The sequence below is a fragment of the Sphaeramia orbicularis genome, chromosome 9 (assembly GCF_902148855.1).
Source record: "Sphaeramia orbicularis chromosome 9, fSphaOr1.1, whole genome shotgun sequence".
NCBI classification, from domain to species: Eukaryota; Metazoa; Chordata; class Actinopteri; order Kurtiformes; family Apogonidae; genus Sphaeramia; species Sphaeramia orbicularis.
The window spans coordinates 20,627,110-20,915,467 of record NC_043965.1 but is presented as its reverse complement, the minus strand read 5'-3'; the positions used below and the strand labels follow the sequence as shown (position 1 = coordinate 20,915,467).

Here is a 288,358-nt window from a genome sequence, read left to right as displayed (position 1 = left end):
TGAGCAGGGGAATATTGTGCAATCCAAGGTAAAACTTGTTTGTGCAAAGTAGCGGTGGGATTTAAATCCAATCAAAGGTCATGGGAGGGGACAATGGGCATCCATCTTGTTTTCCACCAAATTGCCAAGTTACAGCATTAACACTTTGGCCACCATGTCAATTTCCTTTCACTGCACCCACCGCTACTTCGTGCAAACCAGTTTTACCTTGGATTGCACAATTTGCCTGGGTCTGTAAATTTGGACAAATATCCACCAATCCTCTACCTGCCAACGTCCATAATAGAAAATTCCAAAAATTATCAAATGCGGAACTGGGGGTAATTTTTCAAAATGTATAGTTTATTTGTTTGTTGTTGTTTTTTTTTGATGCACCCTGTATATTTACAAAACAAGTCCTGGTGAAATAGGGATTCACCATTCATACATTATATAAAACACATAAAAATAAACATTACAGTACACATTGTGTCACCCCAGTCACATTACCACTGACTGTTTAGAACCCTATTATAATGTTTTAATTCTTTGCCATTTTTTAACCATCTTTTAGAAATGCAGCTCATATTTAACCATTTCAAGATTTTTATATTTAGTTATGGACTGAGGATACATTGTTAGGCAGGGTAAAGATACTAGTTAAAATAGAGTCTGCAAAGATGTAATACAGATTACTCATAATATGTTTAGTAATACAACAATCAAACCACAATCTTTTCCCAGACTTTTGCAAAGCACTTTTATCACCTAAACCTACAAGTTTACAGGAACTGGAATAAAAACTCTTTTCCCCGGTACCAAAGTCCTAGATTTTGTAATTCGAACTTTAATCCTAATCACCTCCTGCCCCTTGTTACCTCCGCCAAGGAGGTTATGTTTTTGCCAGGGTTTGTTTGTTTGTCTGTTTGTTTGTTTGTTTGTCTGTCTGTTAGTGTGCAACATAACTCAAAAAGTTATGGACAGATTTGGATGAAATTTTCAGGGTTTGTTGGAAATGGGATAAGGAAGAAATGATTAAATTTTGGTGGTGATCGGGGGTGGGGGGGCCCACGGGGGGGGGCCACTGAGCAGCCTTGGTGGAGGTCTGCGCTCTCCGAGTGCTTCTAGTTTGGCAATATGGTTAAATGTTTCAGAACATATTTACAGGAATGCTCATTAATTTTGTTTTATGTATGGTTTTAGAACTGAGTTTTACTATGTATTTTATGTACATTCTTAGTGTGGATGAATGGATAAAATCTCTATTGTCTGTAACTTCTGCTGTTGCTGTCTTGGCCAGGACACTGTTGCAAAATAGATTTTTAATCTCAATCAAGTTTTTTCCTGGTTAACCCACAAAGTCTCAAACAGCTGCCAGTGTCCAAAATCATTTACTGATGTAAACTGTTTAATACCTGTTAATCCACTTATCCCATCAATCCATTTAAATAATTGATGTAAAATACAGTTTGTCATCTATTCATGGTCATCAGATATAACCCGTTTGGACGTTCAGAGGCTCCGTAGTTACCGTGGAAACACCATCATCTTCCACAGCATTGATTCACCAGTAAAACCCATGGAGTTGGATCAATGATAGTGGATAGAGACACTTGGTTTATGTTGAGTTAATGATAGATTTGTTGAAAAAGTAATAACCCTCAAATTTTATCTGAGCTTTTATGAACATCTACATGACCAATGAATTAAATATAGGAAAATAGCTGATTTTCACTGAAAAAACACAATAAGCAGAGGACAATATTATAATAAATGGTGATAAACCACTTAACTAAAGGTTAAATAGAAAGGAAAATTCATTTAGGAACTGACATGAAAGTAACACTGGGTCTTTATGGGTTAAATAAAATAAAATAGTCACCCACTCCTCTTTGTTGTCCTTCTAATTTTGATCACTTTGCCACTTTCTTTGATAAAGTCTGAAAGTTGTTTCTTGGTGGTTCTCATCATATCTCATTTGTAGTGTTAGTTTTCAACACCATGAGGTAGTGGTCTGTCCATCAAGGTAAACACATTCATTTCATATCTTTACTATCTACGCATATTTGACATAACTTCAGAACTCTTCATTTTTAACACTGTAATAATACTTTTATAATAATAATAATAATATAATATTTGAAAGTACACGTAAAATAATATAAACCTTTTGACCCCTTGTGTATTTTTGATGATTTCTTAATCTTTTTTTTTTGCATGTTTATGGTCTACTATTATTATAGCTGAACAGTTTTTGCACGGCTAAAGTTAACACAATATCATCAACTGCAGTAATGGAGGGTGGAGAGGAAGACTGAGGGTCTGGGTCTGGTCTGAAAAATAAACAGGGCATGTGAAGTAGAGAAAGTGACCTGTATGGGATAGAGGCTTGGGAAATGGAAAAATATTGGTCAAAATGTACAGCAATTATGTATGTGTATATGGTGAGTCGTTGTCTATACATCTGGTATGTGTGTGTATGTGTGCCCTTTGTTGCTTTGTGTGTCACGGAGGCAGAGTGACTAATGAAGATGATTATTTGTAGTTGTCATAGAGGACATCCTGCTTGCTCATGTGGGGTTGCTACTGATGACCTCAACACATGCTGTAATTCTGTAGAACAAATCCTGGCTTCATAAACACTCCACACATACATCAATATTTGACTGTCTGTCACTCTGCAACTGTCCTCATCCTAACAGTTCCTCCATGCATGTCTGATATATGTGTTTCGTTCCATCCGCTGTCAAAAAAGGGTTACATAGCGTACACGAAATGTTGCATGTACCGCAGGTGTATTTATCCTGTTACTATTGTTTCAGAAATCACTTCAAATTACCTGCAGCTTGTAAATATCTTCTACTCACTGGCAACACAAATGAATTTCCTGGAAGACCTTAACCGGATGCCAAGTAAGAAATTACCCAGATCTGACAGTTTCCATCCTGAATTCTATGATCCGTTTTTGGCACATATCTTCTTTAACTATTTTACAGACAGACATCAGAAATATAAAGATTAATCCCAAATCACTTCAACAGGAATGCAGCTGTTTTATCAGTTCTGCTGAAGCCAAATGAAACCCAAAATAAGACTTGACCATGAATCTACCCTCACTAACACTAATGAATGCTGCATCTACTATTATTTTTTATACATCAGTAGAAACAGGTACTAACTTACAGTGAACTAGCTGAGGGTAAATCACTTCTGATAATATAAGCGAGTTAATCATTAAAACAGTCTTAAACCCAAGCAATAATCACATTATTACGTGACACACTTTTTCCTGCTTTGTATGTGTGTGTTTTTGTGTGCGTTTCAGTTGTGTATATGTGCCAACATCTGTTCCCAGCTCAGTCAATGGTGGAAAAACCTCTGGTTCAACCCGAACAGATGACTGATGGAGTCCAATCAAAGGCTTTATTTAAAGAAAGGTATATGGGTGTCTGTTTTTTGGGCACACACCAATGGACTCATGTGTAACCATGTATATTCGGTACCAGACCGCCTTGTTCCACTTTGCAGTCCCCTGCACTGAGGCACAAGGTTCACATAGTGTCTCTGGAAATTGTTTGAGGGCCTCACTGAATGTTGATTTTAATTGAGCATGTGTGTTTGATGTATGTAGATGTGTGTAATCAAGTATGCAAGGCGCATGCAGTCAAGTTCACAGTGCTATGTATGTATGTATGTATATGTGTGTGTGTGTGTGTGTGTATTTTTCTGTCATGAGTTTATGCTGCAACATCTTAATTGGCCAAAAAAAACATCTGCACTGAAATTCTCAGTTTCACATTTTTATCTGAAGTTTCAATTTACTTAAAGATCATGCCAGACAAACTAAAGTACTGATGCACTTGCCATAATTAAAGTAAGTAGAGAGTTTTATAAAGATTTTAAGTTTACCCTTAATAGTTGAAAACAGCAACAAGCGACGTCATGCACTGGATAATTTGATAACTGGACTTTTTAGATTTGTATTTTACTGTATTTTGTTGCCGTGTAGTTATAATCGTTAATCCAAACCTATTTCCGTAATTATGTCATAGAAATTACCTCAAGAAGTCATACATTATGTGCACACATTTGAGTCAAGTAGTTTAGAGCTCATTAAAGTTAGTAGGTATTGTTTTTACCTTTCTCGCAGCGTGTCATGACTTGTGACGATGGCATCCTACAGACGTAGAAAGTCAAACTTCAGTCTGAATTTTTAGGATTTGAGATGAGACTTTACTTTGACTTCATTTTTTCCTGACTCTACTTGACTTTGACTCGCAAGGGTAATTTCTCAAGTTGAGTTATCCCACTCAGAAACATACTGAGAGATCAGTATTTAATCATACCAAAACCGCCGGAGTAGTTGGAATACGTTATCATGGTGTGATGTAATAGTAAAGAGAGCAAGAAGCATCAGCGACATGTCCTCCTCTGTCCTCATGTCCTCCCTCCTCTGGCATCCTATTCGATATTGGTAAAAGCAATATATGCTAGGGCTGAAAGATATATCGTTATTGTATCTATATTGAGATATGAACATTCAAGATATTAATATCGAAAAAGCAATGATATAAACGATATAGATTTCTCCCGTGCTCGCCCAGCATGTACAGCTCTGGAAGTCACAACTAATTTCATTTTGATTTATTTATTCGTACTTTATGATAATGTTGATGACTGGCATTGAGTTCTTATAAATAAAACTCCCCTTTCTACATTCGTTTGTATTATGATGTTTGTATTTTTCTGAAAAATGCTTGGTTTTCACCGAACCCGTAGTCATATCGCATTGTATCGATATCGAGATATCTGGCATGAATGTCGAGATATGAAATTTTGTCCATATCGTTCAGCCCTAATACATGCACATTTTAATGATAGTGGGCTAGTAGAATTTATCTGCACATGAAAATATCTGATTCCTTTAATAAATTCATTACTATCAGGGCTTTAGATTACCTTAATTTGGGCACATCAGATGCTGGAATCGGCGGAGGGGGTGGGTGCGGGATTAGATTTTTCAACAGTAATTCCTGTTTTCTCAGACTATTTCAGATATATTCAAGAGTATGAAGGCATGGATTCCACAAGTCTAATTTCCAGAAGTATTGATCAGCATATGGCCAGCTGATTTTAATTCCAAAATCACAGGACTGCATGCAGGCAGATAATTCATATGTCATATGTTTCACTGCGTTTGTTATGTGAGCGGCCTGAACTTATAGGTCGCCCACGAGGCATGGTTGTTGAGAGAAAACCTTTGGCGTACAACGTACGAGTCAATCTCCAAGCTCTCATCACCTCTCATTGGCCGAAACGGGTGATTTAGACCAATCAAACGGCGCAAATATGTCATACCTGCTGCCAGACAATAGTCTGGTCTTGTCTGTCTTTTATGTTTTGTGTGTCACTTCCTGTTTTATTTTGTTAAGTTTTCCCTCATGTGTCTTGTCTGTCGTCTTTACTTCCTGTTCCCCGCTCATCCTGACCTCTGTCCTGATTACCTGTCTCCGCCCTAATTTGCTCCACCTGTGTCTAGTTGTCTTCCCTCCCTTTTGTGTATTTAAACCCTGTCTTTTCCCCTTGTCAGTTGCCAGTTTGTAACTCCAGTAGTTCAGACCAGCGTACTTGACCTCGTTTGTTCGTTTGCTTGCCTGTTTTTTGACCTGTTTTGGATTCCTCGGTTTCTCGTCTTCTGCCTGATCCCTGTCGGTTTTGTCTGCCTCATCTGATCTGGTTTTGACCTTCTCGCCCTGACTACCGGTACGTGAGTTTGCCTAGTCCTTATGTCCTGTTGCTCGATTGTTAGCCTGCCTGTGTATGACCTGTTTCCGTCCCTGACCTCCCTTTGCTTTTCCCCAGTCGGGGAAAAGACTCCTAACACCGCTCGGGGAGACGGGCTGCTGCCCTCGATCCGGAGGACGAATCTGAGGAGAAAATCCCCAACCATTATCCTCAAGATTCTGTCACTCATTATATTTTTTCACCTGTGTGTGAACAATAAACCTTTTGGAACTAACTTTTGTTGTCGGAGTTCTGCATTTGGATTCTGTGTTTGTGCTAACGTTATCACAAAATATGACTTCTGCGGGAAGCATGAATACTTGTGCTTTCCTGTTCGGTACATATGTGTTGTTGTCAATGTTTTCTCTGTCGTTATGAACAAGCCTTGTATATTATAACCGATGTGTTTTACGGGAGGAAAAAAGCAGGGGCGAGTGAGTCAATACTTTCGTTTACACTCTGCTCTGGCCTTTTTTTATTTTTAATTTGGGGACACTAATTTGGGGACATTTAATTTGGGCACACCGTTAGTCGGCCCAGCCAAGGTGTAATCTAAAGGCCTGACTATTATTATTCATTTTATTTGCCAGTTTAAGGTTTTAAGCAAATTTTATAGTCCCTTCATAGCAATATACAGTGTGAATAGTGAATTTCTCAGGGATCAGTAAAGTTCATCTGTATCTATATGTATCTGTGTCTGTATCTGTTCCTGTACCTCTACCTGTATCTGTACCTCTACCTGTATCTGTTCCTGTATCTGTGCAGATTAACTGGAACATTTGTGCCATCTTTCATACCACCATTTCAGACCAATAAATGGATGATGAGGTTGATTGACACCAGAGAGTTAGAGCTACAATTTTTGTAGCAGGTAAATATATATTACGTGATAATATCTATTGGTTTGCATGGCACTCCTCTTCTATACAGCGTACCAAATATGTATCATAAGTAACTCTGTGATTTTAGTGCAATATATCAGTGCCATTACCAAAATCACATCCTGCAGATGTTGATATGTTTTGAAAACCCCATGACAATGTGAATCAGAAAGAGAGCATTTCATTCTTGGTGTGTGATGGCCCATGTTGAAAAGCACACTATCTGGTAGGTTTGAGCCGATATATTTGCAAATAACACGGTAATCTCCCCACAGCGGGCCAAACATGCCAGTGTTTGCTTGCTTATTCCACATAAAAGAACAGCTCACTCATTCGTTCTCACACACAAGCGAAGGCAAACATTCCCTTTATTGTGCAGACATCTCTTTTTCTTCTTTTATTTTTCCTCCTTCCTCTCTGAGCCCAGGAAGGGCGCACTCATACACTCACCCCGGAACAAGCCCGGAGGTCCTTAGACCACACACAGAGCAGGGCAAGGATCTCTCCCTGACTCACTTTCTTTCTCTGTCCTTTTCTAACTTCCTTACTTATTACGTTTTATTTTATAGTTCGACTCTTTTTGTATTTCAAAACTCATTCTTCAACTTTTCAACTTTTTCATATTTCATCGCCTTCTACGCTGACCTGACTGATGCAAAATAATATTGTGAGTCCACCACTCCATGTTTGTGTCTACGTTCCAGCATTTTCCTCTGTCCCTCTGTTTGTTTGAACGTGCTGATGTTAGCTGTACACAGGACGGTCACTTAGTATGATATTTGTGCCTGTGAGACCACCCAGCCAGTCAGGCCAAGAGATGGGGAGTTTGAGCTTTATTTTCAACGCCTCTGCTGTTCCCAGGGCCTCAGAGCTGAATGAGATTAATCCCCCTCTGTCACCAGTATGTGTGATTATGACACAGCATGGTTAGTCGTCTAATATTCAACTGAAAGACAGAGTGTATTAATGCAGTCTCCTATATTTTTCTTTCTTTGTTAGTCTTTTTACCTTCGCCAAGGAATGGTGGAGGTTATGTTTTCAACGGGGTTTGTTTGTTTGTCTGTTAACTCAAAAACTTATGAACAGATTTTGATTAAATTTTCAAGAAATGTTGATACTGGCACAAGGAACAAATGATTCAATTTTGGTGGTGATCGGGGGGAGGGACTGATCTGCCTTGGCTGAGATCTGCACTCTCCAAGGGCCTTTCTAGTTTATTTATTTGTTTATTTAGCAGGGACAGAACACATTAATAATCATTTCTGTAAATTCGCCAATATTAGCAAAAAAGCTATTTTTCAACTGTTGTCCCTGTGTTTTGTGAAAGGATAGTTTGTAGATGTAAACATTTGCATGTAATTTTACTTATTTACACTAAAACAAAGAAACGTTCGCAGTTGTCATTATTTATAGGCTATCATGATAGTGTTTTATTTGATCAAATTGGTCTGTATGTGGACACCCTTGATTACACCCTGGCTTTGGTGGTAATCGACGGGGGGGTTGATGAAATTTTCAGGAAATGTTGATACTGGCACAAGGAACAAATTATTATATTTTGATGGTGATCGGGGGGGGGGCTGATCTGCCTTGGTGGAGGTCTGGGCTCTCTGAGTGCTTTCTAGTTATTGAGGAATTGATCACAAAAACATCCACGATTACAATTTGTTCCGTTTTGACAATTAAACACAGAGTAAACTAGAAGCACTCGGAGAGTGCAGACCTCCGCCAAGGCTGATCAGTGGCCCCCCCCGTGGGCCCCCCCACCCCTGATCACCACCAAAATTTAATCATTTCTTCCTAATCCCATTTCCAACAAACCCTGAAAATTTCATCCAAATCTGTCCATAACTTTTTGAGTTATGTTGCACACTAACGGACAGACAAACAAACAAACAGACAAACAAACAAACAAACAAACCCTGGCAAAAACATAACCTCCTTGGCGGAGGTAATGAACCAAAAAAGTAAACCAGAAGAAAGCAAACACAATGAACACACATAACAACCCACATCCAAATAAACCTCCCACCCCCCCCACCCCATTCCAGGACTTATGACTTATCACAACAAGAGAGGCCACAAAAATTATAACTATAACTAATTATAACTATATTCAGGTTCAGTATATTGTAGAAGGAGATGCCAAATCTTATTGAACTGGTGTATTTTATTTAACTGGATTCTCTCCAGATGAGAGAATTTAACTATTTCTTGCTGCCGTAATTTAACCAAAGGAACTTCTGCTTTTTTCCCAAAACAACAAAACAAGTCTTTTTGCTATGTTAAGAGCATAAGGTAGCAGTTGACAGTGGTGTTTATTAAGCTGAGAAAAGTATAACCTATATTTTTAAGAACAAAGAAATGCTTGGGCAAAAATGCTTGCTTCTGCCGATAAAGTCACAAAACATCTTACTTGCTTCTGATTTTCACGCTGATCATGCATTTTGTGTCCCTGTTTTTAATGCATATCACTGAGTCTCTATCAAAATAAACACTCATTTCTCAGCTGCAGACTGTGTTGATATTAAACCTATTGCACAATAATATGAATCAGTCCGGTGATTGTTTTTTTTTTATACAAGTCAAAGAGTTCACTAAGCCCTCTCTGACAGCGTATATGGAGGCATAAATGGCCGTGACCTACTTGGTCTGCCATGGTAGCTGATACTGTAGATAAGAAGACCAGAGCATCGTGTTGGGTGGCACCATGTGAGAGCTGGGGATTTACACTGTTTTCAGACCACACACAGTCAGACTGATAGAGAGAGGGAGGGACGGGTGACGACAGGGAGGATATGAAGAAGTAAAAAAAATTAGAAGTGGATGAAGGAGAAAGATAGATTGAGGAAATTATTGCCAATTTCTGACATCATAGTGGACTTTGGGGCATTTTGGCTGTATGTCCATGTCATTACTTTACATTTACACATGATTTTCCACCAGTGATATACAGTAAAAGTGTCAACTTGCACAACTTCTAAGCTTATTTCAACAGGGCTTGTTACTTTTCTCCATTACATCACATATTACCGTAGATGTTTTAAAATCCCCACTAGTCAGAAATAAATCTTTTTTCATTTACCTTCACTATAATCTTTAACTTTTGCATTGAAGAATGATGTCTCATTTTCAGCTCCTGAAGGGAGAATGTTTTCCTATTAGACCTACAAGCAGGATTTGTGACATGACAGATATTTTGGAACCGATTGTGATTCATTGTGCAGGTTTTACCAGAGTATGGTGTAGAAATCTGAAGTCATCACTGCTCTGTCCTTGAAAAATGGCTTTTAGGGAAGCAAGAAACATCTACTATCCAACAGTTGAACATTTGAAATGAACACGTTTTTTTTTTTTTTTTTTTTCAATAAGGGAGGTGGATTAGATTTAAATAAAATATTAGTACAGTTAACTCTCTGTGCAAAAATCACATTATTCTAAACGTATTCAGCATTCTCTGTTTCATTGCATATTTACATGACAAAAGTGAAAGTGTTTTAATTGTTTTTATTAAAGGAGGATGGTGATGTGATGTCTTGTCAATTTATGGCCATGACTTCAGTGACGTAATATAAGACATTATGTAAATGTAGAAGTAAATTGTTAATGGAAGATAAAGAATGTAAGCGTTTAATGTAAGTGTGTGTTATCCACCAAGAATGCTGAATTAAAAGGCTCTGCATCATCTTTTTAGAAGCCATACACAAATTCTCTAAGGAGTATGAACAGTTGTATTTCACAGAACAGTGTACCTTACTTTGACAAACCACACTGCACACCGCTGAAACACTGACAGATTTAAATAAATGATATCCTCTAGTATCAAAGAAATAACATGAAAGAAAATGGAAAAATAGACTAATATGCCAATCAATGCAGATTTGTGTATCCTTCTAGTTAGACCTTCAGGGGCCTTTTTCTGTGATTAACTGTAAAATTTTCCAGGAGTGACTCGAGTATTAGGGGGAGTGCAATGCAGCCATGAAGGAGAAAGAAATGTGTGCTAAATGGTCCATAGGCATGGCTTGGCCTGACCCTGCAAACCCCTCTGGACCCCATATGGTGAATGTGTGTGTGCTACATGCATGGATGCTTGGTCTGGTCCTCAACAGTACTGGTCCCTAATGGATAACATCCAATAAAACACTGACATACAGTGCCTATAAAAAAGTATGCACCTCCTTGGATGTTTCCCCTCTTTATTGCCTTCAAAAATGGTTTCATGGTCGATATAACTTGTTTTTTTTTTAAAAATTTTTTTTAAAATACTCTTCAACGTCAAAGTAAAAACACATTTGTACAAAGTGATATCCATTTATTAAAATATATCATGCAAAACAGTGATTGCATATGTATTCACCCTCTTCAAGTCAGTATTTAGTAGATGCACCTTTGGCTGCAATCACTGCTCTGAGTCTGTGTAGAGAGGTCTCATTTAGGGTTGCACATCTGGACACTGCATTTTACTCCATTCTTCTTTGCAAAAGTGTTCAAGCTTTGTCAGGTCGCATAGGGATCAGGTATAAACAGCCTTTTTCAAGTCCAGCCACAAACCTTTTATTGTATTAAGATCTGGGCTTTGAATCAACCACTTCAGAATATTCACCTTGTTTTTAAACCATTTCTGTGTGGCTTTCACTGTATGCTTCAGGTCGTTTTCTTGTGGATCGTTCTCTTGCAGACTGAATCGGTTCATCCTCCAGGATTTCCCTACATTTTACTGCATTAATTTTACCCTGGTTCTTTACATCCCAACAGCATGATACTGCCAGCACCATGCTTCACAGCGGAGATGTTGTGTTTGTGGTGATCCCTTTTGGTATTGTCTGACCAAGTAATGTTCTACCAGCTGACCTTCAAGTCTCCCACATCCGACTGTTCAAACAGTAGCTTCCTCTTTGCTACTCTCCCATAAAGATTCATCAGGGGAAGAAACCAGGCAACTCTTGTCTGTACAACCTCTCTCATTTCAACCGCTGAAGCTTTTAACTCTTTCAGAGTTGTTATAGGTTTCCTAGTGGCCTCCCTCATTAGTCTCCTCCTTGAACGGATTCTCAGTTTTCGAGGATGGCCTGTTCTAGACAGATTTACACATGCATCATATTCCTTCTATATCTTGATGATGGGTTTAACTAAACTCCAGCAGACGCTCACTGCCTTAGACGTTTTTTTTTTTTTGTATCCTAACCCTGACTTTGGTTAAGAATTGAGTGGTATCAGAAGTGTAAGTGACAAAAATTACTTTGTTGCTATATAGTACATTGTCAGGTCTCTATAATTGAATGTTTAACCCTTTATTGGGCAAGTGACTGTTTTTGATAATTTCTACACACATTACAAAACGGTGTCAGCAACAGTTACAGTAAGGACAGTGGGTCGTCAACAATCTCAGGTCCAGTGTGGTCTACAGGGTCTGTAAGGTCCACCTCTGCATGAACAGGGAGTGTACCTGCTTTGTTAGGTACCATGAAGTAATGGCACTAATGTAAGGAATGATGTTCAAAGGGATAATGTGGATGTTGTCGGGTGTCTGGATCAGCACTTATGTTGTTCTAATGTTCTGAAATTCCTTTCACATTACGTGTTCTCTTCTATTTTTATCTATACTTCTTTTTTTTTGTTTTTTTTTGCCACTTATGGGTAATGAACCAAATATGGTACTATGGTACATTTTCAAAGCACATTCTTTAATTTAGTCTCAATGCATCTGATAGGAATTAACCATTTTTATTTTGCATCACTGTAACTGTGCACACAAAGATGAATTTTAATTTAAATGATCACATATGGAAAACTGAACAAGATTTATGTAAAAGATGCAAGAAGAGAAAAACAGAAAATTAAGGGAGACTGCACTGTGGTGAACATGCATGATAACGTTTTCATCTCTGTTGCCCATTTACACACAATGAAGTTCATTATTTTTAGCATATTTTATTCATTTTATTTAAAGTGGTTACATTTTCTTCACATATATTAATAGTTAAAAAAAAAACTGCCAGTAAAAATGTCCCTATAAAATGGTTACTTTTAAGTTTTATGCTCTTTTTCACTTTTACTTGTGTAAACTTACTTTAATACTTATTACAATTTAATACTTTAAGTCTTTTTTGCACAAGTATCTGCACCTCTGCATGAGTAAAGACTACGTGTACTTTTGCCATTGTTGAAAGGCAGTCAAATACTTTACAGTTTAAAATGGAAAGCTGGAAACAAGTACTGCAAAATCTTCCCAATCTCAATTATAACGTCTCCACATCTCCCCCATAGGAACTGAAGTACTACAGACACCATGTTGTACTCCCTCTATCCTGATTGTGAACTGGGGAGTAGAGGGGAACATAATTGCATGCTTAAACGCCTGAGAAACGGACGTCCAGTTCTGCTGAGTTGGTGCTTTTTGTGTGGCCTCATTGTTGGGACGTGCAGTCATGCAGCTCTTTGAGTCCCTGCCGGTGTTCATGTTGGGTTAGGGGTGGTTTAGAAGAGTGGAAGAGGGGGTATTATTGTCTAGCAGCCAGTTATTTCACTCCAAGACCAAACACTTGGTGCCTATCCACCATGCCAGGCGGTAGGAGGGTGACTGTGACCAGAATGAAGTGAAACAGAGACGGAAATCCCAGGCTCTTTCCTCTTTTTGTTGTATTTCTGTCATGTGGTCCAAGACTTTTGTTGTCAGCCATTAAATCAGCTGTTTTAAAGGGCCTGTGGAGCCTTTGATAGCAGGACACAAACTACACAATCAGAGGAATGCACACATCATATGCGCACACACACACACACACTCACAGACGCCACAGTCAGTTATACTTTCTGGTTGATGTGTTCAGTGTGGCCAAAGCGGACAAACAAAAGGCTCCTCTATGAGATTGCAGTGTAATGAGAGGCAGTTTGATCGTAAATATGTTGCTCTACAGAGTTTTCCATCTCACTGCAAGACAAAAAAGACAAGCCATCAAATTCAGGTCATCAGAGGCATCTACGTTGCAGCTCAGCTCACTGAACAGAATCAGTTGTGTCACCAAGGCCGTCTGTGGCCCCAGCGTGGCAGAGGGATTGCCCGAGCACAGGTCTGAGTTACAGCAGAAATAGTGACAAACATGAGGAATCAAATAAATGTGTGATTTCTTACATGCTGAACACACACTTTATATGGACACCTTTCTAGATCTATGGTCTTTTATAGATGCAAAAAGATGAAATGCCTCCAGTGACACACATGGTGCAGTTGAAAAGTTCATAAATACTCATTAAATCTTTACAAAGTAGGTTATTATGCTCGAACATGTCATCGCTTCCTTTTTAACTTCTAAATCCCATCAAATGAATAGAAAAAAAGAAAAAAATGTCTCAGCTACTGTTGTAAAAGGAGATTAAGAGGAAGAAAAGCACCCAAAATACCATGACCAATACTTCAGCCTTTCAAATTAAAAACCATGTGGAAAATATTAATTTCAAACATTAAAAAACCTGTTTCCTGTCTCCTCAAGTGAAGACACACCTGCATGATGAATGAATTATTAAGAAATGAATGAGGTGGACAGAAAAGCAAGTGAATGGGGAAACAGGAGAATACAAATGAGAAATAAGAAACCATGAATTATCAACCTAATTTTCCATCTCTGCAATCAATGCTTATAAAGCTAAAACTGTCATTTTTGGCATGGTGGTAATTGCTTTTGGCCCGGGGCAGACCCTCATGACTCATGGGAGAGAGGTGGTGGAACACAGATGGAGTGTTTCCTAAGCTCCTGAGAGCAGGACAAGACCTCTATTCAGGTCTTCCTCTCCAACCACTGATTATGACCAACAACAGAAATTCAGCCTCGTCCAACACTATGTTTTATTCAAACTGAACCTCAGTTCAGCCAAATTAATCTGATTGAGATGAAAGCTGTAGCTGCAGGAAACACCTAGTCCAGAACATTTTTTTTTTTTTTTAAACTTTGCTTAAGGCAGTCCAGGTGGGTTTCAGGAAAGCCAAAGGGGAAATTTCATGGTGGATGGAAGAGAATGCACCTTTCCATCCTGATTAGAATAAATTATGGAATTGTGCACATCCAGTCTTAAAAGATTATGTATTAAGCGCCTTCTTTAAACAGGCAGTGTAAGGAACTACTACTCTGATTTACCTGTTTAAGTAAGCATTTTATAACCTATTAAAACTAAGTACTTTTAGGCAAGAATTGTCCTTAGTATTTCCAGGTACTTGTACTTTGCCTTAGAATTTACCATTTATGTTGCTTCCTGCATATTGCAGATGATTATATTGTACTTTTCACACTGAAACATTTATAGAATAGCAAACAACTCAAAATGCAATTTTAAACATTTAACTAAAAGTGTGAAAAAAAATTGCCACACATTGACCAGCTACATTAATCCTCAAAGACCTGAACACCACCCAGCAACCAAAAGCATCTAAAATGTTTAATAAACTTTGAACTACTAAATTGAAATAAGTCAGACAAAAAGGAATTTGTCAGCTTTTCTGCAGCTTTTTTGGACATTCAGAGGTACTGTTGTGAACATGGCAACACTGGCAACATTGTCATTGTTTCACCAGTAAAACCCATGCATTTTGATAAATTACACTGGTTGTAGTCATTTGTTTTTCTCTTCTGTCATTGATATATTTTGCTGGAAAATTATGTTTTTCTTCAGTTTTCCCTGTTTTGATACAAAAACCTTTCTGAATATTTACAATAAGTAAAATAAATACAGGAAAATACTTGGCATTCACTGAGAAGTGCTAAATGTAGGGGATAATGTTATAATGAATGCTAATAAATTAATTCTGAAAGGTTAAATGTAGAGAAATATTCACTTGGTTGTCACCACATAAATAGTTCTAAGACTTTAATTGTCAAAATGGTGCTTACATATATATCATATGACAATAATAATACCCAATAAATATAATATAATTATAATATGACGTAATAATGTTTAAAAAAAAATGATCTGGACTCTTAATACTTCTGTAAGTTATTAGGATGATTCATCCTGTGTGGATGAGTTTTTTTTTTTTGTTTGTTTTTTTTTATAATATAATCTTTAGTTTTGGGTGAAACCCTTTTGACTTGTATTTCACTAACATGACAGAGAAAATAGCTGCTTTTGTGGTTAAATTCTTGTCAGTTGCAGCAGTTTTTTAAAAAATTATCATGGAACAAAGTTAATTTACAGTTTGAAATCAAATACTTAAAGTGAAAGGAAAAAGAAAAAAGGGGGAAAACAGACTCTAACATGGCCCACTTGACACAGTCACTCAAGAAAATAATCATCTGTGAAAATGATGGATGATGACTTCTTATCTCTGCCAGTGATCTATTTATCCCAACTCTATCTGCTTGAACAGTAATGTGTTATTGTATATGGGGCCAGAGAAGGCCATTGTGGTTCAGCAAGAGAACAAGTGTGTGTGAGATCTACTGCAGTATGTAAACCTGACATCAGTGTTTGGGCTTTCTTTATGAGAACATCTGCAGCAGCTGCCCTATAAATTCCCAGTGTTGAGAAAACAGGAACAAAAAGTTCCATTTTTGTATGGCAGTGTACCATGGCAAGAAACGGACCTAGTCGTGCCTCATCTGGAGCGCCACAGCCAACGTTTAGGGAAAGTCAAATCGGGGATGGAGAACGGAGACAGTGTTGTCCTCTGTTTACAAATCTGTTCTACATAGCAACAGACAAGCTAAGAGTGAGCTTATTGATGGCCACCATATCAACCCAAGGCAAGATCCAAACATAGACAGCAGTTACTGCATGTTCAGACCACCAAAGTCTCAGGTCTTCCATGTGTGTATCTTAAATTTCTTTACAGTGCACTACTAATGCAACTGTGTTAGTGGTTGAAATAATGGCACATCTGCATAGTTTCCCCCCCTCTTTATATTTCATTTTTTCACTAATTGGTTTTTCTACCTGTCTTTTCTCTGCACTTGCTGATTGTATGTTGCTGCTGTTAACTGAAATTTCCCCACGATGGGATAAATGAAGTCACATCTTATCTTATCTTATCTTATCTTATCTTATCTTATCTTATCTTATCTTATCTTATCTTATCTTATCTTATCTGAATATAAAAACATGGTGTTGTCTTATGTAAACTAAAAAAGATATGATTAATGATTAAAGAAAAACAATTCAAAAATTCTGGTCAACTGTGTGTAGAACATACATAATTTATGTAAACAAACCAAACAAATAAAAAATAAATAAATAACAAAAGGCAATGTTACATTCTTTAAAAGACATTACAGAATTTGAATGTAGCCTGGAGTAATTCTAAAATGAAGCATATGCCTGCACTTAAAGATGAATAAATAAATAAATTTTTATTATTATTTCACATTTTACTGTAATAAATTACAAATTTCTTTATTTGTAAGGGTCGTTGAAATTGAAAACAGCACTTTCTACATTATTCATAATATTCATTTTGTTAACAATAACGATAAAGAAACAATGTAAATTACAAAATAAGTACTTATAAGTATTTTTCACATTATTCATTCGTTTTATGAGTCAGTATTTTCAATAACTTGAAAAACTTCCATCTGTCGAAAGTGCGGCACTCAAAGCGAAAATGCATAAACATTCAGCGAGGTGCAGTGGAGCTGCTGCTGGTTTTACTGCTCTGTGCTTAACTGGGACTTTATATAGAAAAGGAAATCATATGTACAGCGGAAAAAGTATGAAGAGATTATTTAAACGCCAGCTTTTGTTCTGCTTTAAGCGCAAAGCTTTCGTTTGGTGTAACGTTCACACTTAATGGTAGCAGTTCAAGCTAGCTTACAAGTCCCACAGACCTTTTCTCCACAACAAGAGGAGAGAGGCTGCTGATCTTATATTGGGTTTGGATGGCTTCAACTTGTGCTGGAAAAGGTTTGAAAGGCTTTTTTGTCGGTTTGAAAATACTATAAACGTATTCAAGGTCGTGCCGACAATTAGCTAATCGCTGTTGGTCCTTAACATGATGTTTAACGTTACCTTTCGCTGATGTATACGGAGTAGTCATATGGTTTATAGTTTAACTGTTTATAGTTTATATGTATTATCAGACCTCTGTTCACCAATTGTAACACCATTTCACAGTGAAATGGAGTGAAGGCGACACTTGTCTGGCTCCTGGCCCAAAAGATGGCATCCTGCGAGAAGCTACCATTCAGAGGCTTTCCTCCACCACTGCTGATGCTGATCCTACAGCATATGTGGTATTCACTGACTGCAATAAACCTGCAGGAGAGGAAGCTGTGTCTGTCTCAAAACTAATGAGACCAGGCATAAATCACTTTATCCAAGAGAAACCAGTTTTTCCCAGCAGTGCCACAGACGCCAGGAAATGTGTGCCCTTAGAATTGAATGGTGTTGGTGGAGACAAAGTGCCTTACACTATCAACAGGTATCTGAGAGATTACCAGAGAGAGGGCATCAAGTTTATTTACAACAATTACATCCATTCCAGGGGATGTATCCTGGGGGACGATATGGGATTAGGAAAAACTGTACAGGTGAAAGCAAAAAATGTATTTGATGTAAAACTATTTAAGAAATATTGATTAGAAAAAAATCTTTAAATGTTTTAAATTCCCCTCTCATTTTTCTTTCTCTCTACTTGTGTAATTGTATTTTAGGTCATTGGCTTCCTTGCTGCTGTGTTGCACAAAACGGGCACATGGGAGGACATTGAAAACAACCGGCCTGACTTTCTGCAGAGTCAGGTCCCTTCCAATCAGAATAAACCAAACAAAGTTAGTATTTAAATGCAGAGAATTTAAATTAAGTGTAAATTTTCTTTGTTATAAAGTTTCATTAGTCAGATTAAGAAGTCCAACAATATTATATGGCTACAATGTTCATGTTTATGTGATCGGCATCATTGCGTGCTTTCTCTGATCCATTCTAGGTATTTCTGATTGTGGCTCCATTGTCAGTGCTTTATAACTGGAAGGATGAACTGGAGACATGGGGTCACTTCCAATGTGTGGTGGTCCATGGGCTGAGGAAAGAGGAGGAGCTGTCTCGCATTAAGAAGGGCCGAACTGAGATTGCTTTGACCACCTATGAAACTCTTCGCCTCTGTCTTGATCAGTTTAACAGGTAAGCACACCTGAAGTGATACATTTGTTATAAGATAAACTGTTTAATGTAGCTACATGATGTTTCTAAAAGTTATCCTCTGCCCTCCATGTAGCATAGACTGGTCGGCTGTGGTTGTGGATGAGGCCCATAAGATAAAGAATCCAAACTCACAGATCACTCAGGCCATGAAGGAGCTGAGATGTCAGGTTAGTCCTTGTGACTTTGAGCATATTAAAAGCAGAGTGTCAAGTGAAATATTACAAACATGTAACTAAGTATTTTCAGTTAATTATGATAATGAAAAGTCGTACTGCACTGAGATTCCCCTTTTTGTTCTTGGACATGTATTGTAGCCCACCTGTACTTCTGACTTGACTGTGTGGAGAAGCTGCTTTCAGTGACACCTTCGTGTTTATATTTCTCTTAGGTTAGAATTGGCCTTACCGGTACCATTTTACAGAACAACCTTGAGGAGCTGTGGTGTGTCATGGATTGGTATGCTTATTCAATTTTGCCCAAAAAGCACATTGTACATGTCATGTTTATGTCATGTGTATTAGCTCATTTCAAACATGTCTCCCAGACCTTGAGGTAATATGATTATGGTTTGTATTTTGCAACATTTTGTATTTTTTCTAATCCTGTCTAGGGCCCAGTCTGGGTGTCTTGGCAGCTTAGGACATTTCAAAAACAAGTTTTCAGATCCAATTGAGCAAGGACAGAGGCACAGTGCAACCAAACGCGCTGTAGCAACAGGCAGGAAGACTGTCAGAGCCCTTGTGAGGAAGATTTCTCACTCATTCCTCAGGAGGACTAAAGCTCTCATCAAAGAGCAGCTGCCTAAGAAGGATGACAGGGTAGGGTGTTAAAATGGACACAGACAATGAGTGTCTTTCAGTTTCCTGAATATTTGGCATATGCAGACAACGACACTGGTAATATTAAACTATATTTAAGTGAATGTCAAAGAAACTTGTTGTGCTTTCTCTTAGGTGGTGTATTGCTCTCTGACAGACTTTCAGCAGACATTATATCAGACAGTTCTGGACACTGAAGATGTGACATTACTGCTGACAGCTTCAGAGAAATGTGACTGTCAGAGTGGGCGTACCAGAAGGCGCTGTTGCTATGAGGTCTAGTCACCTTCAGTAACCACTATCTTATATTATTTACTGTGTATTGACTAAAACCTGACTTTAAGCGTTGGTCCTTTTGCTACAAATTTCTTTTTAAGTGGACAGTTGTCAAATTTCATGTTTTTATATAAAATACACCCTAACCCATACAATGTTGTATGGGTGGACCAGTATGGTGTTTTTTGTTTCAGAGCCAGTGCCAGTTATGATCATATACATTAGATTTTAGTGTAACACTAATACAAAAGTTTGTTTAAATGCCTTTTAGCTGATTGTAAAACCAAACATACATATATCAGTAATAATTTTACAATATTTATTGTCAGTGTTCGTGTTGAGCTGGAAGGTACAGTACAGTAAGTTAGTAAGTAAATAATGTTGTTTCCTCATTTCAGTGTTGACATGTTGGTACTTGTGATGTGTAACCAGTAGTTGGATACTGCTCAGATAAAAGAGTGGTGTCTACTGACTGAAAGAGGGATCGCAAGCAAACTAGAACACATTGAAATTAATTTATTTCATTAGAAATCAGATTTAAAACTTGATAGCACCATTAATCATAAAACATGCTAAATATATGATCTAATAGTTGATCAGTTGATAAAATTCTGATTCCTGTCATATAATCCTATGAGTGAGCATTGAAATAATATCTGTTTCCTCTATTGCAGACAAACTCAGAAGGTGTGGAATTGAAAAAGCTGTATTTCACTTATTTGACCATATTGAGGAAGGTTGCCAACCATGTAGCCTTGCTTCAGTCAAGCTCAGGCACCAGCAAGAATCAGGTAGAAACATATTGTCAGCCTTGATGTACTTGTTATCCAGTGGTTGTATCTCATAAAAATGTTTTACAGAGACCATGTAGGATCATATCTTATTCTAATAATTACACACTCAGCTAGTAATTTACTCATTTGCTTGTTGTATTGATTACTGCAGGAAAAGTACGTGAGTGGCATTTGTAAGAAGGTCTTCCAAAAGTTTCCAGACTTTGTGCAGAGGTGCAAGGATGAAGCATTTGAGGCCTTGTCAGACCCGATGTACAGCGGGAAAATGAAGGTACAGCACTGGAACTAAAGCTCAGTTAGTTAGAGGCTGTATAAGCTGTATGACTTTATCTCTTTCTTTTTTGTCAGGTTTTGCAAAAGCTGCTCAAATATTATCTTCAGAAGAAAGACAAAGTGCTTCTTTTTTCCCTCTCAACTAAGGTAACCACTGTGTTTGGGTGTTTTGTGTGTGTTAAGATTTAGATTTCAGATGTTGAGATTTTTTTTTGTTTGTACGTATGATTGCAGAGATGCGTATGGTGTGAGTGCGATGAAGTGCACTGTAAGACTTTTTCATAGGAAAATGATTTTATGCTCATGGTGATGTAATCTTGAAGGATTTAAGATGGTGCTAGATTTGGAGTATCTTCTAAAACGCTAGTTTTTAGAGCTTTACATCCCGTTACGTCAGTTCATCCCACAACACAGTAACAGGTTTAAGCACACACACTCTTAAGTGTTACTGCTTTTGGAGCCAATGGAGCCAACTTGTTTGTATAAACAATAGTAGTGGGAGACATGGTTGACTCATGACACAGATTAATAAGTAAGCGCTTAGGTTTTACAAGGGAAAGCCATTAGAGTGCTGAGTCTAATGGTTCCTGTCACCTGAGACAGTATGATAACATTTCTGGCTTCTGGCTGCTATGAGGTCATATTTGCAGACCTGGTGTAGGCTTTTTTTTATTTAGTAATCATGGAGTCAGTGCAGTTTTTGCTGTAGAATGCTCAGGTTAATTTACTGAATAGCTTATTTACCTGTAGAAAAACAAGGGTATGTTAGATATTTATTTAATATTTTGAATTGTTTATGTTGTAATGGATTGGTTCTTATATCCTCGTCATTCATTTACTGTCAGCCTTGATACGTATTTATTTATTTATTAGACTTAGAGCCAGTTGATATGGTGTGTTTTGGACACCTATCAATTCTTTCTTGTGTGTTGAACCTTTTAGCTCTTAGATGTTCTGGAGAGTTACTGCATGGCTGAGGGGTTGGACTACAGCAGGTTGGACGGAAACACCAAATCCAAAGAGAGAGTCCAGATCGTCAAAGACTTCAATAGCTCCTTTCACATCAACCTCTGCCTGGTTTCCACCATGTCAGTCTATATACAGAAGTGGTTATACTTCTTTACACTTAATATTTGTTGCTTTAATCCTAAATTAACACCATATTAAGTCCTGTGTCTGTGTTCTTATGCCAGATATTTACAGTTTTAAATCTTGTTTTATCAGGGCAGGGGGTCTTGGTTTAAACTTTGTTGGGGCCAATGTGGTGGTGTTATTTGACCCCACATGGAACCCAGCCAATGATCTCCAGGCTATTGACAGGTAAGTTACTGCCCATATCTTACATTATAGAAACATCCATTGAATATTACCACATCAGTCCAATTTAGAAATGTTCCATGTTATTGATGTGTGTGATATCTGTGTGCGTGGACATTGTATTTGTCTCTCTTCAGGGCGTATCGGATTGGCCAGTGTAGGGATGTGACTGTTCTCAGGCTCATCTCACTGGGGACTGTTGAGGAGGTTATTTACCTGAGACAAGTTTACAAACAGGTACCAAATGATCATCAAAAGTTTTAATGCACAAATAATGTATAGTGATATATAGTGTAATAACAAGCTACTCTTCCTGCTTGAATCGTTGGGCGAAAATGGTTGTAATGAATGGAGTTATTTACCTCTAGAAAGAAATATTAAATATCAAGTAGTGTGTAAAAATGGAAAAGTGTTTCTATGCTGCATATACACATTCGTTGACTCCTTTTGTAATTAATTCAGTTGAGCCCATGACATTGATTTCATATCTGCATTTTTACTTTTTTTTTTTTTTTTCCAGCAACTACATTCATCAGTTGTGGGTAAGGAGAGTGCCCGACGCTACTTTGAGGCCGTGCAGGGTCATGATGTCCATAAAGGGGAGTTATTTGGGATCAGAAACCTCTTCAGGCTGCAGACCCAAGGGACATGCCTGACACGACAGATTCTAGAGGTCAGATAGATGCATCTGTGATGAGTGTGGTATATTTTTTTTCCACACATTTTTCCTTAAGAGTCAAAACACACTATTTGAAATCTCTCTGACTAGACATTTTAGAGACAATTTGACAGGTTAGTGTTGCTAAATGACCCACATTTTTACTTTTAAATAGATTTTTGCTTTAGTTGGACCATGAGGAATTATCCAAAACAAGGAGCTACTTTATATTGAAATAAATGTTGGAACAGCAATCAATTAAAGTTCATTCTCAGGTGGGACATTACTGTGTTTTGACCCTTAACTGAATTGCTCTTCCTTGCTCCTCATCCTTTTTGGAATTTTATATCATTTCCTATCTACAGTCTAAATCTCCATCTCAGCTCTCACTGTTACAAAATATTCTCTATCTCTATTGGTTGTATAACATCACTTCGATAAAACTTAAAATTCAGTGTAACATGAACATTAGAACTTGATGTCTGTAAATGATTAAGATGTCATTGATGTGACAAGATAATGATTCTTATTTTAGCGAGAAGGACATGTGGAGGTTGGTGTAATGACCACCAGAACACACACAGGCGAAGAGAAGGAGGAGGAAGAGACGACAAAGGGGCTTAGTGTGAGTATCTCTGCTGTTCTCAGACCCAGAACACGAGACAGAACACGACATCTTTCCCATCCTTCATCCCATCTTCTTTCCCAGGCAGCCCACACATCCTCTCATTCCCACGTCAGTGAAGGGCATACCTTAAAGGGAGGCCAACTTGTCTGTCAGTCAACTAACACACACATTCTTATGTAACTTGTAATTTCTGAATATTCGGTTATTTCCTTCCCCAGTTATTTATAATCTAATAACCTAACTTTCCTAAAATACACTGCAAAAATGCAAACCTTTAAAGTAATTTTTCCTTTAAAAAATTAATTAAAAATTGCAATCTAACTTTTCAGTGTCAGTTCTTACCCAACTCAGAACTTAGAAATATGCTATATTTAGTAGATGTGGTTAAATAGAGGTTCATTCAGTGAGAAAACAAATATATAATGAAAAACAAGACACTCCTGCTCCCTTGCAGTATGAATAGAATAGAAGATTGTCTTGAGGAGACTACTTGAACTATGTAGATTTTGGCCATCGTGTTTATTTTCCAACAATAAAACTTATTTTCGTATGGGACTTACTCTGCAATGGAATACATTATTTGGTTAGACTATTTCAAAAAATTATTCACAAAACATGTTTTACACTAAGTTGTGATTTTAGTGATGGTGAATTCTGAGGCTGTCTTTGTCTGCCCATCTCTTTTTTCCAACTTTGGGAAACAGCTGGATATAATTACTCAGTGTCATAATGGAAGGAGCAGACCACACTGAAGCCTATCTTCAGCTCCTCAGCTATTTATTTACACAGTGATACCCCCTTATCATCCTATTCCCAGCCAGACCAGTGGTGCGCTGTACACTGTCCTTTTTTACAGAGCTGTAGCTCTACTGAGGCCATTCAGATTCCTGGAAAAAATAGAGAATACACTAGGGTGCCTTAACACGCAAAGAAAGAAGCTTGAGGCGTTTCAAACACCACACGCACACAAGCACTGCAACATTATGGAAGAGTCATCTAGTTGGCAAAAGTCATGAAATTAGGATCACCGTTGGTGGTCACTCCCATAAAGGCCCATTCATACAACTCCAGGGAGTGTTCTGGCCTCATTGTCTTTTTCATGTAACATCATGATGGAGGGCATGTGTCACGTTGATATTTATTATGATTTATTACAAACATCTTTTTTCAACTGCACAATAAATTCTAACATGGGCTGGTCAACTGGAAGATGGCAAGAAGGAAGGCGCTGTACGGTTTGTTGATTTCAGTTGCAGTTCCTCAGTGAAATGCTCTTTCAAATATTGATGGAACAATATGTGAATATTTTATATTTTACATTTTTACTACACGTCTGTATCTTTTGTGTTGTTACTTAGATGTAAGTGCACTGTTGCTGCCAGAGAGTCTATTCTATTCTAACATCTACATTTTAATGTTTGAGTAAATCCCTTGGTGCTCTGCCCAATTTGTACCCATTTCTGTCTGTCTTTTTCTACTTTCGTCAGCTGTTTGTCTCTTCTTTCTTATCAAAGGAACCTGGAAATGGGCCTTCCTCTAACGTACCTTCACTGAATAATGACACAACCAAGGACAAAAGAAGTGCATCTGAGATTCCCAGAAGGGTGCTGGATTTCAGCAGTGGGAGCGAAGAAGGTGAGAGGGAGCACTGGGTGAAGAAGAAAGTCTCAGATTCCAGTGCACTGGATGGCACAGCAGGTGGAAAAGTTGCTACTGGTTCTGGCAGAATGAGTCTACTCCAGCATGGATTCTCCAAACTTCTCCAAAGGGTAAAAGTAAAACCAAGAACAGGGGAAGGGGACAGTAGTTCAGATATTGAGGAAAGCACCTCTGATGAAGATGATAAAGATGAAGAAAATCCAAGAAAGAAGACAGAAAGCTCCAGTACAACAAAAAAAGCAGCATCTTTCTTTAAAGTAGAAAGAAAGAAATGGGAAATCACCAGTGACTCCGCCCAGGATGAGAGAAATGTTAAGATGGTTTCTCTGTTGAAGGGCAGCAATGATGATGCAATAAAGAATCATGACCTTAAAGGCTGGACAACTAAGAAAATGATTGTGGATGTGGATTCCTCACCAGACAGAAAGAAACCTAACAATCTCAAAACGTTTGTCCCAAAAATTCAAGTTTACTCAGATGAATCAGAGGATTTGGACATGAATGTAATGACATCACATGATAAAAGAGGAGAAAAACTGTCCTGTAACAGAAAGAGACTGAGTTCCAGTGTTAGAAACAAGTCCGGATCCAAATACACAGAAAATATAGAAACATTCACATCATCAGAAGATGAACACCCAAGTGTAAAAAAATCAAGACGTGGAGGACCAAAAACAGACACATCCAAAGGGGATTTTCCAACAGAGAGGGAACGAGCCGCAGCAACCACAGGACAACAGACAGGAAAACCTAAAACTGTTTCATTCACAGGTTTAAAGAATCAAACATCCCCAACGTCTAAAGGAAAGACTGGAAGTATTGACTCCGTGCTAGGTCAGATACATAGTTTTCACCTACAGAAATGGTTGAATTGCGAATAAACTTCATGCCAATATTAATGTGTTTGTGTTTAAAGGGGGCGTACAGGAGGTGGTGTATACCCACTCTAACCAGAAGGTGGTGGGTGGGAGCAAAGCGGAGGAGCTGATCAGTCGAGCTGCCATGAGAGATGTTTTTGAGCGCAAGATGTTCTCTCAGCTTCCAGCCAATCACCTTCTAGGCACCCAGGAGGTACTGTCTTTTTGGTACACGGCTACTTCAAACATACAGCAGCTATGTTAGATGTCACCTGAAGTAGTACTGGGCGAATTGGTTTACCGCTTTAAATTTCCTGTATGAATTTTTTATATACCACCATGCTGTAGTATAATTAAAGCAACATCTGTAATGCTTCAATAGGCAGCTAATCATTTTTAATATTGGCTGCTGTTAGAAGAGTTGCAGGGCGCTGTGCAGAACGTTTTGAGAGAGGAACCCTCGTAGTAGTGTGACACTCTTTAATGGTGATTATAATGTTTTAACAGAATGATTCATTACGTACACATTACAAACACAGTAAGAATCCACTGTTTCAAAAGCGTGGTTCCATTACAAAGTTCTGAAAAGCACACACATTTTAGTTTTGTTTTTTTTTTTGTACTTTGGAGTTTGCAAAAATAAGTTTTAAACATACTGATTAGTTCATGCACAGAACCATTTGTGCGTTTAAGCAAACTATATTAAATTCCTCATTACACACATGATAAAATTAAGCTGTCAGTCTACTCTGAGAGGAGAAAAAGTCAGAAACCTCCACATAATATACACGGAGACTGCGCAAATACTGAAAAAATATCATGGCACAAATAAAAGTATATTTAAAAATAACATAAAAATAGTCCCCAGTGGGTCTATGAGCTAAAAAGCTAAGAAAAACAAGCTAAGGCAAACAAGAGAAACTCAACTCATTGCTGTTATGTAAGTTGATGCTTTTTTGGTTTTTGCCAGAGTCTGTCAGAGAGCCCACCAGACAGTCAGCCTTTGTCTGTCGCTGTCGGCCTGGAGAAGCCTAGAGCAGAACATCCTGTCACCTTCAGCAGCAGGAGTGTACATCACACCAGACACACCACCTTCATGATTGGAGAAACTCCTCAGGCTATATGCAGGTACTGATGGGTGGTTAAGAAGGAGTTAGAGTTAAAAATAATAAAAGAAAAATGGAAGATGTCTGTAAAAATATCTATCATAAAATATACCATAGGTGGTGAGTTGCAGAGTGAATAAAAGTTAGCCTTATTGTGCAACGATAGAGGAAAAAAGAAAAGGTCTGATAAGATTAAAGCTGGCAAATGGATGAAAGAAGGAAACAGGGTGTGAAGAGTGGAGTCGCAGGGAGAAAATAAAAGTGGAGATAAATTCCTGGCAGTTAAGGGAAAAAGGCCAAACTTACCACAGAAATGGTGTTAGCGCCCCCACCCGGGACTGAGGAATTGTGTGTGTGTCTGTCTGTCTGTCTGTGTGTGTGTGCGTGTTGTGAGTTTAGAGAGAGACCACCTCTGAGCTCTCCCTTCCACCTATTTCCCAGCATCAAGCCAAAGATTACCCAGTTGTGTTCAGGCCCAACAGTGCAGGAGTTTTCCCCTCTACAACCACAGCCCTCCTGAGACTAACCAAAAATGATCGCCTGAGGCCTTCCAAACCCACACTGATACATGCACACGTCAGCAAGCATTTACACACACATGCAGACACAGAGTTCTCAAATACACACCTCTGTCCTACAGTACCGCATCACCTCCACCCCTACCTTCACAAACATACACATCCCAGACATACAGACACCTTTGTGGCTCCAGTCTCACTCCTCAAGGAGAAGACTCTGTCTCTGCCCAGAGGCTCGCCAGTGAGTAAAAATACACACTACTTATATTGATACTCCCTTAATTAACCGTGGAGTTTAATGATTTAATTCTGTATGCATGCATGTTGGGTTTTACTGCTGTTACCTTTATTTATTGTTTTTTCCAGTGAAAACCACAAATGGTAATGACACCAACAACGATATTGTTGCTGTAAAACCAATGACTGAAGTATTTTTGTCCCTGTGTCTGCATAGACCTCAGTTTTAATGACTACTTAGGAGCTCAGGAAAACACCTCATATGGAATAGCTGTCTGGAATATGCAGGGAACTATTCATCTTACACTACCCCTGCAGGATATGAATAAATGTATGGGCATTGTGTTTTTTTTTGAAAATGGTGTTTTATGTGTGATTTAAAGTTCACATGTGCCAAATTCAGGCCTCATATTAACTGTATGTGCTCAGTATTGTTAAGGCTGCCCCCGACTAAAGATTTTCCCAGTCATCACCAATTACTGGCCATTACTTTTAGCAATTAGTTGGAAAGTCATTGTATGTTTAACATGTAATTTTCATTTGGGGGAGTTGGAAAATGGTTTGAATTTCAGGGCTGTGAAAGTGTGTTACAAGTATCATTGTTAACATTGCAGAGAAATACAAAACTTTAATAATAAACCTTTAAAAGTATAGACATTTGACATGTACATGAACAAAGGGAGCTTATTAGCAACACTGCCTAAAGCAGCAAGGATATGTGGTGCAGCAAGCAGTCTGTACACATTGCTAATTTGTTTCAGCACATTATAACATCTGCAGTATAATGGATCCGTCTGTAGCTAGAAATGCTCATTATGTTTAACATGAAGCAACTGAGATTTAACTTTGCCAGTCTGGGGAAACCTAATAATTCATTGTTCGTTGTTCATCTGGGTGTGAACAGCTATGTTAAATGGCATATGTTAGGCCATTTACATCCCTCAGATGATAAGACATCGATTATGCAAATCATCAAATATATGATCAAACTTGTTCATGTTAAATTTGTCATTTAATCAAAATGGATTTATGTAAAATGTTCAATGCTACATTGCCTATTTGACATAAGAAAGTTAAATATAAGCCAAGCACTGTTATCCTCATCTGGCAGAGATTATAACAGCTTTACACGAAATAATGGGATGATGGAGCTCTTTTATACCTCATATTTAACCTGCATTTAATTAAAACGACGTTGAGGTGAAAATGTCCTTTCTCCTCAGCTCTGCTTGCATATTTGGTGGGAGAGAATAAGGCGAGGAGACGAGTCAAAAATGTACAAAATTGGAATTAAGAAGTGAGGTTTGAGTGTGGCCACTGACTGCAGAGACTTGTCATCGACTAACTTTTGGTCAGCTATTAGGGAACTCTTAAATATTATGGATTCTAGAAGCTGTAAGTAAAAAAAAAAACAATTATATTACTTGTTCTTTGTGTCTTTGCTCTGTTTATGTGTAGGCAACAATTGGAGGAAATGGCAGAAAAGTTCAGATTCCCCTCAGCTGACCAATTTGCTGTGGAAATTCTCCGAAGCAACTCAACCCAGCGACTGACCTGGTTACGGGAGTATTACACCTCACTGAACAACCCCGAATTGGCCAAGACAGTCACAAACAAGTTCCCACAACCTGATTCAGCACAGACCGCCTCCACTTCAAGTGCCAAACGCTCACCTTCCACCCCAGTGCCTCGTACAACTGCTACAAAATCTCTCACAGAAAGCAAGGGTATGCAAAAGAGAAAGAAAAAGCCAAAACATCCAGAAGAAAAGTCTGAAAGTCCCAAAAACAATGTGTCTGTGATCCATAACGAGCCAAGAAAGCCCCAGGACAATTCCACAGAACCTCAGAAAAAGCAGAAGATCCCACAAATGAATGCTGTAGAACCTGTGAAAAATGTTTCAAGGCCTGAGTTAGAGGGTCAGGAGGAGACCGTCGACAGTGCCAGTGGACACAAAAGGACTAAAAGAGGTAGTGTTTCTAGTTCTGGAGGCTTTAGAGCCAGTGGTGGTCTTGGCTTTGATCAGACTGGCAGCAGTGGTCGGGGGCCTGAGGAGGCTGCTGCTTCCTTGAACCGCAGAGACAGAAATGCCCCTTCTTCTCCAGACCTCAGCCACGGTCGGTCCAGCACTTTATCCAAACCCACAGCACAGGGAACAGAGGGAGAACAGAACTCTTCCCAAATCACAGAGACTTTTCAAGGCCAGAAACAAAATGCTCAAACCCCATGTACCTCCGCTCATCATTCCTTGCTTACTGACTTGATTGGAGACACCTCGATCCTCGATGATTTATTTAAACCTAAGACTAAAGGTGCACAACAGAGGGGCTCGCCAAAAACACCCAATACATCCTCACTCTCAATAAGTAACAGTCTTAGCAAACCTTCTACGTCCAGAATGACTGAGTGCCTGGATGCTGGCTCAAAAGACCTCTTAGATCCGATTTCCTGTCCGAGTTCTCATACAAAACCTGTGCATCAAATCAATACGCCGGTGCAGGCATCAAAGGGCAACAGAAAGGACTTTTGGGATATTCTGCATGAGGGCAATGAAGAGAGTATCAACCGCTTGACAGACCCAGCAGAAGTTCAGAGAGTTTGCATTAAGACTAACATTGCAGCTAGAACTCGCTCTGGAGAAGAGGGAAGCAAGAATCTGTGGAAAACCAATGAGAAATTCCTGTGGAAGAAATAACACGGTTAAGTGTTGTTTTTTTTTATTGTTCGCTATTCTACAGAAATAATGTGTTTCCTCTGCTTCATCTTCTCTTTTATTTTGTGTTTTAGTTGAAAATGTGTAAGTCAATGGGTTTTTTTGTTTAGAAAAAATTAAAACAAAGCCTTTCAGTTTACTATACTCTGAGACTAATGTTCGCTCGGGCATATGTACCAAAGGATCAGTGTCGTTCTAACAGTTGTAGAACACTGATATGATAATAAGTGAAAGGAAACCCAACCTGCTGTAGCAGATAGCCACAACTGTTATAGAATACCTCGACCATTACTGCGTGACTGTTGGTGGCCCTGCCGAGGATTCGCTTAAAACCCCTTAATGGCTGTTACATCTCTGTCACTCTGAACCTCACTTGCTGTGTGAACGCGTATCATGTAGACGGTGTGGTTTCCCTTCACAGTAATCTGATATTCACATTTCAGAGTAGAAGCTCCTGTGCCATTAGTGAAATAACAACAAGCAAGTTGAAGAATTAGTGGCGAAAGGACAGCACCGCTGGGATCCATCCTCCCCAGTGTCAAATTTTATTATAGTGACAAAAAATATTTCCACCATCCCAAACATTCCGAAAGGTTACCGACTAGTGGGAAAACAAAGCTCGGTCTGATGATGTGATTCTCAGGGAGTGCACATGTGAGTGCCGAACCTTGCAGCTGTGTTTGAACTCTTTCAGCTGTTTCACTGAAGTAAGCAAAGCCCCGAAGAGAGCTGCTCTGTGTAAGTGTTGTTTTGTTTAGCAGAAATGAGAAAGTGCTGATAGGTATCAATAAACAGGAGAAAGGAATACGTGCCTCGACAGGACACGTGGTGTGGGCTTGTGCATGCAGTCCTTCTGGGTGGTAGATCAGGACTATCTTCTCACACATACATTAAGGCCACACATCTGTCACACCTGTTCAAATCCGAGATGGAGGAGAATAAAAAACCTTTTCTCTATTCCCAAGCCCTTCCCTGTCTGCCTTTTTCTATCTGGAACCCCCCCCATTCCCTACTCACACACAACTGAGATTTGTAGATCCCTATCTGTTTTCTCTGTAGTCATAGTCTGGTTCAACTGAGATAGCAGAGAGGCTTAGCATTTTACCAACAATAGAAAGGCTCACCAATTGACTGACAGTGGTCTAAGGCTAATGGAAGCCAGCAAACATGGCTCAGTGGCAAACAATGCTCTCTTATCCTGAGGCCTATCTGCATAATTCAACTCAACTGAGACTCACCATCACGATGAATGATCTGTGACAAATGTCTCAATTCAACCAGAGCATGGTTTTATTTTTTCTTATTTTATTTTATCGCTGACCATGTTGTGCAATTTCCCCCACTTAAGCAGGGATCAGCATACAAGAGTGTTTTTCCAGTTCTCCCATTAGCGTGCCGTCTCAATATGTCAAGGCCGGGGTATGAAGTCTGTTTACGTTGCCTTCCACGATAACGGTGGTGTCTGTGAGTCTGTTGTAAACCGGACAGTGAGCAGAGCGACAGAGGAACAGTCCTGGCCCTGTGGGTTTATTTGCAAAAGTCAAACTCTGACACCTGGTTTGATTTGATTAGTAAAAAGCTGTGAATGAGTGCTGACCCATGCTGACCCGGGCCTCTAGTCGTATTTGGCTCAGGTTTCTATACCTTCAATCTGCTGTGGGTTGGGAGAGTCTGCAAAATGTCGCTAATTAGCAACTAGTTCTTCCAGAGATACCAAAAAACATAAAGGCTTAAGAAACATGTTGCAGTCATCGAGGTAATAGTTACAGGGTGGGGAAGCAAAATTTACAATATTTTGAGGCAGGGATTGAAAGACAGTGTATGACCAATTAGTTTATTGAAAGTCATGAGAATTTATTTGCCACAAGAAAATTGACATAATAGAAAATGTTTTTATTCTATGTGTCCTCCTTCTTTCTCAATAACTGCCTTCACACGCTTTCTGAAACTTGCGCAAGTGTTCCTCAGATATTCAGCTGACAACTTCTCCCATTCTTCTTTAATAGTATCTTCCAGACTTTCTTGTAATAGTTTTGCTCATAGTCATTCTCTTCTTTACATTATAAACAGTCTTTATGGACACTCCAACTATTTTTGAAATCTCCTTTGGTGTGACGAGTGCATTCGGCAAATCGCACACTTTTTGATGTTTGCTTTCCTGATTACTCATATGGGCAAAAGTTTCTGAAAAGATATGGATAATAGTGTTAGGTATGATTATGACATCAATATATGTTTGGTTTCAAAACAATTGACGTAGTGCCTGCTGAGAAAAAACAACTAAATGTTCATTGTAAATTTTGCTTCCCCACCCTGTATGGTAATTAAACACAAGAATGGTACACAGTTTGCATCTAAAAAAAAACTTGAAGGTGACTCAGCAAGCAAACTGCAATATTAAGGGGGTTTGGAGTCTTCCTGTTGTTACGGTAACAGACTGAGGAGGTCTCTAAATGCAAAGAAGAAGAACACCTCCCCTTCATTAGGAAATTACACACCATTTGCCCCTCATTCCTATCCAGTTACCGAGGCAACTGTTAGCTGTAATTTGGGTTAATTCACTGGCTCCTGGGCCCTTCCGTTCCCCATTGTGCCCCATAATAAAAGAGATATAACACAGATGCACACACACACACACAGGCTAACTTTATAATGCACAAACACACACAATAAGAAAGACTAATCCTCACTTTGTTTCCCTCTCCTCACCACCGGACTGTGTGAATATCAATGAATTGATGCAAAGGAGAGGCTGTACAAAATGAAACCTGTATCAGTTCATTCCCAACACATGTGAAGAGCTTAAAGAGCTTAGAGACGAGAGGCAGAGTTCCACCACTGCTCAAAATAGTGTCTTATTTCCAATTTTTGCACCAAGAGGCACTTGTCCTTCCTGACCTTGTCCTGTCCCGAAGGTGGGAGAGACACAAAAGGAGGGAGGTCTGCTCTTTTGCTCCTTGCAGAACAAAAGGAATGGAAAATGTGTGTTTTCCTGTGGGGTAAATATTGAGAGAGGAGAGATATAAACGTGCGGAAGACAGGCTTTTCTGAGCCGCCTGGGTCTCTGTTGCACTGCCAAAGACCCGTGCGTCACTTGATCCATTGTTTAGTGTAGAGAGGTCTCGGTAAGCAAGCGGCTGCCTCCCTGCTCCAGCTGCAGCCTCTCCACTGTTTATGTTTGCAGGGCCCTTTGCCTTGAAGTGAAGCTATACAAGCAAAGCCTGGCCATATGTGAGCACTGGGTCATCAGTGAAGGCAGTGGCCTTTTCATTTTGCCTTTTCGATCCATTTCCCACAGCAACTCTTCTTCTTAGATTTCCCTTCCCTCCATTCCTTTCTCCTTTTACCCTTTTCCTTGCCTATTCCGTCCCTCTTCTCAGGTCGTGTTTGCTTTCCATCGCTGCCCGTACAGCCTTAACCTGACAGCCTGCTCATTTGGAGAAGATGAAGGGTTGGAATTATCTTCTTGAGTTTCAAAGACCTTTTTTCTGGATAGGAGAGAAATGGTAGGTATTATTACTCCTGTGAAAAATAATTACCCCTAAAACTCCACAGCAAGAATAAATCTCCATGTGCAGAATGAATGTTTGAGAGACAAGGTGGTAATTATGTCACTGAAATATGTTAGCTAGTATAAATATAAAAATATTTTTACTGGTGTGTCATAGTGAGCATAGAGATGGAAAGTGTTCAGAGAGCCAGTGAAAGATGTACTGATTGAAACAATTATTTTATTTGGCTTTATTTATGGTTTATGTACAGATAGATGCTGACAAGATGAGATTTTATAGATCCCACCATGAGGAAATTGCAGTGTGTACAGCAACAAAATACAAAAACAAAGTCCCGAAAGAGTTAAACAGGAAATATAAAAGAAAATCTGGTATTTTTTTTACTTGTTCTGCACATACATATTATTTACACATTATATTTGAAACGCCCATCCCTAGACTAAAATGTTAATATCAACTCTTTAAAAATGCATAGTTTAATAATTCAGTTTTTGCAATGGCCATGAATGAACCTCAGTCTTCATTTCCAGCTCCAGGGTCAACATAAAACACTGGAGGTGGGTTTAGTATACGAGTGTGTCTGAAGGTTAGTGGTCCTGACCTTGGCTCCTGGGTGGGCTGCAGTGGCTGGGTGCTTGTCTTGGACCATCTCTGTACCCTTCTGTTGACTGAAACAACAAGCAAGTAGTGTCCAGGGAGGAGAGGAGTCGCACAGGGAGCATCCTCAAAGGCAACACCTCTCGCCTTCACTTTCCCCCCGCTCGAACACACGCAATCTGCATGTCGACAGTGTCCTCAGAGCCCTGACCACCCACATAAACCGTGGTCATCCAATGAAATGAAAACAATGACTTTCCACTGACCCTTTTCTTAATGAATCTCTCATCTGCTAGAGGCGTTAGACTCACCGAAGCCACGTTCACTTCATATTTGGGCTAAAATTTGATCCCATTGATGGTAAAACCATTATTTTGCAGGAGAGAAGCTCTCCCACATTGATACTCTGTAAAGGGGGGAGAGCTGTCTTGGCCACATAACCTGCTATTATGAAAGCAGTAATATTGACTTATCAACTTGCAAAACCTCATTTAATCTTACGGGGGCTTTGAAAATACTAAATTAAAAGGAGTCATAATGGGATTGCACCACCAAATTGCAGATCTCCTCAGGTGAGGAAAGTCCCAGGTCTTGTGAAACTGAAAAACTTTTGATTTCACCTGCAGATGACACGCTCACCCAATGAAGGAGATGAAATATAAGAATAAGACATCTGTGGAAATTCCCAGTGATAGAGAGTACATGAAATATAAGTTGTTTATTAATGATATACATCAACAATTAATTAAGCTATGCATTTTCTCTCTTTTTCTCTTTATTTTACTTTAGTTACCTGTGTTACTCTATGTCCTGTTTAAATTGAGAAGCATCGCTGAGAATGTTCACTTTCTACACCTATGAGATGTTAGATCTCTGTTTATAGGATACATACATACTTAAGATCGATCATCAGAACAATAATATAATATGAGTTCAAATACTAAGAACTTTTTGTCTGCTGTAGATCTGACAAAAACCTAAACCCCTAAACCTTAACATTTTCTGCCCTCTAGTGGTCACATTGTTTTGTTTGACAAAGTAAAACATTTCACCATGCCAGTGTGGGGAAAGGTGCAGATGACTCAGAGATGATCTCAAATAAATAAGGACAAACACACTAAGAGGCTATTAACAGAGAGGTTTGTATGACAACTAAATACCATGACTTAAACTGAGTTATAGTTTTGTGCTGACTTCCATATGATTTTTTTTTTTTTTTTTTTTTACTTTTAACCTTTCTCATGTGATTCATCACAATTTATTTGAATATTTTCCCCCATGTTTTGCATTTTTTCAGTGAAAAGCTGGTATTTCCCATTTTTACCCATTCCAGTCCTAGCACTATTTTTGTGGATGTCCTAATCAATTTTTCTCTACAGTTAACATTTGTGATGTATTTTATCACCATTAATGATATTATTTTCAGTGAAAATCAGGTATTTTCCTGTATTTAATTTACTGATCATATAAATGTTCATAAGAGCTTGGGTAAAATTCAAAGGTTATTACACCAAAACAAAGAAAACTGAAGAAAAACTGACTTTTTTTTTTTTTTTAAGCAAAATATATTAATAAACATAAAAACAAGAGTCTACAATTACTTCCATTTAGGTTGTATTGGAGAATCAGTGTTGCAGAAGATAATGGCATTTCCACATTCACTACAGAGCCTCTGAATGGCTGAGAAACTGCATTTTACTTGAATTATTACATATATTGATGATAGAATTGGTTCAGTAGATACTTTTGTTCACCAATGGCTGATTAGATCTTTGAGGGTTCATTTACTGATTATGTAGATGTTCACAAAAATGTGAAGGTTACTATTATCAAAACTGAGAAAACTGAACTAAAAGTGACACTCATCAAAATATATCAGTAACTGAACATAAAAACTAGTAGCTACAATCGCTTTTACTCGTCAAACTCCATGGGTTTTATTGGTGAATCAGTGTTGCAGAAGACGATTATGTGTCCATGCTCATTATGGAGCCTCTAAACGTCTAAATATCATAAATGATTACGATGAAAAGCTGACAAACTGCATTTTACCTGAATTGTTTAGATGTAATGATAGGACTAGTGGTTGAAAAACCCATTTTAGATCAATAGATGCTTTTGGTCACTGGTGCCTGTTTGGGTTTTTGAGGGTTAAGCCTTAAGCAGAATTAAAATGTCAAAAGTTTACATCCAAGCCACTTGTAAAACAACTTCAGTCAGAAGCAGTGATTGATTTTGTTTTGTTTTGTTTTTCCTTACAAACTTAGTAATCCATTAAGACCCAGTGCTATTTATGTGGCAGTTCCCAAATGAAATTTTCTCTCTATTTAACCTTTCTTAATTCATTTATCATAAAATTTTGCATTATTTCAGTGTAAATCCTATATTTTCCTATATTCAATTCACATGTCCAATAGATGTTCAAAAGCTCGGATTAAAGTTCATTCATTATCTGAACCGGCTTTATCCTCTCCAGGGTCACGGGGGTCGCTTGGACCCTATCCCAGCTACATAGGGGCAAAGGCGGGGTACACCCTGGACATTTCGCCAGTTCGTCACAGGGCTGACATATAGAGACAAATAATCACTCTCACATTCACACCTATGGACAGTTTTTTTTAGATTAACCAATTAACCTATTAGTGCATGTCTTTGGATGATGGGAGGAAGCCGGAGTACCCGGAGAGAACCCACGCAGACACGGGGAGAACATGCAAACTCCACACAGAAATGTCCCACCCCCCGTCGACTGGTGTTGGAATCAAACCCAGGACCTTCTTGCTGTGAGACACAGGTGCTAACCACTTCACCACCGTGTTGCCAGATTAAAGTTGAGTGTTTTTATATCAAAAACAGACAAAACTGAAGAAAAAGTGACTTTTTCAGCAAAGATATCAATAAGTGAACCCAGTGTCTCCGTCCACTTTCATTCTTTAAATTCCATTTTACTGGTGAATCAATGTTGTAGAAGATGATGGTGTTTCCACGTTCACTACGGAGCCTCTGAACGTCCAAATGGGTTATATCTGATGACCATGAAAAGAGGAAAAACTGCATTTTACACTAATTATTTACACGTTTTAATAGGATTTGTGCTTCAAAAGATATTAAACATTATAGATAAGATACTTTTGGTCACCAGTGGCTGTTTGGGACTTTATGGGTTAAGAAAATTTCACATCTTCAGTGATAAATTAAAATCTTATTGTTGCTGATCATAGAGTCAGTCCGGTCTTGGATTATCTAATCTCAGGATCACCCTGACAGCCTCTTCCTCTATCTCTTTTTCTTCCTGAAGTCACTTTTCCCATTCCCTGCGATATCTCCCATGGGAAAGATCATTCATCAGGGCTGACTGAACTGCCCAGTCACCCTGTGATTAGTGACTCCTTCAGGTCAGACGTCTTGGTAGCACATACTAATTCAATAGGAAGTATATGTCTGAGGGAATGTTTGTGCGTGCTTTAAACACTGTACATCATCCTGTAAGCAGATTACCAAACCTGAGTCTCTTGTGGTTTCTCCTTTCTCAGGAACCAGCTAGAACCTCATCAATTCTCTTCCACCCCCAACTGGTTTTGTAGATATTAGAACTGTGACTGACACCGTGGCTAGGGCGTCTGGTGGTGTACTCATCTGATCGAATGTTTCCTCGATTTCGGGGTGGAAAGGAAGATACTAATGATAGTTGCAGGTGTGTTTGTGTGTGAAGTGTCTGCGTCTTACAGCATGGCGCATGTGAAGGTGAAAAACAGAGATCCTTGAGCAGATAAGACACCAGATTCATCTTCACTTATATTCCTCTGCAAGATTCATTAGTATGAAAACACATATGCACTATGCACTGACCTGCCAATGATATTATATCATAAGAAAGTCAGGTGGAATAAATAAATGGTAATGCCTTAAATATATATGATGTGATAATGTTAATGCATTGACGTGTATATATAGTGCTGTCAAGCAATCATAATTTTTAACCAGATAAATCACAGGGTTGCTGTGGATTAATTTCAATTAATCACAATTAAATATCATTCATTTTTAATCTATATTAATGGCGTTTCATTTTGCATGAGCAAACAGACTCAAGAAAGAAGGGATGTACAGTTACGGAAAAAATTATTAGACCACCCTTTGTTTTCTTCAATTTCTTGTTCATTTTAATGCCTGGTACAACTAAAGGTACATTTGTTGGGGACAAATATAATGATAACAACAACATTAGCTCACAAGAGTTTAATTTCAGAGCTGATATCTAACCATTTTCCATGTTTTCTTGATAATAACCAAAATCACTTCAGTTCTTACATCAATATCTATGGTATTGCACTGACAAAAACAGTGCTTTTAGACATTCCATGTTTTCTTTTCTGTCTGTTTTAGTCACATGATACACATAGGAGTTAGGACTGGATTGCATAACCATTGTTTTTGATGTCTTTGGTGGTCTAATACTTTTTTCTGTGACTGTATATGCACTTAACGTGTTTGTTAACTTGAAACAAAACAACTTGAAACAACTGTTCCCTCTTGGGTTTTTTTGTCCTCATATTTCCATCCAGAGGGTGAACGTGCTGTTTAGCATCTTCCATCTTTATAGGTTGGTTCTGCTGCTTGTCACTACCAGATCAACTGCCCATTTCTGCATTTGCAGCATTAACTCTACTTAGACAAACTGCCCCGAATGCACTGGCAGAGACGTTCAGAGTAACAAGTTAATTTTGACAGCCCTAGTATATATTTTTAATGAAAGCAATAATAATACATATTAGCTAAATATCTACAATTAACATGTGATTTAATGGAAAAGTACATCTTTACCTATCTATATTACAATAAAAAAATCAGCCATAAAAAATAAAGTTGACCAGCAGGTAAAGTAAATGAAATCAAATAGGATTTGAAGCATAATTGCTTATCAATGCAATGTTTCTTAAACACAACAGAACTCTCAGTAGCCCTATATAAGTGATGAGGTGAACATTTAGAAAGAGATGCACACAGTCAGAAAATACAGTTTAACCCTGACATTGTATGGTCCACTTCACTTGTCTCTCTGTTAGATTCTATTCAAAACAGGTAAAATTTCCACATTTTGACCACTAGATCTATTTTTTATGTATAAACAGACTATCTGATGTTAATGAATTGGTGGTTAATCCTGAATTCATGTGAGAAAGGTGAGTGTGTTTTGTCAGTTTTACATAACTTGTTGAAAGAAAAAAGCATCATACATCATACATTACCGTATCCTACCTTCAGACATCAAAATATCAGAGGCATTATGATTTTAAAATATTTTATTGAAATTGAAAGCTTAAGTCCATTTCAGATTCAGGCAAATTTAATCTGGAAAATCTTCAATGTGTAAACACATATAAAATACAGAAGAGTAGACATTTTTGTGTGCACCCTTTAGGTCATGTCATTAAAAGCCAATTAATTTCAGGCAACAACAAAAAAAAAGCAAATTCATGTTTTTTGGTTTTGTTTTTTTTTTTCGATGCTAAAATGGGCACAAGTGTTGATAACAAATTAAAATATGTGTAGGAATGTCTGAATACATTGAAGAAACAAAATGTATCAATAAAAGAGGTGGTGGTTTATACAGTGCTACTGTGTCATAAAGCAGTTTATAATACTGTCAAACTATACTTTCATCCAATATTGAACAACTTTCATTATTGTTTTTTTTTTAAAATCAGGACATATAGTGTCAAAATAAAAATGTATTCACAGTAAGATATGTTTTACTCGCGCTTACGGCTGCTATTTTCAAAGACTGTGCTTGATGTGACTGTGGAACTCATCTGCGGGACTTTGCTCTTGACGTAGCTTTTCAGACTCTTTTGCACAGACTCTGCATAGAGGAGCGTGAGAGGAATAGTCTGTAGTAACCAGCCCTATGTACACAAACACACACACACACACACACACAAAATCAGACAGATCGGTCTTTTGCACAGTCAGCTGTTATTGTCAAAGGAAATTGTTGGTGTATTTTACCAGAAGGATGTGACAGACGCTACCATATGTTTTTTCTCCAGCTTTAAGATACTGCAGGGAGCTTTTTACAAAGTCTTCTGGTGACAGAGTCATCATGTTGGTTTTTTGATAACCTGCCATTCGGGTGGAGACCCCAATGGAGCCACTGCCTGTAAGAAAGAAAATAAGAATATGAAACAGGATAAAAAATTTTAAAAAAGAAGTGGAGAAACAGTTGCAATCCAGTTACCTGTATAATAATTCCTTTATCTTTGTATTCAGCTTGAAGACCTTGAGAAAATCTTTCCACAAACACCTACAGAAGAACAAAGATGATGCACAAATTACAAAACTGGAGCATCACTGATCATACAAAGAGAGAAACAAGAGCTTAGTGCTGTTGTTTTGATGCAGTATTTACCTTTGTTGCAGCGTACAGAGTATACAAGGGGAAAGGGACAGAGGCAATTCCAGATGAAATATTCACAATAACCCCTTTGCCCCTGTTAAGGCAGAATGTACCAATGTAAAAACAAGAAGCAAAAACAATTTTGATCATAGCATTAATATTAATAATAACCAAGATTTAATGATTTCATGATGTTAAATATTACATCTAATGAGAAGAATTTGTAGAATACCTGTCCTCCATTCCCGGAAGGACAATTTTACACATCTGCAAAATAACAAATAAATGAAACCTCAGATTTAAGACGAACATAAGAACGGACAAAGATGGTCTGTGTGTGTTTAACCCTTTCATGCATAGTGGTCACTCCAGTGGACAGTTATTCTACAGCTGCTCTCTTGTATATTCATGGATTTTTATTGTTTTAGTTCCATATCAGCCAACACAGTGGACGCCTATGCATCATCCCATACATTGCAATTCATACCATTACTGTAACTTTGCTGTTCTTGTTAAATCTGTTCTACAGTTACATGTTTGAGTGTAAATCAATTGCTTGTTATTGTTCATAGACTGTAATTAACCATTTTTCTTAAACAAAAAGTTTTTTTTTTGCATATTATCTCCATAAAGTGAATAATAACTAATATTACAGTATGTTATAATGTGACGAAACACCAGACTAGCAGCATTAAAAAAAATTATTTCATAGTTTTCACACAGTATATCAGTAAATACATGTTTCTCTGTTTCAAAAATTAAATGCATGATGTCCAGCTGAGTGGATATTTTTGCAACTCCATGAAAAATAGCTTCATAAAAAAAAAATCTTCAATTGTTTTTTTCAGGCCTAAAGAGGAATAAAAACACTCAGGAAAAATATCTTGATTAGGGTCAAAAAATGGTATTCAATATCTCTCTGACGGGACATTTTAGAGACAATTTGACCCACATTTTTACTTTTAAATTCATTTTTGCTTTAGTTAGACCACAAGGGATTATCCAAAACAAGGAGCTACTTTATACTGAAATAAATGTTGGAATGGCAATCAATTAAAATTCGCTCTCTGACTGGGTACTACTGTGTTTTGACCCATTAAGGTTCTCATAAGTTTATGAGGACCATAGTCAAGAATTTTTCTTCTTTAGGCATGAAAAAAACAATGCGATAGATTTAAAAAAAAATAAACCTATTTTTCATGGAGTTACAAAAATGTCCACTCAGCTGGACACCATGTGTTTAATTTTTGAAGCAAAGAAACATGTATTTAAAATGCAATATCAGAAAGTGATATACTGTGTGAAAACTATGAAATAATATTTTTAATGCAGCAGATATGATGTTTTCTCACATTTCATCATACTCTAATACTAGTTATTACTCACTTCATGGAGATACTATATAAAAAATAACCTTTTTGTTTAAGTAACCTGTTAATTACAGTCCAGTAACTGAAAACTGACTTACACTCAAACATGTTAGTGCAGATCAGCTTTATCAAGAACAGCAAAGTTACAGTAATGGCATGAATGTCAGTCTATGGGATGGTGCATAAGCGTCCACTGTGTTGGCTGATATGGAACTAAAACAAAATCCATGCAGTGTGATATCATGACTTTGCATCTATATGTATGCCACTTTTGATGGTAAATTGGTGTGTTATTTGTATGACATTATAAGCTTTTCACATGTATATTGACCCATGAATATACAAGAGAACAGCTGTAGAATAGCTGTCCACTGTAGTGACCACTATGCATGAAAGGGTTAATGTACAGCAGAAACGCACTCTCACCTTGACCATAGTCTTCACATTGCAATTTATCACCTTTAATATTGTCTGAAAAAAGGACAAAAAAAGTGGAAAAAGTGTCCTTGTAAAATATAATCGGAAAAGAGATTACAATAAAGGAAATGATGAGCTGAATATCTGCACGGCCTTGAAGATCAATTCAGTATCAAATACTAAAGGAGACTGAGGCATTTACAACCATGTAAGTATTGGTGTGGTCTGTAAGTATCTACCCAGGCAACACTGGCCTACCTGGTCGAGCTCTGCAGCTTCAAGGAATTCCCTGGGAATGAAGCTGGGCAGCATGCCCACGTTATTAACTGGAGTAAAAGACAAGGAGATCCAGTTTCACAGGGGGCATACCATAGCAGTAAAGCAGCACAAGTCACCATTCTAAATACTTTTTTCCTGAAGTTTGATAGCAGATAATTATCCATTATACAGCAGAATGGAATTATGTCCAACCTAAAACCCCAATGTTCATGTCCTTGAGCTGCTCCTCGATTTCACTGAAGACACTTTCTTTTATGAAGTCAGCTACTATCACTTTAACTTTCTTCCCTGTGGCATCGGCTATAAAGAAGGACAAAAGGTGCTCAGTCAGTTAACACGCTTAAATTAACAACTCTGACACATAATTATCAGCATGAAAGCGTCCACAACAATCATTGATGATTTACCTATGTCCTTGGCAACCTGGTCCAATGTCAGTTTGGTCCTACTAATGATAACCACATTCATCCCTTGCTCAGCCAACTGTGGGAAGCAGTGGTGGAGAGAAAAGAAATTGATAATGGAGTCAACAATATGTAATCAAATACTCTACCTAATTATTTAATTAACTTATACTAATCTAGTATTTCTACATTCAAATATTAAAAAGAGTTTTAACTTAAGGGAATAAAGAATATGCATGATTTATATGAAGGTTCTAACTTGCTATCCTTTGAACAAATACAAAAGAAATACAATCTTCCTAAACATCACTTTTTCAGATATCTTCAGATTCGTGACTTCATAACTAAAAAAACTACTTTCAATACTAATAGCACAATATCATCAGTGGAGCAGGAGCAGTTACTTCTCCAGGGTCCAGTCAAGAAAACCATACCCCTTTTTCTATAATGTGTTGAATCAGACTAATGGGTTGAACATAACAAACACTCATAGTGTAGCACAGGTGTGGCAAAATGAACTCGGTGTAGACATCAGTAAAGAGGAATGGGACACAATCTGGAACCATACAAAAAAAATCTCGGTATGTAACCGTGCAAGGCTGTTGCAATTCAAAATTCTGCACCGTGTGCAAATTTCTCCTAATAAAAGACACCAGATGAATAACCAACTTTCACCTCTGTGTTTGAAGTGCAGGTCTACTGTAGGAACCTATATACACTGTGTCTGGTCATGTCTAAAAATTCAATCCTACTAGGTAGATATTCTACAAGATATGGAAAAGATTCTTGGAGTGTCTTTGAAACTGGACCCTTTATCTCTACTCTTGGGACATCCAAGTGGGGACATTATCTACACCAACTTGAAAAGACTGTATGATATCCTCGCATATGCTGCAAGGAAGAATATCTTCATGTCTTGGATAAATGACAAGCCTTCCACTAAAACGACTTGGCATAAAATCCTTATGGAATGCATTCCTATGGACTATTTGACCTGTTTACTTCATTCTTCAAAGGGACAGTTTATGAAAATTTGGACTCCATACCTCCGTTTCACAAACTTATCAGTCACTTCTGTGCTTTCAGATCTCATCAATGACTGAAAATCTTTGGTGCCTTTTTACAATTAGATCACTACTGATCTCACCTGTCACTGCTTGATTGTCTGATCTTTGTTTTATCTTCACTGTAACTCCAGACTGTGGACTAATTGCTTTATCTTGGATTAGTATACCTTTTTTTTCCAGCAGTTTCATATTTTTTTCTATTTTTTATTTTTTTTTTAATTTTCTTATAGACCGGGTGTTGTACTGAGCCATTTGTTGTGAAAAAAAAAAAAAAAAAAAAAAAAAGTGATAAAATCTAATAAAGATAACTGAAAAAAAAAAAAAAAAGAGTTTTAACAATAAAGAGCAATGAAGTTATTCCATAAGACACCAATGGATATGAACAGTCTATTCACACATACAGTCTGGGGATTTATGTGACCACTAGAGGGAGTAGTGAGTCATTCTGCTGGTGAGGAAAACTAACATCATGATGCCTTGGACCAAAATGTCAGAATGTGACAAGATGAGATGAGAACTGTTAGAGCCAAAAGTGACAAAATGATGAAAGCCAGAAGCACCGGACACAGTTCTAAATGAAAAGAATGGAGTTTGATGTTGAAATCACAGTGTTTGATTTTGAGACATAGTATGAAGTTGCTATGTGATGTTATTATCATTATCACCAATTATTGATCCATGTTTCAGAATAAACTGACAGTTCTGACCCTGTTTAGATGATTCCAAACGGATCTTCGGTGCATCTATTGAAAACACAAGCTGTACAGAAAACCGAGATGATTTGTTGTTTTTAACCCTTTCATGCCACCCTTTCATGGTCACTCCAGTGGACAGTTATTCTACAGCTGTTCTCTTGTATAGTCATGGGTTTTGTTGTTTTCGTCCCATATCAGCTAACACAGTAAACGCTCATGCATCATTCCATACACTGAAATTCATACCATGCTTGAGTGTAAATCAGTTGCTTGTTACTGTTATTAAACTGTAACTAATAGGTTGGGTTTTTTTTTTTTTTTTTTTTTTTTAAGTTGTGTTTTTTTTGCATATTATCTCCATGAAGTGAGTAATGACTAGTATTAGAGTATGTTAAAATGTGAGAAAACATGAGATTAGCTGCATTTTTATTTCATCGTTTTCACACAGTATATCAGTAAATACGTTTCTTTGCTTCTAAAATTAAACTCATGGTGTCCAGGTGAGTGAACATTTTTGCAACTCTATAAAAAAATAGGTTCAGAAAATTTTTTCCAATTGCATTGTTTTTTTTAATGCCTAGAGGAATAAAAACACTCAGGAAAAAAAAATCTTGGTTAAGGCTCTCATAATTCATGCATGAAAGGGTTAATTATAGCTGTATTTGTGTAAGAAAAGCTAAGCTAACAGCTATAATGGGAACTATCAGCTGAATCTGCAGAACCAACATGTGTTGAATGAAACCTGGTGTAAAACACTAGAAGATTAATGCAGTAAATCTAATATAGTATGTACAAAAGGAATGAGTTAAGTGCAAGAAGAGGTCACGTAAAATATTTACCAAACTGGTTTGTAGAAGATGTTTTTTTTTTTTTTTTTTTTTTTTTCTTTTCCCAATACATATACGTACATAGCTATATCCCTGCATATCCTGGTTGAATCTTGATTTGCATTTGTGAGCTCATTCTAACTCTGCTATCTTTGCTAAGACATTTATGCAGTATTTTATGCAGTTTTATATTCCTGCTCCACAACATTTGAGAAGCATAAGTTGGATTTTTACTCGGTCACAATTATCAAACAAGCTTTAGCTACTTTTCAGATCACAAATTTTCATTCCCTGTCTGTCCATCTCCAAATAAATTGATTTTTAACCCATAAAGACCCAGTACTACTTTTGTGGCAGTTCCCAAATGATTTTTTTTCTCCATTTCTAACTTTTCTTAAGTGATTTATCTCCATTTATTCAAATAATATGGTCAATGTTTTACATTCTTAAGTGAAAATCAGTTATTTTTCTATATTTATTTCACTGATCATGATTGATGTCCATAAAAGCTCAAAATTAAATTGAGGGATATATCAAAAACAGAGAAAATGGGGGGAAAAGTGACTTTTTCAGTAAAATATATCATTAATTGAACATAAAAACAAGTGTGCCCATTTACTGTTATTGATTCAACTCCATAGGTTTTACTGGTGAATCAATGTTGTAGAAGATGACTGTGTTTCCATGGTAACTATGGAGCCTCTGAACGTCCAAATGGGTCATATTTGATGACCATGAAGAAATTACAAACTGTATTTTACACCAATTATTTAAATGTATTGATAAAATTAGTGAATCAACTGTTAATTAACTTTTTATATCAGTAAATTATTTTGGTTGCCAGTGGGGGTTGTTTGGGTCTTTATGGGTTAAAGTTTGTGGTAAAGTGAAGGTTTAAATGTTTCTTTATGGTATGAAATATTCTCCTATTCTAAAATAAACTCTATAAAATCCCTAAACGAATAGTTCAAAAAGCATTGTCACAAAGCTGAAAACATCGTGTTTGAGCTCATGTTGACTTTTTTCTCCACAGAAGAGCTGTAACACTATGATTTTGGAGAATATAGATAGATAGAATATAGAACAGAATATAAAGTAGTGCACATACAATACTATGCAAAAGTCTTAGGCCACATTTACCTTTAGAGTTATTGCAGGGTTGAAAAGAGCATTGGTAATTATGTCTAATTCTCTTTTATTCATATACAAGAAAATACAGGAAATATGTGCACAGCCTTACAAGACACACAAAAACCAGAGCTAAATGGGTTTCAAAGGTTGAAATGACTATTTAGTGAGACCCCCGTACCCATGACAAGACAGAAACTTCTGACGTGTTGAATTAAACCTGGTACAAAACACCAGAAAATTAATGCAATAAATCTCATATTGTCTCATAAACCTGTACTGTGTGAGAGTGTGGGTGCTTGAAAAGGGTGGGTATTTTGGGGTTTGTCTTCCTGTAAAATGTGTTGCATTATTGTTATGTGTTATTTATTCTTTGTGCCTGGGCCCCTCTCAAAAAGCTCTTCAGCTTCCCAGGGTGTCCCATTTCACATAATGTACAGTGAATGCAAAATGTAATGTTTTTACACTTGGATCTTTTAATATATATGTGAATAAAATAAATGAAATGAAATTGTCTGAAAAAAAAGAGTTAAAGACATGTGAAGTGCGAAGGGAAGTCACACTAAATACTACCTCTTAAGTTGAAGAAGCAGCTTTTTCTTTTTATATCTGAAACTGTGGTTTTTACTGTTGTACATACTTCCTATATATCCAGATTGTATTTTAATACAGAGACTGATAAATGCATGTGTGGTCATTATAATTTTACCAAACCAACAAACCTAATGTTAGGCAAGAACTTTTGTACTGTACTGTAAGTTCAGCCTTAATCATCTGCAACAGTAAAAGTCACTATAAATCCAAAAACATCACATAATTGCACATAAAAGAAATGAAGAGTAGTTTTTATTTTCCATCCATCCATCCATTCTCTTCCGCTTATCCGGGGCCGGGTCGCGGGGGTAACAGTCTAAGCAGGGATGCCCAGACTTCCCTCTCCCCAGACACCTCCTCCAGCTCTTCCGGGGGGATCCCGAGGCGTTCCCAGGCCAGCCGAGAGACATAGTCTCTCCAACGTGTCCTGGGTCTTCCCCGAGGTCTCCCCCCGGTGGGACATGCCCGGAACACCTCCCCAGGGAGGCGTCCAGGAGGCATCCGAAACAGATGTTTTTATTTTCCATATATTAAATATACTACATTTTGTTGACAATGCTTGATTTTATTTAGACATGTTTTGAGTGCAGAGCTTTTGCTTGTAGTGGACATTTTCACCTCCACCAGGAGGTATTGGGATCACTTTGCTTTGTGTGTGTGTTTGTTTGTTTGTTAGCAGCTTTACATGAAAACTATTACAATCATCTTTACCAAATTTTATCCACAGATAGGCCTAGGCCCTGGGACAAACCCATTAAATTTTGGGCCAAGTTGGCCAAAGTTCAAGGTCACAGCAAGGTCACAAAATCTCAAATGTTCCTATTTCTCATCACTGAGCAATTTTTGAAAATTCATAAAAATTTCAAAACTACTCTGATTAGCCTCCAATTTGATACACCCATAGCTTATAACAATATCTTGTATCTGGCACAAAATTGTCCACATCCACTGTGGAATGTGGACTCTGTGGACATTTCAATTTATTTAACATTTTTCATAATAACTCAACAAATACGGATTGGAATTTAATATAATTTGACATACACATGACTGGTACCAAGCTTCAACTTTTTCTGTGGTATGGAACAACCTTAAAACTGTTTAATTTAAAAAGAAATAGTCGAGCCACACATGCACACCATTCAGGGTGCTTGGCGGAGGTTTGCATTCTCTGAACACTTGTTTATAGTGCAATAGTAAGTTGCTTAAGATATATTAGCACAAAGATACACCTGTATGGTGGAAATAGGCGGAAATAACTCATACTGTCATTGCTGCCCAGGTCTCAAAAGTTGCACCATAGTAAAGAGGAGCTAATCTGTTATTTTTGTCAGTTTAACATCCTACTTTAATTTCATGCACATTCATTACACATACCAAAACAAAGACACTTACCGCAAATGCATACGCTCTTCCTATGCCCTCTGATGCACCAGTAACCACTGAAACAAGAAGGACGAATATTATTTTTTAAAAATAAGTTAATTAAAGGGAAAAAATAAAAACAATTTAAAAAGAAAAAAAGATAGATAAACTCTAATCAGCACTTACAGATATGCAGTACTCATTCTAAACACTAGGGGCGCTGTACATCAGAGGTTCACTGTTATCAGTTCTTCTTAGTCTGCTGTCAGACAACTTCCAGGATTGTATGGATTTGTTTACAGTATCGACCTACCCATCTTGTTCTGTTCAGTTTGTTCTAACACAGCATGTCCCCGAATTCTGATAAAGGTTTTAAAGAGACCAGACAAGAACTGACTGTTTGCCTGTGCTCATGACTCAACCCATCTCCCCATGACTCAGATTACACAAGCATTTTTCTTCACTCTCCACAAATAAAAAGATGGGCTTTTATATTGAAATTTGTCTCCCGTGAATGTCATTTAGGGTCTCATGAAGCCATTTTTAAAAATTGCTGTCAGCGTGGGAGTAGGCTGGAGCCAAATGGGTGATTGCTGAAATGTAAGCAGCAATTTGGCTTCTCTTCACATGTTCAGTTGAATAATCACATTGCTCCTTTACAGAACAGGCACACTCCTTTGTTTCTGAAAAAAAGAGATCAGTGTAAGATGAGAAAGCTCTTAACTGTTTAAAGGACTGACTTAATGTGGATTGCTTTCACAATACATTAAGTTTGCATTCACATGAAGATGCACTGAAGGTTCCTTCAATGACTCTTTTCCTTAAGAAAGAAGATATGGTTTTCAGAAGACCTACAGCTCTTATTTCCCCACAATGCACCTCACAGAGAAATAAGCTACATCGGGCTTTTCCTGCACAGTCATTACATGTTTTTTTTTCCAATTAGGATAGCTCTTTTGGGATTTATTGGCAATAAGGAAAAAAATCTTTAAACAGGGATGCAGATTTGGAATGGAAATGTCACTGTAAATTTTATTGTTCCACAGCACACACAAAAATGGAATTCACTTTCTTTCTATTTGTCGTTGAACACATGTGTTCTCTGCTTGCCTCCAAGACAGTTACCTAATAATACAACACATCCCCTGAGAGTTTCAAAGACAAAAGTAAAAGCTAAAATTTAAAGACTCCTCTTTTATTGTGAAAATGTACATCAATAAAAGAAAGCAGTTAGGTTTTACTGAACAAATAGAGGGAAGAGATGCAGAAATGGACTGTGCAGAAGTAGGAAAGAATTGTGTTTTGAGTTTTGATGCATTTCTAACCTGAGGTATAGGTAGTTTGTCAAAGACTGTTATTACAGTTGTTCATATATGATACAGTGCAAAAGTCTTGGGCCAACATTAGGTTTGTTAGTTTAGTAAAGTTCCAATGACCACACATATGCATTTCTCAGTCTCTGTATTAAGACACAAACTGGACATACAGCAGTAAAAACAAAAGTTTCAGGGAAAACAGCTTCCATAAACCAAAGTGGTAATATTTACCAGGCTTCATTCAACACGTCCGATGTTTGTGCTGCTTATTGTCATGGGGTCAGAGGTCACACTAAGTACTGACTTTAACCTTTAGAACCCATTTAGTTCAGTTTTTGTGTGTCTTTTAAGGCTGTGCACATATGTCCTGTATTTTCTTGTTGTACCATACCATACCAACTTTATTTATAAAGTACTTTAAGAACTTTACAGCTAGCCAAAGTGCCGTACATCAAACATAAAACAAGGGATTAAATAAGTAAATAAAACTAGTGATAACACAGGGTGTTAAGCGGGCTAAGAACAACAGAATACAACCATCATAAAAACAAATACAAATTAAAATCTGTTAAAAACAGAAAAAAAACAAAAAACAAACAGACATGTCACTCACTGATTAAAAGCTAATGAGAAAAAGTGTGTTTTTAGATGTGATTTAAAAACAGGTAGGGAATGAGCCTGTCTAACAACTAAGGGCAACTGGTTCCACAACTTTGGGGCGACAACAGAAAAGGCACGGTCCCCACGAAGCTTCTTTTTAGTTTTTGGAACCATAAGCTGCAGCTGATCTGCTGACCTGAGAGCACGAGGGGGGGGCGTAGGGGTGGATCAGGTCAGACAGGTAGGAGGGGGCAAGGCCATTCAAACATTTAAAAACAAATAGAAGAATTTTAAAATCAACTCTAAAACGCACTGGTAACCAGTGGAGTGAAGCTAAAACCGGTGAAATATGTCGATGTTTCTGTGTCCCTGTTAAAAGCCGAGCTGCAGCATTTTGGACAAGCTGCAGTCGGGAAAGTGCATTTTCACTCAGCCCGGCATGAAGTGCATTACAATAGTCAAGTCTAGTTGTTGTATCTGAAGAAAAGAGAATGACAAATAAATATATCTGCTCATTTCTATCTTGTAAAAACAACAAACATCAAGGTGGTCTAAGACTTTTGCACAAGACTATATAGTATCCAGTACGTACAACTGGTTAAAAAAAAAACAAACAAAAAAAAACAAACTTGTGGTTTGATGTTTTGTAGAGGAACAATACATTCTCAAAGCAATAATAGTTATGTAATACAGTTCTGTGTGAAACTAGGTCAATTAAATTAACAAGGGAACATTAAAAAGTGTCTGATGATTGGAATTTTTTCCAAATGAGTTAACTGAACAGTGCCAGTGTTGCATGTGCCTCTGTTAAAAAAGAAACTGAAAGACAATTTTTGTGTATTTGACAATAATAGTGTCCAAAAGCTTACTATTAAATGTAAGGCTTGTCTTTGTCGCAGGTCACCGTGTTATGATGTAAAATGATGAGATGAGCTGTTCAACTTACTTCATCTGCCTATGAACGGACATTTAACTGCAAGGGCAACAACTATGTTTATTGCAATGACAACCCCAAAAAGTCCTTATTGTTAACATTGTTTCTTAATGTCCTTTTGTCCTCAGATTCTATTCAATGATAAAAAAAAAAAACACACAAAAAAAAAAAACAGCTGCATGCATGCTGCAAAGAGCCAACTGACACTTTCCATACTTTGCCTCCAGCTTACCCTTGCGCCGTGCACCTGAAACTGAAAAGACTCAACTTTGAAGGAGACACAAGCTTATGCAAATGGGGTTTCAGATTGTCCAAAGAGAAAAGAATTCACAGGGACAGGGACAGGATTTATGCAGCCCAGAACATGTTGTTCTGATGGCTGTTTTCCTCTGTGCTGGAATGGAATGAAAGTGGACAACGGAAAGAAAGGAACGATCAGCCCAGTATTCCGTGTTTTTATGAGGCTTCTTTTAGGACTGTGGGAGACTGAACAGCCTCTTCAGAAGATGCCAAAAGAGATCTTGTAAGTCAGTCAAAATGGCTCTGGAACCTGCAGTGTAATTACTGGAAGAGTGTCAGAGGGGTGAGCCAGTGCTGACTCTACAACCTGAGTTTTCTTAATGTTACAACAAACTGACATTGTGAGTCCGTTAAGAATGTTTTCATAACCGGTCATGTGGATGTGAAGAATTAGTAACAGTTTATGATTGCTATGATATAATTAGAGTAGCTGCTCTTGTTGCCACCTGATGAAAAATGTTTTTTTTAGCAGCTCTATAGTTTACATTTAACATTAAATAAGCATAATTTTCTTTTTGTTTCATCAGCTACCATGCATGTGTGAATAGCTGTCTTTCAAAGCAGATACGGATCATGCTGTTTTAAGATTGTGCAAGTGTAATCTTGTCCTACACAGAAAAGTTGGAACAAGTCAAGACGTGGAAAAACTGCTTTTTCATTTATGCTTAAATGTACTTTAAGACAAATATAAATTTTATTTTAAGTTAGTCAAACAAGGTATCTCTTGCACACAGGAATATACTGACATATCTACATTCATGCCATTTAATCTCTTATTACACCTACAATAAGTACAAATTATAACCCAACAGATAATAAGACACACTTTAGGTTTGACAGACGCATACACACACACACACACACACACACACACACACACATGCACACACACACACACACACACACACACACACACACACACACACACACACACACACACACACACACTGATGAACACAGTGCTCACCTGCCCACTCTCCCATGGATGTGAAAAATGATTTTGGTAGTGGAAACCATATTTTTGGATAAAGTATCCTGATAAAAAGCAGTAGTTTTACAACATAATGCACAACAACTGCAGCACCAAGAGAAACAAAAAACAGCTCCAATAAATCCATATTGCTCAACCAAAACTTTGAGCCCGTTTAGTTCAGTGTTTGATTAAAAGGCAAAGAATGACAGAAAGAGGGAATGTGTGAGAGGACACTCCCATTTCAAGAACACACATGCACACACATGCACACACACACACACACACACACACGCACACACACACACACACACACACACACACACACACACACACACACACACACACACACACACACACACACACACACACACACACACACACAACCACTTCTATTCCAACTACAACACACACAAGAAGCACACTGCTGTGTGCAGATACAGTATTTTTAAGCTGTTAATATGCCAAGTCAAGAGTGAGAGATTTACAGCTGTTTTGAATTTGGACTCCCTTATGATATGACTAACAGCAACTGGATCACAGGAAGAAACTTTTTTCTTTTAATTCAGATCTAATGAAACGTTATATGTAGATCCTTGATGTTCTAGTCTGGGCAGGGTTGACATGCATAAGATGATAGCTGAATTAACATGATAAGTTACAGGCAACTGGTGAAACTGATATTTATAAAAAGATAATGTTCCTTGGATATTTTTTTTATCTTTTTTATTGCTGTCACAAAAAGGTTCTGCTTCACCAGCAACACTATTGTATATGAACGAAGACTCTCTCTCAAGATAACTTTATTCTAAGTATCACCTTAATGAAACTGCAGCAGCCCTCTTTTGTGCACATTCCTCTTCATGACATATCAGACGTATTACTCCTGTTATGCAATATCCAGTAATATAGAACGTGTAGATTTCACTTTCTGGCCAAATGCCAATGGGATCCAGAGGAAAGAAGATTAGTATCAGTCGGGGAAAAATGTTGTTTCGCCACTTTTTTTTAATATTTGTGGCTATATTATGCATTTATTATGTGTCTATACATGTTGCTGATGTAGTTGATATATTTTCTCTTATTTTCTTATCTGTTCTCATATCTTTTACCTGCCTGCCTGCCCTCTGGGCCAACTGTCTGTTGATCATTTAAAGCTGTACATACACAAATAGCACATACAGTATGTTATGCAGTAAGTGTCCAAAATAGACTGTAGTTCTTATGATTAAACCGTTAACACTTCAGAATATACAAGTAACTTTAATTTGTGACTTGTGTTCAGTTCAGTGCTTCCTTAATAAGCAAAAAAAGACAAAAGGAAAACATATTCCATCAACAACACACACACACACACGCACGCACGCACACACACACACACACACACACACAAACACACACACCACCTTTCTCCTAAATGCAACACACACACAAGAAGCACATTACTTGATATTACACCTTTAAGCTATCAAGATGGATGGATGGATGGATGGATGGATGGAAGCTATCCAGATGCAGAGTGAAACATATCAAGATCAGAGGTGGAGTCAGATGTAGACATTTGGGCCATTAGCCCCCCCCCCCCGACACACATACACACACACACACACACATACAACTACAGACAGAATTAGATTTAAAATTTGGGAAGAAATATCTTTGCTCGTTAAAAAAAAAAAAAAATAATAATAATAATAATAATAAAGTTTCTTTCTATAACACTTTTTGCAGAAAGATTTCACAAAGTGCTTTACAATAAAATTATCAGTACAGTACATAGGCAAAAACAAAACAAAAACCCACACAGCTACATACACAGGCATAAAAATATAAGAGCAAATGGTCATAAAACCCACCCCTAACTAAAACTCTGTCTAAATAAGAGTCTTCATTTGATTTTTAAAAGACGCAATCGAGTTTAAAGTGCGAAGAGCCGGTGGCAATGCACTCATGACAGCAAAAGCAGGTAATGTATTGTCATATATGAAGTTCATCACATTTGTCTGCCAGTATATGGTAATTACAGAATCACTGCAGGATTTGGCCATACATTCTGGGAAGAAAAGATCACACCCACATTTAATCAGACATACATGTGAAAATGCAAACAGAGGAGGAACCATGTCTAACCTTAAACATTCACAAGTGTTAATGAGTGTAATTGCACACAGGAACTTACTCCCTTTCTCAGTCTGCAGCCCTCTGTATCTTAATAAATCAATCAATAAATTGATGAAATGTACAGTATGTTCCTAGTAAGAACAAAATAAACAAAGGTGAGGGACTTGAGATAACTATTTGGGAGTGAGTGAGAGAGAAATATCATCTACATGACAGGTTCTAGTAAATATTTACTAAAATCTGGCTTGAAAGAAATTGCACAGACTCTGTAATGCCAATTATTTCAAGACACAAGCAAACAAAGAAATTCTATGTTCCACTACTTGACCTGCGGGTTCATGTGGAATCTTGGCTGTATAGCAGCTACAGTACATGTCATAAGGTAACTTTTCTGTTAAATAATTACGTTTACAGTTATGACTTTGTAACAGCAAGTTCACTTTTCACGGCATATATGTAAGTTCAAATAAAGCACCAATAGTAGGCAATGATGTGAAACATATTCACAATAAATAAATTACACCATACAATTTGCAATATAATTTCTTCAGGGCAGGAAATCAAGATAAATCTAGCAATTCACTGATTCAAGATTAATTTTGTCCCAGTGTAGGAATTTTTGACTTAGATTTCCACCATTAGAAGGCATTCAACATGGGCTACATAAATTATTTAAAAAGAAAACAACAGAGAACTGGGGGAAAGATACTTATAATTGCATAGTATAGCAATTAAAGGAAACCTGTTATATGGAAAGTGCATAGAATTGCAACAATGGGAAAATAAACTCATCAATAAGTTAAATATCTAAATGCATCTATACATACCCATAGAATTAAAGGGTCTGCAATCTATGCATAATTCATCTGCACTGTTTAAAGTTTTATCGAAATGAAGACAATATGTTTTTAATCCTTTAAATGTATTCATATGAGTAGATTCAGATGTATCAGTCATTATCTTATTTGCTTGCCTTAGAAAAAATGTTAATAAACTACAGATTGCGTGAACAGACTGAGATAAGAACTCAAAAACACATTTTCAGCTGTCAGAAGGAAGTGAGGCTCCATTATAAATATATGTATAAAGGCATACAGCCGCAGCCTGCACTCATGCTTTGCTTACACAATCAGTGCACAATTCATTCATGACGAAGAAATCCTGATGACGCCATCATCATGCGCCGGCTGTGTTGCTCGCGCCATTCCTACAAGCGTGTGTTTCCATCTCCCATTACATTACCATTGGCTGAGCTTTATAGCCACTGTTACAAACATTGATTCAGTTTTTCTTCCTTCGTTCTTTTAGGTGAGTTCGGTTTCATATTTTTCACACGCAGAGTTTGTTTAATTATCCGCCGCAAAACGTTATTCATCACCACCGACATTGTCGGCCCTTCCTTTCGTGTGAAATAAGTTTAGCTTTGCTAGCTAGCCCAAAGTTAGCTTAGTTAGAGTATGCACGATGTGGAACTCCGATTCGCCCATTTCATTTTTGGGTAGGCGGTTGTTATTGTCAAAGACATGACACAGTTACTACATGTAAAGCGAAAAGAAAGCGTTACATGGCAGACGTGTAAGAGCGAATGAAACTGAAGTGTGAAGTTAAATGTTGTGATGATATTGCTGTTCTTTGGCCCCATGTAGTTGTGCTGTTTTATTGATTCTTTCTGTGCGTCATATACAAATAACTCGTCAAACAAATGTTTCCTAGTAGGTTGGATTGTGTCATGTTGTCCACCTCTTTACAATATCAATTTTCAATGCTGTGATAAAAACCGTTCACGTATAATGGTGCTTAGTTCAGACAGCTCTGGTAGCGAATGACCCAACTTTGGTCAAATCGACCTCCTTCTTGGATAATGGTACTGATTGCACAACTAGGCTGACGTTATCTGCATTTGGTTCATATTGGATGAAAAGTTATGCCACTGCTCGCTGAGTTGTCCACCCAGGCTGCCTCTGACATTTAGCTAGCGTTACACAGCTAGCTAAATGTCTAGCATGTTTTGCATGGCCTCTACTGAAGTGGTCTGAATTATATTAGCACGGGTGTACCCATGATCCTACAAAAATACAAAACCGCAATCCTTCATGTTAGCAAGCTACCTGTTACACTGTCTACATACCTGGTTTGCAAATGGTTCGATACGAGTTAAAGGGAAGCAGTCAGCAAGGATTTATAGAGAGAATGTTTAGCATGTATGTCTTTCACTTTGTAGTTGACAGGCTTATAGGTATTACACTCATGCTTTAGCTAATAGTTCAGTACAGTGCAACACAAAACAGTCTGAATGTGAAGCAGTGTAAATGTTGTTGTGTCTGCTGGAGAAGATGACACAATAACATTTAGACAATGACTGCCTGAGTCTGCATCACACATGTAAATATGGGTGTGTCAGTGAAGTTGATATTCAGCTAACACTTTACTGTTACTGCTGTTTGAGGTGATTTGAAGCTCTTTTGTCATTGAGTTACATAGCTAAATAACTGTAGATTACCCTTATTTCCCATATATTATTGTGGACAGATATGTAAAAACATGACCTGATGGCAAGATGCCATGCAGAGGCTTTGTGGCAGTAGAGAAAGACTACTGGCAGCTCTCTAACACAACTTACACTCTCTGTCTTCAGTCATATCACACACCAATAAATGCTTATCATTAAAATAATCATCTATTGTGTCTCAGCACAAGTCTTGACAGATAGTTCAGCATGGACACACATTCGAACTTTTGTCTTGCACCAGGCTGCATTAATATACTGTGCAGCTTTGGTAGAAAAAAAAAAAAAAACAACTGAAGAGGCTTCTCCAAATCTTCATACCGAAACCCCTTTGAAAACTTTTGGAATGTGATCAAACAGATAATAAATGGTCATAAGTTATCAAACAAAGCTGAGCTGCTTGGATTATTGCAAAAAGAGTTTCATAGAGCGCTCAACCACTTTCCAAAAGCCTGATGCAGAGAATACCACATTGTATTGTTTAATTAGCGTTATGTGGGGTTCAAAAATTATAATGAACTTGTCATCTGAAAAATATGCAATTTTTTGAACATTTGGCCTTCTCTGCACACAAAAATTTTAATTTGGAACTTGAGAGATATATTTTCTGTTGTTTCTAGAGTAACTCACCAAATACTTGTAAGAAGTAAAACCAGTGGCATCTTAATTAGCCTATATCCAAAAATACAGGTGGTTGTGTGTGATATATGTATTGTGTGATCATAGAAAATGACTATCATTTGTTTCATGTTATGCTCTCTCATTTATAGTGTGGTGTTGTAAATGAAACATGGCAGTATGTTTTGTAATTTGTGTGCTCTGCTACCACATTGCATCAGCTCAGGTAGAAAATTTACATGTGAGAAATTGAATGAGGCAGAGAACAAAGTGGTTCTGAAAATAAATCATTAGTAAGTTTCAGGTAAAAGAAGAAAGTAATCAAATGTGGAGAGGCAGAGTATTGTTATATCATACAATTTCTTATCACTTGCAAACAATTGCTGTATTGTGGTGTGTACAGTCTCCATGATATAAAATGACGTATAGCCTACACAGTCAGTGACGTATATTTGGTAACTATTCGTCTGTACACTACCACAGTGGACTTGAGATGGAAAGAAATCAAGATGTGGGCTTTGAGCTTTAATTCAAGGCGTTGAACAAAAATATTGCATGAACCACTGAGAATTACAACCTTTTTAAACATAGTCCATCCATTTTTAGAGGCTAAAAAGTAATTGCACATTTGACTGTCAAGCAGCTTCATGTCCAGATGTGTCCTGTTCCCTGGTTAATCTTCACCAGGTGAAGGAGATAAAAGATCTGGTGTTAATTCCAAATATTGAATTTGGAAACCGTTCACTGTAATTCTCAATATGAGGTCCAAGGCAAGATATGGAGGCCCTGATTCAGCTGAAAAACTGATCACAGAATTCTTTTGACAGCGAAGGAAAAAAACCCTTTTATAGCATCCAGCCAAGTCAAGAACATGCTTGATAATGTAGGCGTATCACTCTCACAGTGTAAAATCAAGAGGCACTTTCATGGATGTGAATAAAGAGGGTTAACAACAAGGTACAAACCACTGCTAACACTCAAAAACAGGAAGGGCAGATTAAAATTTGCCAGAAAACATCTGAATAATCCAGCCCTGTTGTGGAATAGGATCCGCTGGACAGATGAATCAAAGATTAATTTATACCAAATTGATGGAAAGAGAAAAGTCTGGTGAAGGAAAGGAACAGCTTGAGATCCAAAACAGGCCATGTCATGTGCCCAACCCAGTAGAGGCAGTTTTAAAGCATGGGCATATATGGGTGCCAGTGGAAGTGGGTCACTGGTGTTTATGGATGATATGACTGTTGATAGAAGGAACAGAATGAATTCTGAAGTATACAGGGCTGTCCTCTCTGCTTAGATTCAGACAAATGCCATAAAACTGGTAGGGCGGTGCTTCACATTGCAAATGGATAATGACATAAAACATGCTGCAAAAGCAACCCAAGAGCTTTTGAAGGTCAAGAAATAGAATGTCAGTGACTAAGTCAATCACCTGATCTTAACCCAATAGAGCAGCTTTTCAGTTACTGAAACTAAAGTGAAGGCAGAAAGACCCACAAGTAAGCAGTGGCTGAAGGAGGATTTAGTGAAGGACTGGAAGAGCATCCCAAGAGAGGAAACTCAGTGTTTGGTGATGTCCATGGGGTCCAGACTTCAGACATGCATTGACTGCAGAGGATTCTCTTCCAAGTATTAAAAAACATTTTTAACGGTCTTATATGTCCAATCAAAATGTACTGACATTGTATAAAGGCTGTACGTCCACTCTTCAGTCAGTGGTAGTGTACAGAGGCATTGTCCAAATACTTGTGGGACTGACTATAATATATAGATATTGATACCTGATATTTGGCAGGTATATTGTGCCATCAAAAGGGATCTGCATCATTTTTATGGTGCAGATGAAACAATGCCATCTAATTTCCATGACAACAAAATTGGACCGAGGAAAAAGAGTATTAAGTTGAATTAAGTTTAACAATACTGGAAAAAATAATCCTGTTATATTGCAGATTACCAGTAATTCCTATATAAGACATGGTCAATCCACTAGTGAATTGTTTACATTTTGAACAGATTTATGTTTAGCCACAGTAGTAAATTAGCCATTACATGTACTCCAGAGTAGATTTTATAAATGTTTTTGGAGAACAGTGTAATTGCATAATTAAACCCAAGGCATTCTTTAATGTTTAAACTGAGGATATATCCTGGTAGGAGTGCTTTTCGGATTTCCGTATTTTATTGTATGACAGTTACCAGGAGCAAGCATAGAGAGTATTTGATTCTCATGAGATCAACATTCAGATTTTCTGCAGTCTTGCAGATTTTTGATTTAACATGGTTGGTTTTTGGTTGAGTTATCATCAGCATTTGGGGATAAGCCCAACATTTTTGCTAAACCCAACACTTCATTGTAACTTCTGGTCAACACTTATTGAAGATATGGTAAACAACATCATAAATTTTGACCACCTTTTTTCATTTACTGATGAGTAGCTTATGTGTGCCTTGAATACACTTTAACACATGGCAGAGATGTAGCACAAGTATTTTATACAGTAAAACAACTATTTTCAGCTGCCAGCATGCTTGAGTTTCTCAAAATAAGAAGGGGTTACCTATGTGTTAAAACACAGTTTACACATTCAGAATCAGAATTACTCCAGAAACGTAGTTCCTCACTGTAGTGTTAGTTTTTACTGTAGATTCTCTGTGGTGTTTTTTTGGAAACAATCCCTACAGAGCGGCTCCCTTACAGCAAGTGTTGTATAATGACCAGCATTGATATAACAAATACTATCCATTAATCTCATTAATAATAGACTGGTATTACTCTTTCTACACTCACACTTAATAACAGGAAAATATCATCCTAATAGATTTGTTGTTGTATTAATAATTTATAGGTTGTTTATTAAAAGAATTCATCTCAGTTATGTGACAGCAGCAAGGTCTATGCTCCTGGATGCCTTTGGGGGCACAGAGCCACTGCAGATCAAATGCAAATCCACTTCCAAGCACCACAGCACAAGTATTTAGTTCTGGGCTGTAGATGGCAGCGTTACTCAATCTATCACCTGCATACCTATGTAAACTAATGAAAATTCAGTTCCACTACACTGCATTCAGACTATCATTGTTGTGGAACATAATTGCTTGCTAATCAGTACTAAGTTTTTATCTAGTAAATACTTTGCATCTGGAATGAAGGACTTTTAAAAGCTCTTGAGTGCTATCTCTTAGCTTATTTGGATGTAGCTTTGCAAGCTTTTCTTTTCATTTTGTAGAATTATAAAGTACAGTACTATGCAAAAGTCTTAGGATGGCTTTAGTTTTGTTGTTTTTGCAGGGTTGTAATGTAATGTCTTTATTTCTAACAAGAAATATGCAGGAAACATGGGCACTGTATTGAAACACAAACAAAAACAGAAATAAATGGCTTCTACAGGTAAAGTAAGTATTTAGTGTAATCTCCATTTGGATTTAGTAAATCTTCAACTCTCTTGGATCAACTCTCTCGATGCTTTCTTAAATCTTTTGTTATATTACACAGTTTCAGTCCCATAAAAGACCATGATTCATATTTTTCCTGAAATGCATGACCATACACATGCATTTTTCAGTCTTTATAGTAATATATGTGCACACTCTATTAAAAACAACAATGCAATTCAGAAGAAATAACATTGCAGAAGCTATGTTAGATCATCTGGCCAGAGAAAAGTATAAAAGACCATGAAAGACTCTGAAAATCTGAAGGTGTGTAATACAACACAAAATGATGGAAGAAAACATCCAGATGGTTGAGCCAAGAGAGTTGAAGACACAGTACTGTATGTTGCCTGTTTCTTTTGTGAGGAAAAATAAACATCAGCAGTCAGTATTTTCATTATTTATCTAGTTACTGGGGAAATCCTCAGGAAATGTTGATAGGATTTGTGATCCCAACGTCGCTGTGGTCAGACAGAATGCATTATTCCCTGTGAAAATCCCTTTTTTGAGGTCCTACATCCTATGTCCCATGAGGGTGAAAATCGCCTTTTGGACCTGTGAAGCTAAGGTGCTTGAATACGATGTCGGATGTAGAGCAGCTCTCTGAGTGGCAGATATGACTGCCGGTATTTCTATCAGGTGTGCTTTTTCTTTATTTAGAGGGATTTGTTTCTTTCTCACCATGGTTGACAGTGATTCTGGCGCTGCTCGATCTATAGTAAAAAATGGGGCTAAAAGTGATAAACCTAGACAAAGCAAAAAAGAAGATTCTCTGTTGTGACACTTTGGTTGATGTAATTTGATTGTCTCATCCTGTTGATGTTTTATTACACTGTTTTTGCTATGGAGAAAGTATTTTAAAAGGATTTTAACTCAACCAGAACTTTTCACAACGGCAGCCTTGCAACTCATCTCTTCCTTGTGTCTTCTTCCTTCTCCCTCCTCCTATCTTGTGTTTCCCTCCAGATATATCCAGCTATGGATATGGACAGTGCCAGCTCAGTGGTGCTGCAGGCCTTAACCCAAGCAACCAGTCAGGACACAGCTGTGCTGAAGCCTGCGGAGGAGCAGCTTCGACAGTGGGAGACGCAGCCAGGCTTTTACTCTGTCCTTCTGGTGAGCGATGATATCAAATAATGAGAACAAATGCACTGGAACTGAAACTATTAAAAGTTAAATTAATTTAAATCTTTACAAACATGGTGTGTCTTACAGAGAATAGGGAATCATTTGCTTTGTGCACAATTCTACTGCATGTCAGGTTTAATAGAGTTTTGACTTTTTATAATGGTAAGAGAGGAAAGTGATAGGGGGATGGAATGTCTTATAAGGTAGCAGGTTTTGTGGATATAATATATTTTGTTCATGTATAACAATGCATCCTGACATTATCGCAGCAGCAAAGCACTGTACTGTGAGAGCTGGGGAAAGGCAAATGAAGAGAAAAGGGCAGTTTAGGATACGTGTGTCTGTTGAATAATTTTGTTCAATACTTTTGACATTTCAAACACACTTTTTCTTTGTCCAAGACCAAGTGGGGTTGAAATGTTACTGTACTATAAATGAACTCATAGCTCATGACGTGCACAGTCATCCTCTGTGCTTCCCAGCAGATTGTTACCATCCAGCAACTAAATTCTGGTATAGCTGCACTGTTATCTTATGTTGATCCTTAAAGCACAGTCAGGCATTTTATGAAGGGCTTTTTTACCGTCTCATCCAAACTTAAATGAAATGATGGCTTTCTGTTTCATCTCTGTGCAGTCACATGGGAAATTATTCAGCCTAGCTTAACACAAATACATTTTCCATTTACTATAAAATCAGCTATTTTTTCCTGTAGTTTATGTTTAATAAAACCACATCCTGCGCCTGTGACAGAGTAGGCTCTAAAAGGCTTCTGAAGGCGTCTGGACTGGATTCATAGAATATGTCCACAGTTAATTAGAGCGGCCCTTTTTTATACATTCACATTTGCTATTTTGTCACACAGCATGAAAACAACAAAGAAAGGGAATAATAAAAGCAGGTTGCCTTAAATAAAAGAATTGAAACAATTCTCAGCTATATAGAGAACAGGTCTCAAGTTGATGCTGTTGGACTGATTGCTCAATCACAGATCAGCATGGGTCCTCTTAGTTCAGTTTCATACCTGGTGCTTTAACACCTGGTATGGTCTAAGGATGGATCAAAATGATGAAATAAATGATCGGTTTGTTAATGTGACTATAGCAGCACTTGATAGCAGAGGCTATCAGGTGCTATCATTGGGACAAATCGTGGTCGGCCAAAACCACGTTAGTAATGCTCATTAACTTTGTCGATTAATACAGAACAAGCACAAGCAGGTTTTGCTTTCTTAATAATCAGTAGACCTTTTCCGGAACGCTGCAGACAGTCCGTCACTGTCAGCTGTGACACCGTGTTTAGATGATTCCTACTCTACATGCTCACATCCACTGTCTTTGAATCCATCTGAATTCATTAAAGCAAGCAAGCAAGCAGAACTTTATTTATATAGCACATTTCATTCCAGATGGAAGAACAATGTGGTGCGCAACGTGTGAAATACGAATATCAGCATCTAGGAGTAAAACTGCAGACAGCAACCAACTGAATACAATGATGATTCTCCAAAAGACAAAGCCACCAACAGACCATTAGAGTGAATCAAGAATAAAACAACATTCAGCGTGTAATAAAGAATGACAGAAAGAAGAAACAACACACACACACGTATCTATCTATCTATCTATCTATCTATCTATCTATCTATGTAAAACAAGCTGAGACCAGTGTATGTCATGAATAATTTCATAAAACAAAAAGGAAATGTAGCAAACTTTGCAACGCTATGCTAACACTAAGCAGATCCAACAGTACAAGTATTAATTCTCTACCACTTACAAAGTGATTATTATAATTTTTGTCTCACTTTTGCTGTTTTCTGATCATAAGTTGGTTTTATATGAATGAAGCTGCTGGTATCTGCTAATCCATTGTTTTGTGTTAAAGTAAAATGATTCTGATTGGAAACAAATGGTCTAAAGTTTTACAGGTGAAATAGTTTACTCGTAGTGCAATGACTGAATGTTACCCAGCAGCCACTTCTGTATCATAATAAAATTCTTTATATTCAAACTGCATCATATGGCAAAATAGTGGATGGTAATGAATTGTACCCCAATGCTGGAGTAATTGTCACCTACTTCCTAGTGATTAACAGGCTTTTTTTTTTACCTTCCCAATCCGAGTACAGCCTATTCTAAAGTGATGGCATCATTAAATCGAATGCTCATCCCAGATAAACACCAGTTGTACTCATTCTGTCAATAAGAATGTTATGTGTTTGTGTGAATTTTGTACTTTTATATTCAAGTTAATTTCTCCTAATGGTCGTTTATCTCCTTGGTATGACAGAGGGATATTTTATATCCGTAAAAAAGAAAAAATAAACCTAAACCTTCCTTCAGTTCTCTCTCAGCCATTCTGGTCCTGGAAATATGAGAGATTCCAATCTGTGTTATTACTGTGCTGCTGTGTTTGAAGCCCCTGCCTTGGCAATGAATAGGCCAATGACTTTGAGAACACTGTGAAAGCACGCAGCCAGAATTTCTAAGGTTATGGCTACATTTTACAGCTGAGAAATCTCAGCACTGATAAGGGATAAAAGTACATTAGCGCAAACCACTTTTGGGATGACAAAGTCAACGTGCCCTGTATTGTAACAGGACCGCCCTCATAGGTCAGAGTCCATTTTCTCAGACTTTTTCCTCTGGTTTGACTTGAGCTGCCACCCGTCATAAAACTTAGCCTGTTCTTAAATTGTCTGAGCTGTTGGAGTTAGCAGCGGCCGCATCGGTTAAGTTTGTACATTTTCTCTTTCTCACAGAATATCTTCAATAACCACATGCTGGATGTGAACGTCAGGTGGCTGGCTGTGTTATACTTCAAAAATGGCATTGACAGATACTGGAGGAGAGTAGCACCTCAGTAAGTACCTGATTCTCTCTCTCACAGCCTTTAATGTTTTTTTTTTTTATTTTTTTTATTTTTTATTATTATTCCAGTTGTACGTTCTCACATTACCATTTCAGGATTCCTATGCTTTTCTTCTTCTTTCTTCATCTTGTTTTTATCATCCTTGTGGTGTTTCTTTCACTCTTTGTCTCTATTCATCAGTCTTAATCTGTTTGCCGCTCCTTGGGGCATTATCATACTCAGATTTTTATTTCTCTTCACAGATTTGTATTTTCCTGTGACTGTATTCCTCATAGGCTTCATTTTTTACCAGTTTTACCATAGCTTACCTTTGCAGCTGTCTCCACCACTTTTCAAGGCTTTCTTCTTTCTATTTTTTTTTACCTACCACCTTGATTATTCATATCATTGTGCTCCGATTTTATACCCAGTTTAATCTTTTTTGTCTCCTTTGTCTGTTGTTATATCGGCTTTGAAAAAGCCTCCAGTCTGTCTTTCAGTGCCCAGTTGGCTGGCTTTTGTTGGGTTTGAATTGAACAGTTCTCTTAAATGCACAGGACAGAGGCTAGCTGCAGGTAATCAGTTCTGCCTCAGTACTCCGTGGACACTCTTTGACCACTTCAAAGTTGCTCTTCTTTTTTTCCTTGTTAAAGTTTTTTTCTCCCATCAGCCTTGTTTTGCTCTTGTCAGTAGTTCATTGGCCACAGTGCTGCACAAGGGGTTTTGGTTCCTGAGCTATTTATGTGATTACCTTTGGCCCTTTGTCATCAATCCAGGCGTCAGTTACTGTGTGGAATGGCCAAATGCATGTACAGGTACAATACATGCTGTAACAGAGGCCATATTAAAGTGGTTTAATCCTCTAGTTGTGTGAAATCACAAGTGAATGTACAAATATTGGGTTCACCATTGAGAGCTTTGTCGAGTACAACTGAAAAATAGGTTTTCCTGCTGAGTAAAGATAAACAGCAAAGCCCCTTATTTTGTCTGATGGCATAGAGACCAGGTACTAATTGAATAGGCCTCTTTCATGAGGAAAAATAAAACGGCAGTTGCATAATGAATTTGCACATCCTTGGTATTATGCGCTCTGGCTTACTGGCATGACTTGCTGGTTGTAATGGAGTCATAATTAATGTTATTAGTTCTACCGGTCCCTTTCTCAGTTTGACAAGTGATGATGTGCACTGTGAAAAAGACCATTTGCTCTTTCATGTCAAAAAAATGCACCCCAATTAAGTTTTTATAATTGCCATCCAAATTTTTACCATAAAACTTTTAATTTTCCTTTACTAATAAGAAGTATTTGGAGCATTTTATGTTTTAGTGTTTTGCAAAATTTTACTCTATCAGAGTTTATTTTATGTGTTTTTTTTTTTTTTTACATCAATTAGCAGAAAACAATCCAGTGGTTCAAGTTCAAGTGAACCCACATCTCAAGAATTTCTGAAGAATCCCTCTGGTATGAAACGTATTTATTTGCATGTTTTTCAACTCTTCAAAAAAATCTGTCACTCGTATCCGGTGCAGCCATTTTTTCAAGACAAATTATAAAATCTGAACACGCCTTCCTCCCGGACATTTCTGACTTGGGTGATTTGATTTCCAGCGAGACACTTACCTCAAATATAAAGCCAAGAATTGCTTAAAAACAACATTGCGAATGTAATTGGGTGGCCGAGTCAGATTCCAGTTCTCAGTCTAACTGAGAATTTGTGGCTGTCCTTGAACAGGCTGTCCACTTGCAACCTCACAAAGCCTGAGCAGATCATCTTGAAGCAAAGATAAATGGGGGGAAATGCAGCGTCCAGATGCCCAGAGCTGATAGTTTGCAATTGCTGCCAAACTTGCTTCCAATAACTGACTAGAGACTTGGAGGGGGTAAATTCTTATGAGATCTAATGAATTAAAACCACCATCTAAATATTCTCTCCCTGAAAACTTTTGTAAAATACTTAACATTGCAGTCACTGAAGTATTGCTAAAATGTAAGCGCTGTCTGTGACTGTTCAGATTTTAGTACCAGCACATTATTCAGCTGCATTTTTTTGTCTGTCAGTCATAGAGTGTTGTATTGTTGTGGCTTTGTGTCTTTGGAAAATGATATTTTCTGCTCTTTTCAGCTCAGACAGGTACGTAGCTTGGGGAGGTTAGAAATACAATTATTGAACCAGACATCTTTGAAAATTACAGGTCAAATAAAGATATTGAATATGAATAGTGGATGAGTAATGGCTTGAAGCATTTTCTGTCTGCCACCATACAAAGGCACTCAAAGGGTTGGTAATGTGACTGAATTTATTTTAAGTACAGCTTGTGCGGTTTATCCTTTTTTCCCTCCATCATACTGTTTTGTGTATATATACATTTATATGGGGTGTACTGCTTGACTTCTGATTGGTATGAGACATCTGTTAGATAGCAGGCTCTTTTGCAAATGTAGTGTCACAGCTTGATGTTTAAATGTTTTGTTACTGTGTCATACATACAAATATGCCCATCCTTCATAGGCTTACAGGACACCACAAGATCCTGTGAGCTCGATCCAGAATGCATGCATGCATACATTTGCATAATTTTGACAAAATGCTGACAAGCACGCGCAGTCCTGTCTGCCTGTTTTAAAATACTTGTCATTGAATTGCAGAAGAACTCACGAAAGAAGTAAACTTATCTAAGGAGGTACAATCAAATAGCGTAGCTAGACTTACAAAGTAAAGAGGAGCTATCTGAACTGAAGAATGTATTTCTATGGAAATTATACAGTGTTAGAAGCACTTGTACTTATTGAAGGGATTTTTTTTTTTATATCTTTTTGTCAAAAGATGGTACATGAGAAAAAAAAGAGGGGGCAAATTGAAGGCAGGTATTTTTTCTATGGTTGTCTTCAGTTTTGTTTTTACACCTTAAGTTGAATGTATACCTTGTAGTCACCTAAATATGGTGTTACACTGTTTCTTTTGGTGTCAGACTCAGGAAAATGCCACCTCTTTCATTGTGTTTGTGCTTATCTTGATTTTTATTATTTTTCTTGGACTTATCAAATTCTCTTTGTTTTGGCTCACAGACATTAAATAAGGCTCAGGCACAGTTTGAATATGTCTTCTAACTTCTCATCCCACATTTCTTTAAAGCTTGTCTCTCCCGCCAGATACTCAAAATATGTGTGCATAGTAAATCTTGTTTCACTTATTCACACTGTCCCCGTAGTCTTCCACCCATATCTTCCCCATCCTCTTCTCTGCCCAAGGTTACAATATGATTCAGTCCTCGGTCTTTCTCTCATCAAACACCCACCCACTCTGTGGCGCTTCAGCAGAAGTTGAAGTAGACAGTACAGAACCTAAATTATATTAAATCATGTTTTTTTTGCTTTGTTTTTTTTTTCTGTTTCATGTCTCTGTTGCACTTGTAATTTGTTTGCAAAAATTGTATGCTCGTGTTGCAGAATGCAGGATCTGAGTTGGTGGAGGGCAGGGGGGGTTTATCCAAAGCTTACTGATTTAATCAGGCAGCTGGCAGGTCCTGTACTATAGAGTGTTACACAGGGATTTAATTGATCCCATAACAACCTGGCAGATTCATGCCATATTCATATCTTCACCATATTAAAATTTGTGGTTTGTCTGTCTAGAATCTGAAATGAAATTATAAGGAGTCTCTGAGGATATGAGCGGCATTCAACAATGCCAAGACAGCTGGCATATGGCGACTCAATATGAGATCATTTGTCTCAGTCATTAGCACTGTATGCATAAAGGGTTGGAGTTAGCAACTTATTTCAGTAAAAATGTGGCCATTCCTTCCAGTCTCCTTTCTATATCATCTCGGCTCTTCCTTTCAGCATTTCTTTCTTTGTCCATAAAACACTTGTTTTGGTTATTCTTTGCTGTCAGTTGACTTCTACATTATTTTTTACTTTACTTTTATCATCAAATCCTTCTTAAATCACCAAAAAATATGATTTATATTTTTAGTTATTACAAAGATGCCAGAAGTTTTCATTAGTGAAACTTGGAATACCAGGGTTTTGGTGGATCCTTAAAAAGTTTTAAATTTGATTCTCCTAAAAAGGCTCAACAACCCAAAAATGTATAATTAATCCTTAAATCTGGCACTGAAAGGTCATACAAATTCCTGACACAATAAATGATTTTGCTGTATTTGCTCTGGAAATCTTTGCAAAGAATATGTCTTTTGTCAAGCATTTTAGCATAACAGGGAATAAGCGGAGCTACCAACAATCATTCATGGTAGAAGGGTTCAGGTATGAGCTTCAACAACTTGAACATCAGTAGTAGAAATATTAATCCTGGAGAAATGGAAATGTATCATTAGGTGGAGTACAGCATGGTCAAGACTAGTTTGAGGAAATAACTGAATGCCATGAATGCAAGGGCTTAAATTTGTTCAAAGATTCATTGGAAAATGTCTTAAAAAGTCAGAAATTTGGCTTCCTCAAACCTACAGATACTCTGAATATTAACATGAGCCTATATTGACATGTTCTTTGTGAATGACAGATGTAGCCCTGTTTATTTAAACACAGGGAAAAATTATAAGGTGGACACGAATGCATCATGAAGTCTTTGTTGGCAGCTATGCTTTGACACAAACTCCAACATAAGCTGCAGGATGGAAGCCATGGCCCCATACAAGTCACCAAAATATGTTTTTATTATATGAGATATATGGTATGTTTCCAGGAATTCAGTCCAACCAAGTTATTCACCCATTTCTTTACAAATTTGACAAACATTTTCTTTACTACTAGGAGAGCTGCAGTGCCCAAAGTTAATGGCTACTTTTACTTTTTCACTGCTTTTATGACTATTTCATCACTAACATTTACCCTCCAGTTTGGTGAATAACCTTGACATTTACCTGTTGGATGAAAAATTTACCTGCATTTGTCGTTTGCTGGCACAAACTGTGCAATAACTGCAGACTGACTGACAAGATCTCGTATTTATTTCTGGTATGCGATAATCTCATCTCTGCATATGGAGTAAAAATTTTCTTAAATTGTTGTCATCTGCATAAATTTTGTCCCAATCCTGTTTTGAGATGGTTTTTATCACCAAGCCCTTCCGTTTTGCCTGTTTACTTAACTCTGTCTTGACCTTCTCACTAATTGAATGTCATTGTGATTGGTTTGTTTACAGTGCTTTGTCAGAAGAAGAGAAGACGTCATTGCGTGCTGGTCTAATCACAAACTTCAATGAGCCTGTTAATCAGGTTAGTGGCTGTGAATCAAATGCACCAGCAATGAGTAAACCTCAAAGTTTTCTGTAGTGTCGTAGCGAGTGTTGTAAGCTGGCAAAAATCAAAGCTCAGTGATTCTTAGTTTACACTTGAACTACAGAAACATTTGTTTTTGCATGTAAAAGCTCTTAATTATGATTTTCTCTGAAGTACTTATTTCACCATTACATGAATCTTTGTATTATGATTAAAATGTCTTCGAAGTGGGTTATTCATCAGTATTAAACTGTCTGAAGGCACCACCGTCAAAGTTTCATCAGTGTTGTTTGACACCGTAGTTGTATGTTTAAACTGATCAAAATGTGTGCACAAAATAATCAGACTTTGGTCACCTTTCATATGCCTTTTTTAATGTCCAGCTAAGTTGGAAAAACTCACAAGCTGAAAGACCTTTTCTTCTGGATATTTTGGTTCACAGATGGATTTTAGCGAATTTACTCCTTGTGTTTTGAGGGCATGTTGTTGCAGGGGGAGATGCGGTGCTCAACTAAATGATCCCGTCTGTGTTGATTTAGATCAGAGCATCTGCTCTGTCCAAACAGTCACAGACCAAAGAGGTTTAGCATAAGATAAATACTGCCATGTCCATAGAAAAAACATAGTGATGGTAACAAAGGTATTAAAGGCTACCAAATACACCTGTTGGATAAATGATTTTTGTGGTGCCCAACAGTGGCTGATGCAGCTGTAGATGAACTGAGGCATAAAATTATGTGCATCACAGTGATCTTTTTGTAATGATGTGAAGTTTCAGATGCCATCCAGTTCTACCACTCACATTGCCAAGGGCTGATTTAAATTGAAAAGAATGATAGAACTGGACAGATTCACCCTCTACAAAAGACCACATTTTATATTTGTGGTCGGTGAAGGTTTTTACAGGAAAATTTGACATGTGCAATATCCCAACTTACTCAGTCCAAGTTGGGGATGTTCTTCACAGTGAAGAGATTCATATCTGACTGAAAAAACATACTTTAGTAGCGTGGATGATTTTGCTTTAAGTTTAATATTTACTTATTTTAATTGGACATTAATAAAAGTAATTTGATGCCTTGTTTTGTGAGCAGTGCTGCCCTGAAGTTTCATTTCTTCCTAGAATTCAATAAAGAAAACATTAGGACCATACAATTTCAAACCATATTACAGGCTTTAATTGTGCACCTGGTCCCTTTAGTCATGAAGTTTTGTTTGTTTTCCACATTTTCTGTTTCTCCCCTAGGAATCTGTCAATGAGCAAATAATTCAGGAATCAAGTGGTGTGTAATGCATTTTGTCTGGAGGGACATGGAAGGTAGCCCTGAGAGGTGGCAGTCTATCTAGATTTCTACAGCTTGTATTTCCCTGAGGGATGTCCATCTAACACCAGGACTGATAGGGTCCATATGGCAAGGCATGAATGCCATTTAAATACCATGTGTTGTTAGTCACAGCCCTGTGGAATCATAGCTCCAGAGGGAGTTGGTGTGGGCCTACCCACTGTTGTTGTGGGCAGTTTACATTCAGAAGTACCACATTAAACAGCTTTTGTTACATCGCCAGCCTCTCTCAGAAAATGTAATGGCTTATTGATGCTTTAAAATTAAATATGTTTCAACACTAATTTGTTTATTACTCACTTAATGAGATTGCTAAAGGTGTAAAGCAGGTGTATTGATGCGTTTATCACAGCATTCATTTTATAGGCATAACAATAAATTCTCATTTTATTGCTTTACATTTGCTTATTGTGCTAAACAGTAATGCAGTCAAAGGTGCTGCAGTCACTATTGCTCTGATCCTATTTGGAATATAAATGAAAAAATGAAGTAACATTAATGAAGTAATGCATTTTGGAAATGAACCTGAAACGTCTGTGATTTATTGTAAGTACACTGTATAAGATTATATGCATTGCATTTTTTTCAGCTATTTTCCAGTGTAGCCTATATTATTATGGCTAAATACCTTGTGTTCAGTACATGGATGAAAATGAACCAAATCAAATATAAAGACTTTGTCCAGGGAGAATCACTGCTGTAAAACCGAATTCGGTGTTTGTGCTAAATCAAGAATTTAGGACGTAAAGGTGGTAAATGTTCTATTCAAACAATAACAGAGGACCGTCATTCATCATAAAATACCCCTGACAGCTGAGATGTAATGTGTCTTTTTCAGTTTGGATATTTACATTTGTCTTAAATGATTTGCTGTCTCTTCCTGTGAAGTGGACAAATATGCAGACATAAATGATAATCACTGAGCTTATACACATTGCATTGCATAAAAGGGGTCATATTTTGCTAAACCCACTTTTATTAGTCTTTGGTACATTTATTTGTGTATTTGGGGACCCTAATAGTTCAAAAACTTTGAATTTGAACCCTCCAGGTGCTGCAAAGCTATCTTTATATTTATTTTGGCAAAAATCGAGTGGATTTCTACAACCTGTTTTAATATTTGATTAATTTATTCCGTTTTGTAACTTGTTACATCACGACATTTGCACGTATAAGGTCAAGACTTCTGAGTACGCTGTAATTGTTTGTCAGCAGCAGTGGTTGTAGTCCATACTGAAAATATGTCCAAACTTTGAGCCGATTACCTAAAATGTTCAGTAGTTGGTTGTATTAACGAACACAAGTGGTTGAATGGGACGGAGCGCATAGTCAACAACCTGGAGGGGAGGGGCGTGAAGTGGCTCCTTTTCATTTAAAGAGCCAGTGCTTAAAATGACCTTTCTCCTGTCATTACTCAGAAATAGGGTTGAAGATGGACCTGTGGAGTTGAACTAATGACGAATTCAGACCCAAGCATAGCATTTACAGTTCATGTAGACCACAGGGAAATGTTTAAAAATGCATGATTCCATTTAAAAAAGCAAAATATCACTCCTTTAACACTTTCAGTGCCATGGGCCGATTAAATCGGCTTTACGAAAACCTGTAAAGTGCCACGGGCTGATCAGATCGGCTTTGGAGAACACGCCACATTTGTGTACAAACAAACCATCCACCCCCATTTCTTTCTCACATTTCGATGACGTTCTTTCTGTGTCCCCCTTTTGAGACCAAGCAGACGGAAATTTGAGGTCACGCGACCGAATAATATTTTTATATCTTTTTAATGTTTCTTATTCTCTGGTGTTTCATCAGAGGGAGCCCTCCATGCTGGGGGGCGGCTGTGGACTCCGGGGGCTGTGGCGGCGCCTTCTCTCACTGGGGTCCGCTCCTTTCTGGTGGGTGGGGGTCCCAGTTGGCCCTCTCCCACTAGTTGGGATGTGGGGCTGTGTTGCTGGTGCCTGGTCGCCGGGGTCGGCGGCTGCCTCCTGGTGCGGATGGCTCCCTGAGACAGCGCCTCCTAAATTGATGTTTTACTTTTACTTGTACATTTTTGTTCTGGTCTACCCGTGCTCAGTCAGTCCTCTTAAGTATGTGTGAGCTTGTGGGTTTGCATGTATATGTGGGTTTGCATGTATATGTGTGTGTGTGCGGGTGAGTGGGTGGGTGTGGGTGGGGGGCGGTACTGATTTTTAAACTGATATGTAAAGCACTTTGTGCTACAGTTTTTAATGTATGAAAAGTGCTATATAAATAAAGATTATTATTATTATTATTATTATGAATTATGCAAATTACGATCAATAATGAATCGGCTGCGTCCGGTGCGTTTTGGATCTAATCAGCAATCGGTCGGATGTTACCGAGCGGTTTCCTGCAGGATTGTTCAAATATTATGAAAACGACGCGAAATACTGAAAAACAGCCAAATGCTGTGGCACTTTTATGGCTTATTATCCCCTTAACTGTCTGGCACTTAAAGAGTTAAGAAATGTTATGGCAATTTGGATTCTTGCAGTTCTGTAAAAATAAATTGGGATCAAGGTAATGTTGCACCTTTTACATAGTTTACAATGTAACCCACCTGTCCAACCTGCTAGCTTTGAGGGGCTGCTAATCTGTTTAATTTTTCCGAAAATGTAATTCACTGTGAACTGATTAACAAAGTTCTAGACATAATAGATTTACTATCAAGTTTTATCTGGCACAGCTGCCTTGTGCTGAGCCTCTGGTCAAGTTTTTTTCTCTCTGTTTTTCCAACAGATAGCGACCCAGATCGCAGTACTGATAGCCAAGGTAGCCCGTCTGGACTGCCCCAGGCAATGGCCCGAGCTCATCCCCATTCTGCTGGAGTCTGTGAAGGGTCAAGATGGCCTGCAGCAGCACAGAGCCCTGCTAACCTTCTATCACGTCACCAAAACTCTAGCGTCCAAGCGTCTGGCGCAGGACAGACGGCTTTTCCAGGATGTAAGTCCATACTTTGACCAGTTTTTCATTAGTCTCTACTAAACATGTAAAGCCTCATTGATCTTTTTTTCTGCTCTTTATTTGAAACCCATGTCCTATCTTTTCTGTTTTTGTTTTGTTTTCACATCTTGAATGTACTGAAATACAAGGTGACTTCAGGTCACCGGGGCAAACAAAAATATAAGGCTTGGACTCTGTTTAACTTTGTTGGGTTTTTTTAAATATAGTTTTTATGTGTATTTTTTTCATGTGATTTTGTGATTCTGCATGTTTGAATTTTGCATTGTTTTTCTGCTGAGCTTTTCAGATGAACAATAGAAATATTATCTTAAGAGTTTGAGCTTTCAGTCCCATATTTTGCCTGTAGGAGATGCTGTTTAGCCACTGTATGAGACATGTCAAATGTGAGATTTATGCCAAATGCTCAGCGCATGTGTTCATGCATGTCTGTTTTCATGTATAACTCCACCGTGATTGACATGTTTGGGAATAGATTTGTCTGGATGCTGGTTGTTTGTGTTCAGAGAGATTCGGTTGAGAGGGAATGTTGTTCGTGAGAATTTTATGTTTCTTTCAAACCAACAGCGTATCAGGCGAAAAAAAAAACAAAAACTGCTGTCCTCATGGTTTAAACCACACAAGACTTCATCAGAAAGGCAGTTGTTAAGGGAAGGGATGATCAAACAGAGCAGCAGTGTAAAGACAGAATACAACGGAGGAAAAAAGGGGCCAACACAGACAGACCAATGGACATCAGAGACACTGACTGAGACCAAATAGCTGGATGTCGTGCAGAGGTTTCCTCTATGCCAAAATACGTGCCCTTAGGCAATACGAGGAACAAAGACAGTCCAAGCCCCATTAAACAATGCAGTTTTTAAAATATGCACTGATGACTTTGACACTTAATGGACCATGCAGTGCTCTTTCTCCTCTCACATTGTAGTTGGTTTGGTGGCCGATGTGTGTGTCACAACCAGTGCACAATAGGAAGACGTGACAAGACAAGGGCACTGCAGCACACAGCATTTTTTTAATGTGAAGTGTAGCTGTAAGGTTGATCTTTGAAACCTAAATATCTTCCATGTCTTTGTCATTGTTTTTCTTCTGTACACATATAGTTACAGGGTGGGGAAGCAAAATTTACAATATTTTGAGACAGGGATTGAAAGACAGTGTATGACCAATTAGTTTATTGAAAGTCATGAGAATTTATTTGCCACAAGAAAACTGACATAATAGAAAATGTTTTTATTCTATGTGTCCTCCTTCTTTCTCAATAACTGCCTTCACACGCTTCCTGAAACTTGCGCAAGTGTTCCTCAAATATTCGGGTGACAACTTCTCCCATTCTTCTTTAATAGTATCTTCCAGACTTTCTCGTAATAGTTTTGCTCATAGTCATTCTCTTCTTTCCATTATAAACAGTCTTTATGGACACTCCAACTATTTTTGAAATCTCCTTTGGTGTGACGAGTGCATTCAGCAAATCACACACTCTTTGACGTTTGCTTTCCTGATTACTCATATGGGCAAAAGTTTCTGAAAAGGTATGGATAATAGTGTTAGGTATGATTATGACATCAATATATGTTTGGTTTCAAAACAATTGACGTAGTGCCTGCTGAGAAGAAACAACTAAATGTTCATTGTAAATTTTGCTTCCCCACCCTGTATACTTATTCCTACTGCCTCTGTCTTTAGGGGGGAATGGTCTGACCACTACCCCACATCCCACCCCTCACTGTTCAACAGTAGTGAGAAATATTGCAGCTCTTTATGGCCCAAGGACCCCCACTTGTGTTCATGACTAACACTGGACAACTGAATATCTCTTAATTTTTCAGCATAGTCTTTTACCTGTGTGTTTACGTACATAATGTGTACATAAGTACTGTTATATCTGCGTGGGGTTTGAAGCTCTTCTTCTCACTCAGGTTGAATGTGTGCACTTCTCTCCTGTCCAAACTGAAATAGGTTTGTAGAGCATTTGTGACTACATCGCAGGAAATTATGTACCGACTGTAGTGCCTTCACTTTCTGTTATTTTTACTCTTCACTTGTTGAGGATAGGGCTGTGAGCGTTCTCCTTCAGCAAGCACAAAGCTGAATCGATCATGAGTGGAGGGTGAAGAGGCAGGATGGTGGGTTTTGTGGCAGGACGAAGAATAACAGATCAGGTGTGGAAAAATTTAGGAGCATCTAAATGCAGAAATTAAATGTAATTTTTGACGATTAGGTTGTCATTACTGTGTAATCATGCTGAATAAGAATCATATTTTAGTTTCTTTGGAATGAGTCGTTTATGTCTAGAGTCCTCCATGTTGTGCAGTAACATATCATCACCTTAAAATTACTGTGTTCCCAAAATAATTTGACAAAAATGATTTTTTTGTTCACTAAATCATCAAACACTCATTTTTTTTTTCCAAGTTTTTGGGTTTTCTGTAAAAAGGAAGGTGATGATTTAGTGGTTCTGCAGTCCCTTAAGATGGACTTTTATTTTGTTTTATCTTTTCATTTTATAGAAGGTAAAGTAGGTTTGAAACTGCACACCACCCTTCTGCAGCATTTAATTCACTTTTCAAATCAAAAGACTAAACGTGAAGCCAAAATATGACGGTTAAGGACACTGCTATGTTGCCTTTGTTATGAATGCAGCAGAGTTGGGTCTAATTTAAGACATCAGTAACACACACACACACGCGCACACACACACACACGCGCACACACACACACACACGCGCACACCCACCCACCCACACACACACACACACACACACACACACACACACACACACCTTTTTCACATATGATGCTTGTCAATTTTAAAGATAATTTTGTGAGCCAATAAAGTTGCAATTTGTAGAAAACAGAGTCAAGAAACATCTAGATTTGTGTTAATCAGCTAAATGGACTGAATCTCTCATAGCACATGACACATGTCACTGACACCAAAACAGCTGTTACCTTGGCATGTCTCACCACAATCTTTGAGGGCAAGGTGACAAAGTATTGAACGAGGTGCAATTTACTTTATTGTGGTCACATTTAAGCCGCAGAGACATCTTCAACTCTGAACAGATCAGGGAGAGTGACAGTTATAATAACATCTCCTCAGCTGTGTTGCTTTTCTATTTACATATTTTCACAGTCTGATACTTCCAACAGTTTTACAAAAACTGCAGCTTTTTTGACTTGTAAAATTATCTTTCAAATTGGCAAGCATATGTGTAAATGATGCATAATTCAATAGAAGTAAAAAAAATATCTAAGATTTTTACTCACCATTGACTACAATGCAGTTTTTTTCAGAAGTTTGGTTTCATGGGTCATAGCTGGAAGGGGCGAGGTTTGGCTCTTGATTCACCTATGAATGGCCAAAATCTTGCATCAGGGGGTAGAATTTCTGTTAATACAGTCAAGGGAAGGTGTGAAAGTCTGGTTGCCTGGCAGGACACTTAAAAGACAGTGCTGTGGCGTAGCGCTACATGACTCAGGTGGACTTCATGTGTCGAACTTGCATGTTCTTGCTGCGATGTATGGGTTTTCTGCCGGTCCTCTGGTTTCCCCCGCCATTAAAAAAAACTCATATGTACAGGTTAATTCTCCTGTTAGTGCACCTGACCACAGTACTGATGAAGATCTGGAGTTAGTCCCTGAGTGCCTTTTAATAGCAGCCCATTGCCTTTACTGTGCTCTGATTGGTTAGCTTTATTTATTTATTTGGATTAGGGATGTAAACAATTAAATCCCGCTCCATCGTGTCAGGTAGTGATGCAAAGTCAGAAATGCCCATTTCTTCTAGATCCATTTATTTCATTGAATTTCTCTGCAGAATTAATTTTGTGATACAACATAAATGTCATTGCCTGTATTGTAGCCATTGGTACAATTAATTAATCATTAAGGAATATGACATGCTTTTTTCATGAAGTATATAAACAATATTTAGCTTTTATTCTTATAGACCCTATCAAAAGAGAAATTGAGGTTCTCAGTAAAATCGCTGCTTATCAGTTGAAATCGTTAATTGATCGATAAGGTCAACCAACTAATTATTAATGGATTAATTGATAATTTTCTTCCCTAATTTGGATCTCCATTAGCTTTGGCATAGGGCATCGCTATTCTTCCTGGAGTCCACACCCAACACAATTGTCTTAACACTGTAGTACACAAATGACCAAAAACACACACAAAACAAAACAACATAAACAACTAAAAACCATTCATCACAATTATAAAACAAAAACAACATGCATATCCATCAATATCAGACAAACTCATGGTAGATTTTCAATTGGAAAAGTCGGGGGGCAAATGCAAATTTCCAATGGGTAAGTTTTGGTTGTTTTTTTTTTCAGTAAACCAGCACCAAAAATAGATATGACTTGAGAACATCTTCGTATTGTTAAATAGGTCATGCCTCGATGGTAGTGTTTCATACTGCAATTGTGCAAATGAAAATGATTTTATTTTATAAAAGACTCAGTCTCATGGTGCAGCTGTGAATGAAATTGCTCGTAGCAGTAGCATGAAAGATGAGATGGCATGTGAAAACGGATAACACTCAAAGTTATGCATATCGATTAGATCAAATGCTGCCAGTGTCAAGACGGATCCCAGCAGGCTTTTGAATGTTTAAGTCAGCTACTATCATTGATCTAGTAAACAACAGCACACATTCAATCTTTCACATAATGTAGGTAGGTCATATTTAATTTCCATTGTATACACACACTGTAAAGTACAAACACCTACATTTTTAGCACTAATGCATAACTTTAAAACCACACTGAGTGAGCAAGAAGATATATTTCTGCTCTAACCAGAATAACATAGAAAAATATACAGAACAACACAAACACACTGTCAGAAAGAGACGTTTTCCATTTGTTAGGTTATATTTTTATATTTTTGTAGGTGTATAGTGTATGGCTTATTTGACTTACAGTTATGGAAAAAAGAAGTGGGATATTGCAAATGTGTTTGCAATAATGCTGCTGAATAAGTGGCATTAGATGTGACTGCTGACCACAACGGTGACTCATGTAGTGTTTGTTTTTTTGTGACTCCCAAGTTTGCTATAAGTTGAGAGAGGAATGGGCGCGATGATTAACAGCATCTGGCTTTGTGTCGTTGAATAGTAATAAGGGGAAATATCTCACAGGATGGTCTTTCATAAACAAATTGTAAAACAAAATGAACTCTGTTTTCCTTGGATGGCTTTGAGTTCTCCCTACTGGAATTGAGAATCAGCTCACAGACGGAGGAAATTATTTAGTCTTACTGAAATTTGCTTTGCTCTTGTCTCTGTCTGCATTTGTGAAAAGGAGCAGACGTGAATACACACGGATATGCGCTGTTGAGCTTTTCAGGACAGATATATACAAGTGCGCCAAATGCCTGGGAAAAATAATTGATTTTTAGAGGCATCAGAGTTCCGTTTCGAATTATTCGGCAACAATCCACAAAACTCTTTAATTGAATTCAGATGGTTCCCCGATCACTGGCGGGTGGCTAAAGACCCAACTGCTCATCTCTGAGCTGTGGTGCAAGTTATTATGGAGCACTAATTGGCATTGTATTGGTCATCCTGATGCCGTTGTGTGATGCAGTGATGTAATTCTCTTCAAGGGGACTCCGGCGCTTTGTACTGATCACTAGCTTTCAGGTGTGGCAAACTATGCTTTTAGTTTTTCTCACACATTATTCATGATTTCCACCTGGGGTCACAATGTTGAACACTTTATTTCAAACTGAGCTCACCAGGTCTAATTTGCTTATGTGAAAAGCATCAGTTGATAACCAAAAGTCACCTTGTGGAATGCATTTCCTTCAATTTTGCGTGAAACATTTACAAAACAGATTTCCTTGTTAAAATTTTAAATTTGCTAGTGTTTACATCCATATTTTTGCTTGTAGTCGTTTTTCCTCCCCTTTCTACTTTGCATGCTACTGTCATTTACTGCAGATAACGTGAAAAGGCCTTCAAATACCTCCTGCTGTTCCATTTACTCTTGCACATGTGGGTCTTTCACAACAGGGACGCTTGGGTTTCAACATTACTGCTGCTTTAGGAACTCCAGGGGCCTGGCCTTTAATTTTTTTGCAGCGTGTGTGTTTTTTTTCTTTAATGCAATAAATATGTCTTGTGTAATTTTACTTCTGTAGTGCATGGGCTCTTTGTTGTATGGCTCTCATGTTCGGAGAACTTCTAAATGTGTTTGTGGTACTACTGTTTTCTCATTATCTTCACTCACTACCCTTTTGATCTTGCATCTTGTACAAGGTTTTCTGATTGTAATAGTATTCAAATTAATACTGCGCAGATTATTTGATTTATTTGCTCCAGGGAAAGGATTGTTAAAATTTAAATGAGATGCATTAGGGAGGCGCTGCTAAATCGGAAATTAAACTTTAATTAAATCACATGATTATCCAGATTTAGGCTTAAGTCTGTGTAAACTCATGCATTTTATTATTAAGTGTTTAATGTGAAAAGATGTGCATTCAATATATAACTTTGAAAGTTTCTAATCAGACATAATCAACATTTTTTCCATTTGTGGAGTTAATTAATGTATGCAAATGACGCAAAGGTCCAACACAGTGCAGACAGTAGACAGATTATATCACTTTAAACACCAAAATAAGTCTAAATGTTTGCAGAATGCTTTATACTGACCACCAGGCTAGGCTGGTGTTTATAAGCATTTATAGAACCCACTGCTGAATCTGTAAAGCACACACATGATGACACATCACTAGATTACCTGGGAACAGAGCAACATAAGTGAGGATTCAGATAAAGGAAGACTCTGAGATTTTCCAAAATTTGATTTATCACTTCTAGGGTCTGTGCTTTGGATTAGTCTGGGATCTGAGGAATGGGAAGTGGCAGGCTCTAGAGAAATCTCTCCAAAGAAGAAACTTGCCAGACTTGCAGTTTTGTATAAAGGATCTATCAAAGCCTACGCTGCGCTGTGCTCAAAAGAAGGGCTTTCTCTTTCAGCATGCATACATCACCCTCCCAACCTCTGTTGTTCACATTTCCTGCCACACAGAAGCAACAAGGCACAGTCCTCCTGTGACTGAGTTGTTCATTTCCTTTATTTGAGTTGTGTATTCATTGAAACTGCACAGACAAATGCCCATTTGCATGTTTACCTAATAAGAGAAGATGATGCCATTTGTTTGTTTCCCCCCCTTGTTTTTATGAAAACACCAAGCGAAAATGATGCAAAGCTTATTCCTGTACCATGGCAGATTTATTATATTTTCGGAGCTACCGGGCCAGACTCTACACTATGCAGCTGATGGGACCCAAAGTACTTTTGTTTACCATTGATGATCGTATTTTGCCACTACAGGAGAATACTTTCATGGAAAAATGTAATTGGTTTGGGTCCAAATAATGTTATGGCAGGGAATGTAATAGGAAGCTCATTTAGAGCTAAATTAGACCTGTGACTCAGAGGACCCTCTTTGCTCCCCGTGTGTTTGTCGTGCAATCTGTGCAAGTGTATTTGTGTTTGCAGAGGCATTGGTATTACACAATTTGACTCTCAGATGTCATACTCTCAGATTCGTTTCATGCCTTCACCAGAACGCCTTGTTGAAGATGCTCACCGTTGCAGAATAATCTTTGTGTGTTACTGACTGTGTTTTTTGTGTGTGTTTTGGCAGCTGGCATCAGGCATTTACAGCTTTGCATGCTCCCTTTGGAGCCACCACACTGACTGCTTCCTCCAGCAGATCTATGCCAGAGATGAAGCAGCAGCACTCAGCTCACTGGAGAGGACACTGCTCTCCCTTAAAGGTAGTAAAACATGTACACAAACATATACAGGCACTGTGATCAGTTACTATGAAATAAATTGAAACAGATCTGACGCTGGAATGTGATTCAACTTCCTGTGGTGAAGTTCGCTTTATAAGTTAACCTCAGTTAACCCTTCTAAGACTACCATTATAATGATTCGCCTAGGTGTCTTCATGTTTTCTTTACAATAAAAGTGTCAGAAAATGTGTTTTTTGCCATTTCTTTTGTACCTTTGTTTTCAGGAAGAACTCATCTTTCAATATCTGGCCATTAATCGTCATTATTATAAATAATAAATACTTAAAACAATGTGTTATAGTTAAAAAGAAAAAACAGACTTGAAGTTTTTAGCATATTTATCAGAAACAACTGTAAATGCCGATAACGAAACTTTTTGAGATTGCAGAAATAAACTTTCTACTATTTTACATCTGCTCAAACATGCTTTTTGGTCTTGAACATTCAGTATCCATAGTATGGCTTCATATTTTTTGTTTTTTCCATACTTATTTTAGCCTGTGTGGAAGTCTCAGAAACAGTTCCTTTCAACTTATAATAGTTTCCCACATTGCTGCCGTAAAGTGTTATATATTGTCGAAAAGCTGAGGATCTTAGCTTTCCGATGGCATTTGAATTTTGTGGATATGCTGTGAAGTGCTAAATGCAGCGCCGGAGACATTGCCGTTGTTAAAGGGTTAACTTCTTTTGGGTTTTCCTTTTTTTTTTTTTTTTTAGTGCTTCGCAAGTTGACAGTCCACGGATTTCAGGAACCACAACAGAATATGGAAGTAATGGTGAGTCTATCCAAAATCACAACTCATGAGTAAAAAGTGATGTTAATTGTAGCTCCTGTACACCCTCTCATATATTTTGGAAAAGCTGATATTTTGCTGTTGGTGTTTTGAGTTGAAAATGACTCCAGTCATAGTGTGCAAAATATGGATGGCCGTGATGATTGAAAGTGCCTTAAGCCTTGTCTCGGTTCAAAGAGTCAAGAGTTTTGTGTGAGCTCTTCTTCCACTCCCAAGGGGGAAAAAGTCCAAATCCATGAAACTGTTTATTCAGTTAGTCCAAATCTCCCCAGTTAAAAGAAAAAAAAATCTTAAATGTGGGTCTCTGGGTTGGGTTTTATTTCATCATTGGCTCAGAGTTAATGGAATCATTTGCACAAAATGTCACAGTTGCTTCATTTCAACTATTTTCTATATTGCCAATCAGTATTTAGTAAAAGAAATGGAGCAACTGTCTATTGTGTATATGTTTTATACGTATAGCTTTTGAAAATGTGAAATGTGAAGCATTATTTTATGAATTTTTTTTTTTACTAGATTCGCCTACGTTTCATGATTTTTCTTTGATTTTACGATTCTGAAATTGATTTCTTTATTCCAATATTGATATCATCCCATTTCAGTTACTACATTAGAGCTCTTACTTAGAGGCAGCATGAATAAGCAGTACCGTGTTGGTCCAGCAGAGGGCTCTTTTTTTGTACACCTTAATCATTAAATCTAGAGTTATTTCACTGACGGTTCACTATGCTGAAATACAGGCAATAACAGACATAACATGATGAAGCACTGCAGATAACAGCTTACAGAAATCTAGTAATCTGTGTGTGTCTATGTCCATGATTTGCTGCTACTGAAACAGGGCCTTCAAGGACACACCGCCTCGAGATGCTGCAGGTCAGGTTTACTAGACGACTAATCTATGAGCTCCATGCACAAACTGGGCGACTATTGGTTTTATTTACGGCGATGAAAATGAATTAGATTTACATCATCTAAGGGAGGTGGGACAGAACATTTGCCAATAAACAATCAGCGACATCTTGGAAATTCTCGGCAACACTTATTTGAACCTCATGTTAAGTGTGTGAAAATGGCTGTGCTGCTGTAATTTTGAGGCTTCAAGACACATTGTACAACAGTTTTACATGGCGATCTGTTTATTTATTACACATTTTAGCCCAATTTGACAATTTTCTTTTGTCAGTTGATAGATGAATAAGATAACTAAATGTTGAACCTAGTACTAGACTATATATGTACTATAGTGAGATGTATGAGGAAAAACAACCAGAACATCGCAATAAATTGTATCGAATCAGAATCAGGAGACAAGTGTTCTGACCCAGCCTTAATATATTATCTATTATCAGAACTACTGGACCTATTAAATGTGTGAATTTATTCCATAAACTGTGCAAAGGAAAGGAGATTCATAAATTTACTAATATTATAATTTAAATTGCAATGATAATGATTGTATTAATTTTTTTTTGCTTTTCAAAGTTCTAAAAAAACACTCTGCACAGGCTAAAACAAATACCAAACCAAATAAAAATCACTACTAACAAAAATGTAATAGTAATATGTTTTAATATTTATAATTGAACAAAATCCACAACTGCTAGAAGTTGCATCATTACTTGGTATTTCCCGTTATCAGTTTGCTCTGAGATTTACAGACTAAATATATTACTCATTGTTATGGAAAAAAAACAAAATGTTAGCTGCGTAAAGGCATTTAGTTGTTTTTTTAGCTTCATGTTGCCTCAGGCTGCGATGTATACAGTCACTGAAGGTCAACATGTCATTAATATTACAGGCTGACTCAGTCTGTGACTATGGCTTTTACTCTCTGTATCTTCCACAATTGGTTTATTTGATTTTTCTCTGTCCCTCTCCATCTTTCTGTTTTTACAGAGACGTCGAAAGCATTTTATGACAAACAAAATTCTTTTCACCGTGCCCTACCATTTCACTAATGACAAACCTTTAAGCTCTCGGGGCTGAAGGTTTTATAATGGTCGGAATGCTCACATTAAAATGCCATTTGCTTTGAGCTGTAGTCGGTTATTTCAGCCCAGTGAGCAGACATAATGGTTTATATTTAAGTAAATATTTTATGTTTAGATTTATATGTTGTTATTATCAGTCTGTTTTCTACATTGGCATGGCAGCTCATTTTATGATTCATCTGTCATGTGAATATAAAAATATGTATGTAGTAAACTCAGGTCTTTTTCCAACATCAGGAAGTTTAAGATCAAATTTTGTTTGTTTGTTTGTTTGTTTGTTTCTTCCTTTCTTTCTTTCTTTCTACATTCACTGTGTACTAGAAAAATCATGAACAAGACAATCACCATTATGTCGAAGCTAACATGTCTAGTCTCTGCTCTCAGATGTCATAGCTTACCAGAAACTTCAGTCGTTTAATATTCACTCCATCGGTTTTGTTTATCCTCCAGTCCCAGTACACACGCACACACAAACACACACACACACACACGGTAGTTTTCTACAGCCTCAAGATAAACTCTTGAAACATTTCCGCCTGTTTATCTCTTCTGGCACTACTTTGAGTGAACACTGCATTTTGGCTTACACCTTTTTAGCTAGAAATCAATAGCGGTGCTGGCCAGATTCATCTGGATATGAAATTTCCTGATATGTAATAAATTAAACTAAAAGGATGTTAATTGTTTCTAATAGGCACAGGTGTAGGTGAGTCCAATAGGGGAAAATAAAATGAAATACAATCATTGATCTAACTCGGTGACATGTGTTCCTGAATAGAACGTCTCTGATTACTCATTGATGAATCCAGTTTCTCACTTCAGTGGCGCAGATTAAGCCTTGAAATCTAATACCGGGAATCCTCAGTCAGACCATTGTGTCCATTATTAACTATTTCCTGAGGTTTCCTTTCAGTTTACAAATGTCATGCTCTTTTTATTTTTCTTATAATGCCATCAAGATGTTAATGAGTGTTCCTCTTCCATTTTGCTTTCCTTGTGGTGATTGGTGTGACTTTACTTTCATAGTTAAATTTCTGAAAGAGACTGGAATAAACAAGGGTGTTCTCATCAAAGATGTAATGAAGCACCCCGCAGAGAACCGAGGAAGCCTGTCTGAAAGCGTTTTTTTGTCCTATTTTTTGTAACGAAATCTTCAACTCAGCAGACCTAAAGTGGTGTGTATCTTATATATAAACCTTTCCAACCATGTCCCTGTAGTCACTAAATGTGGAGATTTATTTTGGCTGTTTCTGGCATTTCCAAGTGGCTACATTTGCATATAAACGTATTGGTCTTGGCTATAAATCCTATTTTGCTAAAACAGAAATTATGGTGATTAGTAACTGAAACCCTTTTCACACATGGAGCCAGCACCAGTACCGTCTCCAGATATGTGTGTAAATGGCCCGACACAGCCAACTTTGCGTTGCCGCCGGGCCTGGAATGGTTCATTGGTACACAGGGATGCACTGGTTGTGAAATTCTGATGCTTCATTCTTCATTATAAAACAATAACTCAACCCTTTCAGTCTTTCATCTCTTTATCACGCCATCTCAGAATGAGCAGAAGTTCAGTGATGCAATGACACAAGCTTTTGTGTGATATAACAGATGATGGCAGACGCTGATGTTCAGCCGAAATGTCAGCACATGCTTACTGGTGTACTTTGTGTGGTGTGTGTAGTCCAGATGGCCGTACTTTGCACTTGTCAGTTTTTTATTTCAAAGTTAGTCGTGTTAGTTCCAAGAATACTGTGTCGAGACTCGTCATCTGAGTAAAAATGGTTGGCTCGTTTGTTTTGTTTGTGTTTCTGTTTCTTGGAATACGCATACAGACTATGTACAGTTCATTTGCTGTCACATCCACACAGTGTACATTGGCAGTCAAATAGGCGTTGGATGAGTGGAGCTTTTTTTTTTTACTTAAGTTGTGAGGCAACACAGCTGCGCGCCGCGATTCTTTTCTCTACTTGTTTTGTCACACTCCCAAAAGCAGAGGTTCATGGTATTTTCCACTTCTGGTCCAGTGTCTTCACGCATGGCATACGTTTATTGTTGTAATCATCTCAGTACTGCCAGAAAACAGTTTGGCTCAAAAGAAATGAACTGGCACAAAGAATGAAGAGACTTGTCAGTTTGTGCAGAAGCTGTTTTGTTGGTGAACTTTAAAACTTGTTCCGCATAAATATTTGACCATGCACACCCAGACATTCTCCACATTTTTGTCCTGTTTTGCCCCCTCACAGCTTTTCCCTGAATCCCCTACTTAGATTGAACTTTCTTGCTCCGTTGACACGCTCATCTCCCTTCACAGACCTCTTTTTATGCTACTGCCAATGTGCCCCTTTGATGCCCACTGCTCTGTCTCTGTTTTTTCCATATTTTTCTAACCATTCCAATCCTTTTTATTCACAATCATTTACTTTTTTATTTTATGCCCATGTTCTTTTTTTTTTTCCCTGGCAGCACTTGACTGACTGTCTCTTGCTCTCCAGTTGTCAAGCTCCATCATAATGACTGATTCGGTTGAAAACCTCTGTTTTTTTTTTGTTTTTTTTTTTACTCCACGCTCCAGTTTGCATTCTAATTTCTTCTAATTTTCTTTATGATTTATTCAGATATTGTTGCTCCTTCTTTATTCATTGACATTGCCTCCCCTACTTTATCTGAAACCCAACATTAGGTTAACAAATGTCTGTCGTGAACTTTGCGCTCCGTCTCCACCCATCCTCTTTTCTGTGCTCATCTTTTGACCCCCCTCTATCCTCATCTTCTCTGTTAGGAGCTGTACTAGCTGTGTTGACTGGATGTGTGATTAATGACACTGCTGTTGACCTCATGGCTGAACACTAATGCAAAACTAAACAGATTGCATCTCCATCTATCATCTAATTTCCCATGCTAAACTGTGGCAACACCAGGGTACAGAAAATTGATTCTCTTTCATACTGTGTAGCTGGCACTTTCATTTATACTCCTGAGTACAGAGGCGAGTGTGCCCACACACACACACACACACACACACACACACACACACACACACACACACACTAACATATACACATATATATACATGCACAACACACAAAACTATAGCTATTCTCTTGTTAATGTATTTGCTCCCAGGCTATACTGATGCTGAAGCAATCATTAGTGATTCATCTGCAGAAATGTCATAGAGATTAAACTTTATCTCACCCTCTTTTCATATCCTCCTTTTCAGGGTTTCCTGAATGCAGTGTTTGAAAGGCTAAAACAGTTCTTGGAATGCTGTGAGTACTTGTCTCTTTCTACGCCCTCAATCTCTGATCCCCTCCAGTAAACAAACTCCGAGAGCAGTGGTCTTATGCATGCAGAAGGCAGCTGCTTTGAATTCTCAGATACTTTACGATACTCAAATGTAAATGAAAAGTTCACACATAATAGGGAGCTTAGTTTCTAATTAAGGGTTTCCTCTCAAAACCAGTAGGAAAAAAAAATTCAAAGACCAGCATATTTTCACAGTATCCTTAATTTGAAGTAGCACACTGATATGTGATACATGAATCCTTGTACTTGGATTTGAGACGGTAATTTAAAGACATTAGCACTTAACCTGCTGCAATAACTGGTTCTTTGACAATAGAATCCTCCTGTAGAAGGATCCGTTAATCACACAAAGAGTAAAGTAATTATTATGTAAACCCTTCCTTACTTCAGATCAGCAGTTAGTATCAGCTTCTGTTAGATAATAATACCAAACATGTTTTAAATGTCTGCAGTGAATACTAACATATTCCCCCAAAGAGATTTAATTAAAAAAAAAAAAAGAAAAACTTTGAAGTTGCATTTTGCCAGATCTGCAGCAGTCATTGACAGAACTTTATCAAAACACACAAAGAAAAAAACAGCAGATATATACATTTTTGATAAGGAAAGATTTTTTGTTCAGATTCCCAATTATGTATGTTTACTAATTGGATTTGAGCTTAAGGGGTTCTGTACAAAAATGTCAACCCGATCCACTGAAAATAAGCATTATGTGAGGCTTAGAATACATATATGGATGAAATTTAACTCCAAATTGTAAGCTGCATAAATTGTAGTAGGAGTGTTATTGAATCGAAAAAGAGCTTTAGGGTTTTTTAAGATGCCGTGAAGTTAATGGAGGTGTTTGCATCCCTTCTTTCTTTTTCAAGAAGATTCATGACACGACATTCGAGACAAACTGTGCAAAGGTTTTCTTGAAGGAGAACGGGGATCAAATCCTATCTTCTACCCTTTGAGAGACACCCCTTGTGTGGTGACTGTCCCTGTCAGTGCAACTGTGTTAGTCCCCTTTGACTGTGCGAGCTCAGCATCAATGGGCCTGTCTTCCTTTCCACTGAAGTTCGTCTCAGCTGCACCCCAGTGTGTGATAGACTAATCTCAGACGAAGCACCAAGAGCAGCAGAAATATCATTTGAGAAATCAGCCACAACTGTAACTTCCAATATTTGCTGTGCTGATGGCAACTGAGACAGGTTCAGGGCGGTGTTGGTATTTTGGGCTGGCAGATAGGAATGCACAGAGGCCACTCAAAGCCAAGCTACAGAGAAGTATCAGCTCTGCACAGCCTGATAAGGTCAGCTATATAAACTGGTGTTTTTGGAATAGCCTTTGTGGTCTATTCAGATGTCTGGGTTTTCCTTTTAGGTGTTTGTCCTCTCACTAAGGTCAGCCGTCAGTCTGTCTGTCACTTCATTGTTGAAAAGTTTTACCTGAGCTGCATATCTGTCCAAACCTCTTGTTTAGCTCCTGTGTTAAGTCTTCATCAGGGGTTATTACAGGTAATGAAAACTTTGAGTGAAAGTAAAAGTAGCTGTGAAAAATGACTTCATCACTGACACTTCAAAATCAGAAGCACTCCTATAAACAAATAAACAGCATGAAAAATGAAATGGAGTAGCAGGTGAAATCAGCTTTCTTCATTCCCCCCAAACTTAATGGTTTATGGTTTACAAGAATAAAATGGCTCTGTACATTGTGGATCCTTCTAATAAAGAACAGTTTTGTAAATCATATTTTATTTCACATTCTTTTGTGGTTTATATTTTTCAGCTTCTATAAATCTTGGCTTTGGTTCATGATGTACAAGAGTAAAAATGGTTTTGCACAAAATGCTTTTGTAAATCATACTTGTCGTCATGCATTCTTTCATCATACTTGTTCCACCTCCTATAAAGAAAGGCTTTGGTCTTTATGCCTGGAATAACTAAAATAAAAAAACAATGTAAATGAATGCAGATTTAAAACTTAATTAAAGAAAACTGAAATTGTAAAAACAACAGTGCTTAATATTACAACTCGATGAAAACATGTCAATACTGGAGTTGTAGTTTCTTAATATATAAACAGACAGGTTGTTTTACATGATGCATTTCAAAATTTCTACTGTATTACCTTCATACAAACATGACTAACAAGATGCATTACAGCTTTAAAATATGATATTTTTTTTTTTTATGTAATTACATGTTTGTTACTTTGGTAATTACATGGTACTTCTGCATTATTACAGTGTTTCCCAGAGGGGAGGCAAGGGGTATTGTTTTTGGTTCAGTTTGTTTTGTTTGTTAACACTCTAGCAGCAAAATTATTGGTTGAATTCATACTAAATTGGATTTCTAGATTACCAGAGACCCAGAATAGATCTCAGTACATTTTGGGGAAAAATAGGTCAAAGTTCCAATTTTTTTAAATGAATTTTTAAAATCTTTTTTTTGTCTTCCATTTTCTTATAATGGGTGAAATTTTAAATGTCTGTAGCAGCAAAACTATTGGTTAAATTCATACCAAATTGAGTTTATAGATTGCCAGTGGCCCAGAATAGATGTGTTTACATTTTGGGAAAAGTGGGTCAAAGTTCAAATTTTTATGAATTTTTAAAATGTTTTTTACCCCCATTTGCTTATTTAGGGGCAAAATTTCAAATGTATATAAAAACATCAATTTTGTTTCAGTTTACTTAAAACTTGGCACATACAGGTTGGGGAAGCACAATTTACAATATTTTGAGGCAGCGATTGAAAGACAGTGTATGACCAATTAGTTTATTAAAAGTCATGAGAATTTATTTGCCACAAGAAAATTTACATAATAGAAAATGTTTTTATTCTATGTGTCCTCCTTTCTCACTAACTGCTTTCACACGCTTCCAGAAACTTGCGCAAGTGTTCCTCAAATATTCGGGTGACAACTTCTCCCATTCTTCTTTAATAGTATCTTCCAGACTTTCTCATTATAGTTTTGCTCATAGTCATTCTCTTCTTTCCATTATAAACAGTCTTTATGGACACTCCAACTATTTTTGAAATCTCCTTTGGTGTGACGAGTGCATTCAGCAAATCACACACTCTTTGACGTTTGCTTTCCTGATTACTCATATGGGCAAAAGTTTCTGAAAAGGTATGGATAATAGTGTCAGGTATGATTATGACATCAATATATGTTTGGTTTCAAAACAATTGATGTAGTGCCTGCTGAGAAAAAAACAACTAAATGTTCAATGTAAATTTTGCTTCCCCACCCTGTATATAGTGGTAAGTGATATGCTGACATCAGCGCATGCATAGACATGATGACGTCAGCTGGATCGATGTCAAAATAAGTTACAATATGTGCGAGGGGTGGGGTTTTGTTGTGCCTGGCACCACTTGTTACCTCTGTTTTGCCAGACTATTAACTCACTATTCCCAATGTTACTGCTAAGCTATAATGTAAAGTGTTACCCACAAACCAACCAATTAAAAAAATACAATGTATGATTTTTTTTTTAACGGTATAAGCTATCTTGATTTGTTTTGAGATTTCTTCATCAGTCTGTTTTCTGTCATCTGTGTTTATTGATAAATGGAGGGGATGTTGGTTGGTTTAACTCAGTGACCTCAGTGATTTTAATGCCGTCACACATCACTTACCATAACCAGCTATTGTTCATCTGTAAATGGTGAAGAGCTGGCATAGACACAAAGTCGATAGAACGAATTGTGTCGTGATCTGCATAATCCCTAATCAGTAGAAAAGCTGTTACAGAGGGCCAACTGATCTTTGACCTTTTTAATCAGTCTAGTGTCACTTCATATCACCGGCGTCTAAAACGGAGGAAGTGACGACTGTGGTTGTTCGTGATTGGTGGGAGGACTGGCGGAGGAACGTTATTGTCTTGTCAATTTCATCAATGGGGCTGACGGGGAAGTAAACTACATTGGACATCTTTATTGGCCCTAGCATCATGAGTGGTTTTATGGAGCCAAAATTTACATCGGGGGAGTGAGTCATTCATGGCCACTGAAATCTCTTTTATTACTAGACTTTATTATATGCATGGACGCTTGTAATGGGCCCAGGGGACTCTCACAAGGCAGCAGGATGGAGTAGGCATTTGACCTTAAAAGTAAAGTGAAGAAGTAGTTTGTATTAAATCAGACTATTGTGAGCCAATCTTGTTGTTTTTGAGTGGTTTTCTGCCTACTGTTATTGCCCCGACTGCTGTCTTTCTCCTACTCATTTCTACTTTATAAGCATTTCACGTAGTGTCTGTCATGACTGTATTAAACAGACAACATCAGACACCTGTTAACAATTTGTCATCCACTAATCTCTGTCACGCTTAAAAGGTTTTCTCTGAACTTGTGACTCACTTGAGATCTGGCTATTAACAATTGATGCTGTCATTTTACACGTGGGTATCAAAGTATTGTGCTTCTATAAAGGTTATAGTCTAAATACTTCAAGAGAAGAAAGTTTAGAAACCCCTAATATTGTGCTGCATTTCTAAAAATGTAAATTATTGCTAAAGCAGTTATGAGATTTGACAGATTACTCCTTATATTTCAAGTATATTTTTAAAATTGCAAATAGTCGTCAAGGTGAAAACCTGTGGTCATTCCAGTATTTTTTTTGTCATGATTCTAAAAAATGGAAAATGTTCAGTCAACTCTTAAAATATTTAGTAATTTTGTCATCTGTAGTTGGATCCAAAATAATTTAAACGGGTTACATGTAGGATTTATATTACAAAGTTGCTTACTGAATAACGTATTAAGATCATGGTTTACACACATCTGTCTAATGGTAACATCAAGTATTCTTCAAATAAAAACTCATAGCTGGTTATTTTACAGACGGTTAAAATAACACTCTCATTCTCTTTACACATCAGCTGATAGTTTACATTACAATGGTGTTAGCTTAGTTCTGTTTATTGACTGTAAACCACTAACCATCTCCATTTTCTGTACAGTTTGTGTTGTCCATAACTGCGCTAAAGATCTTTTTGGAATTGACCAAACAAGGTCAGAACTGTCACAGTTTAGTTTGAACCATGGATCAGCTAACAGTGAACTTAGCAAAGATAATAACATCACATGATAACTTAGGACCTTCTTCAGCCTCAGAATCAAACTCACCGTGTAGAAGAAATGCTGCATTAAATTCCATTCATTTAGAGCTGTGTCCAGTGGTGAAAACAATAACAATACTTCTAGCTTTTATCACTTTCTTTGACTCTAAAAGTTGTTTCTTGGCAGTTCTCATCCCATCTCATCAATTTCGGGTGTTTTGCTCAAAGGCCCCGTGTACATATCTCTACAATCCAATACATACGCATCTTTGGCAAAAGTTTATAACTCTTTATTTTTAACACCCCAATGATAACTTCATGGTAATTCCTTAATAATTAAAGTAGAAATACTACATATAGCCTCTTTAAACCTGTGGGAGACAAAATCCCTCTTCTTTGGATCAAAAGACTAAATGTAAATACAGAGAATATGATACTGTTTCATGCTGTTATGGAAAAGACAGCACACTTTTCAATACTTCAAGACACAGAACTGAGTGACAGAGCCATGTCCAGGTTGCAGAAGCTGATCAATGATTAGTAATTACAGCTGTCAGACATATATTTAACTATTCTAACTGTCTGAAACAAACTGTGATTTACCAAAATCTGCATCATGGGGTAGATTTTCTACAGCCAAGTTAAACTAATAAGCACAGCATGTTTATTAGTTTTTTTGAGGTTTAATCACACTTGGAATTTAATTTCAGTTCTTGTTTTATGGTGCAGTAACATTTATGGATGCGGTAACAAAAATCATAGCATATAACTGTACACAGTAAAACTGTCTTGTGTATTTTAGTAACCCTCCTAAACAATGCTTTGTGGTTGTTCTGTGTTGCAGGTCGGCAAGTTGGTCCAGAGAGCACTTGCAGAGAAAAGCTGGAGAAGACTATCATACTATACACTAAAGTTGTAAGTGGACTTGATGTCATTATAAATGCATGCCCATTAGGGATGGGAAAATTGTCCGATATGTACCGACACGCACGTGCACCATCCGAATGCACCGGTAGAGAAGCTGTGAGTGAATGAAAATTTTTGAATTTTATCGAGATGCATCGGTTATTGAATGTTTGTATCGATTCAATTTGAGCCATTCAATAGAATATATTTTTATTTGCATTTAGAAGTGATACTATTTATTTGGGTAAAGTTTTTATTTTCTGAAGATCCACGTTAATGTGCGCCGCGGGTTTGCGGATGTGTACACTGCACACTACAATATGCACTGTAGCACATGCACCGTGGATGAATGCTATATTGACTATATTGGCGAGGGAGCAAGAAGTTGAGCGCGAGAAACATGCAGAGAAACGACTTTGGAAAAATGTCAGAAGAACAAATTTGTGTTTGTGTGTATTTATGCAAGTGTATGTGCAGATCTGACTAAGTGTGTTTGAGTGTGTGGATATGTAGTCATGGAAAAAGTTAGGATGCCCCCCTTTCACATCTTAGTTTTCTACACCATATATAAATATCTGGGATTCTTATCTTTATTTTAACTGTACTGAAAAGTGGAGAAAATATACCTTAAAAGATGAAACTAAAGAAATGCTTTTTAAAATGTGTTGGTAATACGCAGCTTTAATATATCGGATCAAAGATGCTGTGTCGACGTGCGTATCATATTGACCTTACAACAAAGATTCCCAATCCTAATGCCTATTATATTTTCAGTATTTTGTCGTGGAAATTTCACATTAAATAATGATTGTCCTTTGTTTTTCTCCCTTTCTCTGTGTAGTTATTAGATTTTCTGGAATACCATCCATGTGCATTTATTCCTCTTATCCAGCGTTCCCTGGAATTTGCTGTGAGCTACGTCTTTACACCCTCTGGGGAAGGAGTAACCTTTGAACGCTTCATTGTCCAGTGCATGAACCTCATTAAAATGATCGTAAAAAACGATGCCTACAAGCCCGCCAAGAACATCGATGGTAAGATGTGAGGGGATTGCAAAAAAAATTACAAAAAAAAAAAAAGAAGAGGGAATGAATTTGGAAAGAGTTGTCATGTAGGAGTAAAAGGATATGGCAGACAAGTGAGGGAAATTTCAGACATGGAGGGGAGAGAGATTGAATTGAAAGACAATCAAATCAAATTTTTAGGTCTGTGATTGAAAGACCAACACAAATCTGCTAACTCTTCAAAGTAGATCACTGACACGATATTGCAATAGCATCAGCATCACTACCTCACTGTCGTTCATGTTTATTTCAAGCATACAAAGGCCTCTGGTGCTTCATTAGCTGTGGAGCACAGCACTCTGACTTTGTTCTGCCAGATGGTAGGATCTTTGGTGTGCCTTATTGAAGATCCTTCTCCTAAGCAATCATTAGTTGACAGAGGGGACCCATGCTTCTTTTGTGCTTGTGTTAGTGCTTTGGTATCCTTCTAGTTCCTTTGAGCGTGCTCTGATGTCAGAGGTAGGCCTGACTTCATCTCAAAATATGAAAATAAAGGATTTGGAGAGCCAAGGTTACATAGCTGTAGGAAAAGTTGAGCCTTGACTGACAAGGTTGAGCTCCTAGCGGTCATATGACTTATTTATGATGGCGGTTCTGTCAGTCAGATAGACAGACAGGAGGACCAATATGTGGCTTGGTGTTCCTACAGGGCCACATTGTACTGTACCTGTCATGGTCCACAAGTAAAGGTTATAAAAATGGAAATAAGAAGTAATCTGTTTCATTGTGAAATGGTTTAAGATTAAAATGTGTGAAGGTATTTAGTGGTCTTTGTTATGTACTATACATATTTTTTAGAGTATATATTTTATCTATGACTCAGGTTAGTACAGTATGATAAATTTAAAGACGATAACTCCTCACTCTATTTAGCCTATTCTATAATTAAGCCACTGCAAATATTATGCTACATACTGAATTATGTACTTTGTCATTCTCATATTTCTGGAAACCTCAGTATAAAATAGAAGTAAAAGTTAGAAAAATGTAGAAAAGCTGCCATTAAGAGAAATGGTGCTATTACGGCTGTACTTTACTGTATGCATTGTCTCTTATGGGTACATTTATATGGCTTTTTTGGTCAATAAGAAGCTGAAATGTAATATTACTTTGCTCATTTGTGTGTATGTGTTTATTTGTTTTTCAATTCACTCTCCTTCTCTTTTGCCTCCCCTAGATAGTAAACCAGAGAGTCTTGAGGCTCACAAAATCAAGACTGCATTCTTCACACACCCCACACTCACAGAGATTGGGCGCCGACTCGTCTCACACTACTTCCTTCTCACAGAGGAGGAGCTGGCAATGTGGGAAGAGGACCCTGAGAGCTTTGGTAACAGCACATCCCCAGATACACAGGCTGAATCCAAATGTCTGGACTTATCTGGACTTGCAGACTGACAGACTTAGCAGGCGTGTTTTTGTGAAGTCCAGAGCAGGGAGGGTTACCCATTTCTGCAATTCATGAAGTCAGCGATGTGGCTTCAGGTGCAGATTTGATCAATTCTTTTTTCAGCAGAAGTATGTAAAACATTAAATGATGTGTCTATTTCTTATTTATATGTAGTAAGCTGCAAAGTTGGACAAATCTGTGTTATCCCAGTTTTAGCCAACATGTAACATTAACTGCGTAAATCCTTTGCAGTATACTTTTTTCTTCAATGTCATGGACAATTTCCAATTGATTCATTGATTGATTTTAATAGATTATTTATGAATATTAATCCAAGATGAACCGAAAACAAAGCATGATTGAAAAATACTGTTTCTGTACTAAAACTACATGGCATTTATGACTGGAGTAATACATTCACAATTGATAATTTACAAGAATCAATTGAGTTGCATCAGAACTTTTGTTTGAAAGAAAATTTGAGGAATTTTTCAGGTATTTTTCATGATTTTTAGGCGACAAAACCTTGATTAATCAATTTAATTTGAAATATCACCCAGCCTTTCTATATAGTAGTCATTCATTTCATTAGAAAAAACAAAACAAAATTGTCTGTGTGTCATAAATAGCTAAAGTATCTTTTCGGCAATGAAAAACCATGATTAAAGATTACAAATATGGGTTTCAGAAGGGCAGATAGAGCAAATTCCATGTTCATAAATAGGATAAAGTGTTCAGTTTTTGTGCTGCACAGCCTTAGCCATAATCAGACATGATGCGTCGAGCATCATTCACTAACTTATAGTGTTCTTTTGTATTTGTAGCTGTAGAAGAAACTGGTGGTGACTCTTGGAAATACAGTCTACGGGTAAGTTAAAAACACTACTGTACACACACGCACATCTCAAGAGAACTCCTGTTAGGATTATTCTGTTTAAATAGTTATATACAAAGTTATTGTTGGCTCCTACATGTTGAATGTTTAGTCTGAATTTTAGGCCTTAAAATATTTTAAATATACTTTTGGCAGGCCATAAAGATGGATTGTGATGTTAATGTTGCTTTTATAAAGTTGGTCTAGCTACGATCTCTTTCAAATATGTTTTAGGCAAGAAAATGTGTTAATCGGACTTTAACTAAACAACAAAATAAAACCACCATGCAAGCAAGAATCACTGTTCAAAATGATGCAGTCATGGATCAAACACAGTGTATGCTTTTTTAAATTAAGCTTGTTTCTGTTATTGTTGCATCTATCTAATATGTAATATAAGTGCCACCCACAGTGCATCATGTGCAAGAAAACCCTCAGTTAGGACCTGCGATTATAAAGACATTAGAGCCACTAGTGAGGTCAGAAAAACAAACGTTTCCATGTATAATAATAGTCTTCGGCGTTCACAAGTCCATCTCCAGTGCAATCTTTCTTGTATTAACTCCATTAACCCATGAAGACCCAGTACTATTTTTGTGGTAATTCCCAAATGATTTTTCTCTATATATTTAACATTTCTTAAGTTATTTGTCACCATTTATTATAAAATAATCCTCTGTATTTGGCATTTTCTTGCAAAAATCAGGTATTTTCCTACGTTTAGTTCACTAATCATGTAGATGTTAAGAAAGATCAGATTAAATTTGAGGATTATTGTATCAGAAACAGAGAAAACTGAAGAAAAAGTGACTATCCAGTAAAATATGTCAATGACTGAACACAAACCAAGTGTCTCCATCCACTGTCATTGATCCAACTCCATGGGTTTTATTGGTGAATCAATGTTGTAGAAGATGACAGTGTTTCCACGGTAACCACAAAGCCTCTGAACATCCAAACGGGTCATATGTGATGACCATGAAAAGAGGAAAAACTGCATTTTACACCAATTATTTACATGTATTGATAGGATTACTGATCAATAGGTATTAAACATTTTAGATCAGTGCATGATTTTGGTCGCCAGTGGATGTTTGGGTCTTTATGGGTTAATGTCTTTATTTATAGAAAGCTATAACTGGACTGTGTTTATACTCTTTTTTTTTTTTTTTTCCATCCAGTATGGACTTGAGATTGGTCATGTATTACTCTTTTAAATATGGTAAAATTATCTTACAAAGTCTCAAATTTAGCTGGTTTAAAGCCTGTATCATTTTAACCTAGTGTTCAGGAATTACTTTTTTCTGAAAATGTAGTGTATTGTCATTTATTTTTTAGTGTTTGCCATATTTTTTTATTTTCATGCATGTTTTTGTGTGACTGCACTGAACAGATTGTATACATCACCAGCATTGTGAAACAGTTGGTGGTCCCCCGGGGGTTTAGAGCCTGTCTCTGTCTGTGTCGAGCTACGTGGCACTGGCTTATCTTCAGCTGTTTTTCCCAGTCATGACATAATCTCCTTTTCAGCGTTTTATTTTTTTTTTATTTCCGATCTGCCCTTCATTTCCTTTCCCTTCCCACTAAAATTATCTCTCTGTCTTGAGCCCATTCTCCTTAGTTTCATCATTTGACACCGGATGACAAACTTCATTAAAATCTTCATTTATTAGACGTTAAGGTCGCACAGCTCTCATATTATACACTAAAGCACATTATAAAATATAAAAAGGTGATGTGATAGTTGATACAATGAGTTGATTAAATGTTTGTCTGGTTGTAAATCTAAGTTGTCAATTTATTTTATTTATCCTGTCAAGGTTGCATCACTGATTCATGAAAATACATGCACAAGGACACATTTCAGAGTACTAATAAATATATAAAACCACTTAGGAGTCTTACACAGTATGCCAGTATGTTTACACTTTCTCTTGTGCAGTTTTTATTGCAGCAGCATTACTGTAGTGTAAAAATAAGCATAGCTGTTCCTGGGTCTGTAGATCATATGAGCCCCAATTTGGCATTCATATCCACATTACGGTGCAAGGCAACCCTGAAAATGTGCCATACACTAAATGTTACTGTCCATCTATTTCTTCCACGGCCACCAGTTGAAAGGTCTGATTAGAAATGACCTTGGCCTGTCAATATTACCTATTTGTTTCCTTAACAAACAGAGCTTTTGTGTTATTTCAAATTTTCATAAAGGTGGACCGGTTTGTAAGAGGTGTCATTTACACTCTGATCTTTTTGTCCCCAGCGTAGAAGGATTTTATAAATATAACACAGGATGTCACGGCTCACAGGATATACTCTTAAATTAGTTCAGTCAATGCTTTAATATAGATTTTTTTTTTTTTGCTACCACAAGAAAAACAATAAACTACCAGAGGTCAGTGGGCGTATATTTTTCTATGTGGACAAATACAGAAATACAGAAACACAGAAATCCCCTGACAAAGGTACATCGACTATTTATTGAACCGAGAGCTCAGGGCTTTGTTTGTCAGTGTGTGTTCATGTGCAAGTGCTGATTGTGTACATTTTCTTTGTGTTTATAGAGACTTCGCATTGGCATTATTTGTTTTTCTTGTGAAATAAACCCCCATCATCTCCACCACCACTTACCGCCGCCTGGAATGGACCAACAAGTGGATGTGTATTGTGTGTACTGTGAAGTGACATTCTGCTTTTTCTCTCTCTCTCTCTCTCTTTTCTTTTTTTTTTTTTTCATCTTTAGCCTTGTACAGAAGTTTTGTTCCTCGACATCTTCCACAACTACAGTCAGACGCTGACGCCGGTGCTACTGGATATGGTTCAGAATCTCCAGGGTCAGTTAACGTTGATCCTCCTAAATATTAATCTGTGTGGTTTGTGTGGTGTAGTATGAATTCCCTGGGTGATTACAGCTCAGCCACATGTCTAACTGCAGCTGTTCTCCATTCAGGTCTGTTCCAGCCTAGTCAAGTCCAATATTTCTAAGTACTAGTTTAAGTGTCCTCTCTGTATCTCCAGTGGTCCGTGTCGTGTGTTTCTCTGGTGATATTTATTTGCGAACATTAAATGAAAGCAGGAGTTAGAAATCCATGGGGAAAAGCCAGAATTATAAAGATAAATGACCCAACGCTGTTTCACTGTGAAGCCAGAATACCACAGATATGAGATCTGTCTTGTTGCCCTTATGATGAGCAGTAGAGTCATGTCTGACAGAAACTTTAACAGGGTAGTGAATTAAATATGCCACTAGCATGTTTACCTTGCATCATCACCCCTCCCAAAGCATTGGTATATTAGCTACATTTTTGCACACAAGTTTGAGAAGACTCATTATGTGATTTGGACTTTATTATAAACATTGCGCTATTGCCCTATCTCCTGCTTTGACAAATCTGTTGCTGTTTGGTTCCACTATGGACCTCCTCACCTCATAAACTGTCACTGTATTACACTACTGCTTTTAATTTTAATAGACTGAAAATGAACACTTTATTTATTCCTATTATTCTATTTTACTGCTTTTTAAAAAAAAAAAAAATGCATTCAATTCAGTTTTATTTGTAGAGCCCTATATCATAACAAGGTTGCCTCACAGGGCTTTACAGTATTAGTAGGATATGAAAACAAACAACAGTCAAATAAGCAGTAGATGAAGGAAATGGATTAATGTCCCGGGTATCCCCCGTCCTTAGACCCTCCTTCTCGGCAAGGAAAAAAGTGGGAAAAGAGAAACCTCGGGGAGAACCACAGTGAAGGAGAGATCAACTCCCATGAACGGACAGGCTATAGACGCACCAGGACTGATAAACATCCATTTACGGATGTTTTTCCAGTCTGTAATGATGCAGTAGGGTGGGGGCATGCCATTTAAAGAGGTCATATTTTGCTAAACCCACTTTTATTAGTCTTTGGTACATTTATTTGTGTATTTGGACCCTAATAGTTCAAAAAGTTTGAATTTGAACCCTCCAGGTGCTGCAAAGCTATCTTTATATTCATTTTGGCAAAAATCCTGTGGGTTTCTACAACCCGTTTTAATTTCTTCTTAATTTGTTGCATCTGTAACTAGTTACGTCACAGCATCTGCACAGATAAGGTCAAGACTTCCGACGAACATTTCTCTGTGTACGCCGTAATTGTTTGTCAGCAGCAGCGGTTGTAGTAAAAACTGAAAATATGTCCAAACTTGGAGCCGATTATTTAAAATGTTCAGTTGTTGGTTGTATTAACGAACACAAATGGCTGAACGGGACAGCAGCACAGCACAACCTGGAGGGGATGGAGTGTTCAAAATGGCTTTTCTGGTGTCATTACTCTGAAATAGGGTTGAAGATGGACCTGTGGAGTTTTATTAATGAAAAATTCAGACCCAAGCATAGCATTTACAGTTTGTAGACCACAGGCAGGTTTTTAAAATGCATAATTCCATTTTAAAAAAAGCAAAATATCACTCCTTTAACAAGGTGAGAGAGAAACAGTATCTCAGTTCTCTGGATGTCCTGTGCATTTAGTGAACTGACAGTAAAAAATGTTTGAATCTTTAACTCTTTAAGTGCCAGACAGTTAAGGGGCTAATAAGCCTTGAAAGTGCCACAGAATTTGGACGTTTTTCAGTATTTCGCGTCGTTTTTATAATATTTGAAGAATCCTGCAGGAAACCGCTCGGTAACATCCGACCGATTGCTGATTAGATCCAAAACGCACCGGACGCAGCCGATTCATTATTGATCGTAATTTGCATAATTTATAATAATAATAATAATAATAATAATAATAATAATCTTTATTTATATAGCACTTTTCATACATTAAAAACTGTAGCACAAAGTGCTTTACATATCAGTTTAAAAATCAGTACCGCCCCCCACCCACCCACTCACCCGCACACACACACACACACACACACACACACACACACACACACACACACACACACACACACACACGCAAACCCACAAGCTCACACATACTTAAGAAGACTGACTGAGCACGGGTAGACCAGAACAAAAATGTACAAGTAAAAGTAAAACATCAATTTAGGAGGCGCTGTCTCAGGGAGCCATCCGCACCAGGAGGCAGCCGCCGACCAGGCACCAGCAACACAGCCCCGCATCCCAACTAGTGGGAGAGGGCCAACTGGGACCCCCACCCACCAGAAAGGAGTGGACCCCAGTGAGAGAAGGCGCCACAGCCCCCGGAGTCCACAGCCGCCCCCCGGCATGGAGGGCTCCCTCTGATGAAACACCGGAGAATAAGAAACATTAAAAAGAAATAACAATATTATTCGGTCGTGTGACCTCAAATTCCCGTCTGCTTGGTCTCAAAAGGGGGACACAGAAAGAACGTCATCGAAATGTGAGAAAGAAATGGGGGTGGATGGTTTGTTTGTACACAAATATGGCGTGTTCTCCAAAGCCGATCTGATCGGCCCGTGGCACTTTACAGGTTGTTTTCGTAAAGCCGATTTAATCGGCCCATGGCACTGAAAGTGTTAAAGTCTGCATCATGGGGTACATGACAACATTCTAGAGAAGCAGAACTATTGTTTTCTATCTGCTGCTTGAATATCAATATGCTGAAAGGTAATGGGGAGTTTTTGGCCAGAGTCATCAATAAACTGTGTCAGTGAATCTTTAAGTCAAAGACGAAACAACATGAAAACAAGATATAAAAAATAATTAAATAAATCAGCATCTATCAAGTTCTCTTTTTTTCTTTCATATATACACTGTGCCTACTGTAAAGCATTTGAAATGATCCTTCAGTTCATAAAATTATGATGACACATTGGTATCAAATCAGCAGAGGAAAAAAACAATTTAGGATTTCACATTTGGATTTTTACTTGGCTGAAAGTGACCAAGCATAGGAGGCCAAGTGCTTCTCTTGGGTACCCCTGACAGCTGTTAAAAGTCAGGTTCACATTAGGAGAATTCAGCTTTAAGTGCACAGTAAATCCGTGACAGTATACATGTCCTGTAGAGATTCATTTGTTTACAACGTTAGGTTTTTGTGTATGGAGCCCATTTCTACACACTCGGGTGTCATTTTTTGCCTCTCTCCATGTTCTGTTTCTCATTTGTGGTGCACAATCTAATTTGTACATAGGGAGTTATATTGTGAGTTGCAGCTAATATCTGTACATGTGAAATAATATGATGTTGAGAGCTTGATATATGACATAAATCCAGTGCCATAAAAGATGTTTAACTGATTCTGTTTCCCAGTAACGCATAATAGACCTCAAATCCCACACCATATTTTGCGCTATAAAACACAGCCTTGTTGTGTGAGCTACCCATATATCATTAAATAGTGTAGCATGTATATTTGCTACTGTTGCCTCAAGCTAATGCAGTAGTATGTATGATATCTCTCTAGTCTCCCAGTTAGCTCGGATGTACACACGCCACAGTGCTGCTGGTTTTTTTTGGTTGCATTGTGTTGTGCCTTTGTGCTGCTGCTAAATTAGCTGTGCCATTCTTTACATGTTTGGATTACAGGGTTCACTTCCTGCCTGTCTCCAAGCTACTTTGAGTTTGGTGTGACAGAGGGGAACTTGTGTCAGAACAAGAAAGATGCTACAATGGGTAATTCTACAGTTGAAGGGAGGCAGCTATTGATTTTTGAGAACAAGACTAATACAGAGGAAGAAAAGTAAAGCAACCAAGACTGATATCAAAGAGTATTGGCCTCTAAATAAATGGTGTAATTATGTCGTAAATGCGTGTCTTTTTAATCACAGTATATTTGTCTGATTAACATTTCTGCAATATTTATCTTAATTTGTATTTATCCAGGCCCGACTAATGTGGAAGACCCTGTTCAGCTGTTAATGAAGGATGCAGGTGAGTTACAGGATCCACCTTTTATTTCTACTTCCATGCCTGAGGTCTCTTTTCCTGTAGGTGTTTTAAATATCAGGTCTGGCTGTGGAATTTTACAATCACTGCGGCCTTTAAATAAAAATGTGAATATTGTGGATTTGCTTTATGATTAGAGCTGTTCAGCCTCATCTCAAAACAAAAATAATTAATAGATCACAGTGTTCTGCTATGCACTTTTGACATGAAAACGGTTCATTCTTAACAATAGCTTTTGTTCTTTGGTTGCTTTTATATGCCTATGATCCATTTTTCCTTGTTTTATTTACTCTCATGTGTCTCTTGACATCCTGTTTCCCTCCCTTTTTCTTGTCTGACACCTTTTTTTTTTTTTTTTACCTGTGATTCTCCAATTTCCTTCAGTATTTATAACTATGTGTCAGGTCAGGGTTGCCTTTCAGGTGCAGTTTTATGGCATATGCAGCTAAATCACACACAGAAGGGATTGCCTGTTAAGAGGGACTTTGTTAAAGCTGGATTCCCGTAGAGATCTCAGCAGTCTGTTGACAGTGTTGATAAAATGGTAGGCACTTAGGATGATGAAGTTGTACTGGGGCAGCAGGCAGTGGCAGATAATTGTGGCTGTGGGAGCTAAAGCTGGCTGAAGTGCTAAAGGGGTGATTAATAACAGCAGGATGCTAAGGTTTTCCTAATAGAATAAATAAGTCTTTAATTATAATAAGTTGTAGGAGTCATTTGAATCATACCACCATCAAAAAGATGTCCGTAGTCTGATGAGCATAAATTGGTTTTTATAAGCTGATGATTGGAAGAGACACAATAGTTCATTTTTTTCTATCAGCCAGTTTGACATAATAACCACAGCCACCTGCTTAGACCCTTTGTTTATCTGAAAAATGTTACGGATTGACCTTCAACCAAGTGTAAACCAGCCCTTTAGCAGTGTTTGACTTTTTCTCTCTTTAACATCAGACATCCACATGTTCACGTTTTTTTTTTTTCCTCTTGTACATATCCACATTTGTCATTTTAATGCAGCACTTGCAGGGATATTAACTTTGTAGCTCTGAAATATTTTATGTCAGAACTGGGAAAAAAAATACTCAGGTACAGTGATGCTTTACGGACCACTAAATCAAATTGTAAACTTTTAAGCATCTCATTTTAGCAAAGAAAAATAATGTAGCAGTATTATAGACCAAGAAATTCACATACCATATCCCAAAGGGGTAGTTAATCTGTCATGAACAGCAAACATAAAACCCCAAAAGCTCAAAATGTGATAATCATCTATAGAGCTGATCCACATACCCATAAAAATTACATGGTATTGTTGCAGTTTTTTTTTGTTATTTATGTGTTGTTTCAATAATTTGCCCAACATGTTGTCACTATTTCATCATTTCTTTCCTTTTAGGGTTGTTTCTGTTATACAATACAGCTTCATCTATTGTGAAATATGCAGTATATTTCTTTTCACATGAGCCAAAATTACTATTTTCAGAACTAAAAGGCAGTTTAATGAAACTCTTATGTTCTTTTGATCACTGTGAATTATGGTTTGTTTGCAGTGTACAATGCAGTGGGACTGGCAGCCTATGAGCTTTTTGACAACGTGGACTTCGACCAGTGGTTCAAGAATCAACTGCTTGGGGAGTTGCAAGTTAGTCACCACAGGTATTATGATTCATTCCCTTTCCAAGATTCTCACATGTCTTGTTCACATCCACGTTGAAAATTCCTTTCAGCATGGTGTTAAATGTCTTGCAGTGTCATAGATATACAAAGTAAGGAATTATACGTTTTTTTTTTAATGGTAACAGAACTATCTGGTGGAAAAAATGTTATCACCTGTCAACAACATAACAAAATAACAAGACAGCTGAAGTAATATCCAGTCGAAAGCGGTGCTGTCAGCTGCAACCCATCACAGAATTGAATCATTTCCTATCTGCACATTGTCAACAAAGTAAGCATATTGTTCCCCCAAAAGTTTTTTTTTTTTTTTTTTCCCCCAGAGCTGTTGTAGAGATGTTAACTTAATGTCTCTGGCTTCTGTCTGCAGAATTACACTATGATGAATATGAGAACTCTTTTCTTTTTAAATAGCACACATTAGTGGTGCCTGATACATGGTGTAGTTAACATTTCTTTCTGCAACCCACGCTAATTGACCATTAACCTCTGTCCAGCTATTAATTATTGTCAGCAGCACAGTCACAGTCTCACAAAGAGCAAAGTGATGCTTTAATCCCATGACTGGGGCACATATTAACAATTGCTAGTTACATCCACACCGTCTTTCAACAAGCTGCGGCCAAACCTGTCATGTCGTCAACACTTGAACGTTTCAGTAAATCGGAGAAAAAGTGAAAAAGAGAGAGTGCCCAGAGGCGTAGTGAGTGATACGAAGAACAAAACCTCAAGTCATCTAAAGAAAGAGCCTGCAGCGCTCAAAAAGGTCAGCCAATGGGGTCGGCGTTGACGTAAGAGGACAGTGCTGCTGATGTCACTGTAACTGTTCTCCCATGTGATGCAGGTGCGAATAACCCCTTTACCTCATGCCAGGGTCCCCTCAGTTCACCTCCACACTATGCGACTCGATTTTTTTTCTTTGTGAAAGTTGTGGTTCTTGATTTTTCCATGTCAGACCCAGGACATTGAGACCCAGTGTGAAATGGAGATGTCAATGCATCCCCTTTTCTTCAAATGGGGGTGATTCATGTCTACAGAAAAGAACAAAACAAATAAACACTGCAGATAGTTCACAGAATATGACCTTTTGCAGCAGGCTGGTTCTTTAATGTGTTTTCAAAGGGGCAATGTAAAAAAAAAAAAGACAACCTGTACCATCTGATATACTGCAATTCCACTGTTGTAAATATGTATATAGTTGTTAGAATTTTATTACCTTTTACTATTATTATTATTTTTGTTTTTATATTGTTTTGTCTTCATGCATGCACATTTTTTTCTTGCACTTTATTCTCTTTCTGCCTTGACTATTGAATTTCTCCATTGTGGGATCAATAAAGTGTAATCTAATCTAATCATCTAATCTAATGCATAACTAATAGGTAATAGGTTAAAGGCTGTTACCACGAACGGAGATAACACTGTTTGTTGTGTGAGGTGCTCAGTTTGAATGCAGGATTACACTGCACTGTATACATGAACAAGAATATGTGTAGCCTTGTTCACATGTGCTGCATGTTGCCCCTGTAACAGTATTTCATGTAAACAGGATCATGCGGTGCAGGTGTGCAGGCTGCATAGTTAGTGGCAGTTTGCTGAGGAAATTCATTGTTAGTTTTATCCTCTCCGGTGGTGCAGCGATCGAAAGATAACATGTGCCTTATCTCTTAACATTCTAATCATATCTCGAAAACAACGTAGAGGTCTTTAGTTGATAACCCTCTGTTTTTGCCCAGGAGGATTTTTATATAGTTTTAGTGACAGCAAGGTTAGTTATATAAAGGTTTCAACTTCCACTGACTATTATATATATATAATTTTTTTTTTTTTCAGCCAGATGCCAAATCAAGCTATGTCTCTGTCAGATTTTATACATCGCCACAATCGTTTGAAGAGGCTTGTGCAATGAGAATATAGATTTAGTGCAGATCTTAAAGAACAAATGTGCTGATCCTATTCACTGCCTCTTAGTGGGTTACATTAAGTTGCCTTCTTCTGCAGCAATCAGAGGCATACTGTGTCTGCATATGCATGATGGCTGTCCAAGTGCACTTTTCCTTTGTGTCATCATCAGCTTGTCACTTATGCAGTATGTTATTTTAACTCCCACTGGAATGCATTAGTCACAGGAATATACTTTCTCAGACAAAACGGGAACAAAAGCCATGAAATATTAAGTCTTTACATGCTCAGTCAATACTGTCATAAACAATGAAGTCACACAAACTAAACTTTTTTTCTCAACTTAGTGAGTGTTTGAGTGTCAAAGCTGACGCATGTGCATTGAGAGTTAAGTTAAAGCCATGAATTTTTTATCCATAGGGGTCCATTTTCCTAGAGCTATTATACAGCTTTACTTATGTTTACTTATATTTAACACAGACTGTATGTTTGAGACGACACATACACACCCCACCCTTTCATGATATAACAAAGAGATACAGGAAGAAAAACACGCCTAATGAAATTCTTATTTCTGTGTAAGTGGTACTTCAGTTTAAGAAGTGAATTGGTTGAAATATTTCACCAACTTGGCGCAGTATCTTGAGAAGCAGATGCACAGTTTCTATTATTGGCATTTGGCAGGGGCTTTGTTCAGGTTTTCTGGCCGACACACTTGCTTATTGCACATTTGTCGCTGTTACCGGAGCCTCTCCAGATCATGGTGCTCTGCCTGGCTTCCTCAGCCTTCTCTGCACTGTCTGTTGGAGCATTTAATACATAGAGCAGTGCTTTTTCTGGGACCTTGATCAACATCAGAGTATCAATATGCTAAATCTGTGCAAAGTGGAGTTAAAAGAGCATAACAGTACAGCCTGTTGGGAAGTGTTACCTTTATAGCAGCTAAATTGAAGGTGTCCTGGACAGATTCTGAAGTCAAATTCAGAAGTCTGCTCCCACCTGCTGTCACACCTGCAGGGTTTTCTTCTGCCTGCTTGCCTCTAAGCTCACATTTATCTGTGCCAGTTACTTGTTTCCCAAGGGCTGGCTGTCATTTAAATTTTATTGATTCTGTTTTTGCCCATCAATTCTAGTTTTGAGCAAAGTCCTGGGAATTTCTGTTTTGAAAGCCCTCACTTATCTCCATTACAGGCAACAAACAAGCAGCGCTACTGTGATTAGGGTGCTCACTGTTTCAGCAAGTGCATATGGAACAGTTTAAATTTTCATTCAGCGCAATAACCATATTTATTGAAAATTTAAGTAAAACACTATATGCAAAGTGACGAGGATCACTTTTGATTTAGAACGCATCATCAGTTCCCTTTTGATGTATGTGTGGCATGTTGAAGCATGCAAGACAACATCCCAGCATGATTGCTCATGCCTGACAGGAACACTAAGGGGAGAAAAAAAAAACACCATCTGCTCTGAGTCTGGTGGGATATGTGGTCTGCTCTGCCCCACATAGGCCACTTTTTCTACAAACACACAGAGACAATATGATGGACAAATGTACTTCCAGATGGAGAGCCAGATGAACTGCATGGCATCGACTGTGTGGATGAGCACTGTCCAAATATCGCTTTAAAACTTTATTGTCACTGTTCCCAAAATACTTACCTGAGCAGCTGACTGAGATAGCTGAAGTAGTGTAGTAGTGACTTAGGAGTCCTCTGGCACCAGCACTAAAGTTCTTTTTTGTATTTTAGTCTTACTCTAAAAGTTTAACGACTTATGAGGGAAGACTGGCTTTACTTTTAAAGTTTCTACAAACTCAGACAATTTGTTGCCACTTTCGTCACAATGGCCCCAGATGTATTTAATGCTGTCCTCAGGGCAAGAGACTGCCCATTAAACCAAGTCAATTACTTTCTGATCAGTATTATAGAGAATAGATCTTGCAATAATACATGAGTCAAGCAAATTATCTAATTGTTTCAAAAAAGATGTCAGTGTACAACAGAAGACTGTGTTTATAGTATTACAGTGCATCGTTGAATCTCTGGTACTGTATGCTTAACTGTAAATCCTGCCAAAGTCTAGCTGCATACATATTTAAAGTCTTATCCATATCTGTCAGCAGAAGTATTGCGATTGACTTATACCTGTGGCTGAGCCACGGGCTGCCACTAAGCCAGCTTGTTGGAGGTTGGCATAATGACTACATAAACACAAATGCAGTCTTATCTGCACACTCATCCACCCACACACACTTGATTTCAGTGACTTGCTGTCAGTCTCTTCATACTCCTACCTCAACCAAGCGCTTGTCATCTTTGTGATGGGTTATCATGGCTTATAAGCGCAAATGATCTTGGGCACATACTGTATACATACATAAATATGCACACAGGAAATCATAATATGACTCCTAATTGAACACTGCTCACACACACATACCCTTAATATCACTCATACTGACATAGAGTTGCCGGAAGGGGTTTCTGTGTCACTGAGACAGACAGTGAGATAGAGATACTGTGTGAGTCTTCATCTATATTATTAGACTGCGAAATACACTGATCTTGTGATATTGCCTGTTGTAGCCTGACCTCCCACGTGGAGTTTAGTAAGACAAAGGCACACACACTGCTAATGTGATGACTGATTTTGATCATTTTGTTTTGATCTTTTTCAACATCTTTTTTTCCCCTTTTGCTCATATTTGCCTTTGTTAATGAATTCTTGCTGGCTTTACTCTCCTGATAAATCAGTTCGTCTGTGTTAATTTTTGACTAGTTTCAATGTTGCTATTCTTACTGTTGTTGCTCTTGAATCTGCTCCCCATGTGGCTTGCAAGATGTTTCACCTAATGTGGCTCCATTAAACAAACACTTGTAATCCTTGTGAGTGTACTGACATTTGCTTACAGTGCCGTAGCTAAACGACTACAGAAACATGTAATAGAAACAGCTGGAATTTCTATCTGTTCATCAAAATAATATAATAATCTGAGCCATGCTTTGACCCGTTACAATAATCCTACTGTGAACAAACATTTTTGATGTGATGCACGCATCTGGTAGCATAAATGTCACAGTAAATGTTAACGGGATCGTATAGATGCATTGATAATAACTCACCTGCGGGAGATGTAAATACACTGAATATGAAAATTACTGAATATGAGGCCGAGATCATGGGAAGTAAAGTTCTTTTTTAAAAGTGGTGTAATGAGTTCAGGATTGCCTGTACAGCATGGTGTGAAGTTTTGTAGGAAGAAGCAGGTTTTGTGTGCATGAATCATGCTTGACCTTTTGACTGGTGGACAAATACCCACATCAGCCTGCCTACCCATCTGTCTTTCCATCTCTTTCTTCCAGTTTGCCAGAACACTTTCAAATATAAGCAGCTGTAGTCTCTCCAGACGAAGCACATATTCTGTATTTATCTCTCACAAGCACATGCACAAAATCTTGAACCTTATGGAGAGGGTGGAACAAAAACCACTTGATCACTTCAACAGGTCCCATAAAGGAATTGTAGTCAGCATGTGTATTGTTATGGTGTGATCAGAAATGTTGTTGGTAATTGCCAGGATTTATCATTATCGTTCATTTTTTTATACTTATGTGACCTTGCTTTATATGTAAAAACTGAGGTTGAAAATAACGAAAAAGCAGTGTTAATTTGACAACATGTAGTCATCAGTTATTTGATAATTTGTTTGTTATATCCCCGATTCTATCTGAGTATTAAGTATACTGATGCCAAACTGCTGTTTGGAAGCCAATGACAGAGCAGCCCTGGGAATCTGCCCAATACGATCATCCACTGGCACCTCAGTACCTGCTCTGTCACGCTGGCATCTAATTAATTACCGCTGCCATAAGAGATTGTAGATAGGTCTGGTTCTTGTTTGTCTTTGTAAGAAATTGGATGCTAGTTTGTTCCCTTAGCAGCCTGCACCGTTTGAGAACAGGCTATTATGGGAGCACATCAGTACGATCTTCATCAGTAAGACGATGAGAACTCAAATCCAAAAGCCATTTAGTTTGATACTGTTGAGATAATCAGCACAATAGTCACAACCCCTGCACCTTGTTTTTTTTGTTTGTGTTTTTTTTTAATCTTACCTTGTATATATCCTATACATATCCTTATTGATTGTTTATATTTCTCATCTGTACTATAGCCTTAGCATTTTGTATATTCCAGTATTTTTTTGTAGTACTTTAGTAGTATATGCATATTTAATATTTTATCTTGTAGCTTTTATAAATTGCTTACTTTTTTCAGTATTCGGTGTGATATTTTTGTACAGTCTTTTTTTGTACTAAGTGTTTTGCTGCTAAACAGGACAGAGTAGCTAAATGGATTTTCGTTGTTTCTGTGACATTGACAATAAAGTTCTATTCTATTCTAATTTCAGATTTGGATTTCAGAATTGCTTTTTGCTGCATTTAAAAAAAAAAAAAAAAAGATATATATTTGGGCATAAAATAACTTAATTTTCATGTTTCCTTTTTTGTGCACTCTTGAACATATGCACTCTTTGTTTATGTGCCATCTCCAAGTCCTGACTCATGCTGTTATTTAGTATCCTCTGGCTATTGGCCCAGACTGGTTTCTGGTTCCCTGTGGTTTTTTTGACAAGGAGCCAACACGTTTGTCACCCCCTCCTTCCATCCTTTATCCTCTCATCTCTCGTTTCCTCTATCCTTTCATCCGCCTATTTCTGACAAGTTGGGTCTTGTGCATACTTTTTCTGTTGGATACAAACAAGGGCAGATGCCAGGGGACGCTTGTCGGCCCAGTACAACTGCTGAAAAACCCTCAGCTACTGACATGCTGGGCCCGTCTTTAGGACATGCGACAATGAGCATTTTAATTCATGTCACACACTTCTCAGTCCTGCTAATGTATTTTGATCGTTCACCAGGCTAATTCACTGGTATACTTTTTTTCCTGTGTTGCATGTTCAATCATGCATAAACACACATTAATACCCGTGTACCTTTTCCCATACCAAGCACTTTTTCCCTCGTCTTCTTCTTTTTCCATCTTTCATTGTGTTTTTAGTTACTTTATTGTATAAACCGCCTTTCTGTTCTGGCCTCCAATATTCTCTGTAATATTGCAGTATCTCTGCCTCTCTGGGAGCCCTAATCTGTTTGAATAGATGAACATGCGCAAAAATGTTCAGAATCTGAGAGTGGGTTGAATTAGATATAGTCATGGAGTTGGAAATGTGTGTGCAGAGGGACAGTGATACAGCTCTTTTCCCTCAAAGCACAGAATTAACTGCAGTCTTCACCATACGTAAAACACTGATAAAAGAAATTTCATAAGCAGTCTCAAGCACCATTAGAATAAGCAGCCCGGTTGTTTTTAATGGGTCCATGAGCAATATTTCTACATTGGGAAAATAAGATTGCAGCCAGTCGGTTCTTTTTTTTTTTTTTTTTTTTTTTTTTTTTTTAAGTTATGATATGGATGGAGAGTATTGAGGGAAACTGGTAACAGTATTAATGATAAATTGTCTCTTTCTCTCTCTCAGGTACAAGCTGATTCGCCGACGTGTGATCTGGCTAATAGGACAATGGATCTCTGTCAAGTTCAAATCCGACCTTCGGCCTTTACTCTACGAGGTCATCCTCAGTCTCATGCAGGACCCAGACCTGGTGGTAAGACAGCTACAGGCATCAAGTCAATGTTTTCTTTTTCGTTTAACTGCTTATTATGATTGTGGAGTACCAACTTCCTAAGAAAACACTGGAGTCGTGATGTCTGAAATGGACCATAAATGTGCACAGTCAGCTCCATAAACACAATTCTCTGCCTAACAGCATGGAACCGCAGCTATTATGCTGCCAGTTTTATACAAACAGAGCCAAACGTAGAGACTGCTAAGAGGTTTTGTTTTCTGATTACTCAACATGCTATTTAAAATCTTTAATAATTTTTACAAAGCTGGTTTATCCATATAGCTTTGATTGAAAAGCAAAACCTTTTATTTACCTATTAACATTTTTTTCTGCCTTTTTTGATCCAATTTTGTGACATTTATCACAGTAAATTTAAATTACATTTCTGTGTTGCTGGATTTCTTGCCTCATGAGCTGTAAACTTAATTGATGTTTTCTTTCATGCAAGCTTCAATACAGGAATGAGAAAAACACTTTTTATTATTTACAACGTACCTTAAGATCATCTCACTATAACAATGAATAACTTAGTTAATTCTTTGTGCATCTAATAGCATCTCTCTCTGTAATTTATGTCTTTGTGTTGTGGAACTTTTAGCTGTGTATTCATCTGTTTTCTCTGTAGCAATGTTTCAATACATATCTAATGCGATTATAGTGCAATTAAGACTGTGATATAATTAAGATAATAATGTGCATAAGGCAGATCCCACACAAACACCATTCACTGATAGTATCAGTGTGTTGGAGGGAAGCATAATTACCTTAACATAAGTTCAGCAGACCAATATTAATTGCATGTCCCTTTTAATGTCGTTTATTATGCATCATTCATTTTGGATATTTTAATTAAATTTAGAGATATATGCCCAAAGTTTCTCAGGTTTGGTCAACGTAATAAAACTCAAATCCACCCCCCTGTGCATGATCAGGAATGACTGTTTACAGATGGATCAGTTGTCAGTGTTGTGTTCTATCTCTGTCACACGGGATATAACACCAACTAACACCTGGCATTTATTGTCAACATCAAAGTGTGGAATTGACATCAATCATCATTCATTCATTCCCAGGTTAAATGACTCTAGTGGTCATGAGTAGTTGTCCAGCTTCAATTGGCAGTGATAGAAATGTGACAGCTGGGTGTGGCTGCTGTTTTCTGGTTTGATCATAATGTTTCAGGCAGGAACATTACTTGTTTTTAACAAATGAGGTATTGATCTTTTGTCTGTACATTAACAGTGTTTAAAAACTGGATATACATGATAGTTATTGTTGTAAAAACTGCCAGAAAAGAGAGTGGAACCAGGAGGGGATGAGCAAATCAAAGCGATGTATGCAGTTTTCTATTGAAAGTTATATTTACTCAATGTAATCCAATTTTTAGGTGTTTTAGAAAAAAAGATACTGTGGCCATCTGTGTTGGTGCAGTCATAAAGAGATTGATGTAAAATTTAAAAAGTTGGATTGGGTCGTAAAATATATTAGACATAGGGTTGCACAACATATTGAATTTATTTGATTTATCAAGTTCTGCTTTCTGAAAATTGCAAAATTGAGATATGACTTATAGTGTTTTTGTTTTTTAATAATCATGTTTTGTCCTGTCCTTGGGTAAATGAAAAAAAAAAAAATAATACCATGAATCATTGTTAATAGAAGAAAACGTTAAAATGGAATTTTTGGGCTGTATTCCCCTGCCCTGTTTAGGCTTATGTACATATATCTGGTCACCTAGTGTTGGGAACACTGTGGTGTGCTGCACATTACTTCTGCATTCATAGCTGTGTACGTTGCCATAGGCTCCAAATGCTATGGATACCAATTTACTGACTCACATCAGATTGCTGTGCATTTCATTATGGTGGCTTTTCCATCTGGCCTCTCATCTCCATATATATGTATATTATATACTGATGTGCTCATCATGAAGTCACACAGTATCCTTCTGCTAAAAGCAAACATGTCATAAAGGTTCAGTCAACATGATTTTAATGTATAATTATTGGGCACATGTTAATATAGCCAGTGATGATCATTATTACAGTATTGTTACCATCATTCTCTAAATAGAGCCTAAAGAGGGGAATGCAATTTTTATTCCCCTTATACACCCACATCTGCTAGTAGCCAATTTAAGGACTGATCGAAAATTACATTTGGGACTCATTTATTTTTTGTCATACATTCACAATCTAGATGTATAATTTAGAATATAGTTTTATACTCCATTCCCGTAACTTGTAATTTGCTGTAAGGTTTATGAAGGAAACCACTGCAGTGAGATGGAGGGGTTTTTCCTCACACTATTTTACTCTGACATCACTGACCACATTACAAATCATATTGTGGTTCCTGATCGATATGGTCTTGGCCAATTAGAGCCTTTTGGACAGAATAAATTATTGCTCATAAACTTTTAATATCCTAATGGAGAAAAACTACTTTCTGTCAATCAGTTGAATTGGTTATCAATATTTTTATTGCTATTCTGTGGTACTTGTTAAGTCCAAAGTGAATCATTCAAGATAACAGTTGTATTTATCTCTGATATTCACTTCAGTGAACTAGAGTGATCAGCACAAGAGGCTTATGGATTTTTGTCCTATGAGCGTGCTTCATTTCAGCCACTTAGACTCGTAACTGCCTTGCTTTATTGTCTTAGAAGTTGTATTTTTAAACAGGAGGAGGGGAGTTAGATTAAGTCACGGCAATATCTTTGTCACAAATTTAAAGTTTCTTACTGGAGATACTCAGTATTCTCTGGGGAGATGACTTCAGAGCTCAACACCCTTCCAGTTTTAGGACCATCATAAATGTGAGCAGTAAAAGAGTAATGTTTGAAATGTGTTTGATATCTTTTAGCTTTGTACTACAGAGACTACAAACACTAATGTTAAAAGTCATGGGTGAATTTGTCTGGCATTGCTGCACAGTGTGATGCAGTGTGTGGAGGACCAACATCTGTGTACACATCCTATTTGCATCTATCATTGCCATTCATGAACTGAGTCACAGATCACAGATGTTTGTAGTTTTCCATTTCTATTTCCTGCAATATATTCCCCCCCTTTTTTCCCCACTAACTGCTGCCTTCGTCTCTGACATTTACTCACAGTTTCTGAGTAAAGACTAAAAATAACCCTCAAGGCAAATTTAACTCCTTCAGTTTTCAGGCCATTTGCATTCTCAGTGGGAGGTGTTAAAAGTTTTCTAGAATTTGCACCTAAATCAGATTTAATGACATCATGCTCAAGTCACATTTCTGCTCAGTTTTACTTGACTGTGGGAAGGCTTTAATGAACTCTAAAAATGGGGGGATTAGTGCTTCATGATGAAATCCCACTCAGTCTTGTCATGATTATAGTATGAGCACTGTATGACATTAGTTTCATACTCATAAATTAATACCAGTTGGTAATTTTTTTATGTAAAATATAAATATTTCTCATAAGCATTTACAGTCCTTTCGTTATTCATTTTGTCATAGTAAAATATAAAACACTACCTTAAGTCTTTCCTCGTACCTTTTTAATCTTACCTTGCAGTAATTTCAATGATAAGCGAGTTTTAACTACAGATAATACAAATTAATGTTAATTATCTGCCTTAATTGTAATTTATAGAGCCTTCGTTGATTTCTTTCACTTTTGCCACAATTTAACTGTGATCCCAAAATATTTTTACTTGGCTCAATTTATTTAAAACTGCAGTGCTTTTTTTTTAGCATCATGGGCAAACATTCAATAGTTATCTTTCAATATACTGTAATTCAAGTGGTCTGAGCGGACATGGGACTTCTGCAGTTATTCTTGCTTGTGCTTTTTCAAGGAGCAGAAAATCTACCCCGTGACACAGATTTTGGCTAATTATAGGCACTTTCAGACAAACGGGCTAAATACGCTATGTGATTGACATCTGTAATTACTAATAGCTTAGTAGACTCTGTCAGATGCAACTTGGACGTGACTTTACTGCTCTACTCTGTCTTCATACAAATGCTTGGAAAAGTGGCTTCACTTTTCCATAACAGCACAAAACAACCGCAGGTCAGCTGGATTTATATTTAGTTTTTAGATTTGGATTGAAAGAAGAGAACTGCAGAAGGAAGATGTGTATTTTCAAATCCTGCTGTTTTTTTTCTCTCCTGATTTTTTCTCCTGCAACATTAAAGAGGTAATATGTAGTATTGATATTCCAAAGTCTCAACAGTAGGGTGAAGTTGCATGTCAGAACACCCTTACGACTACCAAAACCACCAACAACAACCAACACTATGTATCCTATGTTTCTTCTTCATACTAAAAGTCATAGCTGGATAATTTGACAGTTGGTAAAAATAACAGTGTTTTAGAATCTTCCAATCATCATCTGATAGTTAACATTGTAGCTTTGTTAGCTTAGCTCTGTTTTTAGACTGAAAATAGCCACAGTAAAACCACAAATCAGCTCTGTTTTCTGTTCAGTTTGTGTTACCAATGACTGCAGTAAAGATCTATTTGAAATTATCCAAGCAAGGTCAGAACTGTCACAGTTTAGTCTGAACCACAGACCAACAAATGGCAATTTAGAGAAGATAATAACATTACATAATTACTGTATACCTTCATGAACCTCATAATCAAACTCTGTTATGTAGAAGAAATGCTGTGATTTCAGCATCAAATGACTCATTTTTATTTAGAGCTGTGTCCTGTCGTGATGTGCAGATCAGGGGCGGGTTGGGGTGGGTAAAAAAATGTCCCTTTATTTGCGGGGCTGTGGGGGCAGGTCATTAATTGAGCAGAGACACAAAAATATGTACAATATAATGTAGAAATTCTCTATAGCAGGTTAAAATATTTAGCGATATATAGCCTATTATATTTAATATTATTTGATGGTTGGGACTAGTGAGGTGTGGATCAGCGGGTTACCCATGGGACCCACAGGTCGGGTCAAAAAAAATGTCACTTTATTTACGGGGCAGGTTGGGGCGGGTCATTGATTGAGCAGAGACACAAAAATATGTTCAGTATCATGTATAAATTCCCTATCGCAGGTTAAAATATTTAATGATGTATAGCCTGTTGTATTGAATATTGTTTGATAGTTAGTACTAGTGATGCGTGGATCAGTGGGTTGGGGTGGGTCCAAAAAAAGTCACTTTATTTGCAGGATGGGCTGAGGCGGGTAAAATAATTCCACAAAAGCAGAACCTGCAGGTTGAAAAAAAAAAAACCCAACCCGTGCATCACTAGTATCCAGTGGTGAAAACAACACTGATTCTTGCTTTTATCACTTTTTTCATTTTCTTTAACTCTCAAAGTTGTTTCTCAGCGGTTCTCATCCCATCTCATCATTTTCTGGCGCTTTGGTCAAAGGCCTGTTAGCTTTAGTTTTTCCCACCATTGGAGACCACCAGAGTGACTCAGTACTCCCTCTAGTGGCCGCATAAATCTCAATCTGACTGGATTCAGTTCATACCTTTGCAGTCCGATACATTGGCAACTTTGGAATAAATTCATAGCTCTTTATTGTTAATACTGTAATTATAATTTTACGTCATTTTTAATGTTTGAAAATAGAAATACTGCATATAGCTCCTTTAAGGTGTGGTTTCTAAATGTAGAACTTCATATCACTGGAGTAATATTCAGTTAATACGTCGCCATCAAGGTCATTTAACCTTTTGAAAATTTTTATTATGGGATTTGTTGATTCTAACCAAGTGCTTGACATGTTAAGAATATGCATTGACTTGTCTAGATTCAGTGCTCAGTTAACTTTCACTTCTAAATTTACAATGACTTTTAAATTTGAGCCCATTTTAGATTTTAGAATTCTAAATGCGACCTTCCTGAAAGAGGCTGAATAATGATGTCAAGCAACTATTTTGACTGAATCATTGTTAGACATGAGTGTGTGTCTTTATGCAACCCCTCTGAGTACTTCATCAAGCAATCTATTATCTTGAATGCTTTGCAGTGGAATTGAAATGCAGTTTCTCTCATTAGTGCTTGAATTGCCAACAAGGCCAGTGCTGATGGCAGCTGATGGCTACATTCATCAACATAATCCTTTTGTTGCATGTTAATATATGCAACATTACCAAACCATTAGTCTGTATTTTATGATCGTGCAGACACAGGAGAGGAAATTTGTGCATCTCTATATTTAACCGTCCCTACAGTTCGACATTGAGTTACTTCATACATTCAGTGTATTTCACAACATTATTGCTTATCTGTATGATTTCAGAACGGGTTACAAATATGTGAGAAGTACACACATTTTATAGTGATTATGCAAATTATGTAATCCTTTTAAATACGTCAAGTGTTTTCTAATGGTTCAATTTCATACCAAGTTATGTAAAGAAAATAGCTGTATACCTTCATGAAGGGTCTCCAGCTTTGATAATTGAGTCACCACAGGGGACATCCTGTTGATAGTGGTAAATACTGTACATTCCTTTCACAAAACTATGGTATGTTTGTGCGCATTGCAGCATCGTCGCCTCCTTTAGATACACTCATAACTCAGCCTTAGAATCTCTTTGGTTTTCAGTGCTCCTTAAGCACAGACTTTTCACAGTTATTAAATTTCTAAACGTCTTTTAAGTTTGCTTATCGTCCTCGGCAGAGACAGGTAAACCTCTGGTGGGAAAGTTGTTGCGAATTCTTTTATGCAAGGTTGCTACTTATTTAAACAGGTCAGTCAATTCAGACTTCTGAAAGACGCCAGTTAGTGAAGTGTGATACTGCAGGGCTTGTGCTTTGGTTCGAGGTCCAGAAATATAAGCACGGTGCAAAATAAATAACTTCCAAAAAGGCATCGTACTTTTAAAATGGCTTGATTGGCATTGGAAATATAAATAAGATGAAAAGATAACTTCAGTGATAACTGATCAAATGTTTTAAGAGAGTCCATCACAAATATGTATTAGTATTAATAATTAATAAAAGAATGCATGATTTATGAACTGACAAATGAAATATTTAACAAGACAACTGCAAATATATGCAGTCATTCAAAACAACATAATAACCCAGAATTCACCAAACATAATTCATTTGAAAGGATGAAGGAATGACGTGATGAGTTGGTCCAGAAGGTTTTAAAGTAGTAGAGTTATGCCAAATGAGTAAATATTGGAGAAAAATATGAACTTTTTTTTTATTATTATTTTTAAAATGTCAGGTCCTCTAAGTAGCACAGAGAGGGAGGTAAATATGATGAGTGAAATGAGGACATTGATCTAAAACAAAGTAGAAGTTCCGAAGTTTTTTCTTCAGAGTTAATGTCAAACTTGGTGCATAGATTAACTATTAAAATCAACCCATTATTTGGATTGTATGGTAAAATCAAAGGAGTAATACAGCCCCCCCCCCCCCCCCCCCAACAACAACATAACCAGTACATAGTACATGCACAGTAAAATAAGTTATTTTTTCATCTCATCATATGAGGATATATATTACCTTAAATCATTTCAGTTTATCAAGTCAAACAACTTAAACATCAAAAAAGCTCTTGAATTGAAAACAAGAAACACCTATGACATATTTATCAGTAATGTAAGGTACAGAGAATTGCATTACAGGTCATCAGCTTTACTGTTGGAATGAAGTCATTGGACTCTGTCAGCACTAGAAGTGTTCAGTTAACTTTGTGTGTTTGTGCACTGCACTTCACTTGTTCCATTGGCAGATTTTTTTTTTTTTTTTTTTTTACTTAATTCAAGATTTTTTGTTTAATTCAAGCCAAAAATTCTGCCAATGGAACAAGGGAAAATTATCTTGGTAAGATTTCTTGAAATAAGATTTTCAAGATCTATTGTCTAAAAATAAGTTCTTATATCTCACTGAAAAGTTACCCTTTCGGTGATTATGTTTTATTTTAAGTGTGATGAGATATTTTGACTAGAAATAAGAAAAATACACTGGGCAAGATTTTGATTTTTACTAGTGTGTAATGTCATGTTGTCAAATGTAAAATGAATTCAGATTGCAGTTGCAGATGTCTGACCATGTGGTGGGTTCGGGTCCTGAGTGGGTGTGGCAGAGAAGCAAAGCCCTGACACTGTGAGTGACAGGCCCTGTGTCAGGAGAGATAGTGTGGGAACAGGGTGGTGGAGTTTCTGCTCACAGATTGAAAGCCATAAGTCATACCTTTTTCTAATGCTCAGTGTTCAACAATATCATGTTACAGCAAGAAGTTGAAACTCCGGTGCACAAAAAGATGTGCTGTTCAGTTTTCTAGTGTATTATGTAGACTGGCTTACAGGATCTTGTAGGAAGGGTGACTACTTCATTTCGTTCTGCTCCTTTCTGCTGTGCTTTCTTTTGTAAGGGTTTAGTCATTTTAATAGTATGATACATTTCTTCATTCGTTCCCATTTTTGAATGACTGTTGCTGCATCATGTTCTCGGCAATGACAAGCACGATTTCTTTAAAGAACAATAGAGAACTCCAGAACTATAGCAGAAGGTGCCAGATCTACTGCGTATCCAATGTTGACCCAGCAGTAACAGAGTGTGAGATGAGTCTGTTTATGCAAGACTGCATTCCATGTTTTAGAACGTTCATAATGTTTGTATTTAATCTCACCTATGGAAGCTGATGCCTGTTCTTTTCTAAATCTGGTTATCGCAGTTTTGAAGGGCCCTCTTTCCTTTTTATTAGGAACTCTTCTTTATGTACTATGCATTTATCTTTGCATTACCAGTGTTCCCTGTTAATATTTAATCATTCTTTCCATAGGTGCGGATTGAGACGGCTACGACTCTGAAGCTCAATATCCTTTAAATACTTTGTCATAAATCCGCATCATTACTTTTGAGATGCCAAGAATGTTACCGATGTCTTTGATGCTGTATGCAGGGTGCTATTTGTCAAAAAGACAGAGGATGGAGGTTATTATTTTTTTCGTCAGAGTGACAGTTATATATGTGGGGTTGTGGTCCATAACTAACGTAACTAACGCTAACGAAGGTGAAACTTTACATACTTTCAACGTCCAACACCCAGGTTCTATTCCTCTATTATACAAACGGATCTTGCATGAAATTTTCACAACTTCTTACCTCTATCCACTGGACACACAAATGCTGGACCTCATGAATTTGTCACGTTAGACCCCCCCCCCCCCCCCCCCCCCCCATGGTGCCCCAGTGCATGGGTACGTTTGCAAATTTGAGACTGCCGACAGTTCGGTTCAGGTGAACGTTAGTGCCAGTAGTGTAGAATATAGGTGGAAGGAAACTGTCACAACCTGCCTGATATTTCAATGGGTTTCTTGTCCCCCCCGAGGATGAAATTCATTGAGCAGAAGTAGGGATGTAAAAACCATGATCCCTCCCATCCCCCCCAACAAATCGCACTCTGGCTGTATGAAAGCTTTACTCATACATTCACATATTGCACCTTAGTCACTTTCACACCTGTATGTAAAAAGTGTACATTTATATTTACTTCCATTTCCTATAGATTTGTACAAATGAAAATCTTGTTTTTTTTCAGCTTTGTTGCTTTTATCTCTTCACACCTACTTTTTTTTTTTTGTTTTTTTGTGTTTTGCTACTGTTTTTTTCAAGAGTGTTTTGTATGCAGCTCAGCTATTGTGACCAAGTAATTTCCCTTGTGGATCAATAAAGTTGGTCTAAGTCTAAAACTCATAGCTATGCTAAATAGAATGTGGTTGAGATGAATTTAATCCTTAACTCATCACCACCTGTTGATGACTTTGAGTTCCGGACAGAACAGTTCCTTCCAGTAAGTACATATATCACTAGTGAAAAGTTCAATTGATCATTCACAATAATAACTCACATTGTCGGTTTCTTTTTAATGTTACTTTGAACCTTTGTTTTCTTCCAATGCAGTACCTCGAGTCGATCTTTGGGCTGCTTTTCCAGCTGTTGCAGCAGGTGACGGAGTGTGACACAAAAATGCAAGTCCTCCATGTCATCTCTTGTGTCATCGAGAGGGTAAACATACAGGTAATAACTTCAGACGTGCACCCCAGTATCTGAATCAAATAGCATACTTTTTTTTTCTTTATTAGTCATAGTTAACAAGACATTGTAGACAGAAAAACAACACATTAACAAATAGACCAATCAATAAGTGTACTTGAAATCTCATCATCGTGCTCAGTTATTTGACGCCAATTTGAGCAGATTTGTCCTTTTTGTTTTGGGAAGAGTTTAATGCCACAGAAGGGAAGTCCATGACTCTGACTCTGCCAGAGCCATACGCAGCTGTTAAAAAACATAATAAAGATATAAAAGATCATCTGTTCTATAAAGACAGCCACATTTTTGATTTGTCATTTTTTGAGAAAGTGGCACCGTTGACGCATCTGAGTCCAAATCTGGTCTGTCTTTAAATCTCAAGGCCTCGTGTTGCCTCTGCTCTAATATCTGCCTCTTTTGCCTTATGGTACCTTTTTTCTGCTGTCTGCAATGTTGTTATGGATTTTTATTTTTTTTTTATTTTTCCAAGCATCCAATAAGTCGTTCTAATCCACTTAACTGCCAACACTTAAAAAAAATGACCCTCCCTTTGACCCCCTGAGGCTCTTTTCAGATCCATTTTAAGCACCTTCTCTTAAACGATCCGTTGACTTAAATCTGTCACAGAAATGGCTTTCATCCTTGTGAACTGTCACTCTTTTTAAGTCTTCCCTTGTCACTGGCCCTGGCTAAACTTCCAGAGTCAGTAGAAGTCCCATTAATATTCTTACCCTGCTCACAAGGGATTTTGAACCCACAAGGAGTGGCAGCAGCTGAGAAAACTAGACAACGAAAAGCATGACTGCAGCTCGAGTTGAACTGAACATGATGACAGATATGATGAGTTTTTGCTCTTTTTTTCCTGCTGTCACTCTTACAAATGTCATCCCAGGCTGGTTTGTGGGGCTGTTTTTCTCACATTTATCTTCGTCCTCAAGGCTTTATGTCGTTTTCTTTCTTTTTTTCCCTGTAGTGTTCCATCTGCTCCTTGCCGACTCCTCATAAAGGTGTAATCGAGCAAAAAATCACAGTGTGGGGAGTGCAGCCCAGTCACACAGTCCCTACAGGGCAATGTGACGGACTAGCACAAATCAGCACAGGAAAATGACAGGAAACTTCTTCAAGATCATAATTCAGTGTCGTACCAGAATGTCAGGAGAGTCTTAGAGTTAGCAGCTATACTGAAATTACAGTGTGCCATCATTTTTTTTTTTCCTACTTTACAGTGGACAAAGAGTGATGGCATCAATTTTCAAGTATTGAAAACACTATAACTTGATTTAAAAGAAAGAAGTAGTACATAACTCAAGAAAAAAAGTCCAATAAATCCTTCTTTGAGGTGTAATAAAAGAAATACGTAGATGGTTCTGCAATCTCAGGGATCAGAAAAAGTAGGTGTGAATATGATGGACTGCATGTATTTATGCTATGCATGAATTAATACTTAATGATGAAGTCTAAATAATCATAGAAAACCAAGAAAAAGTTGGCAGTCGGCATTATATAGTCATCATTAATATACATGTATACAAGTATAAAGATACTTTTTAGCTAATCACTGTTAATGTATTTGCCCATCACACTGATCTACAATTATGTGGACAATTTGTGGACATAAAATGTGCTAAATTAACATATTTTGATTAGATGAACTCTGAAAACAAGTGACTAAAATGCAGATTGGCCAATGTTTTCAAGACGGAGTGGATGTTAAAGTGTTATTACCTGTACACACTTGTTTATGTACTTTTATGTTATAGATTTACAAATCTTACAATAGAAGGAATGTGAAAATTGAATGTATTCTAATGTGCAGGCGGTGTTTTGATGTGGAACTCGTTGCTCGGAAACAGTCATTTTGAGTTAAACCTGTTCTCTGATTAATTCATAGAAGTTGAAATTTTTACCCAATATGGTATCTGAAACTAAAGCCAAACAGCACTTTTAACTTAATTTTTCTTCATCACTGACACCAGTTTGTTTTGTTCTGGAAGCATTTCACTTGTATGCCAGTGTCAAACATGGCAGTTAGTTTAAGATGCATGCTGTATATCACTGAATTCAATCCTAATTCTCTCCCTCTTCTCTGTCAGATCCGGCCATATGTAGGCTGTCTTGTTCAATACCTGCCTCTACTTTGGAAACAATCTGAAGAACACAACATGCTTCGATGTGCCATACTCACTACACTCATCCATTTGGTACAGGTATGTCACATGTCAAGTTTGATATACATGACATGAAGTGGCACTTGTAGGAAAAGACAGATTTTCTCTTTTCAGATATGTCACATCATTTCAGATCAGTGTGTCACATCAAAAAACCACCTTGCTTCTTGTGCATGTCGGTTTTAAAATGATTTATAAATATTTAATACTTTTTTTCCTTAGATTTTTGTGTCATTTTGAGATTTTAGAAAATGATGTTGGAGGGAGGAAAATGATCTATATCAGAGAGCTATTATTTTGATTTTCCCCATAACAGAGTGAATGTCCGGGCCAACTTGCTTCATATTATTTGCTTGATCATTTCCATTCCTTTCAACCAGTTTTATCAGAAATAAAGAAAAATCGTCTGCGCTGAATGCAGATAAAAAGAAGTTTTTTGAGCCCCTGTGTGGCAGCTGTTGCATTACTTCACTGTAGGGGACAAAACTTGTTGACAGAATAACATCATTATACATATAGCAAAATGCTGGAGGCAATGATGTCTACAGTCCTGCAGTCCTTTATTTCTTTATTTCTATGATAAAACTGGTTGAGAGGGATGGAAATGATCAAGCAAATAATATGAAGCAAGTTGGCCCAGACATTCACACTTTTTTTGTTTTTTGCCACTTTGTCCTAGACAAGTATGACATACAGTTGATACATATATTGAATTTGTGCATTAAACATACATACAAACTACATGTAAAACATATTTTAAGCTGAAATAATTTAATGTCCAAAGTAGATTTTTAGACAACTTTTTCTGTGGTTATTTCATAAATATTATAAACTTATATCAACACATTTAATCACATAGAAGTTATACAATGAATATGAATTTACAAATCTGAAAGGAAATAAAGAAAAGTAGTCTGAGCTGAATGCAGATAACTGAAGTTTTTTGAGCCCCTACATGGCTGCTGTTGCATTACTTCACTGTAGGAGACAAAACTTGTTGACAGAATAACATCATTACACATATGGCAAAGTGCTGAAGGCAATGATGTCTACAGCTTAATGATGGTTAGATTAGCAAATTATTATAATACATTCACATTTGTGTTTAGATAGGAAATAATATGATGATATTTTGTGGATTCTTTTTAGATTGAAATGTATGGTTGCTTTTCTTGAGTTGCCAGAAAAGTTGAGTTCTTATTCACTATTGTCCTGATGAATCCGTCCTACGTCACACATGTACTGTGCGGTAACACCGTGTCTTAAGGTGTGATTTTATAGAAGCATGAATATTCTTGTTAAAAAGTAAGAGGAGAGAGCATACACTGTGCCAGAAAGAGAAAAGTTTTATAGGCCTTACCAAAGTCCTACACAATTTTTATGTATTGCTAAAGGATAAAAAGTCATTGTCCATGATAGTAAATTTTTTTATAGCAGAGAGGACAGGAGATGTTGCCAAATGTGTATTCCGGCTATTTAACTTCGGTTTGTCTAAACTGGCATAAACCAGTCATGCCTGTAAATAAGGACATACCATTAAGTTAAATCTTTAACAGCGGACATATAATCTTGCTTGTTTTCAGCTTGTCTGGAAGTGTCTAGTTACTTGTTGCTTGCTATGAGCAGACAGGGTCATGCCAAGTGGGGACTGTGCTTGGCTCTGTCTTTTTTTTACTCTTGTGTAGAGGGAGCATATTTAGTCCAAATTAATGTCATGCCATCAGTGAAACAATGTTGGCAATTGTGAAATGCTGCTTTGCATCCTCTGTGCCTTCAGACACAGTCATGCCCCCACATAGTCGTCCTGTCCCCACTCCCACTCCCACATAAACACATACCACCAGCACTTTCTCCTCATTACCCTCTCCCACATTCTGTTGTCAGTGTCTTCTCTGACTGTGTGACTGGCTGAGTAAAACTCAAAGTGATTGGATGCTTTGAAAGGGCATAGTGTCCGACGGTGGTTAACTTTTCATTGACAGAACAGAGTTTGCGGGAATATGTGAAGAAGATGGAAGTGAAGTTTCAAGGGGAAAGAGTGTTCCAGAGGGCATAATTCATAAGCCAGGCTAAACACAGTTGTCAAAGCCAGTGACCTTATACTGCTTATTTTCATGAATGTGTATATAAAATTGTGTTGTTGTTGTTGTTTGTTTTTACTTTTTACTTTTTTATGTGTGTACTTGAGTGCCTGAGAATTGTCCTGACAGTTGTGCTCAAGGGTAGGTTATTCTTTCCTTTCATAAATTATGCTCTGTAAACCTTTTGCTTTTTTCAGTGAGAGCACAGGTCATTTAAACAAAACCCTGCACAGATCAAAAGTTTAAAACTTTATTGTTAAACTGCAAAACAAGAAAACGACAAGGAAATACGCAGGTAAATAATGGTAGAAATATATAGCCTGGCCAAAAAAAGTCCCACGCTCCATATTTTATTCCTTTAGCTTTGATTATATGACACATTCACCGTGGCATAAATGATGCCAAGCAATGCTTATGCAATGTCAGAATAAATGTTACAGTATTTATTTCAGTCAATTCTTATGTTGATGATGGAAGAATCAGACCATTATGTAAAGTCTTCTCCATCACATCCCAGTGGTTCACAATGGGGTTCAGGTCTGGACTCTGTGACCAATCCATGTGTGAAAGTTATGTCTCATGATCCTTTGAACCATTCTTTCACAAACCTGATGAGCCCAGTGAATATTTTTGTTGTCTAATTTTTGGTTGTTTAATAAATGAGAAGCTACTTACTGTGTGAGTGAAATAACTTGTTGCAGATGAAACATATCAATCACTACAGTAATTATTTAATGTTACACTCATATCTATTGGCTGTGTTAATTCCAGGCTGTGTATTTCACACTGTAAAAAGTAGTATTTAATTTACTGATGGCTTTTGCATAGAACTGTTTAGAACATTGCACAGATGCATAGTCTTTAACTGAGGTGGATAAGTACACAGTATAATAGATAAAGTACCTCTCAAACAGAATATGCCATTTAATCTCCATTTGTCACAGATTAAAGTATATATTCTTTGCAGTATTTTCCTTTTCTTGGAGGTCAAGATGACACACTGTTCAGCAGCACCTTCCCTGCATCTCATCATACAAGGACAGTCAAAGAAAACACATTACCCTAATTTTCTCTCTAAATTGACATGCCTGGGTATTTGGTGATGCAAATCGCATTCAGTTATATTCATTAAGTCTAGACACAATAGTCTGAGTACTGGAACCAGTGGATTTCACACTTCAGTGATTTTTTTGTTTATCAAAAGTCTAAAGGATGCCACTGTTTGGACATTTTATTGGGTTAGAGATTAAAGATTGGTTTCTTTCTTCTTCTCCTTTTTTTCTTTTTAAACAAATGATGTCTATATAAAGCCAAAACCCAGATACAGTGTGAATATGCAGTACTCTGTGACTAGGACAATCAGCATGCACTTGGTGTTTGATTGAGGGTGCTGTATCCCAGAGACGTGTAGTGCATCAGTTTAGTTGTAATCATGTATCGTGCTGCTGCTAGATGCACCCAGTACTGAGATCTGGCTTATGCATAAGAACCGCTAAGAACACTGATCCACTGCTTTTAAACCGTTTTTTTTTTGTGTGTATTTGTTCTACACATTAAAATGTGAGAAGTGCAGTTGTCTCTGTAATAGGGCTGCAGGATTTTAGCCAAAAATGAAATCCCATTTTTTTTCTCTAAAAACTCGATTTTCGATTTCGATGCTCGTGCAATGATGTTTGAGGTGCTGAAATAAGTTGGTTGTGCTGCTGTTTTTGACAGATACCGCCTTCAGGCAGCATTTTTGAGGAATAGTTTGGTCTTCATCTGAAACTTCGAAGTCGTACCAATTCCACACAACCGATTTGCTCTTGCTATTTTTAGCCACAAACTTCTCACTCCCTTCAGCAAACGTCATTTGTGTACTGGTGTGTGGAGACCAAAGACTGTGGAGATCGCTCTCACAGTTAGAAGGAGGAGCCTACGATAACCCAGAGGCGTGGCCTGGAGACACGAGAGAGATGAAATTCGATTTGACGATAACCCTTTTTTAAACATCGTCCTGATTAAATAATCCAATTTCGGTTTAAAATTGACTAATCATGCAGCCCTACTTTGTTATAGTCAGTTTTCAAAGCAAGAAATAGTCAGGGTGATCATTTTCCTTGACTGTCCGTTTATAACATGGTCATATACAGCACAGAATATACACTGCATGTTTGCACTGTGATTATGTGACAGACTTGAGAAGCAGCATTTTCCCAGTGGAATATTCAAACATTTTCTACATATCTAATGACCCCTAACCACTAAATGGACAAAAAGTTAGTTCATGCTGTTCTCTCTATGTTTTTTTTCTCTACCAATTGAAGTAAATAGGCCCACTGTGTTTTAAAAGGACCGTAAAATGGCCATAAATGTTCCCTAAGCAACTCTTGCACTTTAAAGCAAGCAGTCGTTTGAGTGCAAAAATCCACTATTTATGACACCTCCTTGTTATTGAAAGTGGGAGCAGTTCAGACACCCTGCAGAACACCGGCTCTCCTTCATGCATCACAACTATTATGAGAGCAAAGTATTCTCGTGTACCAGCAGTGAAGCTTACGGACAGTATGATCTGGTTTATGAGCAGTAGAGTGCTCTGGCAAAGTGTGCAGAGCTGTGTCTCGGAGCGGAGGTTTGTTGAACATTTTTATACATCCATCCTGCTTTATTCTGCCCCGATGGTCTGAAAGGAACACCTACTAAAAACAGTAGCTGCAGACATAAGGTTAAGTTTTTATGCCTGCATAAGAATGTGTTTTATGAGTTTTCCTATATTTGACCAGGACTCCTCTGTATGTGTGTATTTTCACAGGGCCTGGGGGCAGAAAGTAAGAACCTGTACCCTTTCCTTCTTCCTGTCATCCAGCTGAGCACCGACGTCTCCCAGCCACCACATGTGTATTTGCTAGAGGATGGACTAGAGCTTTGGTATGGATACACACACACTCCACATGCTCATACACTAATACACTATATTGACAGAAGTATTGGGACACGTTGAATTCAGGTGTTTCTTTTCTAACAGGGGTCTGGGCTACAAAACAATAATGATAAATGTCATAATATAAATATCATCATATAAATATCATTGCATTGGTTAATTTTCTTTCAATTGTTATCTTTGCTTCCAAAATGCCTCAGAAATGGGTTTTACTTATGTTTATGTTTATGCATTTGGCAGACGCTTTTTTCCAATGCGACTTACAGAGGAAAACCAATTAAATCACTCAATCAATCAAATTTTATTTATTTAGCGCCAGATTGCAACAAAAAAGTTATCTCATGACACTTTATATATAGAGTTGGTCAAAACCAGACTCTAAGCCAATTTACAGAAACCCAACAGAATCCTCCTGGAGCAAACACTTGTGACTGGTGACACTGGCGAGGAAAAACTTCCCTTTAACAGCAGAAACCTCGAGCAGACCCAGACTCCTGGAGGATGGCCGTCTGCCTTGACCAGTTGGGGTTAAAGAGAGAGGGTAAAGAAAGAGAAAAAAGAGAGAGCGATAGAGATAGAGACTGGGGGAGAGGGGGAGAAGGGGGGAGTAGGGGGAGACACATGGAGGCAGCTGAGGATAGGTGAGGGATGATGATGAAGGCAGGAGAGAGGCAGGACCACCGCAGCAGGTCCGGAGATAATCCTGGGAAAATCTGTGATAAGCCTGGGAAGAACTTTATTAAAATATTTAAAATGGAATGTCTTACAGTGCTAGGACAGGAGGTGCTCTCGGAAGAGCTGGGTCTTCAGGAGCTTCTTGAAGACCCAGACCCCTTCTTGAAGACCCCTTCTTCTTGTTTTACTTGATTTCTCTCCACATTGTTTTTTTTTAAATCTGTGATAATAATTTTAAATGTTTTACCTTTAAATTTCTAAAATATTTTTCCTCCTCTGACTGTAAATGAGAATTTACTACCACAACTAACCATCTACTTTCTTCACATCTCACTTAAGGCCCTATCACACCTTATCGATTTAGCCAGCGTATGCAACGTGTGACAAATTTGGCAAATATGCTGGCATACATCTAATTTATGGGTACATTTTGTATAAGTTCAGAGCATGCTGGTGTAGGTTGTAGTATGGCGAGGTTGTCAAGAATTTCTGTGCATGCACAAAATTTTTCACTGCATGTCTCATACGTGGGCCATAAGTTGTAGGTAAGTTATGCAATCATGAAATGTTCACACATGTTACTTGTAAGTTACTCATAAGTCAAAATACGTCGAGATAAGGCCTAGCGTATCCAAAACCTATTTAGTGGCTTTTCCATTAGACATATGCACAAAGCTTTACCGATATTTACTAAATGTTGGAAAAACATAAGTGCATATTGTTGGTTTTTCCATTAAATCACAAATGTGATGATTTGTTCATTTATTATCGCGAGATGACACAAGAAGTCATTTCATAAACATGGTGACGAACATAAATATCACATTGATTTACAGATATAGTCATTATTATTATATATTACCCCTCTATCCCGTACTAAATTCAAAGACGATTCATTTAACACATTCTGGGCCATGTTTCTCTTAAAACTCTTCTTCTTTGCTTGTTCTGACATCCGTTTTTATATTCATGTAACTCTAGTTGCAGAAAAACATGTTTCGGTGGTCCCACTGGGGATTGAAAACTGGAGATCCATGAGGGGATCCAGAGAGTTTGGGTTTTGCAGGTATTGTTGGGTACTTGAAGACGGTGGCGTGCTATACCAGTCTTGCTATGCTTGAAAAACTACCTCTTGCCAGCGCAAAAGCTTTTCAATGAAAAACAAGAGTTTTGGTGAAATTGTCGTTTTCCCATTAGGTAAATTTTTATGCACAAGTTATATTCGCGCAGTTTGAGGGTTAATGGAAAAGCAACTTGTGTAACTTACATTGAACTTATCTCCAAGGCAGATTGACACATGTAGATGTATTTGATGTGTTCTGGAAGACCTCTTTTTACCTCTTCCAGACACAAGGCAAAGCATTTCAGCACCCCTCCTCTAGACAGTCACCGGACTTTGTTGTGCAGCAGGAGATAATAAATGTAGTACCTAATATCACCATAATCTTCAAATTTAGAATACAATTTTAACACTTTCAGTGCCATGGGCCGATTAAATCGGCTTTACGAAAACAACCTGTAAAGTGCCACGGGCCGATCAGATCGGCTTTGGAGAACACGCCACATTTGTGTACAAACAAACCATCCACCCCCATTTCTTTCTCACATTTCGATGACGTTCTTTCTGTGTCCCCCTTTTGAGACCAAGCAGACGGGAATTTGAGGTCACGCGACCAAATAATATTTTTATATCTTTTTAATGTTTCTTATTCTCCGGTGTTTCATCAGAGGGAGCCCTCCATGCCGGGGGGCGGCTGTGGACTCCGGGGTCTGTGGCGCCTTCTCTCACTGGGGTCCGCTCCTTTCTGCTGGGTGGGGGTCCCAGTTGGCCCTCTCCCACTAGTTGGGATGCGGGGCTGTATTGCTGGTGCCTGGTCGTCGGGGTCGGCGGCTGCATCCTGGTGCGGATGGCTCCCTGAGACAGCGCCTCCTAAATTGATGTTTTACTTTTACTTGTACATTTTTGTTCTGGTCTACCCGTGCTCAGTCAGTCTTCTTAAGTATGTGTGAGCTTGTGGGTTTGCATGTATATATGTGTGTGTGTGTGTGTGTGTGTGTGCGGGTGAGTGGGTGGGTGTGGGTGGGGGGCGGTACTAATTTTTAAACTGATATGTAAAGCACTTTGTGCTACAGTTTTTAATGTATGAAAAGTGCTATATAAATAAAGATTATTATTATTATTATTATTATTATTATTATTATTATTATTATTATAAATTATGCAAATTACGATCAATAATGAATCGGCTGTGTCCGGTGCGTTTTGAATCTAATCAGCAATCGGTGGGATGTTACCGAGCGGTTTCCTGCAGGATTGTTCAAATATTATAAAAACGACGCGAAATACTGAAAAACGGCCAAATTCTGTGGCACTTTTAAGGCTTATTAGCCCCTTAACTGTCTGGCACTTAAAGAGTTAAAGAAAACTAAGGAACTAAAATGAAATACATTTAAATTAAATACTCATTATTCATTATCCAAAGCCACAGGGAGCTGCAGCAGAGGGATGGAAGAGCCACATGCTTGCCCGGTAGTCTATATAAAAATGGGGTTGATGGGAGGAACCCGTCAGTAACTCCTCAAGACGCTGTGGTGAACAGAGAGATGGAGGATCCAGCACGAGAATACCTACTAACTGTCCTCCAACATCAGTTACTGAAACATTCTATGTAAGCTATGTATACGCTCAAAAGAAAAAAAAAACATGGATAGTACATCTTATACCAACATTTCAGAGAAATTTTGATACGTTGGCATACGCTGCCTAAATCATCAAGGTGTGACAGGGTCCTTAGGAAGACAAATCTCCTATTAAACTTTAGGAAATATTGATTATATTTATACGTCACAGAAGAATGTCCTCAAACCATCCTCCCCCAGCACACTCCTATGCACACCCACTCATGAACACTCTAACTGTAGCCTTTATTTTTTAGTTCCTCTTCTCCATTTTCCTCTGCCTTTTGTCTTTGTGTTTACTCATGAATCCATTTGTGTCATATTACTTATCTGTGTCACTCACTGACTCATGTCGGATACATACTCTGGAGCCAATTTCAAACACTTTGAAGATAAGTAGTGCTAAACGGGCTGGCCGTGACGATGTTGTTTGACTTTTTCTTAGGAAATTGTGTTAGGTGGGTGATGAAACTGTTGATAATTTATGCCGCTCACAGTCTTGCCTCCATGGTGTTGTATTGGAACATATGATTTTATGCCATGTGAGAAATCGGCTGCAAACCGGCACACTCATTTTTGCATATACACGCCCCGCACAGCAGCTTTGCTTCAGTCGAAGAGAATCACCTTTTGTCCTCTCCTGTCATTTTAACTCCCCCTTTAATCTCTCTTTTCTGTCCGTCTCTGTGGAAAGTTATGTTCAGCTGCTGTGTGTACTCATCGGACAAAGACAGTCTTATGTCTCTGTCCCGTCTTTTATCCTTTTTAGATAAACAATTGTCCTAAATATTTGTTTTCTTTGCTTACAAAGTCAATGTCATTTTCTCCTTCTTCTTATCTCTTATCAGCTGGGTTTCCCTTCTCCTTGTTCCTCACTCTATCTGTTTAGCTTGTGTTACGTTATTACTTTGAGCATCAAACAACACAGGAGTCATTAATGTCTCACCTCTTTATAAAGCTGGAGGAGAAAAGCCAACTTTCATTTGGGCCTGCAGTTTTTAATTTAAACATGCATACCAAAAGTTTTCTTCCACTTTACCAACATACACTTAAAGTTAGTGCATTTTAATAAGTTTCTGAGAGTAATTTATTTGACAGATCTCTTAGATATGCTGAAAATGGAGTGTAGAAAAGGTTCCGTGAATTCATTTCAAACGTATAATTAGATGTTTTCATAAGGCAATCATTGGTTGGTTGGACAGACTTCAAGCTGCATTTATCTGTATTTTCTTGTATTAACACTGTCTTTTTCAATTATATGTTTAATTGTTAATATGTACAGAGTAAAAATAATGACAGAAGCCTATGATAAGGTGTGAGAGCATCTGAGGTGGCTTACACAGTCAAGCCTGCAGCCACAAATCCCCTCAATGCAATTTACTTTTCTTCTTTTTTTTTCCTCCTTTGTTTTTAATATAAGTTGATAAATTCGTCCGCCTGTTGTCATTAAATCCATTCACAAATAAAGTCCTAAGGCTTATTTTGCATGATTCCTTTTAAGAAATGTCTTGTGAAACTCAACCAAAGCGAACATTGAACACTGGGATGGTTACTTATGAAAAGGAATTGGTTACAGATCATTAATTAGTCTTTTAAAATTTAACAAGTAATGTAACTTTTGGTTTATCTCTTTAAACCATATTGTAAAATAATTTAACCAATTTTTGATCACCTATGATTATTTTAAACTAGGCTCTGAAATGGAGAAGTCGTAAAACATGCTTTCTAACCAGGCACTTATTAAAAAAAACCTTTTCTGACAGAAAATAGTTAAATTTCCAGCACTGAATGGCATTATAGTCCAGTGGTATGGCTGTTACATTCTACATCTAAGCTTTTTACCTCAGGGAATTAGGGATGCAACGGTACTCGGGAAAACAGTGTACCGTTCGGTACGCCCTGCACAGGACAATCCGCCCTTATGGACTGCAGTTTTTCGGTTTAGATTTTTTGTTGGCGCTTTATTTACAGCTTTTACGTGCCACTGAGTGTGTGTGCTTGTTCAGGCAGGCGAAAGCCCGCCCCCACAAGTTAATGTCCAATCACTGTTGTGGAGGCACAACAGTGGGGGTTTGGCTTTATAACTCACGAAGGTTTAAGTCACTCCACTGTCACGTCTCATCTGTGCAGTAACTACACACGCAATATACAGCCGTGGCTTGTAGCCCTCTCTCTCTCTCCCTCTCTCTGGACATGCATGTGAGCGTGCAGTGCAAGGAAGCCCCGCCCCTAAGTGACAGACAGTGGACAGAGAAGCAGCTTTAGACTCAACACACATCCGAGTCCTTCACAGGTCCACGTTTCCAAATCCGCACCCGCCCATACCCGCAAAGCTGACTACCACAACCCGACCTGCTACCCACATTTTTTTTATGTCCAATCCACACACATACATTAGACCTGCAATCCAACCTAACCCATAATTAAACACATTGTCTACACAGTAACTCACTTTTAAGTACCTGCGGGTACCCGACTCGGTGCAGGACTCCCAATTTGTGACACAATTTGTTCCTACTGTGAAATTCAGTTTTTGCTGACAAGCAAAATAAAAATATAATTTCGGGGGGAAAAAATGTTCTCTTTATGCACAAAACACAAACTGATTTGAAACCGTGGCCCAAAAACCACAGTATGGACCGTACTGTGGGCTACCTGTACCGTTGCACCCCTAAAGGGAATACATTCAAATGCTATAATTGTAGTTTAATTGATTTTTTTCCTTAGTGTTCGTAAAAGATCATAGTTGCCTTTGCTTAAATTATGTAACACTATTGCACATGACCATTTAATCCCCAACACTGCTAGCTGCTAACATTTCTTTCTCTTACCTTCTTTCTGTTTCTTTTACTCCCACTTCAACACTGTGTTTCTTGTCTTGTCATCTCCTGTCTGTTTTTGTAATTTGTCCCACTGTACGTCTCCTCCCATTTTCTTTGCCACCTCTCATCTTTGTCTTTTCCACTCCTTTCTCACAAACCGTCCCTGTATTTCCTCGTATTATGTTTTTTGCTCTGTCCTTATCTTTCTCCTCTTCCCTCTGTTGTCTCTCCTTCTCTCTCCCTCATCATGCAGGTTGGTGACTTTGGAGAACAGCCCAGCCATCACCCCCGAGCTGCTCAGAATTTTCCAGAACATGTCAGCTCTGCTGGGTGAGCTCACATGAGACTTGTGTGTTTGCAGGTGTATCTGTTGGTGTGTGTTTGTCCTTGTGAGTGCGTGAGGTGTGTACAAATATATTACTGTTTTGACAATGGATCCACAGCACATGTCTGTAAATCGATGAATCTGTCCGCTGGTCAGTGTGTCATATCTCAACAATGGTCTGACAGAATATTGTAAAATTTGACACATACATTCACAAGACAGCTAGAATGAACTGAAACTATTTTGCAAGCCAGAAGTCAAGATCCAGTGTTTGTACAGATGCTTGAAATCCTTGAAAATGCTTGAATTTCATTGTTGTGGTTTCAAGGTCTGGTAAGTGCTTGAATTTTAGTTGAAGTGCTTGAAAGTGCTTGCAATTATAACTGTGATGTGATTTATCTATTTATTTTTAATATTAACTCTGCCAGGTTAGATGGTAAGCCAAAGCTACTTACAGAGAGGTGATACATTTGGTAAAATAAAACTTTATGTCAAAAAAGAAAATTACCAGGTGCTCTCAGGTTGACTCCAGGTATATTTTTATCTTAATCTTTGGCTCAGTGCGAGTGTGCTTGAAGAACACCAAGTGGCTTCCCTTTTTATGCAGAAAGCTTTGTGTTTTTTAATTTCAAAAGTTTTTGCTTTTATGAAACATAATTTTAGATGTTACTAGCATAATACAATGTACATCATTGTGATAACAAAAAAAAAAAATCATGAGTATATTTATTCCTGTAGATATGTGTTTTACTTCAGTGATAAGGTGCTGTGCTGGGAAAATTGGAAAACGACCTTAATAGTGCTTGAATTTGACCTTGAAAAATGTGTAAGAACCCTGACGATCAGATTTGTAAGAATGTAGACCTCATGACTACACATTCTGAGAAGCATGATGTCTTAGGAATTCACTGAGTTTGTTTCCTCAAATCTGGAACAAATAATTACTTCGACACAAGACTTGAGAAGATTTTGGTGATCAAAGGTTATGATCTCTGGGATCTCATGTCTATTTATTGTTATGAGCACAATATTAGTTTCTGAACTGCTGTTTTAAGGCCAGTACTTTGCAATTTGTTGAATGGAGCAAGAAGTGAACATATATAGATAAAAGGAGCAGAGATGGGAGCCTGATGGGTCAGAGGCAAGCTAATATAAGCACTTAATGACTGTGTAAAGCAATAAACTTTATCAAGCATCACATAACAAAGTCATTTTACAGTCTTGTTAGAAGAACCGATTAACTGCAACTATTGCTGAGTTGACTTTCAGGGAAAAAAAAATGTTTTATTAAATTAATTGAAACTCTAACAGTCTGACTCAGCAGGTGAGCAATCTGTCATACTCGCCTGTGAGTCCAAGCCTGAAACGGCAGACATCAAAAACCTTATATTGGACCTGAGATCTGATTAATGGAGGGAAAATCTAAAGATAGACCACCAGAACACTTATTAGAGGGTGTAATCTGGGCAGACGAAACCAGAATTAATTAATTTTTAGATAGAAATTCAATGTGAATCTATGGGGGATGGGGCTTTTTGGAGCCATTCCTAGTGGCCACCAGTGGTATTACAACTTTAAGATTTTGCCTTGTAAGACAAGGTTAGTTGTTGGCCGTAACAGAAAGCAAATGAAGCAGTTGCATGGATAGTTGATACATGAGATTGAACTTATGCATCTCCTTAATATATTGATTTGATTGATTTGAATTCTATAAAAGCAGATTGTGAGTTGATGGAACTCTGATCATTCTTCACCACCTTTCTCAGAAGTGCTCTATAACAACTCTGATGGTTCTATATATAGCACCATTTGACAAAGATGCACAAAGCACCTCTAGGACGTATCACATTATCAAGAATGATGCTGTTATTATGCATTTTGATACTTGGATTTGCATTTCATTCATTTATGATGTGCTGTGTAATTTGACTATTTTCAGATAGCAAATATGGTTTATTTGAGAGATAGGAAAAGACACAGTTCGCGAGATAATAAAAAGCTGCTGACGCGGAAGGATAAACCTTATGCTACAACTGCATTATGTGATCAAATAACATTTCAATTTTAAAGTCTCATAAGAAAAAAAAAAAAAAACACGAATGAAGAGGGAGGAAAGTTGAAGCAATCCACAGACAAGTTGCAAAACTTGCAACATATCATATTATCATAGCCTTTAAAGATTACAGTTTTGTCTTCGCTATTGCCTGAAGGCATCAGAGCTACAACTGTGGGTTTGTAGGCAGCTGTGACTGGTGGCAGATTGAATGGAACTGGTTGGGTGATTTATCACAGGCTTGGAGGGACTGCTGTGGTGTCTAGAGGTAGGTGTGCGAGTGTGTGGAGCCTTTAGTGTGTGGAGCCTTAAAGTGTGATGAGAGCCAGTATTGATTGGGTGCTTCTGCACACAACAAGGCAGTCAGACTAATATGAACATGAGTGGAGCCTGATTGGCTTACTGGACCTTTTGATCACTCACACAGTGGAGGGAGAATCCATGAGACACAGGAGCTGAAAGGACAGCCACAGATCTGTGTAAGGTGAAGATCAAGAAAAGGGAGGAGATGTTGGTGAGGCGTAACTACAAAATAATGGTGGAAAAGGATGAATTTTACTATTGTTTGCCGAAAAATTAACGAAGGGGAAGATAAAATGAACCGAACCATCCCTGGCTCCTTGGGAAGAGAGAAGAGGCCTGTTTTAGTCTTATATAGTGCTGAACATAAAAGGTAAACAAAGTCAATGGACCTTAAAATGAAAGAAAAAGGTTTTTTGCATAGCAGCACGAACAGTTGATTCTGAGACCAAAACAAAAGTAACTGCGGCACCCAGCAACCCTTTGCAAGCAAAACACACAGAAGTCATACATTGGCAATCTGTAAAGGTCCAGTGTGTGGGATTTATCTGGACCTAATTGCAGAAATGGAATATAATAGTCTTAATCATACTTTTATTTGTGTTCCTATTAGTTATTTTTATCACAGGAGGAGTGGGTTTCCTCCACTGAGAGACCACCATGCTGTGCTGTGGTGTTTCTGTAGTAGTTCCCCACAGACTTCGTTTTCTTCTGATTTTTTTTCCATTTTCACAACAAGAGCAGGTACCATCATGCTGGATCATTTAGGTGAATTTCCATCACCTTGTGGGGATCAAACTTAATATTCGTTTAAGTGAAAAGCCTAGACTAAAAATGAATGAATGAATGTTTTTATTTTGGCTAATTACAAAATGCATACATATAGAGAACATACAGTTTACACAATTAGTAACCGGAAAAGGAAGAACCTGAAGTCAGAGGCGTATGTCTGCTTCTCCCATCTCCCATCCTTTGAATTACCTGAAACTGCAGCAAAAAAATAAATAAATTAATTAAATAAACACTCTAACAAGAGGTTCTCCGTGTTCTGCATGAAAATGGCATTTTAAGTTGGTCACAATCTGAACATTTAATGTAAAAATGTGAAATGTGCTTATATTCATTTTATTACTGTATTTATTTGCTGTATTTTCATACTTCATCCACACTACATCCATTTGTCTCGCAGCAAGATGATTCTTTTAGTCACAGTGGCATTGACAACTTTCGATGACAATTATGACCTACTGATTAGCTGCAGAGTCTCCTATTAATTATGTAGACAGTGGTAGCCTGCCATGGTCTATTTTCTCGTGCTATAGTGTCACTCAACTATATGACAATGTAAATTAATTTTGAGCTGACTTTAAGATGTGCTACTGACATTGCAATGAAAATGAAACGTACCACACATCTCGTGGTGCAAACAAACAACATTTGACAACAGGCGCATGCAGGCACAAGGGTCTCTGCTGGTGTGAAACACACACTTATCTGTCAGTGTGATTCACAACAAAACACAAAGCTTAGCCAGACTCTGAACCACCAGCCTCTGAAACGAGCTACAGCTGCAATAGAGAAATGAAGCCAACTCTATGAGATGAGCGCAGTATTAATTTTAAATTAGAATGTTTAATATAATGGTCGTATTGCTGCCATTTGTCAATAGATTAGACTAGCTTTACTGTGGTCCTGCATAGTTCGGTGAAAACATCATGTGTGGTGGTGTGTTTACCTTTAGTGACCCTGTCCTTCCCCTGGATTTTATATTTTGCTGTTTTTTGAATATTTCAGAATATTAGCAGTGAGTTTGTATCTCTATCCAAAAACGGCACCACAAAGAAATTACTCCAATTACACATCTTCATGTTCTTTCTACAGTACTTCCAGAACTGAAAAGTCTAAGAGACCAAACTCTGGGCAAAGCACACACATTCAGTCTTTTCATCCTATTGTCTCTAACAGACCTGTCAACTGAAATGATGAGGTTTGTGATTTGACTGCATTTTTCCTGTAATATTGTTTTTTTGAAGCTGTGGGTGTTTTTGTGTTTTTAGAAGGTAACCACCGTGACAGAATCAGGAAATTGCTATGCTCGCTCTCCCTATTTTATTGTGCACTTGACAAGCAACACAACTGAGAAATGCATACTGTATTTTGACTTAAACAGAAAAAAAAGGTAGCAAATTTAATTTAACATTTTCTCTCTGCTCAGTGTTACTATATTACCATCAGCAGGCACACAACACATCTTTAAACTGTAGCCGTTTGCAGTCTTATAATTGCACAGGCTGATTTCTAAATGTTATTACTACTTTTGTCTTAAAGCACTTCTGTTGTTTTTAAAATGTGCTATATAAATAAACTGACTTGACCTGACAGGCTGAAATTGTAATTACAATTTAATTGTGCGGTGCCTAAGTCATTTTGACCAACTAGCTAATTTGTCACATTTCGTAATGCTCATCTTGCAGAACATTTATGTCATTTTGCCTAGACAAATTTACCATCAGACAATCAGCAAGTAAGTTAAGCAAGTAGATGCTATGTGCAAGTCTGTGACAGTAACACAAACTGCTTCATTTTCGCGTTCATTCTGCTCAGTTTCTCACTGTAGCAAAGTAAATTCAAGCTGCCAACTTTCAACCCCATGTGCTTTTTCTCAAGCAATAAAAAATAACTTAATTACTGATAACTTCATAGAGCAAAGAGAGGACATTGTATAATACAGCCATGAATCCAAGAGACAAGCAGAGGTGAAAGTTAATTACCTTGTCAACTGTGTTGCTGCTGTGTGTTTGTCCATTACTCTGGACAAACATAATATGACTACCTCTAATTTTAATGTGGTGATATGGCAAAATGTACTTTTTTTTTTTTTTGAATACAGAGTTGTAGACAGTCTCTGTATCCTCTAATCCTATATTTTCAGTTTCATGTGTGCCATAGATACAACACAACTGTCTGGTGTTATGCACAGAGACTCCATATTACTCCTCAGATGCAAGATGGATGATTGGATGAAGTGGAAAAAAACTGGCAAGAAGATGTAAGAACAAAACCTAAAAGGTCACATGGATTAAAATGAGAAATGGACTGCAATATTATCTTTGATTGATTAAGCAGAAAACTATAGATGACATGGCTATGGATTGACAGATGAGGGTATTACCACAGAATCCAGCTCTTTTTTTTTTTTTTTTTTAACGTGACCTGACGGAGTTACAGCCAGAGGATATACAGTACCATTGCGCTCACATCCGTTTTATTTTATGACCCGATTATGCTTCCTTTTATGATAATTTTCTTGTTGACTACAGAATTGTTTTTCCTTTTTCAGTGTTTAGTGGAGAGTGCTGATTTTTCTGCAGATGACAGACACATTAAGGCATAGGGGAAGAAACTGCTTTTACTTTCTCCTACTACTAGAAAACACAAACAAGCAAATGCATGTGGAGGAATTTTATTCAGCTTTAAAGTTATATTTGTGCATTGATGAGGGGGAAAAAATGTGAGGTTAAAAATAAAATGGGTTTGCACATCAGCATCCTCCAGTGCCTGAACATATGTTATACACACTTTCATGCTGCACTCACATTGTGCTGACCTGTATATTATTATTGTTTACAATTGTTATATGAAAGTCATATTTTTGTCATCTTGTTTTAACCATTGTTTTAGATGGAAGCAATCTATTATTTACTACATGTTTTAAGCCATGTTTGTTGGTCATGTACTGTTCACAACTTGAACGACACAAGAGGCACTAACACTTTTTAGGTCATTTAACAACATGACCATGAAAATCTCAGTGCAATGTTTTGAATTTAACACCTAAGAACATATTAATTTGAAGCTGAAAAGTTTCATAGTGGAATCAAACTTGACTGTTTTTTTGTTGTTTTTTTTAAATTCAGATTTTTTTTTTTTCCCCCTGTCAAACTTGGGCCAGCCATCATCTTTGGCTGGTTTTCATCAGAACATCCGGTGGTTCATTTATTTAGTCCATGGAGAGCAGTGGAGGGATGTGGGCCATTGAGAGAGTCTGGCTCAGTATGGTGTCACAGCTTGCCAGGTATGTGGCCTGGCCTGCCTGATAAAGAACCCTGCTCCATCACTGCTAAACTGGAGCAGCAAATTCTCTAATTAGAATGTCAAGAGCCCTGCCTTGGCTAAATTGTTAGACTAGCACTATGCTCTGTATCACTGCTACCACACTCTGAACTAGGACACATTTCAGTTATGTGTGTTGCTTTGACTAGTGGTGATGGAGTGTGTGCCTTTTTGTATTTTCTTTTGACATTACACTGATTAATGTTAGGAAGTAATAACCTTAAGTGTCCATTCTTTTTCCCTCCATATTACTTTCCAACTGGTACTAAAACTCACTGGTTCACAGTAAAAAGCATTCCAGGGAAAGGAAGGTTTTATATGCACTGACCACTGGATGGCTTTGATCAGAAACAGATAGAGGAAATGTTAATTTGGAATTAAAACTAAATAGCACAATAATGGGAGAACTGAACAATAAACAAACAATGGCACAAACCCATAAAGTCCTTGTTATTGGTGCAATAATCTAGATTCACAAGTAAATAAAGGATAATTATCTGTCTCTATTATTTGCTTGTTAGTCTGTAGGTAATTATCGCTGTTATCTTTAACATTCTGATATTTTTAGTTAATAGAATAATTATAGGTATTAACTGTACACTATTCCAATATTACCCTCTGTCCTGCAACTTCGAGAAAGCAATATTCTGAATTTATACATTAAATCAGCCAGTCTTGGTTCATTGCATTCAGCATCCCTCACCATCAGAGGATCCAACCGTTTATATATATAGTTAGGATTTTTCAAATCCTACCATTAAGGTAATGAGAGAACAAATTGGCCACCACGAAATATGTCTTAATGAACACCCCATCAGTTAGCAATTACTGGCGCTGCCACAGACATGACACACCATCCTTTCAGATAACAGTGGAGCTTTCATCCTCGTCTTTTGCCTGAAAAAGCTCTGCAGAGGAATTTCTCAAATTTCCTAGAATGTAACCTCAGAGCTAACGGCTTAACTAATTTTCTACATAGATTAATGAGAACATCTCTAGCAGAGGACAACTTTCTTGTTAGAACTTTTTCAACCTTAAATGAGGACTTTCATTACAGCTTTCATAGATGGATGCAGAAAGACTCAGAATTAATTTAATCTTTTATCACTGATTCATTTTTTTTTTTTTTTTTTAACTTGTGTGGCAGTCAGTTGAATTCTATTACATGCATTAATCTATAGTGTTTAACACAATTGGATAATCCATAATTGACTTTTTTTTTTTGTTGTGGACCTCTAAAACCCTGATCTACAAAAGCATTAACTAAATATGTTTAATGTGAGATTTTTACTGGACTGTGTGCACTCCCATCACTGCTGTCATCTCAGACATGAGATCTCCTTGTAAAAGTTGATTTCTGCCACTTCACTGAATCCCTTGCTGTGCTTTTCAAGCTTGCTGCTTCTTTCAAGCATGATTACTCACCCATGGCTTCTCAAAGACTTACTCAGTCTAGCACCAAAGGGAGTTAGCCTCTCATCTTGTAGCTGAGACTTCTGATGGCTATGCTGCTTTTTGTTTCTTTCCAGTTAATTTTTTGTGTACAGTAAACGTAAATGAAGTATGTAGTCTCTGTAGAGCTACAGGAGTGAGCTGCAAGCAACCAGAGAGCTTACAATAAAACATGCTTGGAGTTCTCTTCAGATCCTGTAATGGACTTTTTATTTATTTATTTATTTATTTTTGTCAGTTTAAGTACATTGACTTTAATGTATTATATTTTCTGGTTCTGTTTATAGCTCCAACCTGCAATAGCTGGCTGTCTTTACTTATGCATACAATAATGGTCTGTCTTTCCAGGACATTGAAATGGATATTTTTTACTTATTAACTTATTAACTTTTCATTGTTAGGAATCATTTTTAATCCTGTAACATATGGTAAAAGTAAAAACGCGGTTGGGAGATGACCAAAAATTTTTAACAGTGTCCCCAAAAACCATTAGAGGCACTTCAGAGGCCGTTATCGCAGTCAGACGTGTGGCTCATTTTCCTGTTAATGTTGTTAACCGAGGCGGATTGTGCAGCATATGCCCAGGGCTATGAAGGATGTACTGACTAAAGCATAATCAGTGCTTTAGCAGCTGTTTTTGTGACTATTTGATTATAGCAAATGATGGTTTGTGTATGTGCACGGAGTGGTAATCATGTCTTTACTTGCCATATCTTTGTGGAAGTTTAACAGCATTCATATTAGCGATTTGGCAAAGCAAAGTGTTGTTTTAGACTCAGTATACCTAAGGGTTTCTCATAATTTGGCCAGTCATATGTATAGGAGAAGTAAAAGTGGAAATTAAAATAATTAAAATCAACCTCATTGAAATCCAACCACAGCAGAGCAGACTTCATACAACTGGTCTCAACAGAAGGCTGTATAGTTGTTCATTGCATTGCACAGTGTTAAGAGTCTTTTTCTTTATGAAACTCATTCAGTTAAAAAAAACACACTGAATTTGATCGACGTAAAACATGAGTAAGGACTTGTACCAACTCTCAAATCACAGTGTTTGATTCCATTATTACCGTTCATTTACTACATTTTAAGTGGCCATTCAGAGTAGAGATCCGTGACAACAATAGTATGAATGACATTTTGGGCTGTTACAGTGCTCCAGAGGAAAATAGAGATGCAGAACTTGAGCTGCACTGAATCCACCCTCCCATTGTCCTGTCATATTAGTGCCACATAGAAAAAGTGTAGGGATGTGGCATGGAAGTGGAACAGAAATTGTTTCCAATAACCACATGCGGTGTTATTTTGTCAGGCTGTTTGTATTCATACACGGACACTTAGGATGTCCGGGGTTCATTTGCAATAGTGAGGAGGGGAGATGATGAAAGTCTTATCAAGTCCAGGCCACAGTGTTTTGAGCTGTCTGACCTACCACATGCACAGAATGAGAATTCAATTCATTTTTTCATGAATACTTGTTTCCTCTGCTTCCTCTTGTATTGATATTCAGACAAAACTCCCCTTCAGAGGATATTGCTACAGTATGTGCACAGCTTATCAGCCAGCCAAGCAATGACGATGGATACGACGGCAGAATTATGGAAGGGCATTGGAAACCTGTTCAATAGCATATGCACGTTTACGCGCAGATTCAAGATTAAGCATTTCTGACTGTAATCATACAGTCCTGCTCTGCGCTGATGTGATAAAACAGGCGGTGGTACAAAGCTGAGAATGTTGCACTGTCAGAAATATTGGAAAATAGTCACACTCTGTATAGACTACAATAACAAAATTAGAGTTGAATAGTTTGCTTCTTGCGTGAATACCTGTCTTTCCAAATATCTGTCTAAAGGGTGAACTGTAAAGTCTTGTTTGCGTGTTACTTAGCAGATAGATGAGTAGTGATGTACAGCTGCTCTTACAAGCAGTAACCCCTTCTGTTGTTGATATATTTCCATGTACTTTGATGTAAGTTTTTATACCACATCCATTCATTCCACTGAAATTACCCTGTAAAGTCATTTTGTGCTCGTCTTTGTTCATGCGTGCAAAGTGGTCTCTTTGTGTGTCCTGCTTTCTTTGTGGTTTCCATTATGGATGGTGATATCTTTGATCTCTGCAAAAAAAGATTCAATTTGTACATGGAGTGTAACACTGAGGAGTGTCATATATGTTGAAATGATGGCCATCCTTTTACATACGGTTGCAGAAAAAATTAGACCACCCTTGATTTCTTCAATTTCTTGTTCATTTTGATGCCTGGTACAACTAAAGGTATTTTTGTTTGGACAAATATAATGATAAGAATAAAAATAGCTCATAAGAGTTTAATTTCAGAGCTGATATCAACCCATTTTCCCTGGTTTTCTTGATAATAACCACAGTCACTTAAATTCTCAAATTAATATCTTTGGCATTGTACTGCCAAAACAATGCTTTTAGGCATTCCATGTTTTCTTTTCTATTTTAGTCACATGATACACACAGGGGTTAGTACTTGATTGCATAACCATTGTTTTTGATGATTTGATGGTCTAATAATTTTTTCCGTGACTGTATGTATTGAATTCACTTAATAAATAAGCGGAACAGGAAAACCCGTAGGCATCCATATTTCAGTTTCTCATAAAAGTAACATCCCATAAAAATATCCCATAAATGACATCGGTTAAATGCTGATAATCTTCATAACATTGTTGTCCATCACCTCGATGTGAAAGGAAGCTACTTTTACCCGCAAATCTATTTTTTTGGTTTAGTTTGTGTTGCATGATTCATTTAAATTTTAGTTTTTGTCTTTTACAAAAAAATTACTTTTTATTGGATTTAAAATTCCATTTATTTTTTTCACTGCTGATTTTAGTTGTTAACTGAAGTAATCCCATTTAACTGTGTTACAGCATCCCTGACACTCCTGATTAGGCCTGTTATAGTCTCCATATTGGAATTGTTTCATTATTTTACATAATTGTGATGATCATCTCCATTCATCTGTATAAAAGCAGTTAAGTGACACTAATAAATATTAGTTTAGTATGATTTGACTAGCGTATATTAATGACATCATCTAGTTGCAGTTGCCCACTCTTTTTCCACTATGAGTTCAATTGCTAATAAATGTTGTTGCCCAGTTTTTTTTAAAAGTATGACCTTATATGGTAATTTTATCTCAGTGATTTTGTACCTTAATTGAATATCAAAGTAATGGGCTTGGTATATTTAAGGGATGCTATGCCTGCCATGCTCAGTTATTGTTACAAATACAACTAGCGAAAAGAAATATATTTCATTTTATATGTTCCAAAATCTTATGCCAGCTAGACTGTGCTCAGAAGTGCTGACCCTCGCCTGGTACCTGCTGGGAAAATCTAACTCTGTTTCCCCCAATATCTAAAATAGGACCCACGCTATATAGTTTTATCCATATAACCATAAAGGCACAATAACATTTAAATGAATCACTGCTATACCTGCATAGTAAGCAAACACAAACAGACCGTACTGGCCACTCCTGTCAAAGCCCAACTCTGTGGGTGATGATACCTTGATGTTCTTCATAAAGAGAATGAGCATTATTACTTTTATTACACTGATATCACAGGGGTGGCATGAAGTTAGCACAACAGTATTATTAATCAAAATTATTTCTATGGCATTTAATCAACTCAACTTTCAATCTCATGACATCCCTACCTGTTGTATTAGCTGTGTAGTCAGTGAATAGATGGTTAAAAGCTGAAAAATACAGCAATTTTAATAATATGTAAAACACTCCATAATATAGGGCATCTTTATCCTACAGCAAATGTGTCAGTAGTCCTCATACCAGTTAACCGCAAATCTCTTTTTAATCCTCATAGGAAAGCACATGGTTGTAGAGCCTGCTGGCGGTGGGAAAAACGTAACAACAAAATGTTTAGTCTTAATGGAATAGCACATTTACAACTAGTCTCTCTCAGGTTTTTCTCAGGGCTCTTAATCCCAAGGTCACCATTCATTCCATGTTTACCCCATTCGTCACATTCCTCAGTGGATCCCACTAGTTTTTTCTGTCATCTGAAATGGAGTGATGTGCCACCGTTGCCTGCGGCTCCTTCCTCACTCATAAATGCGCCTTCATGTTTGTGTCATTCGGAGGTTGTCAAGGCCTCCCGGTAACATCTCAGCTAAAAGCAATAATATATGATGCTGATCAGCTGTCACTTGAGGGTTGCTTTGAGAGGAAGGAGCCATTAGCTGGAGGCCAATACAAGTGTGAGTCTCAAGGTTTTTGTATTGTATCTGAAGACCGCCTTGGCACCGTACTGTGTAACATCAACAACATACTCACGAGCACATTATTTGAAAGATGGTATATGTGGTATTTTAAAATGACCGAAAATGATCATTGGAGTGCTTAGAATAAATAGCTCTGAAGTTGTGCCAAAGGTGCCAGTATATTGGATTGTAGAGATATGAAGGGGGGGTGACTATCACCACATGGCCTTTGACCAAAGCATCAGAAGGTAACAAGATGGGAAGAAACAAGTGTTAGTCAAAGAAAGAGACAACATGATCCAAGGTAGAAGCACTGTTGTTGTTTTCACCACTGGATACAGCTCTAAATGAAAAGAATGGAGTTTGTTGATGAAATTGCGGTGTTTCTTCTGTGTAGGCAGGACTGAGGCTTAAGAAGGTTATTATATAATGTTATTATCTTTGCTAAGTTGGCTGTTTTTTGATCCATGGTTCAGATTAAACCAGTGATTTTCAACGCTGGGGTCAGGACCCTACATGGGGTTGCCTGGAATTCAAATGGGTCATCTGAAATTGCTAGTAATTGATTAAAAAAAAAAAAAAAGTACTAATGAAAAATGTGTGTGTAGTTGAGAGAGACAATCACAATACATAAAAGATATAGACAACCTCTTAAGCTGAAATTGAAGCACTGTGGTACTGTTTATCTTTCAAATGTTCATTGTGGCAGTTGAAGATGCTGCAGCTCTTTCATAATTCATAGTTTGAGTTATTGTTTGTTCAGTATTAATTTGCAGCTTTGTAAATCTAAGCTGGACTGACTGTACATATCCTGACCAAGGAAAATAAAATTCTCACTTTGTGCCGTAATCTACACCTGGCTTTTCTGCCTCCATCCATAATAATATACATTATATAGACTAAATGTCATCTAAAATTAACATTTATTTGCAACATAATATAGCAAACTATTACATGATCAAAAACAAATTAATTTGAGCAAAAACGTGTCTCCATTTTGAATGTCTGAGGTCACCAGAAATCTGTGATGTTATATGGGGTCACAAGCTAAAAAAGGTTGGGAACCACTGGATTAAACTGTGACAGTTCTGACCTTGTATGTACGATTCCAAACAAATCTTTACTGTAGACTGTACAGAAAATGGAGGTGATTTGTGGTTTTACTGTCGGTATATATGTCTAAAAACAGAGCTATAATGTAAACTATCAGCTGAAGCTGCACATGAATAATATATGAAAAGTGTTATTTAGACTGACTGTCAAACTAATGAGCTATGATTTTTAGTTTGAAGAAAACTTGATGATACCATAATGGACATGTGTAACAATGAGCTTCATCCTTTATTCTGTGAGTGAAACACGTCTGTGGATTCCCTGTTTTTTGCAGTTGCTACCACGGAGTGTGTTCTATGTGTTCTAGTATGTGACTTCCTGCTGCTGTTGAGAGTTGGAGCATCAATACTACATAGAACCCCTTTATGTCAAAGCTACACATCTGGTTTGGAATAGTCACTATACTGTGGTATACAATTTTTCTGTTGATGTTCTTCCAATGTTCAGGTATAGGTGTGTTTTATCATCATGTTGTATTTGCAGTTTCATGTAGTTCAGACAACACTCGTGCATATTGCTTTATGAATTATTCATGCTGTTTCTGTGCATGGATTTAGAGAAAATTCACTCACAGGACCAAAATAGATCTTACAAAACTTTCATTATCAATACAGATGGATAGAGCCCAACATAATAAAAGCATAGTCTGCAATACAGTATTCAGGTAGTATCCTTCAGCAAGATGAAATAGGTACTAGTTGAAATCCAATAATAAAATCAAAGACTTGAAAATTAATGGCATGTGTTTTTCTTCACAACTCAAAATTAAGAATTGTCAAAATAAAACTCAAAGAAAACTCATAGAACAAAGAAGTCTTTGTAAAATGCCCGTTTCACTTGTGTCCAAATGAACGAATTCTGTTTCAATTTCTCTGCCTTGTTTATACAGCAGGGTAAGCAATCTCCATTTTGCGATGCTTGAAGTAAATTAATTAAAAGAAATTATAACTCAGAAATGATAACGGATATATTTTTCCTTTATAGATGGTATTTGTTTATTCATTAGCTATTTTACCTGCCATTAAGTATGCTTACTTTTCTTTTTCACTTACAAAAATGAATATATTCTCTTACTGCTGTGAAAAGTGGCTTATGCATGTGTATTAACAGATTCCCGAGTTAATTTGATAGTCGACCAGAAAGTAATGAAAAATTTTTTATTTTAGATGTGAAAAATATACTTGTCTCTACATTATCTGCTGTAATGTATTTGAGAATGCCTCTGCCTTATATATGGTCATTTTTTACACTCAGAGTTATTAACTCTGTTGCTCTCCACAGTTCAGTATCTACCACTTAGTGGCCATTAAGAGCCACTGCATCATTTACAGGCACAATAAACTGTGGTCATTCCCCTTCTCTGAGGTACTGTGGTGCTTCTCTTGTCAGATTATAGAGTGTGTCCTTGTTCACCTGCTGCTAAGCAATCTGTTGCCTTTGCTTTCTTCTTTAGAAAAATGAACGGCCTGGCTTAGCCACAAGGAAGCATTTGTTGTTGTTAGGTTATCATCTATTCCCTGTCATGATACTCCAGCTTTCCAGCACCCTTGATGCAACATGAAAACACATTTGTAACAGATGACTAATTGCTTCACTACATGCTAATTTTTTCCCTTGTTTCTGTCTGTGTACATCTTTGTAGTTGACTTAGATTTGAAGGCAATTGTTTTCCTTTTAACCAGTACCATGTAAACTCTGAATATGGTAGCTTAAAGCAGCGTATGACTTTCATCACAAATTGTTCCTCAAATTTGTAAAACCTGAGTGATAGCCTAATTATCACTAATCCATTAGTCTTTCCGTGCTTACTTTTTATACACACCTCGCAACCATACAGGGTATGGCTTCACCGCTCACTCGCTCCTTACAGTACATGTATGATAAACCTACACAATGACATATTCTGAAAATGCCATGAAACTGATGTCTAAGTATTGTTTTTCATGATCACACACCCCGTATTATAAGATGACAACTGACTTGCAGTGATTCCTTCCATTTCTTCTGACCCGGTAGTGGACACGGGTTCATTGCTTGTTGTCCCCATGTTTGTTGCTACTGCGGCTGCGTGGAATTCCCATTCCCACCATGCACTTCACCTCAAAATTTCCCAAAAGGCTTGAGTGACGTATCAGTTTGGTGTGTAAACAAATAGACTGCTTGTCTGTTTGTCTAATGGATTAGTGATAACTAGACTATAACTCGGGTTTTGCAAATTTGAAGAAAAATTTGTGATGAAAGTCTTGCGCTGCTTTAAGCTGTTTTCCCATACTCCCTCTGAAATGGTGAACATTTATGTGGGTTGATGTGCTGACCAAATAGACCACTGAAGTGCCTTATGCGTCTGCACACACAGCACATGGGGATCTATATTATCTCCATTACATTAATACAGCCAGCAGATGGCTAGAGAAAACAACCTGCACATTTCAACCTTAATATCACCTGGTCTTACCATAGTCCCTCTCTTCCAGCTCAGTGTGCCTCCCAGGCTTTTGCTTTTGTAGTGATAAAATGTATGTTCTTAATGGAAATCAGACAATTTGTCCAATGGTCCAGTATATCCATGATTTAAGGGGTTTTGGGAGGATCTAATGCACAGGTGTCAAACATGCAGCCCGTGGGCCAAAACTGGCCCTCCAAAGGTTCCAATCTGGCCCGCGGCATGATTTTATAGAATGCAAAAATTACACTGAAGATATTAACAGTCAAAGATGTTGAACCCAGTGTGATCTAAAGTAAAATAATAGTCTATTAACCCTTACAATAAAATGTGAACAACCTGAAAATTAAGTACAATTTTAACAATATTCTGTCTGTTACTAAATGTTTTGTGGATTTGTAGATCCGATTTGTAAGTTGTGTTAATAAGTTGACACATAATATTGTAGACATTCATATTTTAGTTACACATTCCAAACTTCAAAATTTCAACAATATTATGTTTGTGTAACATTGTGTGTAATGCACATGTACAAGTGATAAGTTGAGGCATAATACTGTAAAATTTAGCTTATTTTTCTAAAGAAATTACATTTTTTTCTGGTTATTCACATCTTTTTGGTGAAAAGATAGTTTGTAATTGTAAATATTTTCATAATTTAATGTTTTTATTGCACTAAAATGAAGAGAAAAACTTGGAGTTGTCATTATTTATAGGTTTTTATGATATTATTTTAATGGTTTGGCCCGCTTGAGATTGAATTAGGCTGATTGTGGCCCCTGAACTAAAATGAGTTTGACACCCCTGATCTACTGTAATAGGTCAATTATGTTTTCATTAGTGAATAATGACACAAAAATAAGAAGGGTGTTTTTATTATCTTAGAATGACCATTTATATCTACAGTGGCAGTGGGTTGCCTCCACATAGTCCTCCAAGTTGCTCTAAACAGCCCTTTTCTTTCCCTTTTTTCCATTTAACTTTGGCTGGCAGTCAGTGTTAAAATAAACTTTTAAAAAGTTGAGGCCCACTTTTTGCTACACAAATATATTCGTGATATAGATGAATATTGTTTTATATTGTGTCCTGACACCTTTCAGATGCTGTCTCCTAACCAACTAATTGCTTCCAACATTAAAGCTTTTCCTTCCCAATTTTGATAACTTTCCTGGGCATCTATAAGACATCAATTGACTGGTTATGACTATAAATTGCTGTGGCTCAACATTTTTTGCTTTTCTTTCTTAATGAGGAAAAGGGAACTGAAACCTGAGGTGAACACAGCTGCAGGTTTTGTGTCAAAACAAATATTGCGGCTCAAAATAAAGACTTCCATACTGTAGTGAGCATTGAGGATCATTAACATCCAATCAGCCAGTGGTGTAATAAAAAGGGATTAAGTTATTGTGCAACTTCAGAAATTACCAACACCAAATGACTGTGAGCCTTGACCCTTTCGTAGAGTTTACATTATAATTGCCTTCCATCTTTGTGCATGGACCACATATCCCATTAAATAAAGTGCACATAATGGAGGAGTTCCTCTAATAAGGGTCCTCTGTCATTTCGTGGCCACTGTGGGTGAGGATGAAATGGACGGGATGCAATCTGCAGATTAACCACTAGATGGTACTAAATATCACACACTGAATCTGAACTATGACAGCACGGAAACATTAATAATGTGTCTGAAATAACATGCCACTGCACAGAGAACATTTCTGGGTATCAGATTCGTTTTTTTTTTTTAATCATCCTTTTTGCTTTTAATGCTGGGGGAATGTAGCGATCAATGTCCATGTCTCTCCATCAGTCAGTGTGCATGTCTGTGTGTCATTTTTTTCTGGTGTTTTTACCAAATTTGCTAGTTTATCATTATGTGTTGGGGTAGTTCTTCAAGGAGGCACTATAATAAGTGCAAATATTTTTGGAGGTTTCAGAGCACAACAGGAAAACCATTTAATTTTTTGTTTGTTTTTTTTTCTCTTCTCTCATTTTTACTGTTAAAGTTTGATATATACCTGACTTTCAACTCAGCTTTGAGCCTATTCAGGTTGCACTGTGCACCGTAGCTTTCTGTCATACTCTGGAGGTCTGCTTTGAGAGGGATATACAGGTACAGAGGATACAGCCAAGAAGGTGTTTCAAGATGTCCCTGTTCCTGCAAATCCAAATGTGAGACTAACATTATGTGCCCAGAGCCTTGGTGTTGAAGAGCTGCCTTGGTGAAGCTGTTCAGACAGCAAAAGCCAGAATCATGCCATGTCCCATTTCTTAAAAACTGAACACAGCTAACAAAATGGCTTGTTGTGCTTTTTTTGCTAGATTTTGATGAAATCTAGCAATGATTTTGATTTTAAATTTGATGAAATGTTCTGGTCTGCGCCCCCCCCACCCCCGATCACCACCAAAATTTAATCATTTCTTCCTTATCCCATTTCCAACAAACCCTGAAAATTTCATCAAAATCTGTCCATAACTTTTTGAGTTATGTTGCACACTAACGGACAGACAAACAGACAAACAGACAAACCCTGGCAAAAACATAACCTCCTTGGCAGAGGTAATTAAATTCACGTTTATACACAGGAATTTCATGACAAAAGTTGGGGGTTACACAGGGCACGTTGCTGGGCCCAGAGGACGTCCTCTTATTTAACGTCAAAATTTGATGGGCTAATGATTCTGTCACTAATACTTAATATAAACTAGAAGCACTCGGAGAGCGCAGACCTCCGCCAAGGCTGATCAGTGGCCCCCCCCCCCGTGGGCCCCCCCACCCCCGATCACCACCAAAATTTAATCATTTCTTTCTTATCCCATTTCCAACAAACCCTGAAAATTTCATCCAAATCTGTCCATAACTTTTTGAGTTATGTTGCACACTAACGGACAGACAAACGTGGCCCCCCCCGTGGGCCCCCCCCCCACCCCCGATCACCACCAAAATTTAATCATTTCTTCCTTATCCCATTTCCAACAAACCCTGAAAATTTCATCCAAATCTGTCCATAACTTTTTGAGTTATGTTGCACACTAAAGGACAGACAGACAGACAGACAGACAGACAGACCCTGGCAAAAACATAACCTCCTTGGCGGAGGTAATCAGATGTGGGGTCTTTCAATAAAAAGCTAGCTGCATCTGTAGTGCTGGCCCCCAGCAAGATGATATGCCCGTAGGTGACTTTTTTTGATGTTGGGTATTTCAGGTCAACCTCAGCAAAATAAACCATAAGCAGTTTTGTGGACATTACACCAGTGTTTTTCAACGTTTGGGTCGGGACCCCACATGAGGTCGCCTGGAATTCAAATGGGGTTGCCTGAAATTTCTAGTAATTGATAAAAAAAAAAAAAAAAAAAAAAACTTACTAATAAAAAATATATGGTGAGTTGAGCGAGACAGTCACAATACATAAAAGACATGACAAACTGTGAAGCTGAAACTGAAGCACTGTGGTACTGTTTATCTTTCAAATGTTCATTGTGGTCAGTTTCAGATGCTGCAGCTCTTTCATAATTCATAGTTTGAGTTCTTGTTTGTTCAGTATTAATTGTCAGCCTTGTAAATCCAAGCTGGACTGACTGCACATATCCTGACCAAGGAAAATAAAATTCTCACTTTGTGCAGTAATCTACACCTGGCTTTTCTGCCTCCGTCCATAATAATATACATCATATCGTCTAAATGTTGTCTAAAATTAATGTTTATTTGCAACATAGTATAGCAAACTATTACATGATCAAAAATAAATTAATTTAGCAAAAAAAAAAAGTCTCCGTTTTGAATGTCTGAGGTCGCCAGAAATTTGTGATGTTATAATGGGGTCACGAGTCAAAAAAAGTTGGGAACCACTGGATTACACTAATACAAGTGACTAAATACTCAAGAAAGACACTTTACACACGCTTCATTTAATTTTTTATAGGGCCAGCAAAGAAGGCTCCACCACTGTGTGTTTCCTGCTCTAACCTGTCATTATTATATGAACCTTAAAAGAACCACTATCAGTCACCCTCTAAATGTTAGATGTGGCCTTTAGGTTAATGCAGGGAAGTAACGGTTTTTCTTCCGGCATTAGCATTAGATACACTGTCAACTTGTATGAGGTAAGTAACCATCCAAGGTGTTATGAGTGAGCTTCCTGTCAACTTGTATTAGTTTCAAATTATTCATGCAGATGCTAATCTTGTGTATGTATAGATGGTCTTTTTTTTATCTCGACTTTGTTGTCTCTCATCTGTTTGTGTCTCTAACATTTAAGTGTGTGTCTGGACGTATGTTACTTAGTGTCACATAGAGGCTATTCTTGGCGTTAAGGTCTGTTAGCCCTGCCAGTTGTTATTACAGCAAAACTTGTATCTCTCTGTGTATATGTTGCTTATGGACTATGCTCGGGTATTATCTACGCAGAAGTGTGTGTTGCTGTTGTCTATACTTGAAGAATGGAGTGTATACCGCTATGCAAATCCAAGCTGATTTTCCATGTCTCTTTTAAACCCATCCCTACTCTTCGCCTTACCCTTTTTCCCCTGTCCTCTCTCATCAGACTCACAGTCTGATTTCTCCTGAGGCTTTGTCTGTAAATTCTTTTTGATCCACTATCGCCTTTGGGTTATCTATCCGCTCGTACTGAAAATCTTTCCTTCATATTTTTCCTTCATCCACTTCCTCCTCTAATATTTTTAACACTCAATCAACATGGCAAAAAATTGCAAAAACAGCCAGTTCAGCTCCATGTTTGCAGCGTGCACCACAATGGAATGAACATATTACACAATAAAATGTCTTTTGTGTGTGTGTGTGTGAAATTGCCCAAGAAGTCATTAGCGGTTAAAGCAGTGTGTCATCTTTGAATGTCACTGCGTGGACACACTTACAGACCAACCATCAATTCTCTCCACAACAGCTTCCAGTGAGTGAATGGTCCTTGTGATGCTGTTACTGTGTGGGCATTTATCCTTCATGATGCGTTACCATCTATAACAAGCTCAACAGTTTTGCAGTTATTTCTGCTAAGCTCGACCAAGCGCGGCTGTTCTTTTGGGATCAAAGTGTTCACACATCTTTTTGCAGCAAATTGCGGTTGTTTTTTTTTCTACTGTTTCATCTCTCAGTTATCATTTCTTTTTGATCCCGTTCTAAAGGGCACAATAAGTTATAACCCTTCTACCACCGATGTATAAAGTATGAAAAACAACTTCACTGAGAGGTTTCGCTTTATCTACTCTTATGAACTTCAACATTATATGCCAGGCAAATATTATAGACAAAGCAGAACACATTTAAAGCTCAGATAATAATCTTGCAGAGGAAGCAGTATGCTAAATAATTTAGATGTAACCCTTGTTAACCAACCCTCACAATCTGTCTCATTAATGCTGGAAAAGAGAGACAGCCACTTGAACTTTCCTCGGGGCACATAAATGTTCATTTGTTGCATCATACTTGAATCAGTTGTTAAAAAGCTCAGACAAGCAGATTTTTTTTTTTCCGATAATGATGACGTATCAGTTTCCTTTTAAGGGGTAATTTGGAGGTTTTGCATTGATCAGGGTGTCTGCAGATCCTTAGAAAGTTTTTAAAAAAAAAATTACATTTGATTATCCTAAATTAAGGCCTTAATTGTCTTTAAAATTGCTAATTAATCCTTGTCGTAAAAACTGAATGGTCAGAATAGTTGATATAGCTGTATTTGCTTTGGAAATCTTTTTAAGGAATTTATCAAATTTATGATCAGTGTTTATCATTTAACCCATAAAGACCCAAACATCCACCGTCAACCAAAAGCATCTACTGATATAAACTGTTGGTCCACTAATCCTATCACTACATGTAAGTAATTGGTGTAAAAGTTAGTTTGTCATCTTTCATCAGATATGATCCATTTGGACATTCAGAGGCTCTGTAGTGAACGTGGCAACACCGTCATCTTCTACAATACTGATTCACCAGTAAAACCCATGGAGTTTGATCAATAACAGTGGAAAAAAAATACTTGGTTTACATTCTGTTAATGATATATTTCACTGAAAAAGTAAATTTTTCTTCATTTTTTTCTGTTTCGATACAATAATCTTTGACTTTGCTCTGGGGTTTTATCAGCATCTACATAATCAGTCAATTAAACATAGGAAAACAGATGATTTTCACCGGACAAAATGCAAAATTCAGAGGATAATATCATAATAAATTGTGATAAATCACTTAGGAAAGGTTAAAAAGAGAAAAATTAGTTTAGGGACTGCCACAGAAGTCACACTGGGTCCTTATGGGTTAAGCAGAGATGGGAAGAGTGGAGCCACCAACAATCATTAATGGGTGGAGGGTACAGGTATGAGCTTTAGCAGCTTAAACATAAGTAACTGAAATATCAGTCATGGACAAATGTAAATGTAACATTAGCTGAATTGAACATGGTTAAGAGTGGTTCAAGATAGTAACTATGAGCTGTGAATAACTACTGTTATTTTTGTGGATGTAAGGTCTTAAAATATGTCTTAAAAAGTAATATATATAGCTTCCACAAACCTACAATACACCTGTTTCAGACTAAAAACAACTTGAGACAAATAGTAGTAAGTAGGATGTATATTTTTTTGAACATTTTTGATGATATTTTGATGCATACTTAGCCCAGAGTCTATCCTATGTGGGAAATGGATTAAGACCAGTAAGTCCATCCATCCAGTGTATGTTGCAGTCCTTATTTGTCACACCTAAACAGGCCTGTCCAGCTGGACCGGTTAATAACAAAATGCCCTTGTCCTTTCTGCATCACTGCTTACATCCATCAATTACTTCCATGTTCAATTTTGTGAAGTGTAAAATTGAATGTTCTGTTTCAGAGTTGAGCTCAGAGAACCTGCGCACCTGTTTCCAGATAGTCAACGCCTACATATACCTGTCTGCCACCGAGTTCCTTCAGGTAAGACACTCGAACATGCTTTACATATGCATGAGGTGTGATGAACCTGAACATCACATTACAAAGTCAGAGCACGCACATTATATATAATCTATGCATGTATGCATTTGTGTATTCACAGAACTATGCAGAGTCATTGTGTCGCTCCTTCTGTGATTTGCTGAAAGACATCACGAATGAGGGACAAGTCCAAGTGCTTAAGGTACTGTCATTCCGTCTTTCACTCTTAAGCCTTAATATTTTTCTCGTAAAATACTTCAAGGTCATCTGTATTTGATCTTATGCAATACAACGTACACAAACATGGCTACAGTATATACACACGGACAAGGCTGTGAACTGACACCAGATTAGAATGCAAGAGGATCCTCCGTATTCTCACAACTAATAAATCATTTTGAATGAGTGACTGGTGGATCTTCACATAGTCGACTACACATCACTGTCTGCCAGGGCACCTTTCTATTGGTGCATCAAAATAATGGGTTTGGAAAGTAAGGACGCTGACTAATCAGTATATTAGAACATCGTTGATAATGAGTCCGTAAATCAGCCAAGAGAGTTTTAGATGTCTGCTCTCACACCAATATCTCGCCATATATAATAAAGTGGTGACTACTGAACAAATTTTGCTTTTATACTAAGATAAGTGCTGATCTTGCAGTTTTTGTTACCTTGGGCAAAAATATAGCAGTAGGCTTGAAAAGTATGATAGTACACCTTGTGCATCAGTTATTTCAAGGTTTGTATTGAGAAAGCAGGCCCAATGTTGATACCAATATTATTGAATTTTTTTTTTTACTTTCTTTAAGGAAAACATTAAGTGAATTTTGCCCACGGTTTTTTCTGTCTGCTCCCCTGCTTTTTTTTTTTTTTTTAATCCAGTCTCTCTTTTACCCTACACTAACAGAGATTTAATGTTATGAATCTAGTTATAGACTCAGAAACATTATCTATTGTGCAGTGACAGTAAATGCAATGATAAGAAAATAATGTGTAAAACAATAAAAACACAGAATCATGTTTTTCCAAGTGACTGTCTAAGGTGGGTTTATATCAGGTCTCGTGTCACATTTAGTTCTGCATAACAAAATCTAGGTCCTGCCGAGGAGCCTGTTTTTGTTTTTTATTTTTTTTCTGAAAGTTAATTCACTTTGATTATGATTGTTTCATCACTGGCAGTTATTTATTTATTTGTTTGTCTTTCTAACCATGTGAAATCTGAAGCTAACGTGCTGTGGGCATCCTTTGTGTTTGTGTTTGATCTCAGTGGGTATGAATACGCTTAACAGAACTGTTCTTTCTCATTTTTTTCCCCTCACATCACTGTTTGACATGTTGGTATGCATTCCTGGAGTTTAGAATAGTCACCAGAGCTTTAGATTAGTAATTCTCAGTGGCATTACCTGACATCTGGCTCCTTCTAATCCTTTATTATGAGGGAAGGAGAGCCAGTAGACAATAAGACTACCAGCCGGCACAAACTCTGCTGCTTGGCACATGTTGCAACTCCGAGGACAGAATAGTCCAAGTAATCAGAATGTATTACTTTGATACTGGAATGGATACAAATGATCCTCTATGTGCTTAATACAGTAAATCTACCCGCCTTATGTCAATGGATGGTTTTTGATGACTTGTGCATACTACTTTCTTGTCATGAACTCTTTGTTTTTCATTTCGTACTTCAGAGTTTTCTGCACATTAATTCTTTTTACTCCAGCTTCTAGTCCTGACAGGATTCACTGAAATTTCTCACTAACCTTTCTTGCCAGCTACTGTAGGTCAGACCCTCAATTAGACGCTGGATGTCTTACTATCTCCCAAAAGCAGCTCTTTTTGTTGCAGCTTTTGTCCTCTCTCACTCTGCTGCTCTGTGTGACTTTATATCACCCTGCATCTAACCCTCAAGCCTCTTCTGGAACGCTGCGTTTCTTGTTCTTTTTCTGGCTACCTCTCAACATTTTTTCCCCCCATCTGTTCTTCTGTTGCTTCATGCTACTGTTTCCTATTCCTGTCTTCTGATCCTTGTTCGTTTTTCGCTCCCTGTCTCACTGCAGGTGGTGGAGATCGCTTTAAAGGTTAGCCCCATATTGGGAGCCCACATGTTCCAACCCCTGCTGCCAGCTGTCTTCAGAGGTATTGTGGACGGCGAGGTGAGAGTTATCTTACATCCGAAGATCTGGACTGGGAATGTGTGGAAGGACAAACCTGTAGAGAGCTTATATATGTTACCTATGAGGCTCATTTTCTGTCTTTTTTTAGTGTTTAACCTATATCATTAAACGCTTGCATGGATATCCCTGCTCTTGTCAGTTCTTCCTGTGTGTCCTCTTCTGTCACATATAATTAATTCTGATTCACTATATAGTGGCATGTATTGATCCATCGTTCAGCGTAGTTAAAGGTCACAGGCTCCCTCTCTGAGATTCTGTTTTGTCAGTGATTCAACCCTCTTTCCTGTTACCCTGCTTAATGAACTGCGTAAAAGCGTTTGTGGATGAGTATATCTCTATCCTAAGTTTTTGTATCCATATGTGTGTGTTACACAGAGATATCCCGTGGTGATGTCCACCTACCTAGGCATTATGGGCCGCGTCCTGCTCCAGAACTCCAGCTTCTTCTCTTCTTTGCTCACTCAGATGGCCTCCGAGTGCAGCCAGGAGGTGAGGCCTGGCGTCTGCCCTTCATTTCTGTCTCCTCAGCATCGTCTTTTCAGATGTCTGTGAAAGCCATAACTGCAAAGTGCCTGTTAAAAGGGAATTACACTGAACAAGGCTGAAAGTAATGAGCCAAAGAATTGCAAATGGTAACATTTTCAAGCCCTGAAGTTTCGAATGGCCTCCGTCACAGTAACGCTCTAAAATAGTTGTTTTTGACTGACTACGAGCCAAATCAATTTAGCCTTGTTTTGGCATTGCTGCTTCAATCTCAATAAGTGTGACCAACCACAGGAACAATAAAAAAAAAAAAAGGTGAATCAATAAGCCAGTTTTCCATCATGCCAAACTCCTCATTGCTGAGGCAGAGCAGCGAAGGTCAGTTTTGGTATTAAATTTTTAAAGCTCTCATTTATTATGTTTTACAAGCGTCAAACATTATTAATCTCAGTCTTTCTCCCTACTACTATTCCTTTGTTTTTTTTTCTCTTTCACGTTCTTTAGCATCTCTCTTCCTCCTCTCTCCCCATCAGATGGACCAGTTGCTGGGCAGTGTTATAGAGATGTGGGTAGATCGCATGGACAACATCACTCAGCCTGAGAGGAGGAAACTGTCGTCGCTGGCTCTGCTCTCTCTTCTACCATCTGACAACAGGTGAGAGTCTCCTATCATTCATTTATGTGCAGATGTGATTCATTGCTGGTGAAAAGTGGATAGCTTCCACCTGTCAGCTCGGCTGAAATAGGGGCACATGAAAGGGGAAATGAGGAGACAAACCTGACAAATAATTCATTCAGATTCTGGTGATCTTAGCAGGTTATAGCCAGTGCAGTTCTGTCTCTGAAAAGGTTATGTGACCAACAATAGAGGTTTGTCAGTTGTTGAGCAGTTTACATAACTGATTGTTATTTCACTGTGCTATTATGTAGTACAAAGCAGTTTTATGCAAATGTTCAATGACAGGAAGCTATATCAATGTTTTCATGTCTCTTAACTTTGACTCTGACAAAGTTTTGTGATAAGATCCTTGTCATACCATTAAGAGTCTGGAAACACTGAGCTTAAATGCACAACAGAACTAGGTTTAGTGTTAAAAAACAGTGTTCCTCCATTGCGTCAGTCATTACATATGGACTTTTATCCACATCTAAGCGTGACAGGTGCACAGAAGACTGAGATTCAAACGTTTAAAAAGAAGATGTTCCTTTTCTTGACTTGTCATTTACACTCAATTTTTTTAGTGAGTTTTACATTTCATTTTTTTGTGAAACTTCTTTTGAAGTAGTTCAAAGGAGTTTCACTAGAATTAAATGAGAATTTTTCTTGTGATGTTCCTTCTGACCGTATGGTGATGCTTGGTTTTATCAAGATGTTTTGCAGCTCTGATTTTTTGAGTCCTGATATAATAATTGCAGATGTAGACAGGCATGAAATCCTTTGTTACGCCCCCATCTTTGTTCAACAACAATGATTGAATATGACAGCCTTGGCTGGTTAAGTGCTGCATGACAAATCAACTTTATTACTTGCAATCGCAATAGGATAAGGTCCATATCGTGTCTACAGCTGCCCCTGATATTATTATCAAATGTTCTTTACCTGCTTTAAGAGTCATGTTGGAAGTTGGGGAAGTGGACACCACTAAAACTTGGTTAGTGAACCAATGTTAGTGATTAAAATGTCCCCCTTAATATAAATGACTCATCAAGCAATCAACCTATAAATGTAGAAAATTAAACTTTAGCTTTTATCTTTGTGGAAAAGCAGTTATTTACTACTCATCAATGATGATATTACGAATTGCAGTCAAATGCTATTACATCTATTGGACACAAGAATGTGCAGAAGGGGTAGTTTTAAGAGCAGCTTAAATGTTATTTCTTTTCGAAAGTCTGGTCTTAATTACTTATAACTTAAAATGTCATAATTTGGCACTATATGAATGAAATTAGATGTGATAAATTTGATATGATTTGATTTCTAACCAATAATCAACTTATATGGAATTTTTCCGCTGCAAAACCAGATCTTTAAATGCTTTACACTTGAAATAATTTTAATCCATTGTGAAAAGTCTCAAAGGAAGACCTGATGATAACAGTGTGGTTTTAGACCTGATTTAAAAACCTTAATGGAAGGGGGTGGCTTTGAGAAGAGTCCCACTAGCATGGAGAAAAGGAGTAATTGGCTGTTAATGAGTGTGTGTCAAAAAGATAACTTATATCTCAATCCTGTAGTGGACTTGGAGCCGGTGAGGCTGGGCCAGTATGGGTCTTATCCAGGCAACGTTTTAATTTAACATAAGCTTCTTTCAAAGGTTAGCTGTTTGCAGATTTATTTCTGTCAGAACTATGTACATTGTTATCATCTCAGTACCTTTTGTGAACAGCACCAGATGTATTGAATATTGATATAAGGTGATAGTGTTACATAAATTAATTTCTCAGTAGTAATTATTGATACTATATTAAGTATGTATACATATGTTTAGCCCTCTGAGGTGATTAACTGAAAACAGTGCTCTGTTTAGTGGTTGTTTCTCTATTTCCTCTGACTAACCACTTAATGCATTTTATGTCGAAACATTTATCATGTCAGTACCATGTAGGAGCATTGTTGCTGAAAATTATATCACTTTCACCTTTAAGAATGATCCATCATTGTTAAGAAAATTCTGAATAATATTTCAAAGGATCTTACAGTGATGACTTTTCCCATATTTTCACTGCTGACCATTATTTTGTAATTGGTGTCATCGTTAAATCTGTAGAAAAGTCCTGTTTGTCCTTTCCTGTACTTCGGAAAGACTGATGATCCAAGGAGACTAACTTTTGTGCAGCCTAAGGGAATGAACATTTCATTTTGTGTTTAACATGCAGAGCCATGGGGTCATTTTCATCGAAGACTGCCTAAGTCATCATAATGTCTCATTCAGCCTATTTTGCTAAGTTCATCACTGACACCTTAGTTTTTGTTGGCAAATGTTCTGTAAAGCAATGTCAATACTAACTAAGACCAAGGACCTTGTCAAATCAATATCGCCTTGATCTGCTGTGCTCACATTTTATTTAATCATGATTGTTAGTGTATACCTGAAGTTAGTACATTGTGTTCACATAGTTTTAGGTGGGGAATGGCACCGCTCACATGTTATGCCAACACGCTGTAAGTGACAAGTGGTATTGAACAGGCAACCTTTTAATTTAACATGAACTAAACTTTGGGTTAATTCTGCTATGGGGCGGTAATTCACAAAGAAAATGCAATCTTGTTCATTCTGAGCCTCTTTCAAAGGTTACCTTCCCCTGACTCCCTGCAGCACCAGCTCCTTGTTTATGGAGTAAGGGCGTCACAGAGAAGGTTCATTTTGTTCAACTGCACCTTTGTTCCTGCAGCCATTTTTTTGTCTTTGCATGCAGCTTCACAAATCAGCTTTTCACTTAAAGGACTTTCAATGGCAGGCACGAACCGGCAGCACTAGTCAGCCAATAAAAAAATAATCACCGGAGAGGTGTTGGGTTGCAAAGAATTAAAATTGACAGACATGTTTAAATATGTGATAAGGGATCTCTAATACGAGGCTTGCATCCAGTTGTTGCTATGGCTGCCAGTTTGAGACTATTATGTGGAAATTGGGGGCAGAGGTGTTCACTGATGTATTTCACACTCCAAGAGTATTATGAGTGAAATGTAGAGGGAAAAAGAACAATTACTTTATGTTCTCCAGGACCTGTTTTTCCATTCTCTCCCATGCCCATCAAAGTTGTCAGTATATTGTCTTAAATTTTCAAGTTTCCGATACACTTTTGTTTATAGATGTCTATAGAACTTAGTTGAAAGTAGAAAAGCACTCGTAGAGCGCCAAGGCAGATCACCCCCCCCCCCCCCATTTGTTCCTTGTGAAAGTATCAATAATTCTTGAAAATTTCAGCAAAACCCTTCCATAACTTTTTGAGTTATCTTGCTAACAGACAAACAAACAAAAAATCTGCCTCCCCCCTCCGATCACCACCAAAATTTAATCATTTGTTCCTTGTGCCAGTATCAACATTTCCTGAAAATGTCATCAAAATCCATCCATAACTTTTTGAGTTATCTTGCTAACAGACAGACACACAGAGAAACCCCGATGAAAACATAACGTCCGCCGTTACACTTGGCGAAGGTAGTAACACAGTTTATTATACGTTACTGTGGTACAAAAATCGTACTGCGCACACAGTTCTTAAGTCTTGATGGCTTTATTTAGAAATTCACCTTGTAGAAGACACAGTGAACGTTGGCCTTCATAAGAAATGGTGAGTCCTAAGTTCAGTGGGTATGTATGTGTCTGTCTGTCATGCGGTGATTTCCATTTTTTTCCCAGACTTCATGCTCAGTGAACTTTATGTAGTGTTGCCTGGGGTTGACCTAGCCAAGGACAGACACAACTTTGATGCATCAGTGCTCATACTTATATACACACCCATATGCACATACACACATTTCGTGTTCTTTTGCCTCCCTGTTTTTTTTTGTTTTTTTTTCATTCCTATAGACAGGGGAAAACCTACTTCTTTTCCTGTATTTTCAAAGACTGACTCAAATAATTCATCAATGACAGCTGCTTGTCTCCTGGTCTTGGTGGGTGATGTGAGCCAGCATATTTTAAAGATTTCAGGTGTCGCAAGGTAAGGCTCTGTTGAATCACCAGCCTGTCAGGGAAAAACATGTTTCATTCCAAATAACAGATGTTCCAAAATTTTAAATCGACAGATGAGCGAACTGTCAAACCCACCTGTCAATCAAACCCCATCACGACAGACACCCAAGACTTCTGTTTGACCTAAAATCATATCAAAAGGGGAATAATTTAAAGATGGACCACGAGTACACAAGTTGGAAAGTGTGAGTAAAGAGGGTCATCCTGTATGAAATATTCAAGAAGAGAAGTTCTATGAAAGTCTTTGAGACAGTCTCTAGTGGCCGTGTGCGGTATTACACTTTAACATACTTACAACATACTTTTTTTTTTTTTATTATACACTTTAAACATTGGCTTCACGTTCGAGCTGCATTGCTATAAAACTACCAATAACGACACTTTATAGAAGAAAATGTGATTTCCGTGCTCCTTTGTTTCCCACACGATGCACTTGGATTTTTTTTTTCTTTTAATATCCTCTTTTTCTGCTCTTCCATCCTTGTTGTTGGAGTAAAAATTTCCTCTGGAGAGCACAGAAGCAGAAATACCCAAGGCCAAAGGTGGATTGGTCTGGGTGAAAAAGAAAAACAGCACATTCTGGACATGTGTGTTCTAATATAAGTTGATAAATGGTACTGATACCCTTTGCTCTGGATGGCCATATGTTTTTTCTGACAGCCACTTCATCACTCTCAGTGTCGCCAGGATTTAACATAGGATGCAGCATTCTATTTAGATGTTACTCTGATCACCATTTGCTTCCACGGCCAAGTAGGCACACACACACACACACACACACACACACACACACACACACACACATAAAACACGCAAACAAAACAGCTGCTGATTTAATGCTTTTGTGAATAATGAGTCTGTGCTCTCTTTTTATTTTCAGTGTCATCCAGGACAAGTTTTGCGGAATCATCAACATCTGTGTGGAGGCGCTGCATGATGTAATGACTGAAGATCCAGAAACAGGCACCTTCAAAGAGTAATGTTCATGCTATATAAAGAGAGAGTGCAAAGAAAACTAGTTGAATGGATGCTACTGCATTGCAGTTTAAATCATATAGTGAATCGTAAATGTCATTTCTAATTATGACAAAGCTGTTAGATGATGGATGATGACTTTGGAATAGTTTTGTAGATTTTAAAAGTAGTGTAACCATGAGGCCAACCCCTTTAGGACTGACGGCCTGACCTGCTCTAGCTCCAGCCAGACTGACATAAATAGCCGCCTGTGAAAGGAACAGGGAAACACTTGAACGTTTTGGGAAGAGACCCCAACCACAGCCCCATCTTTAAAAATCTGAACCAGCTCTTCTCCACCACTCACCCCTCTGGCACCGTATCTCAGGAGTGTGGTGTTCATTTCTGAGGCGATGTTAACCTACTTGCACACACCCCTTACCCCTTCTTTAAAATGCTCAGCACGACCACAGTGTGTCATGGTAAAATGAGCTGAAAAGCTGGGTGGAAAGGTTATTGTAATTTTTTTTTTCTATTTGCCAGTGATGTGTTGAATTGTTAGGGTTCCCTGATGTGCTTCACAGCCTACTTAAATATTTATAGATTATGTTTCCTCTCAGATTTATAAATGCAATCAAATGAGACATACAGCAGGGGTTATTACAATCAACCTGTCTGCATTTAGGAAATAAAAAATGCTTCAAATAAACAGGCTTTTCTTTTACCCCTGATTTGACACGGGTGTTTCAGAATTGTTGTGTGTCGAATAAGAATGAAAGTTCTTGCTTCAATGGGTAAATTTAAAGAAATAACATCCCAGTGCACAAGCCAATTCAGCATGTTACTTCACTGACATTATTTTTACCACACCACTAAAACACAATGAAATTTGAGATTCTATTTTTTATAGGACTGTACACTTTATTGAAAAGCTGTTTTGAAAAAAAAAAAACATAGTAGGGTGCATTGCACATAAATTGAAGCAAAACAAAAGTTTTAAAAATAGGAATATAAAAGTGGCTGAAATTTTGATCTATTGCATGATGTGACATTACCTCTAACTTATCTCCACCCACAGTAAGGATTAAGTAACAAGGACAAAAGAAATAAAAGACTCTACACAGGCTTTGGACTGAGCAAAAGGTTTTGGCTATGATTCTCTTCGCATGCAGATGAACTAATATGAATACCCAGCAGAGCAGTGTTCGAAGTACCAAAGGGTTCAGACTTTTCGTGTGTGTGTGCGCGCGCACACCCGCGCTGCATATTCAGAAATAATTTCCTACTGTGCAGGTTTATGCGTGGTTAATATTGAGTTGAATATTACTGTGTTTGCAGCTGCATGCTGATGAGCCATTTTGAGGAACCCAAGCTGAGTGATGATGAAGAGCCACCAACTGAGCAGGACAAGAGGAAGAAACTGGTCAGTTTAACACAGCGCAGACACAAAGTTACAGTCGTACACATACTGAACAGAGCTGCGATTGCCATCACGAAACCATTTTTGCATAAATTCAGTGACGTAAGAAACTCATTCATTTTTACTGAAGTACTTATATCTGCCGTCTGTTATGGTGCATGGTATAGTGGCAACACAATTTAGACACTCAGCAGAAATGAAACTCATTATTTAAAACCCAAAGGAATGTAGCTGTTTTTTTATTTGTCACGTCACATTTAACTACTTGGATAGCTTCTATGTTTTTTCATGCAGTGCATATGTACAGCCTTGAAATGTACATGACTAATTTGCAGTATTCTGTAGGTATAGTAGGGACAGGCTAGGTGATGCATACATATATGTATGAGCACACTGTATTCGGACTCATTTCTCTGCTCCTCAGCTGAAGCTTAGAAATTGCAACATGCTTTACATTGTAAATATGTTGTTTAATTATATCCTTGTCTCTGTATGGCCTCTTTCCAAATGAGTGCTCAAGCAAAAGAGAATATCATATGTATTTTCATCAGTGTTTGACTCAAGAGGAATGTATTTATAGTGACTTCATCTGAGTCGTGTATGTGAGTGCACGCGCATTTGTGTTCGTGTCCATGGTGTGTTTGCAGGGTGGTATCCCAGTGCACTTATCACCTCAGTCCAGACCCTGACTTTTTGCTCCAGGGAATAAAGAAGAGGAGACTTAAAGTTGCACCTCTCTCTTCTTCTTAATGCGTGTGGGTGTGTGCGCTCAAGGACGTGCATGAACGCATGTGTGCAACTGACGGGTGTGCCCACACGAGACACTTCTCAGTCTGAAGAGAAAGTTAATAAGAGACCCGTGACCTTCACAAATATTCCAGTTTGTCTCTTTTGGCTTGTATTGGCAGGTGTGCACATATTTGTGGAGCTTTCGTGTGCATAAAAATTTATGTTTGTGCCATTCTGACTGAGCTTGGGAGAAACAGAGGGTATCTTTTGTTCTGTCTCATGATGAATGTGAACCTCCGACTGGGCATTGGTTCCTCACTTTTGGAGAATACAAAAAAAAAAACAAAGGGCGGGCAATAGCAGTGTCTGCAATAAATCAAGCAATACAGTGTGCACCTTTGTGCTCAGTTAAAGCAGTCTCATGCAAATTGTGTCATTGTGTTTCAGCTATTTTTGCATTCAGTTAAATGCAGCTTTACTTTGTACTAGTGCTGTTTTTGTTTTGTATGACAGTAGAAAAATGTGTATCATTTTTACTTTACTGATAATATAGTTCAAAATGTAATGAGAAATAGGCCCTTACATGTGCTCATTGTATATAAAGTGTTTCTGAGCTATACTGTGATAACGTTGACTGGATATGACAAGTCATATATCAGGATATGAGATTTTTTGGCTGTATTACACAGCAGTAGTTGATACCTGTTGTCTTAAACTGCTGTTTTAGTCACAGTCTGCTGGAATAGGTGCAGGGGTTTGGTGCATTGCCAGTCATGCAGCCGGCAAAGGCAGAAGTCCTGGCTTAGAAACTTGCTCTTGGGACAAAGAGTGCCATTTTTCTAGAGGATGAAGAGACTGCAGGTAGTGAGGGACTTGGAGCAATACCAAGTAAATATAGCTTGACTTACCTCTAAACAAAGCAGAGGTTTTTTTTTAATGCCAGACACATGAAAAGGGGCTGACTTCTCTCCTCCTCCTGCCTCTTCAGATGAGTTTGAGTTCCCCCTCTACATGCAATGCATATTAATACTGAATAAAGGATTCTGCTGGGTGTTTTGTTGGGTATAATTCGACAGGAGAACAATTATTTTACTTCAGCTGTGTTATTTCTCCTGGGCTCTGTATATGAAAATGCAGAATGTATTCAAGCTAGGGTTTTTCAGTCTGACCCAAATTTAGACAAACTCTTTTCTACAGTTCTGTTTGAAACTACCCTTGCTACCTCTCAGTTGTTGCTTTTTTTTTCTCTCTTTCTGTCTTTCCTTTCATCTGTCCTCATCTTACAGCTTCTGCCGCCTTTTCTCATCAAATAGTCACATCACTGTCACTCTGCCTGCAGGTGATATTTGTATGATTGTATTGTTTTGTCTTGTTGTATTAGATTTGATGCTTCTGTGTAGGCACCTGCAATCCTGCAGAAAGGAAGAACAACAGGGGGAAGCATAAAATGTCCAGATTGCTTGTCCTCACTTCACCACCATCACCGCTTCACACTTCCTGCAGTAGCCTTCTTATAATGGCACTAGCGCGTGCATTGGTGTTGTTTTTCTTCTTAGGTTTGTAATGGAACCTGTGGGACCTTTTCATCTCGGTAGTTGTTACTGTTCAGGCTTCAAGTGATCAGGATGCTGCCATCCATGACACTGCAGTGGAAACAAAAATAAGAAGCAATAAAAAAAAAATAGTAATAATAACCACGACATGGGTGTTTCTAGGCAAAGGTCCTGAAAAGCTGTGACTTGTAGCTTAAAATTGCAAATACACCATGTTGCATATTCATGTACTTTGTACTTAGAAATTACCAAATGAAGGCAGAAAATAAAAGGCTCTTTGGCTGAGTCTTTTACATGTGAAGTAGTTTGGAGTGTTTTTTTCCTTCTGGGAAGACAGGAAAAGGAAAGCCGGTATTTTCAATTGACAATTTGAATTCATTTTAGCGTCTAGAAGGTTTTGTATATGAATAAAAGGAAGTAAAGGAATAAAAGCAGTAAAAATGTTACTTTGGAATTACAAATGGTTAGTGAAACACTTGATACATCCATGTGTTAACTTAAACAATAAGAATTTCCTTTTGGATAATTATGCTAAGACATGTATGTGTGCATTTTTATTACTAGTATTTACCTATTATAACTACCAGAGCCAAGGTCCCATCCCAAGGTGCCTCATGCAACCTTATTTCATTCAATGGTGAAAGACATTATTTGATCCAATTTGAATAATGCGTCATTTACATATGTGGTGGTAGTGAAAATATATAATTGTACAGACTATACAGTCCTGAAAGTCGCAGAGGTGGCATCATCATCTCTCTCCACGATCTATTCAGAGGTGCTGAACGTGCCTCTGCAGTATCAACGTGACCAGACTTGTAGTGGTTTCCACCTCACTCTTGAGGATTAAGGTAAAATGCACCAAGGCAGGGGCCATGTTGGTGTTGATGGTATGTATCACGTGCAATGAGAAATGCAGTCAACTGAACTGCTTAACACAAAACTAGACACTGCCATGCCACGAACCACAGTTTTCTTGGTATAAACTTTTCATAAAGTTAACCTTCAGATTGGCAAACATGATGGCATAATTCAGACAGGATCAATTTTTTCCCCCCTCTTCTTATTGACAACTGTTCATATTTTTTTCTCGAGATTATGTCTCACGGGGCACAGCAGAGGGGTTTGGACTTCAAGTATGACTATGTAAGATCTATGATTATTATATTACTGCTGCATCTACACCTGTGTCACCCTTAAAGCGGTATGAAATTTCCTAGAATTGAAATCCTAGAGAAATGTTTCAGTCAAATAGAAGATATAATGTCTCGTTCAATTATCATGAGGTATTATACAAAGAGGGCAAAAAAAGCCTTTTGATGACATTACCACACTTTAATCACAAGGTATTTTAACTTGCTGATCCAGAGAATCTAAAAAAAAATAATAATAAAAGCTGATTGATTTGCATTACTTTACCTTAACTGCAGGAGGTAACAGGCCTTTATTTGAGTTCTATTAGAGGCAGGTTTATATTTTTCTGTCTGCTTGACAAGTAGAGTTTGTCATATTTTAGAATGAGGCCTCTGTTTGTGCAGTTAAAATGACTGCATTATGCTATTAATACAAACTCAACACACATTTCATACAACAGAAATTCTATATTTCTTAATAAGGCTTGTATCGGGAAATGTTTGCAGGGACATGTGAAAACTCTGACTTGAAACGTTCATGTACAGCAGTAGAAATTGTGAATCTCGTGGCATGGTGTATGTTGCTACAAATTAGCGGGTGGATTTGATGTGAACACAGTGATGGAAATCAGATAATAATACTTTAGATGAGTAATCCTGGACAACAAAGAAGCTGAAAGTTGCACATTTATTCTGTTAAACAGTCAGAAATGTACAATTTACGTAATTGACGTGCACAGCTATTCAGACATTTATCCATTTTTTTCTTTATTCCCCAGCGTTTATTTGTGCTAACCACACCCGAGGCTATTCTCAGAAACTCAGCATTTAATTGAGGTCGTATTTGAGGACATACGGTAGTTTGTTTAATTTCTTTGGCTTTTGGTGCATTGATTTGCCATTGCTCTACCCTCATTTCCTTGTCTCCTCTTTCAACTTGGAATGGGAGTCAAACCAGTAAGTTTGCGGTTGATGGTTGTCCCTCTCAACCACTGCAGTGCTGAGCCATCTGAGCTGAAATAACTTTTAAAAACCTGTCAGCGTTGTTCTCAGTGTTGTCGGAGATTTGTGAGCCTCCCTCCCTTTGATCTCAGTATTGCAGGCGACTAGACTAGACTAACTGACGCTGTGTTCAGGCCTCTGTTCATAATATATCATTTGATTCTTATTCTTCATCTACAAGGCCAGCACCATCAAACAAGAAGGATAGGCCACATCAAAGACTTTGTCCACTGGGTAGTAATGACATGGGATCTGTTTGTTGTGCTGTCCGTGTCCACTTGAACCTACTTTTTTTCTCTCTGTTTTTGTCTACACACAGTGACACATGCACAGCAGCACACATACATACAGATGCAGATGCAGTATTGGAGCCGGTGATTTATGAAGTCACTTTAACACAGAAGACAGAGGATATATTTAGCCTGTGCATTTTCTTAACAAGAATAATGTTTAAACCGTATATGGTATTCTGTGTCTGAGTCGTGACCAAATATGGACCACAATGCCAGTGTGGGTCCTGTATCAAGCTGTTTCATACTTTCAATAGAGGTAAACAGCAGGTTTTTTGTTTGCTTGATTTAAAAGTGATGTTATTGTCATTTTAACCCCACTTAAGACACTAAAACCAAGCAAGACAAGTGTATTTGTTGTGAAAGGCTTCCGTGTTGGCACAGTGGTTTTTAAGTAACTCAAAAGATAAGATACTTTATTGTCATTATACAAAATGTACAATGAAATGTAGGTGCATTGTCAGGATGCAGACTCATAAATAGTAATAGTAATAAATAGTAATAATAACCATACAAATATGTAATTAAAACATAGATATATGTGCATCACTCACACGTCAACATTCATTCATTTATCACACAGCAATACACATCAGCAGTGTGTAAATGGAAGAAAAATGTTTCATTCATGTGGATTCATTCACAGACTTTACTGTTTTCATTGGGACTTTTTTGTGTTACATTAACCCTTTCATGCACAGTGGTCACTCCAGTGGACAGTTCTTCTCCAGCTGTTCTCTTGTATATTCATGGGTTTTGTTGTTTTAGTTCCATATCAGCCAACACAGTGGACACTTATGCACCATCTCATAAACTGCAATTCATACCATTATTGTAACTTTGCTGCTCTTGATTGGTTCTCGAGTGGAAATCAATTGTTAATATTTATTTTTTTGCATATTATCTCCATGAAGTGAGTAATAAGTAGCATTAGAATATGTTCAAATGTGAGAAAACATCAGATTAGCTGCATTAAACATGGTTTCATTTCACTGTTTTCATATCACTTTATGATATTGGGTTTTAAATACATGTTTCTTTGCTTCAAGAATAAAATTCATGGTGTAGCTGAGTGGAAATTTTTGTAACTCCATGAAAAACAGGTTGATTTAAAAAAAAAAAAAAAAAAAATCAATCATTGTTTTTTTTTTTCATGCCTAAAGAGGAATAAAAACACTCAGGAAAAAAAAAATCTTGATTAAGGTTCTCATAATTCATGCATGAAAGGGTTAAAAATGTGGTGGAAATTCTCCGCAAAGTCTTTTTCCCACCACATCAATTTATCACTTTGATATATTTTTGGACATTTTAAGTCCTGCACTGTACAGGAGTGGCTTTGTGACTCCTGTACAGTGCAAGTAACTCGCATCCTTATAAAAAAAAAAAAAAATCTAGAAATTGATATGCATCCATCAGCATCACTTTGACAACTCTTATTTGGGGCTTTTCCATTAGCACCTACTTGACTCTACTCAACTCTACTTAGTTTTTAGAGTTTTCCGTTAGTCTATAGTACCTGTAGTATTTTTTAGGACCTGCTCAGCTGGGGCTTGTGTCTCATACAAATGGCATCACAGGAACTTCTTCTCACTTTACCATAACAATGCCACCCATGTCGAGATAGTACGCAATAGAATGTGGCCAAAAACAAATAGTCGAGTGGAGTAGTGTCAAATAGTTCAGAGGGTTGCTGGGAGGTGGGGGTTTGGGCATGAGATCGCTTCTGGCTGCTTTTTTTTTTTTTTCATCTTGTTTTTTCCAGTTTAGGACATGGCAACAAGAATTGATGTTTTTGATGTTAGAGCACCTCAAACTCATTTTTAGATCATACCTTAAACAAATCCACTGCTGGGGCCGATCAAGCGAAAGTGAACATCACCATGAAAAAGTAAATTTGCCATGGTGATTTCTCGTATGACTAGACAAAGATTCTAGTCATATTTGGAGAGTGGACAAGTATCTTTCTGGGCCAAAAAGAAAATCATGCAACGTTTCCATTTTTGTACTTTGAACAGTTTACATTTTTTCATTGTGAGATCATATACAATATAAAACAGGGTAATTCCAGCCAGTTGCCTGCCCTAAAAAAATAATTTAATTGTTATAACAAGATAATTGCACATTCCATATTTTTATTTGGAAAGGTATTGTCTTGGGGAGCTGTCTGGTTGAGTTCATTTGTATTGTTAAAAAAAAAAAGAAGCAAAAATTCAAGTTGTTTTTAATATCCACAACAAATTATTCAAAGGAAACCAAGAAGAATGCATATAAAACTGATGTTTCTTTCATTAAAAATTTTGTTGGAGTTGCAGGAGACTCGACCCAAGAGAAAACATTTGAAAACCACTGGGTTAAGGTATGATAAGCAACAAAGATCCCCTTCTCTACTGTACCTGGGAGTCTGCAACAGATAAGTAGGTTAGTACGTTGGGTACATCTTCCTTCCTCTAGTCTAGTAATTTCAAATGGATCTCTGTTGAGTCTTCACTTTTCTTACATGAGAAGCACCAAAATACTTTCCTCTGCAGACTCTACAGGGTGCCAAATTCCTGCAAAAACTATATATCGCAGCTTTTTTTTTTTTTTTTTTTTTAAATTAATTCACCCACTTAACTTAGATAAGACACGCACATATGATACACTATTATATCAACAACCTACACATGCACTGACATTTGAACAAGCTGCATTATTTTTTTGTCACACTCTTACTGGCTTAACTGAAGAATGGGTGTGCTGAATCTCATCTTTAATTTTCGTATCGTTTGAGGAGGCTTTAAGGTTTCTTGTTAGTTTCTGTTTTAAAAAGTATCTGAAAAACTGAGGGAGTTGCAAGATCTGTGAGTTTTTACTCTGATCTTAAAACAAATTGACTAGATGCAGAGTTGTTTAATAAAGAAGTGGTGCGTTCTCTGTCGTGCCACATTTGGTATGAACACAGCATAGGACAAGTGCAGTTCTGTCTGTGTTGCCATGGTAACGCTAAGCAACAGTTATGGTAATATACTCATGCTATACATCTACATAACCAGAAGAACATCAGCTAAAAGCTCAACAAAACCAATTTTCAGAAATACAGAATACAACTCAAAGAAAATGCACCTAAATGGACAAATATCTAAAACAAGCTACTGACATGACAAACTTTGCACCGCTAGCCCTAACACTAAGCAGATCCAACTGTATTATATCTCTACTGCTAAAACTCACTGAACAAGCTGAAGAAGTGCAAAAATAAAGGTCACATTATGAAGCAATGATTATAAATCTAGTCTTACCTTGGCTGTTTTCTGACCATAACTTGTTTTTTTTATGAATGAAACCCCTGCCATCAGCGACTCCATTGTTTTGTGTTACAATGAAATGATTTCCACCGGTCAGAAATGACCCAGGGTTTAACTGTGTAAACTTGTCTGTGATCAGAAACTGTTTAAGTCATTGTTTACTGTGTAACGTCACTGCTGTATGTAGCAGACTAGATCTGTATAATTTGGTGAAAATACCACATTGTGATTATTGTGGGCCATATTTCTACTTGCAGCAGTGAACAGGAAATACAAATAATGCTGATAATTTTTTAATGTGTGTTTTTTTCAACTAAAGCCTTTTAAATTACAGCCTTTTCTGATTCATAAAATTGCACAGGCTGACATTGTGATTGTGATTTGATTGATTGTGCAGCGCCGTTGCAGAACAACCAATCTGACCTCTTCACTCCTCATCACCTCTTTCTTTTGCTCTTTCCTTTTATTTTTTTTTCTTAAATTATTAAACATGGTTTCAGTTCATTTGAGTAGAATGCTTGGTTTACCGATTTATAGCATTTCCCTAAAATGAGTAACTGATGAGCTTTTTGTTCCAGGTGATTAAGCTTAAGGGTTGGATTTCATAAGACTGTCGTTCTATGATTGGTATTTTTAATGGTGGGTATATATCAATGTAACAAACATTACGCTCCCAGTTTGATTTCAGATGTATAGGTAATTATCTAAATTATGCATTTATCTATAAAAAAAAAATCCTTACACTATTGTACTGATTTTTATAGTGTTACATATAGGCATCAGCCCCTACACACAGAGTTCTGGGAATTGGTTTTGCAGAGAGATGTGTTAGAATCAGTCGAATAATGTGTCAAATCTGTATGTGTTGAAATCGCAACTGGAGTGGATTCCTGTCTGTTCACATACACGTGTGAAGAGTAGCGGGTGTTTCCAGTACAGCTCATTACACCGCTATAAACAAGCAAGAGAAAGCGAGTACAGGGGGGTTTTACCGGAGAGACCCTTCGGAATAACTTATCTCAGACCTTATGATGGATATATACAGGCGTACATGTTAGGAAAGGAAAGCAACGAACTAAATTTGCTTAACTTGACAAGTTTGCCATCTCATTACCATATTCTTTTCAGCCGTGAATCCTCTCACTATCGGATCAGAGCAGTGTTTCTGGTTTCAGAGAGCTGTAGCAGATATTGTGTTGCGTACGCTACCTCCTGTAATCTGAGTGTGGCTTGAGTAAAAATTCCAATTAAAGGATCTCCTCCAGTAAAACTTGCTGATGGAATAGGGTTTTAAAAGGGCATCCCATTAAATGAACATGCTTTGAAATTTGTAAAAGAAAGATTAAAAAACTGTACCTATTACATTCACCCGTTGGCTGTAATTGCTTAGAAGGAATCAGAACTATTTTCTCGCACTTATGAATTAGGAATTAGTTGTGAAATTGTCTTGTTATATTCATTATTTTTGTATGAATTGGCAATAGGCCTGATTTAGTTGATTTAAATGGCAATCCAATTGTATGCACAACTTTGTTGTTCAAGAAAGGTAATGACAGAAAATGTCACCTATTACTTTATTACCCAGTGGTTGCTATTGTACAGGCATGAATAGATGTTTCCAAAGCTTTGATGAATTAACAATTAATCATGAAATTGTCATTCAAAAGTTTTTCATTATTTAATTTGAATGAACAATCATATTGACCCCAGAGGTCCTCTAGAGGTATAAATTTATAGGAAATGAGTTTCACTGTTATCGACTCACTGTGGGGCACACAAAGCATTAGTAATGAAGACTTGCCATTCTTTCTTTATTATTGCTCCCAGTCTCAAGCAGACCATCAGTGTCAGCATAATTTGGTTTTGTTGAATAACAGACCTCGCTGACAGTGTTCTTTTGCAGCTCCAGATATAAAGATTCTCCTTTGTGCTGCCTAAGGCATACCCAGCCATCAAAATTTGTTTCCTTCTCTGTCATTTCTTGTCTTTACAGTCATCTATCCACAAGAATAATGGGTGGTATGCATTCTTAGTGAGACAGGATTAAAAATGTTTTGTAATTTTACTACTTTACAAATTAACCCAGCGGAGAGAGAAAAGCAGTGTTTTTTTGTACTGAGATATCATTTATATTTCAGGGATCGGCTACTTTGTCCTGTTGTAAATATTTGCAGCATTTCAGCGTTTACCTTTTTGTTCATCTTAGAAAAGTGCGATCAACACATTAACTTCACCCATGTTCAGTGTGAGATCAGTCAGAAACACTCTAAGGCCAAGGGCAATTTAACACCCAACAGATTTTGTGCAGCCTTTTGGACTTTTCCAGTGATGCAAACTAAAATTACAGGCGTGAAACCGCCCCTGGACCAGAAACTGGCTCAAACAGCCAAACCTTGGTCTGACAAAAGAGGTGGACTCAAGCCAGACCAAACTGAATCATGGTTTGGTTTGCAAAAATATACTTCAGGTGGTTATGACTTCTGGACCAGTTACAGGATGCTACAATGGGACATCCTCTGCCATTAAACAAAAGAAGGAAAACAAAAACCAAATGAAGAAAAAATTAGCCAAGGGCGAGCACATGAGGAGATGAAAGAAACATGATCAAACAAAGAAATAAAAATACTTGACCCTTTCCATTTGGAAACAGGTCAGGTTTGGAGTACTGCAGTTGAAGATGGTAGTGCTGGTAGTAATGCCATAACAATATCAATAATTATAATAATGTTATGAGAATGAAACCATAATCTGTTCTTCTATTTTCCTCCGTTCCAACTAAAAAGGCTTCACACCAAAGTAACAACATGCAGATGTGAGATGGTTTTCAACCAATGTCAAGGATATGGATGGATGGATGGATGGATAGATGGATAGATAGGTAGGTAGATAGATAGATAGATAGATAGATAGATAGATAGATAGATAGATAGATAGAGTACTGTATGTATGATATAGTACTGTATGTATTCTAACCCATAGATGTAAGTGCACCCTGCATTTTGAAAATTATTTCACTACATTTTTTTCCAAGCAGCTGCATTAAAGGCACTGTTTCATTACAGATTTTGTGAGTTAATTGTACAAACAAAACTGCTATTCCACAAAACAAAGACACGACACCACAGTCACTTCTAATCTACACTAGACTTAGTCTTTTCAGGGATGTCCTTCCACTTTTATACGACAACATTTCTGAGCGGCCTGATGTTGGACACCCGCCGTCCCTCCACCTTGTGTTGCACGGGTGCTGGATTGGGTTCAGACGACGTGCTAGGCCACTTTTTCAGAAAGGCAGTGGTCTGTTTGGAGCGATGCTGTGGGTCAGTGTCGTGCTGAAATACAGCTCCTCACACAAAATACTGCCACTGGTGCAGATTTGAAATGTCTTCTAGGCAAGGCAAGGCAGATTTGTTTATATATATATATATATATATATATATATATATATATTTCATGTACAAGACAATTCAAAGTGCTTTACATAAAACATTAAAAGCATTACAGCAGGGAAGCAATGAAAAGTATAGGCATGAGACCAAAAAAAACCCCCAGATAACTAGATAAAACAGATTAAAACTTTAAGCTTAAAAGAAACAGTGCAGATCTGAACTTCTGAATAAAAACTCTATTCATATAAATTCATAATATAAATTCATTATATATTTATAAATTTCATATATATTCATTCTATAAAGGTGTATTCTCTTTTTTTGCCTCTGTTCTCAGAAATTCCAATTGTCTGCATTGTGTTTTGCAGAATAGCAGTTAAAGTTTACTACCACATGAAAAGGCCATAACATTTCTCATTAGAGTTGCTTTACAGTGCTTAGATGCACCTTAATGGTCTCCAACATGCTGCCAACATGAGAAGTCAGGGATTGTGAAGATTTGACATGTGAAGCTTGCACCACAACAATGCTGCAATAATTTTGCCTTCCTGCATTTGTACAAATGCGTGCCTTGTGTTCTCCTTCTGTAAATGCCACAGCTGTGCAGATCACAGATGACACACACAGACAGGCATTTAGGATTTTCACCTGTCAACTGAATTTATTGGGAGTTAATTAGTCTGATTCAAATGACAGTAATTGATCATTGGCTTGATAATTAACTGTTGTAAACTGATGATAACGCGTCATAATTAGCTGATTCATTTTGCATGTGGCCCATTAGACTGGAAACCAATCTCAGTGATTTTGATTGTTGGAAAAAGTGAAAGCCTGCTCACCCTCCGTGCTCTTTTTGGGGTTTTTTTCTCTTTCACCCTTAGAATGTTTCAGTCGATTTGAAGGCTTGCCAGATAGTCACAAAATGATTTACTGATTGGTTTTTGGCACAGGACAGGTGGAGTAATTAATTGAGGAAAGTGTTAACCTTGATTGTCAAAGCAAACCTCCACTGAGGAAATGTTAATTTACAGTGCAGGAGGCGTGTGTGTGGCAGCTAAACGAGACGCTGTCATAAAGCTTTTCAGAAATGCCACATTATTGTTCAGGCTTGGATTAGTGCCTTAACTGGCCCATTAACTCCTTAACTCTTTATCAGGCAAGTGACTAGTTTTGGTATTTTCAGCGTACATTACAAGACATTATAACAGCAACAATTACAGTGAGGACAGTGAGGCAATAATCTGTGTTTAAATGTGGTCTACAGGGTCTGTAAGGTCCACCTCTGCATCAACAGTGAGTGTACCTGCTTTGTTAGGTACCATGAAGTCATGGTCCTAATGTAAGGAATGATGTTCAAAGGGATGATGTGGATGTTGACAGGTGTCTGGATCAGCACTTATGTTGTAATGTTCTAAGGTGACCGAAGGGTAGCCAGTTCAATTCCACGGACTGGCAGAAAAAGTTGTTGGCTGATGTGCCCTTGAGCAAGGCACTTAACCCCCCATTTGCTCCCTGGGCGCCTGCTATGGCAAGCCCACTGCTCCTTTTTTGCAGTGTGTGGTGTGTTCCTGCATGTTCTAGAGATGGGTTAAAAGCAGAGGTTGAATTTCAGTGTGTGGTAAAAAAAAAAAAAAAAAAAAGTACTATATACAGACAATAAAAGATTTTGATTAAAAAAAAAAAAAAAAAAAAAAAAAAAAATATATATATATATATATATATATATATATATTTATTTATTTATATGTCACGAAATAATAAACAAATAAGAAAGCTTTGTTTGTTTTGTCCTCCAATAACACAGTAAGTTTGACATTTTGAATTTCAGAGTATTTCTATGAGTGCCCTATAAAGGGTTAAATATTAGGTACCAAGTAAAAACCAATACATCACAGAATTCTAAAGGAGTTTATATGCAGCTCAACTTTTGACCATTACTTGCTATATATTTTTTTCAGGTTGCCGTTTGTCCAAAACAGCAGAAAGATGTAATTTGTCAGTGTAGAAAATCACGGGTTATTTTTAGTCAGTCACTGTATTATTCTGAAGTTTGTACAACAATACAGACTTGTCACTTCATAAAGCTGCCACAATAAAGCTGTTGCAGGTTTCTGTCTAATGTGTGACAGTACAGAGTGTAAATGGTGCAGCTGTTAGACGTGTACATACCCCACAGGCTACAGCGGAACTGAACAAATGGGTTTGATGCAGTTTGTGACAGAAAGCCAAATCAGCACGATTCAGTGCTGTTGACATTATTCCTTCTTTGGATTCTTGTGCCTAAAAGCTACTTTTCATTAAGTTTTTCATTTTGGAAACAGAACCGGTAATGGAGCGAGTTTCTGTTTCCATTTTCAAATAAAGTTTTACTAAGCTATCGGTTTTACACATCACTGATAAGTACAATGAGATTCCCTGTGGGAAATGAGCCGGCACACCAAAGAATATATCTCATTGATATTGTCAAGGGCAGCAAATGGGTCTGTCAGGACTAATTCAATTTTTCTCTGCAATAATCAGTCAAACAAATTTATCGAAACACCTTCTTGGAAATCAGCTTTAATAATTTGGCTTTCAGTTTGCATATGAATGTTAATCTTTGCAGGAATAAGTAAGGTATAAAGTTGTTCTGAAAGTTTCTGCGTGAGAAATTTTAATGAGCAAATACTTACCGTACATGCAGAAAATTACAATGCACCCAATTAGTCCAAAAACCAACCTTTCACGCTGAGTTGAACCTGTGAAAAAGTTAGAAAACAGAGTTAATTTATCCTACACCAAATTAGTTAGAACAATAGGCTGTCTTTACTTTGATTTTCACATCAGCCATAATTTATCTTCGTCCTCGAACGTGACACTGATGACAAGACTTGATGAAACCCAAGAGGATTATCACTGAATACAACAAAGTTCCAAACTTCCAGGCTTCCTTACTGCACTAGTTTCAGCTTAAATTGCAGAAACTGATCTTTTCAAACCTGCCAGATGGCTCAGCAGATTTCAGATAGGATGTCACATATCACCGTTTGACCCAGCTTGTTGCTCAAAGCCCCAGCTGCATGCATGCTCCAACTCCCTGCAGATGACTCAGCCAAATTTATAAGAGCATAAAGTTTCTAAAAGGAAAATGTATTGATTTACTTTACCATCTTGACAATGTTATCAATCCTGTTTCCTGTTAATACACTTATCCTTAATGTTCATGGCTCTAAAGGTAAACACGCAAAACATTTTTCTTGTACAATTTGTTGAATGCCGTAGAGTGGATTAAAATGTTACTTAGAGCTGGCAAATGCAAATAAGAGAATAACAGATGCAAAGTTACTCTAAATGCAACCCACTCAACTTGTTTGTTTTTATTCGTTATTAGTGGCTTCCGTCATACCTCTCTTTTCAACACCAACATATATGAGGACAGTAGAAAAGAAAAAATATAACTGCATTTTTGTGTTTGTTTTTTTTTTTCTTCTTTTCCATGGAGTTGGTTCATCTTTGTGTGTATGTCTGAACATCCATACAGGACATAACACAGGAAGACTTAAAGGTATGCGTTATACACACCTTTATGACTGGCTGCTGAAGGGTTCTTAGACTCATGCCCTCTAGTACAATACTAATTAGTGCATTACAATTTGTGCCGCCTCATTTGGTGAGGAAATTACTGCAATCAAGTCCTAATCCTCCCTCTAAGTCAAGAGACTGAGCTGACGTAACCTCTGAAAGGAGACAGAGGTGTGTGTGTGTGTGTGCGTGCGGGGGGGTCAGGTTATACAATCCCATCTTTGTTCTTGCCATTATTTCTCTGCTGTTCTGACGTTTCCTACATTGTCCTCTAATGCAGCTTGTCTGTGTATTAAATGGAGCCGTCTCTTTTTTTCTGCGATTGATATAACTTTGTTCCTGAGTATATCTTATCTCTTTGGGCTTTGTTTGACGTTTTTTTTTTTTTTTTTTTTTTTTTTTTTAACCCAGTAAGTGCAGCTCAATACTGATACATACCATATGGTAAAATCAAAGGCTTGGCTGATTTTCCTGCTTTGTCTTATGGGGGTGCTGAGATTTGCTTTTTCTGAAAACACTGATGACAGTCCCTACAATCTGCTTTTTTTCTGACTGAATAGCTGAAGGGTAATCATATTATGATAATAATATGAGTATCGAATTTAGTGGCATGCTAATTTTTGCAGTTCATTATCACAGGGAAAATATAAAGCCATCATTTTTGCTTGAGTCTGTGCCAAGCAAGCATGTCTCCATATGATTTACAAGCCTGTTTTTTATTTAGAAATGGACACATTTTACCTATATCACAAAATTGCAGCCACTGTAATTTAGACATCGCACTTGTTCTTACTGCAGTTTTGATAACATTGCAATTAATTATTCAGCGCCAGGGGCAATGTGGATGTGATACCAATTTTATCTGCAAGTAATTTGTTGTCTCTGTCATTAGTCAAGTTTTTTTCTTAATGTAGATTTAATTGTAAATGAATTTCCAGAAAGTGGACAAAATATGCGGTTCAATTTGTTTATGATAATAAAATGTTTCGGGCCTGTCAAGATCTGGTCCTAATTATCTAGTCAAAACCATTGCAGAAAAAAAAGACAACAGGAGCTCCACTCAAACAAAAAAAAAAAAATCAAACAGGTGTTGTATTTATGTGCTGTTTCACATACAGTGTCACTTCAAGTAGGGCTGGGCGATGAAGCGATAATGATATATATCGCGAAATAACTTGTCCTCGATGGAAATATGAGATATTATACAATTTTGATAGGATTCATGTGTCCATGTTTTGACAGACGTAAGAACAGCCAGTCATAATTAAGTAGCACTGCACCGAACCAATCACACTAGAGCCATGTCAAGTAAGAGCAGCCGCAGCACACACACTAATGTTTGGGCTGCAGCAGGAGGTAATGAGTGTTCCCTCAGGAGAAAATGGGACCGAGAACTCGGGCGACTGGGTTACTGAAAAGTAGGGTACGAACTGTTTCAGTACGGGGCCTTCAATACAATACAGGGGTGCACCGAATGAATACATGTAGCCTGTGTGAAGAACGCAAACATTCACCTTTCCTTACGTTTCACTTTTGGTGTACGGCAGTTAAGGAACACACCCCCGTGTATATATCCCTGGCATTGTTTCGTGAAGATGGTCTGTTTTGTTTGTGTTCTCTTTTTAAACTTGAAAGCTTTTGCCTGCTGGTCAGACCTTTAGTTTTAAATATATGTACCTGTTTTATTTATCTGAAGCAGTTGTATAATGTTCAGCGCATCTGTCATGTTCAACCTCTGACAGAAAATAAATCATAATTAAATCAAAAATAACCTTCTGGTGTCTTCACAACTAACTTATGAATAACAGAAAACTTCAGCTTGACAAAAATAGTGATTTGATTTATATTGTGATACATATCGATATCGTCGGATATAAAAAATATTGTGATCATTGATTTTTTTTCCCAGCCCTAACTTCTCTTCTCTTTAGGAATGTCATGTGTCTACACTGAAGTTGTATTTTTAGACACACAAATGCTCTTTGTTTTGCTACTACTGCTAACTGTATTAAACTTGCCGTGCTCTTGTTGCGTGACTAGTTAAATTTATGCAGGATCACAACTTGTCGCTTGTTGCGCTGAAAGAGCCCTTGATGTTTTTTCAAGTGCCCCCACCACCACCACCACAGAAACACTCGGCCACCGACATCTGGTGGCCGACTCTCTTGAAACGCTTCTTCATTTGCAGATGAGCTTAGCCATTGATTAAGTCTAGACACGGTCATCACAGGTTTGGACTGTATTGATCAGAAAGGGCGTTCAGATCAGCATGGCTTTGTACAGTTTAAAGCCCACACATTTCCTAAATACACAGTCCTCTGAGAATTACCCAGTTATTCACTATTCACATTCACAGAAACCCAAAGTTTAATTGGACCAAAATTAGTCTGAGCAGCTAAATGATTTGAAGCCATAATTTAAACAGTCATTGAATTAAATCTAAAATGTTAATTTACATTATAATTGGAACAATTTAGTAGCCTAGAAATGCAGTCTCGGGGTCTGTGGTGTAATTTAAACTGATTAAAAAGAAACTGTTCACACGCAATTTCACAAATTTAGATCACTTTTCCAGCTCTTTTACGAGGAGTTCCAGTATTTTCGGGGCTCACCCCATTACTTGTGAAGTTATGAGATGAGAGTACGAGTTTGTATGAAGTTTAAAACGTGACTATGGAAATACTCTTTTAGGACACAGCACCTGTAAACATAAAGTTTTCCGTTCTTTCAAAATGTTGACTTGTACAACGACGTAGGTGTCCTTCAAGCAGGGCAGTGTGTGTGGGAACAACAGGAGATAGCTGATATCTGCTGGAGTAGGAGAAGCCTGAGGTAATAGGATTAGTGTCAAACTCAGATATTCTGCGGGCCCATTCCCACCAGGCCATCGCAGCTGTGCCAGATACACGCATATACACACACTGGGAGACACTTTCACTCTCTTGCATAATATCCATTAGCCACACACTCACATATGCTTCTGTAAATACTGGCATACGTTCACATAAAAACATTCCATTACGTCTCTTGTTCTTATGATTGTGACATTTACCACGGTCTTGGTTCTTATGTTGTTCTCACACACACCCACAGATGTTTACCATAAAGATGCATATTATATATGTTAGGTATCATAAACACCCACCTGTCACTTAAGTATTCTCTTGAGTTATCCTTCCATTTAGTACGGACTACTTTAATCTGGTGATGATCCGAGACACCACCAGTACATATGTCACTTTTCCATCTGCTGACATTGCCTGTAGTTGGCTTAGTTTGGCCTGACTTCCAACACGTTGCATTTCTACTGCAGGATAGTACAGCTGGTCGTCATAGCAACACAGTGTAAACTACTGTGATACCTTCGACACGACTGCAAATAAAATGCTATACAAACTTTTTTTTTTTTTTTGTCTTTTTCCAAAGTTCAGTTAGATTTTCTTTGACAAGTAAGTTGAGAAACAGCTTGCGACAGAAGAGTCAAACTGGCAGATTATTGTTGGCAGATGTGCCCTTGAGCAAGGCACTTAACTTCCCATTTGCTCTTTAGGCACCTGACATGGTAGTCCACTGCTCCTAGTCTGCAGTGTGTGGTGTGTTCCTGCATGTTCAGCTAGTGATGGGTTCAAAGCAGCGAGTCAATTTCAGTGTGTGTTGCATTTCCACATGTGAAATATAAACTGATAAATAATAAACACTCTTCAGTCAGTTCATCAGCCTAGTAACAGATTTTTTTCTATTTTTTATTTTATTACCTCTGCCAAGGAATAGTGGAGGTTATGTTTTCATCGGGGTTTGTCTGTTTGTTTGTTAGCTCAAAATATTATGGACGGATTTGGGTGAAATTTTCAGGAAATGGTAATACTGGCACAAGTAACAAATGATTACATTTTGGTAGAGATTGAGGAGGGGTGTTGTTTTTTTGTCTGTCTGTTAGAAAGATAAGTCAAAAAGTTATGGAAGGATTTTGATGAAGATACTGGCATAATGAAGAAATTAAGAATTTTTGGTGTTGATCGGGGGGGGGGGGGGGGGGGGGGCTGATCTGCCTTGGTGGAGATCTACGCTCTTTGAGTGCTTTGTTAGTTTTTAATTTAGATTTATCTATTTACAAATAGTCCAGCATTTTTTGTGATTTCCTGCTTGCTTGACTTAATGTCCAGTGTTGCAACATGACAACCATGTTGATGCAGCAACTATTCTATGATATACATGATTTTTTTTTGGTCATGTTTATAATGCTTTGGCCCACATTGAACATCAGTAACAGTGATACCAGAAACGGCATTTGATAGTACTTGGGGGTCCTTGGTGTTTTGCAGTGAAAATGTCAAAGAAGCTGTGCCAAGTTGAGGTGAATGGAGCTGATACTATCAGTGGGAAGAGCAGCATTAGAGTACTGTGTATGTGTGTGTTTGTGGTAAGGTAAGAATCTAGTTTTTGAAGGACAGTAGAAATTTTATGTCCAGGTGAGCAACAGGTGAATCATAACCTGTAAGATTCCTTTCACGCTGCTTTACATGTTTTGTTAACTCTAAGAAGCATCCAGAATATTATTAGATTTCGCCTTCACTCCACAGTCCAAACCATTTTAGATAATTATATTGTTTTGATAACAATTCCTGAACTGGAAACACATTGCTTGTGATTTTAGCCTGTGTTCATTTTAATAGGCATGTTAGATGAGCTGAGAGAAGCTGACTTTTCACTGCTGTGGGTGCATAGCATCATCATTATCATCATTGTCATAATTAGGTCCCACACTTTTTTCTTTTTTTTTTTTTTTTTTTTTGCTTCTCAACATATCTCATCTACTTCTCTATTCTGTTTTCTCTTTTTGCACTCTTCATCTGCTCACTAGGCAACTACCAACCCATATCCACTTGTTTCACATCAGTTATATCTCTTCTTTTCATCCTGCTTCCCATTTATCTTGTACTCACTCCGAGGCATGAAAACCATCGCTTCTTTATCAGTGAGCCACAGCAGGGGGCATGTCATTCTTTCTCTCCACTTTCCTCTCATCATCAGTCTTTTCCTCTCATCACCCATTTCTTTTATTCTCAAACCTGGGTTTCGTTCCCCCCTGCGTTTTTGCCTTGACAGGTATGTTTGTTTTGTGCTTCAACGAGTTGGTTTACTCCTTATCTTCATTCAAATTGCTTTTTTTTTTGCTCTCAGTTCAGATCACTCCACTCACAACGTTGTTTATGCTAGACCTCTCTGCAGGACAAAGCGCTTCTCTGTGCTCATCACATCTCTGCTCCTCCCTCTATCTTTTTGTTGCCTTTATCGTATCCTCACATGCCCCGTTTACTCTCCTTTTTCGTCTCCCTGGCAGCTCAAACTGCAAAATGTTAGTCAAGGTTCCTTCTGTATAGTGGGAAAGTTGCCTTAAATGACCTGATCTGAACTTGCTTCACGCACAATTATGTACCATAAACTTGAAGAGCAGATCTAAGTTTTCATTGTATAAAACCACCTTAAGTAATCTTCTCTTGCTCAATCTCCTCCTGGGTAATTTTAAAAGCAGCAGACTGTTTGGAATAGCCATTCTTAGGTGGGTGTGCCAGGAAGCACCCCTTCCAAGGGAAATTACTGAGGAAACGTATAGCTACTCTTGAAGGAGACATTCAGTAATGTCTTGGGGGAAAAAAATGACACAGAAAACAGGAGGGTGTGAGCCTGTTATAGCAGACCTTGTACATAACAAATTTTTGTATCAACAAATTTAGATCTCGTCAACATATTCAAAAAATTTAATGTTTTTATCACGATGGACATTTTGTGATTTTAGTCAACTTCTTTCAGTCTTCATGAGCTCACGACAACATATGATTAAAATATTATTATATTACCCTTATTATTTATTATCTATATCATAATACTGGAAGGTCTCAAAGCGTCTGTGTGTGTGTGTGTGTGTGTGTGTGTGTGTGTGTGTCTGCACAGTTCTGAGAAACTGAGTAATTTTTAACTGGCCAGTTTGGTACCTACAGTTGAGGAATAGTCCCATCTCTACAATGAATATCTCGCCAAGTTGATAGGACCAGTATTTTGGAAGATATTAGTCATTTTGGAATACAATAGCCTTACAGTCACGTTGCTTGGTTGACCGGAAGCACAGTACCACGCTGCATGACAGGAAATTAAGTCAAAAACAGGAATGACGCATTTACTAATTTCAGACCCTAGATATCAGTATTAATATGACCCATGGGGAACCATGGGTCAACGCACTAGTTAATATATATTTTTATATTATTGGCTTTGCTAAAATTACTCATCGCGTATATGTAATATTTACAATACAACAATTTTTTAAAAAAATGCAGCACTCTATAGTATAAGTGAAATAAAGTACAACCAACTTATTAATGGTTGAGGTGGTTGTGCTGTCTTTTCTGAATGGCCCCTGGATGTGTCCTTGGGGGGGCGTTGGCCATGCCCAACTGGCAGGAGACCCTGGGGCGAACCCAAGACGCATTGGAGGAATTGTATCTCTCAGCTGATCTGAAGACGCCTCAGTGTCCCCCCTGGAGGAGCTGGAGGAGGTCTGGGCATTCCCACTTAGGCTGCTGCCTTCAGACCCAGATAAGCATTGGATAATGAATGAAAGCAGAGGTGAATATTACAGCAAAGAGTACCAAAGACCTTCAGAGGAAGCGCCAATCTTCATTTTATAATTTAGGCATTTTTCCCAATTTTCTGATGGCAGAAACTCCATTGATTGAAACTACAGGTCAAGCTGGCCACTGTTTTTCTAGTAACTCCGCAACTGTTTAAATGAACTTTTGCCTTAAGATGTAATATTTTGAGCCGATGCCTTTGTGTTATTAATCATTCAATCATATATTTATTCTCATTCCAAGTGATATGAAATCTAGTAAACCCATGAGGTTGAGGAAATGTTTAAGTATATAGTTCTACTATATATTCTGTTCTATGTTGTATAATACTTCTGCTGCTGCTGCTGTCATGGCCAGGACACTCTTGAAAAAGAGATTTTTAATCTCAATGAGCTTTTTTTCCTGGTTAAATAAAGGTTATAAATTAAAATGTAATTTCTTAACAGCAATGGAGCTCTTTTGCCATAGATTTTTTTATTTTACTCAGGATTTGTGTCCACATTATCAAATATTAATTTTTAAACGGGCTCAGTACAATTGTAAATACAGTATTTTAGACTGACTGACCTGAATGATTTTTTTTTTTTTTACAGTAATATAAAGTCACTGTGGTTACCATTAGATTTATAATAGGAATAAAGCAGAGCCAATTACTTTTAAAGGTGAACACCATGATAAGCATCACATTAGCCTTACATTACCTGTCAGACAGGCAGTTGATAAGGTCCACCTCCTTGCCTAGAGTGAATAAGACCTGATCCAGTATTTGTTCTGTGAGCTAACAGGGCTGTGCAGACACTACAGTAACAATGACATCCATCTTTATCAGCAACAAGTTTAATAGGGTGCCATGTCATTGTTTAAGTCTATTGATTATGATATTAGTGGAGAGTGTTCACTTAGTACAAGACAAAAAGAAATCCAAAGCAGCATCTTCCGTCTATGTTATGAGTGTTAACATCCTCTGTAAAGAAAATTATGTTTAAAGTAGTGGTTAAGTGGTGGAGCTTAAAATATGTTGAAACTAACTTCTCTTCAAAAATCCCTTTTCCTCTGAAATGAGCTTTTACAGCCTATTCACAATCCACACTTGGATTTTCAGCGCCTTTTATTAGCACACTGGTGTTAAAGCATGTGTTAAGAATCACTTGTCTTGCACATTACAATGCCGATTTGACCACTTGAGAGTGGCCTGCCAGTCTGGAGTCGTCAGCGTTGCCAAGGGCGACTAGATGGCGGGGTCTGTAGATGATGACTCACAAATTAGCTGATGAAATTAACATCTGCCTGAAGCATAGTCTGCAGAGCCTCTCACTTTCAGCATCCCCTTCCAACCACAGCCCTTATTTTACACTTAAATGCATCATGCTCCCCCTCAGCTCGTTACATCACACCAAAGTAAGTGTTAGCGCTGACACACCATCACACACTCATGCACAGCATTTGAGTGTTTACTTACGAGTATGTGTACACTTAGACATGGTTCACCACGGGATATGAGATAAATGCTGGAAAAGTACAAGTTGTTGCATCATTAACTCCTGTTAGCATTTGCCTGGCTGAGTTAGTTTCTTTAAACGTCCCATGCTACGAACATACTTTTCCGCTGAACTGAGCATCGTATTGTGGGGGAGGGAAAAAATGTCAGTGACGAGAGAAGAACAGAGGTTAAAGGACAGGTTTTAAAGGTCGGAACAAAATAAAGATGTATAATAGGCCGACTGGTGGTAATTAGCTAAGTTTATAGTCAGTTTAATTGTGGGTTCATCTTACCAGGGTTACTGGATATGTGTGTTCACAATATTTGTAGTTTAGATGGAGATGTTTTGAATCCCTGGTGCAGGACAATTTCAAACAACAGGGTTTTAGAATAATGACATGGTTCTCTTCACTTGTTCGCTTCTTCGTGCCTCTTTTGTTCTCTATCCTCTTCCTTTATCTTCTCGTGTTTCTTTCTGTCCCAAGGGTTGACAGTAGATAATGCTTATTGTTCTTATTGCTAGCATTCACTCTTCAGATATGTTTATACAGCGGCAGTCTCTGCACAGTATGTGTCCTCAGCATATCGGTCTTTTTTACTACTACTCTAATCCATTCTTTTTTTTCAAACTTTTTTTATTTGGTTTTGCAGGTGTATACAAATGTCTCAGAAAAATTACAGAGATAATTATACATTTTACATTTTCCTTAAGAAAAACAAAAGACCAAGATAGTGATTACTGAAATATTAATGTATACCCAAACAGCTCTTATAATACTAGAACCACAATAAAATAAATAAATAAATAAAATAAATAGTATAAATGATTAAGTAAACAAACAAAGGAAGGACTAGGACAGAATCAGCAACAAAAAACAAACAAAAAAGAAACACCATCACATCAGTCAGGTATTAATAGACTACAATCAGCACATCGCAGGTCTGAGCAGTGACACATAATTCTCCTAACACCAGCAGTAGCATAAACAAAGACAATCTTTGTGTCAATCAGGGGTGAGTGAAAGATCTGTCTTCTTGACCAATCGAAGAAATGGGTCCCATAGTTTTCCAAATTTACTGGAGCAGCCAATTAAAGAGAGTCTGATTTTTTCCAGTTTAAGAAAATAAGGAGTATCTCTAATCCAATGGGTATGATGGGGAGGTGTTGTTGATTTCCAATTAATTACAATTAATCTTCTAGCTAACAGAGTAGCAAAAGCAAGTATATCCCCTTTGAACTTAGAGAGGTAAGGGGGAGAAACTCCAAATAATGCGCACAGGGCATTTGGCTTTATTTTCTCCCCAACTACTACTCTAATCCATTCTGTCTTTACACTGAAGTCTATGCCAAACTTGCATTCCACTGTTTCTCTAAATTTAATTCAATTGATCTTATCTCGTATTTTAATTTATCTCTGCAAACTAGGAGTGTGAATCTTCACTGACCTTACAATTCAGATCGATTCCAATCACCTGTCAATTCTCAATGCATCTTGTAACATACATAGCAGCTCTAAGACAGGCCACATCATTTCCTAAAATAAACACTGCAATCTACATTCTGTTCCCCAATGTTTCCCATAATGATACAGATTTTGCTTTGCCATGGTCTTACAATGAACCAAAAACACTGTGGTGAAGAGTAGAGCCCGACCGATATGGGATTTTTGGGGCTGATACTGATATTGGGGGCTAAAAAAAGCCGATAACCGATATATTGGCTGATAAAGTGATATATCGGCCAACATATATGAAATAAGAAAATTGATATACACAGGATATAATAGTCTTATATTAGATAATGGTGGACGTGTGTATTAACAGTTGCATCTTTGTTTCTCTCACAAAGATAATTTTCACAACTTTAAAACACTGTATAATAGTCTTATATTAGATAATGGTGGACTTGGGTAGCAGTCCGTAATTGTCAGAGCTGGGGGGATAGCAGTCCGTGATTGTGAAAGTGAAACTGAACATGCTCTACTATTCCTCTAATTTTCCAGGCAGCACAGACACACAAGAGCAGAGTGACAGAATCTCTGCGCAGCAAAAAGTTAATACATCAGTTACATATTGTCTAATGTTGATTAATCAGTGATACGCTCTAATCAGCCCGATTAATCGGTTGGGCTCTAGAAGAGAGTTTCACTTAACCATGCTGGCAATGATGTAAATACATTTTGGATGAAGTTTTAAAGTGCCCTGTTGTTATTACAATGCACAGTGATAAAAAAAAAAATTAAACCACACAAATTTTATTTTACAGTACACCTGAGTGCACACTTGCCTGTGCACAAAATGCACAACCAAACCGATCTCAGGACCAGCAGCCTCTTTAAACCAGGGACTGGCACTCCCTGCACCAGCGTCAATAAAAGGTCACCCCAAAAGTCACAATGACACAGTCATGAACACCTTTGGGATGCTCTGGATCAGCAGGTCAGATGATATGTGCCAGTTCCAAGTTGCGCTGCAGGGGGGAATGGGACAACGTTCCACAGGCCACTATTGACAATCTAATGAACTCTCTACACTTTATGAGATGGACTTACCCTTACACTTGGATTTCCATCTGCTGTAGTTTCTCACTCAGGCTGTCCCGGAGCTGTGTGGCTCTTATTTCAGACGCTTCATCCCCTGTAGTGTTTACCCAAGAGTCTAGGAACAAATAAGATTTAATCCAATTCAGCACAGAAGCATTGTGGTGCTACAGAGATGTCCTGGCCTGCAAATCTTGTTCTCCAGACATGATTTGCAGATGTAAAGAAGAAGTTTTGGTACAGAACCCAGCAAAAATCACATTATCGGTTTAGTTTTGTTTGGTACTGTTTAATTTCCTCAAATTGTGGTTCATCGTGATCGCAGCATCAGTTCACGTATTCTTACATCAAGTGCATGTCCCATAAAGTAACACACCTGAACACTGTATACACATTGAGGTTCTATGTGCCCTCTATTCATATCTATTCTAGCAGGTCCTTGAGCTGAGGGTAATTATGCAGGTTAGATGGCAGCTTTTCCATTAAGCCACTCTACAACAGCCACTCTTTGCTGGTTTGATTGCATTGTAATGACAAAGAACTAATTAGCATTACAAGTATTCCTTCTGGTGATTGGTTTGAGACCCAGAGTTGTCATTGCAATATCCATATTCTCCAAGGACTCTGAGTTTTTCCTTTATTCTCCCTGTGGCGTTTGACTCTTTTGACAGTGCGTGAGTTTACTCAAATGTCAAACCTGTGCATGTCAGGTGATAAAGGACATTCCCATGGCTGAGTTACTGTTCGATGTCAGTGTTGTCGAGTTCACTGACCTGTTTTTAAAAGGTTGGAGGAGGAGGGCAAGCAGTATCAGGTAATAACAGTAATTAATCTACAGGGAAGTCGAAGCAAACTCAGAGGTGGAAACAGGAAGACCAGAGTCAAACCACAGGCAAACATTGAAATACACCCACAAATATAAAAGCCACTTTGTGTGCAACGGTTAATGTTAGGTTTCATGACGGAATGTAAAGATAAAGATTTCGCATTGTAGCAGATTAATTGGAAACAAGTTTTCCTTATCTTACAGCAAATATACAAGATGTCACACCTCGCTGAGTACCATTTGCAGCACTCATCTGATCCCATTTGCAGCAAAATGTAGACTTCTCAAAGTTTTCCTTGCTCCTGTTAGTTTTTCTCACCTAGCTTCATGTCACTGAGAATAAATGACGGTGTACTTTCTCACAGAAATGTCTGCTCTAGTCAGCCTTTCAACATTTTCTTGATTTTTTTTTACTCTTTTGTCAAGGATTGTTTTTCTAGTCCTGCCGCCAGCATAAGATGAATGACAGTGGCTGCACATACTGATTCATTTTCTCAAGCCTAAGTTGGATGTGTGTGTTAAAGTTGGAAATGGTAACATGTCCAAGTTGGTTTTTCTATACTTATTGACAGAAATGATTCTGACAAAGTAACAGGATGAGAGTAGTGAATTTCTTCACTACTTCTGAGTGTCCATAGTGTTTCCCTGTTAGGCAGATACTGATGTTTTGCAGTTTTATCAAAGTTATTATAAGCTCAGTAGTGGTAATAAATAGGGATGGGAATTGGTAAGAATTTAATGATTCAGATTCCATTATTGATTTTGGTTATCGATCTGATTCCTTATCGATTCTCTTATAGATTCTCATTGGGTGAGGGAATAAAAGAGTACAAACGGGTTTGTTTGCAGTAGGGATGCACCAATACCTCTTCTTTCTAGACAGAGTACAAGTACTTACATTTGATAACTTGTCGATACCAAGTACCAATATGAGTACTTAATATCTTTACAGTTCTTCATTACTTTTGAAAATGTGCTTTATTGTCATTGTCATTGGTCTGACTGTAACAAAGTGCTGATGCTGACATTTAATGCGTTGGAATGAGTGTTTCTCATCACACCATACGACCGTACAAGGTGAAAGTGAAACTTAATACACTTTACTAATTCCTCTATGTCTCTCGCTGTTGTGCACCTCATTTTCCTTTTCCCTATCTTCGGAAACTTTTATTTGAGGGGGCAGGACATTTGTTGCCCCTCCTAGAACCAGGCCTGGATGACGCCCTGGTGTTTGCTCTGCTGCTAGATCCACAAGCGTTGCTAAGTAGCGTATGAAACATGTGATATTCCTGCAAATGAAATGCATGCTGTGTGGACAAATGTTTGAGTATATTGGAGGGATTTCCCCCCCTTAGAAGAAATGGAAGCTTTGCCAGTGTTACAAGTGGCCCTGGTGTCATCTTTTCGTGTGAAATATGCCATACTTTGGAGCGTTTCTGCCTCAACGTCATGTTGGCTACATTCTAAACCAAAACAATGCAGCATACATGTGACATCATCACGCATGCGCAACAAAGGCGGAATCGATAAGCAGAATCATTAAGCAGGCAGGCAAACGATTCCAAGGAATTGAGCTACTGGGAACCGGTTCTCAAAAAGAACCAGTTCTCGATTCCCATCCCCAGTAAGAAAGTACATTTATTTTTACTTAAGTAGAGGATCTGTGTATGGACTATGTGTGTTTGCACCTGTTGAATGCACTAATACTCATTGTTGCCTGTTACTCAGACCGCAACAGCTGAAAGTGTTCGATCAATTGTCCATCTAGATTGTGAAGCATGGCAGAGAAAGATGGTGCAAGATGACACATCTAAGATCTCATCACCTGTGGAATCAGACCTGGAATGTCTTCAGAAAAAGGCTTTGAAACACCCAGGGCGTCGATACCAAACCCAGGCTTTAGTCCCATCATGAAGTATAATAAAAAATGAAGTCTACAATTGCTGATTTGTTAAAATATTACAGATCAGACCTGCCAACAAATATATTCGTCTTTCTTTACGCAGGAGAGGAAGAGATTGTTTGGTCTTCATTTGAAATTTAGCTCATAGCACCATCAATGATAGGATATTAATGCGGTTTAATACTTAATGAAGGCAGAGAGCTGTGTGTAAAACCGAATAAGCAAGAATGTTGTGTTAGCGGCTTCTGTCAGTGTATGTAATATCTTAAAATACAAGCTCTCCCAGAAATCTAACCTAAATCTAATCTATCTTTATAGTTTCATTAGTTTTTATTTTTATTAAGGGTTTCACTTTTTGACATTTATTTTGAAGAATTTACTAGTTGTCTTTCAGTCTTTGTTCAGTTTTAGTGTTTATTGGAGCTGACAAAGTTAGGATGGATAAATGTTTTATGCAAAATGGCCTCTTTATGCTTGCAAACAAAAAAACAAAGAAAATGAAATAGTTATTACAGTATTAATCAAGGAGGTAAATTGAAAATATTTTGACCTTACATGCAGATCTCTTTGTTTTATTATTTGCTGCATTGACATAAGCTCTATGTGTTTGGAACATGCTTATTTTGCTGTTTATCATGTAATTGTCACTGCTATTTCTATTTTTAATCCTAGTTTTTAACTATAGCTATTTTGATAAGTAGCTCTAACTAGTGAAATTATAGAACGCATGCATTAAATGTGATTCACAAACCAATTTATGCTTAAACCAGTGGTTCCCAACCTTTTTTGACTTGTGACCCCAGTGTAACATCACAAATTTCTGCTGACCTCAGACATTCAAAACGGATACTTTTTTTTGTGTGGCTAAAATTAATTTGTTTTTGATCATGTAATAGTTTGCTATACTATATTGCAAATAAACGTTAATTTTAGACAACATTTAGTCTATATAATGTATATTATTATGGACGGAGGCAGTAAATCCAGGTGTAGATTACTGCACAAAGGGAGAATTTTATTTTCCTTGGTCAGGATATGTACAGTCAGTCCAGCTTGGATTTACAAGGCTGACAATTAATACTGAACAAACAATAACTCAAACTATGAATTATGAAAGAGCTGCAGCATCTGAAACTGACCACAATGAATATTTGAAAGATAAACAGTACCACAGTGCTTCAGTTTCAGCTTCACAGTTTGTCTTTTATATGTTGTGATTGTCTCTCTCAAGTCACCATATATTTTTTAATAGTAAGTTGTTTTTTTTATTTTTATCAACTACTAGAAATTTCAGGCGACACCCCCCCCACCCCCCCAGGGTTGAAAACACTGGCTTAAGCTTTTCTTTTTCTTTTTTTTTCTTTTTTTTTTCTTTCTTTTTCACATGTTCATGAATATAAAATACGACAAACAGTACAGCAAGGTCAGTTGAGGGTTACAATATTCGACAAAAGATATCCATAAATAATACAATAAAAGGAAAATAAGGGTATCACATTACCATTTCAGCGCTGATGTCCTTTTTTTACCTCCGCCAAGGAGGTTGTGTTTTTGCCAGGGTTTGTTTGTCTGTCTGTCTGTTTGTCTGTCCGTTAGTGTGCAACATAACTCAAAAAGTTATGGACAGATTTTGATGAAATTTTCAGGGTTTTTTGGAAATGGGATAAGGAAGAAATGATTAAATTTTGGTGGTGATTGGGGGGGGGGGGGGGGGGGGGGGCACAGACCAGAAAATTTCATCAACAGACAGACAGACAAACAAACCCTGGTAAAAACATAACCTCCTTGGCGGGGGGGGGGGGGGGGGGGGGGGGGGGCACTGATCAGCCTTGGCGGAGGTCTGCGCTCTCCGAGTGCTTCTAGTTTTTTTTTCTTTTTACTTACAGGGTGGGGAAGCAAAATTTACAATATTTTGAGGCAGGGATTGAAAGATAATGTATGACCAATTGGTTTATTGAAAGTCATGAGAATGTATTTGCCACAAGAAAACTGACATAATAGAAAATGTTTTTATCCTATGTGTCCTTCTTCTTTCTCAATAACTGCCTTCACACACTTCCTGAAACTTGCGCAAGTGTTCCTCAAATATTCGGGTGACAACTTCTCCCATTCTTCTTTAATAGTATCTTCCAGACTTTCTCGTAACAGTTTTGCTCATAGTCATTCTCTTCTTTCCATTATAAACAGTCTTTATGGACACTCCAACTATTTTTGAAATCTCCTTTGGTGTGACGAGTGCATTCAGCAAATCACACACTCTTTGACGTTTGCTTTCCTGATTACTCATATGGGCAAAAGTTTCTGAAAAGGTATGGATAATAGTGTTAGGTATGATTATGACATCAATATATGTTTGGTTTCAAAACAACTGACGTAGTGCCTGCTGAGAAAAAACAACTAAATGTTCATTGTACATTTTGCTTCCCCACCCTGTAAATGTTTTTGGCTTCCAACTGTAGTTTTCATCTCAGTGTTTTTCAACAATTGACACCCTGATACCAGTCCAGCTCTTCAAGTGACACTAACCGTCTCTCTTTTACCTCTGTCTTACCACAGTTGGCCCTGGAGGACCCGGTGCACAGCGTTTCTCTGCAGCAGTTTGTGTATGAGAAGCTGAAGGCGCAGCAGGCCCTGATGGGAGACCAGGGCTTCGGGGTCCTGATGGAGACCGTAGACACGGAGCTCGTGAGGCAGCTCCAGGAGTTCCTCCAAGGCCTCTGAATCACACCTCCCATCCCCTCTCTTCCTCACACACACATCTTTGCCCAATGCTACCCTCTACCCCCGTTGCTGAAAATGTACCGGGAAGGCTAACAATCTACCCAACATGTGGACTCCCCCTAGACCTTCCTAACCTCTACCCATGCTAATGCCTTATCTACTGTATATTCAGACCTAGCCTTGTCCACTGTCCTCAGCTAACACCTGTTATCCCCTCCCCACACCCCCGTTTCTATATTATCTTGTCTTTTTCTGTTTTGTTTTTTACCAAGATGAGGTCTATGGTGGTGCGTAAAAATGTAAAGGTGATCTTTGCATTTTTAACACACACACACATAGAAACTTCACAACACTAGAGCTTCCACTCAGTTCTTCTAGTTTCTTCTCTTTCTGTGGTTTTAACGTGAAATGGGTAGAACATTAGAGGGATGGCAGTTAAGTCGATCGGGGGGGTTGAGGTGTATATCGCAGAAATTTTCTGCAGGTGCCAGAGCAGGAGGCTGGGACTTTTTTTCTATGGAAAAACTTACAGAGAGTGTAGCAGAAACATGGAAAGACCGAACCTGAAGGACCTAAAGCAGTGTTTACAAAATCTATTCTTAAAAGAGAAAAAAAAGAAATGTAATTTTGTATGTATATAGTATGGATGATATTCTGCATGATGTTTCTTTTTAGTTTGTTTTTACTTTGTGTTTCTCTTCCATTTTTGAAAAAAAAAAAAAAAAGAATAATTTTGTCATAACCACAGGTCAAATTGAAGTAACTACTGAGAGGACTCGAACAGGCTTTTCTTTCTTTTTGAGTTGGGTTTGAGGGAATTGTCTGGACTGTAAAATAGGTGATTTTTAATGGTCGATTTGTAAGAGTGCTGAACCACATTTCTATGTATATACATACTGCTGCTAATTATTGGTGTGTCAGAGCACTTTAATAACCAAAAACTGTTTCACATTTTCAACTTTTTTGTTGTCATGGTACACCTCTTCACATGAGTGTACCTTTAACACAGTGGAAGAAGGCCTTGGAGCAGCGCAGCAGGGTTGTGCACATTTGGCTGAGGTTGCATTAAGATCTCCACCTTAGATTGTTGCCATTTCTCAGTTTCTCAGTGCTAACTTGTACAACATATAAACTGACTGCAAATGTAGTACGCCATCAGATTGTACAAATGTCTGTTTCATTTAAAAGAAGTCTGACTCACGTGGCTTTTTTAAGAAATATGTCACTGTGAGTCAAACTACATCATTTTTAAGGAATGTTATATAAATGTCCTGCTGCTCTGCCATTTTTTTCTGAATTGACCAATCATTGCCGGGTGTTTAGTGATATAGAAGAAGCTTTGAGGTGTTTGATTTGACAAAGAGCCAGTTTTTTTTTTTTTTTTTTTTCACACATAGGTTTTCTTAACTGTATTTGGGAGTTTGGCAAACCAAGATAATACGGAAAAATGATGAACGCCTACATTTTGTCATTAAGTTTCTTGAAATGATTAAGATAAGTGGCATGAGGACATATGTCATATAGACATGAAATGATTATTGGAAAAATATTGTTGTAGCCGCAGCTCATTTTTTAAAAAAAAATCTCTTCTACTGGCATTTAAGGATTAATGTTTTTTTTTTTTTTTCTGACATTAATTTGTTCAACCTCCCTGGGAAAGAGATAATCCTGACATTAGCTCCTTTGACACTGTGATAGAGTTGAGTAGCAGTCTGAATTACAGCCTTATGCTTTCAGCCTTACCTATCCGTGAAACACAAATGATCTTTCTTACTTTTTTTGTTCATTTCTAGTAGTTTAACAGTAGACAAGTTAATAACAGCAAGTATCAAGTCGAAATCGCACGCAGTAGAGAGATGTTTTTTTTTTTGTTTTTTTTTTGTTAAACCAGTTGGTTATATTTTGATGAAAAATAATCCTTGTTGCTTTTTCCAAAGCCTTCAATAAAATGCAGTAATCAGCCAACATATTTAAGTGTGCCTCTGTCATTGATCTCATGTCGGAAACTGAAAAAGTAAGCACTGAGGTGTTTTTTTTTTTTACAGAATATATTATTTAAACATTTTTAGCTTTTGGTTTCTTTTTTCAAACGGGATAAATCTTTAATTACTAATGTCAAAGGAAGTATTTGCTACATTATTCAGCACAAGTCACTGCACAAAGCGCAACTATTTGGTCTTTGACAGATGGAACAAAAGCAAGTGTCAACTCAGCAGGTTGCGGTAATGATTAGAGTCACTTCAGCGCTAGTATCGAAGCTGTGAGGCATATAAATCTACTGCACAGTTTTTCACACTGACATCTTCCAGTGTAACTTCTACTACATGCTGTTTTTTCTTGCCAAAGGACAAAGAAACAAATGTAACTTTGGTGAGCTTCGACCCATTTGTCTTAAGTGCTCAGAATGAATGCACTTCTGGAAACTGGTCACTTGAGTGGCTTATGGAGTGGAAAGAGATGATTAAGGATTCTGCAACCATCCTCACTTCCCAACACGATTTTTCTTCCTCGCCAGGACTATTAATCCAAAGGACCCGGTCGTTCATCTTTTTTTTTTTTTTTTTTTTTTTCACCCACTCTTTCATCCTCACTCTTTTTATTGCCTTACAACCCAGCGTAGTCCTTTAGACTAAGATAAGGCGCACAGGTAGGCTATCAGCGAGGCTTTGTGTTAATTATCCAAACGAACGCATGGCAGAGGAGAGCTGTAGGATTAGTGCTAATCTGCAACTTGCATTCTTTATTAAACCCACTTCCAAGATAATCATTGCAAATCATGTTCTGATCTAAAATTGTGGATCATGTTCTCACTTATCCACATTTTTACTTTTATCCATTCTATTACAAAAAGTATTTTTTTTTTCTTTTTTTTTGCATGTGAAAGGTGAATTTTATACTTTATACACATGTTAACCATCATTAGTAGCATATTGTCACTTGGTTTGTAACAAAAAAAAACATTCATTATCCAATCCAGCACAAATTCACTCAAATTTAAATCAACAAAAAGGTTTCCAAAGTGCTGTACAATAAAATAAACAATAAAAACATAAAATACTGAGATAAAAACATAATAACTAGACTTTCCACCCCAGATAAAATATCCATGCACCAAAAATCAACAACCTACACAGTGTGAAAAGCCGAAGAAAAGAGGTAGGTTTTAAAATTAGACAATGAAGAGGCCTGTCTAATGTGCAGCCGTACCTTATTCTGCAAAACACTACCACTAATTCCTGTTTATTGATAAAGAAGTGGATGATTTGTGATTTTGATGTACTTTCCTCAGTGCCTTATATGGTGTTGGTACCATACAAATACTCCATCTCCATTAATAGTACTTAAAAACTATATTACCATGTAACAATCCCATAACCACCAGTAATAATGGTGTCCACTTGGCTCTAAATTATGTTTTTTACTCTTCCTAAATTTTCTTTATTTATTGTCAAGACCTCACTTTAGAAAGAAGATATATTTTAAAGCTGACTTTCCCAAATTTTGAGTTCAAAGCTATAGTTACTGGGACACCAGCTATAGAGTAAAATAAATAAGAATAATATGGAACGTGAATGAATTTTCCTAGAAGAGGATGAAGACGTGAAATGTACAGGAGAGGCCTCAGACATAGATACAACTACATCTAAAATACAAGGATCACATAAAAGATGATAGATGACAACAAAAACATTAAGAATTTTGTACAGTGCAAAAAAGGGGTGTCTAAAAACAAGATAAAAACACTAAATCTGAGGAAAAGGGTACTCAAAACAAGTGAAATATCTGTCCTTGCAGTAAGTTAATTTCACTTGACAAGATTTGTTGAATTAAGATTGTTAAATTGATAATAAGTTCTTTGAAATTAATAAAAAAGAGCTGAGACGCTACTAATATGCATGGTAATAAGCAACTACTTAATGCTTATGCTACTGTATTCACGTTGATATAAAGTTTTGCCTTGAATTTATATATTTATTTTGTACAAAATAATGATGATGATATTATAGGAAAAGTGTTGGTGGAAGTTGTGGGAAAAAAAGGACAGCAACTAACTGAAACAATAGAGTAAACAGTAACACAGGTGTAAATTTAAAAGTGATACAGTTCAGTCTTAAATCCAATGAAAATGCCACCAGTAATGAATTCTATAATTTGCAGGAAGCAAAAGCAGGTAAGTGGAAACAGGTGCATTTGAGGGTTTCAGATGAGACACGATCATTCTTAGAATTAATGTTATGTCATCGTTTAAGGTAGTTTTTAGATGTGCAGTTAATATATGCAGAGAGTTAAAAGGTCTGGTCTTACATACTTAGATACAATTAATATTTAAAATGCCATGGTAACCAATTAACCATCTTATTCAACAATTTACACTTTATCACAGGTTGTAGGAGAGGCCACTGGATCCTCAGGGTTCAGTGTGGTAGGCTGATGTGTCCAGAGACAAGATGACAGAATAGTCTGTCTGTCTGTCTGTCTGTCTGTCTGTCTGTCTGTCTGTCTGTCTGTCTGTCTGTCTGTCTGTATGTCTGTATGTATGTATGTATGTATGTATGTATTTATTTATTACCAGTGATGAGACCACATCATGCATATTGGTCTAGTATGTGTAGAGATGATTGGAACAGTTTGTTGCCACTTCATGCTGAAATAAAAGGAGAAATTTCTGCAAAAGACTACAAAAATTATAAAGTTACTAGTATATTTTTCATTGAATTAACCCTCAAAGATCTAACCAGCAACCAGTGACTAAAAGTATCTACTAATCTACAATGTTTAATAACTCTTGAGCCACTAATCCTATTAATACTTTGAAGTAATTTAAGTACAATGCAGGTAATCAGCTTTTCATGGTCATCAGATATGACCCATTTAGACGTTCAGAGGCTCCATAGTGAACATGGAAACACCATCATCTTCCCCAATATTGATTCTCCAATAAAACCCATGGAGTTTGACAAATGACAGTGATTTTAGACTCTTGTTTTTATGTTCCATTAGTGATATATTTAGTTTTCTCTGTTTTGATATAATAACCTTTGAATTTACTCTGAGGTTTTATGAATATCCATCCATCCATCCATCCATCCATCCATCCATCCATCCATTTTCTTCCACTTATCCGGGACTGGGTCATGGAGGTAACACTCTAAACGGGGATGCCCAGACTTCCCTCTCCCCAGACACCTCCTCTAGCTCCTCCAGGGGGATCCCGAGGCGTTCCCATCCCAGCCTAGAGACATAGTCTCTCCAGCATGTCCTAGATCTTCCCCGGGGCCTCCCCCTGGTGGGACATGCCCACAACACCTCCCCAGGGAAGTGTCCAGGAGGCATCCGAAACAGAGGCCTGAGCCACCTCAGCTGGCCCCTCTCTGGTTCTACTCTGAGCTCCTCCTTGGTGACTGAGCTCCTCACCCTATCTCTAAGGGTGCACCCAGCCGCCCTGCGGAGGAAACACATTTCGACCGCTTGGATCCAGGATCTTGTCCTTTTGATCATGACCCAAAACTCATGACCATAGGCTTTCAGAACATCTACATCAGAGGTGTCAAACATGTGGCCTGGGGGCCAAATCCGGCCCGCCAAAGGGTCCAGTGTGGCCCGTGGGATGAATTTGTGAAATGCAAAAATTACACTGAAGATATTAATCATTTTAGTTCAGGTTCCACATACACACCAATTTAATCTCAAGTGGGTCGGATCAGTAAAATACTATCATAATAACCTATAAATACTCACAACTCCAAATTTTTGTCTTTGTAAATGTAAACATTTTCATGTCATTTTACTGTATTTACACCACAACAAACTATCATTTCACAAAAAACTCAAAAAACCTGAACAAATATGAACATTTTGAAATGTCTAAACTGCAAGTTTACCAATATTCTGCCGGTTTTTAAATGTTTTGTGCATTCATAGATCCACTGTGATCCGTAAGTTGTAATTTACATGTGTAAATGATAAACTCAGACATAATATTTTTAAAATCGCACTTATTTTTCTTAAGAAATTTCAGTTTGTTCATGTTATTCACATTGTTTTAAAGGATAGTTGGTAGATGTAAACATTTTCATCGCATAATTTTACTTTTTTCACTCTAAAACATAGATGAAAGTTTGGAGTTGATATTATTTATACATTATTATGTTATTATTTGACTGGTCCAGCCCACTTAAGATCAAGTTTGGCTTAATGTGGCCCCTGAACTAAAATGAGTTTGACACCCCTGATCTACATGAATAGTAAACTAAATATAGGAAAATACTCAACGATAATAAATCACATGGAAAATGTTAGGAATGTAGAGGAAAATTGATCTGGGTTTGTGATTTTAGCAAAAACAATTGTGATTTCAATAGTTTTCTGTGGTATAGATAATACGTGTGAATAAGTGCTTGCTGTGAATCGGTCCCTTCCTTCCTGTGTGTAGACGGTTGCTGACCTGTCAGTCTGATTATGTGTGTGCTTCTGTTGCTGTAAAGTATCAGTGACAGTGTGTGGGCGTGTGCCGGTTTGTCTCCGTATTGATTGTGATTAGAAATGGCGGCTCCCTTCTACCCCTGGAAGTCTGTAATTAAAACCCAAAGGTCCGTGCATGTTTCAAGTAGGTGTAGAGAATCGGTACCACTTGTATGCAAGATTCAACGCCCCCGTGTGAACTTGTGTTTGTGTTTATGTGCATGTGCGTGCGAACAGTCCACTCATTAAAGTATCACCCTGTACGGCGCTGATTAATGACTTTAATATGGCAACTGAGACACTAACAATGGATTTTAAACTCCTTACGCTACCTTAGTCATTTATCAAAATCGGTCATAGTGCTCTGGGAGAAAGTTAACCGACTGCACTGCATGTGTGCGTGTATATTTGGACAAAGTCAGGTACTTTTATGTGTACAGTGGTTCTCTCTAAAGTTGTTCATCAGAATTTCTCATAACTATGCAGAAAAAAACATCCATGCAGACTTACATTGAGGTTAATGATAAGATTTTAAAGAACTGGATTTGTTAGTGCTTTGTAAAGGTTATATTTTGGAGTGCATGTCAAACAAAAGAAGCAGATTTCTAACATCACACTGAATTTGAGAAAATTGCGGTTGATCTTTTCGACTTTTAATGATTGATCATGGAAAATGATTGGCGTATCCAGTGGTGCGGAAAATATGGCAGATGCATCTCGCTTTCATGCTCTTAAAATTCTGACCAGCGAGTATCTGATTCAGAGTTTTAAAAAATAATGACTAAATCCTCTTTTATCACCATAATTGCATGAGAAAACATTGTGCAACTTTCTCTTTATACTATTCATCAGCAGTGTGTGGGCATAACCAAGCGCATATAAATATTTGATGAGAAGTACAACTACTGGGTAATGAACAAATAATATGAAATAAAATATTCTGAGGAAGAACAGAGACAGAGACACGGAAAACCGAAGAGTATCTGAACCTCATCTGAATGTATTACAGTATTTATCATCCTGCAGGCTGTGGAGAGTAAACCCAATATAATTCAGAACACCAGCATTTGGTGTAGTTTATTTGTCTCTGTCTATATCCTTTTTCTTTTTTGCTGTATTTTGTTCAAGTAATTGAAAACTGTCCCGACCCTAAATACTGTTTGTCTATCAGAATCAGAATCAGCTTTACTGGCCAAGTACGTAAACACATACAAGGAATTTGGCTTCGGTTTTTACATTGCTCACGACTTACAGTTCCGACGTGAACCCAGACAACATGTGGACCTAGACATATTATAGACAAACAATCCACTGGGTGAGATTTACAGTGGATTTACAATGTAATATGTACAGAGTGCAAATTGGAGTTTTTATACAGTGAGTGGATGTATGGATCCGGTTTATTAAAAATATATGTTTATTTATATATTATTTACAGTGGGTTTTACATTGTAATATGTACAGAAAGTGCAAATTGAAGTATTTATACAGTGAGTGGATCAAAAGATAAACTAAAATACTGAGCAGCATCGAGGTACCAAGTGGTTGGACTCTTGTCTTCAAACATTTTCTGTACATCAGACATTTCTGGATTCACAGCTGTTACAATATATTAAAGAAAATCTGTAAAAAATATTTCCTTTGGGTGCTTTTACGAAAACATTCTCTTTCTTCTCTTATGGTAAAGACATGTGAATTTATACAGTTAACTCTAATTACTTTCTAATGATTTTTTTCACATGTGGACAGGTGTGAAGATTTCCCAAGCTTCAGATCAGACCAGTTTGTGATGTCCTGAATTTACCACCGTATTGATCATGTGTAAGACCAGGGGGCCTGATGCATTATGGGATTGTGCTTTTCCATGTGATTGCTGATGCCTTTAACTTGTTCATATGCTTTTGATCAGCCACCAGTCATCTATCTTTTTCTCCTGCTAGATTGTATGCTGGATCTTTTTTTTTTTTTTTTTTTTTTTTTTTTTTTTTTTTTTACTTTCACAATGCATTGTTTTTTCAGCCCCAGAGGAAATCTGCTTTGAACACAATGATCCCCTCCTTTGGTTCTAGATCTGAGATGAACTGTAATAGGTTTTGTTAGACAGCTTTCACTAGTGTGAGTTGGAAATCGGACACGACCAGTCGTCATTCACCAATAAATAATAAAGTCAGACAGGTAATCACACGGTATTGTATAATCATGACGAAAACAACTGACAAGACAAAAAAGATGACGTTATCATGGAGTACATTAAATGCACCGTGTGTCGAATAAAGACAAAGGAAGCAGCGATATAGTAATCTGTTCAAGTAAAACTATTTGACAGGTAATACAGTGCAGTAATCCTCAGTTTATAACATTGATTAAAATGCCAGATTTAATGAAAATGTCAGTACTATGTGGAAATATTATCTACTTAATCCTTGGGCCACAGATAATATTCAGGTCATGTGTACCCTCAAGTCATCTCTACCAACCTGCACGCTGTAAGGGAAGAAAAATGATGATGATCCCTAGGGCCCATGACTGACAGGGGCCCTGGAAAATAGTAGAACATTTTGTCTGTTTTTTTTTTTTTCTTACTAAAATTATTAATCTTCACCTGGGGCTGGGCAATAAAATAATGATATATATAGCGAAATAACTTTTCCTCAATGGAAATATGAAACATGCTCTATACAATTTTGATAGAATTCATTCGTCCATGTTTTGACAGACGTCAGAACTGCCAATCATAATTAAGTAGCACCGCACCGAACCAATGACGCTAGAGCCGCATCAAGTTAAGTTGACGCACACAGCACAGGCAGCTGGAGTACACACGCTAATGTTTGGGCTGGAGCGGGAGGTAATGAGTGTTACCTCAGGAAAAAATTTTACCAAGAACTCGGGCGACCAGGTTACTGAGAAGTAAGGTGCAAACCGTTTCGGTGTTGTGCCAAAGTACGTATCCCCACTGAGAACTGTTTCCCCTGGCTGTGGGAGCATGATTTCGACTTTTTATGTCGTAAGTATGACTTTTTTATCTCATAATTATGACTTTTTTAAAAAATCTCATAGTCATGACTTTCTATGTCCTAATTATGACTTACCATGGGGATTTTTTTTTTTTTCAGTGTTGGAAACGGGCTTCCATAGATAGGAAGCCCATTTCCATGGTAAGTCATAATTATGACCTAAAAAGTCATGATTATGAGATACAAAAGAAAGTCATAATTGTGAGAAAAAAAAACATAATTGTGAGATTAAAAAATCTAAATTATGAGATTAAGAAATTGAAATTATGAGATAAAAATTCATATTTATGAGATAGAAAGTTATAATTATGAGATAAAAAGTCAAAATTATGAGTTAAAAAGACAAAATTATGCCCCGTGGTCAGGGGAACAATTTTGAGCAGGGATACGTACCTCGGCAAAACACCAGCATACAACAGAGGCATAGAAGCCAGGAGTCAGACGTTCAAAGCATGTTAACTTTTATGACAGTTATGGTAGTTATGGGAGTTATGGAATGCACCCCCATGTATCTGGCACTGTTTGGTGAAGATGGTCTGTTTTGTTTGTGTTCTCTTAAAACTTGAAAGAGTTTTAATTTAGTTTTAAATATACTGTATGTACCTGTTTTATCTGAAACAGTTAATAATGTTCTTCAGCACATCTGTCATGTTCAACTTCTGACAGAAAATAAATCATATTTAAATCAAAAACAACCTTCTGATGTCTTCACAACTAACTTACAGTCACGGAAAAAAATTATTAGACCATCAAAAACAATGGTTATGCAATCAAGTACTAACTCCTGTGTGTATCATGTGACTAAAACAGACAGAAAAGAAAACATGGGATGCCTAAAAGCACTGTTTTTGTCAGTACAATGCCATAGCTATTGATGTAAGAACTGAGGTGATTTTGGTTATGTTATGGAAATGTTCAACTGATAACCCACACACAAAGAGGAGGAGAGAAAGTTAGAGTTAAAACAAATAAATGCATTTATTGAGAAGTCAATCACAGAGAAACTCTGTAAGTGAAGTCTGATTAAACAAGAGAAAACTAAAGATTATATAGAACCAAATCCAACCCCCTCAAACTATGATGTCATTCCTTACGTACATCGTACCACCCCATACTACTCCTTCTCTGCTCCGTGAAGAGGTCATGATGACCTCTTCACTCTAACCTTGCTTGGATCCAATCTGGAGTGCAGGCGCCATCCTCTATCTACACATTCAGACATTTAGGTGTTTGGGTTTTAACTCAAGGCAAGAACTCCGTTCCTGGGTTGGGGGTGTTACAGAGTGGTAAACATCACACATAATGAATAATGACTCAGCATTAAAAGAAGATGTACTAACAGTATAAAATATAAAGAGTATAAAACATAAAAAGTAAATTTTTCCACCACATTTCCTCCCTTTTGATTATTCAACCGAATCAATCATGCAAAAACATAAAATTTACATACAAGTATCAGTAAATGATTATAAATGATTATCAACCCATAGACAACCTAATTAAGCCATATTTCTCCAGATATAAATTATATGTAGCCAAATTTCCAGACTTTGTTCCTTTTTTCTTTTTAGATCAGGTTTGACATTGGAGGACAAATAGCAAAATACTATGAAAAAAAATACTATAAACATCCACCCATGATCTATCTGCTTTTGGACATCAGTCAGAACAGTAATTTCCAGCTTCACAATTTTTGTTCATTTGACAGGATTACACGTTGCTTTCTTCATACACCATCAAATCATCATCAAGATCATCTAAGTCATCAAAATCATAATTATCATCATCATCATCAATCACTTCATGCTATACCATACTAAAAGTACCAATCACACTGCTAATCATTGAACGTATTATTGGATCATCACACATAATGAATAATGACTCAGCATTAAAAGAAGATGTACTAACAGTATAAAATATAAAGAGTATAAAACATAAAAAGTAAATTTTTCCACCACAGTTATTATCAAGAAAACATGGAAAATGGCTAGATATCAGCTCTGAAATTAAACTATTATGAGCTATTTTTGTTGTTATCATTATATTTATCCAAACAAATGTATCTTTAATGGTACCAGGTATTAAAATGATCCAGGTCTTCAGAGAGCACCTCCTGTCCTAGTACTTTCAAACATTCCAATTTAAATGTATTATTATGGTTATTCTGTTGTTTTACTTGGTATTTTTATTTCACTGTTTTAAATTGTACAGCTGTTTTCATGTCTTCTTTATCTGTTGTTGTATTTTTACTCTATAATTTTGCTTTTTAATCTTCTGTACGACACTGTTCTTAATTGTACAGTTGCTTTATGTCTTTAATCTATTATTTTATTTTATTTTATTTTATTTTATTTTATTTATTTATTTTTTCATTTTTGGTTTTCCCCTGTAAGTCGCTTTGAAAAAAAGCATCTGCCAAATGCATAAATGTAAAATGAACAAGAAATTGAAGAAAACAAGGGCTAATCATTTTTTCCATGACTGTCTGAGTAACGGAAAATTTAAACTTGACAAAAATAGTGATTTGATTTATATCCTGATACATATCGATATCGTCTGATATGAAAAAACGTATCATGATATGTTTTTTTTCCATATCGCCCAGCCCTACCTTCACCATAAAATAATCTTTGCTTCATAAGGTACTATTATAAACATTTGTTTCTTTGCATTTGTTTTGTTTTTGGCAAAAAAATAATAAAATACATATGAGATAACATATGAGAAAAGAGAAAAAAGCATCCAAAAAGTAAAACTACATTTTATTTGTGTTTGTATATCAGTGTAAAACAATTCTAATAGTGTTATCATTAAAACAATTTAAATGTAAAAGACACCCCGCAGAATGGTCACGTGAATGCTTGCACATAAAAGAGAGCATTCACTTCATTCACTTGAATTTTTTACATGGCTGAGTCTTGACACCATTGTGGGATCAAATATTTCCAGGATAACATTTGTTGTCTCTGTTGTCATGGAGTTTATTCACCGAAACTGACTGTTATATTTACGATAAGAGGATACGACAGTTTTACAGTACCTAAAAAAAAAACAAAACATAAAAACATGAGTTGGATTTCAAGTTTGTTTCCCCACAAATACATGTTTCAGCTTGTCAGTGTTATCATATTGTCCCTGACATGATAGTGTAAACGGATGGAATTCCAGAAGAGAAATAATCTGGAAGTAAATCTGGCCTAATCCCCTGAAATGTCTGGAAAGGAATCGTTGATAAGCAGTAGCCATAAAGGCAAGCAGATAAGGCATGTATCTAAAAAGACTGCAACAGCCTCCTATCAGCGGTATTATAAAACTAAAATGTCTTCTTATCGGTTATTCAGTGTTTAATGGCACTCAGTGCAAGGTGAATAGGAAAAAAAAGGAAGAGCAGTCCTTCTCTGTGGGAACAATAAATATAAAGGACACAGTAGCAACAGGATGTCTGTGAATATGTGTGTGTGTGTTGAGTGCACTCAGCCTATCCACTGTGTTTGCAGTACTGTGTGTGAATGCGGTGCTAAGTAGCTGGAAATACAGAGATGAATTAGAAGAAAAGATAGTTTGCATTACGTGAGCATATTCATAGAAAATTATTGCTCTCCAGGTGAATGGGAGGAACTTGTTGCCATAGGAATAATGACCAAACATACTATATGTTTGTGTTTGGATACAGATATCAACAGGGGAAAAGTCATATTGAGATGTCATCAAAAATAAAATCTGAGGAATATTGCCTGCGAGTGTTTACACCAACAGACTAATTCCCCCAGAGAATTTAGTTCTCTACAGCTCTTGGAAACAAAAACAATAACAGGAGCATCTTGCAAAACATGATAAAATCCAATCCTTGCAGTCCAAAAATAATCACAAAGTGGAGTCTATACATATTTTACAGACTCAACCAAAGTTGGAAATAACAGAATCTGCAAAAGTTTATTAGTATTAACTGTGTTTATGCTGGATTGTAAGGTGTTCCTGCTAATGTGTTCAGTCCCTGTACTGTACACTGTAAGCCCGGACTTTGTATTTGCTAAAATGCTTTAATTACCATGTACTTAAATGATTTAAGTTTTATTACATTACTACAAATTGTAAGTATATTTTACTAATTTGTAGACATAGTCGAAAGTACGAAAAAGTTTAAGTTGAATGGATTTAAATCACTAAGTTTTAGTCATGACCACACCTTTTTATTTACACATTGCATTGTGGGTATTGGGCATGTTGTTGAAAATGTGTTATTTTTATGTGCAGGGGTTCAGCAGGGTTGTGTTGTTAGTGTTAATTTTGACTTAATGTGTGTATGGCAATGTTTATTGGCCTTTCTGTGTTTATATTTGGATTTTTGTGGAGCTGCACCATGAGTTAGAGCCATAGGCCGAACAATTGCTTTCCTGTTCATCTGTTAATATTCTAATTTTGTGAAAAACTTTGTACTTTGCCTAATAAAAAGTACTTCTTGTACTGGCAAATTACATTGAGTTAATTTTCTATTTAACTTCAATCTGCACTGCACTATATTAATTTGAAAGATTCCATAATGTAATTTATATTGCAAAAGATTTTAGTTTAAATCAACATGGAAATAAGTACAATGAAATGATGAATTAAGTCTAATGATTATACATAGTGATTTACATTGCAACACATTTTAAGTTAAGTGAACTTGGCATTTAGTGTGTTGTACTTAAAATAGCAATTCCTTTCAAATCAAGCATTTAACTTTAACCCTCCAGTATCTGGGTGTGCTTTTTAGGCACACTTTGCACTTCATGTTAAAAAACTTCATATTATTTTTCACAATTTAAATAAGGTTAGAATTCAAAAGTTGTTCATTTGTACATGATCTTTAAAATTCTGGCCACCAACTAAAATTTGCACATTGTAAACAAAAGAAAATTACAAGACTAGCATCTGTCTCTCAAGTGTGCCTAAAACGCACTATTTCTTCCATTATAACCACTGTTTTTGATCCATAAGCCATTAAGGCATAAATCCTGCTTTTACTGATATCTGAGCTTCATTTGAGAGGTGAGGGTCTAAATTAATTTATTAGCGTTGTTAATGTTGCTGTTAATCATCGACATATGCCAGGCTGCAAAAATCAAATAATATGTCATCCAATTTTTATGTAGTATTTTGAAAATCAAACAAACAAACAAACATTTTGTGTTTTTTGCATCAAAAAATGTAGTGACATCATGATGAAAAGAGATCGTTTAAAGGATTAAAAAAATCTAAAATGAATGATTATTTGATATGTATGATGATTAGGACTGACCTTGATTTACAAAAATAAAATCAAATTAGAGCAGAAAAATAAATCAATATATAATATTTAATAGTTTGATTTATAGGTGTGCATTTTTGGCACATTTGGTGACAGATGCTAGTATTTTTGAACATTTGACCTAGCGCCAAAAATAATCATGCAAATTAACCAGTGCTGGAGTTAATCATTGACATATGCCAGGCTGCAAAAATCAAATAATATTTGATCCACTTTTTATGTAGTGTATTAAAAAATAATAATTTTTTGTGGTTTTTTGCATCCAAAAAAAATGGTTGGTTTACATTACAAACATGGAATTTAAAGGGTTAAAAAATGTGACAATTATTGAGTATTTGGTATTTTTACTTACAGCTCAAGTTGATGAAATAGAAAAAAGTGTAAAAGAATTCAAAACAAACTATATGAAAATTTTTTTGGCATTATTCCACAAGTGTGCAAAAAAGGCACACTTGGTGCTTAGTAAGGGCCTTGCTGGATGGGATACCGGAGGGTTACTACGCTCAAGTTTTCATTACTCATTACTTAAATTTTTTGCAAACTTAACCAGTCTTACAGTGTAGAAAACAGCAGGTCAGATGGGTGATAATCTGCTTTCTAGAGACGTTTAACTGTTACAGCTGTGACTGAAAGACTTTGCTTTCAGCGTTTCTAATCATAGCTGAAAGAGTGCTCGGAGTCAAACATGTCCACCGTCTGTACTTCATTAACCATGTAGAGCATGTTGATGCTAATTCGCTCACTGACATCGACCGAAGCCGGAGATGAAATGACTATTGGTTTATTTCTCGTTCTGTAATGGGGTTGGAGTATAACTACGGCGATGCTTTAATGAGGAGTGTGAGCTCTTGTTTGATAAGGCTTGTAGTGATCACACTGTCAGTCCCTTGATAGATGTTTGACTGTGGTTACAGGTTCACTGAAGTACCTGTAACAGGAGTGCGTGATCAGAGAGCAGAGTAAGTAGAGTGTAAAATTACCATCACCATCACCCACACAAACAATCCTAGAGTTCTCTCTTTTCCGATGCTCCCTTCGACCCTTCTATCACGCTCAATCTCTGTCTCTCTCTGCTGGTGGCTGATTAATATTGGATAGTAACACTGCCAGCATTTTTTTTTTTCTAACAAAAAGAGATTATAATGTTGTAAAATAGACATATTATGCATGCTTTTCTCACGCATGTGTAGAAAGGCACAGTCTCAATTCAGGTCTCCAGTGACGCTAATAATAATAATAATAATAAGGTGGGACTCATGCATTTTAATTCCTGTAATCACTGTAGCTGAAAAAGAGCAACGTGTTCACAGTGGTGAATCGGCTCACATTGTTACCCCTTTTCTAATATCAAAAGCAGCATGGTAACAGTCCAATTTTCTCCGTTGTAAAGTGAACAGCACTCCAAAAACTGCTGGCTGCCTCTGGCTCCTACATGTCAGTTGTCAGACTCTGATATGGGGGAGAAATCTTCAACAAAAGATTTATAGGTGCCCTGGAGGTTCAGACACCTTTCTGGATTACCTGATGGCCCATAGTTTCTATTATGCATTAGAGGGATTTACAAGACTGAAAGAAACATGGTGATCAGAGACACTGTTAGCTTATGATATTATGTGTCTGTATGCTGCCTGTTAGGAATACAAGTCACACAGTGGGGATGTCAGAACACTTGAATATGTTTGCTCTTTCATTATTTCTATGCAGATTGCAGACTCCAATCGTTTTGCCTCTGGATTATGTTGAAAATACTGACATGTATGATTCAGCACGAATCTGCAGAGGTGCATCTTATTCTCTGTAGGATTTGTTTTTATCTTCAGGTTAGTCTTCAGCTCAAGGTTCAAAGTGTCTTTATCATTCCCACGGAGGCTATTTGATGTACAGCCGGCAATAAACAAACAAACAACAGCAACCGTCAGTCATACAACAGCAACAAATACAGACACAATTCCAAACTACACTGTGTCATTTGTAAGGCATTAGTGACTTTCTGAACCTATTGTTCTGCACTGTGGTAGACTGTATCTGCATCCTGATAAATAAAAATCACACCATAGGGAATGTGTCAGCCAGGATAGGTCAATAAAAGAAAATATCAAACTAGAATAAAACATTACTATAAAACAGTGTCAACATTAAAACTGCAGATTTTCCAGTTATAATTCTCTGAATTTTCACACATTGTATTGAAATGTATGTTATTTTATGTCACATATAAAAAGAAAAAAATGCCAAAACATAGTCTCCAAAGTGTTGAAATGCCTAAATAAATGGTTCAATTTTTTAAATAAAACTCAAAAGTGGGTCAAACATAATCAAAATAAATGGAGGAATTTTTTTTCACTACAGATCATGTCTTCATGGGCAGGATCGTAAAACTGACAAATGAAGAAGCTAAAAATGAATGAATGAATGAATGAATAAGTAAATAGCGAAAAAAAGATTTAAACATTCAACAAAAAAATTCAAAAACAAACTCACTTTTCATTTCGTCAGACTCATACAACAAAATAGACTTTTCTCTGGCTGAAGGTAATGTTGCGGCCATGGCTCAGATGGTAGAACGGGTTCGAATCCCACTCTGTCCATGTGCTGTTGTGTCCTTGGGCAAGACACTTCACCCTTCTTGCCTCCAGTGCTGCTACTCACACTGTATGAATATTTGGTGGTGGTCGGAGGGGCTGTAGGCGCAGATTGGCAGCCACACTTCCGTCAGTCTGCCCCAGGCCAGCTGTGGCTACAAATGTATACTCAGCGCCAATGAAAACGCGACACTTGAATGTGTTTTATTGTTCCTGAGCTGCATCAATATGTTTAAGTTTCACCTGTATAAGATAATCCCGGACAATTTCTTAACAACCTGAGACGGGTTGAGCTATTGTCACGCTTGAATGAACTTGTCTGCATTCATAAGACTTGTTTTTTTCATTGTTCAGCAATGAACTGCTCAATTTAAGGAATTGTGGTCAGTTAAGGAGTGGTCATGTTCTGGATATAATGGCAAACTGAAAAGCACGAAAATCATTTGCAATAACTCAGCGATGCGTAGACTGACACGTGACCAAAGATGCCATGCTATGGGGCTCCTGGAGGCCGGAATCTCTGTTCGGCAGGTGGTGCGCTGTTTTGGATGCAATGTGTCCACCATAGTCAGGATGCAACAGAGGCATGAAGAAACTGGCTCAACTGCAGACAGACCTCGCCCTGGACGAGCACGTGTGACCACGCCACAGCAGGATCGCTACATTGAGCTGCAGCACCTCTGGGACCGCTTTGTGACTTTTGGTTTTGGGGGTCCTTGAGTTTCTTTCTTTATCCTTATTTTTTGTAAACAAATTTGGATGTAATGTTTTATTTTTACTGTATAGAAATGGCCTATGATTAATTCCAAAGAGCTTATGGAATAAAAATCCTCATCGATTTAAAAAAATATAAGAATCTTCAAGTGTTGCATTTTCATCGGCACTGAGTATAGTTTACCACCACCAGAGTGTGAATGTGAGAGCGAATGAATAATGGATCCTCTGTAAGCACTTTGAGTATGCGTTCATAGAAAAGCGCTGTATAAATCTAATCCATTATTATTATTATGTTCCCATAGACTCAGTCTTCTATATACATTATATTTTACATATGATTCTACACTGCAGTCATTCTTTATGAGACAATAACTTTGTAATTTGGGCTTTGTATTAATGCTGCTTTTTCTTTTATTTATAATTCTGTATTCTGTCCAAATGTATACGCCTCATTTAATGCCAGGAAAAGTTAAATGTAAAGAAAAATGTATTTGGAAGACACAAAAATAGTTAACCCTTTCATGCATAGTGGTCACTCCAGTGGACAGTTACTCTACAGCTTTACTCTTGTTTATTCATGGGTTTTGTTGTTTAAGTTCCATATCAACCAACACAGTGGACACTTATGCATCATGTCATAAACTGCAATTCATACCATTATTGTAACTTTGCTGTTCTTGATTGGTTCTTGAGTGGAAATCAATTGTTAATATTTATTTTTTGCATATTATCTCCATGAAGTGAGTAATAAGTAGCATTAGAATATGTTAAAATGTGAAAAAACATCAGATTAGCTGCATTAAACATGGTTTCATTTCACTGTTTTCATATCACTTTATGATATTGGGTTTTAAATACATGTTTTGTTGCTTCAAGAATAAAATTCATGGTGTAGCTGAGTTGATGTTTTTGTAACTCCATGAAAAACAGATTGATTTAAAAAAAAAAAAAACTTCAATCACATTGTTTTTTTTTTTTTTCATGCCTAAAGAGGAATAAAAACACTCAGGAAAAAAAAATCTTGATTAAGGTTCTCATAATTCATGCATGAAAGGGTTAAATAGTTAATTCCTTTACAAACTTAATTTTGTTCGTCACTTTAAAAAATAATATTTCTGCAAACATTTTAGGTCTTCCCCCATCCACAGCACATAACATTGTTTGCGGTTCAGGGAGTCTGTGAAAACATCAGTGCTAAAAGTTCAGGGGCAGAAATCACTGTTGGGCCTATATGACCTTTGAGCCCTCAAGTGATGTGTGAGTAACTGCCTTGTTATTGTGATGAATAATAGACAGATGGGCTCAGGGGGGACATTTGAGAACCCCAACCTGCAGCTATTATGTGAGGAAGTCTGGTATCAAATATATATAGAGACACTGATGGCTTTTCTGGGCCTGAGCTCAAATAAGATTATAAAAAAGATAATGTAATCGTATGTAATGGCCGTAGTACCCCACTTATTTTTTTTTCTGGGGGTGTGTCAGAGCCCACATGGCTGATCTGCATTTGTATGAAGGTACCACTGATATCTGATAGGGCACAGGTGTCAAACATGCGGCCCGGGGGCCAAATCCGGCCCACCAAAGGGTCCAATCTGGCCCTTGGGATGAATTTGTGAAATACAAAAATGACATGAAGATATTAACAATCTTTTTAGTTCAGGTTCCACATTCAGACCAATTCAATCTCAACTGGGCAGGACCAGTCAAATACTATCATAATAACATAGAAATAATGACAACTCCAAACTTTTCTCTTTGTAAATGTAAATATTTTTATGTATTGACACTAAAACAAAGTATAATTTCACAAAAAATATAAATAACCTGAACAAATATGAACAACCTGAAACGTCTTTAGAGAAATAAGTACAATTTTAACAATATTTTGCCTGTTACTAAATGTTTTGTGTATTTGTAGATCCACTGTGATCTGTAAGTTATAATGTATGTGTGTAAATGATAAACTGAGGCAGAAAATTGTTAAAATTACACTTATTTTTTCAGTTTGTTCATGTTATTCACATCTTTAGAAAAGATAGTTTGCAGATAGAAACCTTTTCATAATGTAAATCAACTTTTTTTGCTCTGAGACATAGAGAAAAGTTTGGAGTTGACATTATTTATTTATTATTATGTCATTATTTGACTGGTTTGACCCACTTCAGATCAAATTTAGCTGAATGTGGCCCCTGAACTAAAATGAGTTTGACACCCCTGTGATAGGGTATATATTGGAACATATGCCATAGAATCAACATCTTTACCTTGAAGTCTGTGGTTATTTCAGCAGGACAACGCCTGACCTCATTCTACACAAACTCCAACTGTGTTCGTGTGCTGGACTGTCCTGTCTGCGGTCCACATCTGTCTCCTTTTAAAAATGTATGGACGCCATGAAGAAGAGCATTAGATAATGGCGGCCACAGACTGTTGTGCAGCTCAAATGTAGAAAGAAACAGAAAGAATGGACAAATTGCACTTTCAAAAGTTAAACAATTAGTGTGTTCTGTCTCAAATGATAAAAAAACAAAGTGTAACAAGTGGTGCCAGGTACAACAAACCCCACCCCTCGAATGTATTGGAGCTTATTTTGGCATCGATCCACTTTTTCATCCATACTCAATATTTGTTAAATATAAAAAAATATATATATGTGCCAAGTTTGAAGTAAATTAAAACAAGATTGATGTTTTTATAGATGTTTTGAAATTTTACCCATTATAAGTAAATAGGGAAAAAAAGATTTAAAAAAATTCAACAAAAAAATTTCAAAAACAAGCTATCACGTAGATATTTTTGCAGAGTGATTTCTAAAATTAATCTCTATATCTCTGCAACGTTCTAAATAAATTGAATTAAAATTGATGTTTGTGTAGCAATTTGAAATTTTGCCTATTATAAGTAAATGGGGAAAAAAAGATTTTAAAAAATTCAACAAAAAAATTTCAAAAACAAGCTATCACTTAGATATTTTTGCAGAATGATGTCTAAAATTAATTTCTATATCTCTGCAACGTTCTAAATAAATTCAATTAAAATTGATGTTTTAGTAGCAATTTGACATTTTGCCTATTATAAGTAAATGGGGAAAAAAAATATTTTAAAAAAAATTCGACAAAAAAATTTCAAAAACAAGCTATCACTTAGATATTTTGCAGAGTGATGTCTAAAATTAATCTCTATATCTCTGCAACATTCTAAATAAGTTGAATTAAAATTGATGTTTTAGTAGCAATTTGAAATTTTGCCTATTATAAGTAAATGGGGAAAAAAAATATTTTAAAAAATTCGACAACAAAATTTCAAAAACAAGCTGTCACTTAGATATTTTTGCAGAGTGATGTCTAAAATTAATCTCTATATCTCTGCAACATTCTAAATAAGTTGAATTAAAATTGATGTTTTAGTAGCAATTTGAAATTCTACTTATTATAAGTAAATGGGGAAAAAAATATTTTAAAAAATTCGACAAAAAATTTTCAAAAACAAGCTATCACTTAGATATTTTTTGCAGAGTGATGTCTAAAATTAATATCTAAACCTCTGCAACGTTTTAAGCAAAGTAAGTTAAAATTGATGTTTTTATAGTGATTTTTAAATTTAGCTCATTTTAAGAAAAAATTCATAAAATATTTGAACTTTGACCGACTTTTCCCAAAATGCAATCACATCTATTCAGGGTCAATGGTAATCTGTAACCCCAACTTTATATGAATTCAACCAATAGTTTTGCTGCTGAAGTCTTAACAAACAAAGAAAAAAACAAACAGGACCAAAAACATACCCCTTGCCTCACTTTAATAAAAAGGAAAGGTGATCTGGTAACAATACATGCAATTTTTTGCTGCATCAAAACTCAGAACTTTTTTTTAGATTCGATTAGATTCCTTTTATTGTAATTGCAAAGAAATACAACAAAATTTTAAAGCACAAGGTAAAAACGGGACCCATAAAAAAGTATAAGAACAATAAACACTAAAGAATAAATTATTCCATTCATATTCCACACTCACTCTACACACATGCATGCAAAACAAAAATATGCAGTGATCATAAAATAAACCATTAATGCATAAAATAGTCCCAGATTATTGCACTGGCCCTTATGTTTTTAGTGTATTATTTAGTTTGGTGATGGCTTGAGGATAAAAACTATGTACTAACAAACTTACAAAATCTAATGAAGTTGGCCCGTATCTTTTTATTTTTCTTTTGTTTTCTGTGATTTAAATAAAAGTAAAAAGAAATCTGAAAATTTCACAATGAAATAGTGTGATGACAGACCTGTGGCTTCTTGTATGATTGTTAATTTCTCCTCAAATTAATTTGTTTTTCTTTTATTTATTCCAAGGTAAACTGCACTGTAAGACCAGATAGTTGAGTTTACTTAAAAAATCTCAGGTAACTCGTTGCCTTAACAAAAATTAAGCAATGAGTAATGAAATCTTGAGTGTATTAAACTTAAATAATTGATTTGAATGGAATTGCTATTTTAAGTACAACACACTAAATGCCAAGCTAATTTAACTTATAATTTGTTGCAATGTCAATTGTTTAGTGTAATCACTAGACTTAATATCATCAGTTCATTTTACTCAATTCCAAGTTGGCTCAAATAATAATCTTTTGCATCATAAAACACCTTCTGTGATTATTTGGCTTAATTGTTGCATTGATGTAAGTTAACTCAATGTCATTTACCAGTATAGAAAGTGCATTTAATATGACATTACATCAAGATTTTCACTTTTCCAAAACAATCTTTGATGAACAGAAAAGCCATTGTTGGGCCTACAACTCTCATTCGTGGTGCAGCTCTACAAAAATACAAAAACAAACATAAAAAGGCAAATAAACATTGCCATACACACATTAAGCCAAAATGAACACACTAACACCACAACCCCGCTGAACCCCTGCACATAAAAATAACACATTTTCAACAACATACCCAATACCCACAATGCAATGCGGAGATAAAAAAGTGTGGTCATGACTAAAATTTAGTGATTTAAATCCATTCACCTTCAACTTTTTCACACTTTCAACAATGTCTACAAATTAGTAGAATATACTTAACATTTTATAGTAATGTAATAAAACTTAAATCATTTAAGTACATTGTAATTAAAACATTTTAGTAAATACAACTTCCGGGCTTACAGTGTGTGTGTTTGGGATGTATAACCACCACACCAAGGTACCTGAGTGAAGTGATAATAAGAAGATATATTTAAATTATGTTTCTTTTTACATCATCAACCTGCACAGACTTCCTTTTTACAGAAATAATCTTTGACTGACAGTGTATCTGCTTTTAAACTCTGCAATTAGGTCAACATTTCAGTTTTGTAATTAAAACTGTGAGGACATGGTAAAATGTGAAGGTTAAGGGGGGCTTAAACTTGCACTTAAAATGAATGGTTGTTGACATAATGAAGTTGCAGCAGATCTCAGAGTAAAACTGTTCCAGTATGGTTTTCCACTGTATGATCTTTTAAATGTGTGCATGCATATCCACATGTTGAATACTGATATCATTTTTCTTCTGTTCTTCCCACCTCCACCTCAAACTCATCTGCCCTCCTTTTCATTGTCTTCTTATCTTATACCTCTGTGTAACTGTCTTTTGAGCACAAACATAAATTCTTCAAACAGCTCCTGGCCACCCACCTCCTGGAAACATGTACGTGACATGTTTGTATTCCAGCAACAGGGAAAAACTAAGACAACGCACCAGACGACCTTTGAGCTTTCATCCAACTGAATTAGCAGCTGTGAGAACTTTCTCTGATTACATCTGTGAAAAAGAAAATCATCTTCACACCTTTACCCCTCTATTCCCACCCCTCTCCACCCCTCCTCTCACTCTAACACTGATGGCAGTAGAAAACTAAAAAAAGGATTTTAACGACGCTCTGCAAAGCGAGGGCAGGAGGTAAAGAAAGTAGGGAGTTCATTGACAGTCATCTGTGATTCTGTGCTAAGATGCGGGCGGAGGGAGAAGAGGGAGGGTTGAGATAAGAGGAGAGCCAATCTCAGTTGTGAAGTTGTCAGAAGCTATGAAATACATAACAATGAACAGCTTGGCAGTTGCGGCTCTTTGTAATTCTTATCATACCGAATTCATAAATAAAAGCAAGGTGACTGTTAATGGTGCTATTTGGCACAGCTTTTATGTTAAGTATCTTTTTTTTTTTTTTGGTGATAAAAACATATATTCATGTTGAGGGATTTCTGCACTTTTGGAGAATTTTAACCTGTGTTGCAATTTTTAGATGTTGAATGAAACAATGTAGATATTGCACAAGGATGGTTAGTAAACAGAAACCACTCCTCGCTAAATGGAGAAAAAAAAAAAAATGGAATCCTTTTTTCTCTACTGTCAACAAGAGTGTCCTGCTGTCTCCTATGTCCTTTTGATGGAGAAATGTGTTGTTGGTTTGCATTGTATTGACTCTTGGTCAGCCCTGAGTATTGTAAAGAGGAGTTGATAACGTTATTTATCTTGTTGTTGATTTTGTTTTTGTCGTTTCTGTGTTTTTGTTTTTTTTTTTCTTCTTTATTGGGGGGTTTGGTAGGTTTGTTGTATAATTTGTTTGTATATGTTGTGTCTGTGTGGTTCCCTATGTATGGGTGCATGTTTGTGTAAATGTAGAATTTGAAATAATAAAAAATAAATAAATAAATAAATAAAAGCAAGGTGACTGTTAATGGTGCTATTTGGCACAGCTTTTATGTTAAGTATGTTTTATTTTTTTGGTGATAAAAACATATATTCATGTTGAGGGATTTCTGCACTTTTGGAGAATTTGAACCTGTGTTGCAATTTTTTGAGGTTAAATGAAACAATGTAGATATTGCACCAGGATGGTTAGTAAACAGAAACCACTCCTCGCTAAATGGAAAAAAAAAAAAAAAATGGAATCCTTTTTTCTCTACTGTCAACAAGAGTGTCCTGCTGTCTCCTATGTCCTTTTGATGGAGAAATGTGTTGTTGGTTTGCATTGTATTGACTCTTGGTCAGCCCTGAGTATTGTAAAGAGGAGTTGATAACGTTATTTATCTTGTTGTTGATTTTGTTTTTGTCGTTTCTGTGTTTTTGTTTTTTTTTTCTTCTTTATTGGGGGTTTGGTAGGTTTGTTGTATAATTTGTTTGTATATGTTGTGTCTGTGTGGTTCCCTATGTATGAGTGCATGTTTGTGTAAATGTAGAATTTGAAATAATAAAAAATAAATAAATAAATAAATAAATAAAAGCAAGGTGACTGTTAATGGTGCTATTTGGCACAGCTTTTATGTTAAGTATGTTTTATTTTTTTGGTGATAAAAACATATATTCATGTTGAGGGATTTCTGCACTTTTGGAGAATTTGAACCTGTGTTGCAATTTTTTGAGGTTAAATGAAACAATGTAGATATTGCACAAGGATGGTTAGTAAACAGAAACCACTCCTCGCTAAATGGAAAAAAAAAAAAAAAAAAAGGAATCCTTTTTTCTCTACAGTCAACAAGAGTGTCCTGCTGTCTCCTATGTCGTTTTGATGGAGAAATGTGTTGTTGGTTTGCATTGTATTGACTCTTGGTCAGCCCTGAGTATTGTAAAGAGGAGTTGATAACGTTATTTATCTTGTTGTTGATTTTGTTTTTGTCGTTTCTGTGTTTTTGTTTTTGTTTTCTTCTTTACTGGGGGGTTTGGTAGGTTTGTTGTGTCTGTGTGGTTCCCTATGTATGGGTGCATGTTTGTGTAAATGTAGAATTTGAAATAATAATAATAAAATAAACAAATAAAAGCAAGGTGACTGTTAATGGTGCTATTTGGCACAGCTTTTATGTTAAGTATCTTTTTTTTTTTTTGGTGATAAAAACATATATTCATGTTGAGGGATTTCTGCACTTTTGGAGAACTTGAACCTGTGTTGCAATTTTTAGATGTTCAATGAAACAATGTAGATATTGCACAAGGATGGTTAGTAAACAGAAACCACTCCTCACTAAATGGAAAAAAAAAAAAAAAGGAATCCTTTTTTCTCTACAGTCAACAAGTGTCCTGCTGTCTCCTATGTCCTTTTGATGGAGAAATGTGTTGTTGGTTTGCATTGTATTGACTCTTGGTCAGCCCTGAGTATTGTAAAGAGGAGTTGATAACGTTATTTATCTTGTTGTTGATTTTGTTTTTGTCGTTTCTGTGTTTTTTTTTTCTTCTTTATTGGGGGGTTTGGTAGGTTTGTTGTATAATTTGTTTGTATATGTTGTGTCTGTGTGGTTCCCTATGTATGGGTGCATGTTTGTGTAAATGTAGAATTTGAAATAATAAGAATAAAAATAAACAAATAAAAGCAAGGTGACTGTTAATGGTGCTATTTGGCACAGCTTTTATGTTAAGTATCTTTTTTTTTAGTGATAAAAACATATATTCATGTTGAGGGATTTCTGCACTTTTGGAGAATTTGAACCTGTGTTGCAATTTTTAGATATTAAATGAAACAACGCAGATATTGCACCAGGATGGTTAGCAAACGGAAACCACTCCTCACTAAACCTTTGATTCAGTGCCGTATCTACAGCACTCCGCCCATGTGACTGCTGGTATTAGTCAGGGTTGTAGGAAGCTATATGGAAACTGTATGAGGGAGCTGCGCAGCTAAACAAATGCACACACACACACATACACACACACATGCAACATTCGCTTTTCTCTCGTCTTTCTTTTGCCTCTCGCACCCTGTTTGCTCAGGCACACATAATCCCCTGCATCAGCGTTCTCTTTTGATACTTACATAAACACTCATGCACAGAAGACGGTTAACAGCAGTTGGTCTTTCCTGGGCAGCATGGGGTCAAATCAGCTTTAGAGGATTTAAGGAACACTCACAAACTAAGCCTTCGGGGAAAACAAGACTTCACTTCACAGACAACTGTATTTTATATCTATTTTTTACTTCTTTTTTTTTTACAGTGTTTTTCTTTTCATATTTTATTTCATTTATTTTCTTTTTTTGCCCATACCATTACTTTGCGTTTCTGTGCTTAAAAAATAAGAGGACACAGAACAGTCTTTATAGTGTTTTCAGTTAAAGTCAGTTGAATGTGATACGGTAGAACCTTCTCTGTACATCGCATCGGTGTCCTCAGGCGGTTGTGTTGGTGCTTTGTGTTGATGTATTTCTGTGTGTGTCTGTGTTGGCAGTCTAAACACAGTGTGAAATGTGATATTGATATTGAACTGGGCCTGTTTTAAGGTTGTAGGCGTCAAGGGGAAATGCAATTTTTCCATCAACATGCTTCACAGGGGTGTAAATAACTGTTTGTCATGCTTTATATTAGGTATACCTATAAAGAAGATCATGTGCTTGGACACACAAATACACACACAAGCACTGGATACATCCCCAAACCTTACATTTCTAACACAGTATTTCTTTCAGTGCTTACATTTTCACAGCATGTTGGCTGCAGCAGGAGGCCCTAGAATGATTGGTAGGTAGATACACTCTTTTCAGAACAATCCGTTTGGCATTGAGAACGCCACACTACTGTAAATACCAGACGCATCGAATTTAAGTGACATATGTTTCCCCACCTTTTCTAATATTCCATAAATACACATATGAGCCAGATGGTGGCACAATTAAAAGGCCAGTAGCTTTTCATTTGCACACAATCCTGGAAGTGCACTAGATTTTACACTCCACATATTTTCAGTCCCCGCATCATAGGTTTTGCATGACTGTTTGGCCCAGAGGAAAAGCAGATGAAGCTGACAGCAAATGTTGGAGCTATAAAAAATATTCAGGAATTCATTGGCTTGTGTGAGATTACAGTTAGTTCTGCTGTTGCGACTGTAAACTGGCAGATTATAGTATCTCAGTTGTGCATGTGTCGTCAACACGCTGAACACCACAGGCTACATTCGTTTAATGACATTTTTCTAATGGTTCGCCACAGTTTTTTTTTTTTTTTTTTTTTCCATTAAAGTATTTCTTCTTCTTTGACAGTATATAGACGAACACTGTGTGTGTGTGCTTGCGGCATGCATCTGTCTCAGTGTATGTCACTGTCTTTAATATAAGGTGTATATTGTATAGTGTGTGTGTGTGTGTGTGTGTGTGTGTGTGCACCAACACCTACAAAAATCATTTTACACAAACACAAGGTTGGGAAGAGAAATGATACACACATCATCAAGGGATTTAAGATGAATCATTGGCTAATATTAGTTGGCTTAGTACTTGCTGACGGCCTCTTGATGCATTTTTTCTCCCTTGGGATTTTGCTATGACAACAAAATCGCGTTCTTTTGGAGGATAAAATTTCAAGAATGACAGTTTCAGACTATATAGAGTCACCGACTATATTAAAGCCAAGATAAACAGGCACCGTTCTCACACAATTAATATGAGCTGTTAAGCAGTAATGTTGTTTCATGATATATTCATTTCATAAGATCTTTTAGACTTTATATTTTAGATAGATTTCAGCCATTCATCACTACTAATGCATTCTTGAAAATGTATCCATGAGTTAAGATTTCGCCCTGCGATGAACTGGTGAAATGTCCAGGGTGTACCACACCTTTGCCAATAAGTAGCTGGGATAGGTTCCAAGCGACCCCCGTGACCCTAGTGAGGATAAAGCAGGTTCAGATAATGAATGAATGAGTTGAGATTTCTTCATATTTTATTATTTTAAAAGTAACAATACCCTTTTTTCTTCAGTTTTCTTTACCTTTTTTATGGACAATCACAAAACATGTTAACAGTGATTAACACTTTCATGCATAGTGGTCACACTAGTGGACAGTTATTCTCCAGCTGTTCTCTTGTATATTCATGGGTTTTGTTATTTTAGTTCCATATCAGCCAACACAGTGGACGCTTGTGCACCATCCATTAAACTGACATTCATACTATTACTGTAAATTTCCTGTTCTTAATAAACCTGATCTGACTGCAGTAACATGTTAAAGTGTAAATCAATTGCTAATTGTTATTAGACTGTAATTAATAGTTGTTCTTTTTTTTGTTTTTTTTGTTTTTTTTTTACACAAAATGCTTTTTTTTTTTTTGCATATTATCTCCATGAAGTGAGTAATAACTAGTATTAGAGTACGTTAATATGTGAGAAAACATCAGATTAGCTGCATTAAAAATGTTCTTATTCCACAGTTTTCACACAGTATATCACTTTCTGATATTGCGTTTCAAATACATGTTTGGTTGCTTCAAAAGATTAAACACATGGTGTCCAGCTGCGTGGACATTTTTGTAACTCCGTGAGAAACAGGTTCATTAAAATTTTTCCATCATATTGTTTTTTTTTTCATGCCTAAAGAGGAATAAAAACACTCAGGAAAAAAAAATCTTGATGAAGGTTCACATAATTAATGCATGAAAGGGTTAAAGTTCAGACTGAGGTGAACAGCAGAGACTTTATCTGAACTGCAGGTCTTATCAGGCAAAGCCAGACCCACTTCCACATCTGGTAAATGTGATGCCAAAGCTGGAGAAGGGTCTGGTACCATCCACGGTCCACCTGAAATACAGGTAAAAGTTCTGAGGAGAGAAAATGCTTTGGTGGAACATGTTTGTTGTGGAGAAAATGACTAAATCCAAAACTAAAACGGCTCTGTTCAACTGTGCATATAACAACTGAAAGGGTTCTATCTGCACTCTTCTCTTTTACTTTGTTTTCATTGATTATTTATGTTTTATTGATTATGTTTTAATTGTAATTGTGTGTTTTTAAGCTGTCTCTTTTCCATTTTTGTAAAGCACTGTGAATTACCCTGTGTATGAATTGTGCTATACAAATAAATCTGCCTTGCCTTGCCTAAATCCCTACGAAAGAAAGTACCACGTAAATATATCGGAGGTTGGTGTTCTTTGTTCTTGTAAATAGTAACACACAGGTAGCAGAAAGATGGAAAATACATGATTGAAATAGTTTATTCCATTAACCCTTTCATGCATGAATTATGAGAACCTTAATCATGATTTTTCCCCCCTATTTTTATTCCTCTTTAGGCATGAAAAAAAAAATGCAATTGACAGCTTTTTATGAACCTATTTTTCATGGAGCTGCAAAAATGTCCACTCAAATGCATACGATGTGTTTAATTTTTGAAGAAAAGAGACATGTATTTACTGATATACAGAGAAAACTATGAAATACAAACACTTTTAATGCTGCTAATCTGATGTTTTCTCATATTTAAACATACTCTAATACTAGTTATTACTCACTGAATGGAGATAATATACAAAAAAACCCAAACATTTTGTTAAAGAAAAAATGCTAATTACAGTCTAATAATTGATTTACACTCAAACATGTTACTGCAGATCAGGTTTATCAAGAACAGCAAAGTTACATATGCATAAGTGTCCACTGTGTTGGCTGATATGGAACTAAAACAACAAAACCCATGAATATACAAGAGAACAGCTGGAGAATAACTGTCCACTGTATAGTGACCACTATGCATGAAAGGGTTAATACAATATTGTTTAGTAGAAGAGAAACAGTCAGATCTATATCCAGTCACACTTTTGGTTTATAAAGGTCTTCTAATTGCAGGTTTCAGCAGGACGAGATCTGTGAGTCTATTTCCAAACACACTCAAAAGTTTTAATGCAAAACCTTCAAGCATTATGCAAACAGCCTTAGGCAGTTTAATTTCATCCTTAATATTTAAAGGATGCTTTTTTCTTAAAACTCAATATTCACTTAACTACTGACTGCCCAGACAGGCATACCTACAGGGTACTGACAGTATTGTTTCTTTTACGTCAGGGGTGTCAAACTCATTTTAGTTCAGGGGCCACATTCAGCCCATTATGATCTCAAGTGGGCCGGACCGGTAAAATAATAATAGTGAAAAAAATAAAATTATATTATGATAATGTTTACAACTACAACATTTCCTTAAAAATCTGAATAACATGATCAACCTGAAATGTCTTCAGAAAAACAAGTGCAATTTTAAATATATTCTGCCTCAGTTTATCAGTTTATCATTCACACATATGCGTTACAACTTACATTATAATTACAAATACACAAGACATTTAATAACGGGCAGAATATTGGTATAATTGCATGTACTTCTCTTAAGACATTTCAGGTTATTCACATTTTTTGTAAAAGGATAGTTTGTTAATATAAACATGTTCATGTAATTTTACTTTTTTTACACTAAAATCAGGATTAAATCTGCAGTTTTCATTATTTATAGGTTATTATGATAGTATTTTACTGGTCTTATCCACTTTAGATCACGTGTCTGTATGTGGAAACTGAATTACGATTTTTACACAATTGATTGTTAATATCTTCAGTGTAATTCATCCTACGGGCTGGATTGGACCCTTTGGCGGGCCAGATTTGGCCCCCGGGCCTTATGTTTGACACCTGTGTTTTACGTCCTTAATGAAAAGAGTCAGAATTGCATTTTAAGGCTTGTAAAAAAAAACCAACATCCTCTGTATTTCAACAAGATGCTAATATTGAGCTGAAAACTTGATTGGGCATAACATTAATGATGTGACGTGAATCAGTCTTGTTTGCATGAATCAATCTTCCTTCTATTCTTTAAAAAAACAACTATAATTATATCGGGCATCCTCTTGTACATTCTCTGCTATTAACTGTACTACATTGCATCCATCAAACCATGTTGCTGCATTGGAAAGCACAAGCATGCTCAAGTGTGTGGTCAGCAGGGGACCATTCTGTGATATAACAAGAGGAACAGAGGAATTTTCTTTTCTAGTCAGTGCATCGATATTGACTTTTCTTTGTCCCCACTCTCCTGCTGGCTGACTTATCCTCCTTTGAGAGCAGATCGACCTGTTACTTAGGTACCAGCGGGTGCACGCTGCTCCATAGCAGGGTGTGAATGAATGAGAGGAGCGGCTTTGAAGGTCTGGTCAGTGTGAGTGGACTCCTTATCCAGGCTTAAAAGTCCATAAGAGACACAAATGGACATCTTCATTCTCATCACAGTTACTTTGAAAGATGGTAATAGAGAGACTGACCTTGCTTATTGTCAACATATAACTGGGATGTTAGTCGAAGCCAGTCCATCTGCACGTCATTGGAGAGGATAGTATCATTATAAAATATGAATTTTCTAATATGTTTTGGACGGAAATGCTGCATGTCTACAGCTGACCTTCAGTCAAGGTAGAGACATAAAACATCTTTACTATCTGAGGTGACTGAACAGTTAGTCCACAATCAGGCCGGCTGGAGCCAATTCCAGTCCACAGTGTTGTGCCAAACTATTACTACCATCTGATAGATGTTGGCAAACGGCTGTAGATCACAGGAAAATGTCCATCTCTTGAAGACATTTAATGGTTTCTTTATGTTTCATGGTTATGCTTGTACGATGTTGTGCCGCTCTTGGAATGATGAAGTGTTGTGTTATATTCCTATTCTGATAACAAGATATAAACGGCCTGATCACAATCAAGGGTAACAGAAGGGGTGCACATATAGATAAAAAATAATAATGCTCTATCAAAAAATCAGACAGGCCATTTTATTTGTCTGATATTTCTCTTTTAAAATCCAAAATATTTTTGTATTATGGTGTCTACTAAAAATTTCGCAGGCTTGTTGAGCCGCATTATGTAATAAATTCCCATTATGTACTAAAAGTTCAAAATGTAATAAGAATGTCACGCCATCTTGTAATAAAGCCGCATTATGTAATAAACTGACGCATTTTGTAATAAACTACATCAACGCATTATGTAGTAAATTTTTCACATTATGTAGTAAGTTATTACAATTTGACAAATTTATTACAAAATGCACTTGACACATTTTTATAAAAAAAATGTAATAACATGGTTCATTATGTAATAACAATGCAAATTAATATAATTGTAGAGCAGTTTAGAAGAAATTAGTCACAGGAGCTACAGGTAATGTAATCCGAACTTTAACCATACAGTTTAAAGATTAATTTAGCACATTACATTTTCCTGAAAATAAAAATGTGTCAAGTGCATTTTGTAATAAACTTTTCAAATTGTAATAACTTACTACATAATGTGAAAAAATTTACTACATAATGCACTGAGGTAGTTTATTACAAAATGCGTCCGTTTATTACATAATGCTGCTTTATTACAAGATGACGTGACATTCTTATTACATTTTAAACTTTTATTACATAATGGGAATTTATTACATAATGCGGCTCAACAAGGTTTGTACCCCTGTCAAACCAGAAATTATTGGGTGTATGGACACTCCAGCCTAATAGCCTCCATATTTAATGCCTACAAAAATATACAAATGTTTCAGCACTCAGGATAATCATGCATTGTTTATTGCATAGATATCGTGTCCAAAGCATGCGTGCTGAAAAATTCCATATTGACAGAAACAATAAAATTGGACCCACATATTTTGAATATGGTGTACGGACACTACTAGGTGTATGGACTCTACAAGATTGGAATGGAAATCTGGCTTACCACATGGTCGCATCTCTGTCAGATCTGTAACTAAGTCTTCCTGCTACAAGAGGAAATAAACATTTGTGAACAAGTTATAACAATATATCTATAAGGCATATACGCAATATTATTATTCATTCATTCATTATCTGAACCCGCTTTATCCTCACTAGGGTCACGGGGGTCGCTTGGAGCCTATCCCAGCTACATAGGGGCGAAGGCGGGGTACACCCTGGACAAGTCGCCAGTTCATCATAGGGCTGAACATATGGAGACAAACAATCACTCTCACATTCACACCTATGGGCAATTTACATTAACCAATTAACCTATCAGTGCATGTCTTTGGATGGTGGGAGGAAGCCGGAGTACCCGGAGAGAGCCCACGCAGACACGGGGAGAACATGCAAACTCCACACAGAAAGGCCCCACCCCCCGTCGACTGGTGTTGGAATCGAACCCAGGACCTTCTTGCTGTGAGGCACGAGTGCTAACCACTGCACCACCGTGTCGCCCGGCAATATTATTGATGGAAGTATATTGGTGTACGGACACTACATGAATTTTGGTGAACAACGCGCCATTGAAAACATGCGGTTCGACGTAAACATCCGTTTGCCACATTGTTCCCAAATTTTCTGCAGCCAGGGAGCAAACCAAAATCTGTCTAGTTGTGCATATTTAGTCATAATAATAGTTAAATAACAGGTTCTCATTCTATTATTCCAATTAAGGGGCTGTAAAAGAAGGGTTTTCATAACAAAATAATTGTTTGTCTTAATACTGAAAATAAGAATTGATAATCAAACAGCTGTTCAACAAAAATCAATAAACGAAAAGCAATGTGATGTGTGTATTTTGTAATAAAAAAAGACACAGGAGTTGAGTAGTAATTATTTATTGTGTTACAAAACATTATGTACAATACTTTTGCTCTCTTATAACAATAAAATTGTGGACATGTTTTCACACTCACTGGGTCGTCATTTTATCAGTTTTTATCCAATTTTCTTCAAATTTGGAGGATTGCAAGCTCTAGTAATAAGATGGCCAAAGAAACATTTTGAGAATGTTTTTTTAGTATCTTTTTGCAATACTGAATAATAACTCATACAAATATACTTGTACACCTTGACTGTGATCAGGCCGAAAGCAAACCTCTGATTTTTATTGTATTCGGTATAAAAACTGAATAATACAGCAGTTTAAGGAGGCCTTGATGGTGAATTTATAGAAACAAGGACAGTTTCAAGACTCAGATATTCTTTTGAACTTAGCAGAGCCAAACAGTAATGGACTGTTTCAGGAAGTTTCCAGGTAAACATACTGACACTTCTCATCTATCTCTCCTGGGCTTGTGGAACTGCAGTCATTTATTATCTGTGGTGGTGTCTCTCTGATGCACTGTTCATTCCTAATGCGTTGGTATGTTTGTGTAAAATGGATGCTCTCAGGAGTGAGCACTGGTCCCTGATGTGTCTGAGTCTGTCACATATACACGTACATCATATACATTATGTTTTATATCGAGCCTCTCATATAAAAAATATGTGAGACTCCGTATAAATGTACTGTCAGTGATAAATCGAGGTTACAGCTTTTATAGATCCATGTGTATATACATGTGCTTTGACAACAGTGTGTGTTTTTTTTTTTTTTTTTTTTTTTAATAAATGAAGAATTTACAGTTGAAGTGGGCGAAATAAAATGTGGGTTCACACTTCGCACTCATAACATTGGTTTTTCTAGGTGCTCTGCGAGGACTTGTTTGTACTATTTAGTAAGCACGAAAACAATCGCCTCTAATTTCACCACACAAGCTTTAAAGCCGTCATTAGTTTGAATGTATTTGCAGAGCCACTTATACTGTATGTGCTCGCACCGCCTTGGTAATTTCCTGGAACAAGCCTACTTGTGTCAGCCTGAGTGAAGTGGTGTAGCTGAGCATGTGTTTAAGGAGATAATATGGCACAGTGCAATTCTGTTATTTGTCATAGAATAAGAAATGCAGTTCTGTTTGGGCCTAGTGAGACCAGAATGAGGTACACAGGCAAACAGCTTTCAGAGGAAATGAATCTCCACGTGTTTTGACATGTGGAATTTCACTTCCATTTTAGAATTGGTAGTTTGTCCTTTAATGATGTCCAGCGTCCTTCACTTTGAGCAGATCAATGTCTGCGAACGTCACATATAGCAGCTGACCCCCCGCTGTCCCTTCTCAGCACGATCCCGGCATTGCATTTACCTCAATTGATCTCAAATACTGGAAATGGGTTACACGGAAATTGATGGAACAAGAGGAAAAAAGAGAGAGTAAGAGGAAAAAAAGGAAAAAAAAATGTTTAGGTTTTCAATATGTGGTGTAAATAGGCATATATTTTTTTTTACTTTAATGTGAGCTTTGGAAATTTAGAGGTTTATAATCGCAGCATTACTCTATCCACTTCAAGACTGCTAACCTGCTGAGCAAAATAATGATACCCTCAAGGGCGTACAGTGTATGGCTGCTTTCATTATTTTCCATTTTGAAATTGAGAGTGCTTTGTAATGTTTTTTTAGTCGTCACTTTTAAAGTAAAGCACTTTGAAGGTTTTTTTTGTGTGTTTTGAAGAATCCCATATGACTAAAATGTACTAGTCTGTTCTTTAAAAGAGTAAGAGTATCGGTATTTGTATAAATTGGTAAAAATTATGTAATAACCTTTTAGTATGTTGTAATTCAAGGGGTATGAGAATATTTTGCATCAGAATTGTGACAATCTATCCAGTAACAGAAGATTTGTCCAATCACAGGTCTTATAGTGATTGACAGCTGTACTGTCCAATCACATCCTGTATACATGTGTTCTATACAGACTCTGTGGGCGTTTCTCAAACGTCCAGGAAGGATCTGTCATTTGCATAAAGCTACATCATCAGTTTACGCCAGAGGACTGTTCCAAAGTCCAGAATCCTGCAAAGTCCTTTCTTAGGAGAATTTTCAGGGATGCTGATGTGGATCCTGTTAAAGCCCCCACAATTCCCCTCAAGGAGTCATTGCTCTTTGATCAGGCTGCATTTTTAAATAAGACTCTGTTCTTAATTGCTTGCCTGGGTAAATAAAGGTTAAATAAATAAAATAATCTAAAATAAAAAAAACCCCAATGCATTGGTCATCAAAAAATGCAGCTGAATGACAAATACCTGATCACAATCGCAAGTAAAATCTCAATGAAGAAGAATAAAGATAGATAGTTTCTCTAATGCAATAGACATTCAGATATATTACCAGGTAAAATGAAGCAAGTTAATTTACATTATATAGCACAGGGGTCTCAAACTAATTTTTTAATAATGCTCCGGTCTCATTTGCTGGTGTTCTGTGACGATGCGCTCTCATTGGCTGGTGTTCCGTGACGCTGCGCTCTCATTGGCTGACGTTCTGTGACGCTACGCTCTTATTGGCTGACGTTCCGTGATGCTGCGCTCTCATTGGCTGGCATTCTGTGACGCTCTGCTCTCATTGGCTGGTGTTCCGTGACAGTACGCTCTCATTGGCTGGCGTTCCGTGACGCTGCGCTCTGATTAGTTCATGTTCTGTGATGCTCCGGTCTCATTCGCTGGTGTTCTGTGACGATGCGCTCTCATTGGCTGGTGTTCTGTGATAACACGCTCTTATTGGCTGGCGTTCTGTGATGCTGAGCTCTGATTGGTTGATGTTCTGTGATGCTGCGCTCTCATTGGCTGGTGTTCTGACACTCAGCTCTGACTGGGTGACGTTCCGTGACGCTTCGCTCTGATTGGCTGACGTTCTCTGATGCTGCGCTCTGATTTGTCGATGTTCTGTGACGCTTCACTCTGATTGGCTGACGTTCAGTGACGCTGCGCTCTGATTGGCTGGTGTTCTGTGACGCTACGCTCTCATTGGCTGGAGTTCTGTGACGCTGCACTCTCATTGGCTGGTATTCAGTGACGCTCTGCTCTGATTGGTTGATGTTCTGTGACGCTGCGCTCTGATTGGCTGACGTTCAGTGACGCTGCGCTCTGATTGGCTGACGTTCAGTGATGCTGCGCTCTAATTGGTTGACGTTCTGTGATGCTTTGCTCTGATTGGCTGGCGTTCTGTGACGCTGCGCTCTGATTGGTTGATGTTCTGTGATGCTACACTCTTATTGGCTGGTGTTCTGTGACGCTATGCTCTGATTGGTAGACTTTCTGTGACGCTGTGCTCTGATTGGTTGATGTTCTGTGATGCTACACTCTTATTGGCTGGCGTTCTGTGACGCTGCGCTCTGATTGGCTGGTGTTCTGTGATGCTACACTCTTATTGGCTTGCATTCTGTGACGTTGCGCTCTGATTGGTTGACGTTCTGTGATGCTGTGCTCTGATTGGTTGACGTTCTGTGACGCTGCACTCTGATTGGCTGGCATTCTGTGATGCTTCACTCTCATTGGCTGGCGTTCTGTGACGCTGTGTTCTCATTGGCTGGCATTCCATGATGCTGCATTCTCATTGGCTGGCGTTCTGTGACAGTGCGCTCTCATTGGCTGGTGTTCTGTGACACTGTGCTCTTATTGGTTGATGTTCTGTGATGCTACGCTCTTATTGGCTGACATTCTGTGATGCTGCACTCTCATTGGCTGGCGCTCTGTGACACTGCGCTCTCATTGGCTGGCGCTCTGGGACGCTGCGCTCTCATTGGCTGACATTCTGTGATTCTGCCCTCTCATTGGCTGACATTCTGTGATTCTCCTCTCTCATTGGCTGACTTTGTGTGACGCTGCACTCTCATCGGCTGATGTTCTGTGATGCTGCGCTCTCATTGGTTGACGTTCTGTGACGCTCCGCTCTCACTGGCTGACATTCTGTGACGCTGCGCTCTCATTGGCTGACGTTCTGTGACTCTCCGCTCTGATTGGCTGGCATTCTGTGACGCTACGCTCTCATTGGCTGGTGTTCTGTTAGGCTGCGCTCTCATTGGCTGCTCAAAACAAATAAATGAATGAATGAAAAAAAGCCTGTTTTGTTTAAAATCATGGCTTCCCTGTGCTTTTTAAGGCTAAAAACTCAAAAAAGACTGTTCGAGGTAATTTGCAATGCCCATGTTCCTGTGACTTTAATAAAAGAAGCCTCAAATCATCGCAACTTTCATCGCAATTTTTTTGAAAAGCTGCCACAAAATCAAACATTTCAGGCCGCAACAATAAAAAAAAAAATCCTGGAGGGACTGAAATTACAGCCATTCATTGGTGCACAATGTTAGGGTTTAAACACATTCACTGTAGAGCCTCTACATGTTCACATAAAAGTTACACAACATCACTGAAAAGCTGAGGAACTCCACATAGATAGATAGATAGATAGATAGATAGATAGATAGATAGATAGATAGATAGATAGATAGATAGATAGATAGATAGATAGATAGATAGATAGATAGATAGATAGATAGATAGCAATTTAAAACATAGGATGATGGTCTCAGCATTGGCATTCAGCAACTACATCTCCCAGCTTACTGCAGGTGCTTCATGTCTCTATTTATTTAAACAAAGACTGGATGAAGAGGTGTCTGTTTTGGTTGGAGTCCATTGTAGACAAGCAAACAGCTGAAGTGGTGCAAGCATTGGTTTCATTTCCTTTTTCATTTTAAGTTCTCTGATGTTTGCATTGTTTTCCTCTGTGTGGATTTCTGTGATTTATATGTAAAATACTTTTGTGTTGGGTTAGATTACATTTCTAATCTGCTGTTTTGCTATGAACTATCCAAACATTTCAGACCATCTGGGACAGGGCCTACTGTCTAGAACTAGAAGTAGTTTATGCATCTCTGGAGCAAACTGACAGAAAACATTAGATTTCTTCCTCCTCAGAGTTTTTTGAAATCAGAAAAGTTCTGAACCTTTCTATGCGTCACTGCATTTCATTACATTTGTACACAGGGCTATAGGTTTCAGTGTGCATTAGAATTTTTACTGTCCTGTTCAATGTGTCCCCCATTCGACCTGTCCAAAATAAATGGTATGTTTTATCTTATGTCTCAACTGTATAATGTAAGACTTTCTTAAGATTTTATTAAGGTTTTATTGTCACATGCACAATTATACAGCGTACAATGCACAGTGAAAGGTAGTTTTGTATTTGCAGCCAACAGTAAAATAGCATTTACACACACAGCCCACATGATAAAAATATAAATATTAATGTATTTAAAAAAAGATGCAAACTTGAATTTGGCAGCGCTGTATAAATTTACAGTGTATGATATGGTACAGAGCAAAAGTACAAAGAAACGGTTGGAACAGGTACAGCGGTGCTATTTTGCAGAATAAACAACTTCCTTTGCTATAAATGCCACGGAATGGTAGTTTTTTTCAATTATTAAGAAAAAAAGATAATCTTTAATGTAATAAAGATAATCTATTATTAATCCCACAATGGGGAAATTTGCAGTCGCAACTTACTTATTTCATTACTTCAGTGAAACAAAACTTGTTATTTTTATGATAATTTAAACTCTAACTCGTAATAATAAAAAAAAAAATTATAATTCAAGTTTATGTTTTTAACTTGTGATATCAAAGCCTGCTATCTCAGGATAACAGGCTAAGTCATGTTATTATTTCAAGAAAAAAAGCCTTGTGACCTCAAGATAACAGACTATCGGCCTGTTATGACGAAAAAACCTCCAGTGACTTATGATGTTTGTCAGAGATCAGCAATGCCACGCCAGCGTACATAAATGACATCCTGACAAGTGTAACAGCTGACTTATGCTGAAAATGTCAGATGAAGAAGTACCCATTATCAGTGCATCACACTGTACTTCAATCAACATCAAACATAGGCAGAAAATGTATTGTGTCTTTGTGTTAGAGATAACATTCAGATCAGTCCTTGTCATTTAAGATCAGTCCTTGCTATTTAACCCTGTCATGTTGCACGTTAAGAAGGATTCACAGCATCAAGAGCAGAGCATTACTTTGAACTGGTTTTATTATTATGCCCCGCACATATCAAACATAGCAGGCAATAATTCAGAGTCCCTCCAGTGTCTCAACCCACAGCAACCTTTCAACCAAACATGACATTAAACACCACCATAAACTGCTGTTACCGTTATGTCAAGAACATCAGCCTGTTGTTGTCTCTATACATTAAATATATTAACCCGGAGTTTTGTTTTTAATTCAATTTTAAGATCCAGAGTTCCACCTCCTTCCTTTTTCCGGTCGAGAACCATGGCCTCGGATTTGGAGGTGCTGATCCTCATCCCACTCGCTTCACACTCGGCTGCAAACCGCCCTAGGGCACGCTGAAGGTCCAGGTTCAATGAGGCCAACAGGACAACATCATCCGCAAAAAGAAGAGATGAAATCCTGTGGTCCCCAAACCAGACCTCCTCTGGCCCCTGGCTGTGCCTAGAAATTCTGTCCATAAAAATTATGAACAGAACTGGTGACAAAGGGCAGCCCTGCTGGAGTACAACATGCACCTGGAACAGGTCTGACTTACTGCTGGCAATGCGAACCAGGCTCCTGCTTCAGTCATACAAGGACCCTTAACAGAGATTTGCCCTCTCCAGGTCGGTGGGGAGCCCTTGCCCCAAGTGGAGGAGTTCAAGTATCTTGGGGTCTTGTTCACGAGTGAGGGAAGGATGGAGCGTGAGATTGACAGACGGATCGATGCAGTGTCTGCAGTGATGTGGTCGTTGTATCGGTCTGTCATGGTGAAGAAGGAGCTGAGCCGAAAGACGAAGGTCTCGATTTACCGGTCAATCTACGTTCTTACCCCCACCTATGGTCATGAGCTTTGGGTCATGACCGAAAGGACAAGATCCCAGAAACAAGCGGTCGAAATGAGCTTCTTCCGCAGGGTGGCTGGGCAAACCCTTAGGGATAGGGTGAGGAGCTCAGTCACAAGGGAGGAGCTTGGAGTAGAACCAGTGCTCCTCCACATCGAGAGGGGCCAGCTGAGGTGGCTCGGGCATCTGTTTCAGATGCCTCCTGGACACCTCCCTGGGGAGGTGTTCCAGGCATGTCCCACCGGGAGGAGACCTCAGGGAAGACCTAGGACACGCTGGAGAGACTATGTCTCTCAGCTGGCCCGGGTCCCCCCAGAAGAGCTGGAGGAGGTGTCTGGGGAGAGGGAAGTCTGGGCATCCCTGCTTAGACTGTTACTCCCGTGACCCGGCCCCCGATAAAGCAGCAGATAATGGATGGATGGATGGATGGATATCCAGATTTCAGAAAATTGTAGTTTGGAGAATGTTAGAAATAAACTCATACACTGTCACAACTTTCTGTAATTTCTACAGTAAAAAAATACATTAGCTTTTTGTTCTAACAATTTACAAGGTGCAACTGTATATTGCAATGCAAAATATTTATGATAACTTCAAGCATTTGTTCACAGTATCACATTGTAAAATTACAGGTTGGTTGTGTTTTTACTTGGTCATGACTGTAAACAATACAAATGACAATTACACACTTAGTGTTAGAAGGTGCAAAAGAGGACATGAAGGCAGACACAGGGGAGTGAACCCCACATCCATCCACTCAGTAAAGTGTAAGTAAGACATTATTAGTCTATAAAATTAAAATGTGATTCAAGTAGTAACTTTCATACAATATAATTTGACCGTGTAGACGTCTATTTTAATTCAGCGTGTAATGAAGATGTGTCAAAAACAGCATTTTAGTAAGAGTATTGTTTCTTTATTTGTGTGAGTGACTGTATTTAACATTATTTTATTTATCTTAGTCGTGTTTCATACAGAATATACCGGGTGTGGGACTCAGAATGCACCATATTTGCAGATGTTAGCCTGCGAAAAACAAATTCAGTTAAGCTAATGCTTGCTGCATGCATTAGCCCTGTTCAGAAATGCCTCCAATAGTCCAGACTCCATTAGCGCCATTAGCATGGCTACAGTCAAACTGGAGCAGTCAAAACTAAAAAAAACTAAAATACAATTAGTGGTTGTTCGTAAAATAAAAGAACAATACATTGCTGTTATTTATATTCAGCAAAAACCTGTAAAAAGTGTCCAGTAATACACTGTAATTATTTTTACACAAACTACCTAACAATTTTCCTGCTCTTTATTGGCAGCTTTTTTACCTGGTATTTACTGTAAATTCTGCTGAAAATTTGTTACAGTGTACTGTGAATGAGAAAAATATTGGGTATGACCCAAAGGTTATGATGGGAGTAAATTTACTTATCTAATTTACATTTTGTGATGCCACGGGGGGGGGGGGGGGGGGGGGGGGGGGGGGTCATATTGTGTTGCATAACTTACTAAAATTGAACTTTAAACATTTTTAAATGGAATTTTTCTTTGTGTTTTTGTCATCTTATCCTTACAATAAATTAACTTAAACATTAGTAGGAAGTAAAATGCAGTAAGTGTTGGTATATTTTTAGCCAAGCAGCAGAGTAGCCAAATCAAACTGGGTTTTCTTCCTCACTTTGAATAGAAACATACCCTGAAATTGTGTTTGGATTGAAGGGGCACATGTCACCACCTAGCTATTCATGGGAGGTGGTAACAAGATTTGGCAACTGGTATCTGGTCTGTTTCATTCACTTATGGTGTCTGTTGCAATATGACAAATTTGGTGCTTACAGGGTTAACCCATTCCATGTTATCCCAAGAAAATGAGCTTAATTAGCTTGAGATAATGACATAATTACCTTGAGAGCTTGACATAAAAGCATTAACAACAAAGGCTGTCAAAATTAACACATTCACGCGGCGTAATCCATCATTATGATTAGTCTGATTACAAATTTGAACGCAATTAACCCATCTGAAGTGCAGAATGACTCTGAACGTCTCTGCCAACACCTTTGGGGTAGTTTGTCCGAGTAGAGTTAGTGTCGCACATGAGCAAATGGGCAGTTGATCTGATATTGACAGGCAGCAGAACCAACCCGTAAAGATGGAAGATACTAAACAGCATGTTGGCCCTCTGGATGGAAATATGAAGACAAAAAAAAACAAGATGGAACAGTTGTTTCAAGTTGTTTTGTTGAAACTGTTGAAGGTGATTAATAAACACGTTAAGTGCATATATATTTCCTTGTTTCTTGAGTCTGTTTGCTCATGCAAAATGAAATGTGATTAATATATCCTCGATTAAAAATGAATGATATTTAATTGTGATTAATCGAAATTAATCCACAGCAACCCTGTGGTTAATCTGATTAAAAATTGTAATTGTTTGACTGCACTATTAAAACCATAACTGCTATTGCTGTGCATTCATAGCTGGTCACTGCTCCCATTTTCCTTCCTCCTCTCCTTACACCTGGCACCATGACAATAAAATGGTCTTATCTGGCACACTTTGATTACCTGGTAGCACAAATGTGAGCAGAGTTGTCCCCTAGACCACTGGAGAATCTCAACAAATGCTCTTTTTTATCTTGCTGATAGAGCTGAGATTTTACTGCACTACAAGACATGCATTCCTCTACCTTGTAATTAAAACTGACATTTTAAACTAATAGCAAAGTGTTGTTTTTCACTGGCAGGTTGACTTACCCCAGCCAGTGCAAGCAATAGTTTTCAAGGTACACAGGTGTGTTGTTGATTGTTTTAATTCCACTGTGTGTAATTTGGCAATCTTAGTAAAGATGGTTTAACAGGGATCTCCTTTGAAAAAGTCTTTTCTAAGTCTAAAAGGTGACCATAGTTTGCATTTCAGGAACTTCTCTTATGATGTAATGCTCTGCCGAGGCAGTCTTCCTATTTTAGTCTTTTATTCACTCAATGGAATCTAAAACTGAACTTTTTTTGAACTTTTCCAGAGTTTCACCTTTGCTCTCCCAAACTATAATTGCGGCTTTAAGCCAGAACTACTGACTTATCTAATGTTAGCAGCTCCTGTGTCAGGCAGACAGCCAAAGGGACACATATTATTAAGTCTTGTTTTAGGCATCTCATTTGTATTCAAGAAAGAGAGCACCTTCTACCAAAAGTTTGCCTCAGGTGCTGGGGAAACACACTGTGCCGCCACACTTGACTGAAATTGACACCCATTGATTTTAGCAAGGCACCCTGAACTGTAGGAGCCTCTTCTCCGGCAAGATTTAAGGCTGAAGCTTTTATTATTACGAGTGACGAAGGGCGGCAGAGATTTGGATAAGCACTCCTGAGGAGATTTGTGTGCTATGTGTGAAATTATTTGCTGTGTGGGTCAGTCAGAGAACTAAACATGTCAGTCATTTCACTGCCTACCTTCTGTTCTCTCATTGGATAATTGTCTTAGCTTGTACATGCTGACGCTGAGTTCGGCATGTTTATGTCATGTTTGTCCTATAAGTATTTGTGGGTGTGAATGTGTAGGTGTGTGCGTGACCAGGACGTATTACTCTTGTATGTGTGGGTGAATGTGTGTGTACTTATTTCCAACCACCAGCAAGGCCATTCAGTTGTAATCATGAGCCCAGAGGCCTTAACTTGACAGGCTGACAGACAGAAATGATGTGATGAAAATTGCCTTTGACCACCTTTGTTTTGCTCCCACCTACATCAGCAGATGACGAACCATGATAGACAATCAGCTGTCATCATCTGTTCAATGCGGCTTACTTAAAGGTCCTTTCTGTCACAAGCACCCAGCATCTTCTGCACCATTATAGCCAATTTAGAACTCATTTTGGGCCCATTTCGCGTGCAGTGTCACTTTTTCTTAATTTATACAGCAGAACCATAGCCTGTCTAAAAATTCAACTCAGCTCTCAGGGACATGAACTCATGTTAACAGGAAGAAAAAAAAATATAATCAGTGAATAACTTAATTACCTCATAAATCTCTTTTTAAAAGATCAAAATATACTTTCATCTTAAGTCATTTAGAATAATGTTAATTACCAGCTTAATGTGCAATTAAGTTGTAAAGAAATTGTCAGCTATCTCAGTAGGTAAAGTGTACGCCTTATGTCCTCTCTTTACTTTGCTATCAAAGTAAGTAAAAAAGCACAAAGTAAGGGTCAAAACACAACAATGTCCTGTCAGATGGCAAACTTTAATTGATTGCTATTCCAACATTCATTTCAATATAAGTAGCTCCTTGTTTTGGATAATCCCTTATGGTCCAACTAAAGCAACAATGATTTTAAAAGTAAAAATGTGGGTCATTTAGAAACACTAATCTGTCAAATTGTCCCTAAACTGTCCTGTCAGAGAGTTTTCAAATACTGTGTTTTGACCCGTAAGAAGATAAGTAAAACAAAAAGCCCCCCCCCCCCCCAAAAAAAACAAAACAAAACAAAACAAAAAAAAACAAAACATCTCAGTTACAGTTACATTAAGGCAAGTATTCTATGAGAAACAATTACAGTTTAAGAAAAAAAAAAAAACCCTCTGAAATCATCTAGATCACAGGTGTCAAACATGCAGTCTGGGGGCCAAAACTGGCCCACCAAAGGGTCCAATCTGGCCCAATGGGATGAATTTGTGCAATGCAAAAATTTCACTGAGGATATTAACAATCAGTGATGTTAAAATCAATACAATAACGCAATAACCTATACATAATGTCAACTCCAAACTTTTGTCTGCATTTTAGAGTGAAAAAAGTAAAATTATATTTTGAAAATGTTTACATCTAGAAAGCATCCTTTAAAAATGTCAATAACATGAACAACCTGAAATTTCTAAAGAAAAATAAGTGCAATTTTAACAATATCATGCCTCAGTTTATCATTTACTCATGTCACTATAGATCACAGTGGATCTATTAATACACAAAACATTTAGTAACAGGAAGAATATTGGTAAATTTATACTTATTTTTCTTTTTTTCCCTTTTGTTTGTAGACGTAATCATTTTACTGCTCTGGCCCATTTGAGATCATATTGGACTGAATGTAGCCCCTGAACTAAAATGAGTTTGACACCCCTGAGCTAGACAAATGTAATTGTTTTCAGTGTAGGTGTAACATATATTTCCTTCAGCATGCAGTCTTATTTCAATGGTGTCACAACCTGGCTCTAAGGTTGGACAAAAGTGGAGACGAAGGAGGTGGTAAAGATATAACAGTGATTTATTACATAAACTAGAAGCACTCGGAGAGCGCAGACCTCCACCAAGGCTGATCAGTGGCTCCCCCCGTGGGACCCCCCATGCCAAGGAGGTTATGTTTTTGCCAGGGTTTGTTTGTTTGTTTGTCTGTCTGTCTGTTTGTTTGTCCGTTAGTGTGCAACATAACTCAAAAAGTTATGGACAGATTTTGATGAAATTTTGTGGTCTGCATCCCCCCCGTGGGCCCCCCCACCCCCGATCACCACCAAAATTTACTTATTTCTTCCTTATCCCATTTCCAACAAACCTTGAAAATTTCATCCAAATCTGTCCATAACTTTTTGAGTTATGTTGCACACTAACAGACAGACAAACAAACAAACAAACAGACAAACAAACCCTGGCAAAAACATAACCTCCTTGGCGGAGGTAACTAACAATAAACAAAATACAATGTGCAACAAAAAACGCCAGTCGAGAGGAGCATGTGGACCAGGGCAGGACAGGAACAGACCAGGCCTGACCAGGCAGAGAGCAGACCCGAAAGACCAGACCACAGTTGAGCAGATCAGAGCAGACCCGAGAGAGGGTGAAGCATCCACGTCGAGCTGCTTAAATAGGCGCGTCACTTCTCCCTCAGGTGCGCCCAATCAGGAGGTCTCCATCTGAAAAGGAAACTAAGCAGTGCCCCTAGTGCCCAAGAGGTGCGGGGCCGTCACAATGGCTTGAGTTTTCTAAGCACGTTTTCCTATATGTTGATAATATAATTCTTATCACTTTTCTTCAGACTGATGTACTTATTTATAGTCTGCCTGGGAACTTTAAGATATCTGTGGGTCCTATGAGATGCGATATTTTAACTTCTTGTAAGTAAAATTTTCCCATCCTGTTGGCAGTTAATCTGCTTATTTTAATAAATATGTCTCCATTTTATTGCCTCCTCCTCCTTGTTTTTGACAGCTGAGTTTTATCAGTGTACGGCTGAACCCTCAAATACATATGGCATTTAATGAGCCCATAATTGATCTCATCTCGCCAGATTCTGACTCTCCCAGCAAAGCCATTAAATCTTAATTTCAGACTGCATTTCAAGCACATCTTCTTGAGCACTGACATAGGGCCATTACTAATGTGTTCTGTGGCTTGGCTGCCACTAAATTACAGACAATCAGCGATTGGCAAATCTCACACTGCAACAGCATCCTGTGATTTTTACCCCTCTGTTCTGTCATTAGATGCACAACCTGTCTCTTGAGTGTAATTCACAATAATTAAGTCTGTTTATTAGTCTGAGGCCCCTCACTGTCATCCAATAATCAATCAGATAGTTTATAAGACTAGCAGATACTGACAACATAAATTAAACCTGTAACTTCTCACTTTTGTCATTTTAATATTTCCTATAAATCTCATATTAAAAGGGAAGCACATACACTTTAGTCATAAACCCTCACCATGTAAACAATATTTTAAAAAATTAAATAAAAAATATATTACAGTGTTTGATTTAAGTTTGGTGTTGTATGATTCACTCTTATCATACAGCTACAACATTACCATTACATCCCATGGTAAACATGTTGGTCTACCATAGTTCTGATGCTATGAAAAATATGTAGAGATATTTTTTGGGGTGTTAATATGTTTATTGGTGAAAATGTTGAAAGACAGGAGTGGTAGTGAGGGTAAGGATGAGGTGCAGCAAATGACCTGGGATGGCCATCAAACCCAGGTTACTGCAATAAGCCCTGAGGCCATGTGGGCTGGACTCTGCTAGCTAACCTATGAGGCCCCATATGATAATCATTTAACCTCGTAAGACCCACCTATGGGTTTTCTGTCCACATTCGTGGACAAGAGTTTCACAACTTTACGCAAAAAAAAAGAAAGGAAAACTGTCCACCACAAAGGACATTCCATAAAAATCTTAAAAACTGCCTCTGAAAAAACTGTTGCATCGTGATGTTTCCAATAAAGGCCCTTATTTAATAAAAACAAAAAAAAGCTTGTACTTTGCTGACATTTCCTGGGTCTCAGGAGGTTAAGGTAGAAGCACAGTCTATAATCTTAGCTCTTATAAAATATACAGTAGGTGAGTTACAACCAGCTAAACATTTCCCTCTAATTCGCGCTTGTTTCTGGGGGCTTAGGCTGTGTGTTGTTGTTATTTTCAGACCAGAAATTTATCATTTTAGACAGAAATTATCAATGTTACGGCCTCAGTATTGACAATATCTAGATGAAGTAAACAAAAATAAGGCTTTCATCTTTCAGTAAGACATACATCATCAGTGTTTCATTTAATTACATACAGTAGATTATGGTGGCTTAATTTATCCCACTAGAATTTTAAAATGAATCAGAAACATTTCCGTAACTCGAAAGTATTTATGTAAATCGTGCTCACTACAGATTGTAGTTCAGTAGCTGGACTCCAGCAAACGGACATATGGCAATTCTTTATGTCCATTCTGGAATTTCCCCTTGTGGGACTATTAAAGGCATATCTTATCTTATCTTTATCATTATTTCTTCAGCAACAGCAAAACAAGGCATTACCCAAACTCTGCAAATTGATGCAATATTGCAATAAATGAACTGAAATAAGTGTTAATGTCTCTAGTGACCTGTGCTACCTGTGTCACATTGACACTACAAACCCATAGGTTAGTGTAATGCTCTCTGTACAATACTGTAATTATGCCAATAAACAGGCCATTTCAACTGAACTGAATGTTAGCTGTGTAGAACAGCTTTGACAAGTGACGTTATTTCTTTCTGTCATGACATGATCTCTGAATCAGTCAGTTGATTATATCACAAATTAACCCATAACAGTCCAGTGCTACTTTTGTGGCAGTTTCCAAATGATTTTTTTCTTTCTTTTCAACTGTTTTCAAGTGATTTATCACCACTCATTGTTATATTATCCTCTATTGCGTTTTTTGGTGAAAATCTGGTATTTTCCTATATTTAATTCACTGATCGTGCAGATGTTCATTAAAGCTCAGGTTGAAGTTGAATGTTATTATATCAGAAACTGGGAAAACTGAAGAAAAAGTGACTTTTTCAGCAAAGATATCAATGACTGAACATAAAGGAAGTGTCTGCTTTCACTGTCATTGATCCAACTCCATTGGTTTTACTGGTGAATCAATGTTGTAGAAGATGACAGTGTTTCTGCGTTCACTACGGAGCCACCGAACATCCAAATGGGTCATATCTGATGACCATGAAAAGATGACAAACTGCATTTTACACCAATTATTTACATGTATTGATAGAATCAGAATCAGAATCAGCTTTATTGGTCAAGTATGTGAACACATACAAGGAATTTGGCTTCAGTTTTTACATTGCTCACGACATACATTTCCGACATGAACCCAGACAACATGTGGACCTAGACATAATATAGACAAACATTCGACTAGAGACAAGGACAACAATGGGTTGTGATTTACAGTGGATAGGATTAGTGAATCAACAGGTATTAAACATTTTAGATCAGTAGATGCTTTTGGCCACTGGTGTCGGTTTGGGACTTAATGGATTAAGACCAAACCCAACCTAAGATAATGATATCACCCAGTACTATGGGTTTATTTTATAGAGAATGGACATAGATTTTGTCAAATAGATGAGATCATGCCATAAATGCTAAACTTTTGTTTTTAGAGATGAATTTGACAAAAACAAAAGGAAGTAATAATGGATTAGATTTCTATAGTGCTTTTTTGGACACACAGAGCACTTTACATTATTGACTTTACATCATTTGCTCTCACACTCCCCCTCTGGTGGTGGTAAACTACACCTGTAGCCACAGCTGCCCTGGGGCAGGCTGATGGACACGTGGCTGCCCATTTGCGCCAACGGCCCCTCCGACCACCACCAAACATTCACATGCATTCATACACCAGTGTGAGTAGCGCTGGAGGCAAGGTGGGTAAATTGTCTTGCCCAAGGACAGAGACAGAGCGGGATTTGTACCGCCAACCCTTCGGTTATTGGACGACCCTCTCCACCTCCTGAGCCACGGCCGCCCCAGAAGAGCTACAAAAGCAAAAGTGGAATATGTGTTTCCTGTTTTTCTGTTAGGGCCCCTTTTACAAAGTTTTCTCATTTATTTTTAAGGTTTGATCCTTAAATAGGTGATATTTTTGTTTGCCCGCGGGGGCTCTTTGACATCTTGCTGCCTATACATAGTTCACAGTTGGTGTGATATGCAGATGAGCCCCACTTTGCTCATTAATCACAATGAGGTGGACTTGATTAGTGTGCAGTAATGTTTTCGTTGCACTTTGTAAGAAAGGCCAAGAAGTGGCAATTTTACAATGTTCCAGCAAAACTCCACGGTTGCTTTAATGAGACTATAAAGGGACAAGTTTAATTTTGACCTCGACCATTCCTTTGTGTCCATCCCAATCACTTACATCCCTGATCCCTCATTTGCAAATGACTGGTTCTGTTCCCTGAACCTTTTGAGGTGTTCTTAATTTTCTGTGCCTCAGGCTTATATGCAAATGAAAACATTTCTAATTGTACCGCATGTAATGTTATTGTGAGCTTTAAAACACTTAATCTGAAGATATTTTTCTTTCAGTGTGGCCATTAAAATTTGCTTAATAATGGCGGAAGGGAGAATGAAAAGTCGTAAGGTGCAGATGGAGAGGTATTTTCATGAAAAGATACAGATCAAAGAGCAGGTCTTGCTGTTTGATGCTTGATGCAGTCACTCTTCCTGTTTTAGAAAATTATAGCACACTCTCACTAAAAGCTTTGGCTGAGGGAAGCGGCAGTGCCCCCTCCTCATCTCCGCCCCTCTCTGCATCTCTAAATGTCTCCGTCTGAATCTCCCAACAGCAAAGACACAGCTTTCATATCTCACTCTTCCACCCAGAAGTTGTATTTTTAGATGACATAGTGTGAAGTTAATACTCCTTAAAAATAGTAGAATTCAAATTTATTTGATTTGTTCTGTTCAGTTTGAATCACTTGATGAGGTGGAGTGCTGTTGGTGTATGCTGGGATAAATCGAAGTGGATGGAGGCACCGAGCAGAGTGGGAGCTTTGAGTCATAGAGAGAGATTTAAAAAAAAAAAAAAAAAATCTTCCAGTGCAAACACCATGGCATAGAACAAAGAACAGACCCAACTGTTTGAAGCTTGGAAAGTACCTCTACTCTTCCATTTTAATGTAAAGATACATAAGTCTCTCCTGGCCCCGCTGCCCCTTTCTCTTCCTTTACAGTATCTCCATAGATAAGTTCATTATGAATAGATGCTCACAGTGACAAAGTCTATTTTGATGTTTTGCCGTCTGCCACAACACGTCTTTTGTCAGTTTTACAAAGTAAAGGGACACTGCTTAACACAGGGCAACCAGCCTGTTCCTTCTATGAGTCACCACATCCTCACACAAAGGCAGCTTTGTCAGGGTCATGCCTCACTCTTCTATCTGGAGATGAGAGACAACAAACAAACCTTTTACCAAGTAAAATAAAATCTATGACTGTCACCGTGAAATGACACATAGAATCAATTTAGTCACTTTGTACTTATTGATCAAGTCATTACACCTGTTATTCTGTAGGTGACAGTCTTCAGTCTGGAAATGAGGACATGGGGTCAGCAGAATTTCTACAAAAGCTTAAAATATTTAGCTATTTTATGTGAGTGGTGGTTAGGGTATTTTTTACCCACGTATTTGTCTTTCCCCAAAAATGTTCCTTTACCTACCTATATTTTAACACAACTACAGTGCTGTCTTAAAGTTTAGGCCACCTTGAGCTCTGTTGTGTTTTCAGGGTTGAAATGATCATACATATTTAATTCACATTCGCTTTGCTTCACATATACAGGAAATATGTGCATCACCTTAAAAGTAATTGGGTTCCAAAGGATAAGTTTCTATTTAGTGTGACCCCTGGCCCCTAAATAGTAAGAAACATTTGACATGTGTGGAATGAAACCTGGTTCAAAACATCAGAAAGTTAATGCAACAAATGTCATATTGTCTGAATAAAAGGGTTAAAACATGTAAAGTGCAAAGGGGGTGGGGGCGTGGGGGTGTCATACTAAATACTACCTCTTTGGTTTTTTTCCCTAAAACTTTTTTTTTTTCTCATAAAACCACGTTGTGTCTTAACCCTTAGGGGTCTGAGCCTATTTTGCCCATTTTTGAGTACTTTTGATTTTGCCTTTATATACTATATAAAGAAATGTTTACTATACCCATGTTGGTATCTTTTTTTCAGCACAACTTCATCTATCTCATCAGCCTATTATTTTTTCATTTTAATCTACTATATGAAAATAAAAGGCAAAAAAGACAAAAAATATAAAATCCGATATGAAAAATGTATGTAATTTATTGCATAAATAACACAAAGATGCTTAACGAACCTTTTCAAAGACTTTAAAAGTGAATATTGGTTCCAAATATTAGGTATATAAAATCAAAATTGTAATTAAAACTGTACTCAAATATTTGACATTAAAGCGTATCTTTACATAGGCGTTTTCTTGACTTTCACTAAGCCCCTTAGTTAATTGTTGATAACATTCAGTAACTTAAATGAATAGATTGTAATGGACATGGTTGTTGAGAGTACTCTTGGTGAAACCTTAAACTCTGGATGCACGTAATAAAATAACAGAAATAGTATATGAGTCCAGATTATCATAGTTTTTGAAGCACTCAACTTCACAACAAAGATGTAATATCAAAATGAAATACATGCCTTTTTTTCTCTCCAGTTTTTGCCACTTGAAATGTCACATTGAAAAATATATTCTTATCTTTATATTATTTTCATTTTATTACATGCATTATATATCTAAATATCATATAATATAGTGTAATTCTCATTCCACAAACAAAAGTAGTTTAACATTCATTCATTTTCTGAACTGCTTGATCCTCTGGAGGACCCGTGGAAAATGTTGGAGCCTTTCCCAGTTACCATCAGATGAAGGCAGGATACACCACTGACATGTTGCCAGTTCATCACAGGGCTGACATATAGAGACATAAGGCCATTCACTCTCACATACGGGTGATTTAGAATGACAAGTTAATCTATTTAGGTGCAGGTTTTTGGAGGAGCTGGAGTACCTGGAGAAATGGGGAGACCATATAACCCCCACACAGAAAGTCCAGACTCACAACCCAGAACCTGTTGCTGTGAGCTGACGGTGATAACCACCACACAGCCCAGATGATGCAGTTTAATTCTATTTCAATTTTAATTTCAATATTAACTCAAAAGCATAATGAATATTTATCCAGAGAAAAAAAACATTTTTAGAAACTGAAATTCAGCAAGAACTATGCTTTTAGAAATTCCCTTTTACACTAAAAAATAGATTAAAGCAACAGTTGTTTTTTTTATTTTTTTTTTTTATTTTTTTATAAGAAAATAACCTTTGATATATTATCAAAGAAAACATGGTGTGAGTGATGTGATGTAGTTACCGAGTATTGCATTGTTTACTCAGTAACATGTGCAATATTGATGAAATAAGGTAGTTATAACAAGCCCAAATGTTGTATCCAGATGCCTCAAAGCGTGTAACTTTTGATTTGTTGTTTATCTGTAGCTGCGCTTACATTTAAAGCTATATGTAGTGTTTATATAGATGGATAAAGGTCTAATACACTGGTGGGATAATTTTGTTTTCACACACATTCCTCTTTTATCAGTAATCGCCTTTGACCAAGTGCAATGATTACATACTGAGCCCCAATTACACTTTATCAGGAATAAATCACATTTTCACAATCATATCTTGAGAAGGGGTAAAAAATATGTTATTGCAGTTATTCCAACTCATGTTTTCTACACATGTTGGCTGTTGAGACCTGAAGTTTAAGTTCAGCTCTTTGCTGAACATGCTGAACCTAGTGTTCTTATCGGCGTAGTACATATTCATAGGTACAGAACCAGGGGCCAAATTACTAATAAATGGAGGATTAATAAACTCAGACATTATCAACTGATGATAATAGACAGTAAATAGTTCTATATAATATTTGTTTCATACTTTCCCAGAAGACAATATTAAATCATAAAAAACCCAGTGCCCATTGCATTTTCTCTATATCTAACTTTTCTTAAGTGAATTATCACCATTTGTTTATAATATTATCCTCCGTATTTTGTATTTTATTAGTATGAATCAGGTATTTTTCAATATTAAATGCACTGATCATGAAGATGTCCATAAAAGCTCAGATTAAAATTGAAGGTTATTATATCAAGAACAGAGAAAACTGCTGAAAAAGTGACTTTTTCAGAAAATATATCATTAACTGAACATAAACCAAGTGTCTCCATCCACTGTCTTTGATCCAACTCCATGGGTTTTACTGCTGAATCAATGTTGTAGAAGATGACAGTGTTTCCACGTTTACTACGAAGCCTCTGAACGTCCAAATGGGTCATATCTGATGACCATGAAAAGATGACAAACTGCATTTTACATCTATTATTAACATGTCTTGATAGGATTAGTGGATCAGCGGGTATTAAACATTTTAGATCAGTAGATGGTTTTGGTCAGTGATGGATGCTTGGGTCTTTATGGGTTAATTATAGAAGCCAAAGCTATAAATGGGAAAATAAAGCAAATAATTCTTCTTATAATGTAAAGTGTAACCCTAACCTTAACCCAAAAAAAGAACTGAAAAGAAACTTTGAAAAAAAAAAACGTTTATAAAGCAATAAGCAGTATTGATTAGAGTAGCTATATTGATAACATTTTTATGCAATAGTTTTGACTTCAGGGTTGAGTAGAGTTAAATTAGAGCGTAATTGTATTTGTCACTTTATTGGCAAGATGTTTGATTTTACTTAAATGGAAATCTCCAATTCCTCCCTCCCATGTTCTTTGGATCAAATCCATTCTGAACTGCGTACATCTAGAGAAGATACAATACACACTTCAGAGCTCCAAGACCAAATTTTATACAATGTGGATCCCTTTTATTTCATATGCTAGAGATCTAAATTTCCCTGCTATCCCTGATTGATTGGTTTTGTTTTTTGTACTCACATATGTGGCTGTTCCCCCACTGGACTGGACTGGAATGAGCTACACCTAATTTACTCCTGAACATATAGGAACCTGAGATTATGTGTGTAATGAGGCACCTTAAATGCTGAGATGGGCCGTGTTTACACTGACTGACCTACATAGGACCGTATAATTGTATTCTTTTAAGTCGACAGGGGTGTAGAATTGCATAGGGACGCTAGGGACACATCCCTACCAATAAAACTGCTGTCCATAGTGTTTAGTCAATGATTATGGCACACAAAGGATTAATAGCACTGGTCTGCAAGGAAAATGCTTCCAGAATAAAACTAATGAAATTTTACCACATGAGAGTCACTGATAAAGAAAAGTCAAGTCAAAAATGCTGGTTGGCTGAAGTTTCCAAGATACAGCCTTGGGTCAAAATGTGAAATTCAAGAATTAACGAAAGAATGGGTTTGACTCAAAAGGAATATTTGTCTCAGAGCTACAAGATCTACTTCAAAACACTGTCTGCACATTAGAATACATTCACTTTACAGGTTCTCTTTAGTGGAAGATTTATAAAACTATTATATAAATGTACATAAACCAATATATATGTGTAATGACACTTTATCATATACCTTGAAAGCATCAGCAAACCGGGACTTTTGTCATTTATTTTCCAATTAATCTTATTAAAATACGTAACATTTAGCACATTTAATGTCTGAAACAAATCATTTCTAAAAAATTGTAGACCAGCGTAGTCGGTCTCTGCTAGAAGTCCCGCCTCTAACCTAATTATCACTCTCCGATTGGCTCTGCGGTTTTGCTATCGTGCATGTGATTGGCTGTCCCCGCTGTTACTCCATCTACTTGTAAACGCTACAGTTACCCGCTAGTTGGACAGGACAGGAAAAAAAAAAGTTGGACCGAACAGGAGGCAGTTCGTATCTCCAACCGCTTAGCGTAAGTTGTCAACATGTCTGCATTTGTTCTGCCTGGGTCACGTCAGCTAGATGGATTTGAATATCAGAGGTGTCATTTACGTTTACATTTGTACATGGGTCTGTTTGCCTGCATGTGTGCGTGTGCCTGCATGCAGGGCCGGTTCGTGGCATAGGCTGATAATTGATAACATGATAATTTCTCATTAATTGTCTTAAAAATAAAGAAATGAGAGGAAAAAAAACACAACAACCCCTCTGTAATTTCTCAGGTGAGCTCTCCCAGACCGGTGCTCACTGCGCATGTGTGTGAGTGACAGAGACAGAGCAGAGCTGAATGACAGACAGGTGTAGAACTAGCATCCAGGTAAAGGATGGAGAGTTTATCACCATGAAAAGGCCTTCGAAGGCCTTAGCAGCACAGTTTAGAAGAACAGAGAAGAGGAGGCAGAAAAGTAATCCAATTATAGAGGTATGTAACCTTTTATAATGTTAAAAAAAACCTTTGATGTTACTAGCTACAGCTAGCTGAACTGAAATGAAGCAAAGTTGGCTAATAATGGAACTGCAGATGATTAAGAAATGAGATATCTGCTAAGGTGTGTGGGTTACTGCTGCTAAACTGGGTTATATATGTTTATATGTGGTTTCTATATGTTTCTATAGGGTTTCTATATGTTTCTATAGGGTTTCTATATGTTTCTATAAGGTTTACTGCTGGTTGGCTGGTTTCTATAAGTTTCTATTTGGTTTATATCTATTTCTATGTGGTTTACTGCTGGTTGGCTGGTTTATAAATGTTTCTATCTAATTTATTTATGTTTCTATATGATTTACTGCTGGCTCCTTTGTGTATCTCCTCTCATGCTTCATGTATCTCCTCTCCGTGCCCTCCCCCCATATATATGTGTGTGTGTTTGTGTGTGTGTTTTTTAAGGGGGGGGCACCAAATTCATATCTCGCCTAGGGTGCCAAAATGACTAGAACTGACTGACTATGATTGTTTGCTTGTTTGATCAGCTATACATGACGTGAAATTATGATCGCCAATGGAAAAAAAAAACCCCATCAACTTTCAAGAGTGCTGCCTTGGATTACTTTTGTGTCCCCACCAAAGTCAGAATCAAACCTCCTCCCTTGAATGTCAACAGTGTTTGCTTGTTTTCTGCTTTGTTCTTCGTTGAGGTTCTTTTATTTTGTTTTTATATATTGCTGTCACTTAGGTTACTGAGTTCATATCTGTCCACATACAAAGGTGTATTGTATATATCACAGTAGAGATTGAAATCCACTAGGATTCGTAATCCTACTAGGACAGATAGGAATTTTAGTTTGTCCTAGGACAAACTGAAATCCTATCTGTCCTAGGGTTAGGGTTAGGGTTGGGGGGGGGGGGGGGTTAGGGTTAGGGTTAATCTTCAGATCCTAATTTCTTGTAGGATTTCAGTTTGTCCTAGGACAAACTAAAATTCCTATCTGTCCTAGTAGGATTACGAATCCTACTGGATTTCAATCTCTACTGTGACATATACATGTAACCTGTGACTGGAAAAAAAAACTTAATATGAGTTGGGAAAAAAAATGAGTTTATTTCATAAGATATGAAATTCTTCTGTGTAGTCTCTGATTTTGACCTCATGGGGATTTATTAAGTTATTTTTGAGAAAAGGTTAATGAATGGGCATGTAAGCAGCTCAAGTCTAGACAAATAAAAAACAAACAAACCACACATCTTATTGATGATCAATACCTCATGCAAATTTTTTTCCATTTCATTCTGAGTTTCAGCCTGAGGTCAAGATTTTATTCAAATAAAGGCCTATTTTAGCAGCAAAGTTTCCAGAGCAAAGTAAAACAACTCACTGTGAAGTTTGCCCTTACAACCAGGCGCATCTGGCTGAGAACAAAATTGCAATGCTTCATTTTCTTTGGCAGATCAGCCTGGTCCTGCCCACATTTAAGCTGATTTCCACTCAGCGTTTTACAAATTGGTCCAAGCCTATCTCAGCTGTTTGCAAATCTGATGTGCTGTGGGCTGTCACCTGGGGTTCTTCAACTCACGCATTTATCTGTGTAGGAAAATCTGCTTGTTCTGTGTTAGGAGGTGTCCCTGAATACAGCGTCAGTTGTCTATTAGAGGCAGCCCTGCCACATTAGTGAATGTGAAATGTTTGATCATGTCATATCATTGTGGGTCAGTAACATCACCCTGCTGAGAAAGTGACAGACCCTATGTATATGTATGTCTCTTATCTTCATGTTGTTATTTCAGACCACAAGGGCACTGCTTTATGTCACTGTAGATCTTAATTGTCACATACAGTAAATGGCCATGGGCAGTTACGTTCAGTGAGCACAACCATTCATGACATGCTGTGTGCGCAATATATGGCTGTATTATAATTTCTAAATGCTCAAAATCATGCTCCCATCACTCTGTTCCATTCAGTGTGGTCGAGATCATCATTGGAACTCGTGTTAATGGATCTTTTGATTGGTAGACGCAAAAAATTGATAATTAAAAAAGAGTGAACCTATGTGATGAAGTCAAATATGATCTGACCCACAAAATGTTAGACTGGTACAGATATAGTATTATCAAAAAGAACAATAAACTCCACTTAAGCCTTAAGATAAGAATAATGTGACACAATATTTCCGACATGAATTGGTGAGTTTAATTTTTCAGCTGGTTCAACATCTCACATCATCATATTGCTCTGATTGGTTGTGCTTTTATCTATTGTGCCTGTTGATAACACCTATTGGAAATCAAAAATGAGCTGCAAGGTTATAGAATCAGTCTGGTGAAGCTGTTGATAAGTTAAAATAAGCAGAATTTTAATATTCTTGAACCATGAACTCAGTGGAATTATAACCTCTTCCTCTAAAATGCACAGTATGTTTTGGTTTTTTAGGATCTTGTACATTTGAAACACACATAGGACTAGTACTATTAACCCATAAAGAACCAAACATCATCATCGACCAAAAGCATCCACTGATCTAAAATGTTTAATACCTGTCAATCCACTAATCCTATCAGTCCATGTAAATAATTGGTGTAAAATACAGTTTGTCATCTTCTCATGGTGATCAGATATGACCCATTTAGATGTTCAGAGGCTCTGTAGTGAACGTGGAAACATTGTCATCTTCTACAACATTGATTCACCAGTAAAACCCATGGAGTTTGTCAAATGACAGTGGATGAAGACACTTGTTTTTAGTTCAGTTATTGATATCTTTGCTGAAAAAGTCGCTTTCTCTTCAGTTTTCTCTGTTTCTGATATAATAACCCTCAACTTTAATGTGAGCTTTTATGAACATCTACATAATTATCTCTGACAAGTGTAACAGAAGAGGTTGTGTTTTCATTGGGGTTTGTCTGTCTGTCTGTCTGTTTGTCTGTTAGCAAGATAACTCAAAAAGTTAAGGATGGATTCTCATGAAATTATCAGGAAATGTTGATACTGGCACAAGGAGCAAATGATTACATTTTGGTGGTGTTGGGGGTGGGGGCTGATCTGCCTTGCTGGAGGTCTACGCTCTCTGAGTGCTTGTCTAGTCTGTAAATCAAATTTAGGAAAATAAATGATTTACACTTAAAACTAGAAAAGCGCAGACCTCCACCAAGGTAGATCAGTCCCCCCCGATCACCACCAAAATATAATCATTTGTTCCTTGTACCAGTATCAGCATATCCAGAAAATTTCATCAAAATCCTTCCATAACTTTTTTTTGAGTTATCTTGCTAACAGACAGACAAACAAACCCCCCCCCCCCCCATCACCACCAAAATTTAATCATTTGTTCCTTGTGCCAGTATAAACATTTCCTAAATATTTCATCCAAATCCATCCACAGCTTGCTAACAGACAGACAAACAAACCCCGATGAAAACATAACCTCCGCGGTTCCTTGGCGGAGGTAAAAAGAAAAATAAAGAGGAAAATATTACAATAAATAGTGATAAATCACTTAAGACAGGTTAAATAGACAGAAAAATGTATCTGGGAGTTGCCATAAAAGTAGCACTGGGCCTTTATGGGTTAAACAACCCACTGACTTATCTGTTTGGCTAATTCTGATGGATGTACAAAAGCATGTGAGACCACATCTTTATGACAGTGTAAAAAGGTACATCTGTGGAGATGATCAGATTCAGCATTTCAGTTGCTGTGTGGTTGCTCTTTAAAGTTGAACTTTTTTTTTTAAGTTTGTCATTTGTATTATTTAAAGCTCCTCGGCGTGCTGAACCAACTACAGTTCCAAACGGAGAATTATTCTGACTTACAACCATGGTAGAAATGAAGTGTAAAATCTGTGTGATGTGATCTTATAGTGTATGTGGAAAAATAAAATCAAAGGGCATTTTTAATAACAACATGAGAGCAGCTGTTCCGATTAAGGGTCTTGTAAGATACAAGTGCGTTTTCTCCTCTGATCGACAAATTCCTTTCACATTTTTGTTCCTATCCTCCTCAAAAACTCCCCAGAGATTTTTTCATTTGCCATCCCATGACTATTTTTGACCCTCCGTCTCCATTCCATCCCGTCCAATCATTCCTCCTCTTCTCTTCACGTCTTCACTCCTCCCTCCTTTTCTTTTTCTGTCCCTCTTTCCATTCGCCATCAAGTGTGAAATGAGAGCGCAATGAGTTGACTTTGAGAGCACAGAGGATGAGAGCGAGTGGTCTGTCACAGGAGAATGATCTTAACAGGCCTGTCGCCCCCAGAACCCCAACACTCCCACCCCCCCGTCTAACCGCCACCGCCACCACCGCCGCCGCCTTCACTCATGCACACCCACACACAGCTCGGTTCATCAGTCACAAAAACCTTTGCAGTGACACAGGGCTCATGGATTGGTGGTTATTGATCACAATCAAACCAATCATCCAGGCAGTTGGAGGACTCGCTGGTACAGTGAGTGGCACATCTAGCTGAGAGCCCCTGATAAAGAGTGTATTGAGCACGGCATAAGCACACCCACACACAAACAGACACAAACACATGCAAACTCACCATGAAATTATACGTGCATGCACACACACATCAGCAATTCCATCAAGGCCTTTCTCCATTTTCAAATTGGTTTACCCTCCTGACTAAAACTCTAATACGCTCACACAAAATGATAACTAGAAGTAATTGGATTTTAAGGAAAACACTTTTCTGCAAGGCTGTCGGTGTTAAGCAATTTTTGGATCTAAAGCAGTAATAAATATTGATATAAAGTTCTGACATAATACGAAAAGTCATATGATGCGAATATTGAGAACCCAAGGAAAAAGCAAATGAAAACAAGCCCAATTCTCATTTCAAGCCCACCACCTGTTGTGTCTGCAAAACAAATCAATACACCTGCTTGAGGTCTCAGACTGAATTAATCAATTGCACATGACCAGTTTACAATATTTGGCAGTTTCTCCGCTTGGCTGCGAATGACACACGGGCATCTGTCTCATCATCACACATGCATGCACTTGCACATGGACACACAAAATAACATGTCACAGATGAGGACAGATGTGCTCCTCAACCCTGACAGATACATGATGCTAGTGTCAAAAGGCTAATTTACTTTTACAAGAAAGAAAGAAAGAAAGAAATCGATGAGACTCACAGTCATAAAGCAGGAAAGCAGCAGTAGATATAGGGACTGCAGTTATTTCCTTTCTCCATCTTTTTTAATATTACCGCAGTAATAAAATGACTACTTTGATATATGTGTTCTATATTGGCTAGTCACTACTCTAGCCGTTTTCATTTTGACACATAATTTTCCTTTAGGTTATGAAATTACATTTTTTATTTTTTTTATTTTTCACATCCATATTTAAACATTTTTATTTCATAATCAGTGGGTGAGCATGTTTTACATCAAACAGTCCAACATATACTGGAGCAGTTTCTATTTCCAGGTCAAAAATGAGCTTGAACTCAATTCCAGTTGAAGACTTTGAGTGGTTGGGATTTTAACACAAGGACTTGATTTGTTCATGTATCAAAAACATTGCATATGTATGTACCTTTATTGCCTATTCCATGCTCACAACTGCTGGGGAATGGCAAATTGAGCTGTAATTTGCAGGCCAGAATTAGATTATTCAATCTATTTTTGTGGCAAATACTTTATGCTGCTTCATCACTCCTGTGTTTTTCACCTCGCTTGTGTTTTCAGACAGGAGAAACTCATTTATGTGATAATATATTGTGAACAAACCAGTAACAGATGCATGATGAGTTGGGTTTTAGACCTCATCATAATGCCATAAAGCAGTATCCAATAATGCAATGTAGGCACTGGTGAAGACCTGAACCAGGGATCCTATGACTTCATTGTGAGGATTGGATGAAACGCTCATTCTAATGAAACTGGAGGTGAATATCATTGAATAACAGCAGACAGCAGAAGAGAAAAGGACATTTCTAACCCATAAAGACCCAAACATCGACCATCGACCAAAAGCACCTACCAATCTAAACTGTTGATCCATTACTCCTATCAATACATGTAAGTAATTGGTGTAAAATACAGTTTGTCATCTTTTCATGGTCATCAGATATGACCCATTTGGATGTTCTGAGGCTCCGTAGTGAACGTAGAAACGACATCATCCTCTGCAACATTGATTCACCAGTAAAACCCATGGAGTTGGATCAATGACAGTGAATGGAGACACAGGGTTTATGTTCAATTAATAATAGATTTTGCTGTAAAACTCACTTTTTCTTCCATTATTTCTGTTTTGATGTTAAAACCTTTGAATTAACTCTGAGTTTTCATGAACATCTAAATTAAATATAGGAAAATAAATAGAGGAAAGCACATGATTTACAGTGAAAAATGCAAAATATAGAGGATAATGTTATACAGTAATAGTTGGTGATACATCACTTCAGAAAGGTTGAATTCATTTGTGAACTGGCAGAAAAGTAACTCTGGGTCTCTTTAGGTTAATGTTTGAAAGTGGTAAGATGAAGTGTGTGAATTTCCTCAGTTAAGTTTTAAATGAAAAGAGAAAAACCCTGAAAAACATCCTAATGCCAATTGTCTTCTGTGAATTTTCCTTTTTTTTTGTTTTTGTTTTTGCAACTTCCCATCACAACACGTACGTGGCATTAAAAATATATGGTATGAAAATCCTCCCTGGACCTGAAAATGTGAAATGACTATAACCATGGTCATCTTCGACAAAATGAAAAACAAATCAATGATAACAATCAATATTCCATCAATATTTGAACATCATGCATTCCTTAGAGGAAATTTCCTTCCACCCTCTGACACAGGCTGCCCATTCAAACATAGAGCTTAAATATGTTTGGCTAGGGGATATTTTCACATTTCCAGGTGAATACAGGCAGGTAGACCTGTGCAAAGGCAGCTGGGAGTACATTGTATTTGTACATGTAAAAGGGAGAAAAAAAATCCCCTAGTGCCATCGTAATTGTATGCTTTTTGTGGTATTCTTTTGTTAACCTCAGCCACAGCAGGAGTTTCATAGACGTGCTTCTATAAAGACACTGAGAGATCAATCACAGTTACAGAGGAAGAAACCTAATTGTCATCGTAATTGTTCAAAGCATCATCACTTTAAAATAAGCCTGACATTTTTAGACCAAAGACTCTATTTTTGATTTGACTTCAGTTTTCCTCAAACTTGTCAACCTCTCAACTATGTCTAGAAAGCTGGTTTAAAAATACTTTGCATCTCTTTTTGCTTCCTTTGAGCCTGTCTCCGCTCACTTATCTCCTCTCGGTCCCCTCTGATTTGGCAGGACTTTTATAATCTGAATAATCAGATGAGCTGGGCCTGTGAGCCAGCCCTGAAATCAGGCTATGCCAATCCAGCCAGTAAATCATTTTAATACATCTGGGAAGAGGGACAACTCAACAGTAAAGACTACTTACATTTCGGACCTGAACACCGTCTAATCTTATGAGCATGCAGTAAAAAAGGAAGATATCAAACTATTTTTTGAGACTGAAAAAGTCTTATTATGAGCTTTTGAAGAAGTTTCATAGTCTTCATCAGCTCAGGATACAGTCAACTCATATCCCTTCACATGGCATCATTATTGTCATGATGAATATTAACCCTTTCGTGCATAAATTATAAGAACCATAGTCAAGATTTTTTTTTTCTTGAGTGTTTTTATTCTTCTTTAGGCGTGAAAAAAACAATGCGATTGAAATTTTTTAATGAACCTATTTGTCTTGGAATTACAAACAACATGCGTTTAATTTTTGAAACAAAGACACATGTATTTAAACCCATCATCAGAAAGTGATATACTGTGTGAAAACAATGAAATAAAAACATTTTTCATTCAGCTAATCTGATGTTTTCTCACATTTTAACTTACTCTAATACTAGTTATTACTACCTCATGGAGATATAATAAGCAAAAAAACCCTTTTTGATTAAGAAAGCTGTTAATTATAGTCTAATAACAATTAGCAGTTGATTTAAATCATATTACTGCAGATCAGGTTTATCAAGAACAGCAAAGTTACAGTAATGGTATGATTTGCAGTGTATGAGATGATGCATAAGTGCCCACTGTACAACAAAACCCATGAATATACAAGAGAACAGCTGTGGAATGGCTGTCCACTGTAGTGACCAGTTTGCATGAAAGGGTTAAAACAGAAACACAGTTGACTTGGACACTCTCTTTAACCCACAGGTGTCAAACATGTGGCCCAGGGGCCAAAACTGGCCCGCCAAAGGTTCTGATCCGGCCCGCAGGATGAATATGCAAAGTGCAAGTTAGGGCATCAAACTCAAAAATAATATCATAATAACCTATAAATAATGACAACACTAATTTTCCTCTTTGTTTTAGTGCAAAAAACATTAAATTATGAAAATGTTTACATTAACAAACTATCCTTTAAAGTGTGAATAACCTGAACAAGTATGAACAACCTGAAATGTCTGAAGAAAATTAAGTGGAATTTTAACAATATTCTGCCTGTTATTAAATGTTTTGGGCCTTTGTAGATCTGATCTGTAATGCATATGTATAAATGTTAAGTCGAGGCAGAATATTGATAAAATTGTACTTATATTTCTTAACAAATTCAATTTTTTTCAGATTATTCATATCCTTTTTGTTTGGATAGTTTTTAAATGTAAATATTGGCATAATCAAATGTTATTTTTTGCACTAAAACAATTTGGAGTTGTCATTATTTATTGGTTATCATGCTATTATTTTACTGGTCTGGCCCACTTCAGATTAAATTGGGCTGAATGTGGCCCCCGGAAGAAAATGAGTTTGACACCCCTGCTTTAACCCTTTCATTCATGAATTATGAGAACCTTAATCAATTTTTTTTTTTTCTAGAGGGTTTTTATTCCTCTTTAGGTATGAAAAAAGAAACAATGCCACTGAAATTTTTCATGAAACTATTTTTCATAGACTTGCAAAAATGTCCACCTAGCTGAACATCATGCGTTTAATTGAAGCAAAGAAACATGTATTTACTGATATACTGTGTGAAAACTCTGAAATAAAACCATGTTAAATGCTGGTAATCTGATGTTTTCTCACATATTAACATACTTTAATACTAGTTATTACTCACTTCACAGAGATAATATGCAAAAAAAAGTAAAAACAAAAAAACAAGAAACAGTCTAATAGCTATTAGCAATTGATTTACAGTCAAACATGTTATTGCAGATCAGGTTTATCAAGAACAACAAAGTTACAGTAACAGTATCAGTTGCAGTGTATGAGATGATGTATAAGCTGATATGGAACTAAAACAACAAAATCCATGAATATACAAGAGAACAGCTGTAGAATAGCTGTCCACTGTAGTGACCACTATGCATGAAAGGGTTAACCTGTTTAACCCTGACCATATTTTCAGGGGAAAAACACCTAAAAAGACATACCCAAAGTAAATGAAGAATTACTATGGATGTTCTTGGTGTCTATGGACATGTAGAGACCTCACAAAATCTATTCCCATTGTCTAAAATATTGTATCTATTACTATGCCTGAGTAAACTGTAACAAACTAAAAGAGAAATTAGAATTTTTTATAGTCGCCTGTTTTTTTTCAGCTGGATTGATGATGATATGCATAAATTAATTGTTCGTATCGGAGATTTTTAATAGCGTATATTTCACCCCACAAAGATTAAAAATCATGTTTGAACATTAAAGTTTGCACTAAAATACACTTTTGATGTACTTTTATTAACATTAGGGTTTAAACTTTGAGCAAAAGTTGAAAAAAAACATCCATTGTCCTCATTTATTATATTTTTATAGTAGATGAATATTAATATAATTTTTCGGCCCGCAGGCTAAAGGGGTTTTAAGACAGTGGGTCTCAATCTTTTTCTGTCGAGCCCCCTCCTTTGGAAGACAAAAAACCCCCAGGCCCCCCTCAACCCCAACAACATTGTAACAGTGGTGCAATGATAACTTACATTGAAAGAAACATCAATATTGTAACAATACTTTTTTTTCCTTTTGTTGAATAATTTGTTGTTCAAATTTAAATGAACTTAGATTTTTGCTTGAATAATACAAATAAACACATCAAGACTACTCCCTGGGACAATATTTTATCAAATAAAAACAGGAAATGCACAATTATCTTACAACTATAACAATATATATATATTTTTTAGAACGACAAACAAATTTTGGTAGCAAAGATGAACATTTTAACAATATCAGTGGCTACAATGAGCCCGTTTCCATTGCACATCTCAGAACATTAATGTGCAAACTGTACAAACATTTTTCTTTTCCAGTCAAATCTTTGTCCATTCTTCAAACCTAAACTCTAACCATGGCAGTAGATTTGTTTGTTGTACATCCCTAAAATGAGTCCGGGGTGCTGGGCTCCACCTGCTACATGTCCCAACCTGACAAAAAAAAAAAACAAAAAAACAAAAAACGCCCAGGAGAGATCCCAAGCCCCCCCCCCCGGCAAGCCTTTGTGCCCCCCCCCCCACACACACACACACACACACACAGTGCTTTAATATTGCCTGCAGCATGAGATGAGTGATAGCAATGACTTATGATTTTGTATGTTTTTGTATGTTATATTTAACTCTTCCAACTCACACGGCTATCCGACTGGAATCTATAATAACTGATTCAGGTGCGTTCTACATTCTGCATCCTTTTTTTTTGTTTATTTTTGTAGATTTATTTGTTTCTGCGCATTTGTGCTCTGGCCACTCTTTCTTGTCTTTCATTCTGAGCCTTTGAGAAGGACAAGAGAAGGTAGAATGTGGTCTGTAATTGGAGCCAAGAATATAAATGTAATCCAAGATTACCCATGAGAGAAGAAGAAGAAGAAGAGGACTGAGTCATGGATAAGATAAAAGAACTGTTAAAGAAGCATTTTCCTGGGGATATGTAGGAAGATGAACAAGGGAACGTCAGTGGATAGGATTAGAATGAGGGAAAATAGCAAGTAAAAAAAAAAAGAGTAATGAAAGACTTCTTCTTGGGTAAAGATATACTGATATACTGAAGGGGTGGCATGTGTTCTATGGATGTTAGCGCTATATATGGATCATACACTGTACATGTCAGTTGATGTTGTGTGTGTATGTGTGGGTGTGAGCCTATGTACACCTCTTTAAAGACATTTTCTGTACAGTAAAAACACCCAATTCATCTGCTATTGTATGTGCTTGTGTCGGTGTATTTACACATATACTTTTTCATATCCAATAACCCAGGAGTAAAACACATTTTTCTTATTTACGCTGTTATTGCCAGGATCTTATATGTGCCTTTTGAATACAGATTACAGCTGATTGCACTTGAAGTTAAAGTACTTAAGAAAACTGGAGTTGCGCGTAAAGAAGATATACTCCTTAGACACAAGGACTGGATTTTATTTGCTCACTGTTGTTTCCTTCCTTATTACTTGTACAGTGTGTGAGCTATGAATAATGTGTGCATGAAAGTGAAAAGATGCTATCTGGAGAAAAATTGTATGTTTTTGAAATGTATAGAATGCTCAGTGAAAAATTCCCTAAAGGCTCTCTGAAAGTCTGTGCTTCCTACTTTCTGCTTCCCAGCTACTTATCAAAGGGGTGGAGGTTAACCCTTAGACACCGATCATTTCCCTTCACGGTTATTTATAAACCTGTTTCTAAATGCGCAATGATCGGCAAGTGTATTTGTGTGAAAATGAAATTCCTCACCACAGTTAGTATTGTCTGTCAGTGTCAATGCTCAGACTTTTCTCCAAAATACATAAATACTCTTCACTATTGAAGGATTTTCTTTCCACATTTACTCCTGCAGAATGGGAACCTTGAAGTGTAACCTTGATGTTGATAAAATGCCTACGACAGTTAGTACGTGCAAGGGAATAACAGAAGTCCTTACGGGCAAAATATGGAACTATTAACGCATAAACATGTAAATATAAACATCAAGGTCGTAGGATCAGCAAGGAGGTTCGTATGCAGCAAGGGTCTACATGAAGTTCCAGTGCAGAAGCAGATGGTGGGCTTAAAAACCTTCATGCATGTGCAAGTGCATGCGCAATACAAAAGCTCATTTTACAAGTATAACAAGTCATGGATTAAACATCAAAGAGAAGCAAGATTAGTTCAGTACACATATATCCAACCCTTCATGGCATATAATGTAATTTTGACATTTAATGCTTACGTTTCTTTGGCCTATATGTTAGTGAGTAGATGGTGTGGATTAATATTTAATCAGACATAGTGAAAAAAAAAACACAGTGGAGTGAGGAGTCAATAATACTTTCTGGAAAAACACCAGAAAGCATAATTGATTCCCACATAGATTATTCAATGTTTCATAGTTTACAGTGTGACTTTAAGATGAACTAAGCAACGTAAGGGGAAAAAAGTGAAAGCAGAAGTAAGAGTAAGTAGATCAGGCCCCAGTGATGGTAACAAAGGAAACATGAAGAGAATAAGAAATAGACAAAAATGAAAAGTAGAAGTAGGAGGAACAGGAAGAAGAAAATGAATAAAAAGCTGTATACTATGTGACTCCGTCTCAAAGGGACAGCGACTGAGTTGTTACAGTGTAGACTAAAGGTTAAGTGAGAATATTGAGCATTTCATCTTATCCAGATGACAAGAAAAAACAAGCTGTGAGCCTGATGTTCATGATAATGATGATGGTTTTGTGGAATACTGAAGTAAAAAAAACCAAAAATCTCTTGCTCCAGCATACCAAGAGATTTTGGACAATTCCATGCTCCCAACTTTGTGGGAACAGTTTGGAGCTGGCCCTTTCCTGTTCCAACATGACTGTGCATCGGTGCACAAAGCAAGGTCCATAAAGACATGGATGATAGAGTCTGGTGTGGATGAACTTGACTGGCCTGCACAGAGTCCTGACCTCAACCTGATAGAACACCTTTGGCATGAATTAGAGTGGAGACTGAGAGCCAGGCCTTCTCATCCAACATCAGTGTGTGATCTCACAAATGCGCTTCTGGAGGAATGGTCAAAAATTCCCATAAACACACTCCTAAACCTTGTGGAAAGCCTTCCCAGAAGAGTTGAACCTGTTATAGCTGTAAAAGGTGGATCAATGTCACTTTAAACCCTATTGATTAAGAATGGGATGTCACTTAAGTTCATATGTGAGTCAAGGCAGGTGAGCGAATACTTTTGGCAATATAGTGTACAGGGGTTGGACAAAATAATGGAAACACCTTAATAAATCAACAAAATATAATTTAATATGGTGTAGATCCGCCTTTTGCGGCAATTACAGCCTCAATTCTCCGAGGTATTGATTCATACAACTTGTGAATTGTTTCCAAAGGAATTTTAAGCCATTCTTCAGTTAGAATACCCTCCAACTCTTTTAGAGACGATGGCGGTGGAAATCGACGTCTTACTTGAATCTCTAAAACTGACCATAAATGCTCAATAATGTTGAGGTCTGGGGACTGTGCCGGCCATACGAGATGCTCAACTTCATTAGAATGTTCCTCATGCCATTCTTTAACAATTCTAGCTGTATGGATTGGGGCATTATCATCTTGAGGTGAAGGTGTTTCCATTATTTTGTCCAACCCCTGTATGTGGCAAGTGTGAAGTAAATTGAAACAAAATTAATGTTTTTATAAACATTTGAAATTTTGCCCATTATAGTAAATGGGAGAAAAAAAAGGTTTTAAAAATTCATAAAAAATTTAAACTTTGACCTACTTTTCCCAAAATGCAATCAGATCTATTCTGGGTCACTGGCAATCTATAAACCCAATTTGGTATGAATTCAACCAAAACTTTTGCTGCTACAGACATTTGAAATTTCAGCCATTATAAGTAAATGGGAGAAAAACGATAAAAAAAATTCATTAAAAATTTAAACTTTGACCTACTTTTCCCAAAGTGTAATCAGATCTATTCTGGGTCACTTGCAATCTATAAACCCAGTTTGGTATGAATTCAACCAACAGTTTTGCTGCTACAGTGTTAACAAACAAACCCCTTTGATCAAAACAATCCCCTTTGAGGGCAGGGTAAAAATGGAGCTGAACTGTTCATCATGTCATCCTCATGTCCAAACAAGGAGCTAGGTTGTTGGCCATCTTGTCCTTACATGAACTCTACTTGAAATCCAAACATTGGCCAAACATGGGTGTTAACAGGATATAATAAGGAATATAATTAGTTAGTGACATCTCTAATGTGTGCTGGACACTAGTGTGGGATCTTCCTGTTCCACTGTTTCTCTGGGTCATGATGACATGGACACTAGCCAGTTATTGCAACTTCAGTTTTAGAACATCCAGAGACATTGGGCGACACACAACAATGGCAACCTGATTGTAAATGAAAAAAATGGAAATTGCTTTGATCTCAACAGGTTTAGATATAAGGTTTTTACATATAGAAGGAGTGATGTGTGATTAATTTGTACATCATTATATTTTTTACACACTTTCTGTCTCAAGTACATTCGCACAGAACATGAATATTACATGACAGAAAAGCATTGTTATAAGTTTTGGAAAAAGATTTGTACAATAACAACAACCAGTTGTGTGAAACAGACAGGTCATGACACCACTAGTCACTTTTCCATTGGACATCTGCGTAAAACTTTACTGATATTTGCTAAATGTCGAAAAAACAGAAGTGCGTAATGTCGGTTTTTCCATTAAATCACAAATGCGATGATTTGTTTATTTATTATCGCAAGATGACATGAGAAGTCATTCCATAAACATAGCGACGAACGTAAATATGGTGTTGATTTACTGATGTATTCATTATTATTATATATTACCCCTCTATCTCGTACTAAATTAAAAAATGATTCAGTTTCCTGGTGTGTCCACACATACCACAACTGATTCTTCTTCTTCACTTGTAACGTACGTCAACATCCGTTTTTTTAATTCACCTGACTCTAGTTGTGAAAAAAAGTCTTTCTATTGCAGTTTTGCGCGATATACCATTTGTGCTACACCCGAAAAACCACCTCTTGCCAGTGCAAAAGATTTTAATCTAAAAATGAAACTTATGGCGAAATTGTCGTTTTTCCATTAGGTAAATTTTGATGCGCAAGTTACATTTGCGCAATTTGAGGGTCAATGGAAAAGCGACTAATGATGGAACTGTTGACTTCTTGCTTCACTTGTAGACATTTGGACATTGAAGGATTGAAGGCATCACTAAACATCTAGACAGTACATTGAGGAGTTTCTGTTAAGGGTTAATGTTAATGTCATGAATCAGAAATAGTTTATACTTTGTGTCTTCTTACCTGGACCCTAGATAGACCCAGAGGAACAGAGGATTGTGGCTCCAGGTGGCACTGAATCCATTACAGTTTCTGCTGAACAGGCTGGTGCACATATACTTGAATCATTTGCTGAACAAGTGTTGCAACTGTTGTAAATTTGCATTGCCTGCAGTATGAATAGTTTTGATGCAAAATATTGGGTGAGTACTTCACTCTTTCATGTCATTTATTCATTACGCCCCCTGTGTGCAAAGACCTTTAGGCCTGTACATACCAAACACTAACACGATCTTGAAAGCATGTATTTCTGCTCAGGCTATGATGGTTCATTTTTTCATGTCTAAATTGAATCACTTATCTTGAGCTCCATAACAGGAGCTCTGTCCATCTTTGATCACGGACACACAGACTCTGGACATCTGAGCTTCACTGTGAACTTCAGGCCAGCTGAACACAAAGTACATGTTCGTCCTTCAGTTAGTGGTTCCACACTGTGACTAATTAGATGTTCACCAGGTGCTTCATTTATATGTAGGGATTTGGATTTTTACCCTGTGTTTTCACTTGAATTGTTAAGAATCATTTTCATAACCATTTGAAAAGTGTTTGCCAAAAAGCCAGCAGCAAAATGACAAAACAACCCATCACAGATGAACAACAATTTCCAAGCAGCACTAAATACAATAGTTTGCTTGAATATGAAACAGCACACTCCCCCCGAGAACAGATGTAAATCACAGTGGTTCACTGAAGCAAAAATGCTTCATTTTAAATTGCTCTGAACTATAAAAACAAATGACTTAGCAAATTATTTGCTCTTGAATTTGGTTTTGTAAAATAAAAATGGCCATGACTATTGGACCCGAATCAAGGCAGATGCGTGATAAGAAATGCTGACAACACAACTTTCTGTTCATCAAATAGGGGTGTAAAGCCATGAGTTATTGTTTTCTAGGTAATTCTTTACACACGCTGCCAGACTGTAATGTGCAACAGTGCAGGGTGAAATAATATCCAAACATAATTTCAACTGAGAATCCTTCAGACCCTATCTTGATGTCATTTCAGTTCTCCACTGATTCACAATCTCCAAGCTGGTACAATCTCTGCACTCTTCATTATCCAGCAGTAAACCTTACTAATGTCACCATTTATTACAAACCTATTTGTCATGACCTACGCAGTTATTGCCCACACCTTCAAATCTACAGTGTCTTCACGACCCTATGAACCATATGACACCTTACACCATATGACACTTTTCAGCCACAAATATATGGGATACCCAACCCCTCTAATTTACTCCTGGAGTTTCATCTCCCAGTGTCCTCACAGTTCACAGAACCAAGCACAATACATCACACTTCATCAGCCCCTTGAACATATATAAAATATGCCTCTGTTCCTATAAATAAGATGTTCAGTATAAACATTCAACATTTACTAAAACATCTACTACTACATAAGGTTCAATTTCTTCACTCACTGATGAAGGTTTTATTGATTTAAGATTTTATGGGCCAAGACTTCTTGTCTGTTCCAGGTTGGACATTTATTTCTACAGTGTGGCACCCTTCAAAATCCATGAAGTTCACTCAAGAAAATGATATATATACCTGCAAACTGTGTTAAAATGGCTGCTCATTTTTTAACACACTCCATCATATATCATATATTTTTGCAACACTAGTGTGAGACACCACAATCCAATTCCAAAAACAAAGTTGGGACAACATGTTAAAAAGTAATAAAAACAGAATGCAATTATTTCCTAATCTCATAAACCCATATTTTATTCACACACACAAAAATAAATAAATAGATAAATAAAAATCAAATATTTAAACTGAGAGAATATACCATTGTCAGATAAAATAAGGTTATTTTGTATTCAGTGGGAAGAACACATCTCCAAAAAGTTGGCACAGGGTAACAAAAAGATAAAAAACAAAACAAAACACAGCTGGAGGAACATTTTGTAGCTAGTTAGGTCAAGTGACATGTCATTAACATGTTTTGGCATAAAAAGAGTGCCTTATGCTTGTCTTACACACCAATATTTTTCTTAACAGATAATTTCTTTCCCATTTTTTAAAAAGTTCTGTCCATAAGACTTTGCTATACAAAATATTTCCGTCCACATAACAACACAAAAATGACAATAAACCCAGACAAACGCTTGGACAAACCATTGTTTCATGATGGAGTTAAAGCTGCAGAGGTAACACTGAAAAATACAGATAAACCTGAACATAGCAGACACAGAGGATTTAATCTGTCATGAAGGTGAGCAGCAAAAACAAATTGCTATTGTTATAAACTTAAATACCCTGAGTTTTGTGGTTGCTTAAATCTATTCTTTACTTATTATTTTGTCTTAATGCTGGTTCATTCCATCTCCCAAAGGTTTCCATTTTGACTGCAGTCAACTGCAGGTCATACACTGATTCCTACACCTGCACATTAATGATTTCAGGTGCAGATTCATTACACAAAGCGCAAAACCAGTTAAAAATATGGATTAGAGAAAATGTAGAGAAAAATATTCAGTTTGTAAAATATGTGCATTAATGTGGTCGGGTCATCAGAGAGGCAGAGACTCTGAAACAAAGTTGGACGGGTTCATCTATCTGTGGAAAGCTGCTTCTATAAATTGTGACACTATTTCAGAATGTTTCTAAATGTAAAATTGTGAAGACTTTGAATATCTCTACCATCTGCAGTACCTATTACAATCAAAAGATTCTGAGAATGTGTGTAAGGGACAAGGAGAAAAATCAGCACTGGATGTCTGAGACCCTCAGGTTCTCAGGTGGTACCACATTAAAACCAGGCACAGTTCTGTAATGGAAATCACTGCATGAACTCAAGAACACCAGAAATCATTGTCTGAGAACATATTTCGTCATGCCATTCACAAATGCTGGTTAAAGCTCTAACATGCAAAGAAGAAGCCACATATTGTATGACGATGATCCAAAAACACTGCTGTCTTCACTGACCTAAAGCTCATTTAAAATGGAATGAGGCTAAGCAGTAGACCTGTTCCATGGTCAGATGAATCTGAAAGTCCCTTTGAAAACCATGAATGCCCAATTCTTTAGGATAAAGAGGAGGTGAGCGTTTAGTTTGTTTTCAGAGCTCAGTTCAAAAGCCTTCATTTGTGATGGTATGGGGCTGCATTTGTACCCATTGAATGGGCAGCTTTCACACAAGGAAAGGCACTATAATAAAAGTTAGACACAGGTCTTACAGCATCATATGCTCATATCCAAACCCTTTTATTCAGGGAAAGCCTTGCCTATTCCAGCAAGACGATTCCAAATTACATAATGAATCTATTATAAAAGCATGGCTTTGTAATACAGGAATCCCGCAGTCCAGACTTTTCAATAAAGTGAAACCCATTGGCCTATCATGGAACACAAAATATAAGAAGAATGGGACAACATCCTCTCCCAAAACTCTAATTCGAAAACGCCTTTTTTAGGCTATTATTTAAGGGTTTTTTTTGTTTTTGTTTTTCAATTTAAGCTCTTGATATGCTTTTTAATTTTCTATTGTGAATCAAGTACTGGTTTATGTGATCTGCAAATCTGTGCATGCTGTTTTAATGTGGATGTTACACTGTGTCCCAGCTATTTTGAAACTGGTGGTGTATGAGAGCTACAAAATAGGTCATCTGTCCTTTGCTTACAAAAGAAATAGACAAAAATAATGTATTATTTTCAGATGTACCACCTCTTCGGCTGAGATTCAGTTAGACTGTGGTAACTGAAATTACTTGGTTACATGGATTGTTTATAGAAAAAATGAGAAGCAGATTAAAATAATAATATTAAATAATAATAATAAACCTCTAGCCGCTGTTGGGGTGCCGTTTGTTTCCTCTTCTTTTGCTCTACATACACCAAAGTAGTTTGATCATCAGTAATCCTTCACACCACACACTCACATGAAAAAAATTCAGATTCTGAAAAACTCTATTGGGACCCAAAGTGCAATTCATTTCTAATGTTGAACTTTGCCAAAGATCAACACCTCTTGGTGATAATGAGATTGCATCTCCATGGACAATAATTTTTTATCAGAGAGTATCTGCTCCCACGATATGAAAATGCCAGCGAAGCTCTTAAGGGAGAAACACTGCAATCAATTTCTTAGTGCTAAAGTGAAAATGTCAAGAACATTCAATGTTGATCTGCCCAAAGGCCCTTGTGGTGCATTTGAAGCTCATTATTGTGTGCCTGTGTATTGTAAAACTATACTATATGTTTCACTGGTGTCGAGTGAAAACTCTTTTTTCTGCGTTCACCAAATAAAAGCAACAATACCCAGTGGACCAATTTACTGTGAAAAAAAAAAAAAAAAAAAAATCAGTCAATCAATTGCAGATCAATCCATTTATTTTTCATGTTGAAGTGTCATAAATAATCCAACATAAAGAAATGTCATGCCTTTACTGTAGAATATGTATCATTACAATTTCAAATTTTGTGACATAGTACTAAATATTTTAATAAAAATGCAATATACATTTTGAAGCCATGACTTCAGAATGAATAAGTAATGTTTATATTTAATATTGTATTTAATTGGTTCCATGGGCTATGGGTCTAATTCTATAAAATGACATTACAAAGTAAATGAATTCTATCTATCTATCTATCTATCTATCTATCTATCTATCTATCTATCTATCTATCTATCTATCTATCTATCTATCTATCTATCTATCTATCTATCTATCTATCTAGATAGATAGATAGATAGATAGATAGATAGATAGATAGATACTATTTGTTTCTTTGATATCCTCCTGAGACCCACCAGCAATGGATTTTTGTCCTCTGTAATGGACAAGAGTTTCACAGCTTTACTTTAAAATAAAAAAATTACATAATGTCCACTGAAAAGGACATTATATTAAAAAAAAAAAAAAGTATCTGAAAAAACTGTTGCATCATGCTATTTCCAATTCAGGCAATTATTTAATGTAAAATGGCGAAAATGTTCACTTACTGGGTGTCAGGAGGTTAAACAGTCCATTAGTTCTGCAATACTTCACTACGTTCACCAGTTAGTTGCTGAAGTTGTTTGGTAGCTGTTCATGTTGTCATCGAATAATCTTAAATCCTATAAGTAGTTGGTTTTATTACATTTATCAATAATAAGTTCTTGCAGTGTATACCTTAACATTTACCACTGATGTTACTGTAGAGATAAACAGAGCAGCAGGAAATCTCCCAGTCCTGGTCTGCATTAATAGTATACACCGGGGCTGGGGTCCTTGCTGATTGTATTTCATGAAGTCCAGGTCAATTCAAGCAGAATGATTGTGTTTATATAACTGCCTCTGGCTCCCTGAGGTGATCCCTTGTTGCATGCAGCCAGTCATCCTGTGTGAATAAGGCCAACTAGACCCCTTCTCCACCTGTCTGTTAAATGGCTTGGGCCCAATTCCCTCGCTTTGCTTTTTTATGTGGTCGCCTGTCTTTGATGTCATCAGATAATTGCTCCTTTTAGAACTCAGAAAGGGCCACTCAGCGCTCACGGATTGGAAGAGTATCCATGGTGACAATCTTTGTTATTCCACACTGCAAACAACTGTTTATTGTACCCAATAAGAGGGAAATGCTTTTGAGTGGAGATACAGCACATCTGGGGCTTAGGAGAAAGGGAGAGGAAGAGAGATAATCAGACATAGAAAAAGACAAGGAGATGAAGATGAAGAGACGGGAGTCACACTAGAAAAAACATGCATATAAGTGAGTTACAAACAAAGGCAGACATGCACTGAATTGAATGGATTATATGTGTTCAGAGAGAGAGAAAAAGAGCTGGCTAGGGGCTCAGTCATACCTCTAATAGAAGAGATCACACATTGTGTTTATCAGAACAGCGCTGATCCTGGCTCGACAACACGGGTACTGATATGTAGGCCGCGTTGGATAGATGGGTGACTGCATAGCAAATACCTGTAGATGACAGATTGCAGTCGCATGAAATGTAAATAACTCGTATTTCATACAGTTACAGCCATCATTCTTGTCGTCTGCCACCACTACATCCCCGGCTTTATTCACCCTTTTCCCCATGAATTATTATTAATGAATGCACACACCCAAAAAAAGGAATGAATTCAGCTCTGCTATTAGTAAAGCTGTCATTGTGCTGTAACCCTCAGCCCTGTCACTTCCCCCTCTTTTTCTATATTAGACCTGATGACTGAGCTAAATTTTACTATATGTCAAAGCACCCTGAATTACACTTCTCTTCACACTCCAGTGCAACAATGAAATTGGCCATCTCACATTTTTGAAGTTATTACCACTGGATATTGCCAAATGCAATTATGGTTGAAAATGCATTGCTTGCAGCCACAGTTTGACTTTGACTGGCTGCTTCTATCAACTTTATTGTGGTTCTACAAGGTGACAAGAGTCAAGCATGTTAATGTGCTTTATTAATTTAGGAAACACATTACTTCCGGTCAAAGAAGTGAACCTCATGCTTCTCTGTAGACTCTGAGACTGCTGTGTTGTGATGTGTGTGCTTTGAAACTTTTTCCAATTAATTTTTTTTCTCACACACACACACACACACACACAAAAAAAAAAAAAAAAAATCTCTGATGTAAACTGCTACACTTGTACTGCAATCCAACTGTTGTTTTAAGGAAGGAATTTTACAATCAGTGACCAGATAGACAATTAGTGACAAGATGAAAGAAAGTCATACAGAGTGGGAGTAAGGAAAAGCTGATGGAAAAACAGCAGGATGATGAAAACAGCTTGAGGGAAACAGTAATATGTGATTACATGTGTGTCAGCTGTGTTTTCAAAGCATACGTGTGTTTTGGTATTATTATACAGTTTGTGAGTGTAGTGTGAGACAGCTATACACTCGTCTCCACAAGTATTTGGACAATGACACAAATTGTGTAATGTTACATCTGTACACCACCTCTGTGGATTTGACTAGAAGCAATCGAGATGTGATTGGAAAGGCAAGGCAAATGTATTTGTATAGCACTCATACACCCCAGCCAGCATGTCCATGTGGGCCCCAGAAGGGTTACATGTGGGCTGCATATAAGGGTCCCATTTGGGTTTGTCTGCAGTTTCCATGGTGGCCCCACATGTGTTTGCCCATATCAGAATCAGAATCAGAGAGCTGAATATCTCATTATTTATTCTTCACACTATTTTATCCCACAATATTTATCTTTTATGTCATTTGCACTACTTCTCATGTTAATTGCACTACTTAAATTCTATGTTTTGCAAATATCTTAGTTTGCAATACTTTTTATTTTTTAATGTAAATAACTGTGCCTTTTACTGTTATTTGTTGTTGTTTTACTGATATTTGTTGTCTGTTTGTAAATTCTTGCCCTGAACTGGAGAGTTTCGTTGTACTTGGTACAATGACAATAAAGAGATTCTGATTCTGATTTTGATTCTGATATGGGCAAACACATGTGGGGCCACCATGGAAACCCACATGGGACCCTTATATGCAGCCCAATTGTAACCCTTCTGGGGCCCACATGGACATGCTGGCTGGGAGGGCAATTCACAGTGCTTTACAAAAATGGAAAAGAGAGGTCAAAAATACACAATTACAATCAAAACATAATCATAAAACATAAATAATCATCAATTAAAATAAAGTAAAAGAGAAGAGTGCAGTTAGAACCCTTTCAGTTGTTCTATGCACAGTTGAACAGAACCGTTTTCAGCCTGGACTTAAACATTGTCAGAGTAGAGGCCTGTCTCATGTCATCAGGAAGACTGTTCCAGAGTTTAGCTGCATGGACCTGAAACAGCTTCACAGTGTTTAGTCTTGACTCACCAGCAAAAGACCAGTACCTGAGGTTCTAAGGGTCTGAGATGGTTCATGTGGGACCAACATGTCGCAGATGTACTTTGGTGCTAGACCATGGACAGACTTATAGACCAGCAGAGGTGTTTTAAAGTCTATTCTCTGAGCGACAGGAAGCCAGTGCACAGACCTGAGCACAGGACTAATATGGTCGTACTTCCTGGTTCTAGTCAGGACCCGAGCCTGGATGTACTGCAGCTGTCTCATGGCTCATTTAGAAAATCCAGTGAGAAGGCAGTTACAGTAGTCTAACCATACCATACCATACCATACCATTTTTATTTATAATGCACTTTAAGAACTTTACATCTGGCCAAAGTCCTGTACATGAAACATAAAACAAGGGATTAAATTAGTAAATAAGTAAGTAAAAAACAGTGATAACACAGGGTGCAAAGCAGGCTAAGAACAACAAAATACAACCATCATAAAAACAAAGTCAAATTAAAATCTGATAAAAACAGCATAAAAAATATAAAAAAAATAAACATGTCACTCATTGATTAAAAGCCAGTGAGAAAAAGTATGTTTTTAGACGTGATTTAACCTGCTAGAGATAAATACTGTATATGGATAAGTGTGTCTAAGTCTTGTTTAGACTGTTAACCTTTGAGTCTCGCAATGTTTTTGAGATGGTAAAAGGCTGATGATGTTATTGATTTAATGTGGTTGTTAAAGTTTAGGTCTGAGTCCATTATTACCCCTAGATTTGTAACGTGATTTTTAGCTTTTAAAGTAGAGATTCCAGATGACTGAAGCGTGGATTTGCAGCTTTAATTCAAAGGGTTTAACAAAAATATTGCAATAACCATTTATGGAATCACAGCCAAGTAATTGGACAACTGACTGGCAAGAAGCTACATGTCCAGATGTGTTGTGTTCTCTGGTTAATCTTTGCCAGATGAAGCAGATAAAAGATCTGGAGTTAATTCCAAATGTTGAATTTGCAATTGGTAGCTGTTATGTGGAATTATGAGGTCCAAAGAGATGTCAATGCAAGTTAAGAAGGCTGTTACTCACACTGAAAAACCAAAATAAATCCATCAGAGAGGTAGTAAAAACTTTAGGAGGTGGAAAATCAAGAACTTGGTAAATTTTTAAAAACAAAGGAATCCACTGGTTAGCTCAGAAGCACCAAAAGACCTGGAAGAACACAGAAAACAACTAAAGTGGATGAACGCAGAACTATTTTATTGGTGAAGAAAAACCAACACATCATCATGAGACACCTTTATAAAATACAGACAGTTAACAACACGGTGCAAAACACAGCCCAGTTGTGGAATAGGATCCACTGGACAGATGAAACCAGGATTCACTTATACCAGAATGATGGTAAAACACAAGTCTGGAGAAGGGAAGGAACAGCTCATGATCCAAAATCGATCATGTCATGTGTCCACTGTTCAAATACTTATGGACCTGTTGACGTGTTCTTTTGTTGGAAGCTCCAAGAATAAGTCCGGATTCTTTGTTAGTCTCATTTTTGTAAATTTATTATTGACTTGATCTGATCACAAACAAAATATAACTCAGCTGAGGATCCACACCCCAAGCGGGGAAATGGATCCCGACATTCCAATCCACATCACTTTTATAATCCCTGTAAACTGATCTTCAAACTATGAGCTGAACCCTTTGTGCTAGGTGGGCTGGGTCACAGAAAATGGACTGGTCTCATCTGACTCTAAAGTCTGACACTAAAGTCTATGTAAAAACCCCACATTGACTGTGTTTACCTCTTATCTTTTGTTGTTTATGATAAAACCTAAGTCCTGTGATCGTAAATCTGTAAGTTTAGTATGTTGACCAAGAGGTGACCTATCCTAAGAACTTTACGACTGACCAGCGAAACAAAGAAAATCTAGTGACACCAAGGAATCCTAACTAACACTGACTCATACTAATCCTGACTAATATGTGATTAAACTTAAGAATTCAACTACTAAATTAAAATAATATTCAGACCAGACGGTATCATACGTGCTGTAAAATGTTTTCCTTTTAGGTCTATATCTGCTCTAAACAACCACACTTACAGTTATTCATAGGAAAAGGAGGTTTTACTGATCAGCTGTGAATGTTAACTACAGTTCACAATCAGAGTTACTTTCAATGGATTTCTTTAAAAAGCTTTAACAAAAAAAAACAAAAAAAAAGACACCCTTAAGGAAAGGAGGAACTGCATATTTTCTGTAACCAAGATGAAAACTAATACATATCAAGTATTTCTCACTGTACTATAACCATCTGTGGATGTTCTGCTCACATCGTGGTTCTTCTTGTGTATGCTGAACCATTACCTGCAACACCTATTTTCGTGGATCCACGAAGATTTCTCTGGGGTCTGGAGTGACAATCGCTTCTCTGCTCTGCATCGTAATGGGAGAGGAGGAGAGGAGGAGGAGGAGGAGGAGGAGGAGGAGGAGGAGGAGGAAGGAGTAGAAACAAGAGGAGAAAGTGGGAGAAAAGAGAGGTTTGTAGCAACGAAGAGAGGGGAAAAACAAAGAGAGGAGAGGAGAACAGAACTGTGGGTTTAATTTTCCGAAATGAATGAAGAGGGACAGTTATAATACATGGTGCAGATAGAAGTGAGTAAAATGGTACACAGTTAAATTTTTGACAATAAGAAAAGTTCTGCACAATGTTCCAAAAACTGTGATCATGGTCTAAAACAGAATACCACAGGGAGCAATAAGAGAGCCATGAATAAAGAACATGAAGATACAAACACAGAAATGTAAGGAAGCCAAAAATTCGATGAAATTGCAGTATTATGTGAGCGCACATTTATTCTCACTGCTTTTTAAGAGCAAATATGTGTGTTTTAATATTGTAACAGAGCCTGCCAACATTTCAAGATCCAAACCTTTCTGTTTAATGATTTGAAGATATCTCCATTCCCCTCTGGATTTCAACACAGTGGATTCTTGTCATTTTACGAGGCAGCTTTTGGTAATCAGTGCCGTGTATTGTTCACCCATCTCTGATAATCCTGGTGTAGTCTTTGTGGATTAGGATAGGAGATTCCACTGGGGTTTTGAGTCTTAACTTTATTTATACTCAGTGTTCTTGGAAGAGAAGGAAATGTTCTGGTTTCGCAAGAGAAGAAACTGATATCAGCCATTCATTATTTCACTGTCTGCTGCCTCCATCCATTTTTCCTATATCCTGTCATTGCCTCTCATCCCAACCGACACATTGCAATTTTCTTAAACATACCATCAGTTCAGTTGCATGATGTCATGAGAGGTCTGATCTTGCTCTTTTGACTTAACAGCTTTTACATCAAAGAAAACCAATCAAAGAAGATGTGTGGTGTGTGTAATCATATTCATGATAAATTATAAGTCAGAAAGCTTGTCTGCATAATTCATATTTTTGTCAAACAGCATATTTTATCCACCATACACTTTCTGTAGGCTACAGTATTTTTCTCTCTGTGCCACAAAGCAACCAGGCCTATGCATGATGGGTTTTATTAACCCATAACGACCCAAACAGCCCCCGGCAACCAAAACCATCTGCTGATCTAAACTGTTTAATACGTGTTGATCCAATTATCCTATCAATACATGTAAATAATTGGTGTAAAATGCAGTTTTTCATCTTTTCATGGTCATCAGGAATGATCCATTTGGACATTCAAAGGCTCCGTAGTTACCATGGAAACACCATCATCTTCTACAACACAGGTGTCAAACATGTGGCCCGGGGGCAAAATCCGGCCCACCAAAGGGTCCAATCTGGCCCACGTGATGAATTTGTGAAATGGAAAATTTACACTGAAGATATTAACGATCAATGGTGTCAAAATCATTTTAATTCAGATTCCACGTTCAGATACAGACAGTCCAATTAGATTTCAAGTGGGTCAGACCAGTAAAATATTATCATAATAACCTATAAATAATGACAACCCCAAATTCTCTCTTTGTGTTTTTTGGTGTAAAAAAGTAAAAATACATGAAAATGTTTACATTACCAAACTATACTTTTACAAAAAACCTGAACAAATATGACCAAACGGAAATGTGTTAAGAAAAGTAAATGCAATTTTACCAATATTCTGCCTGTTACTTAATCTTTTGTTTGATTGTAATGCACATGTGTAAATGATAAACTGATAAAACGAGGCATAATATTGTTAAAATTGCACTTGTTTTTCTTAAGACAATTCAAGTTGTTCATGTTATTCAGATTTTTAAGGAAACGTTGTAGATGTAAACCTGATCATAATATAAGCCTCCCAGCTTGTGTTGTCAAACCACTACAGATGGTCCAGAATGCAGCAGCGCGTCTGGTCTTCAATCAGCCTAAAAGGGCACACGTCACCCCGTTACTTATTGAGTTACACTGGCTACCCATAGCTGCCCGCATCAAATTCAAATTGTAAATCCTAGCCTACAAAATTCTCAGTGGATCTGCTCCTACATACTTAGGTGCACTGATAAAAGCTTATGTTGCCCCATGACCACTCTGCTCATCTGGGGAACGTTGTCTGGTGGTCCCCAGACCTTGCACAAGACAATCCAGGCTCTTTTCATGGGTCGTTCCACGTTGGTGGAACGCTCTACTGAATACTACGAGAACAGAGGCATCCCTGCCTATCTTCAAGAAGCTCCTGAAGGCCCAGCTCTTCCAGGAGCACCTCCTGTCCTAGCACTGTCAGACATTCCATTTTAAATATTTTAATAAAGTTTTTCCCAGATTTATCACAGAATTTCCCAGGATTATCTCTGGACCTGCTGCGGTGGTCCTGCCTTTGTCCTGCCTTCATCATCATCACTCACTTATCCTCAACTGCCTCCATGTGTCTCCCCCTTCTCCCCCTCTCCCCCAGTCTCTATCTCTATCGCTCTCTCTTTCTTTACTCTCTCTCTTTAACCCCAACTGGTCAAGGCAGACGGCCATCCTCCAGGAGTCTGGGTCTTTTTCCTCGCCACTGTCACCAGTCAAAAGTGTTTGCTCCTGGAGGATTCTGTTGGGTTTCTGTAAATTGGCTTAGAGTCTGGTTTTGACCAACTCTATACATAAAGTGTCATGAGATAACTTTATTGTTGCGATCTGGCGCCATATAAATAAAATTTGATTGATTGAGTAATTTGATTGGTTTTCCCCTGTAAGTCGCTTTGGAAAAAAGTGTCTGCCAAATGCATAAACAAACATAATTTTACTTTTTTCACTGTTATTATTTTACTGGTCTGGCCCACTGGAGATCAAATTGGGCTGAATGTGGCCCCTGAACTAGAATGAGTTTGACACCCCTGTTCTACAGCATTAATTCAGCAGTAAAACCCATGGAGTTGGATCAATGACAGTGGACGGACACACTGGGTTTAGGTTCAGTTATTGGTATCTTTACTGAAAAAGTCAGTTTTTCTTCAGTTTTCTCCATTTTTGATATAATAACCCTCAACTGTAATCTGAGCTTTTATGAACATCTACATGATTAGTAAATTAAATGTAGGAAAATACATGATTTTCACTGAAAAAACATAAAATACAGAAGTTAATATTACAGTAAATGTTGATAAATCACTTAAGGACAATTAAATATAGAGAAAAATTCATTTGGGAGTGCCACAAAAGTAACACTTTGTCTATATCAGAAACAAAAGTGACCCAGTGTTAAAGAATAAAGCAGTTTTTAAGGGAATAAGGTGAATTTGTATTAATCATAATAACCTTTTTGTGATGTTTCTCTTTTCATGCCACATAAATGTGAGTGTTGCACACATGTATTTACTGCATGGCCTCACCAGCTTAATGTCAAAGTATCAACATTTTAGTCTTGAATATGAACTACAAATGACCTTATTCATCCCGACTGCACCCACGTTATAGGTTCTCAATTTGCATTAGATATGTATGTTAATCTCTTTTAATCTCAATGAGCATCCACAGTAAAATATTAAACCACAAGCATGAACGCTGCATATGTAGATATATATCAGTTTTACTCCTGCAGCAAATGTCTTTCAGTTGCAATTTGATACACTTTCATAAAATGAGGCAAAAAGCATAACAAAGAAGGAATGAAATTAAATTAATCTAGTAAGTAAGTTAAATCAAACTTGGGACAAAAAAATC

At 37.3% G+C, this 288,358-nt stretch overlaps 3 protein-coding genes across 4 annotated transcripts; 2 read left to right on the top strand and 1 right to left on the bottom strand.

The window, feature by feature from the left end:
- Positions 1-17,257: 17,257 nt before the first annotated feature.
- On the top strand, positions 17,258-31,588 carry ercc6l2 (excision repair cross-complementation group 6-like 2). Its single transcript, XM_030143814.1, has 20 exons — positions 17,258-17,534; positions 17,745-18,160; positions 18,284-18,400; positions 18,556-18,749; positions 18,844-18,937; positions 19,159-19,226; positions 19,381-19,588; positions 19,724-19,864; positions 20,539-20,655; positions 20,810-20,929; positions 21,007-21,078; positions 21,874-22,019; positions 22,156-22,251; positions 22,386-22,485; positions 22,769-22,921; positions 23,442-23,531; positions 25,049-26,027; positions 26,110-26,264; positions 27,021-27,178; positions 29,370-31,588. Exons 1-20 carry the CDS (start codon positions 17,510-17,512, stop codon positions 30,604-30,606), a joined length of 4,686 nt encoding a protein of 1,561 aa, XP_029999674.1. The 5' UTR covers positions 17,258-17,509; the 3' UTR covers positions 30,607-31,588.
- An 8,430-nt stretch (positions 31,589-40,018) lies between these two features.
- On the bottom strand, positions 40,019-53,586 carry hsd17b3 (hydroxysteroid (17-beta) dehydrogenase 3). Its single transcript, XM_030143815.1, is given in 12 exon segments — positions 40,019-40,639; positions 40,743-40,879; positions 40,882-40,891; positions 40,972-41,037; positions 41,143-41,224; positions 41,363-41,397; positions 42,927-42,971; positions 43,176-43,243; positions 43,389-43,496; positions 43,604-43,679; positions 49,307-49,353; positions 53,394-53,586. Coding segments are annotated over 12 exon segments (978 nt in total). The 5' UTR covers positions 53,545-53,586; the 3' UTR covers positions 40,019-40,486.
- Positions 53,587-56,706: 3,120 nt separating this feature from the next.
- ipo11 (importin 11) lies at positions 56,707-204,047 on the top strand. Of its 2 annotated transcripts, XM_030143937.1 has the most exons (30): positions 56,707-56,825; positions 63,046-63,195; positions 65,972-66,072; positions 71,226-71,298; positions 75,408-75,611; positions 83,304-83,436; positions 84,175-84,233; positions 89,469-89,517; positions 95,452-95,522; positions 96,355-96,547; positions 97,755-97,907; positions 98,792-98,835; positions 101,585-101,675; positions 105,642-105,689; positions 107,258-107,363; positions 114,826-114,952; positions 123,719-123,752; positions 124,689-124,729; positions 124,840-124,956; positions 127,065-127,178; positions 132,012-132,127; positions 138,570-138,646; positions 161,224-161,303; positions 161,425-161,505; positions 163,364-163,459; positions 163,856-163,969; positions 164,497-164,618; positions 169,547-169,642; positions 170,959-171,043; positions 201,916-202,080. In XM_030143937.1, the coding sequence occupies exons 2-30, from the start codon at positions 63,058-63,060 to the stop codon at positions 202,078-202,080; spliced, it is 2,928 nt and encodes a 975-aa protein (XP_029999797.1). In that variant the 5' UTR covers positions 56,707-56,825; positions 63,046-63,057. The 2 variants fall into 2 exon arrangements, with proteins under 2 accessions (XP_029999797.1, XP_029999798.1); XM_030143938.1 differs by lacking the exon at positions 56,707-56,825 and having other exon boundaries at positions 63,058-63,195; positions 201,916-204,047.
- Positions 204,048-288,358: the final 84,311 nt, after the last annotated feature.

Excerpts from the sequence above, each read along its gene's own strand:
- ercc6l2 (XM_030143814.1), top strand. The coding sequence starts at position 17,510 with ATGGCTTCAACTTGTGCTGGAAAAG. Across the intron at positions 21,079-21,873 it reads TTTTTTCCCTCTCAACTAAG|CTCTTAGATGTTCTGGAGAG; the intron begins GTAACCACTGTG and ends TGAACCTTTTAG. Across the intron at positions 22,020-22,155 it reads CTCTGCCTGGTTTCCACCAT|GGCAGGGGGTCTTGGTTTAA; the intron begins GTCAGTCTATAT and ends TTGTTTTATCAG.
- ipo11 (XM_030143938.1), top strand. The coding sequence starts at position 63,058 with ATGGATATGGACAGTGCCAGCTCAGTGGTGCTGCAGGCCTTAACCCAA. Across the intron at positions 89,518-95,451 it reads AAAACAGTTCTTGGAATGCT|GTCGGCAAGTTGGTCCAGAG; the intron begins GTGAGTACTTGT and ends TCTGTGTTGCAG. Across the intron at positions 101,676-105,641 it reads TATGGTTCAGAATCTCCAGG|GCCCGACTAATGTGGAAGAC; the intron begins GTCAGTTAACGT and ends GTATTTATCCAG.